Source organism: Sorex araneus, chromosome 2 (assembly GCF_027595985.1).
Source record: "Sorex araneus isolate mSorAra2 chromosome 2, mSorAra2.pri, whole genome shotgun sequence".
Taxonomy (NCBI): domain Eukaryota; kingdom Metazoa; phylum Chordata; class Mammalia; order Eulipotyphla; family Soricidae; genus Sorex; species Sorex araneus.
In genome coordinates, this window is record NC_073303.1 from 227,480,560 (window position 1) to 227,762,536 (window position 281,977).

General features: G+C 48.4%; 10 protein-coding genes, 1 non-coding gene and 2 pseudogenes across 22 annotated transcripts in view; 3 read left to right on the forward strand and 10 right to left on the reverse strand.

Moving 5' to 3' along the window:
* The window catches only part of LIMA1 (LIM domain and actin binding 1), a 113,618-nt gene extending 96,080 nt beyond the window's left edge, over positions 1-17,538 (forward strand). The window contains exons 7-11 of one of the 2 annotated variants that reach the window (XM_055129095.1): positions 552-659; positions 3,883-3,940; positions 4,108-4,217; positions 13,290-13,423; positions 15,329-17,538. In XM_055129095.1, the coding sequence (XP_054985070.1) occupies positions 552-659; positions 3,883-3,940; positions 4,108-4,217; positions 13,290-13,423; positions 15,329-16,358 (1,440 nt within the window). In that variant the 3' untranslated portion in view covers positions 16,359-17,538. The remainder of the gene's footprint in view (positions 1-551; positions 660-3,882; positions 3,941-4,107; positions 4,218-13,289; positions 13,424-15,328) is intronic. The other variant, XM_004601813.2, reaches the window with a different exon arrangement.
* Positions 17,539-33,379: 15,841 nt separating this feature from the next.
* On the forward strand, positions 33,380-77,938 carry CERS5 (ceramide synthase 5). 2 transcript variants are annotated; one of them, XM_055128700.1, is made up of 11 exons: positions 33,382-33,752; positions 59,648-59,753; positions 60,344-60,474; positions 61,219-61,276; positions 63,106-63,156; positions 64,233-64,325; positions 68,126-68,254; positions 68,368-68,474; positions 69,812-69,968; positions 73,868-73,976; positions 76,010-76,144. In XM_055128700.1, exons 1-11 carry the CDS (start codon positions 33,556-33,558, stop codon positions 76,015-76,017), a joined length of 1,146 nt encoding a protein of 381 aa, XP_054984675.1. In that variant the 5' UTR covers positions 33,382-33,555; the 3' UTR covers positions 76,018-76,144. The 2 variants fall into 2 exon arrangements, with proteins under 2 accessions (XP_054984674.1, XP_054984675.1); XM_055128699.1 differs by lacking the exon at positions 73,868-73,976 and having other exon boundaries at positions 33,380-33,752; positions 76,010-77,938.
* Positions 77,939-78,831: 893 nt separating this feature from the next.
* Positions 78,832-78,959, reverse strand: LOC129402627 (small nucleolar RNA ACA64). The gene has a single exon (XR_008628740.1). It is a non-coding gene; the product is annotated as a small nucleolar RNA ACA64 (small nucleolar RNA).
* Positions 78,960-91,019: 12,060 nt separating this feature from the next.
* LOC101556761 (cytochrome c oxidase assembly protein COX14) lies at positions 91,020-99,535 on the reverse strand. Of its 4 annotated transcripts, none has more exons than XM_055129058.1 (4): positions 98,866-99,535; positions 98,535-98,616; positions 94,617-94,639; positions 91,020-91,425 (listed from the first exon to the last, which is right to left on the reverse strand). In XM_055129058.1, exons 1-4 carry the CDS (start codon positions 99,470-99,472, stop codon positions 91,244-91,246), a joined length of 894 nt encoding a protein of 297 aa, XP_054985033.1. In that variant the 5' UTR covers positions 99,473-99,535; the 3' UTR covers positions 91,020-91,243. The 4 variants fall into 4 exon arrangements, with proteins under 4 accessions (XP_054985033.1, XP_054985034.1, XP_054985035.1 ...); XM_055129059.1 differs by having other exon boundaries at positions 98,894-99,006; XM_055129060.1 differs by lacking the exon at positions 94,617-94,639 and having other exon boundaries at positions 98,894-98,946.
* A 1,274-nt stretch (positions 99,536-100,809) lies between these two features.
* GPD1 (glycerol-3-phosphate dehydrogenase 1) lies at positions 100,810-108,001 on the reverse strand. The gene is made up of 8 exons (XM_004601456.2): positions 107,727-108,001; positions 107,089-107,266; positions 106,158-106,298; positions 105,271-105,409; positions 104,720-104,832; positions 103,907-104,140; positions 103,584-103,690; positions 100,810-101,472 (listed from the first exon to the last, which is right to left on the reverse strand). The coding sequence occupies exons 1-8, from the start codon at positions 107,765-107,767 to the stop codon at positions 101,376-101,378; spliced, it is 1,050 nt and encodes a 349-aa protein (XP_004601513.1). The 5' UTR covers positions 107,768-108,001; the 3' UTR covers positions 100,810-101,375.
* Positions 108,002-112,285: 4,284 nt separating this feature from the next.
* SMARCD1 (SWI/SNF related, matrix associated, actin dependent regulator of chromatin, subfamily d, member 1) lies at positions 112,286-131,482 on the reverse strand. 3 transcript variants are annotated; one of them, XM_004601454.3, is made up of 13 exons: positions 131,127-131,482; positions 130,305-130,492; positions 130,033-130,075; positions 129,816-129,938; positions 129,233-129,355; positions 128,099-128,215; positions 126,137-126,238; positions 123,252-123,413; positions 123,064-123,161; positions 119,298-119,433; positions 116,286-116,408; positions 114,085-114,186; positions 112,286-113,966 (listed from the first exon to the last, which is right to left on the reverse strand). In XM_004601454.3, the coding sequence occupies exons 1-13, from the start codon at positions 131,301-131,303 to the stop codon at positions 113,913-113,915; spliced, it is 1,548 nt and encodes a 515-aa protein (XP_004601511.1). In that variant the 5' UTR covers positions 131,304-131,482; the 3' UTR covers positions 112,286-113,912. The 3 variants fall into 3 exon arrangements, with proteins under 3 accessions (XP_004601511.1, XP_054981421.1, XP_054981422.1); XM_055125446.1 differs by lacking the exon at positions 131,127-131,482 and adding an exon at positions 130,836-131,012; XM_055125447.1 differs by lacking the exon at positions 131,127-131,482 and adding an exon at positions 130,805-130,831.
* Positions 131,483-132,335: 853 nt separating this feature from the next.
* On the reverse strand, positions 132,336-159,654 carry ASIC1 (acid sensing ion channel subunit 1). 4 transcript variants are annotated; one of them, XM_055126833.1, is made up of 12 exons: positions 159,176-159,654; positions 157,937-158,314; positions 157,039-157,234; positions 138,150-138,300; positions 137,443-137,570; positions 137,065-137,218; positions 136,525-136,581; positions 135,959-136,112; positions 135,096-135,187; positions 134,667-134,746; positions 134,473-134,577; positions 132,336-134,380 (listed from the first exon to the last, which is right to left on the reverse strand). In XM_055126833.1, the coding sequence occupies exons 2-12, from the start codon at positions 158,296-158,298 to the stop codon at positions 134,276-134,278; spliced, it is 1,584 nt and encodes a 527-aa protein (XP_054982808.1). In that variant the 5' UTR covers positions 158,299-158,314; positions 159,176-159,654; the 3' UTR covers positions 132,336-134,275. The 4 variants fall into 4 exon arrangements, with proteins under 4 accessions (XP_054982808.1, XP_054982809.1, XP_054982810.1 ...); XM_055126834.1 differs by having other exon boundaries at positions 137,065-137,215; positions 159,176-159,653; XM_055126835.1 differs by lacking the exons at positions 157,039-157,234; positions 157,937-158,314; positions 159,176-159,654 and adding an exon at positions 140,880-141,621.
* Positions 159,655-191,404: 31,750 nt separating this feature from the next.
* On the forward strand, positions 191,405-239,166 carry RACGAP1 (Rac GTPase activating protein 1). The gene is made up of 17 exons (XM_004601451.2): positions 191,405-191,467; positions 205,043-205,131; positions 221,591-221,793; positions 223,481-223,617; positions 224,517-224,586; positions 226,450-226,503; positions 227,492-227,572; positions 228,477-228,594; positions 228,943-229,073; positions 230,231-230,395; positions 231,522-231,617; positions 231,832-232,030; positions 234,345-234,450; positions 234,612-234,744; positions 234,874-235,009; positions 236,301-236,409; positions 237,397-239,166. The coding sequence occupies exons 2-17, from the start codon at positions 205,047-205,049 to the stop codon at positions 237,470-237,472; spliced, it is 1,899 nt and encodes a 632-aa protein (XP_004601508.2). The 5' UTR covers positions 191,405-191,467; positions 205,043-205,046; the 3' UTR covers positions 237,473-239,166.
* Positions 239,167-248,730: 9,564 nt separating this feature from the next.
* Positions 248,731-251,702, reverse strand: AQP6 (aquaporin 6). The gene is made up of 4 exons (XM_012933826.2): positions 250,630-251,702; positions 250,038-250,196; positions 249,875-249,955; positions 248,731-248,943 (listed from the first exon to the last, which is right to left on the reverse strand). Exons 1-4 carry the CDS (start codon positions 251,023-251,025, stop codon positions 248,731-248,733), a joined length of 849 nt encoding a protein of 282 aa, XP_012789280.2. The 5' UTR covers positions 251,026-251,702.
* Positions 251,703-255,797: 4,095 nt separating this feature from the next.
* AQP5 (aquaporin 5) lies at positions 255,798-259,482 on the reverse strand. Of its 2 annotated transcripts, XM_012934560.2 has the most exons (4): positions 258,823-259,482; positions 257,715-257,879; positions 257,394-257,477; positions 255,798-256,424 (listed from the first exon to the last, which is right to left on the reverse strand). In XM_012934560.2, exons 1-4 carry the CDS (start codon positions 259,183-259,185, stop codon positions 256,239-256,241), a joined length of 798 nt encoding a protein of 265 aa, XP_012790014.1. In that variant the 5' UTR covers positions 259,186-259,482; the 3' UTR covers positions 255,798-256,238. The 2 variants fall into 2 exon arrangements, with proteins under 2 accessions (XP_012790014.1, XP_054983658.1); XM_055127683.1 differs by lacking the exon at positions 257,715-257,879.
* Positions 259,483-267,941: 8,459 nt separating this feature from the next.
* AQP2 (aquaporin 2) lies at positions 267,942-273,023 on the reverse strand. Its single transcript, XM_004601450.2, has 4 exons — positions 272,664-273,023; positions 269,275-269,439; positions 268,848-268,928; positions 267,942-268,151 (listed from the first exon to the last, which is right to left on the reverse strand). The coding sequence occupies exons 1-4, from the start codon at positions 273,021-273,023 to the stop codon at positions 267,942-267,944; spliced, it is 816 nt and encodes a 271-aa protein (XP_004601507.1).
* A 5,661-nt stretch (positions 273,024-278,684) lies between these two features.
* On the reverse strand, positions 278,685-279,898 carry LOC101557758 (isocitrate dehydrogenase [NAD] subunit gamma, mitochondrial-like; annotated as a pseudogene).
* Positions 279,899-279,951: 53 nt separating this feature from the next.
* On the reverse strand, positions 279,952-281,198 carry LOC101557487 (60S ribosomal protein L30-like; annotated as a pseudogene).
* Positions 281,199-281,977: the final 779 nt, after the last annotated feature.

Below are 281,977 nucleotides of genomic sequence, written 5' to 3' on the forward strand. Positions count from 1 at the left end.
GCTTTGCATTCCCACAAGCTCTGCTGCTACAAGAGTGAATCACACAAATCTTGTATGCTGGGAATGATCTGTGTGTGTGTTTGTGTGTCTATGTTCACATGTCTGTATTCTAATAAGCATCCAGTTTTAGACTAGTGTACAAATATTTAACTCTGAGGTATGTGTCCACAGAGCTGCTTTCGTCACTTCACAAGATGAGAGGCTTTGCTTGTAAGTTACTGGGTTTGATTTGACCTGAGGTTGCTTTGAAAAAAGTTTTTAAAGACCCAAACTTTTTATAACATTCCAAGTTTACATAACGGATATGCTATGAAGAGAATTGAATAATGAGATTGCTTTTTTTTTTTTTTTGGCTTTTTGGGTCACACCCAGTGATACTCAGGAGTTACTCCTGGCTCTGCACTCAGGAATTACTCCTGGCAGTGCTCAGGGGACCAAATGGGATCGAATCTGGGTTGGCCTCATTCAAGGCAAAAGCTCTACCTGCCATACTATCACTCTGGCCCGAGATTGCCTTTTTTTTTAACCCACAGATTATTTTTATTTTGTAGAATGAGTTGAGAGCCAATGGTGCTGAAATCAAGACTCATAAATTAGAGCAAAAAGAGAATGTGCCCCCAGGTCCAGACGCCTGCATTTCCCATCAGGATGGAGAAAAGGTGAGTTGGAAAGTCTAGTGCCCAGTTGCCAAGAAGCATGTGTTCTAAATTAGATGCTTAAAATTAGAATCAATCATAACTCTCAGTTATAGAGTGTCTGGAAATTCGGTAACAGCTGCCAGGACAGATCGTTGCTTTTTGAGGTCACATATTTTCAGATGGGGAGCTCTGCAATTTGTAGCTGACCAGATAAACAGACCTTTAATGGAATTTACTTTTTCTCTGCAAGTAAACTCTGCAAAAGCTCAGAGGAGGCGATGGTTAGAGTACAGTGAGTAAGGTCACCTTGCATGTGACTGACCCAAGTTTGATCTCTGGCACCTCATATGGTCCACCAAGCACCTCTAGGAGTAATCCCTGAGTGCACAGTCAGAAGTAAGCTCTGAACACAGCTGGGTGTGGCCCAAAAACCCTCACCCTCTCCCGCCCAAAAAAGCTAAGAGGATGTAGAACTAAAGTGATTTTGAAGAAAATTGTTTTGATTAGAGATACTTGCAAAGTATTTGTATATCTCAATTGAAAACATTTTTGAAAGTTCCCTCTTTCAAGTCTTCACTATGCGGAAGCACTGAAAGTGTGAAGCTTAAGCACAGAACTCCGTGTGGATTTGATCTGCCAGAAAGCTAAAAGAGTAGATGGGAGATGAGAAACAAGCTGGTTCTCATAAAACAGTGACTATGCTGAGAGAGCTATGCAGGACTGTGGAGAGGCTTCGGGAGCTCAGGCTAAGGCTATTTATCCTAACTTTTCAAAAAGGTGAAGACCTGACCTGGGTTTGATCTCAGGCACTGCAATATGGTCCTCCAAGCTCCACCAGGAATGATCCCTGAGCACAGAGCAAGGAGTAATTACCCCATCATACAGAGTCTACCTCCTCCTACAGGCTAAAATTAATCTGTTTTTGTTTTGTTTTTTTGGTGGTATACTCAGGGAATACTCATGACTTTCTGCTCAGGAGTCACTTCTGGTGTTACACAGGGACCAAGATGCACCTGGGATCAAACTTGCCTTCCACAAACAGCATATACTCACCTGTTACCCATCTTTTTGGCCCTCTTAAAAAAAAAAAAGACTTTAAGAGAGAAATTATCTGACCAGCAATATAATTTCTCCATCTGCCCCAGGAGAATTGATCATCTGGGAAATACTTATTGGATTGTTCCTGTATCTAATTTCAGTTTTCCTTCTTAGTTCTCTTCATGCTGAACTGAATCTAGAATTGTGAACTAGACTGGAGGATCAGAACATTTTAATTATAGCCTAAAAGGGCATCAGTGCAACTGAATCACAAATTTGGGTGTAGGCGGAGGAAAAGGAGATAAAGATAGTACATGGTCCTAAGGCAGTTATTGCAAGTTCATAAATCCTTGGCTGATTTAAAATTTGTGAAAATTTTCAGTCTCGTCTATTCTTTTGACTGTTTGCCTCACTTCTATTAACCAGTATTTATGGGCTACTTGAACTTTTTCCAAGAGGACATTAGTGCTAGGGCAAAACTACCTGGAATGGAATATTTTGTAGAGGAATTGTTCTTTTCTTTCTCTTTGGAGTGAATCAGTGTTTTCTTTTAATGAGACGCTTGAGCAAATTATTCTGTGCTCTCCCAGCTGCTCCTGCAGTGCAATGATGTCATGATTGGCACTGAGCGTGCCCTACAGTTTCAAGGTGACCAAATTGGAGGTGAGAGAAGAACATACTGGGATAGATGTCCCTATTCATTCCATAGCTATCCATGGCCATGCACAGCTTTCAGGAAGCTTATTCCATATCATTAAATGAAATAGTGCACATGAGATGACTATTCTATGTCCAGCACATAGTCAAAACTCAGTAAATATTGACTATTATTATACTGGTGTTTTGAAGGGTGGGCTGGGAGGAAGTGAGGTATTCCCAGTGGTGCATGGCTGCTCTGAGTTCTCTACTGGGGATTGCTCCCAGTGGTGCTTGGGAGATTGAGCGGCATCAAGGATCAACCCCAAGGCATGCACTTCAACCCAGAAGGCTAGCTCCACAGCCTATATGCTGGTTTGTTTCTTATACCATGATAGAATAATAAAAAGAGAATATGGGGGGGGGGGGAAATAGCCATATTGAATTCAGATGCAATCAGTCAGCAATCCATGGTAAATCCATGGTTAAAAAAAAAAAAACCCTCAGTATTAGGTGTTCTGATACAAATGCCTACCCTAGGGGGCCCTGGGTGGGGCCCTGGACGGACTATCAGCTGGGAGATGAGGCAGGAGTAAAGGGACTATCTGCAACTTTCACCTGTCCCCTCAGCCCTTCCTTATCCCTGTGGCCATAGTTCTGCAGGGGCTCCCCCGTGGGAGTATCGGGCAACCGTGGCAGGGTGAGAGGGAGCTTGTTCCATAAAATCCCTGACACCTGAATGAAAGCTGGTTCCACAGAGGGCATTTTGGGTTACCTATTGATCTGTCATGATTTTGAGTAGGAGAGAGGACACCAGGAAGTCCTGGAGAAGCCAGGAAGGAGAGAAAGCTAGTGGAACATTCTTCTATTTAAGTTTTGTGGCTTCTAAAGGGAAAATACACACCTTATACATTAGACCTGCCATCTGGTTAAATACTACCATTTTATGACTGGGATTAAAAATCAAGACAACCCTTGAAGATGATGCCAGAGTTTGGTTTTAGGTAAATTTGTTTTATGGCTATCAGTAGATCTTTCGTACTGGTAAATGTGTTTCATCAGAACGTATTTGGTTGTGAAATAAGGAATTAGGAATATAATTCGTGTATGTATTATGGTTTTAAAATGTGCATGTAAAGACGTTGTCTTGCCTAGGAGAGAGTTATGGTTTTATAGAGAAGCACTTTGCCCTTCCTTGTGTGTGTGTGTGTGTGTGTGTGTGTGTGTGTGTGTGTGTGTGTGTGAGAGAGAGAGAGAGAGAGAGAGAGAGAGAGAGAGAGAGAGAGAGAGAGAGAGAAAGAGAATTTAAAGTTCTTTTGTAAAGGGAGATGATGCAGCTTTTGGCAGCTGAGTACGGTCTGTTTCTCTGTTACTCTGTAATTGAGAGGCATGTTAATATCCTCATAAAAGACATTTTGCTGCCTCTTGTCGAAATGCTCAGCTGTTCGGAGGCCGCTGTTCCCCCTAGGCATCCTCTGACTTACTGCAGTCAGCAGGTTTTTATGGCATTAGCTGCAGTTTGCTCTTTTATTTTTAATGTGATTCTGAATCCCTCTGTCTTTTTTTGTAGGTTTCTGCAACTGAGACTAGCCCGCCTGTCCGATCCTCTCCTGCTGACAGTGATTCCCGTAAGCATTTGTTCTTCCATCTGAAGGATGAGGTTTTTATTGTCATCTTGCATTTGGTTGGAGAGGTTATTCCCTTTACTGACAGTGCTGAGAAAGTTGCATACTCGATCCCATAATTTAGTTCTTTGTCTTTCACTTTATCCTATAAAATGTCCTTTTTTATGAAGCAGGTAATGCTCAGGTTAAGAGGGAGGCCCAGCAGTCTGTTCTGCACAAGCTACCAAGTCCAGATGCCAGAGCTTCCAACGTTCCTGAAAGTTCTGTCAAAGCAGTGAAGGTACGGTGACAGTTCCTCCCTGAGCCCCAGGTACTGGTTGGTAGGTTATGGTGCCTATGATCATTATGTTTATTAGAAGCATGTTTTGCTTTCCTGGGATCAAATAACGCCACTGCCAAATAAGAGCACACTTAAGTTCATCACTTTCCCTGGAGATCTTTGCTTTGGTTAAGACTTTCAGAGGGGAGGGGAGGGGGCAGGAATTGCTCACTAATATCTTGATCTGAAAAGGCTGGAGTGATAATACAGCAGATAGGGCACTTGCCTTGCACACAACTGACCCGGGTTTGGTCGCTGCACCCCATATGACCCCCCTAGTTCCACTGGGTGTGATTTCTGAGTTCAGAGCCAGGAGTAAGCACTGAGCATCACTGGGTTGTGACCAACCATTCCCCCACCCCAACCCCCGCCAAAGAAAATTTGATCTGATGTGGTTTGGGGCTTTTTTATGGGGAGGGGTGATAATATAAGTTCATAAATATGTGAATGGGTTCAAGGAAAAAGGCCACGGGAATTATGAGAAAGCTGTTAGATGATTATCAGCCCATGAAGGGGGGGCGTGCGGGCAATGTCAGCTTTGTCTCCCTGGTCTGAGGATTTTGACCCCAACACACTTAGTGGTGAACATGTTTAAAGAATGTGTGTACCATTGTAATGAGGGCTGGCCTGATCATTTTTTATAAAAATCAGCATTTGGGGCTGGAGAGATAGCACAGCGGGTAGGGTGTTTGCCTTGCACGCGGCCGACCCAGGTTCAAATCCCAGCATCCCATATGGTCCCTTGAGCGCCGCCAGGGGTAATTCCTGAGTGCAGAGCCAGGAGTAACCCCTGTGCATCGCCAGGTGTGACCCAAAAAGAAAAAAAAAAAATCAGCATTTGAAGGCCAGAGCAAAGTACAGAGGGTAGAGCACTTGCCTTGCACATGGCTAACACAGGTTTGATCCCCGGCGTTCCATATGGTCTGAGACTGCCAGGAGTGATTCCTGAGTACAGAACCAGGAGTCACCCGTGAGCATCACCAGGTGTGACCCAAAAAACAAAAACAAAACAACAGTAAAAAATGGTCATTTTAGTACACTTATGCTAGGGTAGAATATTAGATAATTAATATTAAGGAATATATGAAAAATGTATGATTATTAAAGGATTTTTTTAAAAGGCAAATACAGGAAGCTAATGGTACAGTGGGTAGTGTCCTGCTTTGCCTCAGCTGACCCACTTTAATCCCAGCACCACATATGGTCCCCGAGCCTGCCAGGAATAATTCCTGAGCACAGAGCCAGTAAGCCCTGAGCACTGCTGGTGTGGCCCAAAAGCCAAAAAGAAAAAAAAAATCAAATATCATTTTAGTTATTAGATTGATTTGTTTTAATCAAATGCTCTACAAATGCAGTGCAAACTTACCCATTTGGGTTAATAACCAAACATACTCAAACTTTACTGTCCTTTCCTCTGATGCTCTTCAATACTTGGATTTTTTTACTCTCAAAAGTACTAACATTTGGGGGCTGGCGCGATAGAAAAGCGGGTAGGGCATTTGCCTTGCATGTGGCCGACCCGAGTTCGATTCCCAGCATCCCATATGATCCCCTGAGCACCGCCAGGAGTAATTCCTGAGTGCAGAGCCAGGAGTGATCCCTGTGCATTGCCGGGTGTGACCCAAGAAGGAAAAAAAAAGTTGAAATAAAACATGCACCAAATGGATCCTTTGAAAAAAAAAAATGTACTAACATTTAAGAGAAATGCAAAAGGTAGAAGTGGGTAGAAGGCATTTTGGAACACTTCAGCCTTATGCACACATTTTGCTTCACTACTAACTCAACCGTGTGCACATTTGGTCACTTTCAGGAAATTCTAGTGTACGAAAGAATGAGAAGGGGACATAGGTGAGAGTTTAGAGTTAAAAGGGAGGAAAGGGGAGAATTTAAGACTTAAATGGTGGATTCAAAAGTGTTTAAGGAAGATAAATTTCATATGTAATAAACATGAAATTTTTATTAGCCAGGCAAGTTTCACCACTGAGTTTCATCCCTGGCCCAACATGAACATTTATAGGAATCTCAGATTCCTGAGGAGAGTGAGGTAGGTTGAAAAGGAGCAAAGGGTGAAGAAAATAGCTGAAGAAAGCAGCAAAGGGAGAAAACTAAGTTGCAGTAATTGAATCTGCTCATGTCTTCAACATGACCCTGAATACCCTAAATCTTTGGCATTACTGTCATCAGCCCTTTCTTTATCCAGTCTCTGGAATCCAACAAAGTAGCAAAGCAAGTGAGGGGACTAGACAAGTGCGGGGTGCGGGGGGGGGGTAGTTTTCCGGATAGTCTAGCGAGCAGAGCAGTAACCTGACGTGGCTGTGGATTCGGTGTGATTTAGGACTCTAGGAATTCTATGGCTAAGAACTAAAACCTGTTCTGACTTTAAGGTAGAGTTGAACATTTTTGTTGTTTGTTTCTGGGCCACAACCAGGGGTGCTCAAGGGGACCCTATGTGGTCATAGGGATCGAGACCAGGTCAGCAGATATTTGAAGTCTTAACCCAGACTTGTTTTTCTCGCATCGATTTCTCCACCAGACTTCCTGGTGCTCGCTTGGACCTTTGAGATATCTCCTGATTTCCACTCCAGATCTAGGCAGTCTGAGGAAGTGACAGGAATGCGCCTCCTGTAGGTCTTCTGAAACAGCAGGAGAGGAAGTGGGGCTAAGCTTCCTGCTGCCCCTGCTCTGGACCTACTTGGCCTTTGGCCCTGATCACTCAGCCGCGCAGAACTAGGCAACTTCATCAGACACTTCAGGTTTTACAGCTGGACTAAATTTGCCCTCTCTGTGTCTGTCTAAAGTCCGAAGTTCACAATGATCTTGCTATTCAGAGCTTGGTCTGGAACCCAGTCATATCTGCATTTTATTTAAAAGAAGTTTCTTTTCTTTTCCTCAGAGTTGCATTTTATATTCTGTAGGCAGCATATAGATCCCTTGGTAAATGCTCAGAGGAAGATCTGCTGGCATAACTGGTGTCATCAGCGACCATGCCACAAAAGCTGGTTCTCCGTTTTGGGAAATTACATATAGCTAAAAATAAGCTTGTTCACTTAGAATAGATTTTTGGTTCCCACACATTCTGGAAAGACTGTCTCTTTGTTATTGAATATAGGACATCGAAGTCTGGGGAGGATGACTCAGAGGGTTCATGTGCATGTATTGCATGCATGAGGACCCAGGTTTAACCTGGCACTGCATGGTACCCTGAGCACCACTGGGAATGACCCCTAAGCTTAATTTTTAAAAAATAAATAAATAAATAATTTAATTCAAACTCAATTTTAATTGATAACTCAGACTCAATTTATTTAAAATTTTAGCTTCACGCAGTAAGAAAAAAAAATAGCCTGCTCTTGAATAGGAATAAGAATCTGTATAGTTTGATCAAGCCATGCAGCTTGATTAATGAGACTTGATAGTACAAAAGATTGCAGGATGAAGTTACAGGTTCATTCTGAAAAAGGCTGTTCTTTTCAGAGCTCAGTGTGGACCTTGTGACAAAGATCAGGACTTTCCTACTCAAGACTTTCAGGATCAGGGTCAGAGCAATAGCACAGCAGGTAAGGCATTTGCATTACACGCTGCCAATGTGCTGCTCAATTCCCAGCATCCCATATGGTCTCCCAAGAACCACTAGGAGTAATTGCTCAGCACAGAGCCAGGAATAATCCCTGTGCATCAAAGGATATGGCCTCCCCTGGATTAAAAAAAAAGCTTCCAGGATCAAACCTGGGCTTCCCACAGTTAAAGCTTGTACCACTCAGTCCAGTGAGCTGTTCTCTGACCCTAAAATTTGTGGGGAGTTTGTTGTTGCTTGGGTTTTTTTGTTTTTCTGGGTTGTGTTTTTTGTTTTGTTTTGTTTGGCCATTCCCAGCAGTGCTGGGGTATCTTATGTTGCCAGGGATCAAGTCCAGAACTCCCACTTGCAAAGTACACACTCCAACCCTTTGTATTATCTCTTCAGCCCCAAGCATCTAGAATATTTTCTCACTATCTGCATTATTACTGCTTTCCCAGAAGGCCAACCTTTTCTCTACATGTAACAGTTTATTTAACATGTAATGGGGATGAGATGTAATTCTCATGTTTAAGGCCCTGAGTTTGACCACCAGCACTACCACCCCAAAAATATGAATACCCCTAAAATTTTTCAAAAAAGAGTTTTACGGAAAGTCTGGAAAAGGGTTAAGGCTGTGCAAAGCCCTCCCAACCCTTTATTGTGTGGCAAAATCTTTCGTATAATTAACTAGATATCTTGCAATAAATTGAAAGAAGGGAACGAAAGACATTTTGTGGTGGTCTGTCGGAAGAATGGAGGCCTGACGTCATTGCAGAATTTTCCTCTGATTTCATTATGTGCTAGGCAAGAAAGCATCACTGTGTTTGCCAGATGCTGCCTCAACCCACCCCACATCTCCACACACATACATATACATATATGCCCCAATTTAAGCCTTTATTCAACCAAAAACTTTATGCAAGTCAATATAGATGAAGCTATGGAAATATGTTGGAAACAAAGCTGATCAACATAGAACCTGAGCAATCCCTCATACAGGAAAGACACCAGTAGTGTTTATTTGTATATCCCAAAGATGTTATCTACATATTTTAAGTTGCAACAAAGTGAAGACCAGTTTGTTTGCAGTGCTGGAGTAAGATTATTTTCATTTTCATTTAGATTTGCATCTGCTCTCTTCCCCAAAGATGTGCCTTTTGTTATGGAAGTTTGGCATTCCAGGACAACAAAACCACGCTATTGGTTTGGGAGTTGGGAGTTCTGAGTTTTAATGTTAATTCTGCTACTGACTTTGGAAACTGACAATATAGTGGGTTCCTCGGTACATTAATTCTACATGTGAAAATTAGTGAGGGGAGATTTTTTTAAAGCTTACTTAGTAAAGAAATACATACTAAAGATTAAATATGTCTAATATTCTAATCTTGGCAACATTTCCAATGTGGCTCTGCCAAGTCTAAGCATGCCATGAAGTCAGGACAGAATGAATGCCAGACCCACCATAATGGTAGAGATTTTTGGGCACTGACTATGCTTCCTGTTGTCTGAATAGACATGGGGGCAATTACAGAAAAGTGGCTGAGAGCCCAGAATAGAGGAAATCAAGGGGAGGCCTAGTCATAGCCCCTCTGACCCGGCATTTTATCATGTTGGTATCTTCTTATCTTTATGAAACTGTAAGTGCCTTTAGGGCAGCCAATATATAAATCTTAAATAATAATGAAAATGAGGACTCTTCCTTTAGGAGACCCCTTCCATAACCTTGGACCTTCCCTGCCTTTCTTTCCCTTAAATAAAGTCTTTTCTGGGGAAAAAATACTAATATTGAAAATGGTTTATATTGTATGATTGTAATTCAAACATGAAGATTTGTAACTATCTCACAGTGATTCAATAAATTTTTTTTTAATTTTTACAAATGGTTTATGTATAAAAGGAATTGGAAAGACTAGAGAAATTATCCTGTGGTTAAGCTTGCCTTGACGCTTGCCCAGGTTTGATCCCCATCACTGTGTGTGATCTCCCAAGCACCACTCGGAGCGATCCCTGAATACAGAGCTAGGATTAAACCCTGAGCACCACCACGTGTGGCCCTCCCAATCCAACAGACATGAATGGGAAGGGCTGGAAAGACAAGTCAAAGGGCTGAGCACATACTTGGTATGCAGGGGGGTCTTGGTTTGAGCCCCAGCAACTCATGTTCTCCCAGCACCTCCATGAGCTGCCCCTGAGCACAGAACCAGAAGTAGCTCTAAAGCGCGGCTGCAAATGGCCCCAAGACTAAACAAAGTGAATTGGAATTATGAGACTCTGACAGGCTTGACGGGTTGGTGAGGTGTGTGAACTCTATTGATTTGCTCTCGAGAAGGAGGAATGACTTTTCACTGTGTGGGTGAAGGCTCCACTCAGGAAAGCCGTTGTGGGGCAGGCGTGGGAGTGAGTGATACACTGAGCATTGCTAGTGAGAGGCTACATGTGTCAGAGGAGGCTTGTTCAAGCTTCTCCCCTCAGCTGGGAGAGGCTTCAGCCTCAGGTAACAGGAGTGAGGCTAATTTTGCAACAGCTGGCAGATGCTTGGAAAAAAGAAAATGTAGGGGGCTGGAGCGATAGCACACTAGGTAGGGCATTTGCCTTGTATGCAGCCGACCCGGGTTTGATTCCCAGCATCCCATATGGTCCCCTGAGCACCACCAGGAGTCATTCCTGAGTGCAGAGCCAGGAATAACCCCCGTGCATCGCCGGGTATGACCCAAAAAGCAAAAAGAAAAGAAAATGTAGGGCCAGAGAAATAGTACAGAGGGTAAGACACTCACAGACCCAGGAGTAACTCCTGGCCATTGCTAAGTGTGGCCCAAAAACAAACAAATAACACAAACAACAAATGCTGTGTATTCACTGAAGGTTCCTGCTTGTCTCTTCCAGCTTCCGCTTCCTGCTCCTGGTACCTAATTTCTGCTCCTGCCTTCCACTTTCCTCCTAATGTGAGCTCAACTTTCAGCTTTCTCTCAGGTTCTCCTCTCTAGTCCCTGGGCTTCCACCTTCTCATTGTGGTCTCTGTGTGTTGGTAGAGGAGGCTTGTCACCTCCATTCCCTCTAACCAAATAACATCACTGTTCTCTTACGCCACGTCACCATTTCTATCTCTTGCTCTGTCTTCTGACCAGAATGATTACGTAGACTCTTAAATCCGGTGTTAGAATCACAGGGGCTGGAGAGAGAATATAGCAGGAAGGGCACTTGCCTTGCACACAACCAACCCAGATTTGATTCTTGGCACCCCACAGGATTTGGCCCCCTGATACATTCCAGGCATGATCTCTGAGTGCAGAGCAAGCAGTTATCTATCCCTTAGCACCACCGGGTATGGGCCAGAAACCACAACATAGGTGCTAATTCTGGATTTCCAATAATGTCTTCATAAGAATATTTAAGCATATTTAAATAGCTTCCTTATGCCTAGAAACTAGGTTGCAACTGGTAGACTTGAATTCTTTAAATTGTTCCTTATAGGATTCTAATCCTAGGAAGAGAGATGCTGTTACTGAAGCACTCAGTTCTGCTCTTTCATTTTTAAAATCTTTGGTGCTACTTGGGAGTTAACCACTAATTGCTTATTTTAATGTTTTTGGGTTTTTGTTTTTTTGGGGTCACACCCAGTGATGCTCAGGACTTACTCCTGGCTCTGCATTCAGAGATCACTCCCGGTGGTGCTCAGGGGACCATGTGCTGTGCTGGGTCAGCCACATGTAAGGCAAGTGTCCTAATCCCCAAACTATCTTTCCAGTCCAAACTCAATAAATTTTTTTAACAAGAATTCAAATTTTAACAAAAAAAAATTTTAACAAAAACCTAGAACCTGATTTATTTTCTCTCCATTTAATCACGTAGGTCCAAATTTGCATTTCTCACCACCACACCAGGTAACTAATGGATTCAAGGCTGCCCTTGCCTGGGTCCAAGGACCAGAAGAACTTCCCAGTCACTGAGGCTGCACCTGTACCTCGACTTTGAGGTGTTTCGATGGGGCAGATAAGGGATTCCTTTTTACCTGCAACCTTGGTAGTAGTGGAGTCATTGCTGGTCTCTAACAAGTCATTGCTGGTTCCCAGTTGGGGAACCCGAGTTTTCCTCAGTGCAAGAACACACTATTTCATGTTCTCTTGGATTGGTTTCGCCTGGTAGAGCTGCTCTCCTTCTCCACATCCACTCCACACTCGGCTAAAATGTTCATGAATATCCAGTGCTTTGTCACCACTCGTGTCCCGTAACACTCCTTATATTAAAAACACTGGTTTTTAAAAGGAATATAGAACCTACAACTTTATTGGGTATGTTTTCTTTTGGAATTCTCGTAAGAGAGCTTGTGTTTATTTTAAAACATTCCATGTTTGTGTCTGTTTGATTTATTTAAAAACATCATGCCTAGTTGATTAAGCAGGTCAAGATAACAAGCAAAGGGGCTGGAGCAATAGCACAGCGGGTAGGGTGTTTGCCTTGCACGCAGCCGACCCGGGTTCGATTCCCAGCATCCTATATGGTCCCCTGAGCACCGCCAGGAGTAATACCTGAGTGCATGAGCTAGGAGTAACCCCTGTGCATTGCCGGGTGTGACCCAAAAAGAAAAGGAAAATGATGACAAGCAGAGGAACAGAGGAACTGAAAGATGTTTTACCCAAGTACCTTTTCCTACTTCCCAAAGTCAGGTGCATTTCCTCTCCTTGAAACTGATCCCTTCAGACACTGGTTTTGGTTTTTTGGTTTTTTGGTTTATTTGGGGGGGGACCATACTGATGATGCTCAGGGTTTACTTCTGGCTCTACACTCAGGAATTACTCCAGGGACCATATGGGATGCCTGGGAGTGAACCCGGGTCAGCCACATGCAAGGCAAGCACCCTCCAGCCCCTTCAGACTCTGTTCTTACAAAACATTTGCCCTGGGGCCGGAGCGATAGCACAGCGGGTAGGGCGTTTGCCTTGCACGCGGCCGACCTGGGTTCGATCCCCGGCATCCCATATGGTCCCCCAAGCACTGCCAGGAGTAATTCCTGAGTGCAAAGCCAGGAGTAACCCCTGAGCATCGCTGGGTATGACCCAAAAAGCAAAAAAAAAAAAAAAAAACACATTTGCCCTACTTTTGCTTGGTACTTGAGTCAAACTTCTTTTTTCTATGTGTGATGACATTTTCTTTTGATTTTCTGCCCACAGAAACATTTTATGTGCACTCTGTGTGTGTGTGTGTGTGTGTGTGTGTGTGTGTGTGTGTGTGTGTGTGTGTGTGATGTCTTGTCTAAGACTTTCTCTGCAATTCAGCCCTCACCCCTCCCATCCTGAGTACCTTAATGCACCAGTTTGGGAAGAGAATTCAAGAGCCTCTTGGCTGGTAAAACTGAAATGGGTAAAAGGACTGTCCAGCTAGGGAGTCCTTAGATAAGGAAATTAACCCCCAGGGCCCCTCTCCACGGTCTGAGCCATCACTGCCTATACTAGTTTCAAAGGTTCTTTTCCCCTTTTCTAGAAGTTCCAGGCGCCTGCCAGAGAGACATGTGTGGAATGTCAGAAGACCGTCTATCCGATGGAGCGGCTCCTGGCCAACCAGCAGGTGTTTCACATCAGCTGCTTCCGTTGCTCCTACTGCAACAACAAGCTCAAGTAAGGCAGACCCAAACATGCTGTCTCCTCCCTAGCACAGCTGCAGCTCTCGAAGGAGGCTTGGCTTTTCATGCTATGATACTAAAAGCTGACCGTGGGCTGTTAAGGCCCTTGAAAAAAGTTGAAAGTACCACCTAGTGGCAAGTGTTTTCTAGGAAATGTCATGGTTTTAGAAACTTTTTGGTATGTTGATATATTCCAGTTTCTCAGTGTGGATTCTAGGACAAACACTTAAATGTGGACTGCAGGTAAACTCCCTGGATAATTTGGTGGAATGTTTTCCCTTGGTGTCACAGATTCATTAAGTTAAGAAATCTCAAGTGAAGTGGGCAAGAGCTATAATATAGCGGGTAGGGCATTGGCCTTGCACTCTCCCACCCAGGTTCGATTCGTGGCATCTCACATGGTCTCCCGAGCACTGCCAGGAATAATTCCTGAGAATAGAGCCAGGAGTAAGGCCTGAATATTGCTGGGTGTGGCCCAAAAACCACTACAAAAAATCTCAAGCAGATACCTCCTAGGCATCTTTGCAGTGTCAGGCTCGCTGTAAGTGGTAATCAGAGCAGTAATAACAAACCCCGACAAGTATATCATCATCATTATCATCATCATCATCATCATCATCATCATCATCATCATCCTGTTGATCGTCGATTTTCTTGAGCGGTCTCAGTAACGTCTTCCATTCGTCCTAGCTCTGAGATTTTAGAAGCCTCTCTTTACTCGTCCTTCCGAACGGTGCCACATTGGAGGCTCTTTCAGGGTCAGGGGAATGAGACCCAGCATTGTTACTGGTTTTGGCATATGAATACATGATGGGGAGCTTGCCAGGCTCTCTCATGACAAGTATATAATTTGTGCATATTGCTTCATTTCATTTCTGAAAAAAAGGATAGATCATTTCTTCCAAATAAACAAGATTTGGTAAAAATGTGACAAATTGGAGCAGAGAAATAGCATAACAGACTCTAGGATGCATGGAGGAGGCCTGGGTTTGATCAATGGCATAAGCTGATCTCCAGGTAGGGGCTTTCTCCACCAAAATAAAAGTGGCAAATTGGGAGCATAATGCAAACCCAGGGCCTTACACATAGCAGATGTATACTCTGCCATTGAGCCATTGCCCAATACCTTTATTAGCTCATTTATTATATTTAAATTTATTTTTATTTCTTTTCTCCTTCCTTCTACATTGTTTGTAATACTGTTGTTGCAGTAACCAGGAATTTCACACATCTTGCCCGGGTTGCACTCTGTGTTGAGGAACACAGCTGTGGTCACCAAGGGTCATGGTGGTGCTCACACAAATTCTTGATGGAGCCAGCACTTCCCGATTTTGGTGTTTGCACATCTTTTTCATGGAGGTGCTTACCAGGTTGCACCCTTTTCTGTGGTGCTCACACACACTTAACTGCAACATGACTGGAGATTCCTTGCAGTGCTGGAGACTGCAGTCAGCAGAGCTCTCAGGATTGTGCTTTGTACATGTGGGACCCCTGTGCCTGGAGTAACCCAATACCAATGCCGGTGACCCACACTTGGTTGTGATTTAACTAACACAGAGAGCAGCAGTACAGAGGGGCCTGGATCAAATCCCTGGAACCACATGATTCCTGCGCACTGCCAGGAGTGAGCCCCAAGCCGAGAGTAGCCCCTGAGCACTTCTGGGTGTGGCCCCCAAAGATAATACAGTGGGTAAGGTGCTTGCCTTGAATGCAGCCTACCTGGGTTTAATCCCTGGCACCACATACAGTTTCCTGAACACCACCAGGTGTGTGATCCCTAAACACAGAACTAGGTGTAAGCCCTCAGTACTCTGGGTGTGGCCCCAAAACAAAAAACTGGGGTGAGGGGGAAGCATATATGAATTTGCCAACGTTTTTTTCTCATCCTTTTTCATGACAGCCTAGGAACATATGCATCTTTGCGTGGACGAATCTATTGCAAACCTCACTTCAATCAGCTCTTTAAGTCTAAAGGCAACTACGACGAGGGCTTTGGGCACAGACCACACAAGGATCTGTGGGCCAACAAAAGTGAAAACGAAGAAGCTTTGGAGAAACCTGCCCGAGTTCCAAGTGCAGGTGAGTCGCCTCAGAGCCCAGGGGTGGAAGATGCACCCATTGCTAAGGTGGGTGTGCTGACTGCCAGTATGGAAGCCAAGACCTCTGCCAGTCCACGGGAGAAAGAAGACAAGCCCGCTGAAACCAAGAAGCTGAGGATCGCCTGGCCACCCCCCGCAGAACCGGGCAGCTCAGGAAGTGCCTTAGAGGAAGGGATCAAAGTATTCAAGCCCAAGTGGCCGCCTGAGGATGAAATCAGCAAGCCTGAAGCTCCCGAGGATGTGAATCAGGATCTGAAGAAACTCAGGCGCAGTTCTTCACTGAAGGAGAGATGCCGGCCGTTCACAGTCGCAGCTTCATTTCGAACCGCTTCTGTCAAGAGCCCTAAAACCGTGTCCTCGCCCACCAGGAAAGGCTGGGCCACTGAGGAGCAGAATGAGGAGCTGGCGGGAGGAGCAGCAGCGGCGGAGCAGAAACAAGTCCAAGGCGCCTGTGGCTCCGAGAAGCACGAGGCTGTAGGGAAAATCAAATCAAAATTTGAATCATCAAATCAGGAATCATTGAAAGAAGCCGAGGGCGAAAGAGGAAACAGGGAGGTGCCCAGCTTTGAGATGGAGAGCGAAAAGCTTCTAGAAAGCAGAGCAAATGTGGATGAAGATGATAGCCACCATCTCAAAGCGCAATCGTCTGCAGAAACCAAGGCTGCAAATTGGTCCGGCTTCGCAGATGACCCTTCCAGTAAAGAATCCACTACTCTGAATCCACCGTCCCAGGAGGAGGAGTGCTGGGAAGAAGAAGGCCAAGAGCTGTCTGTAGAAGAGCAGATAAAGAGAAATCGGTACTACGATGAGGAGGAGGAGGAGGAGGAATGACAAATTGTCTGGGTGCTGGGCCTTAAATTGGTGTTAGTGTTAGTGAGCCATTGCCCTTTATCAGAGTGATTCATGTAAACAGGCATTTTAGCATGAACTATAATTTATGTGGAAGAAACTGTAGGAAAGACTTCCTACTTGCAAACAAATCCTGTACTGCAATTCAGGCAAACCAATTCTAAGTGCTAGAAACAAAGGATATTACTTAAATTCTCTGTTTCAGTGATAATATATGTTATATGCATTAGGTCTTGTAAGGGGGGAGTTATTCCAACTCCAAATTCGATTTCATTTCAAAAGGCAGTATGGAACTAGTCAGATTAATAGGACATGATTACACTAAAAGTTCACTGGTGGAATTAGGGAACAGAAGGTAGGGACTTAGAGTTCTAAACATTGTAACTGAATGCACTCTAGTATAAAGGGCATAGTTTGTTTATTCCTAAATGAATATCTATATGATTATTTAGTATCCATTTATTAAGAAATTAAATATTTAAGTCTTTTTAAATTTTCTTGGTTTTAATTTTCTTACTCTAATACATATGGGGAGCCTATTGCTGTACATCCTAGTCTTTAAACCACATCCTTATTTTAAACCACATCACTGGATTACTGAAATATAACACCCTTTTTGCAGCACCTTCAGTGCTGAGCAAAACCCACTGTCTCCTAAATAAGCTGTGATATAAGCCAACAAGTTTGACTCTACCTAAGGTGATTCCCCCAACTTCCTTGGTTATATCCATGTGTCTTTGATTTACAAGAAGCTTCAATTTAAAAAAAAAAAAAAAAGATTTTTTACTGCTATTTGCTACACTGTAGTGAGAGCAAAGTAGGTATAAAAGGAACAAAACATTACAGACTCAGGAGCCCCAAACCTGTATTCCATTTTTTATTTTCCCTTTATCAGACACTTGTGAGCTCTAAAATTTACTGGTTTTTTTAATGGCAAACAGTATTCCCAGAGTGCAACTAAATCAATTGTAGGCTGGGGGGACAGAAGCTGGATATGGTTTTCTAATATTTTAGGTTTTTGGAACATTATAAATTTGAGTACATTTGATAATTTGTACATAACTGAGATTCAAAATTGTATTTGTAGAGATGTAAAATATTTGGCTTTCTTACACTTTTCCTTATTCTGAAAACATTTATATTCAATAAAGCATTTAACTTACATTCATACTTTTCAGTGTTCCTTTTCCATATTTTATGTTGTCATAGTATCTCAGGACCTTCTTTCAGCAGGTTAGGAAGAAAAATGCAAATAGGGAGCCTGTGTGTTCAGCAGTGTTATGAATATATTTTGCCACTAGATGGAGATGTTGGGCTGATACTGGCTCCAGTCCTTGCTGTAGGAAGACAAAATATTTTTGAAAATTGAATCAAAATGAGCCATTTAACTTAACAAGCTTTAAAAATCCATTATTTGTCTCTTTTGGGATACACCCAACTGTGTTCAGGACTTATTCTTGGCTCTGAGCTCAGGGATCATTACTCTGAGCTCAGGGATCATTACTGGTGGGGCTCGAAGGACCATATGGAATGCCCAGGATCAAACCCAGGTCTACTGCTTGCAAGGCAAGCATCCTATCTGCAGTACTATTTTTCCAGCCCCTGTTTTATTTTTTGGGGGGAACCACAGCCAGTGAATTGTTTAGAAGTCATTCTCATCTCTGTTCTTGGGGCCACTCCTGCTATGCTCAGGGAACCATGTAGTGCAGGGATCAGACTTGTGCCTACAGCATGCAAAAGCATGCACTCATTGTACTTCAAACCACAATGTCTAAAGTGGGGAGAGGAGAGACAGAAAGAGAGAGAGAAAGAAAAAAAGTGCCTGCCATAGAGGCAGGCTGGGGGGAGGGTGATGGTGATGGGAGAGAAACTGGGGACACTGGTGCTGGGAAATGTACACTGGTGGAGGGATGGGTGTTGGAATATACAATGACTGAAACCTAATCATGAACAGCTCTGTGTAAGGGTCTGTCACACAGTTATTGAATTAAAAAAGTTAAAAAAAAACACCAACAATTAAAAACATGCACTCAGTCTACTGAGCTACGTTTTTGATCCACTAGTGTTTATGACAGGGGTTGGGGGATTGGCTATACCTACAGACTATTGGCTCTGTGGTCTGGGGTCACTCATGGAATGTGGGGCAGGGTCATGCAGTGCTCAGGATTGAACTGGGGGTGAGTCATGTGCCTTAAACTCTGTGCTATCTCTCTGATCCACCAAAACTTTTTATTGTGGAATGTTTTAATTTTGTGGTGCTTTGGTGGCAATACCTGACTATGCTCAGGGTTTCCTGACTCAGAGATTAATCCTGGTGAGGCTCGGGGAACCACATGTGGTACTGGGGATCGAACCCAGGTAAGCAACATGCAAGGCAAGCCCTACCCACTCTACTATCTCTTCAGCCCCATGCTTTTTTATTGTTAATAATACTAAGTATTTAATAACTTCGAGCGGGCACCAGTAACGTCTCTCACTGAGAGACTTATTGTTACTGTTCTTGGCATATCCAATATGAATGGGTAGCTTGCCAGGCTCTGCTGTGCAGGCTCCATACTCTCAGTAGCTTGCTGGGCTCTTCGAAAGGGGCGGAGGAATCGAACACGGGTTGGCCACGTGAAAGGCAAAAGCCCAACTGCTGTGCTATCGCTCCAGCCCATTTAATAACTTACCTTATCATTATACTTGTCATACTTAATGAAATTTCCAAATACCTCTGCTGAGAAGCAACTTGTTTCCATTCAGGCATAGGTATATTGGTTGTTTGCTTTTTCTTTGCCTAAAGAAACAACTTCCCCAATTGGTTTCTCAGTCTGTTTTTGTTTTATTCTGTTTTGGTTTGGTGTATTTGGTTTTGGTTTTGGATTTTGGGCCCACCTGTCAGTGCTTAGGAGTTATTCCTGGCTCTATACAAAGGAATCACTCCCAGCTTACACAGGGAACCATATGGGATGCCAGTGACTGAACCTGGGTCAGCTATGTGCAAGGCAAGTGCCCTACCTGCTGTACAGTTGAAGGTTCCGGTTCCTTCAACTGTGCCAATTGTTAAGGCACTTTGTGTGTGTGTGTGTGTGTGTGTGTGTGTGTGTGTGTGTGAGATGCCAAGGATCAAACCCAGAGCCTTACACACGTAAGGCAAGTGCTCTGCCACTGAGCACCATCCTGACAACCCCCTTTAGTTTGAGTAGGGTGGAGTAATTGTCTTTTTTGGGTGTCTATTACAATTCACAGGATCACTGCATTCCAAGATCTTTCCTGTTCTTGTAAATGGATGATATCACCACAGGCGTATGTCATTTAGAAAGCCCCATTGAAGTCAATCTGAAAACTGTAAAATACCCAATTCTGGCTGGATTTTACTTATCTTTACTGTTATCTGAATGGAGACATTACTGGCGCCCACTTGAGCAAATCTAAGATCAACAGGATGACAAGTGATACAATTGATTACTATTATCTTAACCTCATTCATGTGAGGTTACTTTTTTTTTTTTTTTTTTTTTTGCTTTTTGGGTCACACCCGGTAATGCACAGGGGTCACTCCTGGCTCTGCACTCAGGAATTACCCCTGGCGGTGCTCAGGGGACCATATGGGATGCTGGGAATCGAACCCGGGTCGACCGCGTGCAAGGCAAACGCCCTACCCGCTGTGCTATTGCTCCAGCCCCATGTGAGGTTACTATTATCTTAACCTCATACATATTTAACATATGTATTGAGTTTATACAAAAATGTGTCTGAAAGATCAAAAGCCGCAGTTTGGGGGCTGGAGCCCTAGCACCCTACCCACTGTTTTGTTTTATGCATTACATCCAGTCATGTTGTGGGTCTGGAGCAATAGCACAGCGGGTAGGGCATTTGCCTTCCACGCCCAATGCTTGTTTGTTTGGGGGTTTTTTTGGTGTTTTTTTTTTTGCTTTTTGGGTCACACCTGGCGATGCACAGGGGTTACTCCTGGCTCTGCACTCAGGAATTACCCCTGGCGGTGCTCAGGGGACCATATGGGATGCTGGGAATCGAACCCGGGTCGACCGCGTGCAAGGCAAACGCCTTACCCGCTGTGCTATTGCTCCAGCCCCCCAGTGCTTGTTTGATTCCCAGCATCCCATCATCTCATATGGTCCCCTGAGCACTGCCAGGAAGTAATTCCTGAGTGCAGAGCCAAGAATAACCCCTGTGCATCGCCAGGTGTGACCCAAAAAGCAAAAAAAAAAAAAAAAAAAAAAAAAAGCCACAGTTCAGCTCAGACCTGCGCATGGCTGAACAGACAGGGAGATAAATTGGAGAGGGGCGGGTTGGCCTGGGGCCCACCCAAACAGAGCCCCCAGCAACCGCTTGCTTCCACAATCCAACATCACCACATACCCCTGGCCTAACCACCATTTCAGGACAGACCTCATCAAGATACAATCTGTTGAAAATTCTGGTATCAGGCTTTCCCAGAGTTGGGGTGGGCTACCTACTGCAACTTCCCAATACTCATGGAATCACTGGCAGTCACCCCCATGAACCAACTCCAGCGCCACCCTGTAAGCTCTACTACTAGCCTTGCTTCAGAGACCCACAAATAAATCTCAAAAGAGATCAAAAGCCACAATTAAGCTCAGACCCCTGCATGGCTGAACAGACCAGGGTAAATCAGAGGGGGTGGGTTGGCCTGTGCCCGCCCAAGCAGAGCCCCAGCAGCCACTTGCTTCCACAATCCAAAATCACTGCCATACTCCCAGCCTGACCACCATCTCAGGACAGACCTCACCAAGATATAATCTGCTGAAAAATTTGGTATGCGGGTTTTGTGACTAAAATCTGCAGACTCTCAAGATCGGGATGGGCTACCTCCCCACACCTCCCTGTACTTCCAGAAACCTCATCAGTCACATCCACACCCCAAAGCTGTCACCCAATTGAAAAGCTACTCCAGTCTTTTCATCCCAATAAAAGTACCGAATGCCCTGAACAAACCTATTTGTTTGTTTGTTGACCTCTTAGCACCTGATTGCAAACCATAATGTATAAAAGGAAAAAGAGAGAGAGCAAGAAAGAAAGTGCCTCCCATAGAGGGAAGCTGGGGGTAGGGGTTGAGCGGATGGGGGATAGTAGTGGGGAAATGGGGGACATTGGTGGTGGGAGGTGTGCACTGGTGGAGGGATGGGTGCTGGATCATTGTATGACTGAAGCCCAATTATGAACAGCTTTGTAGTGGTCTATCTCATGGATATCCAATATTTTTTAAAAAATTTTTAAAAGTAGTGTGGAGGTCATGCACAGCTCAATCAGTTTAATCAATGACTGAATAAGTAGCAGTACTCCTACATTTTTTAAAAAAATGTTGAGTCTAATATAATACGGGGAGTGACAGCACTTGCCTTGCACATGGCCAACCCTCCTTTGATCTCTGGCATCATACATGGTCCCCTAAACACCACTAGGACTGATGCCTGAGCGCAGCCAGGTGAAGCCCAAATACCCCCTGACTCCTGGGTTCAATTCCTCCGTCCCCTTCGGAGAACCTGGCAAGCTACCAAGAGTATCCTGCCCTCACAGCAGAGCCTGGCAAGCTACCCGTGACATATTCGATATGCCAAAAACAGTAACAATAAGTCTCACAATTGAGACGTTACTGGTGCCCACTCAAGCAAATCTATGAACAACGGAACGACAGTGCTAAAGTGCTACCCCTAACTCCAACCCCACCCAAAATAAAACCCCAAAATGTGAATGTCTAGAGTTGATATTTATGAATAGCAGTTTAATTATGTGCCCATATATCAACAAGTACATGGTACTTAGGACCAAGCATTGCCAGGGATTTAACCCAGATGCCCTAGATGTAAAGCATGCACTCAGCAATTGAGTCCCCATTACATCTTTCATCAGCAGTGTTTTTCTAATAGTCAAGGATGACATGGATGTTGATGAATCTTAAGATCAAGATCATTGTCTGCTGGTTTCTACACACCCAGTTGGCACATTCTCTGCTCCTTGGAACTCTGATTTGAATAGTCATGAAATCAGGTGAGATAAAATAGGAACTATGTTTAGGACCCCACACCCACCTTGCCCACAAAGTCCATTGTTTTATGCTTATCGCTTCAAGAGGAGAGGCTAAGCTATGAGTGGTGTCCTTGAGCAGTGTATCTAACCTGGCTAAAGAAACTAGACTAACCAGCTCCTGCCAAATGGGTCCCAGTGCTGACCCTTCAATAACTTTTCCACTGATTTTAGTACAAAAAGATATCAGACTCAGGCGGATATTTAACATGCTATTGAGACCTGAAGTTTATGGACAGGAGAGAGCTTAATAGATTGAACACATCCTCTGCTTGCAGAAGACCCCGGTTCCATCCACAGTAACACATGGACCCCAAAACTGCCAGAAATAGCTCCTGAGGACCACCAGGTGTGGCCCCTCAAAAATAATATGGCACAAGACTGGGAAGATAATCCCATTCCTCCTAACCCAAATGACTGGATTTTTTTTGTTTTGTTTTGTTTGGCTTACACCCGGCGATGCACAGGGGTCACTCCTGGCTCATGCACTCAGGAATTAACTCCTGGCAGTGCTCAGGGGACCACGTGGGATGCTGGGAATCGAACCCAGGTCTGCCCCGTGCAAGGCAAATGCCCTACCCTCTGTGCTATTGCTCCAGCCCCACAACATGACTGGATGTAATGCATAAAACAAAACAGTGGGTAGGGTGCTTGCCTTGCATGCAACTGCCCAGGGTTTGATTCACAGTACCCATATGGTCTCCTGAGCACCACTGGTAGTGATTCTTGGGTGCAGAGCCAGGAGTAAGCCCTGAGCACAGCTAGGTGGCCAAAAAAATCCAAAAATAAACATGAAACAGAAACAAAAAGTTGCACATCTAAACCTGTATTGTCCACTGAGTCTACACACATCCAGCTTCCTGCATCTCCCCAACCCCACGCAGAGACATCCCTGCTTTTCCAGCGCACGCTTTGCACACAAGAGCCCAGTTTCTTCTCTTTTCTTTTCTTTCTTTCTTTTTTTTTTTTTTTTTTTTTTTGCTTTTGGGTCATACCCAGCAAGTGCTCAGACCTTGATTCTTACTCTATGCTCAAGGATCAGCTTCTGGTGGGGTTCAGGTACCATATTCAGTGCAAGAATTCAAACCCAGGTTGGCCTTTCCCTCTGCACTATTACTCCAGCACAGGAACCCCAGTTTCAATCCCTGGTATTGCATCATGCCCTCCCAAGCACTGGGTTAGGACTGACCTTCAGGAATTGAGAGTATGGAGCTGGAGTGATAGTACAGCAGATTGGGCATTTGCCTTGCACGCGGCTGACCCGGGTTCAATTCACAGCATCCCATATGGTCCCCTGAGCACCACCAGGAGTAATTCCTGAGTGCGGAGCCAAGAGTAATCCCTGTGCATCGCTGGGTGTGACCCAAAAGAAAAAAAAAAAGGAATTGAGAGCATGGTGCAAAATTAAAAAATAAAACTTCCTCAATGGTTTGTACTCAAGACATCATCTTGCATCTCTTTCATATGCAGAGTAAAGCAAACAATGGGGAATAATGAATGCCAGACAGTGGAAACAACATGAGAACTGATAGTAGGAAACATACCACCTGGGAGGGCTGGGAGATAGGACAAGGAGAGGGCAAAGAATATAATGGAGGAAAGATCAAAAGGGGGAGGAGATGGTGCTGAAAGGTGATAAAGTATTCTGTATGAAATCCTATCAGCAACAGTACCTTAACCTCCGATGCAAAAACACTTATTTCTCTTTTTTTTTTCTTTTTTTGCTTTTTGGGTCACAGCCAGTGATGCACAGGGGTTACTCCTGGTTCATGCACTCAGAAGTTACCCCTGGCGGTGCTGGGGGACCATATGGAATGCTAGGAATTGGACCCCAGTTGGCCGCATGCAAGGCAAATGCCCTACCTGCTGTGCTATCACTCCAGTCCCCCAAAACACACATTTTTTTAAAAGTACCCCTGGTAGAGGCATACTGGTGTGTGGGAGGCAAATGGGGGAAGGGAGGAAGTCGGTGGAGGGAACTGGGCACTGGTAAAGGGAATTGGTGTTAAAACAATATATGCTTGAAAAGGAATCATGAATAACTTTGTAATTTCAAAGTGACTAATAAGAATAAATAAATAGTCAACTTGTACCTGCAGGGCAAGTGCATCAGCAGTCTGATGGTGCCTTCAGACTTACAGACACCCCAAAGTTGACTCTACGCTTTGGCCAGACCCCAATAACTTGAGGCCAAGTTTACCAAGAAATTAAACGCCCAAAAGTTAGGTATGTGGGAGCCACACCCACAAACCACCAGCTCAGTTATACAAGCTCATTTATTGGCCTTATTTCAGAGACCAATAAATCTTGAAAAAGATCAAAAGCCGAAGTTAGGGCTGGTTACGTGGTGCACTGCGGGGCGAGCGGGTGGGTGCAGGGCATAAACCAATAGTTTATTTCTCTGGAAAAGATCGAAACAAGGGCCATGATCCATAGACACACAAAAAAATCTCTAAACCAGGGCTGGAGCGATAGCACAGTGGGTAGGGCGTTTGCCTTGCACATGGCCAAACCGGGTTCGAATCCCAGCATCCCATATGGTCTCCTGAGCACCGCCGGAGTAATTCCTGAGTGCAGAGCCAGGAGTAACCCCTGTGCATCGCCAGGAATGACCCAAAAAGAAACAAAAAATCTCTAAACCAAGCAACTTATTGCAGAGATGCCTCTGGACTTTAAGTCAGGCTGACTTCACCAGGGCGCCTCAGATGAGGGCAGGTATCATCCCTCACCTGTCCCCTAAAAATCCCAATGGCCTCCAACTTCCAGAACCCAACAAGAAGTGCAGGTTCACGGGTTCAATGACTACAAACTCCAGGCCTCAAGGGATAGGGGATGGGCCAGTCCCTCTCATCCCCCCCCAGACCCCCATGGGACCCTGAAGGTCACCCCCACAAACTGCCTCTGGTTGCTACTTAAGCTCTTTAATGACTATGATCCAGAGACACACAAAAGAATCGCCATGTCACCAAATGTAGACTATAGATCAAACACAATGACCACTCAACGCCTCTAGTGCAAACTACAACACCCAAAAGGAAAGAGAGAACAAAAGGAAATGCCCTGCCACAGAGGTGGGGTGCGGTGTGGGGGAGGGGAGTGGTGGGAGGGATACTGGGATCATTGATGGTAGAGAATGGGCACTGGTAGAGGGATGGGTACTTGATCATTGTATGACTGAAACACAAGCACGAAAGATTGTAAATCTGTAAGTGTACCCCACGGTGATTGACTAAAAAAAAGAAGAATCTCCAAACTGAGCAGCTCCCTGCAGAGATTTCTCCAAACCCCAATATTATAAAATTTTAGAATTCCAAGAACACACGGCCACCCTTGCATCCATGCAACATCTTATGCTATTTGTAGCAAGCAATATAAACAAGAGTTTGGAGGAGATTTTCTGCCATAGAGGCAGAGGAGAGGTGGGAAGGGGGGAAGATACTGGGGACCTTAGTAGTGGAAGGTGTGCACTGGTGGAGGGTTGCGTGATCAATCATTGTATGACTGAAACTCAAACAGGAAAGCTTTGTAACTGTATCTCACAGCGATTAAAAAAATAATAATAGGGGCTGGAGTGATAGCACAGCGGGTAGGGCGTTTGCCTTGCACGCGGCCGACCCGGGTTCGATTCCCAGCATCCCATATGGTCCCCTGAGCACCGCCAGGGGTAATTCCTGAGTGCAGAGCCAGGAGTGACCCTTGTGCATCGCCAGGTGTGACCCAAAAAGCAAAAAAAAAAAAATAAATAAATAAATGTAGCACTGTCCTCCCATTCATCGATTTGCTCAAGCAGGCACCAGTAACGTCTCCATTGTGAGACTTGTTGTTACTGTTTTGGGCATATCTAATACACCACAGGTAGCTTGTCAGGCTCTGCCGTGCGGGCAGGATACTCTCGGTAGCTTGGCAGGCTTTCCGAGAGGGTGGAGGAATCAAATCTGGGTCGGCCACATGCAAGGCAAACACCCTACCCATTGTGCTATCGCTCCAGTCCAATAATAGTAAATAATAAAATAAAATTAACATTCTGAATAAGAAAAAAAGTAACGTGGAGTTCATGCCCAATTTAATCAGCTTAGTCAATGGCTGAATCAATTGCAATACTCCTACATTAAAAAAAAAGTTTTATGACACATGGCTGTCCCATTTTGATGCCAGGGTAGCTCACAGCTTGCCCTGGGTCCATCCATTCCCTTCGGTGGGACACTGCTTTTGGGGTGCTAGGAACTAAGGGGAACAGAGGCTTAAGTCGAGAAAATATGACAGATGTCCAGGAGCGAATATTATCCAGAGTCAATTAACTCTCAATTTACAAAAGCATAGCATTAACTATCTTTCTGTGTCTATACAAAGAGGATATTGCTCTAAAGTAAACTATGCAAGGGACATAAGGGAAAGAGAAAAGAAATATTCACTTACAAATACAAAATTCAGAGTCCTTAGAAGGATCTGACCTTACAAGTCACAGGTTCTTTTTAGGGGACATGAGTGATTAACAAATACAGAAAGCAGAGCACAAAGAAGCTAAAGATGAACACTGACAAAATGGGAGTGCTTCGGCAGCATTGTGATGGGTATAAACCTAAGCTCCTTGCAGCAGAGGAGAAAGGACAAATCAATGTTATCCTACATGATGCCAAGGATCACATCGGATGATAAACACAGTGTTCAGTGCACTACTGTAAATGGGACCTTATGGGATTTCAGTGATCAAACTTGGGTCAACCACATGTAATACAGCCCTACACACTGTACTATCTCTCTGATCCCTCTATCTGTATCTTGGAAAAAAGGGAGTTACCATTCAGTTACCATTCAGTTATTGTGTATGGAGGAAAAAAATTAGAAGAGTTTTTTTAGAAATGAGAAATGGGACCTACCGAGATGCAAATCAAAACAACAATGAGATATCATCTCACATCACAGAGACTGGCACACATCAAAAAGAACAAGAACAAACAGTACTGGCAATGACATGAGGAGAAAGAGACTCTCATTCACTGCTGGGGGAATATTGACTGGTCCAGTCATTCTGAAAAACAATGTGGACATTTCTAAAACATCTAGGAATTAGCTTGCATTTGACTCAGTATCCACTTCTTGGAATATACCACAAAGGCCCAAAATCAAAATGGAGAAAAGAAACTGGTACTCTTATATTCCTTGCAGCATTATCCACAATAGCCAAAAACTACAAACAACCTAAGTGTCCAAGAATAGATAGATGGCTAGATAAAGAAACTATGGTACACATGCACAAAGGAATATAACTCGGCTATAAGAAAAGATAGGGGCTGGAACAATAGCATAGTGGGTAGGGTGTTTGCCTTGCACACGACCTACCCGGGTTCAATTCCCAGCATCTTATATGATTCCCCAAGCACCTCCAGGAGTAATTCTTGAGTGCATGAACCAGGAGTAACTCCTGTGCATTGCCGGGTATGACCGAAAAAGAAAAAAAAAAAAAAGTCTATACAGAATCAGTACTGCACTGGTAATGACTAAAGACAAAAAGAAATGCTGCTTTATACTATGACATTAAATGCATATTTAAAATTGCTTAATTGTAATATATTTAGACTGAGTATTCCAAAAGAAAAAAGGAAAAAATAGTCATGAAAACCTGAGGGGATCTGGAGAGTATCATGCTGAGTGAAACCAGATAGAGGGAGAGAGACCAACACAGAATAATCTTTCTCTTATGTTGGGTATAAAGAAACAAAATGAAGAAATAATGAATACCAAAGAAAAAGAGAACATGAGAAACGTGTATTCAGTGGGAAATATGCCACATGAGGGGACTGAGGAATAGAATAGGGAGGGACAATATCTAGGGTACAGCAGGGAAGTATTTAACCAGGAGGAGGAGGTGGTGCTAAAAGGTGATAAAGTGTTATGTATGAAACCCTACCAGCAACTACTGTAAATTATAGTGCAAAAGCATGCATACATATATACATATGCATATATATATGCATATAGGGTTGGAGCGATAGCACAGTGGGTAGGGTGTTTTCCTTGCACGTAGCCAACCTGGGTTCTATTCCTCCACCTCTCTCGAAGAGCCTGGCAAGCTATCCGTGGCGTATTCGATATGCCAAAAACAGTAACACGTCTCACAACAGAGATGTTACTGGTGCCCGCTCAAGTAAATCGATGAGCAACAAGATACCTCTCATAAAAGCAGACTTGATAGGTGGGAAGTAAAAGCAAATGGTGGTGGGGCAGGGGTATTGGTGGAGGGAAGTGAACACAGGTGAAGGGCTGACTGTTGAAACATTGTATGCCTGAACCCAATCATGAATAGCTTTGTAACTTCACAATCACTAAATTTTTATTTTTGTTTGTTTGTTTATTTATTTATTTATTTGCTTTTTGGGTCACACCTGGCTATGCACAAGGGTTACTCCTGGTTCATGCACTCAGGAATTACTCCTGGCAATGCTTGGGGGACCATATGGGATGCTGGGAATCGAACCCGGGTCGGCTGCATGCAAGGCAAATGTCCTATCCGCTGTGCTATTGCTCCAGCCCCCACTAAATTTTAAAAAGCTAGCTAGCTTTAGTGGCGAATTCAATATGCCAAAAACAGTAACGATAGGTCTCATTCCCCTGACCCTGAAAGAGCCTCCAATCATTGGGAAAGACGAGTAAGGAGAGGCTGTTAAAATCTCAGGGCTGGGCTGGAGCAACAGCACAGCGGGTAGGGAGTTTGCCTTGCTTGCGGCTGACCCGGGTTCAATTCCCAGCATCCCATATGGTCCTCTGAGCACCACCAGGGGTGATTCCTGAGTGCAGAGCCAGGAGTAACCCCTGTGCATTGCCAGGTGTGACCCAAAAAGCAAAAAATAAATAATAAATCTCAGGGCTAAGTGTAATAGAGACGTTACTGGTGCCTGCTCGAGTAAATTGACGAACAATGGAATGACAGTGATACAGTGATACAGCTAGCTTTAGGAAAGAAAGGAAGAAAGGAAGGAGGAAGAAAGAAAGAAAGAAAGAAAGAAAGAAAGAAAGAAAGAAAGAAAGAAAGAAAGAAAGAGAGAGAGAGAGAGAGAGAGAAGGAAGGAAGGAAGGAAGGAAGGAAGGAAGGAAGGAAGGAAGGAAGGAAGGAAGGAAGGAAGGAAGGAAGGAAGGAAGGAAGGAAGAGAAAGAAAGAAAGAAAGAAAGAAAGAAAGAAAGAAAGAAAGAAAGAAAGAAAGAAAGAAAGAAAGAAAGAAAGAAAGAAAGAAAGAAAGAAGGAAGGAAGGAAAGGGACCATATACTGATTTTTGAAATCATAATCTCTTTGGACTAAGCCCATCATCATCATCATCATCATCCCATTGATCTCGAATTTCTCAAGTGGTCTCAGTAACATCTCCATTTGTCCTAGCCCTGAGATTTTAGAAACTACTCCTTACTCGTCCTTCCCATTGATGCCACATTGGAGGCTCTTTCAAGGTCAGGGAAATGAGACCCAGCATTGTTACTGGTTTTGGCATATGAATACCCCACGGGGAGTTTGCAAGGCTCTCCCATGCTGGCAGGAAACTCTCGGTAGCTTGCTGGTTCTCCCAGAGGGAGAACTAGGCTATAAGATGTTGCACAGCCACTTTCCCAGAGCTTGCTTTTAAGTCTCTGGATGTTGGCCATTGATGAGATTACAGGGCACCGGGGGCAGTCCCTGGGTGTGACCGCCTAGCTACTGGAAAATGGGAAATCTGGGCGGAAGAGGCCCAGTCCCGATCCGAGCAGGCTTGGAGGTCTGAGTCCTACACACCTGGGTTCCTCTGCCAGTACCTTCATGCTTAGGGCTCGTCCGAACGTGTGGAGAGGGGCCTTGAGCATGGTTGTGGCTAAGGCTCCGGAGGTCTTCGGCCTTGGGAGCTCTGCTCGGGGCGGGGAGGGAAGCTGGAGCCCATCTCCTCCAAGGGGCCCCGGGGAAGACAGCCAGGCGCGAGGGCCAGAGATTCTCTGCCCAGACTAAGCCCAGAAAACTTAAAAATCCCAGGGGCGCTGGCTTAAAGGACTGTTTTTTAACCACTTCCTGTGGTGCTTGGGGTGACTCCTGGCTCAGCACTCAGGGATCACTCCTGGGGGGTGGGGGGGGACCATATGGGACGCTGAGGATCGAACTCAGGTCATCCATATGCAAGGCAAGCACCCTACCCGCTGTACTATCACTCCAGCCCCAGAGCAGGTGCTTTGGATGCAGAAACTTCAGGTTGGATCTCTGCCACGGCTCAGCACCCCTAAGTAGGGAGTTGCTCCCAGGCAGCTCCTGGAGGAAGTTCTGGAAAGAGAGTCCCCATCACTGTCAGATGTGCCCCCCAGAATACATAAATTGATAAACTTCATGTGGGAGGGTAGACAAGATAATGTATGAGTTAGGGATACTAAATTTTGAGGACCACTGAGAAAAAGCTGATTAGTCTACTAACAATGTTTTTTTGTTCCTTCTTCTTTGAAATACTTTAACTTCTACTGTATCTTTCAGAATTCTATGGCAGTTGAAAAGCATTTTCAGTGTAGTTTGGTTTGTGTTTTGTTTTGTTTTGTTTTGTTCATTTTTTGGTTGTTGTTGTTCTTTTGGGGCCACACCTGGTAGTACTGGAGTACTCTAAGCTCAGCGCTTGGAGGGACATTCCAGGTGTTGCTAGGTGGTAGTATGGGACCTATGAGGTGCCAGATATCAATCCCAGGCCTCCTTTATGCAAAGCATTTGCTCATCCATTGAGTTATCTCTCTGGCACTAGTTTAGCCTTTGGGGGGAGGGTGGGTGTTGAGAAGCAGTGCTCAGGGCTTTCTTTTGGCTCAGTGAAATTCCTGGTGAGGCTCAGGGGACCATATGTGGTGCTGAGGATTAAATTCTGGTAGGACACCTGCAGGGCAAGTGCTTTACCTGTTTGCATCTCCAGTCCTAGTTTAGTATTTTGAGAATACCTACTCTAAGGCTTGCCTCCCTGTTTATGTACATCCACACAAGCTTTCATTGTACAGTATAGAAACTCAAAATCTGTAGTAGCACATCAGACTGGATGAGCTATAACATAGAAGGCAACCAATAATGATTAACAAAATATAAGCACAGAAGGCTTAACCTATAACAACATCTTAGTAATCTCTTATTACTGTATCACTGTATCACTGTCATCCTGTTGATCATTGATTTGCTCGAGCCGACGCCCGTAATGTTTCCATTCGTCCTAGCCCTGGGATCTTAGCATCCTCGCTTTACTTGTTCTTCCCAGAGGTGCCGCATTGGAGGCTCTTTCAGGGTAAGGGGAATGAGACTCATCATTGTTACTGTATTTGGCATATTGATATGCCAAATCTCTTATACAAGGACTTAATGACTCTATGGTGAGATACAATAATTTTCACTAACTTTCTTCCAAGAACACATTTTTTGACCATTCTGTTAGCAAATTACTGATAACAAGCAATGTAAAATAAATTACTGAGGGCCTGCTATGGGGGCAGGCTTAAGGGGTGGTTGGGAAAATTGGAAACAATGGTGGAGGGAAGGTGTAATGGTGGTGGGATTGGTGTTGGAACAATGAATACTTGTAACAAATCATCATGAACAACTTTGTAAGCCACAGTGTTTATATAAAGTCTAAGGGAAAATTTACATATGAGGCCTTACCTATTCCATGTAAACTCCAAAATATACTAACACAGAATTATTTTTAAATGTTATTAATGGCAGATAAGACATGATTATTACCATAATGAGATCCAAATATAACATAAAATCAAATGTAATTCATATAAAAATAAAAAAATCCAAAATAAAATTTTACCTTGGGGAAAAACAACAACAACAGAAACTCAAAATCAAGGTGAGTGGCTCAGTGGTAGAGCACTTGCCTCCCAGTTTCCATTCCCCCAAACCACAAAGAAAAGTAATTAAGGAGATTTATAGGATAAACGCTCAATGTTTTGGAGTCTGAAGACTATTTCTAGCCCAGAGGCTCTAACCACTTTTATATAATCTTGGGCAAGTTGCTTCACCTGTCCCGACCTCAGTTTACTCATCCATAAAATTATAAGTAGAACAATGCTTATTTTATAGGCTGATGCAATTAAATAACCTGTGTAAAACGTTCAGTGTAGTGTCTGGTAGTAAACCTCATTAAACACTTGGTTATCATTAGTTTTTTTTCCTTTATATTTTCCTTTGGATAGCTTCACTTAATAAGGCTTAAAGGTTTTCTTTCTCATTTGAAAAGGTCCATTTTAAGGAAAGAAAAAAATATGAGCAAAAAGATTAAGGTACCATCTGCTCAGAGACGCAGGCAGGTGCGTGTGTGTCAGTGTGCAGATTGTTACAACATGCCAGTCAACCAAAATCTTACATTCGGTAGACTGGGAACACCTGTGAAGGCGATTAGAGCCCACCCCAAAAGCCTCCATCCCAAGCTACAGAGAATATCCCTTCTGCACAGCAGAGCCTGGCAAGCTACCTGTGGCGTATTGGATATGCCAAAAACAGTAACGACGGTCCTCTGATACTGAAAGAGCCCCCAATACACAATAGGTAGCCCCCTACACTAGCACTGCCACAGGGACGCATGGAAAAGTTACTGGCGCGCGCTCGAGCAAATCGATGAATGGTATGACAGTGATACAGTGATACCATCTGAGAAGGCCAAACAGACAGGCCGAAGCAAGAGGGGAGCTGGGAGTAGGGAGATAGGTAAGGCCTGGCTGGGAATAGGAACAAACTTGAATTGGCTGGGAAAGTCCGGGTAAGAGCCTGACTGAAATGAGGGGTGTGGTCTTAGCCGCATAGGGGAGCGTGGCGGAAAGTAGCAAAAAAGGGGCGGGAACAGAGCTCAGGGATTTGGGAGGTGTGGCCTAGGTCAGCAGAGGCGGGGCGATGGGGGCGTGGCTCAGAGACCAGGCAGCGGCGGGGGACGACGGCGTGGGGGCGTGGCCAATGTCGAGGGGCGTGGCCCCTCGAAGATGGGCGTCGGGGCGGCCCGGCCCCACCGAGAGGCGGGCTGAAACCTGCGGGGAACAGACGGGGCCGGAAGGGTGTGGCCGCCGGTCCGGCCCCGCCCCGGGGCCGCCTCCCCGCGGGTTCCGTTGGCTGTGGCGGCAGCTAAAGCTGTGGCGGCGGTGGCCGCGGGGCGGGCGTAAGATGGCGACAGAGGTGGCGGGGTCCCTGGGCCTGCTGTGGGGCTGGCTGTGGAGCGAACGCTTCTGGCTGCCTCAGAACGTGAGCTGGGCCGACCTCGAAGGGCCGGGCGACGGTTACGGCTACCCGCGGGCCCGCCACATCCTGTCCGTGTTCCCGCTGGCGGCGGGCGTGTTCTCCGTGCGGCTCCTCTTCGAGCGGTGAGCGCCCGCGAGCGGCCGGCGGGAGGGCCGGGACCCGAGCTAGCGGAGCCCACGGCGGGGCCGGGGAAGGAGCCGGCGACCGGAAGCCGCGGGGCCGGGAACGCCCGGAAGCGGGGGCCGGGGGAACGTGGGCCGCGCGCGGGATGCTCGGAGGGTGGCCGCGCTGCTCGTGGCGCTCCGGGCAGAGCCGGGCGGTGAGGCGGCGGCCTGTGGGAGCGGGAGAGGCCGCGCCCACGCCGCGCCCATTCAGGTTTAGGTCCCGGAGGTCGCGGAGGGCGGGGGGCTGGGGGCGTCCCCGCACGCCCCGGGGCTTCCACTGACCAGGAAGCCGGTTCGGCGCGAGGTGCGGCAGCGACCGGGCCTGCTGTGAGGAAGCGGGAAGCCACCAGACGAGAGCTAGTCGGAAGCTGAAAGATCAGCGGAAGCGAAGATTTCTGAAAAGACTAGTTTATATTAGCCGAAGAATTAGAATGCCTCGTCCTGGTGACTGGCGGCGCGCACGCACGTGGGTCTTTATGTAAACTTTAATAAAATTCCGCCAGAGTCTGTAGGAGAGTAGAAATCTGCTTAGAGCAGGGTGTGGTAGAGCCCGAGATTTTCCAACGCATGAAAAGGTGTTGGTTAGTTGTTGGATGCCAGAGATGAAGGAAACGGTTGTCCTGCAAGGATGGAGACCCAGGAACTTCTTAGAGGACAGTTGGCTTGAGTCACCTGAGTGAGTTTAGCAGAAGCACAGCATACTTTGCGCCAACAGTGTGGTCTTTGTAAGAGTTGTTCGAGTTTTCTTGGAGTAAGTGGCTCGAATCTGCTAAGTACAGATATTTTCATAGAGGACTTGATGTGATTTTACTGGCTCATGCACTCAGGAATTACTCCTGGCGGTGCTCTGGGGACCATATGGGATGATGGGAATCGAACCTAGGTTAGCCGAGTGCAAGGCAAACACCTACCCGCTGTGCTATCGCTCCAGCCCTATAATGTGGATTTACTAGGACTTATGGCTGTAGGTGTGGGGTGTGGCAGGTTTTTTTTTTTTTTTTGGTGGGGGGATGCTCAGGGACTAGTCCCCATTCTGTTTTTTAATTTTATTTTTGGGTGGGGTGGCAGTTCTTTTATGGTCCTAACCTGGGCCTCCCACATGCAAGCATGTGCTTTGGCCTTTTAAACTATCTTTTCCCGCCCTGTGGGTGATTTTGATAAAGGCTACTCACACTCCTGTAAGGACATTCTGTAGTCTCAGGTAATGAAAGTGACACTGAACTTTGTGACAGGGGTGGGGGGGCAGGGGTGGTTTTGATGCCAGGGACCAAACCCAGGACTTCATGCCCAGGGGAAGTATGTGCTCTTCCACTGATCCACTCACACACCCACACCCCTCCAGGTGAGGCTTTGGCATCCTTTACTAATTTGGCTTTCACCAGAGTAGGAATGCTCTTTCTAGAATGTGAATGAGTTGCAGATAGCCTGCTGAGCTAGGGAGACAGGTCAGAGGATTGGAGCACAGACTTTGAATGTTAGCTCCACAGGGAATGACAACCTCCCTTTCCCTCTCTCCCACCCCCAATTTACCCACGTAATGAAGGTGTGGTTGAAAAAAGTAGACTATAACTTTGGAAATTTAGTATTTACTGTCATAGATTATCTTTTGATTTGCATCACTAATTCTGACACCATTTTTTTAAAAGTTTCTATTGTTTCTTGAGGCCACCCATCAGTGCTCTGTGCTCAGGGATCACTCCTGATGGGCTCCTCAGGGAACCATATGGGGAAGTGGAGATAGAACCCAGGTTGCCAGGTGCAAGGCAGGTGCCCTTAGCTACTAACTCTGCCTCTCTCGCCCATAAAAACTTTCATGTAGGTGGATATTTATTCATTTATTCATGTTGTTTGTGTATTGTCATGAAAATGTCTGCCAGATACTCTTGCAAAAAGAAAGATAACTTTTTTTTATTTTGCTTTTTGGGTCACACCCAGCCATGCACAGGGGTTACTCCTGGCTCATGCACTCAGGAATCACTCCTGGCGGTGCTTAGGGGACCATATGGGATGCTGGGAATTGAACCCGGGTCGGCCACGTGCAAGGCAAATGCCCAACCTGCTGTGCTATCACTCCAGCCCCCAAGAAAGATAACTTTAACTTAAGCAAAAGAGACCCAAAGATCCAAATGTGTTTTCTGGGTTGTCAGTTTGTTTTTCAAGACAAGAGCTGAACCAAAGACCTCAAACGTGTACTCTGTACCTGCGCCACATAGGGCCGGAACACAGTGGGTAGGGCGTTTGCCTTGCACACGGCCGACCTGTGTTCGATTCCTCCGCCCCTCTCGGAGAGCCTGGCAAGCTACCCATGGCGTATTCAATATGCCAAAAACAGTTAACAAGTCTCACAATGGAGACATTATTGGTGCCCGCTCGAGCAAATCGATAAGCAATGAGATGACAGTGATAATAGTGATACCTGCGCCACATCTTCAGTGTCAGTGCTGCCATTTTTTGTTTTTGCAGTGCCAAGAATCAAACCTAGTACCTCACACATACAAGGCAAGTGCTCTACCTGTGATCTCTATCCCATCAACCCCTCCCCCTTTTTCTCAATGTTGCACTTTTTAGAGTAGTCATTGGATACACTCTTCCTGACTGGAGTGTAAGTCGCTAGTCTTAGTGGTAATCCGGATTCAGATTTTTTTTTTAATTCTTTTATTGATTCACCATGTGGAAAGTTACAAAGCTTTCAGGTTTAAGTCTCAGTTATACAATGCTCAAACACCCATCCCTTCACCAGTGCACATATTCCACCACCAAGAATCACGATATACCTCCCCCTTCCCCCCACTTCCCCCAGCCCCCCACTTCAGATATTTTTCATGTTACACTTTTTTATTGTTTTTGGACCACAGTCGTCACTGCTCAGGTCTTTCTCCTGGCTTTGTGCTCATGGATCATTCCTGGCAGACATGGAGGACCATATGGGGTTCCAATAATGGAATCGGGTTGACCATGTGCAAGTCAAGCGCCTAGCCCTTTGTATTATCTCTCAGGCTTCTCTTCATTTTAGCATCTGTACTTGATGGCTGAAAAAAGAGAAAAGCAATGTTATAAATAAAGGAAAATACATAGTTTAGGACAAAGAAAAAGGTTAATTGTTCTAGAAAAGATTCTCTGCGTGTGTGTGCCAATATGGAAATTTTCCCACAGTAGTGGTAAGAAGAAATAACTTTTAGCTTAAAAACACCCATTTTATATATATTTAGATTTTGATTTCCAGTGAGTTCTATCAGATAGCTAAAGGCATATATATGTCTCTTGGCAGAGCCACTGGAAAGGCTTCTTTACCAGTGGGAATTCTATCTGACTGTTTCTATGGTAGGACAGTGTCATGGGAGTAGAGGTGGATGGGGATACCTAGTTAAAAGCTTTCTGGTATGATGTTTCTTGGCTACTAAGACTGGCACCTTGTTGATCTCATGTTTGATCTTAGGAGGGTTTAATTCTGGAGGCTGACTTGCTATTTTGTTTCTCTTGAAAACCTTAGTTAGCAAAGGTGTTGACTTCCAGATCACCAATTTTATTCCTGGTTTTCTGTGCTGTTCTTATTCGTGGTTTACTGTGCTGTTATGTAAAGGTAATAGAAGACACTCCATATCATAAAAAATGTATCAAGGCACTCTTAAGATATAGTAAAAAATGTATCAGAAAGTGATGCCTTTAGTCTTTACTGCATTTTCTCATTTCTCCTTTCCCTTTCTCTCAGTTTCTAGAAGTGATTTACACAGAAAACAGAAATCACAGACTGTAGGCCAGTAGTGTGGCTCATTGGTAAAATACATGCCTCACACATGTGAGGCCATGGGTTCCATCCTTAGCACCTAGAATGTGGGAGGGGATCATAAACAGAAGAGCTAGAGTTAGACTCTTCAATTACATATAGTAAACTTAGAAACAACGTGAGGCTTTCCAGAACCTGCATATTCACCTAGGGAAGAATCTAGAATCAAGATGGAGATAATTTTCCCCATCTCAGCGTTCTTTCCACTGTGATATGATCATCGTTTCTTGTTCTTTAAGTCACCTTTCCAAAGGTTAGAATTAAACTTCCTGCTCTTAGTAATCTAGGATTCGGGAAACAAATGCACGATCGTTTTCTTATTTATTGTATTTTCCTTGATTCTAGCCTTTTAAGAAATTTCAATTTGTTTTACATAATTTAATTAGACCATGCCCCTTGATAAATGATCTTTATTTACTCTTTCAGAGAGTAAACATAATTTACAATTTTGTCTTGTTTTCCTTCCTTTCCGTAAGCCACACTGGATAGTTCCCTGGAGAACTGCAGTTTAACTGATAAGAATGATATGAAAAGTTATCTGACCATAAAGTGTCTGCAGTCAAGCTATTGAACTGCAGATAGGACATACATACCAGAGAATAGATCCTTTGTGAGCTTAGTTAGTTGCATTGCAGTGGCCTGCATCTTGCAAAATGCCTTGGGCATAGCGTGTGGTAAGTGAAAACTTAACAGTGTGTGATGAGTCCCCCTTCATCTGCTGGAATGTGTGGACAAATCATTGAGAACTAGATAATCAATTTGAACTAGCTGTTTGGTTTCATTCAGTTGTTCAGTTTCACCATACTATATTTGCATGTTATATACCTTTTAACAGTTTCTTTCTCCCTTCCAACACAGACACATTTCCTTTCTGCCCCAGACACATTTTCTAGTCACTCTATACCAGACAATAGGGCCTGAGAGGGGCCAAAGAGGTAGGGCACTTGCTTGCCTTGCATGCAGCCAACGTGGGTTTTGTCCCTGGAGCACAGGTCCTGACCACAGATGGGTGCAGACCTCGCCTCCTCACTCCCCCCAAAAAATGAGTGGTTAAGAAATGTGTGGGGGCTGGAGCAATAGCACAACTGGTAGGGTGTTTGTCTTGCACATGGCAGACCTGGGTTCGATTCTCAGCATCCCATTTGGTCCCCCCAGCATTGCCAGGAGTGATTCCTACCCGCTATGCTATCACTGCAGCCCCTCATTGCTCATTTTTGGCTCTGTGTTAAGGGTTCACTCCTGGCAGGCTTGGGGTATGACATGGAGTGCTGGAAATTGAACCCTATGTGTATGTGCCACGTTCAAGGCCAATGCCCTACCAACTACTATTGCTCCATCCCCCAAAGGTCTTTAAAAATGGAAGAGCGCAGTGCCTGCTGCCTGTTTCACAACTTGTGTTCTTTCTCTCTCCTTCCCTTTTACCCTCCCTCCTCCTCTCCCATTTTTCTAAATAAAACTATTTTACTTAAAAAGAAGTTTTCTAAATTTTCCTATTTGTTTTTTGGGGGCCACACCCAGCAGTGCTCAGGATTCACTCCTGGCAGTGCTCAGGGAACTTGATGTCGTGCACTGGCTAGGTTGTGTGCAAGGCAAGTGCCTTGTCCCTATACCACTAACTCTCCAGCCCCTTGTTTTATTTTTTGGGGTTTTGGGGCCGCACCAAACTGCTCAGGGCTTACTCCTGGCTCTACACTCAGGTATCACTCCTTGTGGGGCATGCCTAGAGATCAAACCTGGTCAGCTACATGCAGTGTAAATACCGTACTCACTGTATTATCACTTCAGTCATTTCATCTGTCGCTCATTTTTTCTTTCTCTTGTAATCTTTGCTACTGCATACTGCTTCCCTCCCTTCTTCACCCCCGTTTCACTCTCACTAGAGAAAGCCAACATTTTTTCCTCTTCTTTTTTTTTTTTTTTGTTTTTTTGGGTCACACCTGGTGATGCACAGGGGTTACTCCTGGCTGTGCGCTCAGGGAACCATATGGGATGCTGGGAATCCAACCCAGATCGGTCTCGTGCAAGGCAAACGCCCTACCCGCTGTGTTATTGCTCCAGCCCCCATGTTTTCTCTTCTTCATAGATCACCTCTCTCTCCCTGATCTCTCATGTCACACACAGCCAGGTGACTATCCAATATTAGTAGGTCATCTAGACAGTGAATAGGGACTTTAAGAACAGACCAAGTTGCTAACTAGACAGTAAGGGAAACTGCCTCTTCCTTTGTCTCCCTAAAGGTATTCTGTTGGGCGTTAATGAATTGTAAATGATAACATTAAATCAGGTTTGCAGAGCCAGCAGAGCAAGATTGAAAAAGATGGTCACATGACCCTGCCCTTATCTAAGAATCATCTTAATAAGCTCCAGATGGTTAGAATCCTTATGTGTTCCTCCTGTCTCTGGGAAAACTTCTTACTCCAGGCTTTTTCTGCACAGTGAGTGTTGATGCTCTGCAGACAACCATAAATACCTGAGGTCAGGTTCTTGGCTTATCCCCGGAGGCAGTATATTCCTCACAGAAAATAAACATGTCAGATAGTTTTCCTTATATCACTTAGTGATTCAGAAAACTAGGCTCTTTCCTAATGGGTAAAGAAGAAATTAGTGAAGAGAAGTCAGCAAATAAAATGTGTACCCTCCTGGAGACACTGGTGCTGCAAAATGTACACTGGTGGAGGGACACTGGTGGAATACTGTGTGACTGAAATCCAGTCATGAAAAGCTTTGTAATGGTCTGTCTCACAGTGATTCAATAAAAAAGTTTTAAAAAAAAATGTGTACCTTCCTTGTACAGTGGGAAGGAGGACATATACCTAAGACTCCCAGAAGTATTTTTAGGTAGATGAAAACTGCTTCTCAGGAATTTAGTGAATTTGGGGCTGGAGCGATAGCACAGAGGGTAGGGCATTTGCCTTGCACGTGGCCGACCCGAGTTTAATTCCCAGCATAGCATCCCATGTGGTCCCCTAAGCACCGCCAGGAGTAATTCCTGAGTGCAAAGCCAGGAGTAACCCCTGTGCATCACCAGGTGTGACCCAAAAAGCAAAAAAAAAAAAAGAGAGAGAGAGAGAAAAGAAAGAAATTCAGTGAATTTGACCTTTTTGTGCTTGAATCTACTTTATCTTGTTCCTACTTTATCTTAACTTGAAGTTAAGTGAGGAGTTGCTACAAAAGGAGTTTGGGAGCTAGAACCATAGTCGATCAGGTAAGGTGATTGCCTTGCACGTGGCTGACTCAAGTTTGATCCCCAGCATCCATTTATGATCCCCTGAGCACTACTGGGAGTAATTCCTGAGTGCAGAGCAAGGAGTAAACCCTGAGCATCACCAGGTGTGGCCCCCAAACCCGACAAAGTTATCGTAGCTAATTCTCTTTCCTTTCTTTTTTTTGGGGGGGAGGGGAGAGGAGGTCACAGCATCGATTCTCAGAGATTACGATTTTCAGAGATTACTCCTGGTTCTTCATCTCTGGAATCGCATCTGGCAGTGCTCCAAGAACCATATGGAATTCCATGTATCAAGCTATACTATTGCTATACTATTGCTCCAGCCCCTAACTACAGTTAACTTTTTTTTTCACAGTTAACTTTTAACTTTCAAAAATAGAAAAAAATCTGAAACCAGTTTTTCTTAATAGGAAAGCAGTTTTCCTAGATAAGAATAGTTCTCTGAATTTTCAAGAATTGTGCTAAGTTTCAAGTATGCAATAGGTTTTGAAAATTTAACTGCAAGAAAAATATATCTCTTTTTTTTTTGTGGGGGGGGCGGTTTGGTTCATATGCAGTGATACCCAGGAGTTACTGTTGGCTCTGCACTCAAGAATTACCCCTGATGGAGAAGGCAGATGGAATAGAGAAGGGATCACTAAGAAAATGATGGCTGGAGGAGTCAGGATGGGAGATGTGTGCTGAAAGTAGATAATGGACCAAACATGATAACCTCTCAGTGTCTGTGTTGCAAGCCATAATGCCCAAAAGTAGGGAAAGAGTATGGGGAATATTGTCTGCCATGGAGGCAAGGGGAGGGGGGGTGGAAAGTGGGGGTATACCGGGGATATTGGTGATGGGGAATGTGCACTGGTGGAGGGATAGGTGCTTGATCATTGTGTGATTGTGACCCAAACATGAAAGCTTTTAACTATCTCACAGTGATTCAATAAAATTTTTAAAAAAGAAGAAAAAAAGAATTACCCCTGATGATAATTATTATCCCTGGTGCTCTTGAGGACCATATGGGATGCCAGAGATCGAGCCCAGGTTGGCCACATGCAAGGCAAACGCGCTACCCCCTGTATCTCAATTCTTTTGGGGGAGGGCCTACACCTAACAGTGCTCAGGGATTAATCCTGGCTCTGTGCTCAGGAACTGGTCCGACTTTGGGGAGCATCTGCGGTAATGGAAAATAGAACCTGGATTAGACCCATGCAAGGCAAACATCCTACCTGCTGTATTGTCACTCTGGAAAACTTTATCTGGATTCTTTACATTGTTTTGTTTTTTGGTTTTGGAGGCTACATGGTGATGCTTCAGGTAATTCCAGGTTCTGCACTCAGGGATCACTCCTACCCTGCTCGGGTGACCATATGGGATGCCAAGGTTTGAACCTGGGCTGGCCACATGCAAGGCAAATACCCTACCTGCTCCACTATACTATCTCTTCAGCCACTATATCAAATTTTATTATTGATTATAAATCAACATTAATTTTGCTTTTTTTTTTACTTGTTTTTTCCATTTTTTTCTACTTTTTCCCCCCTTTATATATATATATATAATTTTTTTTTTCTTTTTGGGTCTCACCCGGCGATGCCCAGGGGTTACTCCTGGCTTTGCTCTCAGGAGTTACTCCTGGCGGTGCTCGGGGGACCATATGGGATGCTGGGGATCGAACTCGGGTCGGCCGCGTGCAAGGCAAACGCCTTACCCGTTGTGCTATCGCTCCAGCCCCCTTTTATATTTTCTAATGTCACCATTAGGAAATATAAAGAAAAAACAAATCATTCCTACTGAACAATGTTGATGATAGTAATTCAAACAAAATATTAGTAGTCAAGAAAAGAACTTTGTTTGGTTTTGGTGCCACACCTTAGAGTACTCAGTACTTTGGCTCTCTGCTCAGGGGTAACCCTGGCTGTGGTTTTGGGACCATATGTGGTGTTGGGAACTTGAATCTAGGTTGATAGGATACAAGCCTTAACCCCTATACTGTTGGCTCTGAGTTTTGCTTTTTTTTTTTTTCCCCTATCTTTTCACTGGTAGTTAATGATCTGTGAGCAAACAAGTTTGTCGAGTAGTAAAATGTACTTAGGGAGTTTGCATACCCCTGATAAGGCAGTGAGATTAACTATAATAAAGCTCTTTTTAAAATTACAGCTAGGGGCCAGACCAATAGTACAACAGGTAGGATGCTTGCCTTACATGTAGCTGACCTGGGTTCAATTTCCGGAACCCCATATGGTCCCCAGAGCTCTGCCAGGACTGATTCCTGAGCATAGCTAGAAGAAAACAGTGATTGTCACCAGGTGTGCCTCCCTGTCTCCCAGCTCTTAAAACAAAAAGTTTGAGTTACTGGCCCAGGGATGTGACTACAGTGGTAAGAATGGTAGACCACTTGTCTTGCATATATGAGTCCGTGGGTTCCATTTCTGGCACTGATTGACTGCCTTCTTCATACCCAGATAATAGACTTTCTGTCTTTTTGGTGCACACTCACACTTGGCTGTGCTCAAAAAACCATGTGTGGTGCTGGGAATGGAACCCAGGTTGGCCGCATGCAAGGCCAACACCCTGTCCGTTGTACTATTGCTCCAGCCCTCAGGGGCTATTGATTTTGTGCTTGGAAATCAAGAGCACTCACTCTTGTGGTGCTTAGAGAAACATGTAGTGCTGGGAATTGAACCAGGTCTCCTGTAAAGCATGCACTCAGCAATTCAGTTATCTCCAACGCTACAATTTCTTTAAAAGAATATTTTATGGGGGCTGGAGTAGGTAGGGCGTTTGCCTTACAAGCGGCTGACCCGGGTTCAGTTCCTAGCATCCCATATGGTCCCCTGAGCACCACAAGGAGTAATTCCTGAGTATAAAGCCAGGAGTAACCCCTGTGACCCAAAAAGCAAAAAAAATGATATTTCTCTGCCTATAGAGATAGTACAGTGGGATATTACACACCTGAGCATTGTCTGGTGTGGCCCAAAAAGCAAACAAACCAAAAAAGAAAACTTGAGAGGGCCAGAGCGGTAGCTCAGTGGACTGCAACAGGTGCTGCTCTTGCAGAAGGTCTAGGTTTGATCTGTATAAAGCTCTCTGAGAACCAAAAATAAAAACACTTCTTGAGAAAACTTTTTGTTAACCTTTATCTCTAATCATTATCTCAACTTATTTGTGAGTTTCCTACCTGTTTCTATTTTAAGTGCATTATTAAGTTGCATAATTTTTGTTAAAAAATACACATGTATCCAGGTTTGATTTTCAGCTCTCCATATGGTCCAGTCCCCTGGGCTCCGATCAGGGGTGATCCCTGAGTGGAAAGCTAGGATGTGGGGGGGCTCCGGAAATAGTGTGTTGACTCAGCTTATGTTCATGACTTAAAATCCTAGTGTCCAGAGTGTGGTCTGCTGTCTGATTGTCTGCATAGTGAAAGCTACATAATGGCAATATGTATAGGAGCACTTTAACAAAGAAGGGTGGACATTTGGTGCACATTACAACTAAAAAATGCAAGCATAGGGGGCTGGAGCAATAGCACAGCCGGTAGGGCATTTGCCTTGCACGCGGCCGACCTGGGTTTGATTCCCAGCATCCTATATGGTTCCCTGAGCACTGCCAGGAGTAATTCCTGAGTGCAGAGCCAGGAGTAACCTCTGTGCAACTCCAGGTGTGACCCTCCCCAAAAAAAATGCAAGCATAGTTATCAGGAAGTGTGACCTCTGGCAAGTGTGTGAGCACTTCAGTGTGACTCCCCTCTCCCCACAAGCACACCAACCATAATTTGCATGCCTCAGCTAAGAGTGCGACTCTCCATGATCCCGTGCACAAGCCCACAGCCCAAAGGAGTGCAAATCTTGATGAGCAGGGGGCCAGTATCTAGTCCCTAGTCATCAAAATTATAGTATCAACAGTGAAGAAAAGTGGGGGGATTAATGAAATTTAATTTTGAAGCCTGGGCCACAGTGTTCAAGGATTTCTCTTGGCGGTGCTCAGGGAACCATATGGTGTGCTGGGAATCAACCTGGGCCGATGCATGAAAGGCAAACATCCTATCTACTATACTATTTCTTTTCCTTTTGCATTTTGGGCCATACCTGGCTGTGCTCTGTTCACTCCTAGCAGGGCTTGAGGGACCATATAGGGTACTGGGGAACAAATCTGGGGCAACTGCATGCAAGGCAGGGTCCCTACGCAGTTACTCTCCAGCTCCACCCCTGCTGTATTATTTCTATGGCCCTGAAACCCTTAGATTTTGGGGCATATATGGCAATGCTCAAGTCTTACTCTTAGAATGGCAGTAACCAGGAGCACAGGCACCTTACTCACAGTACTCTCTCCAGCCCTGAAATTTAATTTTAAAAGAATATATGTATGTTAGGGTTGGAGTGATAAGTACGGAGGGTAGTGCACTTGCTATTCATGTGGCTGACCTGAGTTCAATTCCTGGCACCACATATGGACCCCTGAGCGAGCATTGCCAGAAGTGATCCTTGAACACAGAGCCAGAAGTAAACCTTAACCCCACCCAGAGTGGCTCCAACACAAGCAATGCATGTATGTTGTTGAAGGTGAGGGTAATTTTCTTTTTTTTTTTTTTTTTTTTTGTGGCTGCACCCAGTTTATTCCTGGTGATGCTTAGACCATATGTGGTATCGGGGATTGAATTGGGGTCAGTTATATTCAAGGCAGGTAACCCAGTACTATCTCTCTGGGCGCTCTCTCTCTCTCTCTCTCCCCCTCTCCCTCTCCCTCCCTCCCTCCCTTCCTTTCTTTGCTTTTTTGTTTTAATTATTATTGGTATGTGGGGAAATTCTGAAACAATGAGAGTCTCAGGGACTCTGTTTTCCAGCCATTTCAGAACTGTTACTCTATAGCAGAATTTCACTAGCTTCCGTGCTGTAAAGTTTTTCTGAAGCATTTTAATATACTTACACAATAGTTCAATTCCTCCGTCCCTCTCAGACAGCCCAGCAAGCTACCAAGAGTATCTCGCCCGCACAGCAGAGCCTGGCAAGCTACCCGTGGCGTATTCGATATGCCAAAAACAGTAACAAGAAGTCTCACAATGGAGACTGGTGCCTGCTCGAGCAATTCAGTGAGCAATGAGATGACAGTGACAGTGACACAACAGTAATTCTGGTTTTTGTGTGGGGAGAGCACACCCTGCAGTGCTGGCCATTTTCTGCAGTGTTAGGGATTGATTGAGCCAGGGCTTCCACAAGCAAAGCACTGTCCAGTTCTCAAAAGGAAATCTTTAAAGGAAAATTCTTTTATTTTCTTAAAGCGTTTTTTTTTTTTTTTTTTTTTTGCTTATTGGGTCACACCTGGCAATGCACAGGGGTTACTCCTGGCTCTGCACTCAGGAATCACTCCTGGCAGTGCTCAGGGGACCATATGGGATGCTGGGAATCGAACCCGGGTCGCCCGCTTGCAAGGCAAACGCCCTACCCGCTGTGCTATTGCTCCAGCCCCTTAAAGCGTATTTTTAATATAATAAGATAAGAGGGGCTGGAGCAGTAGTACAGTGACTAGGGCAATTAAAAAATTTTTTTTTGTTTTTTATTTATCATGAGGTACAGTAACAAAAATTTTATGTTTGAACTTTGATCATACGGTCATCAAACACCCATCCCTTCACCGGTGCACATTTTCCACTATCAAAATCCCCAGTATCCCACCCCCATTCCATATCTCCCCCTGCCAGTGTGGCAGACAATTTACAGAATATTCTTTCTCTACTTTAGTTACCTTCGATATTTTGAGACCAATCCTACCACCCCTCATACCTGCTGAAAATGAAATTGCTAGACAGTGTGTTTTATATTGTTTGTTAGGGATATAATATAATGTAGTGCCGCCACTTTTGCGGCCACGTGCTCTAGGAATTCTAAGATTTTAATAATTAGGGTCTGAAGATATCGCTGCCACAGTTGCTTGGGTCCGAGACTCTGTGTGTCTCTGGATCGTGGCCACGTGGAAGCTTAAGTAGACGGTGGGCAGATGTGGCAGAGACTAGGGCATTTGCCTTGCTGACCTGGGTTTGATCCCCAGTATCCCATATGGTTTCCCTGAGCACTGCTGGGTGTGGTCTCCCCACAAGCCCCCTCCCTCCCTTCCCTGCCCCCTCTCCTCCCTGCTCCCCCTGCACCCCCGCTCCCCCCCACAAACCAACAACTAATGGGTAAGATAGAAGTAGAATGCTGATTTTTTTTTTTCTTTTTTCTTTTTCTCATCAGTGGGTTCATCAGATTTTACCTTTTTTTTTCTTCTGAATTCGGTTTTCCCTGTTTTCCCTTTATTTGATATTGTTGCTGTTGCTGCTACTGTGATGACCAGGAGTCAGTCAGTCTGTCTGTCTGTCTCTCTATCTCTCTCACACACACATGCATACACATTTAGTTGACTTACCAGGGGTTGCACTCCTTTTAGTTGTGGTGTTTATGCGCATTCAGGTTTTAGTGCTTGCTGTGGAATGGTGGTTCTCACATGCTTGTCAGGGGTCACACTTCTGCCCTGATGCTGCTACATCTTTTAGTTATGGTGTTCACTGGGGTAGTATTTGTACTCCACATGTGAGTGTACATGCATATACACTGGTACAGCCGGAAGTTACTTGCAGCACTGGGATCACAGCACAACTGTCATTGCTCAGCATTACGCAATGGCATCAGGGATATGGTTTGTGGCCTTAGGACTTCTCTAAACTCCAGCTTCTTAAACTGTGGCTCACAACAGTCATAAAGACCAATAATGTCTTAACATTATCATGAAAATAGTTTTGACTTTTTTTTTTGTTGGGGAGGGGGTTACTACCAGGTTGTGCTCAGTGCTTATTCCTGGTTTTCTGAGATCAGGGATCACTCTTGGTGGGGTTCAGGGGACCATGTGGGGTCAAACCTGGGTTGGCCAGGTATCAAGCAAGCATCCTACCTGCTGTACTATTACTCTGGCCTCTGGCTGTAGTTTTGACTCTTTCATAACTATTATGAAAATAGTTTTCAGTATGTACCCAGAGAGTATCTCAAAGACCCTGTGAGGCCTGTAGATCTTGCCCTGAGATCTTCAGCTGTAACTAAATGTGAATGAGTTTCTAGAAAGAAGTCTGGTGCTAGAGAAAGGCAGCTGACCATTGCACTGCAATTATCCCCTCATCCCCTGACACTCCCCGTTCCCCCAAGAAGTAACCCTTGGGCATAGAGCCAGTAATAAGCCTTGGCACCACAGGGCATAGTCCAAAACTTTTTTTTTTTGGGGGGGGCGCCTTTAGTGCAGTGCTCAGGGGACCATATGGGGTGCTGGGGATCAAACCCAGGTCTGCCTCTTGCAAGAAAAGTGCCCTAATCGCTGTGTTGTCACTCTGGCCATGTTCCAATAACTATTTTTTTTAATTGAGTTACCGTGAGAACAGTTACAGGGCAGTCATACTATGCTCAAACCCATCCCTTCACCAGTGCACATGTTTGACCACCAATAACCCCAGCATACCCCCCCTTCCTCTCCCCCTCTGACTGTGTGGCAGATGATTAGCACTTTACTCTTTCTTTACTTTGATTACATTCAATTTTCGACAGGAAATTCACTCTCATTATTTGGAGTGTTTCCCCCAACAGTCAGACCTGTCGGAATGGCATCATTAGATTGTATGTTTTCTATTGTTGGTAACAAAGAGCATATGATGTTGCACAGTCGCGAAGCAGCCACCCAGACTTGGAATTCTGGTATTAAGTCCAGAGAGGTATTTCTGCCAGCAGCCTCTGCATTCCGAGATTGGTTTCTGTGGCGCTGGGATCATGGCTGTTCAGAAGCAGAGGAGCTGTCCATGGGCGACCGCTCGGGGTCTCATTTGGGCAGGAGGCAGGGCCCGTTCTGCCTCCCCCATCACAAGATTCCCCATGCATCCCGTCCCATCACTGCAAACCCCTATCTCTCTGTCCATCTGATTCTGAACGGTGGCGGTCACCATGCTGTCGCAGGGGGGAAAAGGCCGAGGGACAGAAACCCTTCCCCTCCTGGGGCTGCACAGGGCCATAGCTTAGTTCAGAGTCCAGGACATTATCTGCCAGCAGCTCTGCATTCTGAGATTGGTTTCTGTTTGCATTCTGAGATTGTTTCCTCTGGGATAATGGATGCTCAGGAGTGGCGGAGCCATTCCAGAGCATATATTTCGTATATCAGGAAAGGTTGCGCTGTTTGGAGATGTCCAGTCCCGCATCCCGGAGCCGTGTTAGTAGAAGCTCAGTGTCGCCGGGGCTCCATCTGGAGAAGGCGTGCTGGCTGTACCTTCCCCGACTGGCACCCCAGTATTGTTGGCCCGGTCTGGGGTCCGGAGCGTTCTCCGGCCTATGGTGCTGCCCGAACGGCCCGGATTCTTCACTGCTGATTATGGCAAGATGGCGCCAGGGGCGGCTCGAGGGCGTGACTTCCGGCGGTCGGGGCGAATTGGAAACTAGGCTGGCGCCGCCCTGCTCCAGTTTGCACCGCACCCCCCCCATCAAAAACTTTTTTAAAGAAAAAAGGGCCTCAATGTAACCAACATGAGCTCACCTGCCAGAAAAATATGAAAAAGCAGAGCAACTTGGTGAAAACAGGCTTTCTGCTGGCCCCTGCAAGCAGAGGAACTCAGGGATCACCCAGAAGCAGAAAAAGAAAAAGGCAGAGAAGAGGAATCCGAGTAGCTTTGTATCTTCATTTCCAGCCCTCTTGCCCTCCTTCACCTGTGTGCCTGGCGCCTGTCCCACCAAGCCCGTGTTTCCTCCTATACTGCTCACAGGTCCCAGCACCTATGGCATTCTCTTTGCCCTGAGTCTGCAGAGGGTCCCTTTTGTGCCCCCATTCCTTTGGGGTTGCTTCTTTCCCTCTGAGCAACTCCTGGGGGTGAGAGGATTACCTCTTCTCAGTGCTTTTATTCCTGTGGGGCTCACCACAGAAATTAAATGGAGTATTAAATGGAGTAATTAGAAAGGGAAGGAGGGAGGGAGGGAAGGAAGGAAGGTAGGAAGGCAGGGAGGAAGGGAGGCCAGAAAGAAGGCAGTAGTACAGTAGACAAGGCCCATAGATAGGGCATCGATAGAACCTGTAGCTACTGACCTAGGTTTGATCGCTGGCACTTCTATGGTCCCTAGAGATCTTGGCAGGAGTGAGCCCTGAGCACCTCCAGGTATGACCCAAAAGCAAAATTGATAAATAGAGAAATGACTATAGGGACTAATGCAAAATATGCCGGAGACCTTGGGGGAGGAGAGAGGGAAGGGAAGGAAATAGCCCCCCAACCCCTAAATAAATAAATAAATAAACAAGGATTTGCTGAACCTTGGGGTGGGTCAGACCATCCCCAGCACCACTTACATGCCTCAAGCATGATCTAGCACCTCCACTATTTAGGATCCTGAGCACTGTAAAGAGTATATGATTCCCATTCCCCACCCAGTAGGCACTGGGGTTCATTGTGTGACCCGTAGACTGTGCTCGAGCACCACACATCTGCTGACTACCACAACGAAGCATGTCATTGCAGCAGCGAATAAAAGAGTGAAGGGTAGGGGGATTCAAGAACCTTTAAATAGAGGCTGGGGGATAGTCCAGCAGGCAGGGCATTTACCTTGCACGGGGCCAACCTGGGTTTCATTCCTGGCATCAATATGGAGTCATTGCTGAGTGCAGATCCAGGTGTAAATCCACACCATCATTAGGTGTGGCCTCAAAACAAACAAAAATATAAAGTTTGTCCCATGTGCTGTTCTAAGTGCTAAAACTTACAGTAATTTTACTTACTATAAATTTACTTACTTTACTTACTGTAAATTTACTTACTGACAGGTGTTGTTATTCTTGTTTGATTTGATTTGGAAAGAAGGAGGGATTGGGCCACACCTGGCAGTGCTCAAGTCCCAGTTCTGTTCTTATGAGTCCCCGCTGGTGGTGGGACCATATACAGGATTCAAACCAGGTCAGCTGCACACAACGCAGGTGCCATAACCTCTTATACTATCTATCTGTCCCCTGTTACCTTAATTTTAATTTTATAGATGAGAAAACGGAAAAAGCTAATTATTTCCAGGGTGACTCAACTAGCAGTGCATACCGTAGCAGTCTAGTTATTACTGCTAGAGAAAAGGGGAAGAAAACTAGGGACAATATGTCAGTAAGGAAACAGAGTGAAAGGAACTTTTTTGAGAGAGGGTAGCACTGCACTGTCATAGCACTGTCGTCCTGTTGTTCATCGATTTGCTCGAGCGGGCACCAGTAACGTCTCCATTGTGAGACTTGTTAGTGTTTTTGGCATATTGAATACACCACAAGTAGCTTGCCAGGCTCTGCCATGTAGGCAGGATACTCTCCGTAGCTTGCTGTGCTCTCCAAGAGGGATGGAGGAATCGAACCCAGGTCAGCTGCATGCAAGGCAAATGCCCTACCCGCTGTGCTATGGCTCCAGTCCAGAGGGAGGGTATGCTTAGTAATATAAAATGGTGCTTGGGTGGGCAGGGTATAATATGGAACTGAAAAGCATATATTTGACTTCACGGTATCAGACTATTGATAACTTGGATAGAGCATTTACAGTGGAGTGCAGGGACTGAAACTAGGTGAGGAGGGAGGGAGAAGGGTTAAGGAATGAGAGGGAGGTAGAAGAGAAGTCATGAGCAAAAACTTTTCAATAACTTTAATTGTGAAATGGGAGATACCCAGAGGGTATTAGGACAGGTAGAACTGTTTTAAGATAGGGGGTGGAGCTAGATGTTTAAAGTCTGATTAAAAGAAAAGAAGTCAAGCTCAATAGCACTTTAGCACACTGTCATCTAGTTCATCGATTTGCTCGAGCGGACACCAGTGACATCTCCATTGTGAGACTTATTGTGACTGTTTTTGGCATATCTAATACGCCATAGGAAGCTTGCCAGGCTCTGCCGTGCGGGCGAGATACTCTCAGTAGCTTGCCGGGCTCTCCGAGAGGGATGGAGGAATTGAACCCGGGTCAGCTGCGTGCAAGGCAAACACCCTACCCACTGTGCTATCTATCACTCCAGCCTAAGCTAAATAGAAAAAAGATAAAAAGGAGAAACAGAATTTTTTTTTTTTTAAAGGGGGATGTGATGTGGGATTGGTTCGGGCCATAGCAATAATATTGTGGAATAGGGTATTTGCCTTGTGTGTCGCCGACCCTGGGGAATGGATACCCAGGTTCGATTCCTGAACACCGTCGGGAGTAATTCCTGAGTGCTGAAGCCAGGAGTAACCCCTGAGCGTCGCTGGGAGTGACCCAAAAAGCTAATAAATAAACAAATCAGTTCTGGGGCTGGAGTGATAGTACTGTGAGTAGGGTGCTTGCCTTGAATGTGGCTGACTCGGGTTTGAACCCCCGTAGGGTCCCCCAGTCCCTGTAAGGAGTGATCCCTGAGCTCAGAGCCAGGAGTAAGGCTTGAATATAATTGGGTGTGGCCCAAAGTACAAAAAATAAAAAGATTTCTGATGCAAGAAGTGGCATTCCTTTCTATTTGTATCTCCACCTTTTTTTTTTTTTTGGCAGGTTGGGTGATGGGGCACACTGAGCTGTGCTCAGGACTAACTCCTTTCTGGTCTCAGGGACCACATGTGGTGCTAGGGAACAAACCTAGGTCAGCTGCATGCAAGGCAAGCGCCCTGCCTGCAGTTCCATCTGTGTGTGTGTGTGTGTGTAGTAGGGAGGATGCAGAGGGGTTGGGTGATGACCCATGTAGTGTTAGTGTTAGGGGAGGGGATCTAGCCTAGGGCTTCTGTGTGTAAAGCATGCACTCAGCCTTCTCAGTCTTCTCAGCCCAAGACTTTTCATTTTTTTTTTTAAATGGTTGTGGGAGTCAAACCTGGTTTGTGTGGGGAGGGGGGCTGGGGAGCGGCTGGAGGCGGGGGTTGAGTGGGATGGAGCATGTGGTGTTTGGATTGGACCCAGGGCCTCACACATGTAAGGCATGTGCTTCATCACTTGAACCACATCTCTCACCCCCTCGCCAAGATTCTTGAGAGTCTTAGCTGTTTCTGCTTCTTTCTCCTTTTTGTGTGATTCACCACTTTAATTTACTTATTGAATGTTTTACTGGAATTTAGTTGGCAAAGTTTACCATATTATCTCCATGTTACCAAATCCAGTAGGTAATTGACACACGTCTTTCTTACTTGATCTCTGCCTCACTGGTCCACCTCTGGCCATACCCCCTAAATTCACTTCTTATTGATGCTTCTTAGGATTCTGGGCCAGGAAATCATTTGTATCTAGTCCACTCCCAGTTTTAAGTGCCAGTTTATAGTCTCACTTTTTCCCTCTTTTTGTTTGTGTGTATGTGTAAGGAACAAATGACTACTTTTTGTTTTGCGTACATCTGTTCAGTCACCAAATCCCTATCATATTTATTTCTCTTAATCTCTTGAGTATATTCTTTTTCATTTCTATTATCCTAGTTCAGTGCTTTGTCACTATAATGTGGTATTTTGAGTTTTGTATTTTATGGACCTTTCATTTTATTTGTTTGGCTTTTTTGGGTCACACCCGAAGATGCTGATGGGTTAGTCCTGGCTCTGTACTCAGGAATTACTCCTGGTGGTGCTCAGGGGACCATATGGGATGCTGGGGATCAAAACTGGTGGGCTGCATGCAGGGCAAATGCCCTACCCACTGTATGCCCTGGCCCCTTTACAGTACCATTTAAACTAATTATGTTCCATATTTATTTATTTAGATTTTTTTCTGGGGGGTGGGGGGAGTTGAGCTATATCCAACTGTGCTCAGGCCTTACTCCAGGTGGTACTCAGGGGACCATATGCAATGCTGGGGACGGAACCCAGGTCAGCCTCCCACATGGCAGGTGCTATACTAATTCTCAGTTCCATTTTTTTTTTCCTTTTCTAAGCACATTCAGTGCAGCTCAGGGCCAACTCTCCTGGCTTAGTGCTTGGGATTGCTCCCAGTGTGCAAGTGATGTACTTTAGCCTGTTGAGCTTTGGCCCCATACTCCTTTATTAACCACATAAGGGTTTGGAGCTGGAGAGATTGTACAGTGGGTAGGGTGCTTGCCTTGCATGCGTCCAACCCAGGTTCGCTTCCTGGAATCCCCCATGGTCCCCTGAGCCCACCAGGAGTGATCCATGCGTGCAGAGCCCTAGTTACCACCAGGTATAGCCCAAAAAGCCAGAAATAAATAAGGATTTATCTTTCTCCCCCCCAGCCCCCAACCTAAAGTCTTTTTCAATGACTCAATTTCAAGTTTAGCATAACATACAAGGCATCTGTAATCTGGTCTCTAAAGTACCTGTAGTTTTTTCTTCTCACTGCCCTTCCCCTACCCCCCACTTTATTCTTCGAGCAGTTCGCTAAGCATTTCTTGTATCTTTTTCCTCTTCGTTTCTCTTGTTATCACACTTTTGTTTCTTATCACTTTTCATACTTACAGTCCATATGTCTGTTTGTTTTACTTTCCCCCTTTCTGCACAGTAGAAACCACTATTGAGCTCAGATACAAAATAAGTGTTCTTTGTGTATTGTATTTTCAAAAGGAGTTTAATTTGAATTTGTTCAGACGAAACAGAGACTTGTTTTCTTGATCTGCATTTAAATTCAACATTTATTATGTCTAAGAGAGAAGTTGAGAATAAAAAACTTTATTATCTTACTGTTTGAAAACTTACCAAAGTTCCAGAGCCATAGGGAAGCAATTATTCATAGCACAGTACAAAAAGTTTCAAAGATCACAACTAGTAGATACTTTGTATTTCCTGTATACTATTCTGTGTACTAGTATTTTATTTTAATGTAATTGCCGTAGGGCTGGGAGGGGGCACACCTGGTTATTTATACTCATGAGTTGGTGCTTGCTGAACCATATATGGTACTTGGGACTTCTGTATGCAAAGCATGTGTCTTAGTCCTTTGAACTATATCTCTGATCCATTTGTACAAATACAAATTAAACTCCTTTTGAAAATACAATATGCAAAGAACACTTATTTGGTATCTAAGCTCAATAGTTGCCCACTGACAAGTGACAGGCCTGACAAATCTCCTCTTGCACTGCTGATGGAGCTTAGTCTGGTCCAGTACTAATCAGCACCTAGAAGAATAATTCATGTGGTCATTCTTAGCTGTTGATACGGTTCCATGGTAGATACACAGCCAGATCTTCCCTACTACCTCATTCTCTTCTTCATTATATAGAGGTAGATCTGAAGAAGAAAAAAAAAAACAGGCTTTCTGATTTCTGTTCTTATGCCTTTTATCCAGGTCCTCAAACCAGAAATAAGTGATAAAAGGACCTGTAATTAGGCACACTTTTCCCACTAAGAGACTATGAAATTTGCTTCATTTATAGCATGAGGCTACTATTTGTTTTATACAATTGGATATATTTTGTGTGTGTGTGTGTGTGTGTGTACATGTGCATATGCAAGGGATTGGGACCACACCTGATAGTGCACAGGTGACAGTGGGGATGCAAGGCAAGTTCCTTAACCCCTGTGCTGTCTCTCTGGTTCATACAGTTATTTATTTTTTAATTTAGTCACCATATTGTTACAAAATTATTCATGGTTTGGTTTCTGGCATAAATAGTTCATCACTAATCCCTTCACCGGTGTCCATTTCCTCCACCAGTGCTGTCCCCGTCCACTTGTGCCTCCTACCCTCCAGTCTGCCTCTATGAGAGGTGCTTTTATAAAACACTTTGAGGCCAGAGCGATAGTACAGCAGGTAGGGCACTTACCTTGCACACAGACAACCTGGGTTTGGTTCTTGGCATCCCATATGGTCCCCTGAGTACCGCCAGTAGTAGTTCCTGAGTGCAGAGCCATAAGTAAGCCCCTGAGCACTGCTGGGTGTTCTGTGTATAGCCTCCCACCCATCCAGTCTGCTTCTGTGAGAGGCGCTTTACTAAAATATGTGTATGATTTATTTTTGTCTTTTTATGGCTAAGTACTATTCCATTATGTATATGTACCATTGTTTCTTTATCCATTCATCTATTCTTGTACACTTGGGTTGTTTCTAGATTTTGGCTATTGTGGATAGTGCTGTAAGGAACATAGGAGTGCCAGTATCTTTTCTCCATTTTGTTTTTGGGCCCTTGGGGTATATTCCAAGAAGTGGGGTTGCTAGGTCAAATTCAAGGCTATGAATTCCCTAAGCCATTTCCTGCCCATGATGTTCCATTTGAGGGGCTGGAGCCATAGCACAGCAGGTAGGGCGTTTGCCTTGCACGCGGCCGACCCGGGTTCGAATCCCAGCATCCCATATGGTCCCCTGAGCACCGCCAGGGGTAATTCCTGAGTGAAGAGCCAGGAGTAACCCCTGTGCATCGCCGGGTGTGACCCAAAAACCAACAACAACAAAAAAAACCATGATGTTCCATTTGAAATTCCTGGGTGTTTTAGGAATGTCCATATTGTTTCCAGAAAGGCTGGGCCAGTCACCATTTCCCCACAGTGAGAGAGAGTCCCTGTCTGCCCGAATCCACACCAGCACTGGTTCTTGCTTTTTTTGATGTGTGCCAGTCTCTGATGTAGATATTTCATTGTTTTGATTTGCATCTCCCTGATGGATGATTAATGATGCAAATAATATTTTCATGTGCCATTGGCCATTTGTTCTTCGTTGAGGAATATGCAGTTATTTTTAAGATAAAACTGCATAGTACTCTGGTAGTGTACTCACATGTGGTGCCAGGGATCAAGCTCTTGTTGGTATGTGCAAGGCAAGCAACCTTACCTGCTTGCTGTCTCTCCACCCTGTCTTGTCTTTGAATGAAATTCCTTTTATGCTTCTTGCAAAACTTGTTCCAAGGCTATGAATTCCCTAAACCATTTCCTGCCCGTGATCTTCTATATCTTTCTTTCAAATCCAAATGATAATCTAGCTGGATCTGTCTTGTATTCTTGGTGAGGTGTTTGGTTCATTGTGGGGTGGGTTGGGCCACACCCTACGATGTGGGTAGGGGTGTGCAGTGGTTTGGGCCACACCCTACGATGCTCAGTGGCTTTCTCCTGGCTCTAACTCAGGAATCACTCCTGCCAGTGCTCAGGGACCATATGGGGTACTAGAGATTGAACCCTGATCACCAGCTATACCAGATATCTCCAGCCCCATGTTTTGTTTTATGTTTATGGCCACACCTGGCAGTTCTCAGGGCTTACTTCTGGTTCTGTGCTCACTCTTGGTAGTGCTCTGGGTACCATATGGGGATCCAGGGAGTGTGAATCCTGCTTGGTCACATACAAGACACATGCCCTGCGCTATATTATTTCTCTGGCCTGTTATTTTATTTTGATCTTGGTACTTTGAATATTCTGTCTGTATCTTTGGCTTTTGTTATTCTTACTAGAATGTGTCTTAAAACTCTTCTATTTTGGTCTATTTTTGCTGGGACCCTTTGGGCTTGCCTACACTCCCTAACTCTGGGAAATTTTTTGTTTGGTTGGGGGTCACATCTGGCAGTGTTCAGGGGTTACTCCTGGCCCTGCATTCAGGAATTTCACCTGGCAATGTTTGTGGGGACCATATGGAATTCCAGGGATCAGATCAGCTGGCTACATGCAAGGCAAGTGCCTTACCTGCTATACTTATCCAGCCCCGATTCTGAGAAATTGTTGTTGTTGTTGTTGTTGTTGTTGTTCTTGAACCACACGCAGTGGTCCTCAGACCTTACTTATGGTTTTGTACTCAGGAGGACCAGTCAAGATGCTGGGGATTGAACCTGGGTCAGCTGCATGCAAGTGCCCTACCTGCTGTACTCCAGCCCACTGGGAATTCCTTATCTATGATTTCTTTGTAGTTCTTCATTAAATGTGAACATTGTTCCTCTTGACCTTACTCCATAGTCCTCTGATGAGCTGTTCATTTCCTTTCAAACTTTGTTGCGTTTTCTGTTGTTTCTAGAGATTTCCTGTATCTCATCTTGGAGTACCTTGATCTTTTCCTCAGCTACTTTAATCTGCTTCTCAAATCATATATTGCATTTTAATGCTTACTATACTCTTTGTTTATATCACTTTTGATTATAGTTCCTTATTTCTGCTGTCATACTTGGGGAAGCAGGGTGGGTGACCCACACCCGGTGGTGCTCAGGGATCATTCCTGGCAAGGCACATAGGACCCTCAATATTGAGTCACTAATATCATTCTCTAAGAGCTTACAGAGCTGATTGGTACTGTAATTGCCTTGTAATTGTATTTTGTGCATTTAGCTTTGTAGTTGTCCCTCATGGGAGTGCTCTTTTCCTTTCATACTTGTCTTCACCCAGTGAGAAAGTGTAAGTGTGAGGTGTGATGAGTAAGGTTACCGCTTTGGAAGACGTGGTGGTGGGCCTGCTGGGTGGGCCAAATGTCCAGTGTGGAGACTGTTGGCACCTCTCTGGAAAGGAGGGGAATCCGCTTCCAGTTCTAAAAAGCCTGTGGGAGATCAGCTGGGAGGTTAACCTCACCTGGGGGGTTGGAGGAGCAAGCAGAGGTTTAGGAGATGTGAAGGCGGGTCTGTTGGGATCACCTGGGATTTTGTTAAGGAAGATTCCGACTTTATAGGTCTAGGGTGGGACTTAAGATTTGAACATGACGCATGCACTCAGTCCGTTGCATGCTCTCTCTGACCCTAGAAATTTCAGATTCTGAAGCATAGGTGCAATTAGGGAAGCCAGGGGAAAAAACAGGGAAGAGCCTTTCTTTCCTCCACTCTCCCCTCCCGTTGATATTCAGGGATTCTTTTTTTAAATTTTTTTAATGTTTTGCTTTGCTGAGCGATAGCATAGCAGGTAGGGCGTTTGCTTTGCACACGGCCAACCCAGGTTTGATTTCTCTGTCCCTCTCAGAGAGCCTGGCAAGCTACCGAGAGTATTTCACCCGCACGGCAGAGCCTGGCAAGCTCCCCGTGGCGTATTCGATATGCCAGAAACAGTCACAGCAAGTCTCACAATGGAGACATTACTGGTGCCCACTCGAGCAAATCGATGAACAACGGAACGACAGTGCTACAGTTTTGCTTTCCTTTTTTCTTTTATTTTGATTTGGGGGGTTCACAACTGGCAGTGCATAGGGGTTACTTCTGTCTATGCACCCAGAAATTACTCCTGGCAGTGTTTGGGGGACCATATGGGATGCTGGGGATCGAACCGGGGTCATCTGCATGCAAGACAAACCTTACCAACTGTATTATTGCTCCAGCCCTTCAGGGATTATTCTTCATGGTACTCAAGGGACTGTATGCTGTGCCATGTTCCAGTATCTCTAAATCAGTCCATTCTCAAGTCTTAGGACAGTATCAAAAGGTCTGCCTCGGGGCCAGAGAGATAGTACTGTGAGTAAGGCATTTGCCTTGCACGCAGCACCTGAGTTCAATTTCTGGCATCTTATATGGTCCCCTTAGCACCGCCATGAGTAATTCCTGAATGCAGAGCAGGAAGTCACCCCTGGGAATTACTGGGTGTGGGCTAAAAAAAAATAATAAAAGCCTGCCTCTCCGCCAAGGTTGTTTGTTTGTTTGTTTGTTTGTTTGTGGGGGGGCACACTGGCAATGCTCAGTTGTGACTCCTGGCTCTGTGCTCAGGAGTTGAACCTGGTTGGCCACATGTCAAGTGCCCTACCTACTGTACTGTCTCTCCTACCTCACTCAGGCAAGTATTCACCCTTTTTCTTCTTATTAGTCCTCTATTGTATCTTGCTTGCCTTCATACGTAGCGAACTATATTTATTTATATATTTGGGTTTTGGGTCACACCCAGCTATGCTCAGGGGTTACTCCTGGCTTTGCACTCAGGAATTACTCCTGGCGGTGCTTGGGGAACCATATGGGATGTTGGGAATCAAACCCGGGTCGGCGAACTATATTTAGGATAGACTTTTGGGTTTTCTCATTACAGGTTTATTGCCAAACCCTGTGCACTCCACATTGGCATCCAGGACAGTGGTCCGTATGTGGTCCAACCCAATGCTATACTTGAGAAGGTGTTTATATCTATGACCAAGGTAAGTTGGCAGAGAAACGGGAAAATTCACTTAAGTTGCCCTGTAGGGCAGGGAAAGATAAAGAACAAGTTTCTCACAAGAGTAAAGATAGGATGGGATGAGTTTTCACATTTGGGTAGAGTACATTAAGGAGAATTTTATACCCTTGAGGAAATACATTTGAATTTCTCTCTTTTTTGTGGGGGGTGGGGTTCACTTAAGCTTTTATGTTATAGAGCCCTGAGCCACCTCCTCCCTTCCCCCCCCTGACACCTAGCATGTCTTGATTACCCCATGCTCCAGCATGCCATTGCCTAGTAGCATAACGAAGATCATAGCATTATTGATAGCTTTTGCAGTGTGGGGGTTTTAGTATCTTTCTTGGGCTAGAGGGAGAAAAACCAAACAACTATGTGTGTAGATTGAGTGGTAAATGTCCTTAATGTGTAAAACAGGACTTCTGTCTTAAAATGATTTTGAAATGAAACGTGGAAAGGTAAAAATCACTTCAGCCACTGGTTATCACCCCCTTTTTCACTCTGCTAGTCAAGGGGATTTGATGAGAGGTGTGAAGAGTAAGGGTTGTTCTGACTCTGGTCATACATCTACAGTATCCTGATGAGAAAAGGCTGGAGGGCCTGTCAAAGCAACTGGACTGGGATGTTCGAAAAATCCAGTGCTGGTTTCGTCACCGGAGGAATCAGGAAAAGCCTCCAACGCTCACTAAATTCTGTGAAAGCATGTAGGTGTGCAGAAGGAGGTGGGGAGTGAGAAGGGGGTGGAATATTGGAATATGGCTAGACTGAGGTTTTCTTTTTTGGAAATTACTTCTGTTTGGGGGACAATAGTCAGTGGGTGTTGTGGGCTAATTCATTATATTATAGCTAGCAGAAAAGAGAACTGGAAAACTGATCACCCTGTTTCGAACTTACTGGCAGATACCTGGGTGTTTTCCAGTAGGTTAGATGTAGTTTCATTTTGTTTCCCTTTGCCAAGAAGATAGAAGTGAATTCCTATAGTACTTAAATACTTAGGTAGATATGGACATCTTTGCATGTTTTGTTAGATAGTGCCATTTTACTTAAAAGGATATTTTGGTGGAAAGCATTCTTTTTCTGAACATATAATTCATTTTTCTGGGTTTTTACTAATTGTCCTCTAGAAACAGAATCCTGAGCTTTGTATTTAATATATATATATATATATATATATATATATATATATATATATATATATATATCAGGCACTGTCATCAGGAGCCTGATAGATGGGAAGTTATTAAATCCAGTATTCACTTACGGGAATCTCTTTTAACCAGAGTCTGGAAGCTATCTCTATCTTTGCATTTTAGGTACCAGTATTTGTTCCTACTCTGTTTCTTAACAGTTGTAATTCACAATTTGCTTTTTTTACTTCCCTAGCCTCAAAGACTTCGTTTGCTTTGAATGGATATTCATTTAACGTCTATTCTTTGTCCCCCCTCTAGGTGGAGATTCACTTTTTATTTATGTATATTTTGCTACGGAATTAGATTTCTCTGGTTGGTGAGTCTGAACATCTCTGGTTCTCTATTGGTAAAGTACTGACCCTCCATAATTTAGGTTTATGCTGAGTAGCGTAAGTTTGTCCAGGGATTAACTTTAGTAACCTTATACTCTTGTTTCTCCCCTAAATAATGTTAATAGCAACAGTATAGAATGTGATGGTTCCGGAGTGTTGGACAAGAATCTTGTGTTGTTTCTTTTTTGGTTTTGTTGTACCACACCTATCTGTGCTCAGGATTTACTCCTGACTTTGCACCCAGGGATCACTCCTGGTGGTGCTGGGTAAAATGCATGAGAGGAAAGTGTTTACCTGCCCTACTATCTCCATCCCTCTCTCCACCCCCAGTCTTAATTTTCAAAGGAGGAAACAGTTACAGAAATAGAATCAGTAATCCTTTAAAGTAGATAGAACAGCAGTTGGAGCAGTAGTATATAGTACATAATACAACATGGAGGGCACTTGTCTTGCACATGACCAACCCAGGCTGGATTCCCAGCATCCCATATCATCCTCAGGAATCACTTCTGAGCACGACCAAAAGTGATTCCTGAGGGCAGAGCCAAGAGCAGCTAACACCTGAGCATCATCAGGTCTGGCTTAAAAAACAAAAAGTAGATAGACCAGGTATTCCTAATTTCATTTAATTGTCAGCACAGGCATAGTTTTTGATATCTGATCCCATGCATGATATTACCACACTATTTTAAAAAATAAATTGATTATTTGGTTTTTGGGCTACACCTGGTGATGCTCAGGGTTTATTGCCTCTCTACTAAAGAATTTCTCTTGGTGATGCTCAGAGACCATATGAGATGCCAGTGATTGAACCTCAGATGGCAGCATATAAGGCAAGCGCCCGACCTTCCGTAGTATTTGTTCCAGTCCCTACCACAGTATTTTTATCTCCAGGATAGAATTTGGGACTATCTGGGAAGTCCCAGGGAACAGAGGCGGGTGTTGGACTATCCCTGACTGTGCTCAGGAAATGTTCCTGGCTCTGTACTTTTTCCTGTGGTGATGTTCACATGTAAGCAGCATTCCTAGATTTTATCACTAGCACCTACTATGGTTCTAAGAACCCTACAAGGAGTGATTCCTGAGCACAGCTGGATTCAGCCCCCCACCAAGAAGAAAAAAAAAATCACGTACTCCAACCCCTTAAGTTCATTTCCTGGCTTTACCAATCCTGTAGTCATTAAAAAGAAAATAGTCCTGGGTTAATAATAACAGCGTTTAAGGAGCTTTGCCTTGCATCCAACCCCAGTTTGTTTAATCCTCACAAAGGCATATTGTCCCTCAGGCACTGCCAAGAGTCACTCCTGAGCATAGAACTAGGAATAGTACCTGAACAAAACTGGGTGTGGCTCAACCCCCCCATCCCCCAAAAAAGGGGAAGATAAGACAATATCATGGACAATTTAATGATAATACAGCAGATTAGGTGAAGTTGACTTAAAGGGCATACTTGAAATTTTATTAGAAATTATTACTTGTGACTGAATTTTTGGCATAAGGATCTCTCTGTTATTAAATGTGGGATTATTATTTCCCTGCTGCCCCAATTCCTGTATCCCAGTGGTGGTATTTACCAGAGTTCTCTTTTTTTTTAACCCCAGAGCATAATTTTTTCTCTTTGTACTTATCTTTTTTTGTTGTTCTAGAAGAAAAATCTAACTATTTATTGACCCTTTAAGGATCCCTAATCCTAACAAGGAAGAGACCTTTTTCTTCCCATCTCTTTTGCCCCTAGCCTAGAGAAAGGGTGCTATACAAATAAGCCAAAAGAGAATCCTGAAGACTAACATAAGGATTGTGTGCTTTCTCGTAGTCTTCTTGGTTCTGGGACACGCGACAGTGCTGGCATAGCTATCCATATCAGGTAGGACCGAATCCTTTCAAGATATGGGCCTGTGTGTTTGGTTTTGGGAGGGGAAGCACATTGCCAGTCTCAGACAGATGGCACATTTCCTTGGAATTTCTTGAGGAATTAGGGGGTGAATTCCTACATAATTTATATTTAGTATATCTGCTTCCGAAGTCTCTGCAGCAGTAAAATCCACTGAACTTTTAGTTCTAAACTCTCCCATTATATTCATTCTAATTGGGCTGGGAAGAAAAATAGCTTCCTGACACTTAATGAGGCATTTTCTGTTTCAGATGCCCCTTTTTAATCAAGGATAACTTGGAGTGCCCTTGGGCACCTTGGTTTTAATACCTACTAAAAATAAATATTAGAGTCTGATAACAAAGTGAAAGAACAGAAGGCCTTATTTTATATGTAATTCCCTGAGAGCCCTAGTTACTCAGAATTCTAGGCACAACGAATGTGCTATAATGTAGTAATCTTTTCTGATTTTTGAAAAGATGAAACCTCGGAGCTGGAGTGATAGTACAGTGGGTAGGGCATTTGCTCTGCGGCCAACCCAAGTTCGATCCCCAGCATTCCTTAGAGTTCCTGGAACACCACCAAGAGTAATTCCTGAGTACAGAGCCAGGAATAATCCCTGAGCATTGCCAGGTGTGATCAAAAAAGTCAAGCGCCCCCCACCCCAAAAAAATAAATAACTTACATGGACAAAGGATAGAGATTTAAGTCTTCACACCAATCCAAAGTTTGTTAGCTATTGTGGATCTTGGAAAATTATGGGGAGGGAGGGTATATCAAATAATTTTTAATTCTGGTCTGTCCAAAGTTACAAAGATGAAAGAAGTCTTGAAGTAGCTGATTTTTTTTTTTTTTTTTTTTTGCTTTTTGGGTCACACCCAGCGATGCTCAGGGGTTACTCCTGGCTTTGCACTCAGGAACTACTCCTGGCGGTGCTTGGGGGACCATATGGGATGCCGGGGATCGAACCCGGGTTGGCCGCGTGTAAGGCAAGCGCCCTACCCGCTGTGCTATCGCTCCGGCTCCGGAAGTAGCTGATTTTCTAACTACTACTTTTTTTTTTCTTCCAGCCTCTCACAAACGGTCTTTATTACTATTATATTATGGAATTGGCGTTTTATTGGTCTCTTATGTTTTCTCAGTTTACAGACATTAAAAGAAAGGTAAGAACTTTGGCTCCCTCGACCCCATATTTTTTGTATCCTTCTTTCTATAAGCTCCCATTACTCAGATGTGATGGATTCTTTACCCTGACTAGAAGTACTAAAGAGCAAGAATGTAGGTTTGAATGAACTGTTAGCTTTTCGTAATGAAATTTGACAGATTGATGGTGTATGTATGAGATGCAGGGCATCTAAGGATGAGAACAGTTATCTACCAAGAAGTTCATCCTTGGGCAGAGGATATGGTTCAAGTGGCCCTAGAGTTGATTTCTAGGGGATACATATTAATAGTACCCCTAACCCCACAATCAGTACCATTGGGTGTGTTCCTGGTGGCCTCTAAGCATCACTAAGAGTCCACTTTTCTCACCTCCCCCACCACCCCTTGGACTGGAGAGTACAGATGTTAAGATGCTTGCCTAGTCTGCCGTTTACCCTGGTTTAATCTCCAGTATTGTGTATGGTTCCCTGAATAGCCAGAGCAAGGAGTAAGCCCTGAGTATAGCAGTATAGCCTGGTATAGCCCAAATAAAGCACCAGGGTGGGGGGAAGCCTATCCTTTCCTTACTTTTCTCCAGTGTGTACATATATAAGACTCATTGACCCTAATATTATAAGCCTAGTCCAGGAATAGCCCTAACTATAGAAAAGTTGGCTTGGTTTTTATTTGGCATTCGGCCTTTGTTCTCTTTACTGTGCCTTCCTTTTTTTTTTCTTTTTTCTTTTAAATTGAATCACCGTGAGATACAGTTACAAAGCTTTCATGTTTGAGTTTCAGTCATATAATGATCAAATACCTATCCCTCCACCAGTGCACATTTTCACCACCAATGTCCTCAGTATCCCATCCCCATCCCAACCCTTCCCCTACCTCTATGGCAGACAGTTTCCCCCATAGTCTTTCTCTACTTTTGGGCATTATGGTTTACTCGAATTTTCCCACCACCATTCAAGCCTGCCTGCCAAGAGCAGATGCTAGATAATTTATTTTCTATTGCTTACTATGAATATTACAAGAGTGTATGGAATTCTAAAATTGTAAATGGTTGGGGTCCTGAGAAATCTCTATAGGGAGCTAATCCATTTTGGGATTCATTTGGGAGTCTGAACCAAGGCCCTTGATGCTCTGAGATGGCACCCAGAGGCCCCTCAGTTTTTTTTTTGTTTTGTTGAGTAAAAGCAGGATTAACATTAATAGGCCTGGGAAATATTAATGGGCTGAGTTTAGGTTCAATCCCAGCACTACGAGGACAATCCTAAACATTGCGGGGTGTAATCCCCCACCAAAATCATTATTTATTGTGAGTTCACAAAATGTGCGGGTGCTGCGTGACATGTGTGCTCGGTGGCCAAGAGCCGCCTCTCATCCTTCCCAGGCCTCCTCAGCAGAGAGAGACAGAGGATCACACCCTGATGGTGAAAATGGCTTGTTTAATGCAGAGCTGCTAGCATAATTGTAGAACATCAGAGGCGGGTTGGGGTATAGAACATAGGTATGATTAATCATTTATAGAGATAAGCCATTTGGCAGAAGCAATTTTCTTGGAGAGATTAACTGAAGGAGACACTCTGTCTCCCAGGGACATTTACATTGCTTTTGTCTTTCCTTCTAGTTGCATATGTTAAACAATTAAGTTTACTTCTTATCAATACTTGCAGTTGTTTGGATAAACACAGTAAGAGACAAAGATCTCAAAACTTAGTTCTCTAGGCTCTGAGAGTAAGCAAGGCTTTTACTATACATCCCAGACTAAGTCTCCTCAAGCCAGTTCAGCTTGTCCTTCCCCTTGGGAGTCCTGTCTCTTAAGTCATAACAGCTTGCATCAAAACCATACAATTGGGACTGGAGCAATAGTACAGTGGGTAGGGCATTTGCCTTGCACTTGATCAGCCTGGGTTCAATCCCCGGCATCCCATATGGTCCCCCCAGCACTGCCAGGAGTAATCCCTGAGCATAGCCGGGTGTGTCCCAAAAAGCAAAAAAATACCCCAAACATGCCTTTATGCTCTCTAGACTGTCTCATTTCAATGGTAGCTTTGCCACTTGTCGTGGGTCCATCCCAGTCCCATGGTGGGACCTCCATTTTCAGTTGTTAGGAACTATAGCAACTGAAACCTGAGTCAAGTAATTATGACGGATTCCCAGGGAGTATTTCAGATTTCAGAATCAATCAGCTCCCAGATATTAGGAGCATAGTATTACGGTCTTTCTGTGTTTAACCAAAGAACATTGCTCTATAGTAAAATATAAAAAAAGGCTATAGGGAAAATAGAAAAGCACATACAAATACACAGCACTTCAAAAACAAATCACCACAAAAAAGGTCCAGAATTACCAGGAAGTTTGGCTTTTAAGTAATCAAGACTAACTTTGGGAGCTGAGACAATGAGAAGTAAAACACAAAGGAAAGGTTAAAGATGTACTTTAACTAAATAAGGGATGCTAGCAAGAGCTCTGTAAGCTTCTCTGGGAGGAGGAAACAGGGCAATTCACTGATGAAGCCTAAAACACTTAGGGTTAATGTCCAACAATTTATGGAAATGAATTGACATGAATTTGGGATATTATATGTATAACTTGAGACTCAGTTGAAAAGTCTTTTATTCTCACAATCAGGTGACACAGGTCCTTTCACTACATTTTTAATTCATTTCGCATATAAAAAGGCTTATAGTATATAAGTTTTAAAACCTAGTAGAGTGTATACTTGTAAACTTATCTCCAACTCAAGAATTAGAGCATACCGTTCTGTCTCTGTGAAGAAAAGAGAATTGCTTTGTTTTATTTTGGTTTGGTGCCACACCCAGCAATGTTCATGGCCTTCTCCAGGCAGTGCTCAGGGCATCAGACTGGAACAAGGAGATCAGACCTCTGCCTGACACCTTAATATACTATCTCTCCAGCCCAAATACACAGACTTTTCATTCTAGTTTCTCTGATCTGAGTTTTACCTAATTCTATTCTCTTTCACTGGATGAGTGTTTATTAGATGTGCCCGATAACTTGGGTAGCAGTGTAGCACTGTCGCCCGTTGTTCATCGATTTGCTTGAGTGGGCACGAGTAATGTCTCAATTTTCCTGCTCTAACATTGGTATAAGAACCCAGAAGGAAATTAGAGCTTTAAATCAGATTACAGGGGCTGGAGTGATAGCATAGCGGGTAGGGCGTTTGCCTTGCACGCGGCCGACCCGGGTTCAAATCCCAGCATCCCATATGGTCCCCTGAGCACCGCCAGGAGTAATTCCTGAGTGCAGAGCCAGGAGTAACCCCTGTGCATCGCCAGGTGTGACCCAAAAACCAAAAAAATAAATAAATAAATAAATCAGATTACAGGACTGCTTGAAGTAAAATTAATTAATTGGCATTTCCCTTGAACTTTTTAAAATTTTTTTCGCTTTGCCTTTCCACAGACATCTCCTTTCTGTTACATTTCCTTTGGTTGAAATTTCTCTCAGCAAAGCACAAGAGTCTTAGACTCTCAAAGAATGTAGGTCAAACTCATATTCGGGAAATTATTCCCAAGTGTTAGTGCAGAATTTATCTCTGCATATTGTTTGGCTGCCAAGAAGAAATTGCTCTTTTTTATATGCTTTGAGCAATATTAACATAGGTTAGTCACTAACTTAGAGAGTTTTAAGTTAATCTTAGGCAGCTTCTTAAGAGTCTAAATAGAATGGCTACTTCCGGAATGGAGCTGACAAGGGTGGGAAAATTCTCCTAGAATTAAATACGTGTTCAGTTGGGCAGCAGCTCTATGACCTTGTCTTTACCTGCCTCTTCTGTTCCATTCCTTCCTAGGACTTCCTGATCATGTTTGTGCATCACTTGGCCACCATCGGGCTCATCACCTTCTCCTACATCAACAACATGGTTCGGGTGGGAACTCTGGTCATGTGTCTACATGATGTCTCAGACATTTTACTGGAAGTAAGACTCTAACCCCTCTTTCCTCATTTTCCTCATTTCCTCTCTTTCTCCCCCTTCCTTTCTCTGTTAAAAGTGCCTCTCTCCCAATGCAGTTTTTCCCCTACTTTCTCTAGGCAGCCAAGCTGGCCAATTATGCCAAGTATCAGCGACTTTGTGATGCACTTTTTGTGATCTTCAGTGTTGTTTTTGTGGTCACTCGTCTAGGAATCTATCCATTCTGGTAAGTATTAGGGTGATTGGATCTATGGTAGGTTTGTGGCTGGTAACAATTTTTTGGCACTTTAGGGAGTTGACCACCAAAAACGCAATTGTCCTCCGAGATGCAGGACAAGTAGTCTAACTTTATCTGACTCTTACTGGACTCTTCTCTAGTCCTTAGTTTTCTTCCATAATATTTTTAGTGAGGCATGATCCAGACTCAGAGGATCTAACTTACTTGGCTATTGCTTTCCTGTCTTTTAAGAAAACTCATCTTATCCCTTTGTTTTCTTTTGCACTGATTTAAAAAAAAAAAAAAAAACTACCAAAACAAAACCTCACTCTTCTCACTTGTTTCCCTGCTCTGTTTTGTGTTTTTTAGTTTTTGTTTGTTTGTTGGTCCATACCCAGTGGTGCTCAGGAGCTATTCCTGACTCTGCTCAGAAGTTACCCCTGGCGGTATTCTGGGAACCGTGTGTGGTGCCGGGGATTTGAACCGGGGTCAGACCTATACAAGGCAAGTGCCTTAACCCCTATACTACCTCTCAGGCCCCTATTTTGTGTTTTCTTTGTTCTGGGTTTTCTTTTTTTTCCTGTCTTGCAGTGCTGGGGATCCAGCCCAAGGCCTTGTACACCCCAGGCAGTTGCTGTACCACTGAGCTTGTTTTCCTACTCTGTCCTCTGCCCCATCCTACCCAATACACACACATTCTTTCTCCCCGTTCACCTTTTCTCCCCCTCTCTTCTCTCTTTTCTCCCCTCCTTCCCTCCCTTTCTCTCCCTCTCTCTTTCCTTATCTTCATTTACTGCTTTAAACAAAGGTGATGATTCCATGGGTTGATGATTTTTGCCTAGTCTGAGGCATTCCTTTTCATGCCTGAGGACCTGAGAATCATGATCCTATTATCCTGATTTTTAAAACTGCATATTGGAAACAACTAAGACAGTAAGAGTCCACGAGATGGCTCAGAGGGGTGGAATACATGCATTGCCTGCAGGATTTGATTCCCCCAGTGCCACATGATCCCACACACACTGTTGGGAGTGACCCCCAGCACCGTGCCATAAGTTGCCTCCAGCAGTGCTGGATTTAGGCCAACCCCCCGTGTTAATCTTGCTCCAGAAAATGAAAAATATAAGAATATGGTATAATCTGTAAGTTCCTAAGATTGATGTGTTTCCCACCTGTTCCTAGAGATAAACATTTTTGTGGGTCTCCTTTATTTTCTTACTGTGGATATCCTACTGAGAAAAGTTATGGGGAAAAAACACGTAGGACTCAGATTCCCAGAGAACACAGCTTCATCCCTGTCTGCCTGACTTTGACTCTAGTGTCTGACCATTGACCTTCTCTTCTAGGATTCTGAACTCAACACTCTTTGAAAGTTGGGAGATTATCGGACCTTATCCTTCTTGGTGGCTCTTTAATGGCCTTCTCCTGGTCCTGCAGGTTCTGCATATCATCTGGTCCTACCTGATTGCACGAATTGCTTTCAAAGCTTTGATCCGAGGAAAGGTAAGGATATGACTTCTTTCCTTGTTGTTGAGAAGGAAAGTAGAACCAGGAGTCAGGTGGTCAAATTATCTTTTTCTTTCTAAGCTGGTTATTCCCATTTACCAAACATCCAGCAAAAAGCCTAGGGCTCCTTACTTTTTGGCTTTTCTATGTCTTGTTACCTTTAATGACTTCGACAAGAGTAAGAATCTGATTTCTTCTCATTCTTTAGAAATTCACTGCTTCTGGGCTGGAGAGAAAATCCCTAACCTCACATATGTTCCTCTGAACACTGCCAGGCATGGCATTAAACCCACCCTACCACCCTCTACCCCCTCAAAATAGAAGAGTTAGACTTTAAATAATGAACAAGAAATAATGAAAAGAAGGAATGGATAAATTTTTGAAGATCATACTTGAGTAGGGGGCTTGTGGTGAAGGGCATGTCACTCACCAGCCTGAGTTCGGGTCCTGTTGCATGCTTCTGCTTTTGAGGGCCACTGTAGGCATCACTGAGGAGTTCCTGTCCCTGGACCACCTGATGAGATGTGTCCAAAGCCCTACCTGGCTCCTCCCTGTGCCACCAGCAATTGGGGGGTCAGTGAACATCACAGGACCTATAAGGGCACCTCTCCCACGAGCAACCAAAGCACCTTTTGGGCCTTCTGGAAGTCTGCGGCCATGCAATATTCCCCTCTTCCACAGGACACAGAAAGCACAGTTGGACTCTGGCAGTAAATTCACAAACTATCAACAGGCACAATGGGAAAGCAGTGCAGAGCCCCACCACACTTAATGAAAATATTAGCCCTAAAGACCCAACCAGTACTAACCAGCTGCATAACTTCTCTAAGGACTTTAGAGAGGAAATGTTGAGAATATGTAAGGGGTTCAAAGAAACAATGAAATAGACCACCAGTAAAACACAAGAGGGAGGATATTAGAAAACTACAAGTAGAAATGGCAGAACTAAAGAATTTGGCAGGTGAAATAAAAAAAAACCTCATTGGAAGACCTCAGCAGCAGAGTACCTGAGGATAAAATTGGTGTGCTCCAAGATGAGATGCAGAAAACCTCCAAACAGCAAAAACTAGGGGTGGGGGTAACACCTCAAAACAAATAAACAACAGACAAGAGACCTCTGAGATGACTTCAAGAGAAAAAACAGTGGGAGAAAAGGAACTGCTGGTGGGAATGTCACCTGGTTCAGCCTTTTGGAAAACAATAAGGACATTACTCAAAAACCTAGAAATTGAGGGGGCTTAAGAAATAGTACAGGGGCTGGAGCAATAGCACAGCAGGTAGGGCGTTTGCCTTGCACGTGGCCAACCCGGGTTTGATTCCCAGCATCCCATATGGTCCCCTGAGCACCACCAGGAGTAACTCCTGAGTGCAAAGCCAGGAGGTAACCCCTGTGCATTGCTGGGTGTGACCCAAAAAGCAAAAAAAAAAAAGAAAGAAAGAAATAGTAGTACAGTAGGTAGAGTGCTTACTGTGCATGCAGCCAACCCACATTCAATCCCCGGCATCCTATATGGCCCCCAATCACCGCGAGGAGTAACACCACAGAATAAACCCCTGAGCATTGTCGAGTGTTGCCCAAAAACAAAATACAAAATTAAAAAAAAAAACGTAGGAATTGAGCTTTCTTACGACCCAGCAATTCTACTTTTTTGTTTGTTTGTTTTTGCTTTTTGGGTCACACCCAGCAATGCTCAGGGGTTACTCCTAGATTTGCACTCAGGAATTACTCCTGGCAGTGCTCTGGGGACCATATGGGATGCCGTGGATCGAACCCGGGTTGGCCGCGTGCAAGGCAAACGCCCTACCCGCTGTGCTATCGCTCCGGTCCCCACAATTCTACTTCTTAAAATATATTCCAAGGACCCAGAATCACAAATACAGAAAAGACATTTTCACTCCTATGTTTATTCCAGCACTACTCATAGTCGCTAAGATCAGGAAACAACCAAAGTGCCCAAGAACAGATGGCTGTATGTATACACAATGGCATACTTCTTGGCCATAAGAAAAGATGAAGTCATGCAGTTTGCTGATACATAGATGTATCTGTAGAGTATCATGCTGAGTGAAATGAGAGGGACAGAAACAGGATGTTCTTACTCATACACGGGATATAAAGAAGTATAGTTGGGCAATAACTAATATCCAAAGACAATAGAAATGACGAGCAGGAGAACTGGTCCTTACTAGGAAGCTTGCCATTGGTGTGGGGGTCAAAGGTGGGGTTGATCAAGGAAGGGACCACTATGACAATGATAAAAGTGGTCACTCTGAGTGCTGAAAGAAGGTAAAGTGAAATGCATAACACCTTATCAGTGACACTATTGTAAACCACAGTGCTAAAAGACAAAAAGAACAAATAAAAAGTGCCTGCTATAGAGGCAGGCTGGGGGACTTGAGGGAAAAGGGGACATTGTTGAGGGTATTGGTGTTGGAATATTGTACACCTGAAACCCAATCATGAATAGCTTTGTAACTTTGTAATTCATGGTGATTCTTTAAAAAAGAAAATTAATAAAAGAGGAACAACATAAGAATCATCAGTGTCAGGGCTGGAGTGATAGCACAACAGGTAGGGCATTTGCCTTGCACTGGGCCAACCTGGGTTCAACTCCCAGCATCCCATATGGTCCCTGAGCACCGCCAGGAGTAATTACTGAGTGCATGAGCCAGGAGTAACCCCTGTGCATCGCCGGGTGTGACCCAAAAAGCAAAAAAAAAAAAAAAAGAATAATCGGATCATTGGTGCCCCAGCAGTCCAAAAAGGCAATTCCCATGAAGAAGAATTAAGAGATCACCACTGAGAAGTTTCTAGAACTGAAGATCCAGATTCAAGAAGCCTTAAGGGTATCAGCTGAAGGAGGCCCAAATAAAAACACTCCAAGACACATCCTAATCAGAATGAAGAAAGCCAAAGAGAGAGAATAATGGAAGCAACAAGATCAACAAAGGAAACCACACACAAAGGCACATCCTTAAGACTTGTAGCAGAGTTATCAGATGAGACCCCATGGGCCCAAAGGCAATGGTGGGAAATAGTTGAACACATCACCAAGAATACCATACCCAACCAGGCTCTCATTCAGAATACCTCTACCATTTTCTGTGCCATATCCATACATGTCCTCTTCAATGGATTACTTTTTTCTTTTTCTTTCTTCTTCATAAGGGCTCCTTTTCAAATAAATTATATGCACAACTCCAGGATAAAAACTTATTAAAGCAAAGATACTAGATTGCTGGGAAGACTATAATAGTTCACATGGCACCCCAGTGACTACTCTCTGGTGTTCAAAATAAGTTTGTTGTAAAAGACTAAGTAGTAGCCTCCCTCTATGTTTTAAGAGGCAAGGGTCCTAAGTGAGATGGGTACTAGGATTTCAGATAGCCTATGTGCCCAAAAGCACAAAGGAAAGTTTTATTTAATAATAAAGGACAATGGACTTGAGAGATAGTATAGGCATATTGTCTTGCTTGCACCTGACCTGGGTTCAATCTCTAGCATCCCATATGGTTCCCTGAGCACTGGCAGGAGTAATTCCTGAGTGCAGAGCTATGAATGACCCCTGAATATCACCAGTTGTGACCCAAAACCTTTAATAATAATGATGGTGGTAATAATAATAAAGTCAGCTGAATTTTGCAAATTCAAGGCAATTAAGTTATGAGCAAGGGCAAGGATTTAAACCTTCAGTAGAACAGAATCTGAAGGAGATGGGGTTCTGGTAGAGGACACACTGATTCTGGGGCCAAGGGATGGAATGTTACCCAGGCATATATTCTCCCTTGTGTAACTCTTCCTTATGGCTGCAGTTGATTTCGTAACTCACTCAGTTTGCCTGTGCATCTTGCTATAGCTGTTGGACATCTCTTCCCTGCTTTTCTTTCCTGACCAGGTAACCTATCCAAGAAGGATTAGACCCAGACTCTGTACTCTCCACTCTTTTCTCACCTCCTTCCTTTTTTCTAAGCCTGGTGAGAGCGGGACAGTTTCATCTCTTGCATGTAAGTGTATCTGTGCTTCTAGTATTGAGTGAAGCATGTCTGAGTGTTTCTCTTCCTGCTTTCCTTTCTGTGTCCCTGTGTTGTCTCTGCTGACCCTGTTGAGCCTTTATTGACTGTAACTCATATTGCTAGGTCCTTTTTTCTAAAGCAATAATAGAGTCTGCCCTTATTTTCTACCCCCTTTCTTTCCCTGAACCCCACTACCCCCATAGTAACACAGTAACACACACACACACACACACACACACACACGACCCTCTACCTCTACCACTTTTTTTCCTTTTTTTGTGGGGTGGGGGGGCAGTATGGTATTGAGAATTGAGACCTGATCCCTCTTCCCTTTTCTGAGCTACCTTTTATGTCAAATCTAGACATAAATTTACCAAAGACCAGATAATTAGTTGCTTAGGTCAATAGCTATAATAAATAAGAGAATCTTAGAGCTAAATCACAGTATGTATTCAAGGGTCCATATAGAATATATGCGTAAGGCACTTGCCTTGCACCTGCCGACCCCAGATCAATCCTGGCACTGCACATTATCCCCTGAGTACCACCAGGAATGATCCCTGAGCACAGAATGAGGAGTAAGCCCTAAACACCACTGATTGTGGCCCAGGCCCCCTTTTCTCTGCCCCCACTACCTACCCCCCCAAAAATGGGCAGCAGCGATTATAACTTGGTCATGTTTTCTCTGCCCCCGCTACCTCCCCCCTCAAAAAAAAAAATGGGCAACAGCAGTTCTAACTTTCATCCCCTCTGTTCTGGAGATCTGACATAGGTCTCACTCGTTCTCTCACATATCCCTCTTCCCGCACTTTGGTGCTAGGGCTAGGGTCCCACTAACACAAAGCAAGTGTTGAACTGCTGAGCCACACCCCTGCCCCCCCACCTTTTTAGCTTATTATGGTCCATGGTAGAGACTTTGAAATACTTTGCCTGGTATGCAGGATACTTAAAATGGGAAAATACTGCTCTAACCCAAACTATTTTAAAACATAGCTTAGAGGACCAGAGAGGCAGTACAGTGGGTAGGGTGCTTACTTCGCACACGGCTGACTCAGGTTCGATCCCTGGCGTCCTATATGATCACCTGAGCCTGCCAGGAGTAATTCCTGAGCACTGCCAGGTGTGGGCCAAGAGAATAAAATATAGATTAAAAAGCAGAAGTTGAAAGGTAAAGATTTATAGATAGTAGCATAATTGTCTTAAAATTCTTTTCTCACTGCCGCCCACTTTTATTTTCAGCATACCAGTGTGTCTTGGGGATGTTGAAGCTGCATACAAAAGTGCTCTTGCTACTAAAAGGGAGAAGAATGGAGAAAGGGTGTCATAGGCTACCAATTGTTGAGTCTAGAAAGAACAAATTTACTCCAAAAACTCTCCTATGCGTGAACTTTGGGTTTTAAGTAAAACTAAAGATAACTGATACGAGTAATTACTACAGTTACCTTAAAATAGAAGTAATGAGGGGCAAGAGAGATTACAAAGGTTGAGGTGCTTGTCTTAAAGTGCAGCTAAGGCAGGTTTGAGCCTTGACACTGCACTGGCAGGAGTCATTTCTGAGCAAAGGGCCAGGAATAGTCCCTGCACATTGCTCTTCCTGAATCTAAGTTAATCTCTGGTGGCCCACCTCCAAAAAAAAGAAATGTTGATGACAGCCACTTGTATTATTTTTGTTGGCCTTTGTTTCGTTTTTGTTTTTTGAGATGGAAAAGAAAAAGGGTGTCTGGAGTTTTCATCAAATTTAAACGAGTCATCAATGAATGGTTCAGCAGCTCTCTTCAACAGTCCTGAAAGACATATCCCTTCCAAAGCAGTTTCTTAGTCCACAGAGAACAGAAATCGAGGTGATGAGAGGTAAATCCAGAAAGCAGGCAATAGCTGTAGTACAGATAATGCTTTGAGTCAGTTGTCACAGAAAGTAGACCAAGTTAAGAACAGTGCCCAAACATGAGTTCGGTGGGCTTTGCCTTTCAATTTTAGGAAAGTTCCATTCTCATCTTTCTTGTCTTTGACTTCATCTCAACCAGGTATCTAAGGATGATCGAAGTGATGTAGAGAGCAGCTCAGAGGAAGAAGATGTGTCCACCAGTACAAAAAGGCACTGTGGTCGCAGCTCCAGCAATGGTGCCAATCGGGTGAATGGTCATGTGAGAGGCAGTTACTGGGCTGAAGAGTGAAGTAAATGGTATGAGGACTTCAGCACACATGAACTTGTAGGACCACTGGCAACCTACTCTTGGACCTCCCACATCTTTACTCCTTTGACTAGGAGGTCTGCAAGGCACAGAAGAAAATCAAAGAAGCAAATATTTTCACTTTTTTTTTTAACTTTGCCGTTTTATATTTAATAGTCTCCAAGTTTTCAGACAAGATGTTATTTGCTGTGTGTGCGTGTGTGTGTGTGTGCGCGTGTGTTTATGTGTGTGTGTGTATTTGTGCATATGCATGAGTTCCATTGTCTGGGTTGGGGCACAATTCTGGACAGTGTCACTAAACCTTGCCTGGTCCATTTTTGAACCCATCTCAATCCCAGATTTGGCTGCACCTTGATTCATGCTGGCTCTGGACTGTCCCCTCCCTTATTGCCCATGGCTCTTGAAGCTCTGACCATCTGAATGGAGCAGTCAAGTTCACTTCCAAGTTTCTGTACTATTTCTCCTTGAGCGCTGGAACATTTCATATGAAGATGTATAGAAACAAGTGGATGGATGGCCAGGATTGCTGTGGTTCTAGCTAGATCCCTTTCCTATCACCGGACAGTGACCTGGACCGCTGCTGAAACCCTGCTCTTTACTCAATGGTACGCAAGGAGTAGGGGCGGGAAAGTGTGAGCTGAGGGCTGGAGGGGGACAACAGCCACTGGGTGACCTGTTAATGGTTTATACTATTGTTTACTCTTCTATGATTAAAAGTGCTTCAACCCACCTCTGCTGTCTCACCTCTTCAGTGAGTCTGTCGCAAGTTCACCAGGTCTGTGAGCTAATGAAGAGCCTTTAGTGCTGGAGAGGTAGTATAAGGATTAGGGCATTTGAGTTGTATCCTGCTTCAGTCTCCAGCACCACATGGTCCCTCAAGCATCAATCTTGGCATCCCCCCAAAACTTTCTCAGGTCTTGGACTAAACAGAAGTTCAGAATGCTAGAGCAGGAGCCCCAGATTCAGCCCCCTGGTCTGCATGTTTCCTGGACACTCAGCACCGGTAGGTATAGCCCGGAAACAAAAAGGATTTTTTTCAGTTCAGATTCTGGAGGCCTTTAAATACCAGAATGTTCTTTCTTATGCATTGCTGGGAAAAGTGCATGATGTTGGTTGATGATTGGGGTTTTTTTGTTTTGTTTCTGTGGTGGTATGTTGTGTTGCTTGTGATTCTGGGATCCAGCCCAGTGCCTCACATGTGAGGTATGTACTTTACCACTGAGCCACAGTCCTAGGGATTTACTTTTTTTAGGGGGGCAAGGGGGTGTGGTTTTTCTTTTCTTTTTTTTTTCTTTTTTTTTTTTTTGTATTTTTATTTAGTGCCACACCTCACAGTATTCAGGGGCTACTCCCAGCTTGCTGCTCCCAGATGACTCCTGGCAGAGTTAGGAGAAAAAGTAGTGTCAGACATCTGAGGTCTTCTGCATCCGATCTCCCTAGTCCCGAGGCCTTTATGTTTTAAGAAAAAATAAAAACATAAGCATATATGTTACTAAACCAGCAAGGGTTGTGGTTGAAGAACTAAGAGTTTAGATATTATTTCCCACTTCACTGAATACAGAAGCTGCCAGTTATTTTATCAGTCAGGACCAGGGAGATTCAATAGGCTGGAGTGTATTGTAGGAGTCCCCGCCCAGTTCAGTGTCTGGCACCAGATGGTCACCTGAGCCACTTCCTGGAATAGCACTCCAGATTGCCTTGTGTGACCCCAAATCAAGACAAATAATTGTGATAAATAAATCTAAATGTTTTCTCTTTTTAGCTCTGATTTTTATTTGTTTACTTTGGGGGGGGCAAAGGGGAGGTTGGGGCCACAGCCTGCAGTGCTCAGCGCTGACTTCTGACAGTACTTGGGACCATACAAGATGCTGGGACACGAACCAGGATTGGTCACATGCAAGGCAATTGCCTTACCTGTGTACTATCTCTGACCCCTGACCCCCACTTATTTTAGGGGGGGCTGGGCCACATCTGGCAGCCTTGGCGTTAACTCCTGACTCTGTGCTCAGGGAATCACTCCTGGTACTCAGGGGATCATAGGGGATTCCAGGTATCAAACCTGGATCTGCTGCATGCAAGCAAGCACCCTACCCACTGCACTATCTCTCTGATCCCTGATCCCCACTTTTACTCCATGGAAAAACAGTCTTTCTCCAGATTTTACCTAGTTGAGGTTCTTGGCAAAATTACTGCTAGTAGTGTTTATTTCTCAAAATAGTTTTGCCATTTAGTGAATATTTAGGTTATCACCAAAATATTTCCAGATATGCTCTTGAGTACATTGAGACATGGGAGGATGGGGATGTGGGTCACTGGTCATGTGCATACTAGGCATGTGGGTCTTGTGTTCATCCTCTGGCATCACAAGAATAAATATGGAGTGCTTAATACCGCAGGATGTATGAAAATGGAAAGAAAAGGGTTATAATTCTAAGAATCAGCTGCTTGATATTCACTGACATTACTGAGGTATTCCTGTTAGCTTACTGAGTGGCCGGGTTTGAGTTTTTCTTTTTCCCTCCCTGGTCATCAGCGTTACTGAAAAGAGAAGCCAGTTCTCTCCATCCTCCCTGCCTGTCTCCCTCCATCCCTCCTATGTCCAGCAGCAGCCTTGCCTGCACTCTATGCTTCTTGTAGGCCAGAATAAAGGGCCAAGATGAGAGGGGTTGGGGTTTCACCTCCTCACACCAGAGTGGGCAGTGGGCTGAAGCCCCACTAGCTCCAGGCACTGCATCTCATCCATGGCCACAGGCAGTGTGACCACAGATGATTTTCAATCAATGCCTGTTGATGGCTGGGTTTTAAAAATTCTAGGGTTGGTCTGGAGCAATACTCCAGTTGGGAGGGCGTTTGCCTTGACCCGGGTTTGATCTTGGCATCCCACATGGTTCCCCCAAGCATCACCAGGGGGTAATTCCTGAGTGCAGAGCCAGGAGTAACCCCTGAGCATTGCCAGGTGTGACCCAAAAAAACAAATAAATAAATACTCTAGGAAATAGGGGACATTAAGTTCCTAGAAACTAGTTGATAATACTTTGGTCAGGAAAACTAAAGAGTTATCCTTAGATCATCACATTGTCATATCATTGACTAGTTATTGTGAAATATGGGGGGGAAAATGCTTTTGAAAGTTGAACTATTTATATTTTATCTTTTGAAAGTTGAACTGCTTTGTAAGTACAGTTTGCATTGGGTTGCTTAAATATTCTCACAATAGAAGCAACCAAAGGTATAATAGTGGGGCTGGAGCGATAGCACAGTGAGTAGGGCGTTTGCCTTGCACACGGCCGACCCGGGTTCGATCCCCAGCATCCCATATGGTCCCCTGAGCACCGCCAGGAGTAATTCCTGAGTGCAGAGCCAGGAGTAATACCTGTGCATAGCCAGGTGTGACCTAAAAAGCAAAAAAATATATAATAGTAAATATGTGCTTTTTTCACTTCTAGAGAGACCCGTGTTAAATATGTATCTCTCTAAACTATTTTATAGGACCAGAAAGATAGATATGGCACTTGCCTTGCACACAGCTGTCCCAGACAGTCTGCTGTGCCCCTCCAGGAGTGAAAGCTGAGTGCAGAGCCAGAAGTAAGCTGTGTGGCTGCTGTGTGGCCCCAAAACAAACAACTAAAAATAAAGTTGTGATAATAGTTAACACATACTCTTTACTAAGTGCCCAGTGCTCCATCTCATATGGATCAGGGAGATGACTTAAAGGAATGAAACACATGCTTTGTATGCAGGAGCCAGGTTTGATCCTTGGTACCGCATACTCCCCTGAGCACCATCAGAAGAACACCCTGGCACTAAGCTAGTATTAGCCCCTAAATACCACCGAGTGTGGTTCCCCTTACTCAGAAAACTTCATCTGGGGCTGGAGAGATATTACAGCATGCAATGTGGTTCAAGTTCAATCCCCAGCACCACATACAGTCTCTGAACACCACCAGGAGTGACCCCTGAGGAAGCTGAGTGCAGAAGATATTTCAGTGGGCTGGAGCACATGCTAGGTATGTCGGAGACTCGGGTTCAAGTTCCATCGCCAGTACTGCCAGGAGCTATCTGCTGGGCAAAGAGCATGTCGCCCAGGTGTAGCCCCTGAACACATTACAGTTTGCCTTGGAGGAATGAATCAAGCTTAGGGTAAATTACATAACAGGGCCTGTTCTGAGAAAAAACGTTCTATGCATAGTGGGAAGGGAGATAAGAAATAGTGGGTTAGGGGCTAGAGAGATAGTAGAGCAGGTAAGGCAAATGCAAGAAGCTGACCCAGGCTCACTCTTCCACATTCCTCAGCACTGGCAGAAGTGGTCTCTGAGCACAGAGCAGGAGTAAGCTCCAAGCACCACCGGGTATAGCCCAAAAATCAGAAAAGACAAAAAGGGTGAATGTAGATTAGTTGCCTTGCATGTGGCTGTGGCTAACCCCATTTCAATCCCTAGTACCAAATGGTTATCTGAGTACCACATGGCCAATCCCCTGAGTAACTCAGGGAGCAGCCTGTGAGCACAGAGACAAGAGTGGTCTGAATATAATAGTATGGGGTAGCAAAGCACCCTTAGGCCAGTTTTAGAAATGAATTGGGAAGGTTCATGTCTGAGAAGAAAGACCCAAATCAGAAGTTAGATGCAGATTCAGTATCTGTAGGAGAAAGCTAGAAATACTTTAAAAAGCAAGGTATTGGGCGGGAGGGAAAGTGGGGACATTGCTGGTAGAAAATATCCACTGGTGATGGGTGATGGATCATTATATAACTGAAACCCAATCATGAACAACCTTGTAACTATCTCACTGATTCAATTAAAAAATTTAAAAAAAAAAGATATTAGGACTCACTCACTGGCCCTGCTCCACCAAATCCTGACTAAATCTCCCAGGACACACACTCGCCAAACAGCTAAACCTTATGGAATTGCCAGCCCCAAAGCTGAAAACCCCAGAGAGCCCATGAGAGGCCCGAAGCCAAGGCAGCAGCACCCACTCCCCACTGCTACAGCTATACCAAGGGCTCAGTTCCACCGCGTCATGAATATTCTCTGCAGAGACACCAATCTCCAAATAATTTCAGGTACCAGCACCCAGGCTGAGAACTCTGGTATTGGGTTGTTGTTGGTTTTTTGGAGTTGGGTTGTAGCTTCTCCCCGACCCCACATGCTTCCAGAAGCCCCATCAGCCCTGTCCACCACTCACATCTGCCACCTTGTCGACTCTGACCCAGACCAAAAACCTGGAAGTGTCTGGACTGTGTGGCCGTATGCACACCTCCTGAAGCAACAAAAAAAGCTTAATAAATTCTTAGACAACCATGCAATAGAATAGAACAATGTCCACATAAATTTATTCTCTAAATATTTTCATATCGCAACTTTGTTACCTAATCAATTTTAATCCTAGAATTCTATCAACAGTTGCTGTTTTCTACAATAATTTTTTTCTTTAAAACAATGTTTTCTACATTAAATTAAAAAAAATTTAAGCAAGATATTATTAGGGTCAGAGAGATAGTATAGTATGTAGCATGCTTGCCTTTGCATGTGGCCAACCTGGGTTCGGTCCCAGGTACCCCATAAGGTACCCTCAGCCCTGCCAGGAATGATCCTCAAGCACAGCCAGAGTTAAGCCTGAGCACTGCTGGGTTTAACGGAAAAAAAAAAAAAGTACAGTTCCATTAAAACAGTATAGGCCAGGGGGCTGGAGCAATAGCGCAGCAGGTAGGGTGTTTGCCTTGCATGTGGCCAACCCGGGTTCAATTCCCAGCATCCCATATGGTCCCCTGAGCACCACCAGGAGTAATTCCAGAGTGTAGAGCCAGGAGTCACCCCTGTGCATCACCGGGTGTAACCCAAAAAGCCAATAAATAAATAAAAACAGTATAGGCCAGAGTGATAGTACATTGGGTAAGGTGTTTGTTTGCCTTGCACATGACCAACCTGGGTTTGATCCGTGGCATCCCATATGGTCCCCTGAGCACTGCCAGGAGTAATTCCTGAGTGCAGAGCCAGGACTAACCCCTGAGCATTGCTGAATGTCACCAAAAAAGCAAAAAGAAAGAAAAAAAAAAAACATTAGGGTGATTAAGTAGTAACAAAAAACAAAATTAGTCATTTGTGTAGTGGAAATACTCCCTACTCTATGAAAGCATTTCAAAGTTCAGTTATTTTATTTATATGAAATAATTTTCTAAGTTATAAAATTCTATTCTATATTATAAAAATCATTGGGATTGGGAGGGTGGAGCTGGAGGAATGGTAGAACATTGCCTTGCATGTGGCTGACTCAGATTCAGTCCCTGGCACCCTACATGGTCCCCTTCATTTGCCAGGAGTAATTGCACAGAGCCAAAGTTAAGTCCTGAGCACCAGTGGGTATGGCTAAAAACAAAACAATCACCTGTATCACCTGTCATCCTGTTGCTCATCGATTTGCTCTAGCGGGTGCCAGTAATGTCTCCATTCGTCCCTGTCGAGTGCTAGTGTAGCCCAATGGCTTCTGCTTGCTCCAGGAACACAAAGAGCATATTTTATCAGCCTCTCCTTACTTGTCCTTCCCAATGCTGCCATATTGGGGACTCTTTCAGGGTCATGGGAATGAGGCCCATTATTGTTACTGTTTTTAGCATATCGAATACACCACGGGTACCTTGCTAGGCTCTGTCGTGCTGGTGGGATACTCTCAGTAGCTTGCCAGGCTCTCTGAGAGGGACAGAGGCTTTTAGGGAGGCCTATAATCGCCCTTACAGATGCTCCCAGAATGCAAGCTTTTGTTTGACTGGCCTGTTGTAACAATCTGCGTTACTCTTCTGGGAGCTTTGTTTTATAGTCTCTGGATATTGGCTGTTGATGAGATTACATGGCTCCGGTGGCAGTTTGTGGGTGTGACTGCCAAGCTACTGGAAAACGGGATCTGGCTTGAGGAGGCCCAGTCCCGATCCGAGCAGGCTTGGAGATTTCAGCCACGGGTCCCGCATACCTAGGTTCCTCTGCTGGTTCTTCATGCATGAGGCTCGTCCAAGTGTGTAGAGAGTGGCCTTGAGCATGGTTGTCGCTAGGTTCTGGAGGTTTCAGGCTGCCGGGGCTCTGCTTGGGGCGGGGAGGGAAACTCAACTCGCCCCCCTCCAAGGGGGCCCCAGTGAAGACAGCCTGGCGTGGGGGGCAGGAGATTCTGCCAAAACAAAACAATAAGTGACTGAAAAGATATTACTGCACAGCTGACCCAGGTTCCATCCCTGCCACCCCAGATGACTCCCCAGCCTGCCAAGAGTGTTCCCTGAGAACAGAGCAAGAGTAAGCACTGAGCATAGCTGGCGCTAACCCTCTCTCCCAAATGTTTAAATTAGGGGGCTGGAGCGATAGCACAGCAGGAAGGGCATTTGCCTTGCACACCGCCGACCCAGGGGTGATTCCTGAGTGTAGATCCAGGAGTAACCCCTGAGCATCACCAGGCGTGACCCCCCCCAAAAAAAAAGCCAAATGTTTAAATTAAAATAATAAATGGTTCTGCAGGGAAAGCACACTTTCATGCACTGTGAATTCACTCTTTCTGTGGAACTATCCAGTCCAGTACTCTGATCTCTGATCTAAACTAAGTTCTTCAGATTCTAGACCAAGTATTAATGTTAGGAGGTATTTTTAGTTCCATAAAACATTTTGTGCCTGCTTTATGATAAGCTCTGTGGCAGAGGCTGGAGACACAAAGATGAGCCAGATCTGGTTTCTAACCTCAGCTCATTACTGTGGTCAGTGGGGGAAGGATAACACATTATGATAAGAACTACTTAAAATTATTCTTGGCAAGAAAGAAGAAAAGTTGAAAGTATAGCTGAGCCATTAAATATGAACAATTTTGCTGGGACAACAAAAAAATGAAACAGTATTATGTTTAAAAGAGATGATTATGTTTTATTTATTTTATTAAGAGAGTATTATGTTTAGAAACTTCTGGATGTTAATAACCTGAGACAGACATTGAAATGGTAGAGTAAGCTTTTTTTTTAAAAAAAATATTTTTTTTTTCTTGTTTAATTTTTTTGTTTGTTTGGGGGTAGCACACCCAGAGAAGCCTAGAGATTACTCCTTGCTCTGCACCCAAAGAATTACTTCTGGCAGTGCTTGGGGGAACCATATGGGATGCCGAGGATTGAACCTCAGGTCAGCTGCATGCAAGGCAAGCACCCTCTCTGCTGTATTCTCCAGCCCATTGTTTGTTTAATTTGAATGAATGTTGAAGAGATACAAAAGACATAATAAAAAGGACTGAGTGTGGGGCTGGAGTGATAGCACAGCGGGTAGGGCGTTTGCCTTGAACGCAGCCAACCCGAGTTCGATCCTTAGCATCCCATATGGTCCCCTGAACACTGCCAGGGGTGATTCCTAAGTGCAGAGCCAGGAGTAACCCCTGTGCATTGCTAGGTGTGACCCAAAAAGAAAATAAATAAATAAATAAATAAATAAATAAAAAGTGCAGAGAATGTACAGCAGGCACTTGACCTTGCACACAGCCAATCCGGCTTCAGTCCCCAGTACCCCACTAGTCCCCCAAGCTTGTGAGGAGTAAACCCTGAATGCAGAGTCGAGGAGTAAGCCCTGAACACTGCCAGGTATGCACTCCCCCTTCCCTCCATCCTTGAAAAAAAAAAACTTGAAAACTTGGCAGAAAGCAAAACAGTCAATTACTAGAGAGATAAGGGGAGTATAGGGATATGAGTTAGAGAAAAGCCTGCGCCATCCCCAGTACCACTTCGTGCTCTGAACACCACTGGGAGCAGCCCTTGTGCACCAAAGTTGCCTCTAAAACTGGCCCCAAAACCTCCCAGAAAAAAAAAGAGAAAGAAAGCAACAACTTCAGTGAAAGAGGGGAACAACTGGTGGGGGCGGGGGAAGGCTCAAAGGACTTGAGGGGGGGTGGAGCAATAGCACAGCAGGTAAGGCGTTTGCTTGCATGCAACCGACTCAGGTTCAATCCCCGGCATCCCATATGATTCCCCGAGCACCACCAGGAGTCATTCCTGAGTGCATGAGTGCAGAGCCAGGAGTAACCTTTGAGCATCTCTGGGTGTGACCCAAAAAGAAAAAAAAAAGGACTTGAGTGACGTGAGTGTGTTTTGTTTGCAGATCCCTGGATTCATCCTGGCACTGTGCCTGGGAGTGGCTCCTGCGCATGTGACACCCCCAAAGAAATGTAGCCAGTTAGCAAAAGGAAAAGGCAAAGAAAGTTGAGTGCTTGGGCTTGTGGAGTCAAGAGTTTAGAAAATTCAATGGGTCAGAGAGATTCTACAGTGGGTAGAGTGCTCCCAATGGCATACTGTCTGTCAGCGCCATCAGGAGTGATCCCTGAACACAGAGCCAAAAATAAACCCGCCAGCACTTCTGGGTGACCCCCCCATAAGACAAAATTTAAAAAAAGAGTTTAGAGAATTCAACCTTTCTCAAATGCATCATGAAGGGAATTGCAATAAATTTTTTTAAACCATGTAAATAATGTAAAAATAAAATGTCAAAGACATCTTTGAAGCGGGACTTGTCACATCCATAGCACACCAAAAACCAGTGCTGAGCAGTGGAGATATGAGAACGTGTGAATGTTGCTTGAATGTGGAGGTGAGAGATAAAGGTTGCGGACCATATGCCCCAAATGAAGTATCAGAAAATGAAAATATGCCTTAGTCTGTAATCCAGAAATGAAAAACTCTAAGAAAACCTGGGTTACAATTCCACAGAGACTAACGGGACAACCTAATTCAAATTCATCTGGACATATTTAAATCTCTTGACAACTTATCTCCAGAAAGAATTCACCAGGCCCAACTAATTCATCACTGTAAAATAGTGCTCTGGGGGCTGGAGCAATAGCACAGCGCTTAGGGCCTTGCACCCAGCCAACCCAGGTTCGATACCCAGCATCCCATATGGTCCCCTGAGCACCGCCAGGAATAATTCCTGAGTGCAAAGCCAGGAGATAACTCCTGTGCATTGCCAGGTGTGACCCCCCCAAAAAAAATAGTGCTCTGGTTCTTACCCAGAACTTACCCAATTTAAAGAAAACAAGTAAACAGCAGACCTTCACGATGCAAGATCTCAGGCTAAGAACTCAGGCAACAGGAAGTCAGCAATGTACACTTCTTGTGTAATCTAGGCAATGACTTTATCTTTTTATGCTTATGGATTTACATTGGATTGATGGTTCAAAATTATTAGTTTAGAAGCTGAGAAATAGTACAACAGTCAGGGTACATGCGAAGGATGGCAGGTTCAGCTCCTGGTAACACATTATCACCAGACATCACTTGGTGAAGCCCTAGAGGCCTCTGAGTACTGCTGGGTGTGGTTCTCTCTGGCCCCAAGCACCACCAGGTGGCCCAGGTATCCCCCACACCACAGGTCTGAAGAGCATCACATTCTCGGGTGCTTGCATTGAACCAATGGCTGGTTGACCAAGAACTGCCAATGTGACTACCTGGTCTCCTGGTCACTGCGTGGGAGGCCCAAAAAGCAAAACAAACTGGTCAAGGGGCCACATAGATATTGCAACAGATAAGTAAGCTATCTTGCCTAGAGGCTCCTGACCCTAGTTCTATCCTTAGCACAAAGAATGATCCCTGAACACCACCAGGAATAATCCCTGAGCACAGAACCAGGAGTAACATCACATTACCAGGCCTAGGCATTGAACTGTCCAGCCTGTTTGACTGAGTATTGCTGGCAGAGCCCTTTACCCCATAAGCACTCTTTTTTTTTTTCTTTTTGGGTCACACCCAGCAATGCTCAGGGGTCACTCCTGGCTCTGCACTCAGGAATTACCCCTGGCCATGCTCGGGACCATATGGGATGCTGGGAATCAAACCCGGGTCAGCCATGTGCAAGGCAAAACGCCCTACCCACTGTGCTATCACTCTAGCCCCTACCCCATAAGCACTCTTTAGGAGCCACACTCCCTCCCCCCAACACACACACGCAAAATGGGAAGGTAATGATAAAAATGCATGTTTTACAAGCATAAAAAATGGGTTCAATCCCTTTATTTGAAAAAAGAAATTAACTCAAAGAATATGAAGAATGTTGGGCCTGTTGTTCAAGCAGCCATTGCTATGGCTCTGCTAACCCCATGATCGTGTCTCACAAAAAGCCACAAGGTAACCAAGAGTCCTAGGGGATGGAGAACACTTGCCTTGGAAGAGGTCAAACCTAAATTGACCTGAGTTCAACCTAACATTCTATATGGTCTCCCGGGCACCGCTGGGATTAATTCTTGAGTGTAGAGCCAGGAGTAATCCCAGAGCATCGCTGAATGTGACCTAAAAAGCAAAAAAATAATAAAAAGGATGGTATGGTAGAGGGTGTGACTTCAGTGGTAGAATACTTGTCTTGCGTGTGTGAAGCCTTAACTTCTATCCTTGGCACCAAAATCAAAGGATGGAGACACCATTTACCAAGAAGGAGCAAGAGGAATTAAACAACATCTTGGCTGCCATAAAGAATGTAGACACCAAGGAGTGAGTCCCTTCTCCCCTCGAAATAAAATCTTTTCAGAACAAAATGCAATGTTGAGGGTTATGGATATGACTCAAAGGGTTGAAGCACATGCTTTGCATGTGTGAGCCCTGGGTTTAATATTCTGTACTAATGGTCACCTGAGCACCATCAGGTGTGGCCCCAAGATTTAAAGAACACCAAGAAAAAATCCTACATTGACTAAAAAGGGAAGACACAAAAGACAAGAGAGAGCACAAGGGTTAAAGTGCATGTCTTGGGGCTGGAGCAATAGCACAGTGGGTAGGGTGTTTGCCTTGCACATGGCTGATCTGGGTTCGATTCCCAGCATCCCTTTCATCCCCTGAGCACCGCCAGGAGTAATACCTTAGTGCAAAGCCAGGAGTAACCCCTGTGCATCACCAGGTGTGACCCCATCATCATCATCATCATCATCATCATAAAAGTGCATGCCTTTCATGCAGCCATCCTCAGAACTCTTAACACCACATACAGTCCCCAAGCACCACCACCACCACATTGTGACCCAAAAACCAAAACCAAGGAGAATGTGCCATATTTAAGGCCACTAACTTTACTTTTATGTACGTATTCCTACTAGAGCAACAGTGCTCAGGGCTTTCTCCTGGTTCTGATCTCAGCAATAATCCTGGCGGTGCAGGGGATCAAACTAGGGTGGTCACGTAAGGCAAACTCCCTACCTGCTATATTATCTCTTGGGCCTCTATCTTATTTTCAACTATGCTTTTGGTGAGTTAAGTCACGCATCTCTACCACTAACTTTACTTTTTTAAATCAAAGAGTAAGAGTACAGAAACAAAGTCAAAGAGATAGGTTAGGAGCTGAGGCGCTTTCTTTGCAGGTATCTGACCCCGCTTTGACCCCTCAGCACCACATATGATCCTTCCCGCCCAGCCAAGTACCTCCAGGTGTGCCCCAATGCCTCCCACCTCCACCATAGGGCAACTTAAGAATGCATAGGAAGCATTTATCCTTGAGGAGCCTGAGGGTGACTGGCATATAATCTTATTTCGGGTGCTCTTTAGCAAGCTTTAAATAACCTGTAATTTGAAATCTTTAATTGTAAAAACAAGTGACATTTTTGGGAACTATAATCTACTGGAATCGAGTGAAAGATGCTAAGGGATGAAAATTTTAAAATTACTTTGGGGGAGGCACAGAGATAGTACAGTGGGTAGGGCACTTGCCTTGCTTGTAGCAGACCTGGGTCCAATCCCCAGCATCCCATATGGTCCCCTGAGCAGTCAGGAGTGATATCTGAGTGCAGGGCCATGAGTAACCCCTGAGCACCACCAGATGTGACCCCAAAACAGAACAAAAATTTACTTTGGGGGATGAGAGCAAAAGTACAAGTAAGACACTTGCCTTGCACACAGCCAACCCAGGTTCATTCCCTGGCACCCCATAGTTTCCCCAAACACTGCCACGAGTGTTCCCTAAGCAGAGCCAGGAATAAATCCTGTGCACTCCCACCCCTACAAAAAATAATTACTTTGGGGCTGGAAAGATAGTACAGTGGCTAAGGGGCTTGTCTTGCACACACAGAACCTAGGTTAAATCCTTAGCACTATGTATCAGCCCCCAAGTCCTGCCGGAAGTGATCCCTGGGTAAGGATTAAGCCCTGAGCCCTACCAGATGTAGCCCCAAAATAAGCAAATTACTTTGGAGCCAGACCTAAGGAATCTTGTGTATCATACTTTGGAAGGTTTTAAAACAGCAAGATGCATTTCCATTTAAAACACCAAGATGGGGGCTGGAGAGATAGCACAGCGGGTAGGGTGTTTGCCTTGCACGCGGCCAACCCGGGTTCAAATCCCAGCGTCCCATATGGTCCCCTGAGCATGACCAGGGGTAATTCCTGAGTGCAAAGCCAGGAGTAACCCCTGTGCATTGCCAGGTATGACCCAAAAAGCAAAAAAAAAAAAACAAAACACCAAGATGGAGAGGGTTACCCCAAGACTTAAATAAAGGAAACTTTATGAAATAGGGCCTGGAAATTGGTCACGTTATCAGATAGTCAGAATTTTATGTACTTCTGTGTCTTCTTATCTGAACTGAGCTAGTGACCCTTAGGACTAAGGAAGCAAGAAATCTACACCGGCTCGATTCTTTGTCATGTGTGATAAACCTCTCAGGAAGATCTGCTTTTGACTAACAGGACCAGAAATACTTTTGTTCTAACAAGTATCTGAGACCTGTGGCTCAACAGAACTGGTCAGTAGAGACTGTATAATGACTCCTGGGAGTTGCCTTTCTTCACACACAGTCTGATGACATCCTCCCACCTTTTCATGTGCATGTATGACTGGACATGGTCATTTTATTTTTGGGCCATACCTAGTGATGTTCAGAGTTTACTCCTGGCTCTGTATGCAGGAATTGCTCCTGGCAGTGGTCAGGGACCCATACAGGATACCAAGGAATCTCGGTCTGCCACGTGCAAGGCAAGCAACCTACCTGCTGTACTATCACTCTGGCTCCCTTTACAGAAAACAATTATTTAGACTGTTACACCACTTAATTTTTTTTTTTTTTTTGGCTTTTTGGGTCATACCTAGCAATGCTCAAGGGTTACTCCTGGTTCTGTACTAGGAATTACTTCCTGGCAGTGCTTGGGGAACCATATTGGATGTCAAGGATTGAACCCAGGTCAGCCATGTGCAAGGAAAATGCCCTACCTGCTGTACTATCACTCCGGCCCTGTTACACCACTTTAATTCTACTTATAGAGCCAGACTCACCAATTCCTTTTTGGTGTATGTGGTGGGGGGTAGGCGGGGCATACCCCATGGTGCTCAGGATCTCTTCCTGTCCTCAGGAGTAACCCCTAGTGGTGCTTCTGGAAAATTTGTGGTCTGCCACAGGCCAGGTAAGTCCCTTAACTCTTCAGCCCCCGTTTCCTCTGTTGACCAAATCTAGCTTACCAACTTTAAGTGTTTGATCGCCAAGAACCTTGTCTTTTGGGCCATACCTGGCTGTACTCAGAGATCACTCCTGGTGGGGCACAGGGCACCATATGGGGTTCCAGGTTGACCATATCTATGGGCCATACCCATGCTCTATCTCCAACAACTATTTTCAAGAAATTTTCTTTTATTAGTCACACCCACTCAGAGCTGACTCCTGCCGGAGGTGAAAACCAATAAATACATAGGAATATTACCTGTGCCACTTTCTCCTCAGAGGTTCTTTTTTTTCTTCATATTCAGTAAGTTTATCATTGGTTTGATTCCTGGCAGCGAATATGGTCCCCTAAGCACCACTGGGTGTGCCCGCCACCTCCAATACAAAGGTATTTAAACCCTCAACTGTCTATTTAAATAAACACCAAGACACAGACAGAGCAAAACATTTAATAGGTGTGCCTCACTTTCCCATTCCTGATGTGATTTGATATAGCTTCCCCAAGTTGGCAGTACTAGAGAAAGCATGCATATTTTTTCCAAACAGGTTTGAAAACTATTAAGGCTCTACTTCTTTCCTGACTTGGAAATAATTACAGGTGAGATCTTCCCATAGCATGCCTCAGGCTCTCGCTCAGAGGAAAAAAGCTCCCCGGTTTCACAGAACTCCTGAAGTCTTCTGCTCTTCCGAAGCCTGTCTCTCTGAGCTACGCCGCTGGAAAAATTGGTAGACTCGGGCACTGCAGAGGTATCCCCCATACACGGTGAGGAGAATCATGGAGGTAGAGAAGGTCTTGTAGCCAATGTCAGCTAGCTGCTTGGCAGTTGGCATGTTGTCACCTACAAAGACAGAGAGGATTTAGATCTGAGAAAAGAGCACTGGTCTTTTCTGATTAAGGCTATTCCCTAACTTTTACATCCAGTGCAGATGTCTGCACGCCATACTAAATGGCACCTGCACTAAGACTTACACTGGGAACACTGAATCCAAAGAACAGTGAAGTCTGTATACTCAAAAGAGAAATACAATGAAAACCAAGTGCATTAGAATATCACAGCCAGTACTTTACCTTCTGTGTTTGTGGCAAATAGTGATTGGTGAACCTTTCAGAAAAGCCCTGAATTGGTACATTAAGCATGCATTAGTTTTTCCCAAGGGGCCAGAGATAGTATATATGAATTGAGTCACATGCTTTGCATACCAGAAGTGTAAACTGGATCCCTGGCATCACATGGTCCCCCTACCAATGCCAGGAACAACTTATAATCACAGAGCCCAGAACAGCCCCCGCACCCACCTTAAGCACTACCAAATAGCAAAATAAACACTAGCAGTGAATTACAGTCTAGGAAGATCAAATAAGAGAACTCTAGAATCTAGAAAATGTCCAATTGAAAAAAACAAAACAGGAGCCAGAGCTATGGTAAAGCAGACAGGGTGCTTGCCTTGCACACACTCGGATTCAATCCCTGGCATCTCATATGGTCCCCCAAGCCTGCCAGGAATAATTCCTGAATGCAGAGCCAGGAGTAACAACTGAGCATCATTGGGTGTGGCCCAAAAACAAAAATACAAAACAAAAATTAAAACAAAACCCTTAGGGGCCAGAGAGATAGTATAGCAAGTGGGGTGATTGCCTTAGATCCAGGTATGATCAATCCCAGGCATACCATCTGGTCCCCCAAGCACCACCAGGAGTGAGCACAGAGCCAGGAGTAAGCCCTAAGAATCACCAGGTGTGGCCCTAAAACAAACAACAACAACAACAACTTCAGAGGTTAGAGAGATAATAACCCCCAAAAAACACCCAAAACCAAAAGCTTAGAAAATGCCATCCTGAAGAAGGGAAATAATCAGGAAAGACAGAAACTCCAGAAATACGGCGGTGGGTGGGGGGTTGCGGGCTTATTAATTGAACTACATCCTTCTTCCTAGTTAAAACTTCACTGCTGTGTGACGTGGCACACAGGAGATCATAGGATGGGGGTGTTACCGGCACGCACTCCGCCCAGATGAGATCTGGAGCAACTGCACACAAAAACCGCTCCTCTGCACCTTAAAGACTATGATCTTGGAGGTCTACTAACCAATTTTGGCACCCAGCAGCTTCTTACAGAAATGCATCTAGACTGTGAGCTGAGCTAAAATATCAGAAACCCAAAACCGCGCAGCCACAACAGCAACAGCGGCTGTTCGAGCTCATATATTCTTTATTCTCAGCAATGGAAAACAAATTATCAAATGATGCCTTTTCAGCAGGTTTGATTGTTGGGGGAAAATTCCAAATAATAGTGAGTTTTCTGTTGAAATACTGAATGTATTCAAAGTATAGAGAGAATAAAGTGAAGATCATTAGCCACTCAGGTGGAGAGGGAGATGGGGAGGTGTACTGGGGTTCTTGGTGGTGGAACATGTGCACTGGTGAAGGGATGGGGGGTCTGATCACTGAGAACTTTTTTTTTTTTTTTTTTTTTTTTTGCTTTTTGGGTCACATCCAGCAAGGCACAGAGGTTACTCCTGGCTCTGCACTCAGGAATCACCCCTGGCAGTGCTCAGGGGACCATATGGGATGCTGGGAATTGAACCCAGGTCGGCCGCGTGCAAGGCAAACACCCTACCCGCTGTGCTATTGCTCCATCCCCTGATCACTGAGAATTTAACCTGAAAGCTTTGTAACTTTTTCCATGGTGATTCAATAAAAAAAAAAACAAAAACTTCACTGCTGCATAGTCACGATTGCTGACAAAGGTGTGATGGAAAAGAATAATTAGAAACCATTACTTTATTCTAAATACATAAAGAGCGCATATGCTGCCTGAGCCCATGTGCTGCTTGTGCCAACGTGGCCGAGCACATGTGTCGCCCAAGCACATGTGTCACCCGCATCTCCCCTCTTGAGAAGTGTACTTTCAAGCTTTCATACTTCATACTTGTGTCTAAAGCTCAGTTATGTGTAGGAGTTTTCTCCACCCTTGGAGAAGCCCGCATTCTCTCTTGAGCGCATTATTCTTACTATTCTCTCTCCTGCTTATCCCTTCCTCCTTCCCTCAGAAACCTCTGAATAAAATCTATTTACTTCAAAAAATAAATAAAAAAATAAAGATTGCTCAAAAGGGATTACTGGAACAGAATAGGTGACAGGTCACTGAGAAGCCTAAATAAAAATTAATGGAGTGAACTGAGCTAGAATGGACATTAAGGGCACAGGTTCTTGGCCAGGGCTCCAGCATGTCCACAAATCATCCTTCCCAAGTTTTGTTTCCTATACACTTCCCTAGGTCGGCAGAGACAAACAGACGGGGGTGGGGGGACTGTTTGAGGTCACATCTGGCTGTGCTAGGGTGCCAGGGATCAAACCTAGACTAGTCACGTGCAAGGCTCTGTCCACTGTCTATCTTTCTGGCCCCAAGACTTGCTATTTAAACGAATGAGGGTGATAAGATAGCAGCTTGAGAAGGCACCATGATATGATCAGGGACACTCTAGTTTTCTTTACTTATTGACATGAAGATTTGAGTATGTTTTAGAGCAACTGGTGGCTAAAATGAGAGCAAGTGAACTGAGATGTACAGGATGGAACAAAATACAAGTTGGCCAAGAAAAGATAAAACAAGATGCCCAAGGGACTGGAGCGACAGCATAGCAGGCCTTGCATGTGGCTGACCTGAGTTGGATTCCCAGCACCACATATGCTTCCCGAGCCCTCCAGGAGTGATCCCTTATTCAGAGTCAGGAATAAGCCCTGGGCACCACTGGGTGTGGCCTAAATACAAATCAAAGAGGTCCCAGGTAGAAGGTTCAAAACTTATTAACCTTTTTATGTGCCAGCGACAGAACCCAGGACCTCACATAGGCAAGGTGAGTGCTATACCAATGAAGAAGATTCCCAGTAATTTACCTTGAAAATGAAGGGAAAAGTGAGCATAAGAATCTGTTACATTTCTGGGGCTGAAGTGATAGCACAGCGGGCAAAGCGTTTGCCTTGCACGCGGCCAACCCAGGTTCAATTCCCAGCACCCCATATGGATACCTGAGCACCGCCAAGGGTGATTCCTGAGTGCAGAGCCAGGAGTGACCTCTGTGCATCGCCAGGTGTGACTCCCCGAAAAAAAAGCAAAAAAAAAAAAAAAATCTGTTACATTTCAAATGACTCTACTATCCAAAGGATTATACAGGTTTAATTCCCATCACAATCCCAATGATATTCTTCAGGGAATTAGAACAAATATATACTATTTTTTTTCAATATGCCAAAATACTGAAGGGCAAGAGACTCTGCGGCGCTCTCTTCCGGGAGCTTGGTCTTTTTTTTTTTTCTTTTTGGGTCATACCCGGCAATGCACAGGGGTCATTCCTGGCTCATGCACTCAGGAATTACTCCTGGCAGTGCTCGGGGGACCATATGGGATGCTGGGATTCGAACCCGGGTTGACCGCATGCAAGGCAAACGCCCTACCCACTGTGCTATATCACTCCAGCCCCCGGGAGCTTGGTCTTATAGTCTCTGGATATTGGCTGTTGGTGGGATTACAACCCTGGCTGTCTTCACCAGAGCCGCTCAGAGGGGACGGGTTGCCTTTTCCTCCCCACCCCAAGCAGAGCCTTGACAGTTGAAGACCTCTGGAACCCAGCCACAGCCATGCTTAAGGCCACTCTCCACATGGCATATCGTATTCGAAGGGGAACGACAGGTCTCATTCCCCTGACTCTGAAAGAGCCTCCAATCGTTGGGAAAGACGAGTAAGGAGAGGCTGCTAAAATCTCAGGGCTGAGTGTAATAGAGACGTTACTGGTACCCGCTCTAGTAAATCGACAAACAACGGATGACAGTGATACAGTGATATACTATGTATGGAAACATAAAACCCAAAGTTATCCTGAAAAAAATAATAAAACAGTTGAGAGACACTGCACTTTCTGACTATGCCATAAAGCTACATGCAGTAATCAAAACACACTGTGCTGGAATAAGGTTAGGCTGACATAAATCCAGATTGAGATCCCAGTGATAAACCCTCAGATATATGGACAGCACCCAAAAGAGTTGGTTGCGTGAAGTAGAGCAAGAAAAGCTTTCTCAACAAATGGTGTTGGCAAACTCCCAGAAGAAAAACCCAGGTATGTGGGACCAGGGACTGAAGACTCCAGGCCACATGGCGACAGCGGAGATGAGCCATCCCTTCCTGTCTCCCAGTCCCTTCAGGGTCCTAGCTGTCACACCCACGAACTGCCTCTGGGCGCCATTTAACTGTGTCACAGGCCTTGATCCAAAGACTCAGCAGTGAATTCCAGAAGACAGCAGCTTGCCAGAGATTTCTCCTGAGTCTGAGTCAATTTCACCAGGGCACCTCAGATGGAGTGGGTGTCCCCTCTCTGTCCACTCCAAATGAACCCCCTATGGCCACAAACTTCCAGAAGAAAAACCCAGGTATTAAAAAATGGTGTTGGGAAAATTGGAAAATCACTTGTAAAACAAATGAAATCGAATCCCTATCTCATCACATACAAAAAGTAACTCAAGGTGGACCAAAACCCCAGAAATCTGATTAGGTGCCAGAGAGAGACAGCATAATTGGTAGAGTGTCTGTCTTGCAGGAGGCCAATCCAGGTCTGATCCCAGGCATCCTATATGGTCCCCAGAGCTCTGCCAAGAAGGAGGGCACAGCCCGAAGTCAGTCCTGAGCACCGCTGGCTATGACCCCAAACAAAACAAACCAAAAGAGTGTTTTCAATGACTTAAACTCAAAGTACACCAACTGCAAAAATAAGGAAGTGGCACTACATGAAGTTAAAATTTTTTTTTTTACCTGGCAAAAGCAGCTTGGGCTAAAATTAAAGGATTAGGAGAAGAGACTAGAGTGATAGCGCAGCAGGTAGTGTGCTTGCCTTGCACCTGGAAGACCTGAGTTCAAGTATCCCAGTATCCCGTATGGTCCTCTGAGTACCACCAAGAGTAATTCCTGAGTGCAGGGCTAGGAGTAATTCCTGAGCATTGCCAGGTGTAGCGTGCATGTGTGCGCGCGCGCGCACGCACACACACACACACACGTTTGGGAGAAGATAGGTGTATATAATACTTGAAATAAAGAACATCCAAAATCTATAAAGCATTCACAAAGCTCAGCAACAAAACAAACCTGGGGGCAAGAGCAACAGTACAGAGGGTTGGGCGTTTGCCTTGCACACAGCCAACCCGGGTTCGATTCCTGGTATTTCATATGGTCCCCTGAGCACTACCAGGAATAATTCCTGAGTGCAGAGCCAGGAGTAACCCCTGAGCATCATCAGGTGTGTCCCAAGAGGTCAATAAATAATTTTTTTTTCTTTTTAAAAATAATCCCATAAAAAAATGGGGAGAAAGGCCAGAAAGATACTAAAGGCAGGCACTTGACCTGTACACAGTAAAACTACTGTTCAATCCCAGATCATATGGGTACCACATAGGATCCCCTGAACAGCCATGATTAAGCCCCAAATCAAAACAAAAAAGATATATACACACCCACATTCACTGCAGTTCTAATACAATAGCCACATGGAAACAACCCAAGTGCCCAATGACAGATGAATTGATAAAATAAGTTGTAGCATATGGAGAGAGGAGTGGAGGGCGCAACAGAGTACTACGTAGTCAGAAGAAAACACATCACGCAGTTCCAAGTAATCTGGATAGAAATGAAGAGTATCATGCTGAGCAAAATAAGCAAGAAGCAAAAGGATAAATACAATAGGATCTCACTCATCTGTGGTATACAGAGAAAAAGACCATCTCAATCCATAATAAACCGTGGACACTAGATAAGACTGGAGTATGCCAGACTGGGACAGAAGCAGGAGATAAATTAGATTGACGGGGGTAATGCTGGAGCAAAGGTGTAGGTGTGGAGCACAAAGATGGTGGCTACGGGAGGTAAAAGCAGCACAGGTTAGGCGTTATAGGGTGATGGGTTGGCAGGTCTCAGCAAATCCAGGGCTAGTGGGGGGAAGAGAGAGAACACAATGAAAAATTCTGTAAGGTCTACAAAGACCCTGTGGGTCTCTTACAGGCTGCCCCAAGGACAGGGAAGACCTCAAGGCTCAAGTTTCTTGTTAGGAAAACTCATTCCATCTGGGGCTGCAGAGTACAGGGATTAAGGTGCTATAAAAGTGGGAGCCCGACCCCGGTTAGATCTGAGGCATCACTATACGGTTCCTAAGCATCAGCACCCGAGTGTAAATCCAGAAACGCCCAGCACCCAGTGGCTTGGTACTTCCTGGTCACTCCCTCGCCTGGCTGGGTAGCTCCAGGAGACGCCCCCCTCTAACCCCCCCCCAAGGATAACTTATTACTCCCAGTTTTGATTTACCAGGGCTTGGGGGCAAACGGAGGCAGGCAAAGCAAAATAGCATGTTTAAAACGTGTAATAAAGTATCAGAATATGTTGTGGTTAAAAGCTCAAAGGGCTTTGCAAGAGACCTGGTGATGACCCGAAAACTTAAAAGAGAAAAAAAAAAAAGTGTAGTCGCGGGGCGGAGAGGTGCTACAGCTGGTAAAGCCTCGAAGCGACCAGCCCAAGTTCAATCTCCGGCACCTCCGAGCCCCGGCAGGTGCGACCCTGGGCGCCGAGCGAGGAGACCTGAGCACAGCTGGTTGTAGCCCCAAAGCAAACCGAATAAGCGCAGGGCTTCTGCCTCACGGGGATAAACTAATTCAGGCCGCCGCGAGTCAAGAGGCCCGAGACTTCACAGACAAGGGCACCGATTGGCAGGTGACTGGGTGCGGTAGGGTGCGGAGGTTCTAGACCGCTGCGCAGCACAGAAGTGTGGGGACAGCTCCGGGGGCTGACAGCGGCAGAGAGGGGGACAGGCGTGACCTGCGGGGCGAGTGTGTCCACCCCGGGCCGGCGGGGCGGAGCGCGGGGCGGGGCGGGAAAGGGCAGAGGCCGGCGGAGCGCGGCCCGGCACCCACCTGCAAGGAGGTGCCCAGCGGGCGGCAGCAGCGGAGATCGCGGCCCGGGACCTCAAGGGCACCGACGGCTGAAGACCGGGGCCTGCAACAGGAAGAAGCGGTAAGCCCCGGGGCGTCCGGGGCGGCCCTCGGCAGGCGGCGGGCCGGCCCGCTGCAGCACGCGGCGCCCCGGGACGCCCCGGTGTCCTCTCGGCTGACACCTCCGGCCTCGCCGCGCCGCCGCCGTCGCGCAACTACGCAGCACGCAGCGTCTCCCGACAGACACGTAAAGGCAAGAGCCCGGAACAACCCCGGACGCTGAGGCTGTGCTGCCGAAGGCCGCCACCCTCACCGTTCTCCGCAGAACCCCGCGCACGCACCCGAATTCCCTTCGGAACTGCGGAGACCCTGCGGCGCCGCCGACGCTCCCAGCCCCGCCCACATAGGCGGGCCCCGGCGGCCAACTTCCGCTTTCGCACTTCCGGCCTCCGGGCCCGTGCGCGCACGGCGCAGACGCGGCGAGCTGGCCGTCGGGGGCGCCCGCGTGCTCTGGGGCTGTAGTCGCTCTCCGCCGAGCGGAGACCCCCCTCTACCGTGCAGTGTAGGGTGTCCGCCCGCGGAAGAAAGGACGCCCTGTCCGAATCAGACTCAGCCAGCCCCCCGTTAGCTAGGTAGGTCGTGTCAGCCGCCCCCCAGCGCCTGGAGCCGCCCTCCCGCCGGCGGCCCCCTCGGGCCGAGCTCAGTGGGAGGAACCGGGCGGCCGAGGCAGCGGCCAGTTGGGCCTGGGCCACAGAGTGGCACGAAGGAGGAATCGCAGAGTTTTCTCTCGTGTTTGTGTCCGTGCTTGCGGCGGCGGGACGAATCCCCCGAAGCGCCGGGAAGCGACCAGCGGGCGGGCGGCGCCGCGCGGGCCGAGCCCAGGATTTGGAAACGCGGATCGCTTTTCTTTTTCTCATCATCCCCTCCCCTTTCCTTCCAGTGTGCGTGGAAACAAGGACTTCTGTGCCACCGCAGCCGAACCATGTGCTCGAGCGCCCCCGCTCCCCCTCCTTTCTGGAAAATTCATGTCTTTGGTGGGGGGCCACAGGCCTGGCCCCAAGGCTTGGTCTTCTCTATTCAGTGGGGAGTGAAGCGATTAGCCAAGGCCTGTCCCGAGGTGGGGGGGAGCTGGCTCTCAGCCCTCTTCGTGATCTCCTGGGGAGGCCCCACCACCCACCAGCCTTGGGCACCGTGCCCTGGTCCCCACTGCCCCCCCTCCTCGTCCCTTCCTCTCATGTGTTCCTGAGGACGGAAGGGTAAAGCCAGCGCGGCCAGAGCAGTGTGCCAGGGGCCACTGCAGCAAGCTGAGACCCTCTGTCGCAGGCGCAGTCCCCTCCCCAGCCCTTGGTGCCTATTTATAGCCAGGGCCAGGCTGCTGACCTGGACCTTCCCTGGCCACCACCCTGCCCTGGAGCTCGGCCAGTCTGAGGTCATCTCCTTCCCTTCTGCCTTCCTGTGCTCCTCTCCCCTGGTGAGGAGGTGGCTTTGGGGGTTTGTTTTGTTCTGTTTAGGATCCACACTTTAGGCTCTTTCTGGGAGCTTACTCCTGACTCTGCTCAGGAATCCTGGCTCCGGTCTGGGACCCTATGCAGAGTTGCCGACCAAGCCCTTAATCCCTGTGCTCAACCTCGCTCTCTCTTCAGTTTTCCAGCTGCTGAGGCCTTCAGATGACAAGGCTAGCTGGCTTTGGAATGTCAGTACCCCCCATTCCGTGTCCAGTCTCTGGCGCCTAGTCTCTACAGGTGCTGGTTAGTTGCCTTGGATGCTCCAGGGGCAGCTGAGAAAGAGATTCAGGATTTGGGAGGAGTAAATGGAGCCAGGGAGGTGAAGTAGCTGCAGGATGTGGGGCACTTGTATGGGCATGCTCTCTTACTTTCTTTCCCTCTGTCTCCACTCCCCCCCACCCCGAACACACACAAACGCACACACTGAGCACCAGAAGAGAGGCAGGGTAAAACCAAAGGTCACTAGGAGCAGAGTGATCTGAGGCTGCTATGAAAAGGTGTTGCTATGTCAGCAGATTAAATTCCTCGCTCCCCAAAGAGGGTGCTAGTTGGGAGGGTAAGGAAGACTCGGAAAGGTCACACAAGGTGGGGAGAAGCTGGCAAAGAATTAGAAATCAGGAAGTCCCTGGGGAGAATGGCAAACCGTGGGGGCCAGAGATGCCAGCCGAGCACAATGCCGGTGCCAGGACAGCCTGGGGGAGGGGGTGCGGGATGACCAGAGGTTTCTGAGAACGCAGATGTTGCTAGGAGAAGGCGGTTGTTTGAGATCTTTGTATTTTGTTAACAAACACTGAGATCCATTGATGCTGTGTGGGGCCTGGCAGAGGTCAGAGCAGAGGAGTTCCTGGGTCCAAGGTCATCTCCAAAGCCCAGACCCCTCCCGGTCAGCCCTTGCCTCATTCCTCTTGTGGCTGTTGTACTTGAGCCACCACGCTGGGCTTGCGGACAGGATTCCTGGTCTGTGAGGCAGCAGTAGGCAGCTCTTTGCCTCTCTCTTTCCACCTTCCTCCCCACACACTCAAGTAAAGCCACACTTGGGCTTGACTTTTCCCATCCCAGAAGGCAGGGTAAAAACTCCCCCTAAGGAGGGGAGCAAGGTGACTCTATTTCTGGAGAGATGTAGTAGAACACAGCTGCAGGCTACTTCGGTGGTTGAGGGTTTCTAGGCAGATTGCTGGGCCCCACGGCCTGTCCTTCGGTGAAGAGTTGAGAAGAAGCTATCTGGGGGAGTCCCAGAGATCCTAGAGGCCAGGTACCCTGAGCTTCTGACTGTCTCCATTGGGGTAAGGAATCTTCCTGGCCTGGGCTCTGGGCCCACTTACATATGTTCTGGGTGATTGCGCAGGCAGTGGATGAATTCAGCCACTGGCAGGTTCTCATAGCATATCCTGTACACAGCCATGAACAGAGGGAACCTAGAGAGGGCGGGAAAGACACAATCTAGCATGCGACGCTCAACTTCCCATCCTCCACCTAATGCTCCACTCCCCTACTACCCACCTTTGTGTTCAAGCAAATACTGGTTCTCAGTTTTCAGTTGCTGAAAATTTGAAATTCCTAGGTCTGGTTTTAGATCAGATTGTTACTAGCCCTGACCTATATCATATTAAGCTTGCCTTCATGAGGAGAGCTAGAAGCCTGGTTTTGATCCCTAGCATCCTATATAGTCCACCAACCACCTCCAGGAATAATTCCTGGTATAGAGCCAGGAGTTACTCATGAGCATTGCTGACTGTGGCCAAGCACACACACACAAATAAAACACTTGCCTTCATGAAACCTTAGCATAAACTTTTTTATTTTTTTTGGCTTTTTGGGTCACATCCAGCGATGCTGAGGGGTTATTCCTGGTTCTGTCCTCAGGAATCACTCCTAGCAGTGCTTGAGGGACCATATGGGATGCCGGGGGCCCAACCCAGCTTGGCCATGTGCAAGACAAATGTCTTGCCCACTGTGCTATTGCTCTGGTCTCAGCATAAATTTTTTATTCTAACTGGGCAAGGCAATTTCACTGTGTTGAAATTCAGCATCATTAGCTGTAAAATAGGGCCAGTATGGAACCAGGGATAAAGCTCATCAGTAGAGCACTTAATTTGCATGTGTGAGACACTGGGTTCAGTTCCCATCTCACATACATACATGTACACACACACACACACACACACACACACGCACACACACATGTTTAATAGTACAAAATAATAAAGATTGTATATGTTATGTGAAGTGCTTAGTAAATGCCATTTTTCTTTCCATCCTCTTGCTTTGGTTGCATTCTTTGCCAGGAGGATTCACCCTGACTAGTCATGAGCTGATTTTTTTTTCATTTTGGGTCACACCTGGCGATGCACAGGGGTTACTCCTGGCTCTGCACTCAGGAATCACCCTTAGCGGTGCTCAGGGGACAATATGGGATGCTGGGAATCGAATTTGGGATGGGCACGTGCAAGGCAAACACCCTACCTGCTCCAGCCCCTCATGAGCTGATGTTTGGAGCCTTTTTCATGTGTCCCTATTCTAGGATTACGTCTCAGACCAACAGAGCTCTGCTCATGTCAGCCCATCACCCCCATTTTATTTGTCTGAAAAGATGTACTAGGAAGTAAAGAATGTCTCCTCGCACCAAGAGTAGAATTCAGGGAACAGAAGGCTGGCCATGGAGAAGGAGCTTAATCTTAGTGAGTATGTGTGTGGAGGCGGGCAGGGGAAGCTCTAAAGCCATATTCACTTCTGGTAATACTGGAAGCATCAGAAAATGTTCAAAACCAAGCAGAAAATGCTCAGACCAAGTGATATGCTACCAGTGGTTCTTAAAGTAAGGGCCAGGGGCTGTGGGGGGAGGGGTAGGACTGGGGTGGTCATGTAGCATCACAGGTTGAATTTGGGACCTTGAGTGAAAGGCATATACCCCTGAATCCTAGCTATCCCCCTAGCCCCAATGGGAATAGCCTAGAATGGAGGTGATGGCCAGAAGCAGGACTGTCAGATGTACTTATTCTTGTTGCTCCAGAACTTCAGTCCCTACAGCACAGGATAAGGGAATAAAGGACAAAGAGAAAGCACTGTGGTGTAAAGAGCATTAGACAGGACTGGAGCGGTAATACAGTGCGCAGGGCATTTGCCTTGCACACAGCCAACCCAGGTTCAATCCTCACATGCCATATGGTTTCCTGAGCATTGCTGGGTGTGGTTCCAAAAACAAAAAAAGATGGGTTAAGGTACTTGGCTCACTTGCAGCCAATCCTGGTTCGATTCCCAGCATTGCATATTGGTTTCCTGAGCACCACCAGGAGTGATCCATGAGTTCCAAAGGCCCATATAAACCAAGAGCAAACAACCATAGCAAAGACCATGAACTAGGAATTGGAATCACTGACTCTCTCTAATATCGAACTGTTTTGTCTGTAAAAATAGATATTCCCTCTCTGCTTATGTCACAGATTGTGAAGGATACAGGAAGGTGATAGATGGTGAAAGCACTCCTGCTTGTGGTGCTTCAGCTAGTGCGGCTAAGACAGATACTTACTTTTGCAACAGGCCCTTCTGCTGGATAATGCTGTACAGCTCTCGGGCTGTCTGGGGGCCCTGCAGCTTCTGTCCATTCAGCATCTCTTTTTCCAGCTGCTCAATTGGCTGTGAAAAACAGGTGTATGGAAAGGATGGGTGCATGGAAAAGGAGGTTACTATCAGTGTGGGGTGCTGAGTATAGCGCTCAGATAAAAGGTGGGCTCTTTGGAGGAAAGAAAGGCTGGGCATGTTCACACAATTGTTCAAGAGACTCAGACAGAGCTCCTTTATTATGATACACAGTGCCCCCTTTCCACCCTCTCTATTCTCCCCCGGGCCTACCTTTCCTGTGCGAGCAAAGGCCTCAGCCACCTTGCGGTTCCGCCCTCCATAACAGGTAGTGATGAGGTCTGCAACACCGCAGCTCTCCAAAAAGGTGGCAGAGGACACTGGGCCACGGCAGAAGATCTTGGCGAAGGCAATCATCTCCATGAGCCCCAGGCGGATCACCGCTGCCTTAGTGTTGTCGCCAAAGCCTAGCCCATCACAGAAGCCAGCGCCTACAGCCACTATATTCTGTTGGGGAGTTGAGGTCATAGATGAAAAAGAATCTCTTCCTGCAAGACCCCTTGGAGCCCTCGGCACCTGCTACCGGCTCCTTCCCTCCACCATGTACACAGCAGCTGATAAGACATAATGGACATGCTCCTAAATATCTGTTTATTTTTTACTGCTTTGGGGCCAGAGCTTACTCCTGGCTTTGCCCTTAGGGATCACTCCTGGTAGTGCTGGGGTTCGAACCCAGGTCCGCCATGTGCAAAACCAGCTGCTCTCTCCTGCCCTACTCATAAATTTTCTACCGCTTGGTTTCCCATTTGCTATATTCCCGTCATTTAGCCCAGGCTTATGCTCCCTGGTTCTCTAAGCCTGCCCCTTACCCCATCCTTGAGAACAGAAATTCCTGATGGTGAATAATTGGCAGGCCTGGATGACCTTGGCCTTGCTTCTGCAGTTCTTCCTATGTGTATGGCCTTAGTGCGGGGAGGGGAGCAACTGCCAGAGAGTGAGAGCTGGAGTCCTAGCAACCTTGCATAACTAAGCCGGGCTCTCCTTTAGGACCTCCCCAGCCCAAGGTTGCTTCATTGCCTCGCTTACCTTCAAAGCCCCGCAGATCTCTACTGTGTCAACCTCTTGCACCACAGTGATGCGGAAATTGGGTGTCTGCATCAGCTCTTTCAGGAGCTGTCCCTGGGCCAGGTCCTTGCAGCCTAAAGTGGAGAGAGGGGTATGGCTTTATTGAAAGGGAATTCCCTTTTGGGGGGCGTTGAGAAGAGGGAGAAGTACATTGGGTTGTACCTGGCGGTTCTCAGGGACTACTCCTTAGCACTGTGATCAGAGGACCAAGGACTGTGTGTGTTGCTGTGGATTGAACTGGGCACATGCAAAGCAAATGCCTTAACCGAGACTATTTCTCTGACCCTGGCTAGGAGGATTCTTGACTGTTGCTCTCACACTTACCTTAGGTAGGACCTGCAACCCTTTGCCCTGGCATCATTCCAGCCCTCCCTCACCTTTGATGTTCAGGTCATCATCCTTTGCTGGCCTTATGGAATGGGGAAGGGTCACCCTAAGTGGAACGGGGGGAGAGTGTTGGGAGGGGATGTAACAGAGCTGCACTGTATATTGGATGATGATGGGGCTCTCACCAATGGTTGTCTCACAAAACTTCTCCTCAGCCACCTCGCTGGCAATGTTGGCTCCCATCAACACATTCATGGGGATGCCAAGGCTCTCCGCAATCACATCAGAGATGAGCTTCAGACCATTGGGACCCTCGTCTACTCCCTGGGCACAAGACAGAGCTCGGGTCAGCTGAGCTTCCCACCCAGAAATCATGTCTCTTCCCATCCCCCAGGCCCTGTTGCAAAGGGTCTTGTTGCCGTGAGGAAGGTAGACAGCATGTGGAAGGATTCCATCTGAAAATGCTCCTTTCACACACCCTCAACCAATCTCTAAGACAGTGTATCTCCTGCACCACAAACCTGAACAACCTTGTCCTGAACACCCCTAAGCAACTTTTTTTTTTTTTTGCTTTTTGGGTCACACCCAGCGATGCTCAGGGGTTACTCCTGGCTTTGCACTCAGAAATTACTCCTGGCGGTGCTTGGGGGACCATATGGGATGCCGGGGATCGAACCTGGGTCGGCCGCTTGCCTACCCGCTGTGCTATCGCTCCAGCCCCCCCTAAGCAACTTTTATCCTGACCACTGCTCCAAACCAAGTTCCTTTCCACACTCTTCAAGGCACCTGCTTCTCATATTCCCCTGACAGAACTTTGATATCCTAAATTCCCAAGGCATCAGCCTTTAAGCAATCTTTTATCTACTCAATCCATCTCCCCTTCCCAATAGCCCAAGCCTCCCCAAAACCCACTCCTCCCTTCCCTCAAAGAAAAAAAATAAAATAACAACACGGTACTCTGCTATTTTCTATTCTCACTTCACCCGCCCCTACTATTTTCTGTTCTCTTCACCCACCCTAAGCCCCACAAGAGTAGCTGTTCCCCCTCCAAGAAAAGCTATGTCCCTGGCACCTTAATAAGTGACAGGCCAATGGCATTTGTCTTCAGGTGGCCCTTGAGCTGATTACAGATCTTGCCGATGAACTGATGAGGCACCACAAAGATCAAGATGTCAGCATCCGTGGCAGCTTGGATGACATCTGGGACAGCCACCTGTGGGGGTGACCAATGTCATGGGCCTGACTGAATTCTAGCTTCTCCTGAATCCCATTCAGGAAATCTAGAGGCAAAAATGTGAAGCTGGCAGGGGAGGGGAGGGAGAGCTGAATCCTAATGGGCAGAAGATTCTCTCCCTGGGCCATTGCTCCCTCTAGTTCGAATTGCCCTGGGCTCTTGAGAACTCCTAGGACCGTCTTCCCAGCACTCCCCTATCCTTGGCTATGGGTCAGAGAGGGAGGCCAAAGGAGGCCTGGGTTTGGCATGAGAAAGAGGCCAAGTAAGGTTTCATCAGCCTGTTTCTTGTGCCCCCCCACCCCCAAGTGAGAAGGGAGAGATCATTCTGGCTCTTCCTTGCTCTTTTGCAGGTTGGGAGCAAATCATACGTATTCTTTGACAAAGACCTTAGTCCGCAGAACAGCTTCTATGCAATTAACACAGCAAAGGAGTAACAGAATTAGAGCCTGAGGCAGGTGCCCCCTTACCCCCACCCCACCAAACCAGCCCCAGATCTGAAAGCAGAGAATCTGTTTTCTGTTGCCGAAGAGGCAACTTTCTTGCCCTCTCTCCCTTCCTTTTATGCCTGGAGCCCTTAAGTGGCGCTGGGATGGGGTCATTCAGGTTCACCTTCCCAAAGCACCTAGGTGTTGGGGAGCTGAGAAAAGGGGCACCCTGAGCCTGAAGCAGCTTTCCTAAGATGCCTCTCTATCCAGGGAGCACCTAAAAATGTCCCCTTTCAGCAAGAAGTACCCCTCTCTACCCTCCCCTGCAGGGTTGTGGAGCTCACCACATTGGGGGGCAGCTTGTGCCCTGGCAGGTACTTGACATTCTCGTGCTGCGTGTTGATGATCTCGGTCAGCTTCCTGCCCCCAACATCTTCCTCAAACACCCACATAGTCACTTTTGGATCAAAGCTTGCCAGTTGGGCTGCTTTGCTCCCCACAATCTTGGCAATGGCCGAGCCCCTGGCAGAAGGGGAACACAGAAGGCGAAGGAGTTGGGGTGTAAGGAGTAAAATCACAGCAGGATGCCACCTCAGGATATCTCGGCAGCCCCCAGGTTATTTGCCAGTTTCCTCATCGCCCTCATCCCAGTGACAGCATATCCCTAGTGACCTGACAGCAGAAAGGAGACTCAGTCTACTCCAAATCCCACCGCTGAAGGGGCCAGACTTCTGTTCTCCCCAGGCCCCACCCCCCAAACCCAAGCAGCTTTCCAAGCTGGGAGCACTGCGGCCCCCCTCCTAAGGAACAGGTGCAACTGCTCAGCCTGGCAGGGCGGGGAGGGCAGCACAGGCTAGCTGGCAGCAGGGGAGCAGGGCTTCCACCCTGTCTGCCTCCTGTCCACGGAGTCTCCCTGGTAGCCTCCCTCACTGTGAACGCGGGGAGCCCCTCTCTCTCCCCATATCCAGGGACGGCTGCTTACCAGTTGCCGGAGCCTACAATGCAGACCTTCTTGCCGGCCATGGTGCTGCTTCTCTGTCCAAGCAGGCTTGATGCCACTTACTCCTTCCAGCTGGCGGCATTTAACTCCGCCACACTGGGGTGCAGCCAAGCCCCGCCCTCTGAGGTGGGTGGGGAGGCGGGCACCCAAAGAGTTTGAGACTGACGGGCCAGAGAAAGGGGAGAAAAGGATAAAGTGGTGGGGAGCAGGAATGGGCAGACTTTCCTCATAGGTTATCCTGCTACTGGTGCTTCTTTCCTTGTCCCAGCCCTGCTTGCTGCCAGAATCCCACCCCCGTAACAACTGACTTCATTTTGACATCTGTCAGCAGCCCAGAAAGGACCAAGTGACTGGTCTCCCTGACGCATGCTTCTGTCTCTAGCACTGGAACACTATTTTCCTTGGGGTGGGGGGGTTTTGGGGGCACACCTCTTGGTGCTCAGGGCTTACTCCTGGCTCTGTATTCAAGGATCTTTTTTTTTTCTTTTTGGGTCACACCTGGCGATGCACAGGATTTACTCCTGGCTCATGCACTCAGGAATTACTCCCGGCAGTGCTTGGGGGACCATATGGGATGCTGGGAATCGAACCAGGGTCGGCCGCATGCAAGGCAAACGCCTTCCCCGCTGTGCTGTCTCTCCAGCCCCAAGGACCATTCTTGGCAGGCTCAGGGGACCCATGTAGGATGCTGGGTTATTGAATCCGGTCAGCTGCATGCTAGGGATGTACCCTACCCGCTCTGCTACTGCTCTGGCTCTATGAAACACATTTATTTAGCCCTGGTATCAAATACAAGAATTTTTTCCATAGGACCCCCAAAATTGTCATGTGTTTGTTCTTTAGCAGTCACAGGGATGTCATTGGTCCTATGCTAATTCCTAGCAGAGTTGGTGGGTGAAGTGGGCAGTGATGGGCCAATACTCGTTTGTTTTGGGGGACACATTGGTGATGCTCACAGGGTCACTCCCAGTGTGGTACTTAGGGGACCAAGCTGTGTCAGATAGAATTCAGGGCTCTTACATGAAAACCTCCCACCCACCTTTTTTTTTTTTTCCAGTCTGGGGTACCTTACATGCAAGGCAAGTGTTCTATTGCTAAGCCACACCCCCCTGCTCCTTAGGGGCACCTTTTTTTTTGGGGGGGGGGGTCACACCCAGCGATGCTCAGCGATTACTCCTGGCTTTGCACTAAGGAATTACTCCTGGCGGTGCTCGGGAGACCATATGGGATGCTGGGAATCAAACCTGGGTCGGCCGCGTGCAAAGCAAACTTGCCCACTGTACTATTATTGCTCCAGCCTCTACGGGCACTTTTAAAGACCACATACAAGGAAAGAGTCCGTTTTGGGTGCAGCCCAGACCAAGTGTGACAGACACCCCAGAAGCCTGGAGACACAAATCATCTCAATTATCCACAGTTGCCTTAGGTTTTCTCTAGTGGGCCTTGGCTCATGCGAATGTCAAAGTAGAGGATCCAGGTGCCAAAGGATCCACATTTAGAGGAAGACAGGAGAGAAAAGCCGATGCGTTCAGTGTCCTTCAGAGGCTCTGGGCTTCCTTTAGTTCTCTCGGGTTTCCAAGCTAAGAATTCCCATGGGTCAGTGTCAAGTTTGCAGAAGCTAGGATGGGGGAGGTAAGAACATGGGGCAGTTGTGACCACTGTGGAGCTTTGTGACTTCACTCACTGCGATGATGTGGGTTGCATGTTCTGGGACAAGGGGCGAGCAGAAGCACACACTCAACAGCTGAGGGCTCTCCATCACGCACAGCCCTGTTTGACTAAAAGGGGGAGCTTGGTCTCTAGGCTGATGTGGAGTGAGGCAAGAGGTCCCTAGCATTCCAGTTGTCTGCACCTTGACCTAGAGGGCAGACAACACTGCGTGCTCACGTGCTGACCTCCTGGCTTGGCAGACTGCTAAGTGGGTGTTTCTATTCTCCTGGGTCACTACTGACCCATTAGGGTAATAAACTCTGGGCCAGAGGGGATTCTGTGTGCAACCACTGTCTTAGGGTAAGTGGGCAGAAGGTCATCTGAGAAATAATTTTCTAAGTTCTAGAGACTGCTGAGAAAAAGTCCACCATATTCCTCCACAACTAGCGTTTCCATATGGGAACACACATGGATCTGGACATTGTTCCTTAGACAGATCCAGATTCCCTTAGATCACTTTAGATCACTGGTGTTACACTGGCACAAAGATGAAGTCACCAGTGCCAGGCAGCCAGCTAGCAGATTACAGGTGATGGAAGAGAGGCTATTCCTAAAAAAAAAAAAAAAAAAAAAAAAAAAAAAAAAAAAAGGCTATTCCTGGCCCGGGATGGAAACCTTAAAGAATAGCTGTGTATAAAATAACCCCCTTATCTTTCCCTCAGTGCTTCATCTCTCATTTATCCCCCAACAATTTTTGTCTTGACACCATACCCAGTGATACTCAGGGCTTACCCCTGGCCTTGTACTCAGGGATCACTCTGTATGGGGTATCTGGGATCAAATCCAGGTCAGCAGCAAGTAAGGCAAGCACCTGCCCCCTGTACTATCACTCTAGCTCCCCAACAATCATTTTAATCAAGTTAACAGACAGGATTTGTTAATTTACAAAGGAATAGTGTGCGGAATCAAAAGTAGCTTGTCACAGAGGTTATCTATACCGTTAGAGCTCTTTTCATAAGAGCAAATTGCAGATTTGCTTGAAATTAATAGTGGTTCATCAGCTGCTCACTACACATGTAATTAGCCTGGGTAAAAACAGATGCCGTTTCAATGTCCTTGATGTTAATATTTTTCCACTCACTGGGAAAGCCTCACAATAGTCTTCTCTGCTTTATCTCGTCTGTTAAATCCCCAAGCTCTAAATTACAAGTGTTAAATTATTGGTGAGCTTGATTATTGGTGAGCAGTCTTTTTAGTACTGGGGGCAAAAAGACTGTTTTTGAAGGGGGTTCCAGGACTTGGCCACACCTAACAGTGCTGGGGGACCATGATGTCAGGGACAGAACCAGGGTTAGCCACAGACAAGGCAAGCACATAAACACCTGTATTATCTCTCTGGCCCCAAAGGATATTTAAGTTTGGAGCCACACCTGGCAGTACTCAGGAGTGTCGTGGGGAGTTGCTTGCTTCCAGTGTTGCTTGGGCTGTCACAAAGGACTGGATTCATGCTTCCTGCAGCAAAGTATGTGTTCAGCCCATTGGGCAATCTCTAGCCCCAAATGAGATGTCTCTTTTCTTCTTTTTTGGAACACACCCAGCGATGCACAGGGGTTATTCCTGGCTCTGCACTCAGGAATTACCCATGGCAGTGCTCGGGGGACCATATGGGATGCTGGGAATCAAACCCAGGTCAGCCGCGTGCAAGGCAAACGCCCTACCCGCTGTGCTATTGCTCCAGCCCCTCTTTTCTTCTTTTTTTTAATTCTTGGGCCACACTCAGCAGTGCTCAGGGTCTATTCCTGGCTCTGTGTTGTGACACCTGGCAGTGCTCTTTTTTAGAACTATATTCATACTGTATTCTAGATTCCCTTCTTGGGTAAAACAAAGCTATGAAATAGCACAGAGGAAATTAAGTGAGGCACAGGGTGAAAAGCAGGCTTATCTAAAGCATAATTTCATGCTTTTGCTAACATATTACCTAAGTCAAGCCTTCCAAACTCATATCAGCAAGGGGCTATTTGTCCATTGTTTGAGGATATTAATACAACACTACCTTACTGGCCTTAGCTCTGTGAGAAAGGACCTTAAAGAATTGGCAGAGGGAGCTGAAGAGATAGCACAGCAGGTAGTGTGCTTGCTTTGCACATGACTACTTGGGTTCAATCCCTTTTATTCCACATGGCACCCTGAGAACTGCCAGGAGTAATTCCTGAGTGCAGAGCCACAAGTAAGCCCTGAGCAACACCAGGTGTGGTCCAAAAATGGAAGAAAATAAGAACAGGCCAGAAAGACAGTATAGGGGTAAGGCATTTGTCTTGCATGAAGACAAACCCAATTGTATCCCCAACATATGTAGTTCCACAAACTTCACCAGTGCATAGCCAGGAGAAAGTCCTGAGCACTGCTGGGTATGCCCCAAAACTCCATCAACAAGAACAAACGGGAAAGAAACAGGCAGACAACAAAAATGTCACTTACTGTGTAGGCCCTGACCTATAGGCTCGGGCTTGGTGACCTGAGGACCAGGATCAGGACTGCAGGATCACAGGCACCCAAGGATAACTTATTTGAGCCAACAATGTCCTTGGGCACCTTACTAATAGGGCAGCAGTGCCTTCAGAACAGAACTACGACTCTAAGATCCCAATGTCAATGTCAGCCAGTACCTAGCCTACTTGGATCACTGGGGCTAACATCAAACATCAAGTGAGAACATGAGGTCCAATGGTAGAAACCTTATCTTCCCCTAAGACCCCAGTAACTGAGACCACAGCTGACATACAGCAAGTGCTTGGTAAATGTCAAATAAATGATAAAATGCCTTGGGCAATGGTAGGAGGAGGAGGAAGAGCCAGGAAAGAGCTCTTCCTCAGCAGGTAGGGGACTCAGCCTTCCGAAGGTTCTTTTATTAAAACTGGGTGACATTGATAAGGGGACAGTACAAAAAAAAATTTGGTCCATGAAAAAAACATAATAATTCAGTTAATAAAAAGTTATCGTCAACAGGGATATTGTACAGGAGTGCTGCGTTTCCTTCTCATGGTTCCAGCCCCAGCGACAGAGGATGTCCAATGTCACTAGGGACGGGTGGGACAATGGTAGAAAGGGAAAGACGGAGAAAATTCTGCTGTTCTTAGTGTGAAACAGGGTGGTGGGCTGGGGAGTGTGCTCGCAGGAGCCTGAGGAGGGGTGGGGAAGCAGGGGCTTTGTCAGTTCTGTGGGTTTAGAGCCCATGATGAACGGAATACCCCGGAAGTGCCCAACTGTCTCCCACCCTGCTGTGTTGAGTCTGCGAGCATGGAATATGCTAACTTGGGGGAGATACAACATGGAAGAATCTGGGGCTCTCCTGGAAAGATGCAAAACCATCTCAGTTCCAAGGGGCCGAGATCACAAGGTCCTGCTGCTACCTGAGGGGTCTGAAGCTTTAAGGGCAGGGGCTAGAGTCACATTTCTGTGAGGCAGGGAGAGGGGAGAGTCACAGACCCAACTCAGAGCTATTGTCCAGCCCTAGGCGCTTTCACTCCTCAGTGCCCAAGAAGTCACCAGTGGGTGTCAACTGGGCAGACAAGGGACAGGAAGACAGGGATGGCCCAGGGCTTGTACCCGTTTGATTTTAGGCCTGTTTCTCCATGAAAGGATGGGCGAAGCAGAGTGGAGTGAATGAACGATTACACCTCCATATGACAGCAGGAAGGAACAGTCTCCACTGGTGATGACAGTGCCCAGATTTGATCCCCTGGAGCTTTGACAGGGCAAGGCTAGATTCCCCACCCAAATGCCCTAGGAGTAGGACAGAGAGAGGGAATCCTAAAATGAGCAGCTACAGGGAGCGTGCTGGGAGGGAGCGACAGTAAAGAACAAACTCCAATACTGATGTGGATCCCCTAGAGGGAGGAAGAGAAGCCCTGAGGCAGCAGGCCAGTCCAGAGGGCTGGGACTGACCTGGGCTCAGTGAAGCCCAGGGGCCAGGGTTCCGTTAGTACTAGAGGGCAGGAAGTGGAGGGAGTTTGCTCCAGTCCTGTGGAGGAAAGGAAGAAAATTGGATCCTCTTATCTGGAAAACCAAGACCAACTAGCTTATACAGGGCCCCCAGGCCTGAGTCTTGGAGAAACGGCTAAAGCTCCCCACTCCTGGGTCTCTGGAGAGCAGGATCAGTGTAGTTGGTCCCTTGAAGACCACTTGGCCTTAGGCCTAGTCCCTTTAGAGCACTGATAACCACTACAGGGTCTCTCTCTCTCTAATACTAACTACAGAGGTCCTTTGTAGACCAGGGGCAAGGAGAGGCACATGGGAAATCCGGGCAAAGGGAAGCAGAGGGAGAGAAAGGGATGGGGTGGGGGAAGAGGGTGATAGGTGTCTTGTGAGACAGAATGTGAGACCCTCTTCACTCTGGTGTTGTCCGTAAACCAACAGCATCCCCCAGAAGGCCCCAAACAAGACCACGGCGGGTGCTCTGAGGCAGGCAGCACAGGGCCCAAATGATCGGTGCAGCCAACTCCAGGCTGTGGAGAGGCCCTATGTGTTTCGGATTCCTAGGGCTTGTTCCAATTCTTGTCGTCTCTGCTGCACCTAGAGAGAAATAGTGGAGGGAGTGGAAGATGAGACAAATCAAACATTACTCACCCCCATCCGGGGTTACACAGCCCCTGCCTTTAATCAGCTTCCCACATGCAGCCCAGGCACCTACCTTGGAGTAGAAGTATCGGCACACAGCCTCCTGAGCCCAAGGCTGGAAGTAAAACTCGGCTCTGCGTTCCTCCTCAGGATTACCCACCACATCAGTCATAGTCTGAGGGAGATGGGATGGTGAGAGAGAATAGTCAGGTTTCCTTTCTTCAACAGATTGAATTATACCACCTCCACCTCCAGCCCCTCAAATATGTCAGAATCTTAGCCCCCTCCTTGAAAATGCAACCTTATTTGGAAATGGGGACTCTTGCAAAAGATCGAGTTAAGACAAGGTCATAATCCATTTCTGACTGCTAACCCACTATAACTGCTATCCTTATAAACAGGGTCACCAGAGCTAGAGAGTGCAAAGGTTAGGGCACGTGCCTAGCATGCAGCTGCACCTGCAGCCACAGCTACAATCCTGGTTTGAATCCTGGCACCACTTATGTTCCCCTGAGGCCCACCATGTGCAGCCCAAAAGAAAAAAAAAAGAGAGAGGGAACTATGAAGATCCCTAGAGCCCACCAACAGCAAACCAAGAAATGCCTGAGGATCCAGAAGCTAGGAAAGAGAAGTCTGCAAGTCATCCCCACAGTCTTAAGGAAGCAACTCCTTCTGACCCCTTAATTTTACCTTTCTAGCCTCCAGAAAATAACCTTCTCCAAAGGAAAAACTTAGGTTACCCAGTTTGTGGCACTTGACTATGGCAGCCCTGACAAGCGATCCCAATCCCGAAAGATGGCCCTGGTCTCTAACTCTGCACAGAGGGGTCCTCCCAGGCGCCTCTGCTTGGCCTCCACAACTAGCCACAATCACCACTGAAAGGCAAGAGCTGAGGGCACATTTCACACATTGTGTGCTGTTTTTTCTAACTGAGACATCATGAATTACAAAGTTACAAAGTTATTCATGATGTGGGGCCGGAGCTATAGCACAGCGGGTAGGGCGTTTGCCTTGCATGCGGCCGACCTGGGTTCGATCCCCGGCATCCCATATGGTTCCCCCAAGCACTGCCAGGAGCAATTCCTGAGTGCAAAGCCAGGAGTAACCCCTGAGCATCGCTGGGTGTGACCCAAAAAGCAAAAAAAAAAAAACAAAAAAAAAAAACAAAGTTATTCATGATGAGTTTCAGGCTTACTATGTTCCAACACCACTTTAGTAGCATCCACTTTCCTCCACTAATGTCCCCATTTCCCTCCAGATGGCCCCAGCCTGCCTGTATGGCAGGTACTTTTCTCTCCCCTGACTAGTATATATGGTGCTACTCTCTCTGGGAAATTCCTCAAATCCCAATTTTTCATGATGCCTTCCCCAGCTGGTTTTACCCTTTTGATTTCCCTTCTCCTCTGAATTATATGACTGGTAAAGGTCTGCTGGGGGTGGGGGATGGGGAATATGTGTGTGGGTTTTACTGTTTACTACCATGTATCTGCAGGGGGGAAGAGTCTGCTGGGGGGGGGAGGTGTGTGTGTGTGGTGTGTGTGTGAGAGAGAGAGAGAGAGAGTGTGTGTGTGTGTGTGTGTGTGTGTGTGTGTGTGTGTGTGTTACAGTTCACTACCATTTATCTGCAGGGGGGAGAGTTCTAACACTCCAGGAGTGTTGGGGGCTATTCCCAGCTCTGTGCTCAGAAATTATTTCTGGCAGTGCTGTGACAGTCAAGGCAGTATGTGATACCAGGATCTAGGGACTGGAGAAATACAACATCAGGTAAGGCAATTGTCTTGCATATGGCTGATCTGGGTTTAATCCCCAGCACTCCATACAGTCCCCCACAAGCCCACCAGTAATGACCCCCGAGTCAGGAGCAAGCCCTGAGCATAACCAGGTATGATTCCAAAAACTAACAGTAAAGACAAACCAGTTTAGAAAAAGGTTGTTGCAGCCACATGGAAAGCAAGCATCTTATCCATCTTATCTCCCATACTATGGCTCCAGCTCTGAGGTTTACTACACTTGAAGTTCTATTAGCCTATTTCCTTTACAACAGAGATCTAAATCTTCCTCTTTGGTCCCTAACATAGTGGAATATAATGACAGCACCATACCGTCAGTGCCAGAGTGATACCCGAAGCTTTTCCTACTGAATTATAAAACAGACCCTGGAACATGCTACAGGAAATCTGGTCCTTCACTCCTGGGTCTGTCTCCTCTCGTACCCTATACCAGAGAGGCAAAGCTCAAGTGTGCCTCTCTAACGTCCATTCTTTTGCACTTTACCTTGAGGTCCCGGCACTGGGACTGAAGCCAGTCATTGATGAAACCCTGAGGGTCTCTGGCAAAGCTCAGCATGAACTCCCGCTGGGTCTTTAGCTGATTGATAGTTTCTATTGTCTCATGGATCTGAAAGTAAAAAAGAAAGACTTCCAGAGAGGAAATGCAAGCTAGTGGGGCAGACCATGACTTTCATCTTTTAAGGTGGAGTGCTGCCTAGGAAGGAAACTATGGATACCCAGAGCTCCAGCAGCTCCCACATTCTGTCTTGCCACAACATATGGTGACCCTCGCCCTCAGCACAGAGTCAGGGGTAAATCCTGAGCACCACCAGGTGTGGCTCCAAAACCAATCCCCACCCCCAAATTATCTGTAGCCCTTCTCTCCATGACACCTGACACCCCTCAAATCCGTCTGCTTATTTCCATTCTCACTGTGCTGAAGTTTAAGTCTCTTACTTGTCTACGCGCATTACTCTTTGGTTCGTTTCCTGTTTGTTTTTTGGGTTTTTTTGTTTCCTTTTGGGGCCACTCCTGGTACTGCTTAGAGCTTACTTCTGCTTTGCACTCACGGATCAATCAAAGCGAGGCTTAGGGATCTACTGGGTGCAGGGGATCAAACTTGGGTCAGCCATGTGCAAGGCAAGTGCCCTACCCACTGAAGTCTCTCTCCAACTCCTGCTCTTTCCTCTTTTTAGAATGTCTTCTGCTCCCGTTCTTTCTCCCTTTTCTCAACTCCCACTTTATCCTTCAAGATTCAGTTAGGCATCGAACCCTCCTTGTTCTTTGTCTTATCAAGCATTTTTGGCTTTGCCTGCATCAAGTACATTTGATGTTCACAGTAATCCTACAGAGAACAGTAGTAGCAATCACTATCGGTTTTCATAAACCACACACAATGCCCTAGCATTGTACATGCGGTCTCATTTGATGCTTATAGCCATCTTTTTGTTGTTGTTGTTGTTTTTTGTTTTTGGGTCACACCTGGTGATGCACAGGGGTTACTCCTGGCTCATGTACTCAGGAATTACTCCAGACCGTGCTCAGGGGACAATATGGGGTGCTGGGAATCAAACTGGGTTGGCCGCGTGCAAGACAAACGTGCTGTGCTATCACTCCAGCCCCTCATAGCCATCTTATAATACATATTGTGATCTCAATCTCAAGAGATCTGAAATTGAGGCTCATGGCTATCAAAAGCCAGAATGAGAACTCATGTCTGGTTCAACCAGTACTAAGCATTGTGCATGGGTGTCAATGTGTATTAGGGATTTGGGGGGCATTTTGATGTAGTGACAGGACAGAACCTAGGGCCTCACACATGCAAGTGCTCTATCACTGAGCTAGATCCCTGGCCCCTGTGGATGACAGTATATCTGAATCACTGTATCACCGTTTCACTGTCATCCCCTTGCTCATTGATTTGCTCCAGCAGGCACCAGTAATGTCTCCATTGTGAGACTTGTTACTGTTTTTGGCATATCCAATATGCCACAGGTAGCTTGCCAGGCTCTGCAGTGTGGGTGAGATACTCTCGGTAGCTTGCCGGGCTCTCTGAGAGGGATGTAGGAATCAAACCGGGGTCGGCTGCGTGCAAGGCAAATGCCCTACCCACTGTGCTATCATTCCAGCAGTTTAGTTTTAGTTTAGGGATCAGTGATTTTCCACTTCTCTCTGGAAACCTCATTCCAATGCCCATCTATTACCTTCTGCAGAATGTCCTGGCTTAGAGGAAATACTCTCTAAATGAGGAGTTAATCCCATGATGGAATAAGAATTGAGAGCTGTTAAAAAAATCTCTGTTCTTTCCAAACGACTATATATATTAACTAAGAATGAATACTTAGAACCAGTTTAGATGTCCACTCTCAGCACTTTAGCCAACTGTCCATCTGGGGGAAGCAATTGATCCTGCGCTTTAAGCTGAGGTTCTCCCTGGTAAAGCTCTGGCTTCCGATAACCTGGTCAGGCTAGTGACAACATGTACAATATTAAATTCCTTTATAGGCTAGGCTGCTTTCCTACAATCAGTAAACCAAGTTTTACCAAAATTTCCTAAAGGGGTTACCTTTTAAACCAAGATCAGATTACACTTATCCAATCACCTTTATAGAATTAGAATCTGATTCTTACAAAAAGCAAGCTTACAGAAACAAGTTTTTCTCTCCACCTTCCTTTTAAATTTGACAGATGATTTAACAAACGTGGCCTGTTCTTTTGCATAAACACAGCAAGATTAGAGAACTCTCCATTTGCGGCACCCCATTATTTACTGAGAAGTCCTGGGGGTTGGCTAGAGACAGGAAATATACCAATAATGGCATTAATCTTATCTGGCACGTCAGAGTTACCCAGTCCTGGCCAGATGTCCCACGATGAACTGGAGGTGCCTCTAGCCTTCAGGTTAAACTGGACGTGACCGTGGGTCTCATTTTCCACAGAGATTACCTGGCAGATAGGAGTCCATCCCATCCCTTCTTCAGGGCTGGGAGAGACCCTGGTTTCCAGGTTTGCTTTTGTTTTTGTTTTTCTGATGCTGAGAGTAGGCCCAGGCTGAGTTAGTCACTGTAGATTCCCAGATTCCTCATTCTTCATAGCAGAGATAATTTCCAGCCTTTCCTTGACCTGACCTGCCTCTAGGGTCCCTCCAAGGTTTGTTGGTACTTGAATCAATACCATACCTGTTTAATACCTGCTCCTGTCATTTAGACCAATCCCTTGACTATTTTCCTGGAAGAGGGCTTTGGGGTCCCATAGCTGGTTTTTCCTGTCTGCATGAGTAGTAGACCCTCATGTATAGAGTAAAGACTTTAATCTGGATTTATACAAACCAACAAGGTGTCATTAAGCATCAAAAACATACTGAAGGTACAAAAAAGAGTAAAGTTTCACTTTACTCCCAGTGAGATGCAAGACACCTGTTCTGAATATTTGAATGAATACCAAAAGTCAAAAGGGGGCCTTGAAGCTACTGAAGAAAGCTGGTAGCACACAAACTTCTCAGGGCAGAGATCCTTACCTTGTTGTCTAATGTAGCAATTTCCTGTTGGCTGGCAGTAGAAAGCAGAAAAGAATTCATCTGGGTCTTCAAGGTATCATCTACTTCCACATCAATGTCATAACAAGCAGTCTTTTTCTGATCATTAGGGTCAACACTAGAAAGGAAATCAAAGGGAAGAAGTAAAGGGCTTGTTTTTTGTTTGTTTTTTTTGGGGGTGGGAGGCACATTTGATGGTGCTCAGGATTACTCCTGGCTTTGCACTCAGGGATCACTCCTAGAGGGACTCGGGGGATCATAACAGGGTGCCAGGGATCAAACCCAGGTAGGCGACGACATAGAAGGCAAGCATCCTACCCACTGTACTATCTCGCTGGCCCTTGGCATTCTCTCTCAAGACCTAATTTTACAGGCTCAGGGGATGGCAAGAGGGCTGGATAGTACAGCAAGCAGGTAGAGAATTTGCCTTGCACATGGTTGACCCAGATTTAATCCCCAATACCACATATGATCCTCCACACCCTGCCAGGAATGGTCCCTGAGCACAGAGCCAGGAGTAAGCTCAGAGCACTGCTGGCCCCCAAACAAAATAAAACAAAAACAAACAAAAAAAAGAGATGACCTAAGAATGAAGGGAAAGAGGCGGAGACAGCTCAAAGGGCTGAGGGTATGCTCTGATATAGGAAAACCAGGTTTGTCACCCCAAGTACCACTGAGGACAGCTAGCTCCAAAACAAAGATAAACAAGAAGGAAGGAAAAGGCATTGACTGCAGAAAGACAAAAGACAGAAAGTTTCTGGGTGTGACAGAAAGGTTTGTATTTTCCTTAGTAGTATTTATGTGGTATACACATTTTTGTTTTTGAGGCCATACCTGGTGGTACTCAGGGCTCACTTCTAGTTCTGTACTTAGGGATCACTTCTGGCAGGGCTCAGGTCCCTGTGGTGTACAAATTTGCCAAGTCATCAAGTTACACTGTTTTTTTTTTGTTTTCTTTCGGTTTTGGGGTTACACCTACTGCTGCTCACGACTTACTCCTGGCTCTGTTGTCAAGGATCATTCCCGGCAGACTGGGATCCAAGTTGGCCTTTTGCAAGGCAAATGCCCTACCTGCTGTACTATTGCTCCAGCTCCTCCAGTTACACTTTAAGTGGTTTATTATAAATAAACTCAACTTAACCTGATATTTTAAGAAATTGAGGGGTGGAGGGGCTAGAGACAGTACCAAGGATAAGGCATGTTACATGTGGCCTAGCATGCGACTACAGCCATGACCCTGGATCCAATCCTAGTACCTGCATATGGTGCTCTGAGCACAGTGCCAGGAAGGTCTGAGTACTGGGGGTGTGACCTGAAAATACAAAGAAATTTTTTATTTTTTGGGGGGAGAGCCATGCCAAGGGACCATGTAGAACTCCTGCAAAGGGCTGAATCCAAGGTCCCCACCTCTAGAGCATGTGTTCCATAAGTAAAGCACATGTGCTCAATGAGTTCCTCCCAGCCCAATGAAAACACTTTTTTTTTTCTTTTTGGTTCACACCTGGCAATGCACAGGGGTTACTCCTGGGTCTGCACTCAGGAATTACTCCTGGCGGTGCTCAGGGGACCATATGGGATGCTGGGAATCGAACCTGGGTCGGCCACATGCAAGGCAAACGCCCTACCTGCTGTGCTATTGCTCCAGCCCCCCAATGAAAACACTTTACAGTACCAAGACAACCAGTTAAAATTTCCTTCCTCCCCTAAGGAAACCAACTTTAGCATATTGTATATCTTTCTCCCCAGTAAATTGACTTAAAATTGGGGCTAAAGATACAGGAGCAGGTAAAATGCTTGCCTTGCATGTGGCAGACCTGGGTTTGGTCCCCAGTATCTCATCCGGTCCCCTGTGGAACAATGGCAGGAGTGAAACCTGAGCATCACTGGGTGTGGCCCAAAAACAAAACAAAGACCCTGAATAAATTCAAATACAACATGTAAAACAAAATAAAGTCACAAATGGCTAGCTCTCAGGGCCAGAGCAAAAATACAATGGGTAGGCACTGGCCTTGCATCAGGACAACCCAGGTTCGATCCCCTGCACCCACTACGGTCCCTCAAGCCCATCTGGAATGATCACTGAGTGCAGAGCCAGGAGAAAGTGCGGAGCACCAATGGGTATGTATGGCTCAAAAACTTAGAATAAAAATGGCTAACTTCCTCCCTCACCCTGGTTTTGGTGCCACACCTGAAGGTGCTCAGGGCTTTTGGCTCTGTCCTCGGGGGACCATAAGGAGTGCCAAGGATGAAACCCAGGTTGGCTACATGTAAAGCAAGTGTCCTACCCAATAAACAATCATTCCAGCCCCCAGAATTATCTTTTAATAATTCATTAAATGGGTTGTAAGAATTATTCTTGGCTGAGTGATGGTTCAGGAACTTAATAAGGGAAAGAAGGGGAAGAGATTACATCCAGCCACACAGATATGCTGCTTTGAGAAAATATGCTCTTCCCTCCCCGTCTGACTAGAGCTGCGTTGCCCCTTTATCTTCTAAACACCTAAGTAGATAGCAGAAACAACTGGAGTCTCAGATCGAATTGTCCCGCCATCCCAAGAAAAATGGCAGTGTACTAATAGTTCCAGAAAAGACATTCACAATTTGTCAAAAAGAGGAAGAAGGCCAGAGTCACAGTACAGTGGGTAGGGCGCTTGCCTTGCATCGAGCCAACCTGGGTTTGATCCCTAGCACTCCACATAGTCCCCCACGTACCTCCAGGAGTAATTTCTGAGTGCAAGCCAGGAGTAACCTGAGCATGGCTAGGTGTGGCCCAAACAAAAAGAGGAAGAGGAGGGTAAAAACCTGATATACAGCATTTGCTCATTTCTCAGAAGTTCTGGAGACACTTAAGAGTAACAAATCATTACAGCAGAGTACTTTTACTATAAAGACACAGCACTGTAGCCTGAAAAATACAACTAGTAGTAAAATGTGCTAAAGTAGTCAAGAATTAGTTTTGAATATTCTTTTTTAATTTTTCATTAGAGAATCACTGTGATGTACAGTTACAAACTTATGAACTTTTGTGTTTGCATTTTACTCATACAGTGATCGTAGTTTTGAATATTCTTACTGTAATTTTAAATACATCTGTAAATTTATACAATTTTACTTTATTTTGAGATTTCTGGGCTACACCTGGCAACACTTAAAAATTAATTCTGGGGGCTGGAGCGATAGCACAGCGGGTAGGGCGTTTGCCTTGCACGCGGCCAACCCGGGTTCAAATCCCAGCATCCCATATGGTCCCCTGAGCACCGCCAGTGGTGATTCCTGAGTGCATGAGCCAGGAGTGACCCCTGTGCATCGCCGGGTGTGACCCAAAAAGCAAAAAAAAAAAAAAAAATTAATTCTGGTCTACGCTCACAAGAGACCCCTTAGGGTGGTCAGGGGGGGTCTATGCAGTACCAGGGATTTAAATCAGGGTCTGCCATAGCTACATAGCAAGTACCTTATCTCTTTTCCTTTTGGCAGACAATTTTATGTAAGAATGTCTCTTACATTTTAATTTTATTATTTGGCCACACCTGGTGGTGCTCAGGGCTCTGGGATCACTCCCGGCAGTACTTAGGGTACCAGGGATTGAACCTGGAACGGCCACATACAAGGTAGAAGCCTTACTCATTGTACTCTGTCTGGCCCAATAATGAGCTGTTTTTCAAACAACAACTTGCAGATTCCTGAAAATTTGACAACTGGTTCATACAAGCTGGTAGAAGTCAACTTGAACCTCCATGGACAAGCCTACCTGATGACATGATTAATGATAATAGGCTCTGGTGGCATAAGTAAGGCATGGAGCCGTTGGGGGATCTCTGAAAACTTCATACGTTGAGACTCAAAGATCTGTGAAAAAAGAGGAAAAGCAGCTTAGAAACTGGCACTTTGAGAAAACCAGTATTCCAGTGGATTCAAGTAAAATAAACATTTTCTTACCTGCTGAAGGTATTTGTCACAGATGACAAACTCTCGCTCATGAGGGTCCTGGAGCTTATGTGTCTTAATATACTGCCACAATGCTTGGATGATCACTGGACGGGTCTGAGTGTGTATACCCAGGAGCCGAGCCAGGCGAGGGTCTAATTTAAATTGGGGAGGCTGTAGAGAACCGAAGATTATAAAAATGAGATGAGTGACCTGGGTCTAAACACAATTTGGAGGGGCTGGAGCAATAGCACAGCAGGTAGGGTGTTTGTCTTGTACGCGGCCGACCCGGGTTTGATTCCCAGCATCCCATATGGTCCCCTGAACACTGCCAGGAGTAACTCCTAAGTGCAAAGTCAGGAGTAACCCCTGTGCATCACCAGGTGTGACCCAAAAAGTAAAAATAGAAAAAACCAAAAACCACAATTTGGGGTACTTTACAATGCCTTAATCCAAGTCGTGTAAGACTAATGTAGTACTTTTTCTTTTTGAGGAATGGTAGGAACTTGGGGTCACACCTAGTGGCAGTGCAGGAGTTTTTCCAGCAGTTCTTAAAGACCATATGGTCCTAGGGGTCAAACCTAGGGCTCTTGTATGCAAAGAATGTGCATCAGGTCTTAAAGCCATCTCCGTGACTCAATGTAGAACTTCCATGGCCAGGGAGATCAACCAAAATGCTCAACACGTGCCTCACATGCAGACACCTGGCTTCAAGTCTTGGCACTGTATGGTCCCCCCAAGCACTGCTGGGCCCATACAGCACCAAGCTGAATATTATCAGGTGGCTCCGGCACTCCTTGAGCTTAGGAGACACCCTCTCCCTGCCCCCAATAAAATTAAGGGGGAAAAAAAAAAAAGAGTGGTGCTTTCTCCAGGGCAGAAGAACACACAGGATGCTGCTAAATCCAGTAAGCAGGAACCCAGAAATAACTTAAAACTCTACCACTGTATTAGGCTGCTTAAAATCTGGTAGCACGAACTGCCTCTGGCTCCATTTAAGCTCATTAATGGCCATGACCCAAAGACTCACAAATAAATCTCAAAAGAGAGCCACAAGCTGCAGAGATGCCTACAGACTCCATGCCAGGCTGTCTCATCTGGGGTGCCCTGGAGGGGGGCAGGTGAGCCCAGCATTCACCCCAACAGAGCCCCAGCAGCTGAAAACCTCCAGAACCCAATTGCCACCATGCTCACGGCCAATCTCCACACTCTTGGGAGAGCCTCATGCATGAGAATGAATCTCCTGAAAAACTCAGGTATGCAAGATTCATAACCGAAATTTCCAGGCTCTCACAGAGTTGGGAATAGGCAACCTCCCCCCATCTCCCTGTTCTTCTGGGAGCCTAGCAGTTATGCCCACAAATTGCCTCTGGAGCCATATGAGCTCATTAACAGTCATGACCCAGAGACTCACAAATCTCGGAAGAGAGCAACAAGCTGCAGAGATGCCTCCAAACCCCAAAGTCACCATCCAGTTAAAAATTTAACTCCAGCTGTATCACCCTACTTAAAATTTTAGAATTCCCGGAGACATATTCTTTTTTTTTTTTTTTTTTGGCTTTTTGGGTCACACCCAGCGATGCACAGGGGTTTACTCCTGGCTCTGAACTCAGGAATTACTCCTGGTAGTGCTCAGGGGACCATATGGGATGCTGGGAATCAAACCTGGGTTGGCTGCGTGCAAGGCAAACACCCTACCCACTGTGCTATCGCCCCAACCCCTGACATCTCATAATCTACACCATTGATGTACCAAAAGTAGCATACCACATTGGATCGGGTATAAAATAGAAGGCAACCACAGATCTCGATCAAAAAAAAACAAGGCTCAACCTGTAACAATAAGTTAGTAATCTTATACAAGAGCTTAATGTCTCCAGTGCTCTGAGATACAACAATCTTCACACACTCTCCTCTAAGGAAATTTTTGGGATCATTTTTAGTAATTATTCACAACAAGCAATACAAAATATTTAGGATCTGCCTTTCAGGCAGGCTTGGGTGGTGGTGAGAAAATTCAAGATAATGGTGGTAGGATTGTTGTTGGAATATTGAATGTAATAAATTATTGTCAACAAATTTATAAAAATTTTAAAAATAATGAAAACTTTAAAAAATGATAATAAAATCTGGCAGCAAATTGTCCACTAGTCCACTAGAATTAACTTTTTTTGGGGGGCCACACCCAGTGATGGTCAGGGGTTACTCCTGGCACGGCACTCAGGAATTATTCCTGGCAGTGCGCAGGGGACCATACAGGATGCCGGGGATTGAACTTGGGTTGGATGCATGCAAAGCAAACACCCTATCCACTGTACTATCACTCTGGACCAGTTTTAAACCTTTCGTTACATTTTTTTTGGAAAGACCTTACCCTGTGGTGTTCAGTGGGATATTTGGTGACAGGGATCAAACTGGTATTAACAGGATACAAAGCAAGTGCCTTAATCCCCAAACTACTTCTCTGGCCCCCAGATTTATAGTTTTGTTTGTCTGTAGCAGAGAGTAGGGGTGGTATAGTGAGGGTTTCATAGATGCAAAGCATAAGTTTTACCACTGAGGGATATTTATAATAACTACTTAGACTTTTAATTTGCCCTTTTTTTGGTGGGTAGGGTATAGGGGTGTCGCAGTGGAAGGGAAGAACCCCAGGCAGGGTTCGGAGGTTATTTCTGGCTCTGTGCTCAGAAATGACCCCTGATAGCACTTGGGGACTGTAAGTGGTGCCAGATTTGAACCAGGTTTGGCAGAATGCAAGACAAACACCATGACCCTATCTCTGGTCCACCATGACCCTATCTCTGGTCCTTTTAAATAGCCCTCGCTTTTCAATACTGGAACTGCTAACGCAAGATGACTATGAAGGTTAAACCCCCTCATATCACATTACAGAATACCTGGTAATCCAACATCAGTAGAACAGTACACCGTACATTCACGTCTCCTGGCCGCTTCACCTGGAAGCCATCCGTCTCCTGGGTAGTGGCGGTCCTGTGCCACTACAGAGAGGAAGATGTCAGGGGGTGCTCTCCCAGAGGAAGAGCTGGGTGGGAGGGAAGAACTTCTGTAGTGACTGAGTATTCAACTTTGATTATGAGGCTATTGGAGAAGAGCAATAGTATGAGATATTTTAAAAAACTGAAATAATTTTGGGATTGTCTGCACTGCAACTTTTTCTCTGTCTTTTTGGTTTTTGGGCTATACCCAGCAGTGTTCAGGGGTTACTCCTGGTTCTGCACTCAGAGATCACTCCAGCGGGCTCAGAAGACTATATGGGGTGCCAGGGATCAAACACAGATTAGATTCATGCAAGGCAAATGACCTACCTGCTATACTATTGCTCCAGTCCCTGCATAGCATCTTTTCTGACTAATTAGGGTCACACATGAGTTAGTGTGAATTTTCAGTGATAATTTTATCTATAAAATGGAAAACTGTGCATAGCAAAAATACTATAGCTATTACTTAATGATACCATGTTTAAGAGTATTCTCAGGCATTTTCTTGGATTATATAATTCCCACAATAGCCATACAAGATAGATGCAATTAAATCTATGTTACAGATTAAAAAAAAAAAAAAAACCAAAAAACGCTAACACTCAGCAGAGTGAAGTAATTTTCCTAAAGTCAAACAGCCAATTACTGGTGTAGCTGCAACATGAGCTTTGTTGTGTCAGATTCCCCAGTCCATACTTGTGGGGCAAGGAAAAGGGGGAACACGGGACAAGACACCCCCAGTGACACTCAAGGCTTTCTCTGGGCTCTATGTGCAGGAATTACTCCTGGCGGTGCTTGGGGACCATATGGGATGTTAGAGATTGAAACTGGGTAGGCCCTGCACAAGGCAAGCACCATACCCACTATACTATCACGCTGGTTCCTATAGTTTACATTCCCAGCCATTATGCCTACTGGGATAAAGTGAAATTTATAAATTATTATTGATTCTATAATTTACATCCCTTATTAGATGGTATAGACCTTTCCATGTCTCTTAGGGTTAAGGTTAAGGGGCTGCAGCTAACCTAGCAAAAAAAGGAGCAGGTTAGGGGCCAGAGAGATAGTACAATGAAGAGGAAGTTTGCCTTCCACATGGCCAACCCAGGTTCAATCTCCAGCATCCCTTATGGTCTCCCAGAGCCAGCCAGGAGTGATTCCCAAGTGCAGAGCCAGGAGTAACCCCTAAGCATAACCAGGTGCAGCCCAAAGAAAGGAAAAAAAAAAGTTAAGTTCATTTGGAGAACTAGACTGTCTCATTCTGGTTTTGACTGTTTCCCAAAGAATACTCACTAACATGATCTTCAGAACATTGTGTAACAGGTGTCAAAATAAGGATTTTTGTTGATGTGGAATGTGACTCTAGACGAATCAGGGACGAACAAGAAGTCTAGATCTATAAAAGTTATCTTGGCAAAGACTAGTTAAAGCCCTTTATTACAAAGCTGCTTCTAGCCAAAAATGTAACTGGTATCTAGATAACTACATCTCACCATTATTAAGGAGATGCAGTCATGGCCTGGCATATATAAGAGGCTGCTATTAAAACTTCTCCTGGGGTGAGGAAGCAGCCTGGATAGTAACATTTAAAAAGGTGGGATAAGAAAAAAAAAAAAAAAAAAAAAGGTGGGATAAGTCAAACTGCAAAAGAGCTTTTTTGTGGGGGGAGTTAGGTGATGAGAGTATCAAACAATCCTAGAACTAAACTCAACTAGTGCCACCTGGAGGCCAATATGCAAACTTGCAGTGGTGGCACTACATACCTGGGGATAACCCTTTATACCTCCCCAACTGCCTAGACATTCAAGCCCACCATTTACCAGTCTGAAGAATCAAGGCCTCGGGGTCAGAACTACTCACTTCTACCAGATGGTTGTCTGGCCCGTACAGGTCTTTGTCCAGTTCGATTACCAAGGATTTAAAAAAGGAAGAGAACTTCCTCTTTTGTTTGGTGGCATCATATTTGGACAGAGCTGACTATGAGAGAAAGAGAGTAGAAGTCATGTTAGAAAAAGCCAGGAAAAAAATAAAAGCCACAAAAAATATTACTCAAGATAAAGTCCCATAAAAAAAGGAATACACAATAGTAAAGAAAGGTAAAGAGGCAAAAAAAAGTATTTAAGAGATGGCAAGAAGTTGGGTATTAAACAAGTCAGTCACAAAACAGCCCAAAATATGGAAAGTCCAAAGATCGTCTAATTCACTTCCCCTTATCGGAAACAAGGCAGGTTAAGCCCAAACATTGCATATACAAGGCAAATCTAAACACAGAAAACTCTCGCTCTAGAGGGGAAATGAATCAGGCAATAAGCAGTCAGAACAAAAAAAGCTTTATTTGGATGGAATGACAACACCAGCAGATGGACTGGAATTATAAACTAAAAGGAGGCACTGACACTGAGCCCTAGCTCTCCTGCAAAAAAAAGCATTCAAGTTAGCTAGCTCGTGAACAACTAAAAATAGAGCGCTAGAAGTTAAGGGAATGAAAGGTGAGTTTCTCCAAGGAGCCTCTGGGGTGGAAAGTTTGAAGGCTATCATCTGTCGGCTGGTGCATGAAGCAACAAAGAACCTGTCACAAATATATTCCACCAAAACAATGCTATCTCAATGAAAACTGGGAAGATGGAGATGCCACAGCTGGAATTAAGCACCCCAAGGACTCAGAGAAACGCAATGACCTTAAATGATTAAAAACAAAAACCCCTCATTTAGCAGATGCTGCTAAACCCGATGGCCGAAAGCATCAAGAGGAAGGTAAAGGATAAATCAAATCCCAGGACAATAAGGTTCTGGATATGCTACCACGGTGAGGGCCAAACTGTGGGAGCCAGATACAAAGAACCATTGTCTGTCAGGCCGGGAACACAGTGATCCTCTCCTTGCTGTTCCCAACAGGAGCTGTGAGCACCAGTCAGGCTTCCTGCCAACCGCCAGCACTGCTCATTCCCAGCAGCTCCCACCCTACATACAGAGCACAGTGGACCTTAAACTCACATCCTCCAGGAGCCGTCCTTCCACCCGAAGTTCCCAGGAAGCCACTGTCCCTTCCCCATCCTCGGCATCTGACTTAGCCGGATTGAAAGTGTTAGAAATGAAAATTCGCAGCTTCCGTTTTTGCTGGGGAGGGCAGAAACAAGATTGATGGTGGGGCTTCAGTGGTTTGATGCTGAAGGTAAGTATTGCTCAAAACCCCAAAATTATACCTATCAGACCAACTACTGTCCACCCAGTGCCCAGGTTGGATGGATGGATTCACTGAGGATTTAGCCCACTAGCCTGAGGGCAAGTGCACCCCAGGGCGAGGTGGCCAAAGTAAGGCAAGGAACCAGGTTCCCAAGGGTGCAGAACAGTCAGCAAAATCATGGAAAGCAGATATTTCTGGTGCAAGAACAATCAATCCCTCCCCCTTTGCTGTTCTGTTCTTATCCTTCTAACGCAATTCTCAGTTTGTAGGCGGCAAGGAGAACTGTAATTTAAATGCCAAGGAAAACTGTGCTGTGAATTTGATTTCTCCTAAGTCTGTGGAAGGTCCCCGACTCCTCTCCTTCAGCTTGCCACTAGTGTTCACCTGCATTACCTTAATGGGGCGTTTCAAGGCCTCCTGGATATCTAGCCTTTTCCTCATGATAGTCTGGTCCAACTTCCTTTCAAAAGCCAAGAGGTCCATATAGGCCTGGGACTCTGGTACCAGTTCACGAATCTTAGGAACAGAAAAGCATCATTGGGAATTCCAGCTATTTCTCCTCTCAAACTCACCACATTTCTCAAACAGACTGCCCAGAGCCTGGACTCACCCTCTGAGGTAGAATTTTGTCAGCCATCTTCTTCTTCTTTGCACTGTTTGGAATAAATACTGTTATCAGGTTGGGATGGAAGTAGCTGGAACACGCCAGGCCATCTGCAGTGGAGAACGCGGGGTTTCTCCCCATTAAAGGTCCCCCCACACCAATGCCTAGGAGGCAGTCTCAGGACTGAGCACCTTCTTGCTTCAGGAACCCCCGCCCCAACCCGCGTCCTTGCAGGCCTCCTCCCCTGGCCCTCCCGACCCCTGGGCCCCTCATCTTACTTGTGGTTTCGGTTCTGGACCGCCTGCTGCTGCACCTGCTGGATCTGCTGAGGCGCAGGTCTCTTGCGGGACTGGTCCATCCCTGACTGGGCCAGGCCAGGTCGGACTGAAGGGTTCCCCCCATAACCAGGGGGTCCCATGGAAGGTCCCTGAGGTGCCATTCGGCTGCCTGGCAGCATACCTGGTCTCTACAGAAGGGAGAGGACCCAGAGATGTCATGTCTCCCCCCCACGACGCCCCTCCCCCCAGAAAGGGAAAGTGCGGGGTGCCTGCCTTCCCTGCACGAAACAAGGCCGGGGGTGGGGTGCAGACAATGGGAGGAAAGCTCTCCGCCTGAGTTCTGTGGCGCTTCCGCGGCTCCAGCTGGGGGGCCACAGGAAAACGGGGCCCAAGGGGAAGAGGCAGCTGGGTTATCTCCGAGATCACGGATTTTCATCTGACACACTTAACATCTCCGCTCGTCCCGCGTGTACTCAGGGGATGACACTGGCGGCTGCTACCTTCGAGTGCATCTCAATTTGCCAGCTGTACCTTCTGGGCTCCTCTGGGCATCGGGGCGGCCCCAGCTCGCTGCCCTCCAGCCCTCCGGGGGCCCCGGGCGCCAGTGCACCCACCCTGGCGCTCACTCCGCAACCCTCAGGGAAACAATACTCGAGGAGCTGCGAGGGATGTAGGTGCCTCCTGCCCTTCCTCCACAAAGCGCCCCCTGCCCGGCTCGGCCCTGAATCCCTCCCGCGGGAGGCTTTCCCCTCCCCCACCCTGTCACTCCCAGGCCCCCTCGGCCCCGCCCCCGGCCCGCGCCCCTCCTCCTGCCCTACTCACCGGATAGGCCGCTCCAGGCATCGGCGAGCGGTACAGCCCTTGACCCGGCGCCGGGCCCATTCGCACGGGAGGCCCCGGAGTCCCGCCCGGGCCCAGGGCGGCCGCCGCGCCCGCCCCTCCTGAGGCTCCGGCGCCGCCGCTAGGAGCCACAGACTGGAAACCCGCCCGGGCCGCCATCTTCCCCGGAGCCGCCGCTGCAGCTGCACAAAGAACCGGAACCGGAACTCCCCCCGCCCCCCGCGTGCCCCCCGCGCGCACGCCCGTCCGCCCGGCGGGCGGGCCGGCACGGCGGGCTCAGGGCAGCGAGACTATGGGCTAGAGGGGGGCGACTAGCATTAAAAGTGCTGACCACTCCCTCCCGCCTTCAGGATTCGGGAGGGGAAGAGCCATAGAGAGGAGCTCTGTACTAGAGAGGTCGTGGGAGCGGGCGCCCCCTGGTGACCGGGAGGACGACTAGGACCTAGGAGGCGCGCAGTCCCTCACCAAATCCGTTGATGAAGGTGATGCTTTATCTACGTTACACACATGGAGTACCAGTCTTTTCAAAGCACTTTAATTGGTTTTCTTTTTCTTACTGTGATAATCCCGGGGTGGGGGTTTGTAAATTGAATAAAAACACAATGTTTTATTTACAAACAGAAAAGCTGAACTCAGAAAGTGACTTGGTAAAGGTCAACAAGTAAGTTTTCAGTACATCCCAAACCTACATCTTCTGGTTCATGGCCCAGGTTCATTCCACAGATGAAGTGCCTCAGTAACTACCACATGCTAGAACCCAACTCAGGACATGAAAGTCAACCTGCTTCTAGATTTTTCTTCTTTTCTTTTCCCTTTAGATGGGAGGACAGCTTTGGCCCTGTCCTGTGGTGCTCCAGGACTGTATAGTGCTAGGATCCACCACATGAAAGGCAAGCATGGCCCTATCTCTCCAGTCCTAAGTTCAGTGTATTTTGAATTTTGACCCTGCTGCCCTCCAGAGAAGTCCTTTGTGTTTGGGGCAAGGTTGTCTGTGACCCATCCCTCTTTTTCTACTTGTAGTTTAAGGCTTTCCTGTGTGACGGTCCACTTGTCCCACCCCAAGAGCACCGATGTCTCCCTGCTCAAACTTCACTCTCCCTAGATTGGCTTTAAACCAATCTTAGCTCTAGGCATCTCATGAGCAGTCCTAAATACTTATCAAATAAGAGAAAGACAACACGGAAGAGGAGATGTTTGAAACCCAGTTTATTAGACCAGAGGCATGCGTCACCCATAGCCCTGCCTGCTGTTCTCCTGCTGTGTGCCCATTGGCCTTGCTCCTGCTTCCCCCTGGAGAGATCTGGTCTCTAAGGAATAACGAAGGAGCCAACACTTCTCAGTGATCCCAGAGAAGTGTTCAGCTTCAGCTCCAGACCCACTGATGACCCGCCCCAGGTGCTGTTCTAGGGTCGAAGAGGCAGATGGGCAGAGAAGGCCTGGAAGGGGCAGGGCTCCGGCCCTCATGCCTCATGGAGGGGCCGTGGCAGGTCCAGCACCTCACTTGTCCCTCATTAAGGTAGGAAGGGACAGAATAGAAGAAAATTCAGCTTAACCTCTAGGCCTCTTTCCTTCCTCTCACTACAAGCCCTACCTGTCCAGGATACAGAAGTGGTGGGCTCAAAGATTAGGCCAGGAAAGGAGCTGGGCACCCAGGAAAACAAGGCCACTGAAGGCCCCTTCCACCGCTTCTGCCAGTCAGCACCTGCCGCTCCACCTGCAGGCACCACTGTCTCAGACACCTTGGCTCAGCGCACAGAACCCATCTCCACGGTGTGGGCGTGGGTTCTCAGTGTAGCGAGCCCTTCCCTAGGGAGGCAATCACCAGCCAGGTAAAGAGCATTGGGTTTGGGTGGGGCAGGGGAAAGGATGTTAAGGCCGCAGGGCGGGTGGGTAGAGGGTGCCGGGCCAGGGGGTAAGGTGAGGCCAGAAAGAGGCAGAGCTTGTGATTCACAGCTTCCTTTATGTCGCCACCGAGACAGTGCGAAGGTTACAATGCGCGTGTCGTCTCCTTGTGCTTCTCAGAGGGATGTGTGTACACAGTACAGACACCAGGGGAGAGAGTCAACTCTTTATACAGGCGAAGGCATTCAGAGACCAAGGGGGGAGGGGGAATGGGGACAGAAACATAGAAAGGGGACAAGGTGGGAGCATGGTTCTCAGAGACAAGAGGGGATGGGGTGAAGACAGACAGTCAGGGAAAAGTATATACAGAGATATAGCAATATAGAGTCTGTATCATATAGAAATAGAAAATGCAGATGAGGTTGTTGAGAGAAGCAGATGAAGTGGGGAAGGGGACGGGGAAGAGTTCCATAAGAAAATTTATGGACTTGGACCCTGTGCAGGGGTCCGGGAGAGAGCCCAGTGAGGCCAGGCACAGGCGCCCCTCCCTGAGCTGGAGGTCGACCAGCTGGATCTTCTGTGGGGTGGCATCGAGGCTGCCTTTGGGGGCTGCTCTCTAGCAGCCGGGCTGGGATGTGGACTGGACCATTGACGTCAGGATGTAGCCTACAGCACCAGGGCCGCATCTTGCCCCCATCTGTTCCTCAGGGGATCCTCCATCCCCCCTATCAGCTTTGGGGAGAGGATGTAGGCTCTTAGTTCCTGCCTGGAGACTTGGGGGTTGAGGGGTCACTGGGCTAAAAGGGTCTCTTAAGGCTGGGGAAGCCCCCTCCCCCACGAACTAGCCCTCCCCTTCAAGGTACATTCTCTGGTTTGGAGTCAAATACCAGACCCCAAGGATGTCCTTCACCACTCCCCTCGGGAGGGGTTTTGGTGACTAGTGGCAGCTGAATGTGGGTGGGACACACAGGCGAGAGAGCCAGACAGACAGAAATCAGGCTGGGGTAGGGGTGGGACAGCATGGAGCGAGAGGGCCGCCAGAGCTCACCTCCGGGCTCTCTCTTCTTTAGATTAGTTTAGTTTTGTTAAAAATAAAAAGAATGGGACGGAGACAGGGAGAGGACTGGGACTCCTTCCTCACCACAGACAGGAGGCAGGAGCTTGCCCAGGAATGGGGGGCTGCCTTGGGAGTGGGGGTGAGTCCACAAGGCAGGTGTGAGGGGCAGCGGGGGGCCCCTTGCTCTCCTCGCTCGCCCCATCCAGGCCTTTGGTACAGTGGCCTGCGGGGCCTAGCAGGTAAAGTCCTCGAAAGTGCCTCGCGCGGGATGATGAGGTAGGATGTTGGCCGCGTACGTCATCCCGGCCGGGTGGCCCCGCAGGCTCTCGCACGGGTTCTGGGGGAACAGCACAGGGCAGGCTCGGGTTAGGGCGCAGGGAGAGGCAGAGACCAAATGTGGGGAGGGGGTGCCCCTTCTTGCTCCCTCACGTGTCTTTTGACGTCATCCAGGCTGAGGGCCACGCCCTTGTCAGCGCTGCTCCTTTTGGCCTCCTTCTGGCACCTCCCGCGGCGGCACAGCTTGTGCTTGATCACCTGGGACAGGGGGCGGGTGTGGGCAGGCAGGACCCCCACTCCGCCCCGCACCCCTCTGGCCCACGCCCACCCCGCGGCCTCCCCCTCACCTCGTAGGCATAGTCGAAGAGCTCCAGCACCGTGAGGATACTGGCCCCGATGAACAGCCCCATCTGGCCCCCAATGTCACCTGCAGGAGGGGGTGTGCAGGAAGGTCAGTGGGATCCGGGCACCGTGGGGCGGCTGAGATGGCAGGGACCAGGGGGCAGGCAAAGGGGTTGCCGGTCTTCCTGCAGTAAGGCCGAGAAGCCCACCTGCAGTGTTTCTGCTTTTGCCTTTTTCTAAGATGAAGCGGATCGTTTGGAAAGAAATCATTGTTCGCACAAACGCTCAACTCGGTCTCTGGGCACACGTCTCAGAATAGAGTCACTTTTCCCCCTTACCCTGTTCTGTACCAGGTAAATGGCAGGGGACCTTGTGGGACAGAGGTGAGGCTGTCCCGTGTGGCAAGGATAGGGTCAGGGCCTTCAGCAACTCACCCAGGAGACCTGCGATCTCATAGGCCTTCTTCTGCTCAATGGTTTCATAGTTGAGGACTTCAAAGAAAATGTCCAGCACCAGGATGTTTTCCCTGCAAAGGAATTGGAGGAAACCTCCACTCAAGTCCTCTCTCAGCCCTTATTTTTATTTATTTATTTATTTTTGCTTTTTTTGGGTCACACCCGGTGATACACAGGGGTCACTCCTGGCTCTGCACTCAAGAATTACTCCTGGCGGTGCTCAGGGGACCATATGAGATGTTGGGAATCGAACCCGGGCTGGCTACATGCAAGGCAAACCCCCTACCCGCTGTGTTATCGCTCCAGCCCCTCTGAGCCCTTTATTAACAAGCTAACCCCCGAAGCCCTGTCTCTGTGTCTGCAATGAGTGCTGATGAGGAGACCCGACCTTTGAAGGTGGTTACAAAGATGAAGCAGGACATTTTGAACAAAAGACACTTTGCACAAGAGTAAGTAGGAGGTGAGTCCTGTTACAGCAATGGGATGAGAAGAGGAAAAACAAGAGGGAGAAAGAGCCTCTTCTGCCTATTCCAGCTTGATGTTCCATCTATGCCCAGTCCAAACTCATTTTTATTTCGGTTTTTTTTTTTTTGAACCATAACTGATACTGCTAGTGGATTACTCCCAGCTCTGGACAGCAGGGGCTGGGGGGAGGGGGGTTGCTCCTCAGGAGACCATGGAAAACGTGCTCAGTCTGTTGAGCCATCGTCATTCTGCCCTCAGCCCAGATTCGCTGACCTGTCTTCTACATGTTACTTCAACCTTATCCTACCCGCCACCTTGCCCTCAAAGCTCTCTCAGTCCCAGCCCCCCCACCTCCCGTCCTCTCAGCAAGCTCTTACCCTATGTACTGCTCAGACTTGTTGAACTTCTTGGCCAGGTACTTGGCAGAGGCCTTGCTGGGAATCTTGACCATGGACAGCTCCTTGCCGTAGCGGGTGAGGTTGCAGGGCATTTCACACACACAGTACTCCTGGTCTTTCTCCACCAGGAAGTCTGCACCCAGCCAGGTGGGAGGTGCCAGTTGGGTGGTGGCCTTCTGCCAACCCTTCCCAACACATCCACCTAGCCCTGTCCAAAGGAACCTGGGCCCCCGCCTTTAGCCTTGGAGCCAGCCTGTGTTTTGAAGCCCCTGAGTTTCGTTCCCTGGGGACCTTGGCAACCAGCCAGCTGAGTGCTGATGAGAGAGGGTGAGCCCCTCACCCCTCACCTCCCCCGCCCCAGGTGATGCCTGCACACTCTCACAGGGGCCATGGAGAGACTATCTCCAGCCTTGCCGAAACCAGACACAGGGAGTTCAGGTGAAGCCTGGTGCTGGAGTTGTGAGGGGCTTCTGGGGGCTGTGTCTGAACCCCCGTGCATAAGGCTGGTGGCTGGTGCCTCTCCCCCTCGCCCTGCCAGTGCTCACCCAGCGCTGGATCTGCACACTCCTTGTACTGCTCGGGAGTGCAGTATGGGGCGTCCCCTGCAGAGGAGAAAAGATTGTAGTACAGAACACATGAAGGGGTTGCCCCTGGCGGTACCAGGGAAGACCCCAAAGCTAGAAATTGAGAAAAGACTACAGGGTAAGTCTAACTGTCCCATTCTGGTTTTTGGGTTTTTTTTCTTTTTTGGGTTAACCAACGATGCTCAGAGGTTACGCCTGGCTCTGCACTCAGGAATTACTCCTGGTGGTGCTTGGGGGACCATATGGGACACCGGGGATCGAACCCAGGTCGACCACGTGCAAGGCAAACGCCCTACCCACTGTACTATTGCTCGGTCGAACCCCTAACCATCCCCATTCTGACCCAGAGGCACCTCCCATCCCAGTCCAACCCTCTTAACCCCTCCCCACTCATATAGGGGGATGGGCAGGAATGGCGGCCAGAGAGCATCAGGGGAGAAGCTGGCCTGCTTTCTGGTTGGCAGGTGGCTGCTGCAGGTGGGCCCGGGGCACAGGGATCACCTGGCATGTGCACCATGCGGCAGTTACAGTTCTCCACCAGGTAGCGAGTCTCACAGTCAATGCGGCAGGCGGTGATGCTGTAGGAGTCGAAGAAATCCGAGTCCATGGTAACAGCTTTGCAGGTGCCCCAGGGTGGGGGCAGGTAGATGAGCTGCTGGGAGAGCCGGGGAGCTGGGGGATGTGGGGACTTCTCCCCAAGTCACCCCAATGTTTTTAGCGACACAGAGCTTTGGAGTCATTTCCCCTTCACAGCCTCTGTGGACTCTGAGCTTACAGTGCGCTGAACTCATTAGCTCCCTGTGCTGTGACAGCCCAGTCCACCATCCATCCATCCAGACCCCTGGGCAACTCATTCCCCTGCCCCCAAGGCCCTCTCACCCGCTGCTCCTGGCAGGCCACAAAGGTCTGGAACCCTGGGGCCACACCAAAGCCCAGCTGGTCAATGAAGGGAGGTTCATCCTGGCTGTGGATCTGTACCTTGATGCCGGCTTCAAACGATGTCTCGTCTGTGGGGACAGGAAGAATCACTAACCCTACAGAACCTGGGGTGTCCTTCCTCTCCTGAGGTCTGCACAGCAAATGCTGGGACAGGAAGGCTGGCCTGTGGCCCCGAGCCCACCTCCCGCCTCCTTTCTCTGCTCTGATCTCCACACTGAGCACTTTACTTCCCTGGCTTCAGCGATGCAGCTTGGACTTCCAGTGCTTTCTCCCTGTCTCTGATGCTCTCCACTCCCCTCACCTCTTTTCCTTTCTCCCTGATTCCTCTCTGCCCCAAGGCCCCCCGAGACCAGACAGACTGCAGGCAGTTGAGAAGAGATGGAGTTATTTATAGAACAAGCAGCAGCGGCCAGAGATGGGAGGGATGGCTGGTTACCGTGGAGAGTAGCTGAGCCAGGGAAGGGGGCCGGGTGAGTGTGGCCATCAAGTAGAGCAGGAGGGGGAAAGGCCAGCAGCGGGGGGGGGGGGGGGAGGGGGGGAGGAGGTGCGCGCCTGCAGGCCTGAATCCAACCCACGCATCCCAGGGGTTCTCAGGTGAAGGCTGAGGGCAGAGCCATGGTGCTGGGATCCCGTGAGAGGTGACATACCAGTTTCTCCCCAGACGGGCAGGTACTCATCCTGCTGGATGTCCAGCATGATCTCCAGCCCGTTGCCTGTCCCGCCCTTCATGGTCTTCAGCCGAGGTCGCCCGTCTCGGCCGGAGTTGAACGTGTAGCACTTTCCATAGCGCGTGAAGACCTGGTAGGAGCAGAGCAGTGAGTCTGAGAATCCTGCCAGCACCCCTGGCACCCTAGGATTAGGCCAAGACGCTCAGCTGCGGGGACCACAGTGCCCATCAGAAAGGACCCTTCCTGTACACCCCACCCTCTCGGTGTCCCCACGTACACCTGCAGTGCCCTGGAAGGCGGATTCAGGGGGCTGGAGAGATAGCACAGTGGGTAGGGCGTTTGCCTTGCACATGGCCAACCCGGTTTGATTCCCAGCATCCCATAGGGTCCCCTGAGCACAGCCAGGAGTAATTCCTGAGTGCAGAGCCAGGAGTGACCCCTGTGCACTGCTGGTTATGACCCCAAAAAGAAAAAAAAAAGAAAGGCAGATTCAGTTGGGGCATACCTGCGCCCCTCAGCTTTGGGTGGGGCTAGCAACAGGAGGGGTCAGTGGTAGTCAGAGGTCAGGAGAGGTGAAGGAACTTATCCTGTTCTCCTCTGAGGTGATGTGGCAGTGGACAGACGCCCTGACTCCCCAGACTGCCAGGAGGGCTCCCTACTTAGCACCGTTTCTTTGTGCTCCTTCAGTCAGCACCGAATTTCCCACTCTTGGTACCTAGCCCCCTTATTGGTTTCCTGAATCCTGCAAACAGTTCCTTTGTTAGTAATTTTTTGGGGAGTGGAGTGAGGTGAAGCCAGCTGTGTTGACTCTGCACTCAGGGATTGGTTTTGGAGGGGCTCATGGGACATTTGGGGTGCCGGGAATCCAACCCAGCCAGCTGCATGCGGGGCAGGTGCTGTTCACCTGCCCCTGCTCTACTGTCTCTTCACCCCCTGTCAGTCCTCGTCCTGCCTGGGGCTCATTCTGCACATATTCGGCTCCAGCATCATTGTGAGTTCCTGGGCCTCCTTGGGACCCTAGGGCCTTCGCTTCTCCCAATATGACCCAGGCAGCAGAACCTCTGCTCTCCCGGGCATTCCATTCCTCCAGCCACGGTCCCTCCCATCACACGCCCTGTCCTCTTACCACCAGAACCGAGAATATAGACCCACTAGCCGTGCCCAGACCTGGCTCTCCTGCCAGTATCTGACATATCACCCAGGCCATGGCCTGCTTGGCAGGACTCAGAATTATGGGGGGCTCAGAAGAGACCTCAACTTGGAAACGGTCCCCCCCCCCAACCCTCACCCACCCCGGGGCAGTCTTATCACAGTTCTAATGACACAGCTACAGCTGACCCCATTCTGGGTGACCCTTTCCCCTTAGCTGCCCTGATTCCCGGTTCCTACACGTAGGCTGAGTGGGTCCCAGGGTGAGTATAGACAGCGAGAGTTTCCATCAGCCCGAAGCATCAGGAGAACTGGAGGTTCCTAGAAAGTAAAGCCTGATCCCTCACAGAGTGGTTCCTCCATGGCCCAGAGAAAAGAAAATTGCCTCTTTTTTTGTGGTAATGTTCAGAAAAGAGATAAAGATCTCCTAACCCACCAGGCCTACTTCTGGGTTTGTGGCTTCCCCTCAGCCTGGACACACGGTCCTACCACGTCCATGGGGCCGTGAGGGCCTCCGGGGGTGCCGTGCTGAGCGCGCGTTGTACTGGGACTCCTGGACTGCTGCTGCCCTCTGGTGGAGCCGTGTGAGAAATGTCGCTCTCCTCAGCCCAGAGGTGGCTGGTGTGCGCCCTGGCGCCCCCCCCCCCCCCCCCCCCCCCCCCCCCCGGCTCCAGACCCTTCTCTGTCTGCTCTGACATGACAGCATCCTCCTGCTCCTGCACCAGGGTGGGGATAGGGGACTGTGCCCTAGAACCTGGGGTGAGGTCAGCAGGGGGTCAGATCCTCTCCTGAGGACATTGCCTGGGAAAAGGGTCTTTGGCCACTTAGAACTGGGGACAGGAGACAGTAAAAAGGAGGTCTGTTTTTCTCCCACAAATACACACACACTCATACACACTCATTCACACATACACAGACACACACACTCATATACCTTCATACACACTCATTCACACGCATTTGCTCACTTACACACACACACACACACACACACACCCTTAGGAGGCACACAGGAAGGACCAAGACTTGGCAGCAGGAGCTGTGCAGAAAGGTCTGACGGGGCGGCAATGTGACCACTCCCCGCCTCCCTCCTGTACCCTCTGTTGCACCTCCGCGGTGCAGATCCAGGAGGCACTGGCCCAGCTCCAGCCCGGGTACGAAAGTTGACGCAGCTGACAAGGGCCGGCACTCAGCACCCATCTGAGCAAAGGTTGGCTGCAGAAGGAGTCCGGGCCCCGTGTCTCACAGGTGGGTGCGGGGAAGCACTGGGGAGGCTGGAGGACACCGAGGAAGACTCCGTGCCCTGAAAGCAGCCGATATCCACTTAGTAAGATGCTTTGGGGGTTCTGCCTGGAGGAGAAATGCTTCCCAGGCAGGACCTGGGAAGGGCAGCCCAGCTGCAGCACCTGGGGCTCCCCACCCACTCTGGCCAGCCCCCCGGAAGCTTATGACAGAGAGTGGGAGGGGCAGGCAGGCAGCAGCCCCAGCCCTAGGAGGAGACAGTCGGGAAGCCCTAGCAGACGCTCTCGGGTTGCCGGGCCAGGCGTGAGCCTCACTCACCACCGAGAAGTTGTGAGGGCCACAGGGCCCCCCGCGGTAGGAGCAGTAGAGCAGCATGTCCTCCAGCCGGTGGCAGGAGCGATTGTAGAAGCGATGCAGATTAAAGGGCTCTCCAGAGAAGGCCTCGGGCCCTGGGGGGGCGAGGGGGACCCCGGGGTCATCGCTCTCATCCAGTCCCAGCATAGGGGCCAGGTAGAGCAAGTCGGGGTAGCTGAGCTGGGACAGCCGCACGGCATTGGTGTTGCAGAGGGTGACCGCAGGGAAAGCCAGCTCCGCGGTGGCCACCTCGTCCAGCAGGGTCACGTGTGGGTAGCTGAGGTAATAGGCGACGCGGTCCCCGACCTGGCACAGGAAGGCACCCAGCGCCAGGACAAAAGCCACTGCCCATACAGCCTGCCTTAGTCCTGGACCCCCTTCCACAAATACGTGGCTGGCACCATGCAGAGAGCAGCTGTTGGCGAAAGCCACTAAGTCCACAGGCAAGCCCTCCTCTCCGGTCTTTTCCTTCTCTTCTTCCTCTTCCGAGTCGGAGTTGCCTCGTGGCTGGCGCCGGTGGCCACCCCAAACTTCTCCCAGGGGCCCTGGGGCCTCCTCCCCGGAGGAGAAAGACACGGAACAGAAGATCTGGATGGGCATGGTCTCTGGGGGTTTCCTGGTGCCCGGGGATGGGCAGGAGCAGGGGCAGGAGATGTGATCCCTGGCAGTCCTCCCTCCGGCTGTGCTGCCTTCGTCCTTGGGCCCTCCTCCCCCTGCCTTGGCACGGGGCGGGGCATGGGAATGGCAGGAGGAGAGAGGGGCGGGGCATGGGAATGACGAATGGAGAGGGGCGGGGCGTGGAGATGATGGGCAGATGGCAGGGAAGGTGGAGGGAGGATAGCAATCCTTTCCTCTCACTAGGTCCCACGGGACAGAGGAGACTGTAGACAGGATAGGAACCGGGTAAAGTCTAGGGGCTCCTGTACCATCTCTTCATGTGAGAGGAACGCAGCGTGATCCCTGAGCCAGGGCACTTGCTCAAGTTCCTTTGCCTCCTCAGCCTGCAGGACCTGCATCTCTTTATCCTGGTCTCCCTTTCATCTCATCTCATTTCATCTCTCCCCAGCCCACCCACGTTCCTGAGATCTCAGCCCCACTCACACCTCTCTCCCCTTCCTTGACTTGACTGGATCAATCCCTTCAGGGATGGCCCCCCCCCATACACACACACATAAATTCTCCCAATATGCCCAATTTACCTCTGATTATTCCTCTGACACTCAGTTCCTTTCTTCTCACTGCAGCCCAGAAAGTAGAAGCAGACCTACCTTCCATTTCCATTTCCCTAGTTCCCCTGCAATCACTCCCTTGACCTTCAGTTTCCCTCCAGCCAGTCCCTCACCCATTCATCCGCCCTATGAAGTCAACACCTCCCCCATTCTGGGCACACTGAGGTCACCGTCCTTCCTCCTCTCCCTTCTGTGGCTTGGGGGGCAGCCCAGGTTCCATTAGCAGAGGTCTGACCACAGACTCATTTATGGCCAGTTCCCGGCACTGGGGGGAGGGACCCCATCACTTGCAGCTGAAAAGCTTCCTGGCAGATCACCACATCCCCGCCCAGCGAGCCCACCCCAGACTCCAAGTAAAGAGCTCGAGGAATTTCTCTTCTGGAGGGTGGAAAAAATTGAGATCAGAGTAGGGGTGGGGGCCTGGGCCAGGTGGAGAGTGTGGAGAAGCAACCTGGACCCCTCAACCCTCAGCCCTCAGACTCAGGCCCCATGGCCCCCACTCGCTCGGTCCCTGCCCCCAACTCTGCCCTCTGTGCTCTGATTACTCAGGGCCACTGGTTGAGGAACTTGAGCCAGCAGCCAAGTCTCCAGGGCCGAGAAGGTGACCGGAGGGGCGGGGCGAAGGAGAGCAGAGGGGACGCGCATTAACCCTTCCTGGCAGGGCCAGAAGAAGAAGATGAGAGAAACCTCAGGGCCCTTCCTATTCATTTGCCACCAGCAACCCCAGGTCAACCTCGACCCTCGCCCTTCATGTCTGCACCTACAGCTTCCCTTCTCGGCTTCAGGCAGAGCCCCTGGTGTGTGTTGGGATGGGAGGCAGAGTGTCAGGTTCAAGTAAAACCGGCTGTTACAGGACCTCGGGCCTTAGCTTTGCTGCCAGGGACACAGAGCCCAGAAGAGGCTTTGCCATCAGCCCCTTGGTTCTGAGCCACTGTCCTTGCAAGTATCCTCTTCAGCAGCCACCAACTGTCCAGCCGTTCCCACAGCCTCTCCACATCTGCACTGTAGTCCTGCCCGTCTTCTCCTCAAAGGCCCCCTCTCACCCCAGGGGCTCAGAGGGAAAGACCCCAGGAAGACCCAGAAGGCCTTTACTAGCACAAAGCAGTCTGTCCTCCCACCTACCAGCCTTTGCCACTCCCACCAGCTCCAGCCTCCTTGCCTCTGACACTCTGCTTGCCAACCAGTCTGAGTCTGCCCTGGATTCCGATTGGAGGGTTCCTAGGCATTTTCCCAAGAGCCCATTCATATGCTACCTCCTCCAAGAAGCCTTCGCTGACTGCTTAGGATTCGGTCACTACCTACCTAGGAAATAGACTGAAGGGGCCAGTTCTGCTCAGGGTCCTTCAGGTGTAAGTAGCAACAAGAAGGTCCTTGAGGATGAAAGAGCTGGACCCGGAGACCATGAAGGAAGGACCAGGGACACCCAGGGGAGCCTCAGGCCTGGCACTGCAGATACCCTCTCCAGCTGCTGTCCTCAGACTTGAAAAAAATCATCTTTCCTTTCAACCACCTGACCAACATGCATTTCCTTCCTGACTTCCAGACCCAGCAGGGAACTCCTTCGTGAGCAAACCTGGGATTGTGCTGCAGAGGTGTCTTGGATTGAACCCAGGAGGCCTGGGCTCAGCCTTGAACTGGGGCAAGTTGCAGCAGCCTGTGCATCCCACGCCCGCTAGGGGTCACTGTCCCCCACTGAGATTTCCTGGAGTGGGAAGGATCAGGGGGTGGGATTCCCAGTTGTGGCTCCTTTCTAGAGAGAAGGGCAGGTGCAGAAAGAGAGACTGAAAGGACAGCAAATGTGGTATGGCTGGATATTTTTTCTCCCGCATCAATACCCACGCGGCACAGCTACACACACACACACAAACATGCACAAACACACACACACACACAAAAATGCTCTTTCTCCTTCAGGTGACATTCTCCTGCCTCATCTCCAGCAGACAACCACTGTTTTTGCTAGTAGTGAAGAGGGAAATGGATTTGCTACTGAGCAGCAGGCGGGCACGGGGGGCTGAACAGTGGCACCACTGCACTATGCTCATCTAAGTCCCTGTGCAAGCACACCACGTGCTTCTCCTGACACTGCAGCTCAGCCCTGTGTGCGAACTCAGTGGCTTTGGGTAGTCTCCCATCCTTGCCCTAGTGCCAGCCACACTTCATGTCTGTGGATTCTTTGATGCCTTTCTATTCTTACTCAAATAATTCATCAACCCTGTCCTGTGTGTGTGTGTTTTTTTTTTTTTTTGGCTTTTTGGGTCACACCCGGTGACGCACAGGGGTTACTCCTGGCTCTACACTCAGGAATTACCCCTGGTAGTGCTCAGGGGACCATATGGGATGCTGGGAATCGAACCCAGGTCGGCCGCATGCAAGGCAAACACACTCCCCGCTGTGCTATCACTCCAGCCCCGCTGTGTATCTGTTTATTATATAATTATCTGGAAGGAGATCAGATAATGAACCATGGCCCTGCCCTCATAGAGCTTGCCACGTAGAGGGGAAGAAAGAGGACCATTTTGTTTTGTTTTGTTTTGTTTTGTTTTGTTTGGGGGCCACACCTGGCAGTGCTCAGGGCTTACTCCTGGCTCATGGATCGCTCCTGGTAGTGCTCAGGAAACCACATGGAATGCTGGGGATTAACCCATGTGAGCCGCATGCAAGGCAACCGCCCTAATTGCTGCACCAATGATCCAGTGAAAGAACAATTTTTTAACTAAAAAATATTCAATATTTAATTTAATGACAAACTATGATAAGTGCTATGAGCAAAAACGTGGCTCTGTGGGGGTGAGTGACAGGGACTCCAACCCAGAATGGGAATCAAAGTACAAACGTACATTTCTCCGAGAAAATGGTGTCTGAATTATGCTTTCAGGAAGGAAGAGGAGTGAGATAAAGGTTTGCATGTGTGTGGGTTGTGTGGGTGGTATTCGGAAGACAAGGGGGAAAACTGAGGCAGATGTGTCAGAGAGCGGGGTAGGCACCGACCGGGACAGCAGTGGCCCGACACTCAGGGCTGAGGATTCTGGTCCAAGAAGGCTTCAAGGCAGTCAGAGCAGCATCATGGAGACACCGGGAAGAGCCGGAGGTATTGCTGCTGGGAGACGCATTGGGGAATGATGGTGGTCCAGGGCAGAGAGCTGTGAGGCGGTGAGGGGCTTGGAGCAGGGTGACAGAGTGAAGACACTCAGGAGGTAAATTTGGCAGATCCTATTAAGGGAGATGGGGTGTCAGGGATGATTTCTAGTTTTGCATAATTGGGTGAATGGTGGGTGGTGCGAGTACACCACCATCAGGAGCAGAAGTTAAGGAATAGTTTAACGGAAGGCAAAGGATGAATTTGACTGTGCACATGCTGGTTTTGAGATGTCTTGGGGACATCCAAGTGGAGATGCTAAGTGGGAAATTGTCCTCTGGAGCTGGTGCTCAAAGGAAAGAGCTAGGCTGAAACATAAATATGGCACTTGCCATGTAAATGTAACTGAAGATGGTAACTGAAGTCATGCATGGAATGCATGGAGATGAGACTGCCCAAGATAGAATATGAAGCTTAAAAAAGATGGAAGAAGGAAAAAGGTTTGATTCGGCAATATCCTCTAAACCTTAACAGAATCTTAGTCTATGACTTAACTCCAAGTTATTCAAGGTGAAAAGACAGAAGCTATAAGAGAATTAAAAGAGGGGCCGGAGCAATAGTACAGCAGGTAGGCCATTTGCCTTGCATGCGGCCGACCTGGGTTCAATCCCCGGCATCCCATATGGTCCCCCAAGCACCGCCAGGAATAATTCCTAAGTGCAGGACCAGGAACAACCCCTGTGCATCATTGAGTATGACCCCAAAAGCAAAACAATAATAATAATAATAAAAATCTTTTAAAAATTTTAAAGAGAATTAAAAGAGAAAAAATAAAATAAAATTGAATTGAATTAAAAGAGAAAAGGCAGGAATTATAAATGTATATTTATAATTGCCTCAAACTAGAAACAACTCAAATGTCTAGTAACAGTAGAGCAGATAAATAAATTGTAGTCTAGCTACATAATGAGATATTACACAGCACTGAAGAACAATGAATTACTGCTACACCACAATGAGAATGAATTTCACAGCTATAATTATCAGCAAAAGAAGACAGACTTAAAGCATATACAAACTGTGGAGGATTCATACCCTCTTCAAGTTCAACAAGGGAATTATATTTGTACTGGCAGAAACCAGAGTAATGGTTTAGTAGCATTGACTAAGAAAAGGCTTTAAAGGGACTTTCTAGGATGTTGGAAGTGTTTTTTGCTTTTGCAGTCAAAAAGAGTATAAGAGATAAGGTGCTTGCCTTGCATGTGGCCCACCTGATTTGATCCTCTACCCAATATATGGTCCTCTGAGCATAGCTAGGGGTCACTTCTGAGCACAGAGCCAGGAATAGCCCCTGAACACCACTAGTTGTGACCTGCCCCCCCAAAAATTGGTTTATACTTTTATAACAATGTGAAATCATATTATCATAATATGTAAAACATTACCTTATAAGATACACAAATACAGAAATTTATTAAGTGAATTTTGAGAGGGTCAGAGTGATAGTATGGAGGATAGGGTATTTGCCTTGCATGCAACTGACCCAGATTCAATCCCCGGTACTTCATATGGTCCACGGAGCCTGCCAAGAGTGATCCCTAAGCACAAACCAGGAGTTAACCCTGAACACCACCAGGTGTGCCCCTCAAAAACAAAAACAAGGGCCTGGAGCAAATGTACAGTGGGTAGGGCATTTACCTCCCACACAGCCAGCCCAGATTTAATCCCTGGCATCCCATGTGGCATATGGTCTCCCGTGCATTGCCAGGAGTAATTCCTGAGTACAAAGTCAGGAGTAGCCCCTACGCATCACTGTGTGTGACTCAAAAAGACAAAAAAAAAAAAAGTTGGTCTGGGGAGATGGTAGCAACTAGCAACTGAGTTAGACCCCTAGCACCAGCATTGCAGGGCAGCCAGAACACTGCTGGGTGCATCTCCTATAAGAAAATAAAACAAGGAAATATTGGGATTGAGATTTGTGTAATGCCAGCACTTCATGGTCAAGCAGAAGATCATAAACTGGCAAAGAGACAGAGAAGTAATTGCTAGACAAAGGGGGAAAATCAAGAGACTCAGGTTGCTAGGGGAGAGAGCTGCTGGACAACTATTTCAAATGTTTTATGGTTCTGGTTTATATTTTGGTCACACCTGACTGTGTTCAGGATTTACTCCTGGCTCTCTGCTCAGGATCACGCCTGGTGGGCTCAGGGGATCATATGTGGTGCCGGGGATCAAATCTGGGTTAGTCATGTGCCAGATAGGCACCTTACCTACTGTACTCCATGCCCATCTATTTAAAATATTTCTGAAAGATTGTGATAAAAATTGGATTTTCTGGGGTAGAGGAGACAGTTCAAAGAGCCAGAGCACAGGTTTTGCAGGCGGAGGCCCCACGTTCGTAGCAGGGGATAGCCCTGGTGACTCCAGCTCTGCGGAACCTGGAGCAGCACCACCACAGCAGGCTGAGCACTGAGCTGCCAGGCCTGCACGGTGGCCAAGGATCACCAGGACTGGCCCTGCACCTCAAGCACTTCCTGGGAGAATGCCAAAAAAAAAAAAAAAAAAAAAGTTGGTTGGGTTTAGCCATGTGGAGGTCACTAGCAGCTTTTGCTAGAACCATACTGTTGGAATAGTGGGGAAGAAGCATCCTGGGCGAGGTTAGAGAGTGAGTTAGGGCTGGGGAAACAGACAGTGGGACATAAACATTCCTTTTTAAGCCTTTGGTACATGGAAGGAGAAGAGAGATTATTTGAGAGCTGGAGGGCACTAGGGACTTTACTTTTTACCATAGCCTAAAACCTGATACTTGCTAAGTGCTCAATTAATGTTAGCTACCTACAGCCATGTTCAAGGCCCCTCTCCACACATTCGATGAGCCACACGCATGAAGGAACCTGCAGAGGAACCCATGTGTGTGGGACCCGGGGCCGAGATCACCAAGCCTGCTCGGATCAGGACTGGGCCTCTTCCACCCAGAACCCCCATTTTCCAGTAGCTAGGCAGTCACACCCAGAAACTGCCCCCGGTGCTGTGTAATCCCACCAATGCCAACATCCAGAGACTATAAAACCAAGCTCCCGGAAGCTTATAGCCTAATTCTCTCCTTTGGAGAATCTGGCAAGCTACCGAGAGTTTCCTGCCTGCATGGGAGAGCCTGGCAAGCTCTTTGTGGTGTATTCATATGCCAAAACCAGTAACAATGATGGGTCTCATTCCCTGACCCTGAAAGAGCCTCCATGCAGCACTGTTGGGAAGGACGAGTAAAAAGAGGCTACTAAAATCTCAGGGCTAGGACAAATGGAGACAGTACTGAGACTGCTTGAGAAAATCGATGATCAAGAGGATGATGATGATGATGATGATGATGACCTATATATATATATCTTCAGATGGGAGAAACCTTTTTGTTTGGTTGGTTGGTTTTGGAGCCACACCCAGCAGTGCTCAGGAGCTAATGCTTGGGGTAATTCCTGGTGGTGCCTGGGGAATCCTGGGGTGGCTCTAGCCCTTTGAGCTATCTTTAAAAGAGAGATCCTGGAGCATGTGTCCATTTCAATAAAAAGTTCCACTGGAGAAGGAGGGAATAAGTACCGAGCAGGAAGAAGCAGCAGCAAGAGGGTGAGATTCCTCTCTTTACAGACGGGGATCAGAGGGGAAACTGAGGCTGAGACTGTTGATACAGTGGGATACTTTGGGAGCTGGGGTGTGACACTGCAGGTCCTGGCAGGAGGGTGCAGGTGTTGGTCATGAAGGAAAGCCATCGGGGCCCCAGGGAAAGCGGAGGTGGGCCCAGGTAGGTGGCACCACTGACTCAGTGGTGCAATGAAAAGGTAGAGGGGTCAAAAGACTTGTGGCCAAAGTGGGGGTCCCTTCTTTACACTTTATATTTTTCCCTTTCTTTTTGTTTTTTGGGCAATATCAGGCAGTGTTCAAGGATCACTACTGGCTCTGTGCCCAAATATCACTCCAGGTGGAGTTTGGGGGACCATACGTGGTCCCAGGAATTAAACCCAGATCTGCCATGTGCAAGGAAAGTGCCCTACATGCTGTACTCTCTCCAGCCCATTTGCAACATTTCTCTGCCTTCCTGTCTCAGCACACTACTTCCCTCCAGGACCTGGGAAACTTGGGAATCTGGGGAGCCCCTTGGGGCCCTGTCCCCATCAGTTTCCAGCCCGCAGTCACTTACAAAGACACAAAGAGCTTAGACTCAGAAACTGTGAAGTCCAGGTCCCACATCAACGGGGTGACTGCCTCCAGCCTAGCTGCTCCATCTTTCAAATTAAGATGTAACTGTCTCCCCAAGTCCCCAAGTTCCATGGCTCTCATGAGTCAGAGGAAAGGGAATTTGCATACTGCCAAACACCCTGGAAAGAAATGATGAATTTTGCAGGGATGTGCTCCGTATGCGGCCAGCGACACACATGCTCTCTATGGCCTCAGAGAGTGTGCTGCCCGCACCCTCATCCGGCCAGAACACAGCCACCTCACACCTGACTCCATGTCTGCTGGGCCCTGGATGTGCTCACTGAGGTACCTCCGTGTGCTTGCACACATGGGGCCTGTATTCAGGGAGGGGTGTGAGGCTGGCTGAACTGGCTGCCTTCCACGGTCAAGGCCACTGCAGCAGTCTCTCCCCTAGGGATGGTCTCAGGCTGGCACGAAGCCACGACACACCACATGAAGCCCACAGCCCCTGGGATGGTTTGCAGGTCCAGGGCTGCACAGAAAGGAAGTGGACACAGGCCTTTCTTACCCTAAGCTTTCTCCCAGGAGCTTGTGGAAAGCCCCGGAGCAGCCCTTCCCCTCGAGAGGAATGGACACACACCCGTTCACCACAAAGAGCTCAGCGCCTGCTTTCCAAGTGGGAGGCCTGGATTCAATGCCCAGAACTCTATGGTCTTCCATGCACTGTTGAAGTGACCCTGAAACACTGAGCTAAGACTAGCCCCTGAGCACCACTGAGTGTGACCCAAAAAACAAACTAGCAAACTAAAAACATTGTCCCACAAGGAAGCTGCCTGACCTGACCCAGGTGTCCAGGAACGCCAGGCCTGCCCAGCCATCTGCCAGGGCGGGTGGGGGTCAGTGTGTCCCAGAAGCAAGGTGGAGGGGGTTCTCAGAGGAGTAACTTGATCCATTTACAGTCCCCTTTTCAGAAACGAGCCACTTGATCCATTTACAGTCCCCTTTTCAGAACCGAGCCTAGGAGCTGGATGCAGAGCCAAAAGGAACCAAGCGCCTGCAGAATCCAGGCCTATCTCTCACCGACAGGGCACCTGGTTTATTCCTATTGGAACCACTCCCAGTAGTAGTGGCCTTGGTGCCACTCCCGGCGCTTCTTCGCTGAGGGGTATGGTTTGCACTCAAGCCCCCTGCAGGGCTGCTCAGGCCAGGGCCCAGGGGCCACCAGCTGGTGGTTCTGTGTTGAGGATTAAACTCAGGACCTCACACGTGCCAGGCTTGTGCTCCACCCCTCAGAGCCATATTCTAGCCTGAGCGTCCCTTTTCCATTCTTTCCAGGTTTGCCACTCAGAATCCACACAGTCCTGGCTAGGAGGTTCTAGTCAGAGGATCAAGTCTTGTGGGGCTGGAGAGATAGTACAGAGTGTAAGGAGCTTGCCGTTCACATGCCTGCCTGGGTTTAACCCCCTGAACTGCATAGGGGTCCCCAGCACTGCCAGGAAGGATCCTTGAGCAGACCAGGAGTGAGCCCTGCTGGGTGTGACTTCAAAACAAACAAAGAAACACACTAACAAACAAACAGAGGCAAAAGGCTCTAGGCAGTAGCCTGGCAGATTTGAATGAGAGAAGGTGCCCAGGGGACCTGCCTGAAGGCAGATACACTCCCTAGCAGCTCATTGGGATAGAAAGTACACTTACCGGGGCCAGAGAGATAGGACACCACACCTTGTAGTTGGCCTTCACCCGGCCAGAGTTTGATCCCTAGCATCTACCAGGAGTGATCCCTGTGCTCAGAGTCAGGAATAAACCCTGATCACCATTGGGTGTAGCCTAAAATAAACAAACAAACAAACAAAAATGAGAGAAGAGGGGCTGGAGTGATAGCACAGCGGGTAGGGCGGGCGTTTGCCTTGCACGCGGCACACCTGGGTTCAATTCCCAGCATCCCATATGGTCCTCTGAGTACCGCCCCAGGGAATTCCTGAGTGCAGAGCCAGGAGTAACCCCTGAGCATCACCAGGTGTGACCCAGAAAAGAAAAAAAAAAAAAAAAACGAGAATGTGTGAGAGAGAGAGAGAGAAAACACATTTTCTACATAGCCAGGAGACTGAGAGAGAGAGAGAGAGGAAGAGAGAGAGAGAGAGAGAGAGAGAGAGAGAGAGAGAGAGAGAGAGAAGAGAGAGAGAGAGAGAGAGAGAGAGAGAGAGCGCAGAGAGCACAGCAGGTAAGGTAGCAGAAGGCACGTTGTTGACACCCAGGTTCAATCCCTACCATCCCATACTGAGTACTGTCATAATTGATCCCTGAGCACAGAGCCAGGAGTAAGCCCTAAACACAGTGGTGTGGCCTCAGAAAAACCAGTTTTTCAATATTTTATTTTATTTTATTTATTTTCATTTATTTACTTTACAGAAACCACTCTGATTGTATCCTTTCCCTCTCACCTTCCCCAAAGAGCAAAAGGAAGAGTCACTGACACAAGGAGCAGCTGCACAGCAGCACCCCAGCCAGCCCAGGGCGCCCCCTACATCACTCTGCACTGAAGCCTGCTTAGGAACAAAGGAGGAGGAACAGAATCCCAAGCCCAGCTTCTTGGGCCTAAAGCCTCAGCAGCCTGGTGCCTTCCACCAAGCTGAAACAGGCTCCTAAAAGCCACAGACCCTGTCGGCCTGCTCTGGGCTGCATCCCAGGGGCTTGCGGCAGGATGGGGCTGGGACTGGGTAGGGGTAAGGGGCTGGGGCAGGCTCAGGGCAAGGGCAGGGGGAGGCAGGCACAGGCTGGGGCACCGCCTGCCCATCTGTCTACTCTGCTTCTGCCCCCAGAGGCACTTCGTTACTCACATCAATTCTCTATTACTTTAGCCAACAGCCAGGAGATCAATCCACTTGGAGTTGCCTCTTAGCTGAAGGCAGCCTGGCAGAGGGGTGCAATACAGTGGGGGGCGGGGGGAGCTCACTCTGGACTCTGCCCATGGCAGGCTCCTGGAGGTGGTGAGAGGGGAGTGGGCAGAGGGACATCCGAGGGCTCTCGGAGGGAGTGCCCTCTTTCCCTTTTCTCTTTTTGGAGGGGTTTGGGTCATACCCAGTGATGCTCAGGGCTTAGTCTTGGCTCTGCACTCAGGAATTACTCCTGGCGGTGCTTGGGGGACCATATAGGATGCCGGGGACTGAGCCCGAGTCGGATGCATGAAAGGCAAACGCCCTCCCTGCTGTAGTATGGCTCCGGCCCCTCCTCCACTCACCCCGCCCCTTCCATGACCCGCAGTTCATACAACTCCTGCGTCCCCCCAAGGCCTCGTGCCCTTCTTACTCTGCACAGCAGTGGGGCGACCTCTCCCCAGCAGCCCCCAGCCTATGAGCTAGAAGGATAAGCCCCATAGCCCTGGGGGGCTCCTGTCTGAACTCTCAAGAGGGCAGAGCTGAGCTGGGGACCAGAGCCCTATGCTAGTCCTGGCTCTGCTGGTCACTCCCCCCGCCCCACACCCCGCCCCCCCACCCCCGCAGCTCTAGCATCACCCACCAACTCCCTGCTCTGACACCTCACCTCCTGGGTGCTCCAGAAAATTCTGGTCTCCCTCGAGACCCTCAGGAGTGTCTGAACCCTTCCCCTCATTCCAGGGGATTTCTGCCCCTTCAAGATCCTAGAAAGCCCTTGTGGGCCCTTCAGGGATTCCAAATCCCTTGTCCTCTACCCCCCAATTCTAACTCTCCTGAAAAGGTAATATTCCTACAGTTTATTCCCAGCATTTCTTTTTGTCTGCACCCCCTTCTACTCTGTGAGGGTTCAGAAATGAATTCCTGCTTCTCTCCTGTGCTCCAGGCTGTGGGTCTCAGCTGGAGGACGGGGTGGCACGGTCAGACTGGGCAGCCATCTGCAGCCCCCTCCTCTTGCCTGCTCTGCATTCCAGCCACACGGGCGCTCCCACTGCCAGGGACAGATAAGGCACAGCTGGAGGCTGGCACCAGCTGGGCCTGGCTCCCTCCCGGTCCCCCGCCCTGACACCGCATTCAGCTGCGTTCCAGCCCCCCTCCCAGATCCCCTGCCCTGCCTTGGCCTGGCTGGCTTCAAGGCACGAGACAGGAGAGCAGTGGCTCCCCCCAACCATGTCCTGGCTGCTGGGCCCTCCACTGGGAAGCAAAGGCAGCAGCGAGAAAAAGGTCCTGCTGGGTGGGTCTGGGGGCTCTCTCGGTAACCCAGGAGAGAGTGGCGGAGGCCCAGCCAGCCAGACTGCTGAGGGGACACGTTCCCCATTGTGCTCGGCCTCTTCAGCCACAAAGACTGCCAAGCCAGTTTTCTCCCAGATTTGGCCCAAGTGCCCCATGTTTAGCTCCCGAGTGGACTCAGCCCCAGCTGGGGGATGGACGTGTCAAATACTAAGACACCCTCTGAACTGAGTTGATTCAGAAGCCCAGGGGATCTGCACTGATAGGATCTCCCTGAAGGAATTCAGGGAAGCTGGGGTTTGGGTGGGACAGGGCACCCTACCCGTGCCACCCAAAGTGTCCCCCAGCCACAGTTCTTATTGTCAAGTGAGGCTTGCCCTGAGAAGCTTGTACCAATGTTCCCAGTAGTCCCCACACTGCATTTTACAAACACTCTGAGCAAGCGATGGAGCCCCAGCTAAGAACACTCTGTTCCTGAGACAAGAAGATTCTAACATGGTCTCCCCTAAGCTCTGACCCTGCAGAGAGATGCTTCCAGGCAGCTAGATACAGCCCTCCTGACCTAGCAGAGAATGGCAAAGAGAGGCAGAGAGACAAGGAGAGGAGCAGAGGCTTAGCCCCCACAAGTCCGAAGCCCTTACCATGAAGGCGGCTGAGCACAAGAGCCCACACTGTCTCCCGAAGAGCGAGGCAGAGACAGACTCCCCTCACTAAACTGAGGCGACTGACTCCTCATTTTGTGGGAGACCTCTAGGGGCAAAGACAGTCCCTGTTCCGGTAGAAGGAGGAACGGAGAAGGCAGGTCAGAGAGCGTCAGGCCCTTGGACTCCGTCAGAACTTTCCTGATGGCCAGGACCAACTAGAGCCATGCAGGCCGGCAGGCTGCTGGCTTGCATATCTTCCCGAAGCAAGACGGAGACGGGATTGCTGCAGAACTTTGTGAAGCAGCATATCTCCGTCTGACTGCTCAGATCCATCCCCTCAAATACCATGGACCAAGCACATCTCCATGTTTCCATGTCTATGAAGAAAACATGTCTTAGCCTCTTCACTTATTACCTTCCTAGACACGAAGGACAGATGGAATCCCACTTTTCTTTTTTTTTTCTTTTTTTTTTTTTTTTTTTTGCTTTTTGGGTCACACCTGGCAATGCACAGGGGTTACTCCTGGCTCTGCACTCAGGAATTACCCCTGGCCATGCTCAGGGGACCATATGGGATGCTGGGATTCGAACCCGGGTCGGCCGCGTGCAAGGCAAACGCCCTACCCGCTGTGCTATCTCTCCAGCCCCTGGAATCCCACTTTTCATGACCCAATCATAGCCCACTTTCTATGGGATTATGTCCCTCATCCAACATGACAAACTATTTGAAATTGTGAGTTTCCTCTCTCCCTTTCTGCATATATGTAGCATAGGATGCACCGGGCTCCAGCTTTCTCCTGTGCTTTCACCAACAGTTCTACAACTCTTGGCAAGTCTGAGGACCCTTAACCTCCTGTTTTGAGGAAGGAAAAAGGAGAAGCGATCAAATCTTCTTGGTTGTGGGGCTACACCCGGCAGTGCTCACTACTCCCGGCTCTGTGGTTGCCTGGCTCCAATCAGAGCCTCCCGTGTGCAAAGCATGTGCTCAGTCAGTTGAGCTATCTCTCCAGCCCCAGAAAGTCATTTCTGCATCATGCTAAGCTCCCCTCAGTTTGGATCAGCAAAGAGTGTGATCAGGCGACCTATGTCCAGCTTGTCTGCAGAGCAGAGCTAGCAGAGATAAGGAAGTCTTGTGGAACCTCGGCAGGAAAAAACAAGCATCACCATGACTCTAAACTTTCTAACCAACAAATACAGCTCATGGTCCCATGTTGCTCAGACAAGCCTGCAAGTTGAGGGGGGAAGGGGCAAGCAGGAAGGAGAGGACCTGAGAGGAGGGGCAGACTTGGGGAGCAAAGTGGCTCTGGGGAAAGGTGGATTTTCTTTCTTTCTTCTCCCTCCCTCCCTCCCTCCCTCCCTCCCTCCCTCCCTTCCTTCCTTCCTTCCTTCCTTCCTTCCTTCCTTCCTTCCTTCCTTCCTTCCTTCCTTCCTTCCTTCCTTCCTCTTCCTTCCTTCCTTCTCTCTTTCCTTTCTTTCTTTCTTTCTTTCTTTCTTTCTTTCTTTCTTTCTTTCTTTCTTTCTTTCTTTCTTTCTTTCTTTCTTTCTTTCTTTCTTCCTTTCTTCCTTTCTTCCTTTCTTCATTTCTTTCTTACGGGATGCCAGAACGAAATGCAGATTGCAGAGTACAAAGCAAGTCCTTAGCCACTGTATGATCCCTCTGGCCCTGAGGGTGGGTTTTCAAAACACAATGGCCAGAATGAAAAGTGAACACTGTGGCCTCAGCCAGGAGCACAAACGGAAAGAGGACAATGCATTGGAGCTTTGTGAGACATGAGTCCTGATTCTGAATCTGTCACTAACCAACTATAGGATCTGGGTCCATTCATTCTATCTCTGATTTTCCTTTCTTATGTTTGTAAAAGGGAAACAAGGCGGTTAGTGACCCAGGAGCCTGCGGGGGAGTCTGGGAAGCACTCTGAGGTGTTCCAAGTTTGGTCTTCTCATCCAGTGTTACTCAGATAAGCTCCTTGCAGGTCTTCAGTGACTTCCTAGCGTCTGACTGACTCCAACTCTTGAGAAAACCCAGGACTTTCCTAGGATCTCCTGGCACAAGAGATGCCAGTTTGCCTAACTCTCCCCAAACTGCTGACTTTAAGGCAGCCCCGTGGAGGGGAGGGGTTGTGACTATCTGGGGGGACATCTTCGTTCATAGAAGCAAAGGAACACCTTCAGCCATAACCGTGTGCCCTAAATCATCTCTCTTTCTTCAGACCCTGGCTGTGTGGCTCTCGCTGGCAGAGGGGGACCTAACCAGGCAGCATGCATGCATGGGCATGTGTGGAGGGCTGGAGAGCAGTGCCCATCCCCAGATTGAAAGGAAAGCTTTATACTTCCCAGGCTTCACCACACATTTCCAACATGAACTCAACTCACAGGGGATCTCGTTAAAAATGCAGCTTCAGATTCACCGGCGCAACAAGTCCTGCTTTTCTTTCTGCCACTTCTAGGGGTTCGTTCTTGGACCTCAACCCCAGCAACAAGGCTGCAGTTCACCTCCCATGCCTTGCTTGGACACCTGTGGTCCTTGGGTACACTTGAGGGAATGGGGGGGTCCCCTGCCAGACTTTGTGCATGTGTCCGTGTGTACGAGCACCGTCTATATGTGCTGTGAGCACTTCCTGTCTTCCCGGACACAGGCTGTATGCGCACACACAGAGCAAACGCACCCCTGTTTAACAAAGTTCTCTCCTGCCATAAGTCAACTCCTGGATCCCCCAGCTTCCTATGCAGAGTAGGAAGGTCACAAGGACAGGCCCCTCCACCCGAGCCTCCTCCTCTGGGGGCCTTGCTGACTTGTGTCCCTTCAGGGCGGGGGTCACTCACCACCTTGAAGTCTTCGGCACTGCAGACCTCCCCACGGAAGTGGCAGGAGAGCAGCATATCTCTAATGTCGTGTCCTGCGCGGTCATAGAACTCCCTCATGTTAAAGGGCTTGGGCTTGAAGCTGCGGAAGTTGGCCTTGTCCTGCAGGATCTCCAGCTGCTTCTCGTCGGCCATCTGAGTGTCCGGTATCTCGTACCTGCAGCCCCGGGGGAGTGGGCCCTTCCATACCTGCCTCCCTTTGGCTCCAAACCCCATGCCCACCCTCAGGAGCAGGTAAGCGGGAGCGCAGCACCTGACCCTAAGTGGGCATGGACATAGGCAAGGAAGCAGAACTGGGCAAGTTCAGAAGCCCCGCAGGGTCCGAAAAATACAGGATTTGCGGTGGCTGGAGGGATAGGGGCAGAGAGATCCAGCAGAAATCATGGCTTTTCTCTCTTTAATTTTTTTCTTTTTTATTTTGGGCCACACACTCTGAGCTCAGGGATCATCCCTGGTGAGGGTCCACATGGGGTGCTGGGGATGGAACCCAGGCTAGCTGTGTGCCAGGTAAATGCCCTCCCGTCTGTCCTATCACCTTGACCCCCTCTTTACAGATGGCCTCTGCTCCATCTAGGTCAACATGCAGTGGTAGGAGTGTGGGGAAAAGTCACTTTGGAGAGGGTGACTGTGTCCGAGTTTAAGTGACAAAGGGGGCAGAGCTGCTCTGGACCATGCTGGGACTGGAGATAGGGTGGCCTTAATCGAGAGCCCAGAGCCCTAGATCCTCGCCTGCCAGTAGGGTTGTGGGGGTGGAGGCTGTGGGGCTGGCTGGGCTTCAGGGTGGCTCTCTAATGGGGTGTTCAAAAGCTGGGGTGCATGCAACTGCAGGAGCGGGGTGGGCTGGGTGGGTGCCGCCCACCTGTTGTTCAGCAGGGCCAGCAGCTCCCCTGCGTGGTACAGGTCGTTCTTGGAGACTTGGCTGAAACGGAACTCATTGAGGTTGCACAGCGTGACGGCCGGGAAGGTGAGCTGGGAGGCGGCCACCTCGTCAAGCTTGGTGACGTGGTGGTAGTGGAAGTAGTACTGCACGCGCTCGGTGCACACACACAGCAGCACGGCCAGGGAGCCCAGGAAGCACAGGGCCCAGAGCGCCCGCTTCAGGGACAGCCGCTCGTAGGAGAAGATGTGCGCCAGGCCGTGCAGGGTGGAGCTGCTGGCGAAGGCCTGGATGCTCACGGGCTGGACGCCGCCCACCTCCTCCTCCTCGGCCTTCAGTTCCATCCTGGCCAAGGGGGTCCTGGGATGGGAGGAGAACTCTGTCACTCTCCTGGGATGAGTCCACCCAGTCTCCCTCCAGAGTTCCCGGGCAGGGAATCCCCAGCTCCAGAGGTCACCCTGCAAGGCAGGGAACCCCTGGGGTGTGAGCTCAGAACTGGCTGTGGAGGGTCCCTGCACCCAGCACAGGGTTCCCCAAATGCAAGGGGGATGTGCGGGGGAGTGGATCAGCGAGGGAGTGCTGTCCATGGAAGCTCCCCAGGCCAGGAGACCCCCCAGATACAGTCATCTGAGGCCGAGAGGGAAGTCCCCGACTTCCCACGGGCAGGCACAGGATTCCCTCAGATGCGGGGTCACTCTGGGACAGGAAAGCCACCCCATTCTGGAGAAAAAAACTCCCCCGGATGACTGAAGCCCAGGGTCAGGAGCGCCTGCACAAAGGGGTCCCTCTGTCTGGGCATGTGCCTCTAGGAGCTAAGCCCAGGACAGACTCCCCAGGGAGGTGGGGACATGTGGGCAGGGGTCCAGCCTGAGTCCCTCACCTGCCACGGCTCCGGAGCTCACAGCCGCAGGCTGGATTGTGTCTGTGTGTGGGGGGTGGGGGGTGGAGGGGGGTGGAGGGCAGCCCGAGGTGGATGCATGGGGTGGGGGGGCGCGGTTCCCTACGACAGCGAGCTGTCCCCGCCCCTCCGCCCAGTCCAGCTTCGCGATGCAGCCAGATGCCCCGCTGGGCCCCCGCCGCGCTTGGGGGCCCCCACCCCCCGCAGCCTCGGAGCCACCCCAGCAGCTGGGGAAAGGGAGAGGAGAGAAAAAGTCCCGGCTTCAGGGCGCCGGGGAGTCCCGCAGCCGAAGACGTGGGGGTGGGGGGGGATCGCAGACCCACCTGAGGGGGCCTGGGGACCCCGGCAGCCGGCGGCGGGTCCTGGGGCGCGGGGTGGACGCGGGCTCAGAGGCGAGCGGCGGAGGGGCGCATGGCCCGGAGCGGGAGCCGGCGCCGCGGCACGCCGCGCACAGCCCTGCAGAGAGCGGCCCGCCCGGCCCGGCCCGGCCCGGCCCGCTCGGCTCGGTCCGCCCGGCGCCCGCGCGCTCGCTCGCTGGCCTCGGCTCGGTCCGGCCGGCTCGGCGCGCTGCGCGGCGCTCAGCCCCGGGATCTGCAGGGATCCATCGTCCGGCCGGGAGGCGGCGGGGGAGGGGAGAGGGTGCGCGTGCGCGCCTACGAGTGTCTGCGAGGGTGTCTGCGAGCGGGGTGCGCGCGGGGGGCCGGCCCAGGCGCGGGCCAGGGCTCCCCCCGCCGCCGCGCCCGCCGCTCGCCGCCGGGCTCTCGGAGGCGCAGCCGCCCGCCGCTCCGTGTCCCCGCTGGCGAGGCCGCTGGGTCGTGTGTGTGACTGTTGTGTGGATGTGTGCGCGCGCGCGGGAGGGGGGGTGTCTGCCCCCCGCGTCCCCTCCCCGCGCTGTCTCCTCCGGATCGATGCTACTGCCTCTTGCCGCGGCTTCCTCTGGTGACACGCGCGCGTGCACACATGCACACACCAGCTCCGAGTCACACTTGGCTGATCTAAGCCTTGGCCGTGGAGACACAGACACACACGCAGACCCGAGTCACATCACGACAGTGTCACCCACACATCCTGGCCCTCAGGGCGGGCATCCTGGCCTGGCCTGGTGATCACCTGTTCTTATTCCTGCTGCCCCCGAGATGTGGCACGTACATGCATGCACATACGTCAGCGCACACTCAGATGCAGGACACTCAGATGTTGCAGCCTCAGCTCCCCAGCCTTATCCTATAGCTCTGGCCTTGTGGTGGTATTTCTGGAGGGGGGGTGGCAGTCTTGCACTGCCAAACCAGAAGCAGGAAAGGAAGAAGAAACAGACAGAGGTCAAGAAACAGGGGCAGTGAAGGGCCAGGTGATTTGAGAGGCGAGGTGAGCAGACCAAGTAAGGAAGGGGTGGGAAGGGGACCTGTCCTAGGGATGGAGCAGAATTTCTGGAACACAGAGCCCAGGCCTGGGGACTGCTCCAGTAGTCCTTGCTCCTTTTCTTCCTCCCACCTCCCTAAGAGAGGGGTGAGGGGAGAAGCCTCCATATCCAATTAACAGAGAAGGAGCAATCAAAGGGAAATTGTTAATTTGCTGATGCTCATTAGGGGCTCTTAGCATGGAGGCTGTTGAGGTCTGAGGGTGTCATATGACGGGGAGGGTGTGTGGGGGACCATAATTCCCCAGCAACTCCTTCCTTCTCCTCGAAGCTAGCACAGCTCTCAGCAGAGGAAGGTGAGAGGCATGTTCCCAGGATGTGCGAGGCTTTCAGTTAGAGGAAAGAATCTGTAATGAGAAGGGATGCAGAGCACAGAGGAAAGAAGTTGGATGAGAAGCTGTCACGGCGAGGGACAGGAGCACGCAGAACGCCAGGGCCAGGAGCTGGAGAGGCCTAGAGAAAGTGGCTTGAACACTGAAGGAATGGGAGTGGGGTCCCTTTACTAGGGGTCAGGGTGAGTGCTGCCAAAAGGAAGATTTCGGGTCTTGGGTTGGGGAGCTGTCCACTAGTAACCAGGAGGGGCAGGAGGCGGCGCATGTCCCTGGGCAGCCACTGGGTGTCAGCACTCTCCCAGATACTTAGGCTCAACCCAAGGGGTATTTGGGAGTGGGGATTTTTCTTGGGAGGTCCCCAAAGAAGCACCCAAGTAAGCATTGGGCAGAATCTGGTTCCTCAATTCCAAGTTTCCTCTGGGGGAGGAAGGAGCATCTTGGAGCACCTATAATTCCCCAACTCCCCGCCCTCGCAGGCTGAGTGACACATGGAGATTCTTCAAACGGTTGCAAATTGCTTCCATCACCTGGAATGTTGCTGAGGGAGCAGCGGGGGTGGGAGGAAGGTGATGAGGTGAGGTGGGGGCAGAGAAGGATAGATGAGGCAAAGGAGGAGACTCAGGAGGAGTCTGGAACAAGACAGGAGAAGTGAGTCAGGCCGTGTCCACTTCTACCCTGGCCCGAGCTCACTCCGAACGGCACGGCACGTTGACCTCTCTGAACTCATTCTCCTCAGCTACAAGTTGGGGACAGCGTTTACTTCACAGGCGTCTGAGGATTATGTGAGCTAATGCATGGAAAGTGCTCAAAACAGTAGCTTGTATTTAGTAAATCCTCAATAACTAATGACACTATAATTAGCATTAGCATTTGGATCCACTAGTAAAAATATCAGCACAGCCAAATTAGGGCAGAATCTGATGATAGTTCTTAACCCAGGCTACACAGCTGAAGCATCTGAGAAGTGTCTGTTTTATTTTATGGTGCAAGCACAGAACCCAGGGCTCATATATGCAAGTTATGCATTCTCTCAGAGTCTTTCCCCTGGCCTCCCTGAGGAGCTGTTTCAAATGCTGATGTTGGTACTAGAGAGATAGTACAGTGCATAATGCTCCTGCCTTCTGCCACCAGACCTTGGTTTGAGCCCCAGCACCACATATGGCCGGTCCTCTGTGTACTGCCAGGAGTGATCCCTGATCACAGAGTCAGGAGTAAGCCCTGAGCACCACTGGGTAATGACCCCAAAACCAAAATAAATAAATTTAAAAATAAAATACTAATGTTGATCTAAAGCTCCATCTTTTTTATAATTTTATTTTATTTTTATAAAATAGTTCATAATATTTGACTACTCTTAAAATTCAATCCCACCATCGTATTTTTGAATGTTTCCATCCCAAACCCCAATCCCTGCCCAAAGCAGAATCAAAATAATTTATTTTGTATTGTTTGTTATGAATAAATGGCTGGAAATGCTCCAAAATACTCCTTAGAGGACAGTGTCAAGATTGTTGTATTTCACCCTAAGGCTCCATTTTAGATCTTTTTAGGATCTCTTATAAGCAGTCGCCAGTCTTTTTGTGGGGAGAGGGGTATTTGGGCCACACCCAGCAGTGCTCAGGCTTTACTCCTGGCTCTGCACTCAGAGGTCACTCCTGGCAGGGCTTGGGGGACTATATAGGGTTCTAGGAATTGAACTTGGGTCAGCCACATGTAAGGCAAGCGCCTTACCTGCTGTCCTATCTCTAGACCTGCAGTTGCCAGCCTTGAGAAACTTTATTGTTTGGAATCAGTGAGCCTAAGTCAAAGCTTTATAGGATGATAAAACCCAGTGGGAGGCAATCTTTGTTTTGTTATGTTTTCTTTTTTTTTTTTTTTTTTGGTTTTTGGGTCACACCCGGCGGTGCACAGGGGTTACTCCTGGCTCTTCACTCAGGAATTACCCCTGGCGGTGCTCAGGGGACCATATGGGATGCTGGGATTAGAACCCAGGTCGGCCGAGTGCAAGGCAAATGCCCTACCCGCTGTGCTATCGCTCCAGCCCCCTTGTTATGTTTTCTGTTTTCTTTTCTTTTCCTTTTTTTTTTGTGTGTGTGGGGGATTTTGGCATGCCCAGTGATGCTTAGGGGGTCCTTCCTGGCACTGCTCATGCAGTGCAAGGATTGAACCCAGGCCTCCTGTGTTCGAAGTCTGTGCTCAGCCTATTGAGCCAACTCATTGACCTTCAGGCACGTTTTTCTTACTCACACTCTGAATCAATTGTTCATATTGATGTGTCCTCTGGATTAGAGGTGAGATGAACCCTGGTATACATGTCCCCATTCTTGTACATACAAGTCCCAACCCCCATTAAAGCTTTTTCGATGTCAAGTGCCAGGTCAGGCCCTGTGGACATGGTAAAAGTGGCAGAGCTCCTGCCCTTGAAATCGCTGGGTGCCAAAGGAGAGACGAACATGTTGACAACTGATAGTCGGGCAAAGGCCAAGACTGGGTGGGTGCTGCCAGTCTAGAGTGGCAGGGGCACCTCCTTCTGATGGGTTTGTGGTGCAGGAACCAGGAAAGGGGAAGTGGGTGCAGCGAGGCCCTCCTGCAGTGACACTTTAGGGAGATAAGGGCTGTGATTAGTGTCCCACTGCTTTTTTCTGCTTCTCTTCAGGCCCTGAGGGATTCGAGCTCCATGCTTGATTCTTCCAAGCTTCTTTCCTTTTTTTTTCTCTGCCCACTTTCCAGCCCCAGTCCTTGGACCTCATTCTGCCCTTCTTCCTTGGGTGGAGTGAAAACGAACCCACAGATATTCTTCCTGTACAGGCAAGGGGCATCTGACCAGGACCCACCAAAGGCTTTGGCACTGCATTGACCCAGATTTAAATTCCACTTCTGTGCAGAGTTGGGGGGCTGGTAGAATTGGGACCTTCTACCTTCCTTGCCTGAACTGCTTTCACTACAAATTTCGAAGTGCCCTTGGTGAGGAAACACTCCAAGACTGTAAACAGGAGGGATTTGCTCCAAATTGAAGTACTCTCCTCCCCGAGAGGCTGAGGAGTATAAATTCCCCAGACATTCCCCACAAATGGCCCCATCTGCTCTAGGTGCTGAGCACCCTCCAGCCACTCAGAGACAAGGGAGGGAGGGGATGGGTAGAGGGGGGCAAGGCCCCCTGAGACTCAGAGGCAGCTCTTCCCCGCTCCCCCGTGCATGAAATCACACGCACCCCAATCTGTCTGCCTCCACTTCATCTGCCAGCTCAGCAAAAGCAGAGATAATTAAGGAGTTAATTAGCAGGCGGGTGGTAAGGGGCTCTGGCCCTGAGGCTGCCAGGGTGCATCAACATTTTCTTACCCACCCCTTGGGGCTCTGCAGAGGCCCCATCTTCCCCTGCTTTCTCTTTTCTGGTTCAATTAGTCCTGGTCCCCCATTCCCACTTCCCTGCCCCACGTGCTTTCTGCTCTCTCCCCCACACCCCTCTCTAATCTCTCTCCACTTAACCTTTCCTCACTGCCTTCACTTCCTTTGTGAACCCACCCTCTGGCATTCCGCTCAGTTCAGGTCCCCTTTCCTCCCCTCAGAAAATGTGCCTGATTCCTGGTTCAAGACAGTTCTGCGGGGCTCAGGGTGACTGGCTGTGCGGTGTTCCTGACTTTGTCCTGAAGAGGCTCCTGGGTCTCCCCTTTGCCAAGCCCCTCTCCCTCCTGGGTCTCTGGGTGTCTGAATGTCTCTTTTTTGAGCAGCTCATTTGGGGACTGTCTCATCCCATTACTCCTAAGGCATCTCTTGGCTGTCTGTCATCTGCTTGCATGACCAGGACCATGTCTAAGCCCCTCCTCACTTTCTGCCCAGCAGTGGACTGGCACAAGGCCACTTCTCTCTCCTTCCAATTTATGTGCCATTTTTGGGGATCACACCTCAGAAGGGGGCATAATTAGAGACACAATAGAGGCCTACAGAGACAATACAGCAGGTAGGGTACTCGCCTTGCACAGGGCCAACCTGGGCTTGATTCCCAGCACCATATTCGGTCCCCCTGAGCCCCGCCAGGAGTGCAGGATGATTCCTGAGCACAGAGCCAGGAGTAAGCCCTAAGCACAGCCAGTGTGGCCCAAAAACCAAAAAAAAAAAAAAGAGAGAGAGAGAGAGAAAGAAAGAAAGAAAGAAAGAAAGAAAGAAAGAAAGAAAGAAAGAAAGAGAAAGAAAGAAAGAAAGAAAGAAAGAAAGAAAGGAAGGAAGGAAGGAAGGAAGGAAGGAAGGAAGAAAGAGAGAGAGAGAAAGAAAGGAAGGAAGGAAGGAAGGAAGGAAGGAAGGAAGGAAGGAAGGAAGGAAGAAAGAAAGAAAGAAAGGAGGAAAGAAAGAAAGAAAGGAGGAAAGAAAGGAGGAAAGAAAGAGGCTGGAGCAATAGTACGATGGGGAGGGTGTTTCCTTGCACACACCTGTGTTCATTCTCAGCACCCTACATGGTCTCCCAAGAACTGCCAAGAGTAATTCCTGACTACAGAGCCATGTTGATCCCTGAGCATCACTGGGTGTGTTCCCCCACAAAAATGAAAGTAATCATGCAAGAAAGAAAATATGTAAAAGAAAAAAGAAAAGAAGGCCCGAATTCCTGGTACACGGGGTCCCCCCACATTGTTAGGGGCAATTCCCGAGTACAGAACCAGAAGCAGCTCCTGAACAATGCCAAGTGTGCTACCCCACCCCACCGAAGGGCAGGTGGGGGGTCAGGGAGATAAACTCCAAGCCTGGACTAGGCCCTGGATCCACCCACAGCCTTGCGGAATAAATAAATCAATCCAGAGTCTTTGAGGTAAAGAGCGAACAAAGGAGAGACAGAAGCCCTCTCTGCACTGTGCCCCCTGCTTCCTTCCCTCCCTTCCCTCCAGCACCCACCGCCCAGCTCTCTCTGGTGAAGGTCCAGCAGTCCCCAGCAGGGGACAGTCCTGTTGTCCTCCCTTGGTGGGAGGGCAGGGAGGAGTTGGGGTGGACCTGGGAGGGTCTGGCAGGGTGACCTGGGCCTGGAAGGGAGAGTGGGCTGTGGTGGGGCGGATTGGGCCTGAGCGTTAGAGGGTGGGCACCTGGCGGACAGGATGGGTCTCCCTCAGCCCCTGGCAGGAGCTTACAGGGTGGCCGTCATCAGTGTCTGATCAGCTGCACTGGGAGACCCTGGGCCTGGGGACGTCCTCCTCCCCCGAGCTGTCCCCCAGTTCAGCACAGTCCTCTCCCCTCTGCACGCCCTCCGGAAGACCCGACCCCTCTCCCGCAGCTGCCTCCCCAGGGCCCCTCCTGGTCCTTCACCCAGGCCCGCCGGCGGCCGCCCAGCCTGTGGCGCGCGGGTGAATAATTCATGGGCCGGGAGGCCCTTATCTCCGCGGCCGGCCCCACCCGCCCGGCGCTGGGCCGCTGTCCCGCGGCTCCCACTTTATCTCGACGCCCAGCTTGTAATGCAGCCCGCCATATCACAGGCAGAAGGGGAGATTAATTTTCTGGTTTCGCGTGGGCGGGGAGGGGGGTGGGCGAGGGGAGGTGCCGGGGAGCTGGAGCTGGGATCTTTCCCATTTCAGACTCCAGCGGCTTAATCCTCGCCGGGCCCGAAGCAAGGGGAGGAAGGAGCTTCTGCCAGCCAAGTTCCAGCACCGGCGGCGGCAGCCCCAACAGAGGGAGGCGGCGAGGGGCGAGCAGACGGGAGGGCGGCGCGGGCGCCGAGGGAGGGGTTTGGAAACGGGCCGGCCGGTGGGGAGCTGGGCTCGGCCGTGCGGGGCGCGCCAGTGGGCGCGGGGGCCGCGGGGCTCCAGCCCCTGGCATGCCTCTTCGGGGAGGGGCCCTCCTGGTCGCCTGCCTCGACTCACTCAGGGCCTGGCACAGAAGTGTCTACAGAAATGTTGACTGACTGAGGGGCTGCCTGTCTGGGAGCCGGCGATGCGCTGAGCAGACGCGGCTCCACATGCTCCCGGAATCTGCTCTGCCGTCTTTCCATCTGCCCCGCGGGGCCGGCAAAGGCAGGCTGTGGCTCACTTCCTGAACCCCGGGGCTGCCTCGGCCCGGGAGGGTGGTGACGCGGGCCTGGGGATCCTGCAGGTCCTTGATGCTTCTACTCAGGCTCCCCAGAGTGAAAAACAGATGGAGGGGCTACCAACTGAGCACTGATTGCCCCCACCCCCACCTCGGCAGGGACAAAGCTGCGCTGTGTCCCCCAAGGTGAATCAGAAGTGAGTCTCGGGGCTGGAGAGAGCATTCAGCGGTTATGATGCTTGCCTGCATGCAGAAGACCTAAGTCTGATTCCTGGCACCACAGTATTTATGGTCCCTGAATACTGTCAGGCATTCCTCCTGAGCACAGAGCCAGGAGTAAGCCCCGGGCAGGGGTGGCCTTGTGCCACCACTCCCCCCACTATTAAAAAGAAATGACTCTTGCCCTGGAGGAGTTTGCCCCAAGTGGAATGACCAGACACATAATTCTGCAGGCTCTCAGAATGAGAGGAAATATCAGGAAAGAGCTCCTGATAAAGTTCTAGTGGGGAGAGACTGGGTGACAACCAAGAGGGCATCTGGAGGTTGGCACATGGAGGATGGGCTCTGAATTCCCTTTGAATGTCTGAAGCTAGGTGGGAATCTGAACAGGCCATAATGGAAGATGAGATATTTCAGGAAAAATAGTACGGAAGAAGTGCTGATGGAGGACTAGTCTGGGAAGAAGGGAGGAGTGCGGACAGGAAGGTTCCAGACACTGCATTTTGTTGGTCCTTGGGGAGCAAAGGAGGATTTTGAACAACAATCCAGCATCATGGAGCATCTGTGTGCTGGGCCTAGGTACTGGAGGAAACTGGCTCACTCCATCCTCAAAGCCACTTCCCAAGGTAGCAATATCCCGCTTTATAGATGAGGGAAGAGTTACAAAGATGTTAACAGAAAACGAGTTAATTGAAGACAGCAGAATTCAGAAGGGAAGTTTAGGGTGAAAGATTCTCTTTTTTTTTGGGCAGGGGGCACTCCTGACAGTGCTCAGGGCTTACTCCTGGCTCTGCATTCAGGCATCACTCTTGACAGGCTCGGGGGACCTATGGAGTGCCAAGGGTCAAATCTGGGTCAGTCAAGTGCAAGACAAGCACCTTACCCAGGAACTGTACTGTACGGTGATAGATTCTTGAATGTCTCAGTCACTTTAGGGCAGCATTTCTCAACCAGGAACCACATTGTTCCCTGTGGGAACCCAAGACTGCAAGGGAAAATAGCATAAATAAGCTATTTTCACACTCCAGCTACAAGACTGGGGCCAACTAGTAGGACCGGAGACCCAAGGAAGGAAACAAGGTCAGAAGGGCAAGATGGTCAGAAAAAAGGCTAAGAAACATGCTCTAGGGAATGGAGAGGGATACTCATTATTTTTATACTTTGATGTTCAATTTATTCATCTTTATTCAATTGTTAACATTCTCCTACATATCTCATACTACTTATGTAACCAATAGATCAAAAACCTATGGAGTTAGCAAACTATCTTTCCCTAGGTTTCAACACTGATTGCAAATGAAATGAGTTCATGCTTCATGCATCAGTTTCATTGAGTTTTAGTGCCAGGAATTGAATTCAGGGCTTCATATTTGCAAAGCATATGCTTTGTAATGAAGTTACATTCCTGGCTGTAAGTCAGGGTTTTCTTTGGGGAGGGAAGTTGTTTTGGGTCACACCTGCCGGTATCCAGGAGCTACTCCTGAGGTTCTGCACTTAAGAGATCAGATGATGCCAGGAATTGAAGCAGGGTCTGCAGCAAGCGAGGAAAGTAACTTCTGCCTCCATAAGTCAGTTTTATTTTTTTTTGCGGGGGGGGTTCACACCCAGCGATGCACAGGGGTCACTCCTGGCTCTGCACTCAGGGATTACCCCTGGCTCTGCACTCAGGAGCTACCCCTGGCGGTGCTTAATGGACCATATGGGATGCTGGGAATCGAACCTGGGTCGGCCGAGTGCAAAGCAAACGCCCTACCCACTGTGCTATCGCTCCAGCCCCTAAGTCAGTTTTACTTTTTTAAAAAATTATTATTCCTGGGGCCGGAGCGATAGCACAGCGGGTAGGGCATTTGCCTTGCATGCGGCCGACCCAGGTTCAATCCCTGGCATCCCATATGGTCCCCCAAGCACTGCCAGGAGTAATTCCTGAGTGCAAAGCCAGGAGTAACCCCTGAGCATTGCTGGGTGTGACCCAAAAAGAAAAAAAAATTATTATTCCTGATTTTAGTTTGTATTTTCTCCTTCACTTGGTTGCTCTGATAGTGTTGACTGTGATCATTTGGTTGCGGTGTTCACAACCTTGGTTGTGGCATGTGGGAGATTGCACACTCTGTGATAACAGCCAGGTAAGTATGCACACCCTCTTGTGACACCACCTGCAAAGCAGGCACTCTGCCAGCTGAGCTATCCCTGGGTCTTCTTTTGGTTAGTTGAAAAGGTCACACCCACGCATTAGCCTCTGGAACTACGAAGGGTCACTCCCAGCTGTGCCTGGGGGAACATGTAATGTCAAGACTGAACCCAAGAATTATTTATGTAGGAAAGGCTTATGCTTGACCACTAAGTCATATCCTGGACCCCTGGAAGTCAATATTTTAAAAAATAAATAAAGCTTTTTTTTTTCCTTTGCATTTTGGTGTTTGGGCCACACCTAGAGGTGCTCAGGACTTACTCTTGGTTCTGTACTCAGGGTTCACTCCTGATAGTGATTCTGGTAGTTCACTCCTGCCCGGGATTCTGGGTTCTGAAGTGGCAAGATGGACAGAGACACGAACACGACAATGCAAAAGCAGTAAGAGTTTTATTCGGTCTACTGGGGTCAACTACCTCACCTACTGAGTGGTCTCTTGATAGCGACCATGACTTCAGGCAGCAAGCAGCTTATATAGGATTTGATTACATAAGCAGTACATGACTTATTGTTTCAAAAAGAGTCTTACTTAGTGACCAGACAAAGGTGTTTTGGCAAATGTCTAGGGTAACAGTGGTTAGGCAACAATTAAACAATAATTTCCAGTATCAGTACCAATTTTATGATTGCATAGATTTCTCATTCTTTTAGGGTTAACAAAAAGCAACTTCTGGGGCATTGTGGGAATTGATTAATTGAGCCCACTTGCTGAGCCCAGGAGCTTTCCCAGGTGGGTTCAGGTTGGCTAGTTATATATTGTTTTATTGCTGGGAAACTGAATCTGTTTCAGTTCCAGGAACTGAACCTGAGGCCTACCTGATTTTTTCATTTCTGCCATCTGTCGTGGCGTCAGTTTTGCCCTGACAGTAGAGTTCAGGGAACTGTATAGGATGTTGAGGATCGAATCTGGGTTGACCACATGCAAGGCAAGCACTTTACCCACTTTATCCATCAAATAAAGCTTTAAAGGGGCTGGGGAAATAGGATAGCAGGTAAGGCACTTGTCTTACACATGGCTAACTCAGGTTCATTTTCTGGCACTGCATAGGGCACCCTAAGCACCATGAAGAATGATCCCTGAACATAGAGCCATAAGTAAACCCTGAGCACTGTGGGGTAGGACCCAAAAATCAAACATAAAAGCTTTAAAAGGTTCAGAGAGATAACACAGGGGTGAGGCATTTGCCTTGCATACAGCCAGCCTGGGTTTCCTTCCCTATATGGTTCCCTGAACACCACTGGACTGAGCACAAAGCTAGTCGATAAGACCTGTTGTAAGCAGAAGGCTGAGAGTTCAATTCCCAGTGCCACCACATGTGCCAAGTGTTTGAGCCTGGCAGCTAACTTGTCTAGAACTCCTGGTGTCACAATCTATTTCCAGCTGCACCACGACCAACTGTGTGTAATATGGAAACTAAAGAGTGTGACCCCTGGTGAGTACAACTAGGATGTGCCAGGCTGTGTGTGTGAGACCATCTCAACCATAACAACAAAGGGAAGAAAAGGGGGAAATAAAAAAAGAAAATGACAAGCAATAAGAAATAAAAAAGCTTTAAACATCTTTGAGAGCAGACAAAACAAACAAAATTACAATGGTTACTCTAAAAGGCTTATTACAAAAACAATATCATGAACTTAAATTTCTTTTTAGAATTCCTAAAGTGATGTTCTTTATTCTCATCTTTTTCTTCCTGGAGGAGGGCTTTCCTGACTTAACTGGAAAATAGTGATTCACAGCTGCAGCAGGCTGGAGGAGCCGGCTGGCTGCTGCTGATTTGGGCCCAAGCACACAAATCCCGGTGGGGTGGGGCTTCCAGAAAGATCTCTGGGTTTCATTATGCAGTCCTTCACCCATTTCATCAGAACCTCTTCTCTTTACGCTTGGACCAATCAAAGATTCTGAATTTTTGTGTGTGACCCTAATCTTTTCCCCCAAACGATTCTGGTTTTGAGTACCTTATCTTAACAGTCCAGCCCACTGTGTTCTGAGTGCGGCCTGGTCTGGTTCAGTTAAGTCTAAAGCCCTTGGTCAATTGGTTAACTGGAACTGCATCCTTTCCTTCTCATCGGCTGCTAAGACATACACTATTGTCAGCTCGGGTGCTGAAGCAAGGCTCTGAGACGAGGTATTAAGGGCTTGGATTAGGGCAGCAGCAATGGAAATGAAAGGGAAAATACAGTCTTCGGAGATTTCGTGAAGGCAAAATTGACTTCTATTAAATGAGAGAGAATAGTTTACCTCATACAATCAAATGAAAATACAAGTGAAAGCCCTTTGTACCTTAAAAGCACCCCATTAAATTCTTGCTGTTTGTTATTATGTTACCAGTAGCAAAAAGTCTTGGGGAGTTTACTGCAAGTTAGGGGTGAATAGAAGGGAGGGAGGCCAGAGAGGCGGCCTTTGAAAGACACAGGAAAGGAGGATTGGTCAGTGAGAGATGTGATGCAGACAGGGGGCGGCAGGCAAGAGAACAGGTGGGTATGTTTTATGAGTCTAGGAGAGACCAACCAAGAGCCAGACAAGAATGTGTGTCAGGAGAAAGGGCATCACAGAGGCCAGCAACCTCTTAGAGACAGGTGGTGCCTGCCCAGATAGGCTAATGGGGGAGGCAGGAGGGAAAACTGTTCTTGACGTCTGCACCCTAAGGGGGTGCTGGGTTTGGGTGCTTCTGGGTTCCTGCCACACGAAGACTCCCGTAGTTCGGACTACCTTTGCAAACAAGCTGTTTTCTCAGTCACATGACCCTCAGCTTTCTAGCACGACTACCACCCTCCACTCAATCTTTGCCTTTTTTTTTTCTGAAAATCTGAATCATAAAAGTTTAGAATTGGCAGAGTCTTTAGAGATTGCCCAGTCCACCCTTCACCTTCAGTGATTCCATTTAGCAGATGAAGACACACACGCCAGGGAGCAGAAATGGCACAATCGGTGAATGATGAAACTGAGGTTTGAATCCCGTTCTTTGATCCCCAGTCGAACTTCTTTTTGACCCTTATCACTCAATCTGGTTATCCTACTCTGAGAGGACTTGGCCTCAGGACACCCAATATCACTTGGCTGACAAAAATCACTTTGCCAGGTGAAAAGGCTTGCATTTGACATTAGACTAAATTAGAGGGCTTGATGATAGAAGTTTTAAAAAATGACTTTAGGAAAGATGAGCCTATTCTGTTCCTACAAAATAATGGGATAGGTGGGATGGGATGGTAGCTCAGTGGTAGAGCCTTGCATGTACAAGGTATTGAGTTCTATCTCCTGCATGCAAATACAAACAAATATATATATATATATATATATATATATATGTATATATACATATGCAATAGCACAGCAGGTAGGGCGTTTGCCTTTCATACAGCCAACCTGGATTCAATTCCCAGCATCCCATACAGTCCCCCAGCACTACCAGGAGTAATTCCTGAGTGCAGAGCCAGGAGTAATGCCTGTGCATCACCGGGTGTGACCCAAAATGCAAGAAAAAAAAAAAGAAATGGAGACAAGATATGGAGAGGATGGTCTATTTTTTTTTTTTTCTTTTTGGGTCGCACCTGGCGATGCACAGGGCTTACTCCTGGCTCTGCACTCAGGGATTACCCCTAACAGTGTTCAGGGGACCATATGGGATGCTGGAAATCAAACCCAGGTTGGCTGCGTGCAAGGCAAACACCCTACCCACTGTGCTATTGCTCCAGTCCTGAGAATAGTCTATCTTGGGCTCAGAAAGATTCTGACATAGGGACCAGAGTGATAATGCAGAGGGTAGCGTGTTTGCCTTGCAGGTGGCTGACTTTGGTTTGATCCCTGACACCCTATATGGTCCCCCAAGACTGCCAGAAATAATCCCTGAGCACAGAGCCAGGAGTAATCCCTGAGCTCTGCTGGGTGTGGCTAAAACTACCTGCCCCCCACAAAAAAACAGAAAAATTCTGACCTAAGCACTATATGAAGGGGATTTGGGAGATAGTTTAGGGGCTAAGGCACTTGTCTTGCACAAAGTTTGACCCCTGGCACCATATAGTCCACCCTCCACCTCCAGCACTGATAGGTATAACCAGTGTAGCATCCCACACCCTCACATTGAACTCTCAGCCAAGTTAACTGAGAATTGCCAGGACTCTTGAGCACTGCTTGGGAGGCTCCACCCCAAAAATATGGAGTGAGGGAAGATGGTAGTGGTAGGTAGTGGTGACCTATGGGGACGTGAGGGCTGAAGTGCAAAAGCATGAGGACTGGGAATAGGATGGGATAGGCAGCTAAAATTTTTTTTTCTAATTTATATAAATTTTATTAAAAAAAAAATTTTTTTTTTGCTTTTTTTTTTTTTTGCTCACCCGGCAATGCACAGGGGTTACTCCTGGCTTTGCACTCAGGAGTTACTCCTGGCGGTGCTCAGGGGACCATATGGGATGCTGGGGATCGAACCCGGGTCGGCCGCGTGCAAGGCAAACGCCCTACCCGCTGTGCTATCAATCCAGCCCCTTTATTTAAAAATTTTAAAAATTGAATCACTGTGTGTTAGACCTCACAATTCTGTTCATGATTGGATTTCAGTTATACAGTATCCTAACACCCATCCCTCCACCAGTGTACATTTCCCAGTACCAGTGTCTCCATCTCCAGGTCACTCCCATCACCCCCCACCCCCCCACCCCCTTCTCTCTCTCTCTCTCTCTCTCTCTCTCTCTCTCTCTCTCTCTCTCTCTCTCTCTCTCTCTCTCTCTCCCCTCCTTTTGAGCATTGTGGTTTGCAATATTGATACCGAAAGGTTATCAAGAATATCCCTTATAGCACGTAGTTCTTGTCCAACATGATCATTCCCAAATTAAAAAAAAAATTTAATCAAATCACCAGGAATTAGAAAGTTACAAAGATATTTAGAATTGAGTTTCAGGCATATGACATTCCAACACAAATGCCTTCACTAATTTCCACTAGGGAGGGGGAAACTTTATCCAGCTTGAAAGAATCACAGTCCAACCCCTAAATGACCACTTTCTTTTGCCTCTGCTCTTCGATGGGCATGTTAATTGCTCTTCATTTGGCAGCTGCTCAGTTCATTATTTGCCTAAAGGAGAGCATTAGCGTCGGGTGGGGTATCCAGCAAAGAAAGTAATGGGGAGGGAAGATTCTAGAGGCATGGACAGAGACTGAGACCTGGAGTGGGCTGAGTGACAGAGAGTGAACTGTGTGTATCTCGCTCCAGTCAGCGGGATTCCTCTGCTCAGACATATATTGGAGGAACTACTTTATTTTATTTTATTTTGGTCTTGGGGCCACACCCAGCTATTCTTAGGGCTTACATTCTGTGTTTGGGATCACTCCTGGTGGTACTTAGAAAACCATATTGGTGCCAAGGACCAAGCCAGGGTTGGCCACATGCAAATAAAGCACTTTACCCCTGTGCTATAGCTCTGGCCCAGGAGCCACTTTTCAACCTAATGTGGGCACCAATACTTCCACTCTCAGGCATTCTACCATCCCTGATCTATTTGTATTCACTGACTTTCTCCCCCACTGGCACTGCCTTCTCTGGGATTGTGACAGTAGCCGCTAAGGCACTGTCTTAGGGGCTCTAGCATCCTGCTAGTCATGTACCTTCAAGTGTGGCTGTAGTTAATGGCTCTTATTCTTCTCCTTCTCCTTCTCCTTTTTCTTCTTCCTCTTCCTCTTCCTCCTCTTCTTATTCTCTTCCCCTTCTTCTTCTTACTTTCTCTTCTTCTTCCTCTCCTCTTCTTCCTCTCCTCTTCTTCTTCCTCTTCTTCCTCTTCTTCCTCTTCTTCTTCTTCTTCTTCTTCTTCTTCTTCTTCTTCTTCTTCTTCTTCTTCTTCTTCTTCTTCTTCTTCTTCTTCTTCTTCTTCCTCCTCCTCCTCCTCTTCCTCTTCTTCCTCTTCTTTTTTCTTCTTCCTCCTCCTTCCCCTCCTCCTCCTCTTCCTTCCTCTTCTTCTTCCTCTTTATTGAATCACCATGAGATATAGTTACAAAGCTTTCATTATTGAGTTTTTCAGTCGTACAATGATCTAACACCCATCCCTCCATCAGTGCGCATTTTCTACCATCAATGTTCCCAGTATCTCTCCTGCAACTCCAACCCCATCTCACCCCCTGCCTCTTGGAAAGCACCTTCCTTCTCACTCTCTCTCTCTACTTTTGGGCATCATGGTTTGAAATACAGATATTGAGAGGCCATCATGTTTGGTCTTTAGTCTACTTTTAGCACATATCTACCATCCCAAGCAATCCCTCCAACCATCATTGACTTAGTGGTCCCTTCTCCATTCCACTCTAGCCCACTTCTAGGCTCACTTCTAGTGACTCAGATCCAGGAGAATGATGGGATGTTACTTCAAAATTAGGCTGCAGAAGTACTGCAGAAATACTGTGGTTCCAACATGTTTTACTCTCATTCTGCCCTGAGCTGCCTGCTGTCAATGATCCCGGGGACTGCCTATGTGGCAAGGAACCGAGGGAGGCCTCAGGTCAACTCCCAGCAAGAGTCTAGTCCTGCCAACAGTTGTGGGAGGGTGAATGGAGGCACATTCTTCTTCAGCAGAAATTGCTGGGAAGACTGAAGCCCTGTTGGCACCTTGCTTGTGGTGTTGTGTAGAAATTTTAAGCAGAAGCACCCAGCTAAGCTATGATCAGGAGCTGCAGAACTATAAGTGATGAATGTGTGCTATTTTATTTATTTAGTTAGTTTTGGTGGGACCATAACCAACTGTGCTGAGGCATCACTCTTGGCAGCGCTTGGAGGACCATTTGTGGTGTTAGGAGTAAACCACGCGCAAGATTTTAACCCCCTTACCACATGCAAGAGCTTATCCCCCCCCCCCAGCCCCTGTTTTTATTTTTTATTTTAGGCTACATCAGGCATTGCTCAGGGACTACTAACAGCATATTGCTTTGGTGATGCTTAAGGGACCACATGCAAAGCATGAAATCCAGATTTTTGAGCTATCTCTCAAGCCCTGTTTTGAGCCACTAGGGCCTTTTTTTGTAATTTATTATTCAACAGTAATAGATAATATAGTGACCATCACCACCTTCACTATCACTACCACCATCGCTACTGCTGTATCCAAACTCACATCCTCAGTATCGCTAGCATCACACCAAGCATTACCACATTCTCAGACTCACCACCATATCTGTCACTGCAGCTGTCACTACTTTGTCCACCACCCCACCTCCATCTTAAGGTCAAATATGGATTCTGTCATGAGCTCCATTACCAAAACCATTGCCTCAAGCTGCAAGTCTTTTTTTTTTTTCCTTTTTGGGTCACACCCAGAGATGCTCTAGGATTACTCCTGGCTCTGCACTCAGGAATTACTCCTGGCAGTGCTTAGGGGACCATATGGGATGCTGGGAATCGAACCCCAGTCAGTCGTATGCAAGGCAAACACCCTACCCGCTGTGCTATCACTCCAGCCCCTGCAAGTCCTTTTGTAGTGGTGGTTGTTATTGTGATGACAGGGATCACACACTCTGTTGTAGTGCTCTCTGGAGTTGTGGCGCCCACACACTCTACTTTTACTTTCTTTCTTTTTCCTTTTTTATTTTTTTGAGATTGCATACCTCATTACAGTAAGTATTGAACTTGCAGTCTCTTGTTTACAAGGTACATGCTCTGCCACTGAGTTATCCTCAGATCTCTATAGGTCTTCTCAACATCCGTAAGGATGAGAATCTAACAAGCCCCACCACTACCCAGAGGTAGGAACCAGAGACTGCGTCCTCAGAGCATCAGCTGGGGAACTCTAAATGCATTCATAAATGTGAAGAGTAAGTCAAGGAAGTGTGTGTGTCCTGCCACTTTGGGTGACAGGGAAGCTTCATGAAGGAGATACCTTAATCTGGACCCTGAGAGATTGGGGAGCTCTGGGTAGGCAGAGGAGGATGGATCAGACTAAAGCACCTGGCAGAAACAGGGGAGGGTTTCCAGAAGGAAGGAGCCTGCTGGGCAGCAGTGGGACACGAGGGGAGTCAGGGGGCCCTGTCAGGCAGTGGGACTCCACACTTTACAGAGCTTCTTGATGCTAAGATGAGGAAACTCTGGGCCATACCCACAGTGCTCAGGGCTTACTCCTGTCTCTGTGCTCAGGCATCACTCCTGGTAGGCTCCAAGGAACCATATGGGGTGCCGGGGATTGAACCCAGGGTAGGCACATGCCAGGTATGTGTCTCACCTGCTACACTATCTCTATAGCCCGGCTAGATAAGGAAACTTGGGTTCAGAGAGGTTAAAGATCTGCCCAGCACCCCAACTCAGCCCTGAGGAGCCCCTCTAGGAATGAGGCTGCAGCATGGAGACACCAACGGGCCTGAGTCCCTGCGCCTTCCTGTAGCTAACAACGGGCAGCCATTCCACCTCAGGGCAAGTCCACCTGCCTCGCAGGCTGTGTGCAGAGGCCGCCGAAACCCTGCCAGCCGGACCATGAAGCCCTGGAGCTCCATGGTAAGGCTACCCCTGATCCCGGGAATCCCTTCTGCTCGGCCCCTGTGCCATTCACCTGGGGCTGGATAGAAATGGTCCCACTGAAGTCCCCCTCAAGGCATCACTCCCGGGACACCAGCAGAGGATTAAGAAGGGACACTGCTGTGCTCCTGTCCAGCTCCCCTCGAGAGGCTTTCAGTATTGCTCCTGGAGGATACCGCAGTTTACCCCAGAGAGACTGTTCGAAGGGCCTGGGGCCAGGATCCTAGGGCTGTTTTTTTTGTTGTTGTTCTGAGGGCGGGGCTGAGGAGGGGTACACCAGGCTGTGCTTAGAGCTTCCTCCTGTCTCTGTGCTCAGGGATTACTCCTGGCAGATGGAAGCACAGGCCCGGCCTGCAATCAGGGACATGCAGAGATGAGCAGAGGGCCTGGTGGCCTCTCCTCCATGGTTTACAGCTTTCATATCTTTCAGGTCTGCAGGTTTGTTGATACTCACACCTCCTGACGGCTGAGACCTCAATATCTGCTTCACCCTCAATTTATGTATGGTTATGTGGGCACTCAGAGAGGTTCAGTGACATTCCCTAAGACCACCGCAGCGGAGAGAGCTGACCCGGGTGTCAGGCACCTCCATTTCTCACTGCCCCTAGGCTCAGCGGGCTCCGTGACTTGCGCTTGCATCGGGCCTGGCAAGTAGCGGGGTGAGTACCCTGGCCTCCCCAGCAGCCCCCAGAGCACCTTCCTCTGCTCCATCACCCTGCCAGGGTAAAGCTGTGGTCAGGAGCAAGTTTGGCAGCAGAAAGGAGAAATGATAGGAGGGGAGGGAGCAGGAGCGGGAACCCTGCGGGCGGGAGACTGCAGCCCATGGTGGGTCGATAAGGAGATGGGGGGGTGGGGACACCAGGGTCCCCAGTTGGCTGGGCCTGGGACCAGCCCTCCCCTCTCCATCAAGCCTGGGGCTGCTGACTGCCAGTGATCCTCCATCAAGACCCCCAGAGAGCCCAAAATCAAATATTCCTCCTCCCCTGCTCAGGCAGCCTTATTGCCATTGACAGCAAATGTATTGCTCTAATCTTTTCTCATTTTGCCAGGATGGGCTCTATTCTGACCTCCCTCCCAGCTGGAAAGGCTTCGCAGAGGAGGAAGGGAGAGACTGGGCTGGGAGGAAATGCAGGGGTTGGATGTATAAATGGGGTGACTGCAGGGACCCCAGATTTGATATGACCTTGTCTCTGGATGGAGGCGAGGACCTGGAAAATGCCGAGAGATTTAGGGGGGAATCCATGACTGACGGGTACCCTGTGAAAGCAGATTGGGAAGGCGTGTGGGTTTGGGCCCTCGGAAGAGCAGACAGGCCTGGTGTGTGTGTGTGGGGGGGGGGCAGCGGTGGTGGTGGAGGGGCCGCATATGTGCACCTATATGTATTAAAGTCAAAATTCTAAGTTTAGGAGCTGGGCCTGTAGACAGCAGGGAGGCAGGTGTGCTCAGTGCTCGGGCCGACTTGCTGCCTGAGAAGCATCACCCACTCGAACGCCTGCTCCGCTGGCCGATCCCGCTCCAGTGTCCCTGCTCAGGGGAGCGCTCAGGCTTAGCCCAAAAGGCATGTGGAAGGGTCAGAGGCGTGGGCGGGCTGGAGGAACAGGGACCGCAGGCACTGAGGAGAGGGCACTGACGGGAGGGCAGCGGGTTGTCAAGGCTGATACCCAAAGTCCAGGCAAAGGGAGGACAGAGTATGTGTGGGGACACTGACTGCTCAGAGCCGGCTGGGTCCGGACTTCGGCCTGAAGGGAGCTGGAGGCCCCAAGTTTATCTGCCCTGCTAAAATCAACCCAAGGTGTACGTGTGTGTGCGTGTGTGTGTGTGTCTGTCTGTCTGTCTGTCTCCAGTAGACTTCCTGTATTCCACCATGGTGAGCCCCTGCCTGTCTGGGTGCCTTGCAGGTGGGGATGCAAAGTTCTCTGTATTCTGACCATCTATAAGCCTGAACCGCTCCTCAGCCTCTGGGGTTCATGTGTGGGAGCCCACTTTCTCCTCCAGGTCCTCTGCTTTCTGTCAGACTGCAGAGGCTAAGCGGGGTTCAGCAGGGTCAGGGCAGGTGCAGAGAACCTGGGAGGTGGGGGCAGCGCTTGCCTCTTCTGCCCTGCCTTTGCTTGTGAGCTCCTGCCTCCTCTTGTAGGCAACATCTCAGCACCTCTCATAGTTATTTGCTTTTCAGAATCTTCCTGTTTCTCCCTCATCATCACCAACTCACCCGTGGAAAGGCTTCCTACACTGCAGGTTTCCCTGTGTTCCCAGGCTCATGTGTGGACCCTTCACGTGGGATGGTCAGCTTGGTGTCTTACATCCCTTCTTGTGACCCGAGGCTAGTTGAGGTGGACTATGACACTCTCACAGGTCAGAGCAGCATTACAGCAGGTAGGATGCTTGCTTTGCTCTCGGTGGGGCTGACCTGGTTTAGATCTTTGGTCCCCATATGGTCTGCCAGGAGTGATCCTTGAGCACAGAGCCAGGAGTAAGCCCTGAGCACAGTCAAGTATGGCCCCAAAACAAAACAAACCACAACAACAACAACAAATATGACAAACTTCCTATGGTTCAGGCCAGGAAGCGGAGCTCAAAGTTCATTCAGTGGCGACTGACAGCTCAAGGCCGCAGGTGTGTGCATAGTGCTGGGTGGTTGGATCCCTCACCCTCTTCCATTCTAGAGCTCTATCTCCCTCAGACCCAATGTGTAAAAGGTCTCTGTGGTCCACCAGCCCAGGGCAGCAACCATGGCCCACTGCCCTCTGGCTTGAACAGCCTTCCAGCCCAGGGTGAGGGGTGGGGAGTGAGATGGCACCCTCAATTTCCACATCGCATGTGGCTGAAGCGCCCCCTGGTGGCCGACAACCCCTTCTCCCATGTAGCTGTGTCAGATTGCAGCTGAACAAAGGTCTAAGTTTGTGGGTATTTAGATTTTGTTTCTTTTCTTTTCTTTTTTTTTTTTTTGGGTCACACCCAACAGTGCACAGGGGTTACTCCTGGCGGTGCTGGGGAACCATATGGGATGTTGGGAATCGAACCCGGGTCAGCCACGTGCAAGGCAAACGCCCTCCCCACCGTGCTATCGCTCCAGCCCCTAGGTTTAGTTTCCAACCTTCTTAATTCTGAAAGGAAAGGAGATGGCAAGAAACAGAGGGAGCACTTGAAAGAAATAGCCAACTCAGCTCTGAGCCCTTTCCCTACAAGCCCAGACTGACCAGGATGTAGGCAAGTCTTCTCAGAGATCAGTTACCTCTGAGAATAAAGCCTCTCTTATCCCTAGAACTGCGGAGAGAATCCCATGAAATACTTGTGGAAGTTCTGGGTAAACAGCCAAATGAGGATCAGGGAGATAGCTCAGAGGGATCGGGCATGTGTCTTGCAAATATTTGATCCCAGTTACCACAAACTGGGGCTGGAGTGATAGCACAGAGGGTAGGGCGTTTGCCTTGCATGCAGCCAACCCGGGTTCGATTTCCAGCATCCCATATGGTCCTCTGAGCACCGCCAGGGGTGATTCCTGAGTGCAGAGCCAGGAGTAACCCCTGTGCATCACCAGGTGTGACCCAAAAAGCAAAAAAAAAAAAAACCCAGTTACCACAAACTCCCCCTCCCCAACACAGCATCTCTGTGCCCAACCAGCTCGGCCAAATATCTCTGGGAGTGGCCCCTTGAACATTTCTTGGAGGTCTGCTTTCCCTGCCCCCATAGGAAAGTGATTGGGAAAGTCAATTTTGCATCCATATTCTCTTTTTAATTCTCAAATCAACCCTGTGAAATTGGTTACATTATTCTCATGTAACTCTGGAAGTAACAGAAGCTTAGGGAGGTTGAATAGAGAGGAAAAGGCCCAGGTCTAACTCCAGATAACCAACTGTGGCTTGATTTTCAGGGCTGTTAATGGTGCTTGTTACAATTTACATAAATTTTGTGGTCTCTCTCTGAGAAGTTACTGTCCCCTCCTTCCTGCTGGTCTCTACAGATGCAAGCCACTTTGAAGAGAGTGTCAGAAGAGTCAGGAAGTGGCTGCAGAGAAAGTTGCACATCGGCAGAGGCCCCTGCTTGGCACCGAGTTAGCAAAGGTGGAAGAATGGGATGGAGATTAGGCATGTGTGTGAGCATGAGGGATTGAGGGAAGTAGAAGACTCTCCTGGGTTTTAGTCTTCATGATTCTAGGCCTTGAGTCCTTACTGTGGATGCTATTGATCAGTGGAACTGGAGGAGGGGATGGTTGGACGACTCCATCTTCTCGGTCAGTAGCTCAAGAGCAGTGGTTCTTAGAGTGCGGTGTCCACATCAACGGTATCAGCATCACTAGGAAATCTGGCGGAAATGAAATTCTCAGGCCTTCCCAAAGGCCTACTGGACTATGGGTGGGGGTTGGTGGGCTGCTTAGAAGGACTCCGGAGGGGATTCTTCTATAAATCACATCTGGGAAGCACTGATGGAGAGCAGAGACCTACTGGAGCCCAGGTGTGTGGTTAGCCAGGGGACAGGTGGAGTTTGATTTTAGTGGATGGAGGACTGGGGATGTCGCCCAGTGGTAGAGGACATTCCTTTCCTGTATGAGCCCCTGAAGTTGATCCCCTAAACTGGCAACCAGCAATGAGGTGGGGAGTGGGGGGAAGATGTTAGAATCTGGTAATGAGTATAGTAACCTCTCCCCAAAATAAGACACTCCCGTGCAAGTTGTCTCCAAGCCTCGGTATGAATGAGAGGCACAGGTGGATTTTTGGGGGGCGAGGGTGAGGAGATGGAAGAACACCCGACTGTGCTCAGATCTTTCACTGCCTCTTTACTCAAGAATCACTCCTGAAGGGGCTCAGAGGTCCATAATAGGTGTCAGGGATTGAGTCCAGATCAGCTGTGTACAAAATAAGCACCTTCCCTGCTATATTTTCTCTCTTGCCCTGATAGATGTAGTGTTTTGAAGGGAGTCCACCAAGAAGTGTAGTTTTTAGAGAAATTACACCTGGAAGTGTTCAGGAGCTACTCCCAGAGGTGGTCAGGGAATCATGAAGTGCCAGGGACTAAACCCAGAACTCCAACATGCAAAGCATGTGCTGCAGACCTTTGAGTCATGCCCCAGCACGAGTGAATTTCTGAGGGAACTTGATTCTACTAGAGTTTACCTCAAATCAGCACCTACATTCATAATGAGAGGGTGATTCCTAGACTTGGGAAAAGGAATTCACAAAAGGGATCTTTTGATTTTGTCTTTTTTTTTTCTTTTTGGGTCACACCCAGCGATGCACAGGGGTTACTCCTGGCTCTGCAGTCAGGAATCACCCCTGGCAGTGCTCAGGGGACCATCTGGGATGCTGGAAATTGAACCCAGGTCGGCCGCATGCAAGGCAAATGCCCTACCCACTGTGATATTGCTCCAGTCCCTTGGTTTTGTCTTTTAATGAGACGGGGGTCATCAGAAAAAGGACATGAGTAATAATTAAGATGCACTTAGTATGTGGCAGGTTCTGTACTAAGAGTTTCGTAAACATCTCATTTAATTCTCCTAGAAGTCCTTTACATTATAATTATCACCCCTATATGATAGAGAGAAACCGAGGCACAAAGAAGTCAAATTGCCCATAATATAGCTCAGAAGTGGTGAAAGTAGATGGGGACTCAGTACCAGCGAAACTCCATAGTCCATGCGTCTTGCACTTCTCTGTGTCACTTCACTTAGAGAAATAGGAAGAATTAGAAACCAGTCCTTTACTCAGAAACCTGTGGCTCATTAGTGACTGGAGAATTTCATTGAAAATATTTGCCCTGGGGCTGGAGAGATAGCACAGCGGGTAGGGCGTTTGCCTTGCACGTGGCCGACCCGGGTTCCATTCCCAGCATCCCATATGGTCCCCTGAGCACTGCCAGAGGTAATTCCTGAGTGCAGAGCCAGGAGTGGCCCCTGTGCATTGCCAGGTGTGACCCAAAAAAGCCAAAATATATATGTATATATATATATATATATATATATATATATATATTTGCCCTGATAGTCAAGGTCTCTCACACTGATCTCAAAATTCCTTCCAGACTCAACCCTACCCCATCAAAGATCTTTGCACTTGAGCTTGAGAGATGGCACAGGAGGTGAGGAGCTTGCCGTGTACTAGGCAAACTCTGGTTCAGTCCCTGGCACTGATTATGCTTCCCTGAGCACCTGGGTGTGGATCAAACAAAACAACAGCAAAAACAAACAAAAATATTCCAAAGATCCATCCACATTTTTGGGAGTGGGGGGGTGAGAGGCACATCCTGCCATACTCCTGACTCTGGACTTAGGATCAGCCCTGATGGGGTCAAGGGAACCATAGAGAGTGCTGGGGATAAAACCAATGGCCGCCAAGTGTCCTGCCTGTTGTAGTATCACTCTGGCTCCAGATCCTTGGACTTTTTTTTTTTTTTTTTTTACTTGTACTTTTTGTGACTGGAGCAATAGCACAGTGGGTAGGGCGTTTGCCCTGCACGCGCCAACTGGGTCCGATTCCTTCGTCCCTCTCGGAGAGCCCGGCAAGCTACTGAGAGTATCCCGCCCACACGGCAGAGCCTGGCAAGCTACCCTTGGCATATTGGATATGCCAAAAACAGTAACAATGGAGACACTACTGGTGCCCGCTCCAACAAATAGAACCAGGGTCGGCTGCGTGCAAGGCAAACGCCCTACCCTACCCGCGGTGCTATCACTCCAGCCCCTACAGCGTAATTCTCCATTTCACTTCTCCATTTCCCTCTTCCCACAGGCTTCCCAGCTGGCTCTTACTAGCCTTCAAAGTCCCACTCAGATGCATCTTCTGGGTCTCCCCAGAAGATGCATCTGAGTGCATCTCCCATTTCCATACAAGGTGCTGACTCGACTCCCCACCCCCTGCCCCCAGGGCTTTGGGTGCTTAAGGATCCGCACTGCCTGGGGTGCAGAAGTGCTCACAGCACGGTGCTTTAATTGGCAGAGGGAACAATAATCCTGGCTTGAAGGGAGTGAACAAAACCTCCAGAGCTGAGAACAAAGAAGGAGCTGGAAGGCAAAGACCTGGAGGGAGAGGGAGGAGACAAACCCCGAGGGAGGACCGGAGCCTGAACTGCCAACGATCTAGTGCCCCCCACCCCCGGCCCCCCACACCCCCACCCGCCAGGCGTCCCCCACTGCTCGGGCCGAGCGGAGCTGACAGTTGCTCGGTTGCGACTCCCGGGCTGGCTGCCGGCGCGTCCCTCCGTCCTGTTGGGGCGCGGGGGCGGCGGCGCTCGGCCGGTCACCCGCGTCCTCCCATTAGCATAAATCCCATTAGCGGCTCCCGGCGGTCAGGGCGCTGGGGCAGGGAGTGGGGGCGCACTGGCCCTGCAGCCCCTCGCCCCGTCGGGCGGGGCGCCCCTGACCGAATGCAGCGGTTCGGGAAGAAAGGGGGTGCGCGCACACACACACACACACACACACACACACACACACACACATCACACACACACACACACACAATTTCGTGGACTGGGTAGACTGGGAGGGCTGTGATGGTGACTCCCCGCCCCCGTTTTATTTTTATTTATATGCTGGAGAGAGGGCGACAGCCGCCTGCGCTCCGGCGGGTCTCTGGTGGCCACACGCAGTACTGGTATGGAACCGGGTCAGCCTCGAGTAAGGCAAGCCCGGTCCCTCTGTACTTTCTCTCCAGACCCTTATCCTGTGTCCTTGGTGGGATGGAGGGAGGTGCAGGAGTGTAGGAGGGACAGTGTGTCCAACCCCACCGTCTGTGTGACACAGATGTGTGTGTGTGACCATTTGTGTCACACAAATGGGTGAGGGCGTGGTGGAACAGCTACTTACTGGAGCTAAAGGCATGGGGATGTGATGGCAGACAGGAGTGCTTCTCTCTCTCTCTCTCTCTTTCTTCCTTCCCTTCTTTTTTCCTTCTTTCTTTTTCTTTTTTGCCTTTTTGGGTCACACCTGGAAAGTGTCTGGGGTTATGCCTGGCTTTGCACTCAGGAATGACTCCTGGAGGTGCTCAGGGGACCATTTGGGATGCCAGGGATCAAACCCTGGTCAGTGTGTAAGGGAAATGTACACCGTATTGTGGCTCCAGCCCCTAGAAGAGTGCCTTTTTTTCCGGTGTATTTCTAGTCTAGTAGTGAAAATCTGGAATATTTACTGAGCACTTACCATGTGCCATGCACCATACTTTAATACAGGTCTCTTTTATCTCTCCCAACAATTCTAGGAAGTAGATATTACCCTTATTCATGGAAGAGTGAGCAAAGACACAGGTGACTTGTGAAGGGCCATAAGACTGAGGTCAGGAAGAACCAGGACAAAAAGGAAAAGAGATAAGATGTGTGTAAAATGGGAAGAAGGTTTTCAGATGAGTTAATGACAAAGGCATGACTCCAGGCCCTGGAGACCTACTTGAGTCAGGTTGGAAATGTTTTAGCTATCCAGGAGAGTCAGTGAAAATGTAGCTGGGTCTCCAGCAGACACCGTAGGGGGGAAAGAAATGCAATACCAGAGAGAGGGCGTGGAAGCACAGTCATCAGTAAGCCAGAGTTACGAGAGGAGAGCCTGGTTAAGAAATGTCTGCCTTCACTGAGGTATGACTACAGCTGTGTTTTTTGAAGATAGTACAGCACGTAGGGCACTTGTCTTGCATACGGTCACTGGAGTTCGATCCCCAGGAGCACTGCCAGGAAAAATTCCTGAGTGCAGAGCCAATTTGGTGTGGCCACCCCCTCCAAAAGAAAACCCACAAAACAAAACAAAAGATCAGGTGTTAGAGAGATAGTACAGGTCAAAGCACTTGCTTTGAATGTGGTCCACCCTGGTCTGATGCTGGGACTGCATATGAGATGGCATATGACGGCACTGCCAGGATTGACCCCTGAGTACTGAGCTAGGAATAATCCCTGAGCACCACTAGGTGTGTCCCAACCCCTCTTCTAAAGAATAAGTTAAAGTCACTCGAGGTGAGAAAAATCAAGTGTTGAGGGGCTGGAGCAATAGCACAGCGGGTAGAGCATTTGCCTTGCACGTGGCCGACCCGGGTTCGATTCCCAGCATCCCATATGGTCCCCTGAGCACCGCCAGGGATAATTCCCGAGTGCAGAGCCAGGAGTAACCCCTGTGCATCACCAGGTGTGATCCAAAAAGAAAAAAAAAATCAAATGGTGAGGGCATAGTTTTCCTCGTGGTTAAACTGGATGGGAATGAGGGCTGTGGGAAGGAGGAAAGTGGGCACATACAAGAGAAGCTTTTAAGTCATGAAAGGGAGAGGGAAAAGCTGAGTCATTTTTCTAAATCTCCCTTCTTGCCCTCACTTCTCATTTCCCATTATTAAATGATTAGAACTTTATAGTTCTAATCATTTAATAAGGTTCACTTCATTCATTGATTGCATGAATATCTTTCCCACCTGTCCCATTTTCCATCCCCAATTCGATTGACCCAATTCAATTTGGTCTCCCTAACAATAGAACAAGTCTTCCTATCATCAGATTTTCTCTCTCCAGACCATCGTCCATGTCACTTGAACATATGATCTATGTACAAAGCAAACCTAGAAAAAGTCAGTCCAAATGCCAGTATCTTGTCATTGTGTCTGTAACAGAAATAAGTTCAGTCCCTAGTGGACTTTTATTTGGGTGGGGAGGGGAGGCTTCCAAACAGTGCTTAGGGCCTGGGCGCCACTCCTGATGGTACTCGGCTGACCACACTGGCAGTTCAATGCTTGGGCTTGGTGATGTAGTTCTGCCCTGGTTCAGGAGTGCTAAACACACCTGCCATGCTCAGGGCCACCTTGGGGTGCCAGGTAGGAACAGTGGTCCAATGAAGATCAAACCCTGACCCTTGAGATGTTCTTCCAGACCCCTAATACACTGCATAAATAGGCTTTGCTACTTTCTTTTCCCCTCCTCTGCCCAAGAAACATCACACTCATAAACTCCCAACATTACCTATTTGTTGACATAAAGCTTCCTTCATAGTTCTAAACTGTCAGAAATGTTTGCTTGTATATTTATTAAAAATACATGTGACTCATTCTTGAAAGGTCATACAATCCTCCCTTTGCTAGGAATTGGCCACCTCCTGCTATCTGGCAAATTCCTCATCAGCTCAGATATCAAATCTCTGCCGGTTTTTCTAACAGTCCCACTCCCCAGATAGGATTAATTGCTTCCTCCTCTGTGCTTCTAAAGCACTTTACAGAAACAATATTCTGCTTTAATATTGACTTTTATATTAAGGTTATGTTAAGAATTATAGATATCGGGCTGGAGCAATAGCACAGTGGGTAAGGCATTTGCCTTGCACATGGCTGACCCGGGTTCGATTCCCAGTATCCCAGATGGTCCTCTGAGCATTGCCAGGAGTGATTCCTGAGTGCAGAGCCAGGAATAACCCCTGTGCATCGCCAGGTGTGACCCCAAAAGAAAAAAAAATTATAGATATCACAGCAAGGTAGCAACAAAGGTCCAAAGCCAACACTAGGGAGAAGTGATCCACACACTTGAGTTGGCAGGAGCTAGTCTTGGGGTCCTGGGAGAGGGAGGTGGTACACTGGTGAAGGGTTTGATATTGAATGATATACATGAGAAACTATTATTAATAGTATTGTAAACCAACAAATCTTAATAATAATAATAATAATAATAATAATAATAATAATAATAATAATAAAAAGAATCATGGGAATTTAGGGAGGCACTGTGTGCTGCAGTGAGTGAACGAGGGTTTCTGACACAGCCTGGGAGCAGCCCTGCCCCTGCGCCCTTGAGCACCACCCAGTGTCTCACCCACCCAAAAACAAAGAAATATAGGACTGCTCCTGACCCTGATGGATTGTTGGAGGATTAGATGGGATAACACATGTACAGTTAATATTTTCTTTAACCTCCTGATTAATATTCACAGCAACCCTTTTTATAGTTTAAAAAGTATAAATTTTGGGGCTGGAGCGATAGCATAGCGGGTAGGGCGTTTGCCTTGCACGCGGCCAACCCGGGTTCGAATCCCAGCATCCCATATGGTCCCCTGAGCACTGCCAGGAGTAATTCCTGAGTGCAAAGCCAGGAGTAACCCCTGTGCATCGCCGGGTGTGACCCAAAAAGAAAAATAAAATAAAATAAAATAAAGACTATGATCCGGGAGGTCTGCTAACCCTTTTAAAAAAAAATAAAAAAAATAAAAAGTATAAATTTTGATAGTGTTCCATTTACTCTCATGTGATGCAGAAGTAGACCTACGAGATTGGGCTGCTATGTGATTTATTTAATAGCTGGAAGAAGTGAATTACAGAAGGGTTAATAATGTATTGGGTCCCAGAGATGGCTCAATGGATACTTTGTATGTGGGAGCCCCAGAGTTTGATCCTTGGTATCATATAGTTGGGCTGGAGCGATAGCACAGCGGGTAGGGCATTTGCCTTTCTCATGATCGACCCGGGTTTGTTTCCTCTGTCCCTCTCGGAGAGCTCAGCAAGCTACGGAGAGTATCTCGCCCACACGGCAGAGCCTGGCAAGATACCCGTAGTGTATTTGATATGCCAAAAACAGCAACAAGTTTCACAATGAAGTCTCACAATGGAGACATTACTGGTGCCTGCTTAAGCAAATCGATGAGCAATGGGATGACAGTGATACAGTGATCCTCTAGTTTCCCCCTCAAATACCTCCAGGAGCAGCCTCCCAGCAATGTATTACCTGAACAAAACCAAAATTTTTTTTTGGGGGGCTCACACCAGTCGATGCTCAGGAGTTATTTCTGGCTCTGTGCCCAGGAATTACTCCTGGCAGTGTTCAGGGGACCATATGGGATGCAGGGATCAAACCTAGGTTGGCCGCATACAAGACAAACACCTTACCTGCTGTATTATCTCTTTGGCTCCCACAAAAACACTTTTTATAGTTAAAAAGAAAGATAATAATGCCACTGGTTCAGTGGTATAAATAGTACACAAAAAGTGCGCCACTAGTTTTTGTTTCAATGAAGAATGAAGTCAAATTTTCTTTTCTTTTTTTTCTGCAGGCAGAGTGCACACTTGGTGATGCTCAGGGAGTACTTTGTGTGATGCTTTATGTGTGTTTGTGTGGGGGTCAGTCCTGATAGTATTCAAGGAACATGTAATGCTGGGAATCAAAGCTAGATCTCTTGCACGTAAAGCACGTGCTCTATTCCTTTGAACTATCTCCCTATCCCTTAATCTTTCTTAAATCTGAGAAACTCTGATCTTTTCATTAAGTCACACTGCCTCCTGTATGCTTTAGTCATTTTCCTCCAAAATTACTTATTGAATGATAAACACAATGAAATATAGAATGTCAACACAGGTGGAAGGGATATGGGTGGATGAAACAGTGAAGTTCAGAATGTGGGATCTGCAGAAATAGCTCAGTGGCATAGGATAACTGCCTTGCAATGTAAACTTCAGAATTCAATCCCTGGTGCCATCAAATGTGATCCTGGCAGTTTGGCTGTATTATGATTTGTGCTGGCTGCCACAGCAGGTAATTTTGATCACACCTCAGCCAGTTGTGTATAAACACAACAAACGTGTGGGCCCCTTGATCAGCACAGCTACTGGTCTAGCAATGTGAGTGCCACAGCCTTCAGGAAATGGAAGCACAGGCAAGCCCCATAGCTAAAGGAGTAGAACCCTTGGTGAGCACTGTGGTTGAGTTGCAAGCATTGCAACCTGACAAATGAGTTCCAGGGCACATCATGTGCCAGCCCCACAGTCTGCTATGTTCCTGGAGGGGGGGATGGAGGGTGGGGATGACACAGGGCAGTGGGGAGGAGAGAAAGAGACCCTCTCATTGCAACATCAACAAAGAAGGAAAAGGGTAGGAGGAATTAAAACAATTTTTTTAAAGCAGTGTTATTAGGTTGTGAATGTAAATAATATTTATTTATCAGTGTGAGCCTGGGTGAAAAGAAAGCATAAATGCCCTATATAAAAGACAACAGTGATGAGGCTGGAGGGATAGTACAGTGATAGGGTGTTTGAGCACTGAAATTCCATTTGAACTCCCCTGAACCTGCCAGAAGGAAGCCCTGAACACCACTGGGTGTGGAGCCCAATGTCCCCGACCCCCCAAAAAAGGAAAGATAACAATGCCAAATGATCATGTTACATGGAATAATAATCATTATCTATTTTTATTTTTCTGTAGTCTCCTCCATTTATAACAAAGCAGATATCATCTATTTATTTTTCTGATTTTTTTTAATTTTTAAATTTTTTTTATTTTTCTGATTCTTAATAAAGTGTTTGACACAAACTTGGCATACAATAAGTTGTGTGCAAAATGAAAGCCTAGGAGAATGCCAAAGAAATAAAGCATCAATTAGGTGTATTTGCAGCTGAAAGGCATATATAAACAGCTGAAAATAATCACTTTTTTAAACCTATTTTTGGGGTCACACCCAGAGATGCTCAGGGGTTAGTCCTGGCTCTGCTCTAAGGAATTACTGCTGGCGGTGCACGGGTGGACCATACGGGATGCTGGGGATGGAACCCGGGTCGGCCCCGAGCAAGGCAAACGCCCTATCCACTGTGCTACCACTCGGGCCCTCCAAAATAATAATTTTCTATAGCTTTCTGAAATCCCTGACGTGACACTGATTCCAAGAACCCTGTTTTCCTGCTTGGAGGGGAAAAAAATGAGGCCAAGAATAATTGCACTCAAAAAGTTATCACTTGCCCTTGGTTACCATGTTACCCTGAAAGGCTTGAACAGAAGAAAGCAACCGCTGGCCTTAGTAAAAATGGCGGCCTTTGGCGTCTCCGTGGAGAACACGCATGCTCGCCGCTGCTGCCGCCCCGCCCCCTGTCTCGACTCGTCGTTGCCGCGCAGGCGCAATCGAGGGGGAGGAATAACTTCTCCTGTGATTGGTCGGGGTGGGATTTCAAACCCGCTGGCGGCGCGGCGGCGCTGCCGTTGGGCGAGGCGTGGAGGGAAGCCCGAGGCGGCCCCGGCTGGGGCTTCGCGGACGGTCTGGTGGGCGCAGGGGTCTGCGAGAAGAGGTGCGTCCGGCGCGGGGCTGCTGGTAAGCGGGAGGCGGCGGGCTGCGGCCAGCGCGAGGCCGGGCGGCCGCACCTGCCGCCCTTCTCGGGGCTTGGGGCAGCGCGGCGGGAGTGGCCTGCTGGGCGGTGGCCGGGGGGCTTCTCTCTGGGCGCCGTGGGCTTGGGCAGTCTGGGGACGTTCTTTGGAGGTCGTGGCTTAAAGAGGTCAGGAGCCCCCCAGTTTGGGGGGGACCCTTAAATTCAGAGTTAGGAGAGGGTGGAGTAACGCTCCCTCGATTCCAGGGGAGCCGCGTTTTTCGGACGGAGAAGCCTCGGCGTTTGAGGCCCCCCGCCAGTGCGGACCGGGTTCTTGGCGGGGAGCCCAGGCAGTGGCGCCCCCCACCCCCCCAAGTCCTTAGCAGCAGTGACGAGGCCCGCTCACTCTCAAGTGCTTACTTTCTCCGGAATTCACTCGTAGGCGGGATAATGTGGGCTGGGCTGGAAGATAGAGCATTAAAAAGAAAAAAATAAAGAAAAGATGTCATTATCTTTTTAATGGGTCGGTTGAGTTTTGCGAGCTATTGAGAATGTTAGGAGAAGGCTTTTTACGATTTCTTAATCACTTAGCAGATAGTGCAAAATGTTGGAACAAGACAATTTCGCCCCCCCTTGGGGATTGACACCAATTCCCCCCACCCCCCCACCCCCAAGGCTTCACACCTGAAACAAGAGACCCTGTGGATCAAGTTAGTCTCGTAAGACTTTAATTAAAGGGGCTTGCAGCTTATTCCTGGTGTTAGAATTTATAAAGAACTTGAAGACGGCTCAGGGAGCTGGAGTCAGGTTCCATCAGAGGCACTGTAGGCTGTGCCCCCAAACCAGAAAACAAAATATAGCTGTGGTGTTGCTGACGGATCCTTATAACTGTGGAGAGTACTGTTGAATAGTCCATCCCTCTTAGAAAATATGTTGACAGTGTTTACCAAGAGCCCATAGAGGTTTTTTTGTTTGTTTGTTTTTGGGTCACATCCAGCGATGCTCAGGGTTTTTTCCCTGGCTCTGCACTCAGGAATTACTCCTGGTGATGCTTGGGGGACCATATGGGATGCTGGAGATTGAACCCTGGTCGGCCGCTTGCAAGGCAAATGCCCTACCCACTGTACTATCCTCTGGCCCTAAGAGGTGTTGTTGTTTTGTTTGTGGGGGTGGGGCTACTCCAGGCTGTGCTCAGGGGTCACACCAGACCATACTTCCCAGCACATGCCTGGGGGACCATATGTGGGACCTGGGAACAGAGGTCAGCTGTGGTAAAAGAAAGTGTCTCACTCCCTGCCCTGTAAGAGCTGTGAAGTTTCAGGTATCTGGAGAGAGTACAGTAGCTAGGGCGCTTTTGCACAGGGCTCATCTGCGTTGGATTGCCAGCATCTCTAATGGCTCCCTGAGCACAGAACAGGAGTAACCACTGAGTATCTCCTGGGTGTGGCCCCAAACAAACAAACAAACAAACAAAAAAGAGACATAAACAAGAAAAAATCCTGATTCCAGCCAGAGAAATCTGAAGAAAAACTACACATGATGAGGCTAGAGAGAGAGTACAGCAGGTATGGCACTTCCCTTCGCACAGCTGACCAGGTGTGATTTCTGGCACTGAGTATTGCCTCCCGAGCCCGGAGTGAGCCCTGAGCACAGCTGGGTGTGGCTTCCCCCAACCCTCCTCCCTCCTCAAGAAAAAAAAAATAAAAACCTCCTTCCACAATATTCATTCAGTAGGTATTTACTAATCATTTATGAGGTGTCAAGCGCTATTGTAGGCACCAGTAGTTCAGCAATGAACAAGAACAAAAATCTCTGCTTTGACAAAAACTATTGGGGAAACAAAGTCTGTGTCAGCTCAATAGGTATGATTTTGACCACAGTAAAGCCGGTGGTGTTGGTGAAAAGGGCTGCATTTTCAAATAAGGCCCTTTCTCAATAAGAAAATGACATTTGAGTAATGCTTGGAGGAGGCTAGGCGGTGACCATGTAGGCAGATATATCACAGGAATTCAGGCAGATGTAACCGGGAAACTGGAAATTACCTAAATGTCTCAAGGAGAGAATGGTTACATAATTTTGTTCATCAGCTTTTGTTACTTAATGGGAATTACTTAAAACAAGATTTTAAGTGGTACTTTATTTTAATTCTATGGCATATAAGAGCGTAATGGGCAAAGATGAGATAACACAGTGCATATGGGGCCCGGAGAGAGCACAGGGTTGCACCTGCACGTGGCTGACCAGGCACCAGTTTATTCCCCGAGCACCTGCAGGAGGAAGCCTGCCTGAGCACTGCCAGAGGTGGCCCAAACGCTGGAGATAAATAAGGTTCATAGAGGGGCCAAGAGACAGTTCAGCAGTTAGAGTTGAGTATACCCTTGGCACGAGAGGGCCCGAGCAGCATTGAATCCTTGGGCTCTTGCACTGAACTGCTGGCCAGGTTGGCCGAGTCCCCAAACCTCCTAAATTGCTCGGAGGGACCTCTCACTCTCAGCCCCCCAAAAGAAAGTGCTTATTATTGTTGAGATTTTAATTTTACTATCAAGGTGTTTTTGACTCTGTGCCTCCCACTGCAAAGCATGCTGTCTGTCCCTTGAGCGCTCTCTGGCAGGGCTTAGAGGACCATAGGTAGTGCCAGGGATGGAACCCAGGTTGGCTGCCTGGAAGGCAAGTGCCTTATCAGCTGTACTATATCTCTGGCCCCTTAAAATAGAATTTTGAGCACGATAAGAATGATCCCTGATCCCCTGAGCACAACTGGGTGTGACTCAATCCTGCAGATAATGATAATACTTTGTTTTGTTTTGATTGGCTGCTTGCCAACCCAGGTTTGATTGAACGGGGTCAGCTGTGTTCAAGGCAGATCCCTACTGCTATACTATCTCTCCAGCTCCACCCCCCCACACACCGTTTTTTGGTTGTTGTTGGGGGAGCAGACCCGGTGATGCTCAGGGATTATTTCTGGCTCTGCACTTCTGGTGGTGTTCGGCATACCAAATAGGATTCCAGGGATTGAACCTGGGTAGGCTGCTTGCAAGGTAAGCATCTTACCTGCTGTGCTACTAATCCAGCCCCAATAATAATTTTTGAGTATAACAAAAGTCAGTGGAGGGTGGGGATGGAGAACTAATATGAGGGTTAGGGTACATGGCTTGCAGGTGCTGATGCCAGTTTAGTCCCCAGTACCATATTGTTAGGCCCTCGTACTGAATGTCAGCCTGACCCTCAGGACTGGAGTACATATGATGTATACAAGAGTCCTGGGGTTGATCTTCGCCACATGGTCCCCAGAGCACAGCCAAGAATGCCCCTTTACCCCCACAGCGCCCACCCCCACACTGGGGGCGGGCGGGGGGGAAATCAGCAGTATGAGGTAGTGTTTGTATGAGGTAGGTATGTGTCAGACTAGTATGGTAGATAAAGAAGTGATCATTTTTGGACTGAAGTGCTTTGATGAACTATAAGACCTTGATGAATGGAATTAGTCAGAATGAAAAGAATTCATAAAATCAAAAAATGGAAGAGTGGGATGGGAGCATTAGTATGGTTGCTAAGGCATTTGCCTATCAGGGTTTGATCACACAGCTGGGTATGGCCCCAAAACAAAAACAACCCCCCCACCACCAAAAAAGTAGGAAAAGGGCAGTAATTTTTTGAAAAATTATCAGCTGGTCCTTTGCCTTAATTTAATCTTCATGTTGTACCAAAGACATTCTGTTTACTCTTTCTGCAATAGATTTGCCCATGAGAACATTTGGTTTCAAGATATTCCTTCTGGGGCTGGAGAGATAGCACAGCGGGTAGGGCATTTGCCTTGCATGCGGCCGACCCGGGTTCAAATCCCAGCATCCCATATGGTCCCCTGAGCACGGCCAGGGGTAATTCCTGAGTGCAGAGTCAGGAGTAACCCCTGTGCATTGCCAGGTGTGACCCAAAAAAGCAAAAAAAAAGCAAAAAAAAAAAAAAGATATTCCTTCTGCCTGCCATTTGTACAAGACTTTTTTTTTTTTTTTTTGCTTTTTGGGTTACACCCGGCCATGCACAGGGGTTACTCTTGGCTGTACACTCAGGAATTAACTCCTGGCGGTGTTCATGGGACCATATGGGATGCTGGGAATTGAACGTGGGTTGGCTGTGTGCAAGGCAAACGCCCTACCTGCTGTGCTATTGCTCCAGCCCCAAGACTTTTGATATTGTGAAGCAGAAGCTGGACATTTGGGAAAAATAATTGTTCTAAATGCTTTCGTGTGAAAAAAAATCTTGTTGAACTAAGACTTACAGAATGATTTTCTTGGGCAGCTGCAGAACTTATATTGTTGATTTCTTGGGAATCTCCAGACTTAGCAATGGTTATGAGAATATGTTTTTATTAAGTCTTTCCTCAGAAACTCAGGCAACCTTCCATTGCTTTGCCTTACAATATTTAACACCCTTGATACATCTAAAAACCTGGTGTGTAGATCTTTTATTACTGTTTGCAGGGGACATGGAGGAGAATGAGAGACTTTGCAGGATATTCTACAGTAAGATGGGTGGCAGTCTGTTACTCTGAAGGATGTTGTTTGTCTCTTGGCAGGGTGATTGAAATTAAATTGGGGATTCAAAGCAATCACATCAAGCTGAGATTCTTTCCTGGTGATGTGAAATTGCTCCCTTAGGGATATTCACAGATTGGGAATCTGTAACATAGTGACTTCTCCACCTCTGGGGCCTCTCATCAATAACAGTTGAGATTCTCTAGCACCTTTTTGTTTAAAGTGCTCGCAAACTGATTTTCTTGCTAGATGCAGGGATGGTTTAAGCTTTCTGGAAAGGCAGCTGCCTTTCAGTAGTGAAAAGTGACAGCTGTTTTACAGCTGCAAACCAATGTACTACAATATGACTGTTTTGTTTCCTTTCACATTAGTGTATTGCCTAGCTATGGAGTTAAATAATAAAGGGGAGGGTGAATTAAGGATTCACAAGGGTAAATGTAACCCAGCAGGAGCATTAAGAATTTGTTTTTGGGCCACAGTCAGCAGTGCTCAGGAGACTGACCATGGGCTTTGCCAGGGAACAAGCTAGAATCCGCAAGGCAAGTGCCTCCTGTACTCTCTCTGACCCTCAAATTAAGAATTTTTAGTTGACATTGAATGGGGTGAGTAAATTTCAGCCTTTCTGGAGGAAGTTTAGAGGGGCTCCCCAAGTGGTCTTCAAGGGACCCTCCAGGCTACTCCCAGTGATTCTCAGGCAGCCAGCTCAGGGGTTCAATGCCAGGGCTCAAGAATACGATGCTGCCCACTCCTGTGGTTCCAGGTGACACCTGGTAGTGTTTGGGGTCCTCAGAACTTCTCTGAAGATGCTTGGGATTGAGCTGGATTGAGTGCATGCTCTTTGTTCAGGACTTAACTCCTGACCGTATACTCAAGGATTTTTCCTGGTGGGAACCATACATGTTGTGCTGAGAATTGAACCTGAGTCAGCCATGTGCAAGGTGAGAGCACCCTACCCTCTGTACTGTCTTTTCTGGCTTTAGCTTTTTGTTGTTGTTTGTTTGTGGATTGTACCTAAGTATCACAGTCACGAAATCCCGTTAATCGTCGATTTCTCGAGCAGAAATTCGTCCTTTCCCTGAGATCTTAGAAGTCTCTCTTGACTAGGCCCTCCCAACGATGTCGCACTGGAGGCTCTTTCAGGGTTAGGGGAATGAGATCCAGCTTGTTATTGGATATAGCATATGAATACACCATAGGAAGCTTGCAAGGCTGTCCTATGTGGGCAGGAAACTCAGAAGCTTGCCAGTTTCTCCCAGAGGGAGAAGTAGGCTACAAGATATCGCTTCTGGGAGCTTGCTTTTAAGTCTCTGGATGTTGGCCATTGATGGGTTCCTCTGCCGGTACCTTCATGCGTTGAGGCCTGTCCGAATGTTTGGAGAGGGGTCTCGAGCATGGCTGTAGCTAGGTTCCTGTGGTCTTCCGCCGCCAGGAGCTCTGCCTGGGGTGTGGAGGGAAGCTGGAGCCCATCCCCTCCGAGGGGCCCCAGGGAAGATAGCCAGGCAGGCAGGCAAGAGACTCTCTGCCTAAGTATGCCCAGGGCTTAATCCTGGTTCTGCACTCAGGTATTACTCCTGCTGGTGCTCAGGGAACCATACGAGATTCTGAGGATTGAACCTGGATTGGCTGAGTGCAAGGCAAGTGCCTAATCCACTATACTATCTTACTGGCCCTCCAATTTTTACTTTTTAAGGTACCGTTTGACTGTTAGACTGGTACTAATACAGTAAGATTTTTTTTTAAATCTGTAAATAATTCGTGAGAGTCACTTCTATAGAATGCTAATAATACATGGTCCTCCAGCATATAAAGAGGATTATATTTTGCAGTGCTGTTTTTGGATTACCCTGAGAAAACCTATGTTAGAGGAAAACTAACTCTTCTCAGATGCTACAGGCCTAATGTAGAACAGTTTAAGAGCCAGAGCCTTCAACTTTTGCTATCTCCACCATTATTCTGGTCTGGGTTCCAGCTATGATTTGGTAAATAACAGCTCTCAGACCAAAACAGAAGACCAGAAATTTCATGCCTGCTGTAATAATATCCTGTGTTATTTATGTTTAGTTCTTGGTCCACACACAGCTCAGGACTTACTCCTGACTTCGTGCTCAGGAGTGCTTTGGCATTGGCTGTTGAGGCCGGGGCCGGGGCGGGGGGGGGGGGTCATATTCAATGCTGGGTACGAGTCAGGGTTGGCAGTATGCAGGCTTAACCCTGGTATTATCTCTGGTCTGGCCCCTGCCCTACATTTAAAATTGGCGATTCTCAGGGCTTACTCCTGGCTCTGCACTCGGGGATCACTCTGGCAGGGCTCAGGGGACCATATTGGTGCTGGGGATTGAACTGCCGCTTGCAGGGCAAGCACCCTATGGCACCTCAGTCCTCCCCCACCCTTCCCCTGTACATTGTTCACATGTACAGTATTCTAGGAAGTAAATAAGGCAGACTACTGGCTCTAAAATTTGGGTTGGGGTCACTCCTAGAGGTTCTTAGAGGACCCTGTGGTGCTAGGAATTAAACCCAGGGTTGAACACAGGCAAGGCAGCTACCTTAACTCCTATACTGTTTCAGGCCAGAGTCTGAAAATTTAAATGACTTATAGAAGGTTGCTGGACTAAAAATCTGAAATAAGTCTGTCTCGCTTCTGCCCTGCCATCTTTTTTTTTTTTTTTTTTTTTTTTGCTTTTTGGGTCACACCTGGCAATGCACAGGGGTTACTCCTGGTTCTGCACTCAGGAATTACCCCTGGCCGTGCTCGGGGGACCATATGGGATGCTGGGATTTGAACCCGGGTCAGCCGCGTGCAAGACAAACACCCTACCCGCTGTGCTATCTCTCCAGCCCCTGCCCTGCCATCTTTTAAAAGTTTTCTCTGGTGGGGGGAGATAGCTCGAAAGGCTGGACCCCATGCCTTTCATGCCAGCGGCTCAAAGTCAGTCCCGAGCACTCATGTTCCTCTGACAAGCCCTAAGCACCCCAGGATAGGATAATGGGGGTCCCTAGCACTGCTGGATGTGGCCCCGAACAAAACAAACCAGGAGAAACAAAATTTGTTTTTTTAAATTTTCATTTGTTGAAATGAACAGAAACTTTCCTAAAGAAATCCGAATGGCTCAGAGGCACATGAGAAAATGTTCCACATCACTAATCATCAGGGAAATGCAGATCAAAACAACCATGAGATATCATCTCACACCACAGAGACTGGCCCACATCCCAAAAAACAAAAACAACCGGTGTTGGCGTGGATGCGGGGAGAAAGGGTCTTTTCTTCACTGCTGGTGGGAATGCCGACTGGTTCAGCCCTTTTGGAAAACAATATGGACGATTCTCAAAAAATTAGAAATTGAGCTTCCATTTGACCCAGCGATACCACTCCTGGGAATATATCCCGGAGAGGCAAAAAGGTATAGTAGAGATGGCATATGTATTTCTGTGTTCATTGCAGCACTGTTTACAGTAGCCAGAATCTGGAAAAAACCAGAGTGCCCCAAAACAGATGACTGGTTAAAGAAACTCTGGTACATCTACACAATGGAATACTATGTAGCCGTCAGAAAACGTGAAGTCATGAAATTTGCATATAAATGGATCAACATGGAAAGTATCATGTTGAGTGAAATGAGTCAGAAAGAAAGAGACAGACATAGAAAGATTGCACTCATATGTGGAATATAATGTAACTGAGAAGTACAAGTTGTCAATGATGCAACTTCTGGCAGATATCTCTCTGGACTTAGTTACTAAAATACAGAAACCCAAAACCGAGAGGCCACTAAGTGTGGTCACTCAACCTCATACCTCTTCATCTTCAGCAATGGAAGACAAATTATCTAATGCTTCCTTTTCAGCAGGTCTGACTTTAGGGGAGAGACTCTCCAAACAATAATAGTGATTTTTGTTGAAATATTGAATGCAATCAAAGTGAAAGTAAAGTGAAATTTATTAGTTACACAGGCTGGGGGGGGGCTAAGGGTGGAGGGGGCTAGGGGTCTGGGGGGGTTAGGGGTCTGGGGGGGTTAGGGGTCTGGGGGTGCGGGGTGGAGCTATACTGGGATTCTTGGTGGTGGAATATGTGCACTGATGAAGGGATGGGTATTTGAGCATTGTATAACTGAGATTTAAACCTGAAAACTTTGTAACTTTCCACATGGTGACTCAATAAAAAAAATAAAATTAAAAAAATTTTTCATTTGTTTTCACTAATTTATGTTCAGGTAGAATGAAAATTCTTTGTCAGAATCAGGGCCAGTATATGTACTTGTTCTCTGAGTTCCATTTATCTAAAGTTTATTTTAAAATATTGAGTGGTCATATATCACTGTCACTGTATCACTGTCATCCCATTATTGGTCGATTTACTTGAGCGGGCACCAGTAATGTCTCTATTACACTCAGCCCTGAGATTTTAGCAGCCTCTCCTTATTTGTCTTTCCCAACGATTGGAGGCTGGCTCAGGGTCAGGGGAATGAGACCTAGCGTTATTGTTTTTGGCATATCAAAAATGCCACGGGTGGGGGCTGGAGCAATAGCACAGCGGGTAGGGCGTTTGCCTTGCACGCGGCCGACCCGGGTTCTAATCCCAGCATCCCATATGGTCCCCTGAGCACCGCCAGGGGTAATTCCTGAGTGAAGAGCCAGGAGTAACCCCTGTGCATCGCCGGGTGACCCAAAAACCAAAAAAAAAAAAAAAAAAAAAATGCCACGGGTAGCTTGCCAGGCTCTGCCGTGCAGGCGGGATACTCTCGGTAGCTTGCCTGGCTCTCCGAGAGGTATGTATATATCTTTTACTATATTTGGGGTATTAATATGCAATGGGGAGCTTGCAAGACTCTCCCATGCGGGCAATAGACTTTGTGGTCATATAGTACATACTAAATTTAAGACTTGATTTCTCTTTTTACTTATGTACTTAATGTTTTTGGGCCACATTTGGCAATGCTCAAGAGTTACTCCTGGCTCTGCACTCAGGAATCACTCCTGGCAGTGCTCAGAGGACCATATGCGATTCTGGGGATAGAACCCGGGTCAGCCATGTGCAAGACAAAACCCTTACCCATTGTGCTATTATTTCGGCCCCCTTGACTTCTTTTTTTGGAACTTACAAATTTTAAATTTATCTGGGACATAAAGTAGAATGTGGTAAAAATCTGATTGGGGAAAAGTCAGCTGAAGCGAAAGAAGATGACTTGCAAGTGATACAGGAACAGGTATCAAATACACTTAAAGGGGACTGGAGCAGTAGTACAACAGGTAGGGTATATGCTTAGCATGTGGCTGACTTGTGTTTAGTGGTCCCTTGAGCACTGCCAGGGTTAATTCCTGAGTGCAGAGCCAGGAGTAACCCCTGAGCATTCTCACATGGCCCCAAAACAAAAATACCAAGATACAAACATAAAAAAATACACTTACAGGAAGACTTCAGAAGGTTTTAGGATTATACTTGTAGGAAAAAGTAACTTCAGGTTATTCTGAGGGTTTGTTGTTGTTGTTTATGTGTTTAGTTTTGAGTCATACTGGCAGTGCCCAGGATTCACTCCTGGCTCTGTACTCAGTAATCCCCTGGCAGTGCTTAGAGATCATATGCTATGTAGCAGATTGAACTGGGATGGGCGGTGTGCAAGGCAGGTGTCTAACTTAGCCCCTCTACTGTCTCTCCATCCCTGATTCTGTAGTTTGGAATTAAGTGACTTGTGAAAATACTAAACATAGGGAATAAAAGCTGGGAGTTGTTAATAGTGTAGGGGATAAAGGAGGTCAGTGGGTAGTTGATGATTTACGTGGGGAAGGAGAGAACAATATCTCTGATCCAACATCTCTGGCTGCCCAAGCAAATCGAGAACTGCAGGATGGAAGTTAAGAAGTGTGGGCAGGGCTGGGAAGCTAGTTTTCTATGGAGAGGTGGTGACTAAAGTGGAATTGTTTAAGAAGTTCTGTGAAAAATTAGAAAATTGAACTTTTGGGGATGAATGTTGAGAGAGAACACAAAACTCATATACGTATGTAAAACTCTGACTCGAGATTATGATACTATGGCAGTTAAAGGTTATCAATTATTTTTGTTTTATGGCTTGTACCTGGTGGTTCTTGGATTTATTTTCTGCCACTGTGCTCAGGGAACACTCCTGGTGGGGCTTTGGGGACCATATGTGATACTGGGGATCAAACTAGAGTCAGCCTTAGCCCCTGTACTATCTCTTGGGCTCAAAGTTTACTTAAACATAAATATATAAAAACACTGGGAGAAAGACAACTGTTGCCGATATATTTCGATGGACAACTATCAAAATTGCGTTTTCAGCCCTGATTCAGATATATATTGCATCCATGCTTTGAATTGAAAGCTTTATTTATTTATTTATTTATTTATTTATTTATTTATTTATTTATTTATGTTAGAGCAATCTAGAAGTGATGTTAGGAGAGCAAGGTAGACTAAGGTAGTTGTTATGAGATGAGTTACTATGGCGAGATGTCACCATGTATGTTCTTTGTGTCTTTAGGTTTTTTTCTTTTTTCAGGAATCAGGTTGTATTTTCAAGGAGTGCTCCTTTCTAATCCTCAGTCTAGAACTGGTGTGCACAAAGAAAATAGGGAAGAATAATGGAGCTTAGAAAATGTGAGGATTTCGTTTAAAGGGGACAAAAGATTGGGTTGTTGTATTGCCACTTCAGGACATAAAAGCCTTCTGAAATTTGTCTTAAACAACCAGTTCTCAGTACCATAGTTACACTGTGAAATTTTCTTTTTCTGCATTCGTGGACAGATGGAAGTTTTCCTATGTACTGAATTCTCACTGCTTATAGTTTCAGAATATGCAGATGAATGCTGAGATGATAGAAATCAATGCTCCATATTAAAACTGATCATTGTTGGAGATGTAGCTCAGTGGGCCGAACACTTGCTTGCAAGAGACCTGGGTTTGATCCCCAGTACCATATAGTCCCTTGAACACAGGAAGGAGTGACCTTGATCACCATCAGATGAAGGGTACCCCATCCCCAGATGAAAGAAAATAAAACCCAAAGTCAAGCAGTATCTTTTATTTTTCTGGGAGCCAAATGAAATTATTATCTTATTATGCTACTAAATGCTCAGCATTTTGTCCTGTTGTACTTGGATTCTCTCCACGTCAGGCTGTTTTCACTCGGGGCGCCCCAGATGGGCACGGGTGAGAATCCTCCCCACCCCAAGGGACCTAGCCCCGGCAGCCGACCTCCACTACCCAATCGCTGCAATGCTCCAGACTGCTTTCCGGACATTATAAGACATTTCCTACCCATTTTCCATAATTACCACACCATATTTGTTGGAGTTCAGACAGTAGGTAATAAATCATAGAGTAAGCTACTGAGAGTATCCCCGAGAGTATCCCGCCCGCACGGGCAGAGCCTGGCAAGCTACCCGTGGCATATTCGATATGCTAAAAACAGTAACGATAGGTCTCATTCCCCTGACCCTGAAAGAGCTTCCAATTCTTGGGAAAGACGAGTAAGGAGAGGCTGCTAAAATCTCAGGACTGGGAGGAATAGAGATGTTACTGGTACCTGATTGAGTAAATCGATGAACAACGGGATGACAATGATACAGTGATTGTTAAATCCTTTGACTTGTTCATGACTTCTAGATTGCTTTCTGCCAGTTTTAAAGCTATTCTTTTAGTTTTGTTCTTACTTTAGAGAAAGATTTTTGTAATAGATTTGTTGGTCTGGTTGCTTAGCAGCTTGCTGTGATTATGTAGCTTGGAACAGATACATTGCCATTTGAAAATTGGGTTTCCGGCCTGATTCAGATATATGTTGCATCCACGCTTGGAATTGAAAGCTTTTTTTTCTTTTTTTTTTTCTGTTAGAGCAATCATCATATGAGTTCAAATGAATAATTCTATAGCATTTAGTAGAAGATATTATGTTTGTGTGCTTCTTTGTCCTTCGTGTGTTACCACTGCTTCTCCATTTCTTGCCCCAGTAGCTTATGCTACAATCTTAGAAACATTGTAAAATCATCAAAGTGTTTTTCAGATTTTATTTAGATGCATGAAATAATAGAACCTGGACTAGAATGCTTAAAGGGTCATTAGGAGAGATCTAAGAATCCTTTAATGGTATTTCTGGGGGATGACAAGGTTTTGAATGAATTGCACTTTTTTTTAACTTGATAATATTGATAATATCCAATTTTTTTTTTTTAACTGTTAAATGAAGACCTTACTTCCTCAAAGTGTTCTTAGTCTATTTGGAACACAATTGCCTGTAATTTTAAAAATTTTAAAAAATATTAGCAGGTTTTTAGGGGTAGAAGAAAACACAAAGTTTGAAATTCACCATATAGAACACAGTAGCAAATTATTTTTTCTTTGCCCTTCTAACTGTGAAGGTGGTGTATTGTCTCCTTGATGCCAGAATGTGGTACAACATAATCCTCTGCCTATACTTAGTATAAATTTATTAGACATAGTCTGCATGCAGCCCAGCAGAGAGCCCTGCATTACAGAAATAATTCTCGTGCTGCTGAGCTGGCGGTTTCCTCACTTAATCACTTGTGTGACGTCATCTGTGCTATTGGTAGAAAATGTGCTGACCATGTCCTGAATTTTAAAAGGCAGTTGTAAGCAGGGTACTAGCTAAAAATGAAATGAAAAATAAACCTTGTAAGTTATGTTAAAGATCTTCAAAGTCCAAAAGGATGAAAATGGTCAAGTGTTAGATTGATCAATAGGCTTGGCCAAGAAACTGCATTTTGTAGTTTTCTCAATTCCACAGTGGTTACGAAGTGAAGGCAAGAAGTGGGGATTGTATTCAGAGGTCCGAAATGCTTTTTGTAATTTCCAAAGGGGTCTTAAACATTCTACCTTTGTTTTTATAATAAGGATTACACAAAACATCAACTGTTGACTTGAGATTCTAGAATGGTAGCTACAAGTGCAAGAGCCCAGATGTTAGTCACTTATGGTCACACTGAACTGCTACTGAATCTTTTGTCTGGGGGAGAAGGCAGGACCCCTAATGTATATTTGATTTCTTGGCAGAAAGATGGATACTACAATGCTGAATTTGCGGAATCTGTTTGAGCAGCTTGTACGCCGGGTGGAGATTCTCAGCGAAGGAAATGAACTCCGTAAGTCATTCTGAGCTGTCCTGTATGAAGAGAAAAAGCAGATTGAAGATTTCTACAAAACTGAAGTGTGTTCTAATCCTTTTGTTTGGGCAACACCTGGTGGTGCAAAGGGGCTATTTCCTGCTTCATGTTTGAATGTCACTCTTGGTGTGGTGCTGGGATCTAACCCAGGACTCCTGCATTCAAAATATACCTTCTAGCCTGTGAAACTATCTCTTCAATCCCTTTTAAATTGTTCTTTTTTTTTTTTCTATATCTGTCCAGTTAATACTGTAACATTTTGCATTTGTTCTTTAATTTGACTAGTTAAAGGGAAAGTTACTATCACTTATCGGTACTCAAAACTTAACATACACTAATTCTAAATGGACACTTCTTTTTCTCTAGTTTTTTTTTTTTTTTTTGCTTTTTTTTGGGGTCACACCCGGCATTGCACAGGGGTTACTCCTGCCTCATGCACTCAAGAATTACTCCTGGTGGTGCTTGGGGGACCATATGGGATGCTGGGAATCGAACCCGGGTTGGCCGCGTGCAAGGCAAATGCCCTACCCCCTGTGCTATGGCTCCAGCCCCCCCTGTAGTTGTTCTTAATGGAGTTTTCCTACTTCTGAGGGGAGTAGGGTGAGTTGGGGCCACACCCAGTGGTGCATAGGGCTTCTGGCTCTGCTTAGACTACCGTTGGTGCTGCTTTACCCCTTCCTATCTCTGCCCCTATCCAGACTTTTTGGGGTTTGTCTTTGAGCCATACCTGGCAATGTTCAGGGGTTGCTTCTAGCTCTGCACTCAGGAATCACTCCTGTTGATGTCCAGGGCCCAAACACGGGGCAGCAACCAAAGCACTTGGCCCCTATCTAGATTTTTTTTTTTTTTGCTTTTTGGGTCACATCCGGCAATGCACAGGGGTTACTCCTGGCTCTGCACTCAGGAATTACTCCTGGCGGTGCTCAGGGGACCATATGGAATGCTGGGATTCGAACCCAGGTTGGCCGCGTGCAAGGCAAGCGCTCTACCTGCTGTGCTATCGTTCCAGCCCCTAGAATTTTTTTTAATTGAAGTTCTCTTTTCTCTGAATAGTTGGCATTAGTTGTCAAGTTTAAGGTTTATTTTCTTTTTGGTCTTTTTGAGTCACACCCGGCAAAGCTCAGGAATTACTCTCCTGATGGTGCTCGGGGGACCATATAGGAATACAGGGGATTGACCCTGGGTTGTCCACATGCAGGGCAAATGCCCCACCCACTGTAGTATTGCTCCAGCCCTGTGATGGTCACCTTGGGCTTTTTGTGTGTTTTCTAAGCCATTTCAACTGAGGAGGATAAAAGAAAAGTCATAATTTTGTGTCCTTCAAGACAGTTTAAAGGGCTGTGGCTCTGACATGAGGGCCAGGTAATAAACATGGCCCCCAAGTACCACTAGGTTGGGTGTGGTGGTCCCTAGTGCTGACAGACCTGAGCAGCACCAAGTCACAGCCAGAGAATGAGCTGTCAGATGTGCACAGCTGGGCAGGGCACAGCATTACCAGGATTGACCCTGGGCCTTTCAACCTTGCTAGGGAAGGCCATTTCAAAGTCATCATTTTTGGGAGAAAATTTGCCTACACCTGTGTTTACTTACATTTGATGTTTAGAGATTAAAGTTGAGATTGGGCGGGGAGCTTGGAAGTAAAAGGCGGTACTTAAAGAAGAGTCATCTGTAGAGTATTTTAGTGAGACAGGAAGGTGGGTCTGATAGCACCGACTTTAATCATCTGAATGAATTATTTTTTTTCTTTTGGGCCACACTCAGTGGTGCTTAGGGCTTAGTCTAGGCCCAGGGATCACCCCTGGAGGAACTGGTGGGGAGGGGTGGTGGGGGATGACCATATGGGATGCCAGGGATTGAACTTTGGTGGGCCATATGTAAGGCAAGTGTCCTACTGCAGTACTATAGTTCCAGCCCTAAATGATTTCTTTCTTTTTTTTTTTTTTTTGGCTTTTTGGGTCATATCCAGCGGTGCACAGGGGTTACTCCTGGTGGTGCTCGGGGCACCATATGGGATGCTGGGAATCAAACCCGTATTGGCCATGTGCAAGGCCCTACCTGCTGTGCTCTCTCCCCAGCCCCCTAAATGATTTTTTTACCCAAGTTTTTCATTGCTGTTGTTTTTATCCTCTCTGATCTCAAATTTTCATTAATAATCGCATTTTTAGTAAATGTTAGCACAGTGGGTAGGGTGTTTGCCTTGCATGCAGCCGACCTGGGTTCTATTCCTTCATCCCTCTCGGAGAGACCGGCAAGCTACCAAGAGTATCGCGCCCACATGGCAGAGCCTGGCAAGCTACCCATGGTGTATTTGATATGTCAAAAACAGTTATAAGTCTCACAATGGAGATATTACTGGTGCCCGCTCAAGCAAATTGATGACAGTGCTACAGTTGATTTTAAATTAGCCTCATTATAAAAATAATTTAAGAACTGTATCTTAAACTTTTTGTTGTTTTTGGGTCACCTCCAGTGGTGCCCAGGGCTTACTCCGTGCTCTCTGCTCAGGGGTCACTCCCGGTGGGGATTGAGGGACCATATGGGGTGCTGGAAATCAACTTGGGTTGACTGCGTGCAAGGCAAGTGCCCTACCTGCTATACTATTGCTTCAGCACCTACTTTTTTTTTTTAATGTAGGAGTATTACTATTTTTTCAGTCATTGACTAAGCTGATTGAAGTGTTTAGCCCCTACCCTAAACTTTTTTTTTTTTTTTTTGCTTTTTGGGTCACACCCAGCGATGCTCAGGGGTTACTCCTGGCTTTGCACTCAGGAATTACTCCTGGCGGTGCTTGGGGGACCATATGGGATGCCGGGGATCGAACCCGGGTCGGCCGCATGCAAGGCAAGCGCCCTACCCGCTGTGCTATCGCTCCAGCCCCCTAAACTATTTTTTTGTTTTGTTTTGTTTTTTGGGTCACACCTGGCGATGCACAGGGGTTACTCCTGGCTCATGCACTCAGGAATTACTCCTGGCAGTGCTCGGGGGACCATATGGGATGCTGGGATTCGAACCCGGGTCGGCCACGTGCAAGGCAAATGCCCTACCCGCTGTGCTATTGCTTCAGCCCCTCTATTTTTTTTATATTCCCAATACTTAGTATGGCATTTTGCTTATACCAGTCAAGATCTTCTTTGATTGATGTTTTTAACAGTCTCTTATTCACTTAGAGACCTTTCAAAACACAATATTCTATTATGTCTCCCTAGTAATTATTGCATGACCCCATTATCTTATACCAAGTCAATAGCCATGATGGCATACTAATTAACCTTCTTTTTGAAGTTCAGAAGTTGGCTTCTTTGGAATCTAGTGGGGAAAACTATTGAATAAAATCTCAAAATTCAAGTTCACTCAGCAAATATTCAGTGAACTCTCTCATTGCTATATTGTGTGGTTACTCTGGCTGAGTGACTAGAGGAAGTGGTCAGAGTTGCAGACTGGGGAGCTGATGTTGATGGCTCGGAGAAGAGCAGTAGGAGCTCTTAGGAAATGGGGGTTGTGGAGATGGAAAGAGGAAGTAGATGGGTGGAAGAGGTTGTTGTGAGGATTTTTGTGTGTGTGTGGTGGTGCTCAGGGAACCATATGGGTGCTGGGAATCGGACCCAGGTTTGCCCAGTGCAAGGTAGGCACCTGCCCGCTGTACCATCACTGTATTTATTTCTGTGTCTGTTTCTTTATCTGTAAAGTGGACCTTTTTTTTTTAAGTTTTGGATCACTCCTGGCTCTGCACCCAAGAATTACTCCTAGCAGTGCTTGGGGGACCATATGGGATGCCAGGATGCAGGGGATCAAACCTGGGTTGGGCTTATACAAGGCAGCTATCCCTCCAGCCCTATAATGAGTGCTGAGGGTTAATGCCTGGTGGTATTCAGGGATTTATGCTGTGCTGGGGATGGAACTGGGACTCTTACATGAAAGTCATGTGCTCTAGCTGGTTGAGCAATCTCTCCCTAAAATAGGAATTTTGTATGTGTGGTGCTGGGGATAGAATGAGGAACTCAACTTGTGCTCTTTACTTAACCATTGAGTCACTTTCCCGGTCCTTTTTTAAAATTAAGGGTGGAGCGATAGCGGGAATGGGATTTGCCTTGCACATGGCCAACCTGTGTTCGATTCCTCCATCCCTCTCAGAGAGCATGGCAAGCTACCGAGAGTATCCCGCCCACATGGCAAAGCCTGGCAAGCTACCCGTGACGTATTTGACATGCCAAAAACTAACAAGTCTCAAATGGAGACGTTACTTTATTGCCCGCTCAAGGAAATCAATGAACAGGATGACAGTGCTGCAGTGTGTGTGTGTGTGTGTGTGTGTGTGTGTGTGTGTGTGTGTGTGTGTGTGTGTGTGTGTGTGGTGGGTGGAGTGTCTCTCAAGCTGTACTCAGAGGTCCAGGGCCCTCGCAGTGTTACTCTGCCCGGCTGTGTGGGTCTGCAGGTGTAGTGCTCGGGCCCAGTGATGTGCTGCTCACAGCCAGGAGCACTCTGGCCAGACCTGGCAGTGCTGGGGCAGCTGTGTAATGCTGGAATCACACTCAGGGTGTCTGTGCCAAGCATGCACTCCAGTCCTTTGAGCTGTCTCCCTGACCTCTAATAAGAATTTTAGGTGTCTTTAGCTTTTTTTTCCCTATTTTATTTATTTTTTATGAAGTTATTCTCAATACTTTGTTACATTCAATATTCAAACACCAATTCCACCATGATCTCACCTTCCCACCACCATAGTTTGAATGTTTCTATCCCAAATTCCAAATCGTGTCCCCCAAAGCTTGGTATATCAGTCGTGTAGAGTTTGAGAGGTTGTGTGACCGCAAATGTGGCCACCCACTCCAGGAAACCCGAAATTTAGAATACGTTTTTACAGCAGATTCACTCTGGTGAGGACTGTGTTGCTTTCTTCTGGGAGCTTTATTTCTGAGTCTCTGGATCATGGCCATTGATAGGATTATATGGCACCAGGGGCAGTTTGTGGGTGTGACTGCCAAGCTATTAGTAAACTTGGGAGATGCGAGGAGGCCCATTCCCCCTCAGAGCGAGCTTGGAGATTTCAGTCACAAGTCCCACATACCTGGGTTTTCTACAGGTTCCCTCACAGGTGAGGCTTGCCCTAGCTTGTGGAGAGCAGCCGTGAGCATGGAGGTTTTTGGCTGCCGGGGCTTGTTGATGCGGAAAGGAAACTCAACCCGCCCCCCTCTGAGTTGCCCCAGTGAAGACAGCTAGGTGCGAGGTCTGGATGTTTTTGTTGTTGTTTCTTTTTCTTTTTTTTTTTCTTTTTGGGTCACGCCCAGCAATGCTCAGGGGTTACTTCTGGCTTTGCACTCAGGAGTTACTCCTGGCAGTGCTTGGGGGACCATATGGGATGCCGGGGCTCGAACCCGGATTGGCCGCATACAAGGCAAATGCCCTACCCACTGTGCTATCGCTCAGCCCTGTGTTTTTGTTTTTTTTTTAATTTTTTTTGGATCACACCCGGTGATGCTCAGGGGTTACTCCTGGCTCTGCACTCAGGAATTACCCCGTGGCAGTGCTCATGGGGCCATATGGGATGCTGGGAATCGAACCTGGGTGGGCCGCATGCAAGGCAAATACCCTACCCGCTGTGCTATTTCTCCAGCCCCGAGGTCTGGATGTTTTTAACTTGTGTGTGTGTGTGTGTGTGTGTGAGTGCTGGGAGGATTTAGGGAATAAAATGAGAGAGTAGTTATAAAATGCTGTTTGGAGGCCATGTCCAGCAATGCCAAGGGCTGTTACTGGGAATATATGCTCAGCAGTGACCCCTTGTGGAGCTCAGGAGCGATATCTAGTACCAGGGATTCAAACGAGGGTCACAGAGCCAAGGCTTAACAAGACCGGTGCCTTCTTTCCCACCTCTCTCTGGCCCCTAAAAATATTTTTTGTTTTGGTTTTTGGTTACACTGCTGTGGCTTACTCCTGGCTCAAGTACAGTGATCACTCCTGGTTATGCTTGAGGACTGTATGGGTGCTGGGGATGGAGCCTGGTTAACTGTGTAAAGCAAGCTTCCCTGCTGTACTCTGGCTCCTGAAAATACTTTTGGAAATAGTTATTTCCCTCTGTCAAGAATAGTTTTTTAGGGCTGGAGTGATAGCACAATCGGGTAGGGCGTTTGCCTTGAATGTTGCCAACCTGGATTCGAATCCCAGCATCCCCTGTGGCCCCCTGCCACCGCCAGGAGTAATTCCTGAGTGCATGATCCAGGAGTAACCTCTGTGCATTGCCGGTTGTGACACAAAAACAAACAAACAAAAAGATTTTTAAAAACCTAAGTTTTTTTTTTTTTTTACAAGTGTCCTTATTTTGTAAGTAAATTTCTGTCTTTCCAGATATGTTTTAAAATACAGGTACAGGGGCTGGAGAGATAGCACAGCGGGTAGGGCGTTTGCCTTGCACGCGGCCGACCCGGGTTCAAATCCCAGCATCCCATATGGTCCCCTGAGCACGGCCAGGGGTAATTCCTGAGTGCAAAGCCAGGAGTAACCCCTGTGCATCGCCAGGTGTGACCCAAAAAGCAAAAAAAAAAAAAAAAAAAAAAATACAGGTACAGAACTATGTAACCCTCCACATGGTGATTCAATAAAATTTAAATTAAAAAAAATTAAAAAAATTAAAAAAAATACAGGTACATTTGTCCCCTTCTCTAAATCCCTAACTTGGAATGTAGATAGTCCCTGAACAAAAGAGACTCAGTATTTTCTAGGCTGTAGAATCTTTGTTATAGCCCTAGTCTCTATTCACTTGTTAGATCCTAGGAATTCTTCCATGCCCAAGTATCCTGACTTCTTACTCTTTGGTGTTATTATTGGGACTGTTGCCGGTAGTGTCCAGGGAACTCTAGAACCACTCGCAGTGGTGTCGGGGTGGGCACTTAGGGCATGGGTGCTGGGGATTGGACTCAGGGCCTCACACCTGCAAGGCATGTGCTCTGCTACCCTGGCCGTATTCTGGCCCAACTACTTTCTCTTGCCTTTCATTATAACTTCCTAGCTCCTTTCCTCATACTCCTTTTTGCACTCTTGCGGGGAGGAGGTTTGAGTAATAATAACTCACAGTGCTCAGGGACTACTCTTAGCTTTGTGTTGCAGGAGTCACTCCCCGCAGTGCTGGGGACCAGGCAAGGTTGGCCATAATGCAAGACAAGTGCCTAATATCTGTATTATCTCTCTGGCCCTGCTTTTTATTTTTATATGTATTTTGGTGGTGGTGGTGGTGTGACATCTGGCAGGGCTCAGGTCCACACCTGTCTGTTCAGGGGCCAGTCCTGGCCGTGTTTGGAAGACCATATAGTGTGCCTGAATTTGAACCAGAGTTGCAGTCATAACCACATGATAGGCAGGTGCTTTGACTTTTGTATTATTCTTCTCCCCACCAGTCCTTTTTTTTTTTTTTTTTGCTTTTTGAGTCACACCAGTGATGCACAGGGGTTACTCCTGGCGGTGTTGGGAGGCCATATGGGATGCTGGGAATCGAACCCAGGTCAGCCACGTGCAAGGCAAACACTTTACTCGTGCTATCGCTCCAGCCCCTTCCACCTGTCCTTTTTTCAAAGCTAAGTGTGAGGTTACGGAAAGATCAGAGTTGGGGTGTTAAAATGGAAAAAAAGACTTAAATTACCTAGGTATTTTGTTATATTCATTTTTTCCCCAAGTACATGTTTTTTTCTTATTGTGAGCTCTTGGTACATCAGTTAGGAGTAAACAACTCTGGTGCAGGCCAGGACCACACTAAGTTTGCGCTGTCTCCTACTGCGAGTAACAGAAATGTGTGATGTGGTTTCTGTCTTCAAGAAATTTATGGCTTTTAAGTTTCAGAGAAAGGATTCTTTCTCATGAAATAGAGGATAATATAAGTGTTACATGCTCTTGGGAAGTGTAGACAGTCTTAATCTGGAGCAAACTGATTAGGAAAGGATTCATAGAGCAGATGAGATCAGAAAACTGAATGCATAAAGAAAAGTAGCTAGGGCATTTTCATTTGGGAAGCAGAGGTTGGTCACAACAAGAAGGCAGAAATGAACACAGCCTAGTTTATCTAAACAGGTACTCAGTTGTGGGAGTTTGGTTAAGTTTGGTTAGACAGGCATGCTAAAATTTGATGTAACGAGCAATTTATTCATTTAGTGAATATTTAAGTGCCTACTGAGTACTTGGTACAAAGTTAAGGGCAAAAGAGAACAGGGTCCTTGCCTTTAAGAAGCTTGGGGTGGGAGGTGGAGAGACAGCACTGCGGGTGAGGCGCTTGCCTTGCCTGTGGCTAAGTCAATCTGGGTGCAGTCCTTGACACCATATATGGTTCCCTGTGCCTCAACCGAAATGATCTGAGCACAGAACCAGGAGTAAATCCAGATTATTGCCACCTGTGGCCCCAAAATAAAAACAGAACAACAAAAGCTTAGAGGGGGGCTGGAGAGGACCGAGAGCATATTTTGCATGTGGGGAGTTCAGGTTTGATTCCTGCACCACACACCGCATCTGGTCCCTTGAGCACTACCACGTGCAACTCCCAAGCACGAAGCCAGGAGTAGTCTCTGAGCATAGCCAGGTGTTGCTCCATCCCCACTCCCCAGTAAAGGGGAAGACCTTGTGTATTGGCTCCAGAAGGAGCGAGCCAGAGGAAAACAAGATTTTTGGAATGGCTTTAAACTATTTGCTAAACTATGAACCAAATCCTGATTTTTTCTTTCTTTTTGGGTCGCACCTGGTGATGCTCAGGGGTTACTCCTGGTTCTGCACTCAGGAATTACCACTGGCGGTGCTCAGGGGACCATATGGGATGCTGGGAATCGAACCCGAGTTGGCCACTTCAAGGCAAACGCCCTACCTGTTGTATTATCGATCCAGCCTTGTGATTTTTTCTTTTCTCCTTGGGTCACACCCACTAGTATTCAGGGCATATGCCTGACTATATGCTCAAGGATCACTTCTGTAGATGCCTGGGGTTCATATGTGATGCCAAGGATTGAGTTGGGATTGGTCATATACAAGGCAAGTGCCTTAACCCCTTCTCAAGGCCCCAGTCCTGATTAATAATAATAATAATAATAGTAACAACAACAACAATAATAAAGGCTGGAGTCATAGTACTCAGGTTAAGGTTGTCCCTTATGCATCTAACATTGGCTCAGTCTCCAGCACTGTGTATGTTTTCCTGAGCATGGTCAGGAATGGCCCCTGAGCCCAGAGCCATGAATAAGTCCTGAGCACCAGTCAAAATAATGAATGAATAAGTCCTGAGCACCCCAAAAACAGAAAAAAAAAAAAAAAGAAAAGAAAACCCAAAGAAGCAAATCTAAGATTATCTTGAATTTCTTTTGTGGAAAAACTTCTCTCCTTTCATTTTTTTAATTTTTTTGCTTTTTGGGTCACACCCAGCGATGCACAGGGGTTACTCCTGGCTCTGCACTCAGGAGTTACTGCTGTCGGTGCTCGGGGAACCATATGGGATGCTGGGAATCGAACCCGGGTTGGCCACGTGCAAGGCAAACACCCTACCCGCTGTGCTATCGCTCCAGCCCCCTCTCCCTTCATTTGTATAGCTCCATCTCATTAATTTGGTGTCTGTATAACTTTTAAGGTGATAATATGAATTTAATAATTTTTTTGAATGTGTACTTGCTGGATGCCGGAGAACATCCGGCACAATGAAATTGAACACATCCTATTCAGGTTTTGCCTGACTGATGTTGCTGTTGTCCCAAAATTCCAAACGGGATTGGACCACTGTCTCCTTTGTGCAAAATTCTACTTCACAGAGCGGGGAGAAAGGTCTGCAAAATTTAAGTCTAAGAAGGCAACTCCCAGAATGACCACCAACTGGGAGCTCTTTGTACTATTGCAGCAACGTGGGAAGATGCCGTCCTTGACAACATCGACGAGGAATACGATCGACTGGTTCAGCACCTCCATGACTGTGCGAAGAATGCCGAGAGTGAGAAAGCCACAAACAGATGCCTGTCTTCGGAAACTCTCGAGCTCATTTGTCAACATGGTTTGGAGCGAGCCTCAGGCAACCACAAGCTAACATCCGAGCTCACAAAGCTGTGCAGAGATTCGATAAAGGAAGACCTTAAAGAGAGAAGAGCAGCAGTGTTGGCTAATGCGGCAGAAGCCAGGAAAAGTATTTGCAACGCTCTCCTGTCCTTCGCCAACTACAGGACCAAGATGACTGTCCTCCAACGTCCCGATGGATCTATCACATCTTCCAGAAGGGCAATGGAGAGGATTATTCACGATTTCTACTCGAATCTCTTTGACAGCCACATCCACCTGGCCACATACCAAATTCTGCAGGATGGATATGTCATTCCCAACGTCCTCCCTTCCGAAATCCGACACGCCATTTCATTGGTAAAGACGTGGACAGCACCTGGTCTGGACAAGGTCAGACCCGAACACCTGAAGAATCTGCCGCCAGTACTCATCAATACACTGGCTCGGTGAGGCTGGAGTGATAGCACAGTGGGTAGGCTAACCCCTAGCCTTGCACGTGGCTGACCCGGGTTCGATTCCCAGTATCCCATATGGTCCCCTGAGCACCGCCAGGAGTAATTCCTGAGTGCAGAGCCAGGTGTGACCCAAAAAGCAAAAAGCAAAAAAAAAAAAAAAAATACACACTACCTGTCTGAATGCAAGGTTCCATCCCAATGGAAAACCAGCAGGACCGTTCTGTTGTACAGGAAGGGAGACATCCACGACATCGGCAACTATCGCTCAATCTGCCTGTTATCTGTCATCTACAAGTTGTTCACTCGTGTCATCCTGAATAGAATAGGCAGAACACTAGATGAAGGACAACCATGCGAGCAAGCCGGGTTCCGAAGGGGATTCAGCATGATAGACCATATCCACACAGTGACCAAACTCATTGAAGTTTCGAGAGAATTCAAGATGCTGCTCTAACATTCAGCAACTTAAAGAAGGCCTTCTGATTCTGTAGAGATTGAAGCAGTCATCGAAGCCTTAGCCAAACAGGGTGTTCAAACTCAGTATATCAAAATCGTCCGGGAGCTGTATTGTGGATTCACCACCAGGATCTCACCATTCTACAAGGAAGTGATCATTGATGTAAAGAGAGGGGTGTGGCAGGGTGATACCATTTCACCCAAACTCTTCAGTGCCACCATTGAGAACATCATGCGATGACTGGAATGGGAAGGAATGGGAGTGAAGATAGATGGTCAGCAATTACACCACCTCTGCTTTGTTGATGACATCGTTCTCATAACGCCAAACATTAGCCAAGTGGCACAAATGCTGGCTGACTTCGACCACGAGTGTGGAAAGGTCGGATTGCAGCTGAAATCTCAACAAGACGATGCTCATGAAAAACAAACTAGTCCCTGAAGCTCCATTTGCTCTCAATGGGAAGAACATCTCTGAATGCAGCAGCTATGTGTACCTGGGTCGAGAAATCAACATGAGGAACGACTTGGCGCCAGAACTGCGCAGGAGGAAGAGAGCAGCATGGCACGCCTTCAAGAGTGTTGAAGTGGTTAAGAGGACGAAGAACCTCCGACTCCAGGCACATCTTTTCGATTCCATCGTTCTTCCTGCACTAACATACGCCTCAGAGACCTGGGCCCTACACAAACAGGATGAGAACGCTATTTGGGTATCCCAAAGAGGAATCGAAAGAGCTATGCTAGGAGTATCAAATCTCACTCAAGTGAGAGAAGGAATCCGGAGTTCTGACCTCCGTTGACGGTCAACAATCAGGGATGCTGTCTCGTTTGCCAAGGCATCAAAAATCAGATGGGCCGGTCATGTAATGCAATTCAGAGACAACTGTTGGACTAGAGCTGTTAAGGACTGGATTCCACGAGATGTCAGAAGACCGCATGGCCGCCCACCAACTAGATGGTCAGATTTCTTTTTTTTTTTTTTTGCTTTTTGGGTCACACCCAGCGATGCTCAGGGGTTACTCCTGGTTTTGCACTCAGGAATTACTCCTGGCGGTGCTTGAGGGACCATATGGGATGCTGGGGATCGAACCCGGGTCGGCCGCGTGCAAGGCAAACGCCCTACCCGCTGTGCTATCGCTCCGGCCCCAGATGGTCAGATTTCTTCGTCAAATCCTTAAATGAACGATTTGAGGCTCTTCCTGTTCTTGGAGCAAGCAGATATCATTGGGCTGCACTAGCACGTGACAGGGACAAATGGTGACGTTACTGGAGCCCGCTCGAGCAAATCAAAGACAAGTGATAAAAGTGATACAAGTGTACTTGCTGATACGAGCTGGTACCAAGTATAAAATGTCTCACAAACTAAAAAAAAATGCTATCATTGAATTTTTTTCCTCATCTGTGATTCAGAGTGCCTTTGACCCATTCTAGCAAACTTACTTCATAAGAAAAGAATTGTATAGATAAGTCAGATAGCCAAGCTTTCTGGTTTTGACTGACATAAACTGAGTTGAAGTAGTAGTAATTCAAGCATTTGTACTATTAAAAAATCATTCTTTAAAATGATCTGATACTCTGCTTTGAGTTGTGTTGTAAATTCAGTTAGATCTATAAATTTATGTCAATAAACAATGAATAGGAGTTGAAACCTGAATTTAGTCTGACGTACAAGAAAAGAGTATTCTGGAGCACACATCTGAAAAATTAGGGTAGATGGGAATTTTTTTCATTCTTTTTTTTTTTTTTTTTTTTTTTTTTTTTGGTTTTTGGGTCACACCTGGCGATGCACAGGGGTTACTCCTGGCTCTGCACTCAGGAATTACTCCTGGCGGTGCTCAGGGGACCATATGGGATGCTGGGATTCGAACCCGGGTCGGCCGCGTGCAAGGCAAACGCCCTACCCGCTATGCTATCACTCCAGCCCCTTTTTTCATTCTTAAAATTGTTTTTCAGTTCAGTTAATACTTAGTGTGTATGCAGCACCATATTTAGAAATGTGTAGCTGGAAAAGTATGTATTTTCTTTGTTCGAGTATTATGTTTATCAGAAGAATACGTGAATTTTTTTCCTTTAAATCTTTATTTTTTGCTTTTTGGGTCACACCCGGTGATGCACAGAGGTTACTCCTGGCTCATGCACTCAGGAATTACCCCTGGCGGTGCTCAGGGGACCATATGGGATGCTGGGAATCGAATCCGGGTCGGCCACTTGCAAGGCAAACGCCCTACCTGCTGTGCTATCACTCCAGCCCCAAGAATACGTGAATCTTAAGTATACTGCTTGATAATTTTCCTAAATGAGTGTGCTTAGATAGCTGACTCTGAAAATTGTTTTCAGTGGTAGGGTGGTTAGGAGGGACTCCTAAGTAGTGCTCCAGGTTCCCAGAGGATACTCCTGGTGATTCTCAGCTAAATGTTAGCTTCATTGTTAGTGTCCGAGGACACAGTGCTATTTGGGCTTTGGTATGCCACTCTACCTGGGCGACTGTGGCAGTGAAGCATCCAGGGTTAACACCCAGGGATGGGAAAGCTAGTACAGAGGTTAACGTGTTTGCAGTACATTTGTCCAAGTCTTTTTCCACCCCAACACCACATGTGGTTGGTCCCCTGAACAGCAGCAGAAGTGAACCCTGAGTATCTCTGGGTATGATCCAAAGACCAAGAAAACTGAAAGAATAAGACAAGGTGGCATCCAGCAATGCCTGAGAGGCTCTCTGGTGCTGAATATAGAATCAGGGTCAGCTACGTGTAAGACATGTGTCTTAATTCCCATCATTGAGCTTATCATACTAAAGTAGATAAAAAGATATATTATTTGGGAACGCAAACAAATAGTACAGTGGTTTTGAACATTTGCCCTGTAAGGGCAAGGCTGAGAGTTCAGTTCCTGGTGTGCTATTTAAACCCACATGTATTGAGTGTAATCCTGACAGTTCAGTCCCCAGTGCTCAAGGGATTTCCTACTGCAGGGTGACAAAGGGGTGAGAGCTCTTTGCTTGAAGGGTGTGTGAGGACACAGCCAGGAAGCAGGAATTCTGGCAAGCAGGTGTATAAAGGTATAATGACTTTCAGCTAGAGAGAGAGAGAGAGAGAGAGAGAGAGAGAGAGAGTGTGTGTGTGTGTGTGTGTGTAGGGGGGTCCCCAACCCCCACCTCCCTTCCCTGCCAAAGCAAGCACCCTGAGTAAAGCTGTGGAATGCTCTTTGAACACCATGATCTGATCTGTGTCCCTGGTGAGCTAGAAATGTGCAAGCACCATAGGAAGACAGTTATAATCCCTGGTCATTACAACAATATTTTCAGTAATAAAGACAAGGAATGGAAAAATTAATTCATTCTCTCTGTCTCTTTCTCTGCTGTTCCTGGCTTTGTGCTCAGGGACTGCCACTGGTGGTTCTCAGGAGACTATTTGGGGTGCCGGAGATTGAACTGCGGTCAGACGCATGTGAAGCATTAGCCCCTGTATTATCTCTCTGGCCCCCGTTTTCTTTTTCGTTACATGAAGGGCTAAATGGTAATATTTTTCTGCTAAACCAGCATATTATTTAAAACATTATATAGTTTATTTGTTTGTTTATGGACCAAACTCAGCTGTGCTCAGGGCTTACTCCTGACTCTATTATAGTCAGGAATATAAATGCCAGGGATTAAACCCAGGTTAGCTGTGTGCAAGACAAATGCCCTACCCTAGTGTACAATTCCTCTAGCCTCTTTTTTTTTTTTTTTTTTTGCTTTTTGGGTCACACCCAGCGATGCTCAGGGGTTACTCCTGGCTCTGCACTCAGGAATTACTCCTGGCAGTGCCTGGGAGACCATAGGGGGTGCCAAGGATTGAACCCGGGTTGGCCACGTGCAAGGCAAATCCACTACTGTGCTATCACTCCAGCCCCTCCTCCAACCTCTTAATATTTTTTTTTTGATCCTTGCTAGTGCATTGTCTTAGATAACTGAATGCATTATGCCATACTATTGTGCCAAAATCTGATGTTTCTTAAATAATTGTAGTTTCCTTATGTGTAAAACTTGGTTTCTCTAAATTGAATGATCATCCAATTTGTAAGTTTGATATTTAATAAAATTCTTAAAATTACTTGAAAAGGGCACTATCAGGGCCAGAGGTACTGAGTACAGTTGGCGCTTGCCTTGCATGTGTGCAACCCAGGTTCAGTCACTGGCACCACCTATGACCCCAGGAGTGATCCTTGAGCACAGAGGTAGGAGTAAGCCTTGAGCATGCTGAGTTTGTGCCCCACCCCCCAAAGAAAAATAAAGAAAAGGGCACTTATCAGGATCATGGAGTGTACTAGAGGCCTAGGTTTGAACCCCATCACTGCATAGTTTTCCAAGTTATGAAGCAGGTCTAGCCCCCAACACAAAAACAAAAATAGCGGGCTGGAGCATAGCACAGTGGGTTGGGCGTTTGCCTTGCACGTGGCTGACCCGGGTTTGAGTCCCAGCATCCCATATGGTCCCCTGAGCATAGCTAGGAGTAATTCCTGAGTATATGAGCCAGGAGTAACCCCTGGTGCATCGATGGGTGTGACCCAAAAAGGTGGGGGGAGAGGGCATCATGTTATTTCTATTAGATGAAATTCAAATAGGGAAAGTGCCCTTACTGCACAACAATCTCGTGGTTTTAGGAGAATTTGGCCCAATTTCAGCTGTCAACTGGGTTAGTTTGACCAGTTGCAGAAACTTGGAACTTCTGCCATGAAATTGATGAAGAGTGATACTTAGAGGTAAATTGAGGTTAACTAGAAAATAATAAGACATTGTAGAACAGTTTTTGGCAAATAGCAGTGATAGAACGAATGCCAGAAGGGTTTTTTTGTAAAAGTGTTGCCTTGAAAAGGGTGCTTTCTTTGCAGACACTGAAGTTCACACTTCACACTCTAGACTCACCCAAAGCCCCTGTGATCTTCACTTTCTTTGTCTTTCCAACTAGAATGTTTACATACCCTTCAGGGCAGTGTTAAACAGCAAAAGCAAATTGACTCTTTACTTTCAAATCAATATTTGTATAATTATATAACTGAATGAAATTGCAGGCCTAGACATCTGTAATATTAATCGACATCTACTGGAGCATATTACAGCCGTTACGTTTGAATCTGCTGCTTAACATCTCTGGCACAGCAATACATGACTCTGAAGGAGGCTGTTTTTGTTTTATAGCAATAACGGTCCTGGTGCGTGACAGCTGCCCCAAAGGTATCCCTCTTTGATTGCCTTCTGTTCAGGGGCTTTCAGTGTTGGTTTTACATCTGGAGCTAGGTGACTAATGAGTTGCTTAGTTTATAGCAGATGCCACTGGCTAAGCCAAAAGTAAGTGGTCTATTAAAATAGGAATCGCACCCCACAAAGCACTCCTCCAAGTGAGGACCTGCTCCTGGCTATTTTTAGCTGGGTTTGCCTATAGTTCAGCTGGTCCCTTCATTATGTATTTGGAATAAAACCAGAGGACTCATTTATTTAGAGTATTTATACCCAGTTTGTTGCTTGAGTGATTAAAACTCCCCCTTTTCTTTAGAATTCATCCAGTTGGCAAAGGACTTTGAGGATTTCCGTAAAAAATGGCAGCGAACAGACCACGAGCTGGGGAAGTACAAGGATCTTTTGATGAAAGCAGAGACGGAGCGCAGTGCTTTGGATGTTAAGCTGAAGCACGCACGCAACCAGGTGGACGTGGAGATCAAACGGAGACAGCGAGCCGAGGCTGACTGTGAAAGGCTGGTGTGTATGTTTTCCATGTTGGGACTGGGCAGGCCAGTGCAGGGAATTCCATTTGGTTATATGTGCTCAATTTCTTTTTCCTACTTATAAAGAACTAAAAGCTGCCTGTCTATGACAACTTGCCTATGATTGCAGCTTCGGAAGCTTGTTCTTCATAAGTTCAAGTTAAATTTTTTTTCTTTTAGAATTGAAACTATTAATAGAGTTCAAGTAAGAATAAAACTTCAGATGAGAAATAAAATTGAGGGAATGGGGGATGCAAATAAGCATGATTTGATCTGTCACAAGATCTGACTACTTAGAATGTTCTCATAGTTTTATCAGTCTTTACAGTCAAGACCTCCCTGGCTGCTTCCCTTCCTCGTCTCCCTGTGGTGCCAGGACCTCATACATGCAAGGCAAATGTTCTACTATTGAGTATATTTTTGCCTCTTCTTTCTTTTTTTTTTCTTTATTAATCGTTATAAATTATAACCGTGATTTGCAACATTGTTCACAATGCAGTTGTTTCAGGCATTCAGTATTCCAACACCAGTCCCACCACCAGTGTGGCTTTCCCTGCACCAGTGTCCCCCGTTTCCCACCTTCCCTTAAGCCTCCCCACTTAGCAGGCACAAAATAGTTTATTTTATATCGGTTGTTATAACACACACCAAAATAAAAATTACCTTTGCCTTAATTCTCTTTGTAGTGGGGGTTGCTGCTGGGACGGATGGGCTGCACATGGTGCCTGCTCTCTTGCCCTGTTTCTTTTATTACTGCTCCTAATACAGGGTACAGGGGTGGATACATTCAGCCAGTTGGGCATTGTGGATAACAGAACCACTATCATTTTAACGTTCCGGGTGGGTCATGGTACAGAGGAAAGTCTTGCCTTTACTAGGAGGGACTAGTCCATCTTGCTACAGTGTTAGATGCCTCAGTGAACTCACATTATCTGGTTCCAGTGCATTACAGTTCTGTTTCCTTTTTTTGGGAGTCACACCCGCCATGCACAGGGGTTACTCCTGGCTCTGCACCCAGGAATTACTCCTGGCGGTGCTCGAATATGGGTTGCTGGGAATCGAACCCGGGTCGGCTGCGTGCAAGGCAGATGCCCTCCCGATGTGCTATCGCTCCAGCCCCTCTGTTTCCATTTTATGCATTTTGCTCTACCACTTGGAAAGGTGGATGGTTGCTTTGATCCATAGAAGAAAACAATGATTGTCCTGATAAAATGACACTAAAGTGGGGATTGGGAGGAAACCTGAGGACGCTGATGGAGGGAGGTTGACATTGGTGGTAGGACTGGTGCTATAAATAGTATGCCTAAAACTCAACTATGAATAACTGTAAATCATGATGTCTTAATTAAAAAATTAATAAAAATTTAAATGACACGAAAATGTTTTTTACTATGCATAATATATTTTCAGACTCATATTTTGATGCTTTCTCCTCTTGGAATAGTAGTATGATTGAAAAATCTTGTAGCAGAAACCCTATTATTCTAGAGTTCATTTTACCAGTCAGAAATCAGACACAATCTGGGCTTGATGTGAATTAATATGCTATTGGTGTAGCAGCCTTCCTGAAGCTTCATTTGCATAATGCTGTATTTTAATGCTTGGTCTGCCCATCCCATAAATTTGAGGTGAAGCTTTCTGCCCTGGTTAGTCAGGATGTTTTACTCTGCTTCCATCCGTAGGAAAGACAGATTCAGCTGATTCGAGAGATGCTCATGTGTGACACATCTGGTAGCATTCAACTAAGTGAGGAGCAAAAATCCGCTCTTGCTTTTCTCAACAGAGGCCAACCACCCAACAGCAGCGTGGGGAACAAAAGGTGGGGCTGCATCTGCTGTTATCTGATGATAGGCAACATAGCTGTCAGAAGTTCTTGTTATCTGAACTCTTATTTACTGCTTCTGGAATGTGTGCCGAATGAAACAGAAAAAGGCTTGGTGAAAGGCTAGAGGAAATAAAGACATGGGGGCCTCCTGTGTTTATTTCATTTCTTAAAATCTGAGGATTTTGTTTCACAAGGGTAAAATTTTGATGTTATGCTAAATTGCACATCAAAAACTAACCCTGTTCATTGCTAAGAAATCTACGGGTGAAAGTGGCAGCTCAGCAATACTTCCAGTGTTGACTCTCCAGAGAGCTCTTGTAGCTCTTTTGGTTTCGAAAAACCCTCCGTGAGCTAAGACAGTAATTTTGGTTTCACTGCATCACTATATAAAATAGTCTCCATCAGACTTTGAATTTAACATCCCCAGTACTGTAAGGGAAAGGTCAGCATTCTTAGAATTATTTATTTTGTTGTCTGGTTGTTGTATGCCTAATCTTTATAACTAAGGATTTCTTAAAAAGGTTATGCGGGCTAACACTTTTCCGTAGAAATCAACTACAGTTGATCAAATCGAACTGTACTCTTCTGCCTCATGAATTTTTAGTAGCCTTGTTTTATAAACTCAGCAGGGAATAGCACCCATATTCCTGACTATAACTTTCACTGATGTTACGAACCTTTGTGAGAAAGAGCCATGCTGCACATCAGGCTCCCTCGTTAGGACTGTAAAGCCACCCACCACAGCTCTGGTTTGAACTTGCAGTGTTATGCGTTGGGAGCCCGGCTGCAAAATTACTGATTTACCTGGCCAGCAGGACTTATTTCAGGTGGCGTTGGATTTTGCTTTCCATTGACTTCTGTGTCTAACACTGTTTTGTTTTACTCACACCTAGATTGTCAACTATTGATGAATCTGGTTCCATTTTATCAGATATCAGCTTTGACAAGACTGATGAATCACTGGTAATAAACATTTGTTCTCTTAGTTTTGTTTACTTTTCTTAGCCCTTATTCCACAAGAATATCTTTTGTCCTCTTGTCTGAAATTTTTTTTTCACTATTTTATTAATTCATGTTAAGTATGAGCTATCATTTAAAAATATGAATCCACACAAGCTGTAATAGACTGACTTGTATATTTAATATCTAGAAGTGAATCTATAGAATTCAGGATTTGGCTGAAGGTTAAATTTATTTAACAGACTGGTGAGCCGCATGTATTGATTAATTACCTCTTGACCCAGTAAAGCCCCAACTCCTGCAATTGAAAAATTAGTGAGGAATTGGAGGGCTAGTACAGCGGGTAAGGCCTTGTACATGGTCGACCCAGGTTCAATCCCTAACATCCCATTCGGTCCCCTGAGCCTACTAGGAGTGATTGATTCCAGAGTGCAGAGGGTAAACTGATACCAGCATGGCTGGCTATGGCCCAAAGACCAAAAAAAAAAAAAAGTGAGACTATCTCTAGTCAGGGTTTATTTGCTATTTTGGGGTATAGAGACTTGTGCCTTATTTCTGAATTAGTTTGATTTTGAGGAAAACTTAGTCATACCCTACAATGAGAAAAGAAGCATTACTTTAACATTTTAGCCAGAAACCTTGATCAACTGTAGTTGACATGTTTAAAGTATTTGCTTTCCTGCTTTTGGAGGGAACTTCTTATAACTTTTGCTGGTGTTTCTATTATAAAGGCCATCTCCTGGTATTTCCATTTGTGGTGTTTAGGATATTAATATATTGTTTGTGTTTTGTTCCTAATTTTACTGACCGAAAGCAAACAAAGCAATCAGGAGGTTATTGGTGGTTAGTTTTCTAATGGTAGCACAAATCGCAACCACTTGTTATGTGGTTACAAGTTTTCTGTCAAAATTCAATATAGTGTGAGGGAAATAATTGCCAATTTATAGAAAGGTCATTGTGGGATGTATGATGAAACTAGAATATATTATTGGCTGGTTTTAGAGCTAGACCTATGATAATGACATCTATTGTAACTGAAGCTGAATTAAACCACCAGTAGCTATACTCCTGGACTGTGAATTGGAGCTGTTCAGTATATGTGGATGAGTTAGTTTGCTCTGTCCAACTCTTTTGAGTTTTGTGTTTTCAGAGATTATCAGAATTAATGTGTTTACAGTGGCTACTGAAAATAGTTAAAAAATAAGTGAAAGGAAAGTAGACCATAGTAAAAGGCAACTTATTCTTCAAGGGAGAACGTCTTGTTTCAGACCCAAGGAAGTGGCATGATTATGAGATTTAAAATCTAACTAAGGGCTGGAGCGATAGCATGGCAGGTAGGGCATTTGCCTTGCACATGGCTGACCCGGGTTCGACTCCCAACATCCCATACGGACCCCTGAGCATCACCAGGTGTGACCCAAAAAGCAAAAAAAAAATCTAAACTGGAATTTTTTAAGTGATATGGCACAAAACATCTGATGAGAAAATAGCATTCCCTTAAGAGCAAGAACCCTATCTAACATGACCAGTATGATGCCTAATGTTCTAAGTTCTAAAACTAATTACAAAAATAATCAGAACTAAAGGACCAGGCACAGGAGAGAATCACGACAGAGCTTGATTCTTTAACCTTGTCTTGCCTCTGTGGTATTGATTCCTGAGTCTATTATAATAGCTTCAATTTTAGAAAGAAAACATGCTAACTTCTATAGCTACACTGCTTGAATGTTTCCTTCCCCTCTCCCTGAACCTGTACCTAGGCAGTCTTCCTCAGGAAGTCTTTAGAGTTGGTTGTAAATTCATTTGCATAGTGTCTAGGGGACGCCTAATCCAAGAAAAACATTAATACCATGTAATTGTTTACAGGAATGGGATTCTTCCTTGGTAAAAACTTTTAAACTGAAGAAGAGAGAAAAGAGGGTATGTTTGATATATTTGACCTTTGTTTTACAACTTAGCAATAGATATTTTCTCTAGAAACCGTGCCATGATACTGCATGTTGCTCTAGCCATTGTTAAACAAAAAATACAAAGGGATCATGCTGTAGGGGCTATTATTCAAGACAGACTCATCCTGTTTCACTATTCTGGGCTACTTCCCAGTTCATTCACTCAGTGGAAAAGGATTTCCTTAAGTTTATGTTTATTGTCATGTGAATTTTTACACAGAATTCTTGTGCTCTAATATAAGCTTCAGATGTAACATGTGTATAAGGAGATATACAGAAATCCATCTGTTTATGCTTAAGTTACTTACAGTATTTCCAGAGACTTCATGTGGTTTGATTGGATTACAGCTCTATTTTTCTGGTGCTGTCATCTAAATTTTCCTGTAGTGTGCTTATTTCTTCTAGGGTTCTGAGGACATTTTTGTACTGGTAAAACTTAATGTAAATACAGGCAGTGAAAAGGAGCACATTGTGGGGCCGGAGCGATAGCACAGCGGGTAGGGCATTTGCCTTGCACGCGGCTGACCCGGGTTCGATCCCCGGCATCCCATATGGTCCCCCAAGCACCGCCAGGAGTGGTTCCTGAGTGCAAAGCCAGGAGTAAACCCTGAGCATCGCTGGGTGTGACCCAAAAAAGCAAAAAAATGGAAGGAAGGAAGGAAGGAAGGAAGGAAGGAAGGAAGGAGGGAGGGAGGGAGGGAGGGAGGGAGGGAGGGAGGGAGGGAGGGAGGGAGGGAGGGAGGGAGGGAGGAAGGAAGGAAGGAAGGAAGGAAGGAAGGAAGGAAGGAAGGAAGGAAGGAAGGAAGGGAAAGGAAAGGAAAAGGAGCACATTGTTTATTAACTGTAACCCCGGCCCCTAGGATTTACATCCATGTTGTATAATGGAAGTTTTGTTTGCTGTGCATTGGACCTTCCATATTGAGGTGGTGGGTTTTTTGTTTTTTTTTTTTTAAATCTAGCGTTCTAATAGTCGACAGTTCATTGACGGTCCCCCTGGACCTGTAAAGAAAACACGCTCCATTGGGTCCACAGCAGACCAGGTAAGAGAATTGTGGTCTTAAATACATCAGAGATGTATCTAAGCATTAAAATCCAGAATTGGGGGCTGGAGAGATAGCACAGCGGGTAGGGCGTTTGCCTTGCACGCGGCCGACCCGGGTTCAAATCCCAGCATCCCATATGGTCCCCTGAGCACGACCAGGGTTAATTCCTGAGTGCAGAACCAGGAGTAACCCCTGTGCATCGCTGCCAGGTGTGACCCAAAAACAAAACAAAACAAAAAAAATCCAGAATTGGATCTGGAGCAAAAATATAGCAGGTAGGTCTTGCACGCGCCAATCCAGGTTCAATCCCCAGCACCACATATGGTCCACCAAGCCCTGCAGGCATAATCCCTGAGTAAGCCTTGAGTACATCCGGGTATGACCCCAAAACCAAAACAAAAAAATCCAGAGTCAGCATTGCAGTGTGATTTTTGAGGGAGAGATTTGATGAGAGATTTTCTTTATAATAGAATCCTTATCATCCATTTGAAAGGAATTATTTTGGGGGGAGGGGTTGGGCCACAGCTGGCAGTGCTGGGGCTTACCCCTGGTCTGCATTCAAGGATCAGTCCTGATAGGCTCAGGGGACCACTTGGCATGCCAGGGATTGAACCCAGTTGGGCGTGTGCATGGCAAATAACCTACCTGCTGTGCTATTGCTCTGACCCTTGAGTTATTCTGATTCAGTAAACAAATGTCTGTTTTATGTTTGAATCTTGTTTTTATTTATACCCCTGTGATTATATTTCTCATACTCTAAAATATGAAACTACAATTTAAGAGTGGTCAATTAGATCCTTAAGTCCTGGCCAAGACCCAGAAATTTTCAAGTACCCCAAAGTTCCCCACGGTGGAAGGCTTCATGCTGTTCTTGTGGTTTCTTCATTTACTGTTTTTTCAGGCTAATGAATCCATTGTAGCAAAAACTACAGTGACTGTTCCCAATGATGGTGGCCCCATTGAAGCTGTATCTACCATTGAGACTGTGCCATATTGGACCAGAAGCCGAAGAAAAACAGGTCTCTGGGGGCCTAGGGATGAATTGCCTGTCAAACAGTTAATACTGTTGTCGAGGTGTGGGGAGAATTGGTTTTAGAGAACCCACCTGAGGTGGAGCTTGCATGTACTGGGTAGTTTTCTTACTGCTGTTGACCGAGAACCACAGAGCTATGTATGTCCTCTTCAGGATTGCTAGCCTGGCCGAGGCCAGTGGCTCATGACTTATTACACTTGAAACGGTTTTTTTGCATAGCCATTATATTCATTTATGATTATGCTTGCAGATGATTTGTTATTTTCATGTATATTACAGTTGGGGTTCAAATTTAGAAAAGGGTAAGCACTAAGCTTAAAGGTTTGTTCTTTAGGTACTTTACAGCCTTGGAACAGTGACTCTACCTTGAGCAACAGACTGCTGGAAGCAAGGACTGAGACAGATGCTTCTGGCACTCCTCAGAATGGCGGAGGGATGCGCCTGCATGACTTTGTGTCTAAGACGGTAACTTAGCGATTACTTCTTTTCTTGGATGCACTGAAGTTTGTTTGGCTTGTTGTTTGGGTCCATACCTAGTGCTCTCCACTCCTGATAGCACAAGGGAGGTGGGTGGATTACACTGGGGAAGAGACTCAGTGTTTCCAAGGCCTGTGTTACCTCTTGAGCCACATCACAGTGGCTCATTTAATTTCTTTTCTTTGCGGGCCTTACCTGGGGGTGCTCTGGTATTACTCCAGACTCAGTGCTCAGGGGTCATTCCTGGTAGTGTTCAGGAGACCATGCGGCTGAAGATTGGACCTGGGCCTGTTGCACTCGAAGCATACCCTCAGCCCTGAGAGCTTTTTTTTTTTTTTGGTGGAAATTATATATATATATATATATATATGACTTTTGTGTGTAAAATTTAATGTTGGAAAATTTTCTTTCTTCTAATCCTACTCTACAGGGGTGAGCCCTGGTTACCGAACATGTGTTTCTTTTCATTCTGGGAATAGTATTAAATAAATGAAAAGAATTTCTCAGGAGTAGCTGTTTGCGCTTTTTAGTGATAGATATTTACATTTTATGCCTGAATATAGCATGTTTTAGGTATGTGGCATTGATTTCCTCGTTAAAAACCAAAGCAGGGGCTGGAGCAATAGCACAGGGGGTGGGGCGTTTGCCTTGCACGCAGCCGACCCAGGTTTGATTCCCAGCATCCCATATGGTCCCCTGAGCACCGCCAGGGGTGATTCCTGAGTACAGAGCCAGGAGCAACCCCTGTGCATGGCCGGGTGTGACCCAAAAAGCAAAAAAAAAAAAAAAAAAAAAAAAAAGCAAGAGCCGGGGAGATAGTACTGGGGTTAAAGCTCTTGCCTTGCGCAGTTAATCCTTGATTGATCCCTAACACCATATATGGTCTCCCATAACACCACTAGGAGTGATCCTTTAGCACTTGCTGTGTGACCCTGGAGCATAAAAGTAAATAAATAGTAAAAATTAACCCCAAGCAGACTGATGGAGGCTCACCAGAATGGACTTACTTGAGCCATGTGATAGTGACATTTGTCTGATTCCTTGTCAACAGGTTGATATTTAATAAATGTTCAATAAATCTTGGTTGATGATGATGCTTTTGTAATTCATACCCCTGTTTCCCTTCTGCTTCATTTCATCTTAAGGTTATTAAGCCTGAATCTTGTGTACCGTGTGGAAAGCGGATAAAATTTGGCAAGTTGTCTCTGAAATGTCGAGACTGCCGTGTAGTCTCTCATCCCGAGTGTCGGGACCGCTGTCCCCTTCCCTGCATCCCCACACTGGTTGGAACACCTGTCAAGATCGGAGAGGTACGAATGTGGGCACCGTCTTTGTGCATGACTTCTCCAGCTTTTCAAAAGCTTCATATCAATAGTTAGTGATGCCAGGCGTAGCTCCTTACACACATTGTGCATAGAAATGATAAATGTTAACTTGTACCAGATTCCTGTTTGAATTTGAGTATATGTTTATCTCTTATCTATATCTTCCTAAACCAAACTCTTCTTGTCTTTACTCCTCTCTCTCACCTCCTTCCCCCTTGTTTTCTTTTCTCTCCTCTTCGCTCCCATCTTACCCTCTTCTGTAAAATTTCTAACCTAAAAAAGCCTAGAGCTTAACATAATTTACCCCTGATTCCTATCATTCAACTTCCATGGTTACTAATTCATGACTAATCTTAACTATTAATAGCCCCATCTTCTCTTGGACTTGTCAAGTAAACTGTTTTGAAGCAAATACTTCATATATTTTTATCTGTGGATTTTTTTTGTCTTTTTATTAAAGATATCCCATAGCAGGCTGTTTAGAGATATTCTATAGCAAGCAAATTGTCACTTCTAAAGATAGTTTAATCCATTGAGAAATTAATGTATTGGAGTATTGATGCTGGACATCAACCTTGCTGCATGCAAGGCATGTACCCTACCCACTGTGCATTCTCTCTCAATTTTTTTTTTTTTTTTTTTTTGCTTTTTGGGTCACACCCAGCTGATGCTCAGGGGTTACTCCTGACTTTGCACTCAGGAATTACTCCTGGCGGTGCTTGAGGGACCATATGGGATGCCGGGGATCGAACCCGGGTATCGAACCCGGGTTGGCTGCATGCAAGGCAAATGCCCTCCCCACTGTGCTATCGCTCCAGCCCCCTCCGTTTCAATTTTTATTAAAGTTTTTACTGATGTAATTTTATTGTTGCTTGCTTTTGAATGCCCTTGAGTAGGAGAGAATGAGGGGGCTGAAGCTGGTGTCTTATTACTTGTTGATCATCAACCACATGGTGTAGAGGAAGAAGAAATGGAGAGTTTATGTGCTTTGGAAATAGGAATTTAAAAGTAGACAGTATGTCCCAGCCTGAGTCTGAAAGGATCCGGTTATTCTGGAAGGGTTCATCTGCTGGTCTATGTGGTATAAATATTGAAATCTCTTCTCTTCCAGGGAATGCTGGCAGATTATGTATCCCAGACTTCTCCAATGATCCCCTCCATTGTTGTCCACTGTGTAAATGAGATTGAGCAGAGAGGGCTGACTGAGGTAAGAACCAACCCTAGGAGAGGAGGGTGAGTCTATTTGTGTTATTCATTTGGAGGTTCTTTTAAACGTTTGGGCCACAACGAGCAGTGCTCAGAACTTGCACCTTGCAGACTTGCACCCAGCAGCCCTTCGAGGAATCCTGTAGTGCTGGGGATTGAGCCTGTTGCTGGCCCTGTTTGGAGAGTCTTAACCAAAAGTATTATCTTGGTAACAGACAGGACTGTATCGGATCTCAGGTTGTGACCGGACAGTTAAAGAGCTGAAAGAGAAATTCCTCCGAGTGAAAACTGTGCCCCTTCTTAGCAAGGTGGATGATGTTCATGCCATCTGCAGCCTCTTGAAAGACTTCCTTCGAAACCTCAAAGAACCCCTCCTGACCTTTCGTTTAAACAAGACCTTCATGGAAGCAGCAGGTAAGGCTGCTCCTGATATTTAAGTATGGGTCTCTCAGGGATAGGAAGATTTGACTCTTTACTGTTCCTCTCCAACGCCCGCCTCGAACAGTGCTTGAAAATAGTAGATACTCAATACTTTGATGGATGAGATAAAAGTATCTGAGTCTGGAACTGGAGATAGTACAGCATGTAGGGCATTTGCCTTGCATGTTGCTGGCCCAGGCTCAATCTTCGGCACCCCATATGGTCCCTCCAGCCCACCAGGAGTGATCCCTGAGTGCAGAGCCAGGAGTAAAGGTCCTATACATCATCAGGTATGACCCAAATTGCTACCCCACACCCGCCTCAAAAAATGCCAAAGAGATAGCACAGCAGGTAGGGCACTTGCCTTGCATACAACCAACCTGGGTTTGATCCTCAGCACCCTGTATGGCCCCCCAAGCCCTGCCAGGAGTGCCCCCTGAGCACGGTTTTGCCACCACCACCAAAAAAAAAAATATATAGGTTTTTTTAAAAATTTTTGGGTCATACCTGGTGATGCTCAGGGCTTACTCCTGGCCATGCTCAGGAGATTATATGGGATACTGGGAATCAAACCTGGGTCGGCCGCATGCGGGGCAAACGCCCTACCCACATGCGGGGCAAACGCCCTACCCGCTGTGCTATTGCTCCAACCCCAAAATAAGTAGATTCTAAGATACTCTGATGAGTATTATGTCTGTCCTCTTCCTTCCTTCCTTCCTTCCTTCCTTCCTTCCTTCCTTCCTTCCTTCCTTCCTTCCTTCCTTTTCTTTTTTTTCTGGGGAAGGTGGTTTGGGCTACATCAGAAAGTGTTTGGGGGCTGCATGCAGCTCTGTCCTTGGGATTTCATCCACCGGTGCTCAGGGATCAAAACCACCTACAGAACATGCACTCAGTCCTTGGAGCTATCTCCAGCCCTCCTTTCTGTACTAGGATACTGAGTTTTTTTTTATTGATGTTTGGCTATTTCAGGTTGCCCTTTGAATTTGTCTTTGATTTTTTTTCTCACATCCCATAATTAGTTCATCAGCAAACTTATCAGTAAAGACCTTGTAAAATATACCTTATAATTGAATTTTTTTTTTTAATCTTTGTTTTGGGACCACACCTGCTGTACTCAGGCTAACTCCTGACTGTGTTCAGGGATCATTTGGTGGTGCTTAGGGTTCCAAGGTATGCAGTCCAAGGTTCAAACCTGGGTCAGATGAATGTAAGACAAGCACCTTGACCCTTTATTAGATCTCTTTGGCCCCTTAAATTTGAAATTTGTCGTTCCTACTTTTACTTTTGATATCTCAGCCTGGAGTTATGTAAGCATTTACTACGGATTTTCTTGCTCCTGTTCTTAACGTCTTATCTTTACACCATGAGCCACAGCATTTCCCCCCCCCCCCAAAAAAAAAATTTAAATGAGATGATGTACCTTCTGTTCTTGGTATCTTCCACTGGCTTCCCATTGCCCGGAATAAAATTGTACTTCTTCACATGGCCCCAGAGACACTGCTTGATTTGGCTCCTGGTTATATCTCCAGCAGCGTTTATTTCAGCACCTTTCCTTTCCAGTTCCACTATAATTCCTGAAATTTTTATGACATAATCAAGCTTCCCCCTACCTTGAGGGCTTCACATTTATTGTTGCCTTGGCCTGGAAATAAAGTTTCATGATTTGTTCATTTATATTTCTCAGGGTTTGAGGGGTAATATTTTGTCCTTGGAAACAGCTTTCTCTATAACCTTGTCCTATTTCTAACCTCATGACTTCTTATTTTATTATGTATTATCACTACTTGATATATATTGCTTTTTCCAGCAACTATTCCCAGAGAATATATATTCCATGACACAAGTCTTTGTTTGGGACTGCTTTATTCTTGAGTTATGTAAGCATTTACTACGGATTTTCTTAAGATCTTAAGATCTTAAGATTTCTTAAGATACTTAAGATACCTGGTACAGTAAACATGTTATGAACCAGTACTTTTTTAAATTCAATTTTTATTTTTATAAAGTAGTTCACAATATTTGTGAACCAGTACTTTCTTGATTTTTTTGTAGTCATTGCCATTTGTGTGTCTGTTTTCCTAGCACACAAGTTGCCAGCCTCACTGCAAGAGCTGGCTTCTGATTTCTAATATCGAGCTATTGGCCAGTATCCTGCTTGTTAATGAAACTAGAGTCTGATGCAGTCATGAACCTAATCAAAAGTTTCAGAAGCTTACTATATGGATGAGACTTCGAGGTCGATAACTTGGGAGCCTGCTGTCAAGGGAAAGGATGTCTAGGCCTCTTGGTGCTTTCTCTTCATTTACAGAAATCACAGATGAGGACAACAGCGTAGCTGCCATGTACCAGGCTGTTGGTGAACTGCCCCAGGCCAACAGAGACACATTAGCTTTTCTCATGATTCACTTGCAGAGGTGAGTACAGCAGAAACTTGTTTTGGGAATTAGGAATTTTCCAAGGGGAAGATAAATGTGAGTGTGGATTAGGGACAGGACATAAGGGTTGAAATGCTTCTTTGTAGAACTTATATTTTCGTCTGCATGCTAGTCTTCTAATTTAATGCTCTTTCGCTTAGAGTGGCTCAGAGCCCAGACACTAAAATGGATGTGACCAATCTGGCTAAAGTCTTTGGCCCTACAATAGTTGCTCATGCTGTACCCAATCCAGATCCAGTGGTGATGCTACAGGATATCAAGCGTCAACCCAAGGTAAGTACACACATAACTATGTATGTGTGTACATGTGTGTAAACTTGTGTGATATAATAAAATAACTTGTTGAGGTATGTTTTTGTGACCTGAATTCTTGAAATTGGTAATAATGTTTGGTGACTTTAGGTTGTAGAACGCCTGCTCTCCCTTCCCCTGGAATATTGGAGTCAGTTTATGATGGTGGAACAAGAAAACATCGATCCTATGCATGTCATTGAAAACTCAAATGCCTTTTCAACACCACAGACACCAGATATTAAAGGTAGGGCCTTAGTTGTACTACTAGCAGGGTCTGATTCCTACTGACTGCCTGTGCTAGAGCTGTTTAAAATGTTATTCTTAAGTAAAATTAAAATTCATTTTGAGAATTATTCCATGAAAGAAAAGTAGTGGAGTTCTAAAATCTTAGGTGTATCTCTCCTTCCCACACCTCCCCACCAATTTCCCATGTTTTTTTCCCCACATTTATTTATGTATTTTTGGCTTTTGGGCCACACCCATTATTGCTCAGGGCTTACTCCCGACAGTGCTCAGGGGACCTGTGCCCAGTTGGCTGACTAAGACTAAGTGCCTTCACCCCATTACTATCTCTTTGGCCCAGATTGAACCTGGGCGGCTGCGTGCAAGGCAAGCACCTTACCTGCTATTACATCTCTCTGGCCCAAATATATGGATTTTTTTTTCCTTTCTGGGTCACACCAGGTGATACACAGGGGTTACTCCTGGCTTTGCACTCAGGAGTTACTTCCGTCGGTGCTCCAGGGACCATATGGGTTGCTGGGAATCGAGTCTGGGTCTGCCACATGCAAGGCAAACGCCCTACCTGCTATGCTATCGCTCCAGCCCCTGAATATTTTGAGATAAGAGTTATAGTAATAACTTCTATGTAACTTGTTCTTATTTCACTTGGCATGTTGTAAGAACTGCTTCAGTTAATCTGTAATCTAAATGATCAATTTTTGTGCTCACAAATTATAATTTACTAAAAATTGATGGAATATTTTACTAAAAAATGATCAAAGGAATTGATGTTATTTTTTTAATTTCATAAATATTAACAATGTTGCCATTAACATTATATGTGTATTTTTTCTCCTAATGAGAAATTCCAGGAATGGGAATTGAAGGGCTTGGAGCATTTTTGTTTTTTGATGTTTTACCAACTTGATTTCTTAAAGGCTTTTTGGCAGTTCGTAAGCCACCAACAGCATATGAGACTGGTTTTGTTCCAATCTCTCTGGCATTGGAGACTTGTTTTTTCATTATTGCAAAATTTTTTATAGGAAGCATACTGCTTTTTTTCTAGTATGAGTAACATTCAAAAGTTCAGATATTAGGTTTTTCAAGGTTGGAATTTAGGAAATCTAAATTAATCAGGAAGTGGGCACGAGCTGTTCATTGAGTAGTTACCTGCATAGTTCAAAATGATGTCTGGGACTTTGCTAGATATCTGACAAAAAAGTGCTTCATAAGGTATTCAACTTAAGATTGACCACCAACAGAATGCTTTCTTACCGTTCCCCTACTTTTAAATGTGTTGATTCTGATTAAAGTGAGTTTACTGGGACCGGTGACCACTCCTGAACATCAGCTTCTCAAGACTCCTTCGTCCAGCTCCCTGTCACAGAGAGTCCGCTCCACGCTCACAAGGAACACTCCCAGGTATGTGGGTTTGCTCTGCTTAGCAAGTAAGAAGCAGCTGCTTCCTTAGATGTTCTCTCCTTTATCCTACAGCTGCTTGAAAGAAAACGAAGTTAGAGCTTAGCTAGCCGACGGGCTGTAAAGGAGACTTGGAAACCATAAGGATCAGCCCCCCTTCATGTGTTGGGTTTTTGGGCTACACCCCATGGTTCTCTGGGGCTCCTCTCAGAATGTGTGTGGGGGTTGTTCCGGGCAGTATTCTGGGAATTGTGCCATTCTGGGCATCAAACTGGGTCTGGCTGCATGCAGAGGAAGATTCTTCACCCTTTGGGTCCAGGATCCCCTTTTTATTTTAGTTTTCTAGAGCTCATCCTTAGCAGTGCTAGGAACTCCTATAGCAATTTTTGGCTGCTGGTGTGGGCATGATGATTTTGGGGTCAAACTCGGGGCATTGCACATGCCAGGCATATACTTTACCTCCTGAACTGTCTCCTCAGCCTTAGGTTCCACTTTATTTTTTTACTTTGTATTTGGGCCACACCCAGCAATACTAATGGGTTACTCCTGGCTCTGCACTCAGGAATCACTTTGGCAGTGCTTGGGATAGTCATGCGGGGTGCTGGGGATCAGACTTGGGCTGGCCTCGTACAAGGTCAGTCAATGGCCCACTCTCTACACTGTCTCTCCTGCTCCAGGATCCACCTTTTAAATAGGTCTCAAGTTCCTTACCACTTTCCTTCTTATCCTAGGTCACAAAGAATAGCTTACGATGGTTATTGGGGTTCCCTACTTTCAGTTGATCATATCTAGTGTTATTTTGTTTCCCCTCTTTTATTGCTGTTTCTGGGTTATGGGTCACACACCCTTGGTCCCAGAGATCACACACTTTGTTGTAGCATCAGGAATCCCAAAAAGCAGAAAAGATGTGCCCCAGGCGTTGTCTCTCTGAGCCCCGTGGACTTAGCTGCTGTTTATAGAATGTTTCTTCAGTCCATTCTCTCTCTTTAGGTTTGGGAGCAAAAGCAAGTCTGCCACCAACCTTGGACGACACGGCAACTTTTTTGCTTCTCCAATGCTGAAGTGAAGTCATGTTTCCTGTTACCTCCCATCACTTCCTGCAAAGAAGCGCGCCTGTACTCTGTATCTCTATGTACATCTCCTCTCCCCAAGTAATGTAATATCAACACCTTGTGCAGTGTTTGCTGAAGCTTTTGGTAGGAGATCTTTATGGGATTCCTTAGAAGGGGTGATATGAACTTCTTTTTGATTCTTTTGGGGTTAGGTGAATCCCTTTGACTTAAAACCAAACATCGCTCATGGAATTACATGTCTCTGGTATTATTTAGAACTAATTTCCCTGAGCTAATGAGAGCAATTCTCCCTCTTTGCTGAGATTGACTTCTCTCAGGTTGAGAGGAAGGAAGGGTCTGGAAGGGTTTGGAAGATGGCTCCTTCTGAGAATTTGAAATTTGCCTTTCCCCCATTATGAAGTGATCTTTTTCTTGGAATCTTCATAAAATAGGATAGGAGGAGAAAGAAACTAGAGATTGAAGTATGCTTGGCTTTAATTTGAATTGATTAGGTTTAATAGTACATTTATGTTTTGATTTTTGTGGGGTTTTTTTTGGAGGGGACATACCCAGTGGTACTTGGGGACCATTCCCAGCTCAATGTTTGTGGGGTTACTCCCTGGCTGTGCTCTGTGGATTGTGCAGTACTGGAGATGGAACTGGGTCTCTTGCAGAGAGCATTGAGCTATTTCTCTAGCTCTACTTGTATTTATCCCTAAAGGGCCTTGGGCTGGATTTGGGGCTTGGTTGGGGGTCAAAATCAGTTTGTTCTAAGTCAAATTCATTCTGTTGCTTGACCGCCAGTTAAATACACACACAACACACACACACACACACACACACACACACACACGTCCCCTCTTATCCACTGGAGCCCTTCTTCTGTCTGGTATCCTTACTAACAATTAAAAGTAGGCTGTTGGGGCTGGAGCAATAGTATAGTGGATAGGGCGTTTGCCTTGCACGTGGCCAACCCGGTTTCGAGTCTCAGCATCCCATATGATCCACCGAGCATTGCCAGGAGTAACTCCTGATTGCATAACCAGGAGTAACCCCTGTGCATCACCAGGTGTGACTTAAAAAGCAAAAAATATAAAATAAAAATAAAAGTAGGCTGTTAGGGAAGATTGTCAGTATTTTGTGTGGCAAGAAAAGCCAGTCTTGGCCTGGTATAGCAGGTAGGGTACGTGCTTTGCACGCAGCCTACTTGGGTTTGATCCTGGCACCCCATATGGTTCCCTGAGCCCACCGGCAGTGATTCCTGATTGTGGAATCAGGAGTAAGCCCTGAGCATCGTCAGGTGTAGCCGCCCCCTCCTCCCCCCCCAAAAAAAAGAAAATCTAAACTTTAATATTTGTTTTCTTTTGGGGGGAACTAGGAGGTTGCTCCCAGCAGTGCTCAGGGGGCCATTCAGTGCTTGGCATCCAACCTGGTCCTCCTGGTTGTGCTCCGGCTTACTGAGCTCTCCCCAGCCCCAGAGCTAGTCCGTATGTCTTTGCACTTTGGATGCTGAAATCTCTCTGTGAAACAGCCACATCTAGATAAATATGAACTTTTTCTAATATTAAAATTACTTCTGGGGCCAGAATGTGGCTCACTGGTAGAGAGCACTTGCCTTGCATGTGTGAAGCTTGATCCCTGGCACAGCAAAAAAAAGAGGAAAAAAAAATCTATTATCTATAAGAATTATTTTCTATAGTGTTTTTAACCCATAGTCTGTAAAACAAATATTTGGTTAAAAATATAATAATAATAAAATAATGGTTTCTTCTAATTGAATGTGAAGATGGTTTTCTTACCCTGGAAGGTAACCTTCAGTGCCAGTTTTAGGAATTATTTTCCTCCCTTGTTTTGAGTCTGTTGTTCGTCTCATCCAAGCCCATATACCCTAGACTCTGCCTCCACTTGGAGATTGTTTCTTTCTTTCTCCTTCAAGATTTTTCATTGTGCAGATAGAACTCCTGGATTTATCTTATTGAAGAAGTTACTTTAAACACAAACCAAACTTTTAAATAAATCTTTAGGGACAGGAACGTTGCAGATTAAAATAAAAATAAAATACCCAGCTCTGACTGGCTGCCTGCCTGGAACATCCTTCACTGCTGGAAGTGACTCTGAGGTGAGCTGGGATGATTAACCGAGGGCACCTGCGCTGAGAACTCTGACGATGGTGAACAGAATGTGGTTGAGATTGAACGTAAACAGTTGTAGGCTTAATGTGTAACCGTGGAGAGGGGAGGCAACCTACTGGTTTTTTCCCAGGAGGTGGCAGCTCTCACAGCAGGGCCATCTGCCTCAGCAAATTGACAGAGGGTGGTCCCATCACCCCTTCCCCGGCACACACACACACACACACGCCTGTTAGGTTTTATGTTCTTTAGCTCTGTCCTAGATGCTCTCCCCTCTTGATGTCTCTGCAATCCTCGAGCTGGCCTGTCTCCATATTTGCTGTTCTGTAGTATCTCCCTAAGGTGTACTTTAAGTCACTAATGTAGAGGAAGTAAATGGATTGTATAATGTTAGTGAAGGCAAGACTACAGTATGCAGGAACTGATGGCCCATTAACGAAAAAGGAAATGGTCCTGTGTGTTATATGTTGGCAGCCAGAGGCTTAGTTTTTGGACCAGGCCAAGAGACCATAGCCATGACAATAATTCTGATATTAGCAGAGGGAAATATAGATCTGCCTTCAGCTTTAACAGCACTTCATGTAGAACAGCTTGATTTTCGAGGGCTTTCTTAATTCAATTATATTTCCTTGGTGAGAGATCTGTGGGAAAGCCAGTGCTTGCTTAAAGGTGGCTGTCACCCATCTCCTGCTCTTTACCCTCTGAGGCTGCCTCCTGCGCCACTGTCAGTGCAAATTAACTTTACTGAGCCCACTTGTAATAACGCAAATCAAGATTTACACCTGAGTCCCTGCTCACTCCTGGTGGACTTGGGGAGCATGTGCGGTACTGGGATCAGCCCCACTCAGATGTGTGCGAGGGAAGCACCTCACCTGCTGTATTGTCTCTCCCTCTCTAGCCAGAATACTTAAACCTTTCAATCCATCAGTGTGTCAGATTCCTAAATATGATGTTCATCTGGACAGGCATTATGCATTATGATTTGGGAGCAACAGTTTGTGTTGCTTACAGAAACAGCAAGAAGGCATCGGCATATGGACCTGAGGTTATAGGGGCTCTATTGGTTTGTTGTAGTAAAAAGTGGTAAAGTGGTGATTTGGGTTAAGAATTGAATCTATGGTATGAAAGGGATCTTGAATTCCTTTTTTTTTTTTAGTTTTTGGGGTGACACCTGGCTGTATTCAGGGCTTACTCCTGACTCTGCACTGTGGATCACTCCTGGCAATGCTTTGGGGGGTCATTTGTGGTTCTAGGGTCTGAATCCAGGTTGCCTGTGGGCAAGACAAGTGCTCTACCTGCTGTCCTATCTTTCTGGCCCCACAGGGTGTAGAATTCTTAATTTTCTTGTTTAACTGATTGGGTAGCACACACTGGACATGCTTGCTGTTGTCGGTAAGCACCTCAACTTCAGATAGGCAAATACATAAACCCAGAGACAGTGCAGGATTTGCTGTTTGGAAAGGCACACAGACTCCTGTCGTGCCTGCTACACTAAGGTTTTGCTTAGTCATGCACCCTTTTTTCTTAGATGCGTGGTCTGAGCAGGGAAAGAGTCGCTGTCGACTCCACGTCAGAGCACCAGGGCAGCGCAGGGTTCAGTGCTCACAGTGGGCTCATGATCATGTGTTTTGATGATAGTCTTAGTCATGGACGTTTCACCCCTGGTGCTGAATGCTTTCAAGCAAGTAGAGTTGAGACATGTTAATCATTGTGCTTTTAGTATAAACAGGATTTGGAGAGTGACCACTTAACCTAAGGACTTGCTAGTATTTTGTGTTTTTTTATCTGCTCATTGTAGCTGGTATATTTTGTAAATAAGTGAAGGCCCCAGGCCAGTCAGACCTTAGCTTGTATACTTTATTAGACTCTGGTGCTCTTGTTGATGTTTCTATTCATGAAGTCACGATAACCTTGTGGGAGCCTTGTCCTCTGCTGCAGTGAGGGTGGGAAAGAAGCTACATTTGGGGGACTTGGACGAAGTTTGCCCTTTCTTGCATCTCTCCCTAATTTCTTTTATTTTTGTTTTGGGGGCCACACCTGGCAGTGCTCAGGGTTTACTCCAGGCTCTGCACTGAGGGATCACTCCTGGCAGTGCTTGAGGACCGTATAAGGTGTCAGGGATCTAACCCAGGTTGGCCACGTGCAAGGCAAGCACCCTACCCACTGTCTGCCTAGCAAATGCAGCTTACCAGTTGGCTCATGAGCACTGTGGGTTGGTTTTTTTTTTTTTTTCTTTTTGGGTCTCACCCGGCGATGCTCAGGGGTTTCTCCTGGCTCTGCACTCAGGAATCACTCCTGGCGGTGCTCAGGGGATCATATGGGATGCTGGGAGTTGAACCCAGGTTGGCCGCATGCAAGGCAAACACCCTACCGCTGTGCTCCAGCCCCGAGCACTGTGTTTTGATGATAGTCTTTTGATGACTCTCCCCAGCCCCTATTACATGTCTTGATGTTGCATTAATTTCACATCACACAGTTGGACTCCATCTTCAGGCTAGGCTCAAACAACATTTACATGGATGTTTGGACTTCTAATACAGCCTGAGTCCTCGGTGAGAGGGGCAAGCCTGTAAAGTCCCTCCAAAATATCGCCTGGTGATTTCCAGTACCCAGCATGCTCCTGTGGATCATCTGCTCTCCAACCCAGGTATGGTAGGGCTGGTGGAGTTACCCAACTAGCTAATTTAGACAGATGACTTGACTTGAATCTCCCCGCAAATTACTGTCTAATTTAACCAGTATTAGAACCTGGGGATTCCGCTGCTTCTCTGAAGATCAGCTGTTCCAGACACAGCGCTGAGGGGCCAGCTGACATCAGGTGACTCCACTCAACTCTGATGTAGTTACGGACTCTCCACGGAGCCCCAGGAAGAGCAGGGAGGCCTACAGGGCCCGGAGAAGCACCTGGGTCCTGAGAAGCCTTTCGGATGCGAGATGGGAGATGGGGCACGAGGCCCCAGGCGGCGTGCTGGGGCAGGAGGGTGAGCTGCTGTGAGTTGGAGATTGCACCTGGTGGGAGTCTGTTCTCAGGCCACTCATGTGCATCCTGTGTGCTCTGAAGCTCAAAGCCAGGAACAGGCAAGTCTCTGAGCCAAAGCCATCAGCCTGCTTCTAGAAACGTGTCAGTGGATCAGCTTATTGGCTTTCCCCCTGAGTGGCATTAGCTCTCACCCCGTCTCATGTTCACCATCTGGCTTTGAGTAAGAAGTTTTCAAGTGATCTCTCTTCAGCAGCCTGCTGTGTGCCAGGGCGTTCTGAGGGCTGTTCGGCTTCTCTCCTGCCTACCCAAGGGCCACAGCTCTCTGAGGGGAACTGGTCAGTCTGTCCATGTACGCAACTCTGGGATCAGAACAGAACTCAGAGGGGAAAATTAACTCGAAAGTGATTCTGCTTGGTGGCCTGATGGCTTTGTCAAAACTAACAAATGAATCTGCCCTTAGGTAAATCCCTCTCTGTTCCTCCCCCTAGTTTGCCCAGTGGTAAAATTTTAAGATGGAGTCACCCCTGCTACAGAGACTCCTCTGCCTACCTGTGAGATTATCTAGTTTATCCAGGTTGTAGTAGGGTGAGAGACGTCAAGGGGCTAGGACTTTTCTTCCTTGTGGGAAAGCAAAGCCTAGGAGTGCCGCTTCTTGCAAAACCACCTTCCCTCCTCTTGGGAAGCTGACTGCTCTCTCCTCCTAGGTTAATGTGCATTGACTGGGGCTAAACGCCTGATGCTTCTGGACAGAGTCCAGCCCCTCAGCAGAGCAGCCACACTGTGGAGATACAGCTGCTGGCATTAAAGGGCTAAGCCCTTTCCAGCTGCTTTGCTTTAACGGGAACTGCCTGCGCTCGGCAGCTTAACCAGAGCTGTCTTAGCCCGATTAGAAGGAAATGAGTGATCTCGGCATCTTCATCTTCATGGCACGACCCTGGAGACTGGAGGAAGATAGCCCGGGAGGTGGGAAGTGGCTGGATAAATGGTGCCGGAGTGCCAGGCAGTGGTCTCAAGAACAGGGACCCTGACCTACTGTGGATTGTGTTTGCCTCTGGAAACAGTAAGCTTCTCATCAGTAGATACTGAGGGAGAGGAGATGGCGACCGTCAGGGCTGTCTTCAGAAGGAAAGAAATATGCAAAGTGGTTGAGAGACCTGAGCAAAGGCAGTCATCTCCCCAGGACCTTCCAGTGACCCCACCTGAGCCTTCCATTCCTGTTTAATTCAAGCATAAAGAGCCAAGAGTCAAAGGAAAAATGACATGTCTTTAAACCTAAGATGCACTTAAAATTTTTTTTTTCTTTTTGGGTCACACCCGGCGATGCACAGGAGTTACTCCTGGCTCATGCACGCAGAAATTACTCCTGGCGGTGCTTGGGGGACCATATGGGATGCTGGGAATCAAACCCGGGTCGGCCGCGTGCAAGGCAAACGCCCTACCCACTGTGCTATCGCTCCAGCCCCTTAAAAATATTTTTAAGCAATTAGGGTATGTGTCTGACATGTACCTTACCTGGGTTTGGTTCCCAGCACCACAGAGTACCTGAATGTCTCCAGGTGCAGCCCCAGAGACTCCCCCAGCACAACCCAGATCACCTGGATGTCCCCAGCACTGCAGGGCCCGAGCCGCATGTCTCCTCAGGCCCTCGCACTGAACTCACAGCTGAGAATCACTTGTGGGGCCCAGGTATGAGCACTGGTCAGAGAACCCCACTGATATCTCACAAATAATGCAGTCTTGTGTTGGTGGTTCTTAGTGACTCATAAAATGCTGCAATTTCTCTTGGAAGTCCTAGATGTTGGCTCTTATGGGAGATAGGCTGTTGGCTGGACCAGATGGGAGGCCAGGGACCCTGCTATTGCCTGTGGCTTGAGTCTAAGCTGAGGGGAAGCTGCAGTATAGGAGAAGCCACCTATGTGGCATGAAGAGCCGGCAAGCAGGGAGTGGGGTGACTGCATCTGACCCCCAGTGCTCCAGAATCCTTCCTGCAACCCTGACCTGGGGGAGGGGCAGGCCCCGGACTCTGCCTCAGTACCGCACTGGGCCAGTGGAGGTGCTGTGGAATATAAACGCGATTAGAGGCCTGAGAGCCTTGGTTGGGCAGAGAGTTGCCAGGGCTTTGTTGCAATCCTTCGTCCAATTTGTTCACCAAATGCAGAACACCAGAGGGGGGCTTTGCTCCCTTGGAACTGGAAGTCACGGCTTGGACTCGCATTAAAGGACAGAGTCAAGCTGATGAGACGGGGCTGAAAATAGACGCGTGCAGGACCATCTTCTAGCTCTGGCAGAGAAAAGTGTCGAGAGCTGGACATTGTTCAGTGCTGAGCGGGGGCTGCGGAGGGCTGTGCGGGCTGGTGAGGGAGGGTGGTGGGCCTCGTGCATGGCCTGAGGGGTTGACTGAATGCTGCAGTTCCCGCCTCGGGGGCTGGCGCTGTGCCCACTGGCCCTTCCCTTTTCCTGTGCAATCCCACCTCCAGCGCTGGTTGTCGCCAGTCAGAGCTGCCCCTTTATCGGGCTTAATCAGCTCGGGAACATTGTTTTTCTGCCCCCAGCCCTTCTGCCCATTCACGGCAGCCTATTAATTAGTGCCAGCGACTCCCCGCTCTCGTGCCCCCTAACCTTGCCTCCCTCTTCAGCTTTCGCTTAATTTGTGACTCTCCCTGAGAGGTGATTACAGGCCTGGCTGTGCGGACCCCCTGCCCCTGCTGCCCGTGGCTGCTGCCTGGCCGGATGCTCTGTCTTGATTAGCCCTTCACTCCCCCTCCCTGCCCTGCCTCCCCATCACTTTGGCCGCCGGGGCCCTGGAGGCAAGCATTCCCCCTGGCCCCCATGGGAGCGCTCACACCTGCTCTCTGGCACTGAGAGCCCAAACAGGCTGAGGACCCCCCCACCCTCCAAACCCCTCAGCTTGTTCTGGATCACTTGACCTCCTTACATACCAGACAGCCAATTTGGTATGTATGTGCTGCCTCTGTAACTTCCCACTGTGTGATCCCCTTTTATCTATTTTTTTTTCCTTTTTTGCTGTTTGGGTCACACCCAGCAATGCTGGGAATTACTCCTGGAGGTGCTCGGGGGACCATATGGGATGCCAGGGATTGAACCCGGGTCAGCTGTGTGGGAGGCAGATGTCTTCCCCACTGTACTATCGCTCTGCCCCCTACGCGCGCCTTTTGTTTTCTTGGCTTTCATATGAAATTCCAGGGCGTCTGGGTACTGCTGCCTTCTTTCACCCCTTTGTCAGAAGCCAGCTCCTTACTCTGCCCGAATCGCCCAGCCGGGCGGACACTGCTCTGTCTTGCTCTCCAAGGTACTTAGTTTTCATTCCTCCTCCTGGGATTCCCCCCCCCAGACCGGACTGAGGGATGTGTGGGCACCAAGTGTGCTTGCGTGTTGTTCTTCAGGCCTCTCGTGAAGAGCCCTCACCGTCCATGCGAGGAAAGCGAGGCTCAGGCTCCTTAAACACTCGGGTCCACACAGCTTACGAGTGCCCGCGCCTGTATTCAAGCACATTCAAACTGACCCCCTCTATCTGCGTGTTGTCCTTGCAAACAGAAAGCCCCAGTGCCAGACTCCAGAAGGCCCATGTGGTATTTGGAGAGTTAAGTCCAAGGAGCCCACTGTGCCCCAGAGCCTGGCTCCAGGGGGACTGTCCCAGTGCCCAGTGATTGCCACATTAGACCTGTCCTTCACCCCTGGAGGGGCAGTGGGTAGCTGCAGGGCTGGGAACACACCGGGGCTCGCTGCCAGCCAATGGGAAGTGACAGCTCAGGCCTCTGCCCCAGCATCATCTGCTCCTGCTAAGACAATCATCCGCATAAAAGGCTAATTGTATTAATCACAGCCCCCTTCCTTTCAGGAGTTATGAATTGCAATGCAGATGGCTCTGCTGATTGAAGGCTGCGCTCTGCGGGAGAGCGGCCAGATCAGATTACACACCATTAATTAAAAACTTCCCCTGACAAATGGGAGCAAGGGAGTGCACATGAGGGTCTGCCAGGCTGGGGGACGTGGCTGAGCCCACTGGGCAGCTGACCGGGCCCAGAGGAGAGCCAGCCCTGTCTCCTGCGCCTCACTCTGGATGTTCAGACTCTCACCTGCTTCCTCTCCTCTCTCCCAGCTTCTCCGTTCTATTCTGACAGCACAGCTCTCGTGCTATTTGTGAAATAGTGCTCAGATCTCTCCTCTGTCACCCTGACCTCTTCTTGTTTGTTTTTGTTTGGGGGCCACACCCAGCGGTGCTCAGGCCTTTCTCCTGGCTCTGTGCTCAGGCCTCAGTCCTGCAGGGACAGAGGTTGCAGTTGCTCTCAGGTGGGGAGGGTGGTGATCAGAGACCAGTGTGGTGGCCCCCAGTTCCTCCCACCCCCCAGCCTAGACTCATGTGGAACTGTACCTCCTGAATTCTCTTGATCAATGACTGCCTCCCCTCCCTCCTCAGCCGCCCAGCTTCAGTCATTCATTCATCAAACTTTTATTGAGCACTCAGTGTGTGCTTGGCTCTGGAGACACAGAGACAAATTGTCTCAGAGCTGGAGAGCCTTCTGCAGGGACTCCGCCCCCTGCCCTCCGCAGGCAACCTTCTTCCCTCCTCCCTGCGTGGGGAGGGGGGGTGGGCCGGGGGCAGCTCTTTCTCAACAGGAAGAGTCTCAGCTAAGAGCGGGGGAGAGCTTATGGGTCTGTGGTCTGAACTGTGTAACCTTTAGCAGCTCAGTCTCATTCTGCACACACACATATGCACGCACGTATGCACGCATGCCTGCACAGCTGTTATTGCTTATAAAAGCCCCGGACTCCGAAAAGCTGTAAGATGAATGAGCAGGGCCTGGCTGGTAGAGACTGGCCAGCACCCGGCCCTGGCAGCCTCAGCACAGGCGGGGAGTATCTGGGCGACCTCTGGGCACCCAGGCAGCCCCTCCCCCGCCCGCCCCTTGGGAGACAGGCAAAAGACCTGCCTCTCTTTTTTATGGATTTTTTGGTTGCTGCATCACAGGGTACCATGGTGATGGGTGCCATAGAGATGAGAACTGACTTTATTGGCTTGTCTCTTCATTCCAGGGTCCCTCCCCAATCCCCCCTCCACCCTGCTTCATGCACTCACAGAGCTCCAGGTCAGGAGCGAAGGAGCCTAGCCTGCTAAAGGGGGCAGAGGAAATGAGAAAAGCCTGCTCTCTCCCACCCTTTCCCGCTCCCACTCTCCATTCTTTCCCCCTCCTCGCCATTACCAAGAGCAATTGTATCCAAACCCTATAATTACATAACAGCAACGATAATCATTTATTGATATTGTTTTTCTGAGGATTTTAAGTTCCAAAAACATTTCCCAATCTCATTTATTTTCACAGCATTTGTGGCTGTGGGAGGATTGTGCCCATTTTACAGCTGGGAAAGGTTGACTCCAGAGAGGATCCTGAAATCTGGATGGAGAAGGTGGTTGACAACAGCTTGTACGTTAGCAAATCCACAGAGACAATGGGGCCTCCAAAAGTCCTGGCCCGTAAAGCTCTGTTTTCAGAGTCTAGAATTCCTGATTCTGTGCCCCTTGGAATTGTGGATTTGCAGAACCCGGGGGAGCCAAGAATGAGGCTGGAGGAGAGGGCTTAGGCCCCAGGTGGAGTGGAATGGGGGCTGGGGCTCTCAGGCTTGTCCCCCTGAGTAGGCTGGGACAAACGGGGCAGCATTGTGGTTTCTGGCCATGCCCCCCGCCTGCACCCCAGCCTTGGGCTGGCCACGAGAAAATGATCCTCTTGTGCCAACTCTTCAGGCACGCGGAGTGGGAGCTACTGGACTGCCCGCTCCGTCCTCAGGACGCCGAGTCCCCAACCTCACTCAGAGCAGAGGGAGAACATATGCCAGGCTGATTCTTCCCTGCAGGCGCCCTCCCGGGGTAGGGGGGGAGGGGGTGAGACACTGGGGTGACGCCCTCAATATGCAGAATGGCTCCCAGACTCCACTCCCTGTGGGATGTGGGGACTAGGGTCCAGGCTGGTGAGTGAAGGGAAAACAACGGTGCGTTCCTGCCTCCCCTGCTCCATCACTCAGCAGGGAGCTGAACCCGTCTGCTCCCCACAGTCTCTCTGGAGACCCAGGGACAGGGACTGGCCCCCCTGCCCCCCCCCCCCGCCAGAAAGACCAACCTCCTCCTCCTCCCCCATGACAGGACCCTCTATGCCATCTGACACGCACTCTCCATCTCGGCGTCCTCTGAAATAGTCGCGGGGTCTTTCTTCTGGGGTTCCACCCCTCCCACTTGCTCCTCCTTGGCAGTGCCCGTGAAGATGGCCAGTCGCTGGGCCAGAGTTTTAGCATCAGGGAACAGTATAAAGTTGTAGATTAGCGAAGCCAGGATGGCGCCGGCCAGGGGTCCCACCCAGAAGATCTGGGAATACACAGAGAGAAGGGAAGCCCCTCGTGTGAGCTTCCTGGGTCTTGGGGGGACGAGGGAGATGGTCTGGGCACTGGCCCCTTCCTGAGGGTTGAAAGGCTCTCCCAGGAACCACAGGTGTCTTCCAGGCCCTGAGCAGCAGGGGTCCTGCCATCCCCTGCCCCAGGTCTGTGCGCTGAGGGGCTCTCGCTCCCATGAGCCTCCCTGCTCCCTCCTCTTGGACCCTGTTCCTTCCAGGAGTCCCAGCAGTGCTTTTTGGGTCACACCCAGAGGTGCTCAGGGCTTACTCCTGGCTCTGTACTCGGAAATCACCCCTGGCGGTGCTCATGGGATCATACTGGCTGCCACAGATCAAACCCAGGTAACTGCATGCAAGGCAAATTCCCTACCTGCTGTACTATCGCTCTGGCCCCAACTTCTTCCTCAGTTTGGCTTCTTCCTCATTTTGAGTTTGGAAAGTGGTCCGGTAGCAGAGAGGAAGGAAGCTGCTAGGCCTTGAGGCCAGGGCTTCGCAGCCCTGCCCATCCCAGTCTAAGTCTACTCGGTACCCGGCTACCGAGGCTGGGCCAAAGGCAGAAAGGAGACCCTGGGCCTCCGAGCCTGGGGAGACCTCCCTGGGGGCCATGAGAGTCGGGGGTGGGGAAACCGGCCTTCCCAAGTGTTTGTAGACCCACAGCTGGTAAAGCCGCAGCCCCTTCCTCCAGGGCCGCCAGCAGGAGGTCTGGGCAGGGCCCAGAGATAGTTCAGGGGTTAAGGTACTTGCCTTGCACGCAGCAGCCAACCCCACTCAAAATACCTGGTGCCACATACTGTCCCCCAAGCACCGCTGGGTTCACTCCTGAGCACAGAGCCAGGAATAGATCCTGAGTGCCAGTGGCAGTGTTCCTCAACACCCACCACCCCCGAAAAAGAGAGAAGCTCTCACCCAGTGGACAGCGAACTTCCCAACAATGACAGCGGGGCCGAAGGAGCGGGCAGGGTTCATGGAGCAGCCAGTGAAGTAGATCTGGGGGGCAAGGGTGGGTTCAGGCCTGGGAGGACACAGTCTCCAGGCTGGGCCTGGGCGCGCGGTGCCCTCTGCGCCTTACCCCGATGAGGTGGCCCAGCGCCACGGAGATTCCAATCATGGCAGCCGGGGAGCCTGAGGCTTGGCGACTGTCGGTTGACGCGAAGACGCAGAGCACAAGCTGCAGGGTCAGCACCAGCTCCACAGCCACCGCCTGGCCGCTCGACACGCTGCTGCGCACCTGCGTGAGGCAGACCTGCAGCCGCTGCCCCTGGGCCTTGCCCCAGTTCCTCCGGGGCTCAGGGAGCACAGCCAGGGAGGCCTGCAGAGGGGGCGGTGCCCCGCTCACCCACTGCTGGGTCCAGGGCAATGGTCGGGAGAAGCCCCAGGAGAGGGAAGGCCCAGGGAAGATGGGGTGAGGCTGGAAGCAGGGTCCGGAAGTCTGTGGGAAGAGGAGGAGGCTGGGGCGTAGGTGAACTTGGAGCTGACTAGGGGGACCTGAGGTGAGACAGGACTCCAGGTGTTGGGAGGAAGGAACATGGGGAAGCAGAAGCAGGGGTGCAGGCAGACCCGGAGAAGGGGAGTGCTCCCTTCCACTCCCACGCACCCCACGCTGTCCTCCCACTTAGCCCGTGTCTCTCCTGGCCCTGCCTGCCACCCTCCCCTATACCTACCACATTGACCCCGAGGGTTTCCCGGACATCCCCCGGCGTGACCCCGTACAGCAGAGCTGCTCCGGCCGTGGCCCCTGCCAGCTGGGCCGCTATGTAGACAAGGGCGCGGGGCAGGGAGATCTGGGAGCCCACGAGGAAGGCCAGAGTCACGGCAGGGTTGACGTGGGCCCCGCTGGCCTTCCAGGTGACCTGCACAGCCATGGCCGTGGCCAGGTTGAAGGTGATGGCGATCTGCAGCACGGAGGGAAGCGCCGAGGGCCAGCGCATGGCGGAGCCCACGCCGAAGAACACGTAGAGCCCCGTGGCCAGGAACTCTGCGAACACGGCCTTGCTGATGGCCGTCCAGAGCTGGCGCACCAGCGGGCAGCCCCGGCCTCCTGCAGCCCGCTCCATCATGCCCCGACCTCTGCCTGCGTCTGTGCTGATGGACTCTGTGTCCCGTGGGGTGGAAGGTGTGGGGGCCCTTGGGGGCGGTGCTGCAGGGGGAGCTCACCTGACAGCCGGGGTGGGGGGAGTCGCCCGCAGGCGCCCAGCTGGAACTCGCAGGCTTCCAAGCTGTCACGTAGCAGGCGGGGGCTCAGGGCCGGGGCTTGCAACCCATAGAGAGCTGAGCCAGGTGAGGCAGCTCAGCTCCCCAAGGCCAAGGCTTGTTCGTGCCTTTGGGTGCGAGCATTCTATTCTGGTCAGAGATGCCAACACCGAGAGCCCCTCAGTGGCGGTGGCCAGGGGGGATTTTCCATTGGCTCCACCCACGTCCCAGGCCCCCTCCCATCCTGTCCTCTGCTACCTCCTGCGGCTCAGGGGCCAGCACAGCTTCTCCCAGTGCCACATAGGGGTGTGGGGGTGGTGCGGGGCTGGCCTTGGGTTGTCTCCTCTTGTCCCCAGCAGAATGTCAAAGGTATTTCCCTGGAGAGGCTGTGCCGACAGTCTTCCCCTCGTCATCCCATCTGCAGCCACATTTGCCTGCCCAGCCTCTGTCCTCTGTCTGGGCTCCTGGCTCAGAGCCCCCGCCGGCCCTTGTCCTCTGCTCTCGCCCCTGCTGCCCGGCAGCCTCTGCCGCTCTCCCTCCCATACGCGGTTCCAGTCAGTTCTCCCCACCGCAGCCCAGTGATCGTCCTCAAATGCAAATCGGATCCAGCTGCTCCCGGGCAGAAATCCCTTCAAAGCTTCTGTCCCCTCGGGAGCTCTGCAGCTCTCTGCACTCGGGGGTTCTGTTCTCGGCACCTCCAGCCACCCTCTGCCTTCTCCTTGACTCTCTGGCCTCACACCTCCAGCCACCCTCTGTCTTCTCCTTGACCCTCTGGCCTCACCACAAGGTCAGTGATTCTAGATCATTCCAAGGTGCTTTCTCATGAGGAGTGTCTACTCCTGCCGCCAGTTCTAGCACGTACACTGGGTAACTCCTAACTCCTCCCCAAGACAGTTTCCACATGATCTCCTGCTGGGTGAGGAACCCCACCACAGCTGGTCACCACAGTGCTGTCACAGTGTCACCATGTCCCCCAGTGAGGCATGAGCCCCCTGGGGAGTGGAGCCCGGGAACCCAGGCTTGTTCATCTGTGCTGAGGAGTGTCCCTGCCAGGGCACTGAGCTTTGTTAAGGTAAAAAAAAAAAAAAAGTGATTGGAGCTTCCTGGCCTTCCAGAGGCAGATGACTTTCCTATCTGCTGCTTTTCTGCTTGTTTTGTTTTTGCCTTTGGACTGGCACTGATAAATTGTCATGGGGATCACCCCAGCTCTGACCCAGGCCATGTCCCTGGGCAACCCCTCTCTTTCCGCCCACGTCTGTACTTTGAGCTGTTCTGGGTTCACGCTGCCCCTGGACGTCACCTCACCCGCGTCCTGCTCACTGCTCTGTCCACTTGCCCAGCCCAGAACCCTGTGCCCCCTTCTGTCTGGGGACGTGTCTCTTCAGGAGCAGGCAGCGGCCATGGCCATCCAGCGCCCCTGGCCTCAGGAGGGGTCGCGGCCTGCCCAGCTGTCCTGCGACAAACACCCCACCCACCACAGCGTCAGAAACCCAGACCTCTGAGCTTGGACCCACACTTCCCGCTTCATGCCCAGCCCAGAGCCGGGCCTCATTCCTTCCCGAACCCCAGACTGTTCTGGCCCTCACCCCGCCACTCTCCTCTCCGCAGCAAAGATCTTGAGAGACGTACACTCTGAGGAGCTGCCCGCTGCCTTTGGGTGACCTGGGCCTCTGGCTCAGGACCGAGGCAACCGACTCCAGCCGGCCGTATGAGTTCCCCAGAAAACCGGCAGCGCTGAGTGGGGAAGACTTTCCCCCTTGCTTTCTTCAGAGACTTCGCTCAACACTCCCTCGAAGCCTGCTCTGACTTCCCTCTCACGGGCTCGGGGCAGCTTTGGAGACAAGTTGGCTTGAGCAGAGCCCCTCAGAGCCTCTGCGGTTCCTGTGTGGACCCACCTGTTCAGGAGATGCTCAGGAGAGAGTTCAGTGGCTGAGATCTGCTCTGAACACCACCAGGAGTGACCCCCGAGCACACTTAGGGTGGTTCCTCCCAAATAAAAAATGTAAGATCTTTGAAAAGTTCAGAGAATGAAGGTTGGGTGAGGGCAGGGCCTGTGGGTGACTAGTCTGAGGCCCCTCTTCTCCTGGGAGTCAGCTCCCAGGGCTGGGCTGGAGGGCACCAGAGTGATGGACGAGAGACTCCCGGGGTTCCACTCTGGGTCCTGGAGGCCTGGTGTGAGGGGAGCAGCAGCCCCAGGCCCAGCGGCTCTGGATCAGTCCCCTGGGGACAGAGCCTGGCCTGGGGCTGTTGGTCAGCTCCTTGAGGGCAGGTGGGGGCCGGCCAGGCCCTGCTCCCGCTCTACCCAGCACCTCCCAGACCTGGGTAGAGGTCAGGCACGAGGTCCTGCTCCAGTGCCGAGCTCTGAGCCCCCCCCCCCAGCCCCCACGGCTGCTGCTCTGGCCTCTAGAGCTGCCTGGGGCGTCCTGGACTGCTGCTTGCGGGTATCCTGGGAGGTGAGCACATGAGCACACAGGCTCCAGCACACCCCGCCCAGGGCTGCGGAGGGTACAGGGAGCGCAGGGGAGGGAGGGGACAGTCAGGATGGAAAGGGAGGGACTCAAGATGCATCCCTGAAGCCACATGGAGTGACAGGTGATAGGTAAGGACATCGCTGTCCTCAGCCCTACTCAGTTGACGGGAGGAAGCTGAGGCTGAGAGGCGCTGGCGGACTGGCCCGCAGAGCTGACCCTCTCGCTCCCGGCCGGCCCTCGCCCTTCTCAGTGTCGCCCCTGTCGCCTGTGGCATCTTCCTCACGCCACCCGGTGCCCTTCCTGCCTTCTGTTATCTGTCCCTGGACTGGGGACGGGGGAGCCCCGCCAGTTCCTGCCCCGATGAGCAGAGGGTCAGGGTGACCAGCCCGCGCGTGCGTGGGCCCGGGGACGGCCAGCCGCGGGCAGACGCGACGCCGCCCAGGGCGCCCAGGGCAGTTCACGGGGCCGCGCGGGGTCGTCGTGAGCGCGCCCCGGCTCTTGCGGGTCCTGAGGAGCGCAGACCCGAGGGACGTAGCGCCCCCTGCAGGCCGCCGGCCCACCGCGGCGCGCCGGCCGCCCTCATCAGATGGCCCCTGGCCTCCGGGGACCCTCGCCCCGCAGAGCGTCTCCCCGGCCCCTCGGGGCCAGGCAGGGAAAGGTGTGACGGTGGCTGCGCCCGGGGGCTCCCGCTCGGCTCCCGACTCCGGGTCTTCGGGAGACGGAGGGATGCCCCGCGCCCCCTCCCCACGGCGTAGCTGCTTCCTGGGGCGGCGGGGGCGGCGGAGGAATTCAGTCTAGAGAGACCCCCCCCCCCACCTTCAGCCCGCTGGAGCGCGGGCCCCCACCCCCACTCCCGGCTGGGGACGAGGCAGCGCAGGATTAGGTGGAGGACGTCGCCCCCTGCTGGCCAGGCCTGGTACTTGTTCGGGCATGGGCGTGTGGGGGGGGCGGCCTCCTTTTCCCTGAGGGTCTCTCTCTCTCCGTCTCTCCTCGCTCTCTCTCTGTGTATCTCCCTCCCTCCCCCTTTCTCTCTTTCCTCTCTCTCCTCTCTCTCTGTCTCTATCTCTCTCTCCCTCTCTCCCTCTCCCTCTGCCTCTCTCTCTCTCTCTCCCTCTGCCTCTCTCTCCCTCTCCCTCTGCCTCTCTCTCTCTCCCTCTGCCTCTCTCTCCCCCCCCCCCCACTCTCTCCTCTCTCGTCCATATGCACCGTTCTCAGGTGCCTTTCCCTTCCATCCACCCCCTTCACCAGAGATGTGCCCCAGCCCAGATATCCTCATTTTACGGGAGTGATCAGAGCTTCTGCCAACCAGAGCTGTGCGGTGAGATTTGGACCAGGTTGTCTGCCTCTGGAACAGGATCCATAACTGCAGGATCCACAACCGCCTTTGAGGAACATTTGATGAAATCATCCTCTTATTGCGGGGACTGTTCTGGGGTCCCCAGGGCCACTGCGTTAGGGATGGGATCCGGGTCCTCAGCTGGGCCTGTACGCTGCCACTTGAACCACATCCCCAGGCCAAAGAAAAAGCTTCTCCTTAATCCTCATTTTATAGCTTAAGAGACGGTGGTTCGCCGAGTTTAAGGAGGCTCCCTGATGAGTGTCAGTGGCAACGGGCCAGGAGCAGGTGAGGACAGAGCTGCCGGCTCCGAGGGAAAGACGGTGAGAGCGCAGGAGAGAGACTGGGCCAGAGCGGCCCCTGTGACTCTCTCCCCGTGGGGTCTCCCCCCTCGGCACCGTTCTAGAACACTGAGGTGCAGGGGGGAGACCAGGACTGTGCCTCCTTTCTGATGACAGACCTGGCTGGTCACCCTCTTGGCATCTCAAGGGGCTGCTGGCTGGGTCACTCCACCCTGCCTGGCACACCCTGGCATTAGTGCCAGGCCCTCCTTGAGTGGCAGAGCTGAGCTAGGAGGGACACCCGCCTGCTCTGCTTCCACTCTCCCTACGCCCCAGCTCTTCCTATACTCCCACCCCCACCATCACCCTCCCTGGACCTTTCTGTCTCCAAGAGGGCCTAGGGACAATAGGGACAATAGGGACAGGGAGATGGGTGATAAAAGGAGATGGGTGATAAAGAGGTGGCAAGCCGGAGGGTCTCAGGAGGGCTTCTGGGGAGAAACTCGGCAGAACATAAAGTCAGTGGTTTATTGGGACGTCCCCACCCCGAACACCAGCAGCCCTCCCCCACACTGTCGGCCAGAAATAAATAAGGTGGCATTTAAGAAGCCAGTCTGTCCCCTGCTAGGGAGCTGGGGGAGGGAGAGCCTTGGCTCCTAAACGGGGAAGGGGGGACTGGGGAGGGCCCCCAGACTGCAGGCCACCCCGCTCAGACCCCGGGGTAACTCTAGTAACTCTAGGCGGGGCTCTGCCTTCCCAGCTGAGGCCCCATATGTGTCTCTTCTGCCCCTGGAACCCTCCAGGGCCCTGACCCTGGGGCCCTCCCTGGGTCCCATCAGGGTTCCTGCTTGTGCCTCAGTGAGCGGCCTGTGGAGGCGGCGCTTCCCTCAGCCAGAGGACCAGCTGTGGGAGAAGGAAGCTTTGCTCGGCCGATTTCTCTCTTTTCTTCCCTTCGGTCAGAGGCTGAGGGCCTGGCCCCTGCCTGGCGCTGCTCAGTGCGCTGTCAGCTCCATGGTCTTCTTCCGCTCCTCCCGATGCTCCTCCCAGTCCTCCTCGGGCTCATACGTGCCCTTGATGATGGCCACGCGCTCACTCAGGCTCAGGGAGTTGGGGAAGAGCAGATAGAAGTAGAGGATGGCGGCCAGGGCAGCTCCCACGATGGGCCCCACCCAGAAGACCTGGTAGATTCAAGGCAGCAGGTCAGGGCCCGAGCACAGGCCTGGGGAACCCCGAGGGGAACGTCCAGACCTCCAGGGGAAACTTCACAGGAACAGAAGTCCCAGTTTCCAGGGACACAGACACGAACCACAGACATCCAGGTCCTCAAAGGCAGGGCGGGGAGATGGCTCTGGGGTTACTGCGTGGCTCTGCATGCAGTCGCACCAGTCCCGACACCGCATGGTCTCAGCAGAGAGTGGAAGTGCCCCCACCCCCACACAAATGAAAGATAAAAACATCCTTCAGAGGAGGCAGGGAGACCTCTGGCCTTCCTCGGCTCCCTTAAAAAGAGGCAAATGAGGGGCTGGAGTGATAGCACAGCAAGTAGGGCATTTGCCTTGCATGCAGCCGATCTGGGTTCAATCCCCAGCACCCATATGGTCCCCCAGAACCACCAGGAGTAATTCCTGAATGCAGAGCCAGGAGTAATTGAGCATCACTGGGTGTGATCCAAAAAGAAAAAAAAAAAGAGAGAGACAAATGAACCTCCTGAGAGACTGGCAGATCCCCAGGGAGACAAATACAGCCCCCCCCCCCCCTTCCTTCTGCATAGGGCGGGAGAGAGGCCGTGAGCTTCTGACGGAGGTGGCAACTGTCCAGAGCCATAGACCCACAGGAAGGAGGATGTTCCTGATGCGTTAAATATCAGACACACAGATCACCCGAGAAACAGACACAGAACCCTCAGATACCAACACAGGGAGAGACGCCCTCCCTGCTGGGGCAGACACACGAAACCCAAGCCCTAACCAGGACCCTTGGCCTGGGAGACCAGTCCCTATACACGCACCCCTGCTTTGTTCTGCTGCAGCCCAGTCTGAGTGGGTCAACTTGGAGCCATTCTCAAGGCCTGAACTCAAGTGCCCAGAGAGTCCAGGCAGCTCTGGGCTGCCAGGGCAGGTTTCCGGGCTGGGGTGGACAGGACTCACCCAGTGCGCGGGACTGAACCTCTTCATGACCACTGCGGGGCCGAAGGAGCGGGCCGGGTTCATGGAGCAGCCCGTGAAGTAGATCTGGGCAGACAAGGAGTTGGTGAGGAGAGCCGGTGGCCCTGCCCCCGGCCCCACACACCCCTTCTCTGTACTCCATCTGGGTTTGGCTTCCTGCCCTGCCACAAGCACCCCTCGCTTCTTCTCATCTCTCGGGAGCTCACGTCTAGGCGAGCGTGTGGAAGCCCCACTCGAGATGCTCCTGGTCCAGTACCGCTGTCTACCCCGAGGGGCTCCCCTAAACCACAGAGCATTGCTCACCCCCACAAGGTGGCCCAGGGTGACGGACAGGCCAATGGAGAGGGACGGGGAGCCGACCGGGCTGGTGCGGCGCGCGTCGGTGGAGGAGAAGATGCAGAGCGCCAGCTGGAAGGTCAGGATCAGCTCCACCACCACCGCCTGGCCAGGCGTTATGTTGTTGTTGAGCTGTGAGGGGGGCCGGGTTAGGAGGACCCCTGCCCACTAGCTCTCAGGCTGGAGGGGGCAGGAAACGGGGCTTCTGGCTCTCAAGGACACTGCCTGAGCATCTGGAAAGCCAGGCCCGTGCGCACCACATCCGGGAGGTCATCTGCCAGAGGCTGATCCTCCATTCAGGGCACACAGTTTAGCGCGGGCCCAGGGCCAGGGCACAGAGTGTGAGTGGAGCTTTTCCTGGACACGGTTCTGTCAACAGTCCTGCCCAGCCCCCAACCCCCACAAGCTGGCATTTACCCTCCCTCCTGTGGGCAGCTGCCCAGTTTGCTTACTGCACCCCCAGCCAGCCTCCCGCCCGTGCCTAACCCGCTGCCAGTGCCAACCTCAAACCCGTCTCTCCGGTGGCGCTGAGTCAGAGCTTGACAATGGGAGAGAAAATCCTCCTGTGTTTGACTAATGAGCCCAGTTTTCATGGGACATAGGGTCTGACGGTGGGAAGGGGCGGCAGCAGAGGGTCCGGGGCAGGGACAAATAATCAGCAGAAAGCGAGGGGTTCGCACGCGTGGCCACTACTGCAATCAATGCCCCCTACCACTGTTTTGGCATCTGGCTGTCCCCACCAAATAGCAAAGACCAAGGGGACCTCGAGAGGCCAAGGCCACCGAGGGGCAGATTACCACCCATCTCTGGTTGACAGTCCCATAGAATTGCTCCCCTGAGAAGGGAGAGGAAGGTGGGGTTCCAAGAGGAAGGTGGCACTCAGAGGTGAACCAGGACAGTGTGGGCAGCGGAGAAGGGCAAGGGTTAGCAAGGGGACAGGCACACACTGGCATGGAGATGCACCTTCCTGGCAAAGGTGGGCTCTGGCCCTCTAGGTGGCACCCAGATGCGGAGTGGGGGCTTGCTCCCAGTCCAGCCCAAGGTCCCTACCCTCCCCCGGCGCCCCGGCACTCACCGCATTGACGGCCAGGTTGCCACGGGCATTGAGTGGCGCCAGTGCATACAGGATGCCCGCGCCTGCGATGGCGCCCACCAGCTGGGCCACCACGTAGAAGATGGCGCGGAGCAGTGAGATCTGGTTGCCCACTAGGAGGGCCAGCGTGATGGCCGGGTTGATGTGGCCGCCGCTCACTGGCCCCAGGGCCTGCGCCAGGGTGCCGATGGCCAGGCCAAAAGCCAGAGAGATCTGCAGGATAGTGGGCAGCGCGGAGGGCCACTTGAGGGCCGAGCCGAGGCCGAAGAAGACAAAGATGAGGGTGGCCAGGAACTCGGCGAACACGGCCTTGCCGAAGGCCACGGAGCACACCTCCTTCTTCATGGTGGCCGCGGGGGCCAGGCGGCGGCCGCGGCGCGAGGCGCCCGTCGGGGCGGCGGGGGCGCTGCTGGCGGGAGGCTGGCTCCGGGGCAGCGCGCGCTGCGGGGCGCCCACGGCGTGGCTCGCGGCATGGCACGGGCCCTGCAGGGGCGCGCTATATAGAGGGCGGGCGCCCCGCGGCGGGCCGAGCGCGGGGGGGCAGTGGGCGGCTCCCGGGCCCGGGGCCCAGCGCAGCGCGCAGGGAGGCCGCTTGGCCGCTGCCCGGGGCTCGCCGCTGCCCCGCGCCCCGTGCGCCCCCGGCCTCGCGCCCGCCCCCCCGCCCGGGCCGCCGCCGCCCCGCCCGGGACACGTGATCCAGGCGGCGGTGTAGACTGGGCCCGCGGCCGGGGCCCCTCGCATGTCGCGGCGGGCGGCTCCGCGCCGGCGTCGGCACTCCTGGGCCCGGCCTCCCCGGGATGCGTCGCCAATCCCGGCTCCGCGCCCTACCGAGCTCGGGCCTTTCTTTCCGTCGGGGGTCCGAAGTCCTTCTCCTCCTCGGGCCCTGGGTCCAGCTCCTCCTTACCCTGCGACCCAGGCATCCTGACCTCTCCCAGGCAGGGCCGCAGGGATGTGCTCCTCGGAGCGCGGTGACACTCAGCTCCCTGCCGGCCGGTGGCGGAGGCGGGCGGCGGGCTGGGCCGTGCGGGGCGGTCCGGCCTCCGCGGGCCTCTCCCGGGCCGGCCAGGCGGGCCTCCGGGGTTGGAAAAATAGGCACCCTGCCAGCCTGCCTTCCCGCGATTGGCAATCCTCGACGCCCAGGAGCCCGCAGTCGCACCTCTTGGGGATCCCCTCGGGGTCCTGCGAGTCCCTGAAGGACGTGGGGACCTGGAATTTACTTTGTCCATGAGACTTGGGGTGGGGGCGCAGTGTTTGGTCCTGGCTCAGTTTAGGGAAAAGGTCCGGGGACTTGGGGTGCCGCAGGGTGGGGGTGTGCTCCGCTGCTCCCTGCCTGGTCTTGTCTTCTCTCTGCTCCTAACAAGCTTTCTAGGCCTCAGGTTGGCTCCTCCTGTACCCTGCTTCTCCTCTTACACCCCACTCTCCCTCTTGCACCCCACCTTTTCCTGCACCCCATCCCCTCCTGCTACACCCACCTCCTCCTGTATCCTGCTCCTTCTCTTACATCCGCCTTCCTCCTACACCCACTCATAAACTGCACCCACTCCTGCACCCACCTCCTCCTGCACCCCTCTTCTTTCTGCACCTCTCCTCCTCCTATACCCCACTTCGTCCTGCACCCCTCCTTCTTCTGCAATCCACTTCTTCCTGTACCCTTCCTCCTAAGGCACCCCACTTCTTCCTGTACCCTTCCTCCTATTCACCCCACTTCTTCCTGTGCCCCTCCTCCTTAAGCACCCCACTTCTTCTTGCACCCACTCCTCCTGCAACCCTCTTCTTCCTGCACCCCACCTTCTCCTGTACCCCACTTCTTCCTGCACCCCTCCTCCTTCTACACCCCACTTCTTCCTGCACCCCTCCTCCTTATGCACCCCTTTTTTCCTGCACCTCTTCTCCTACACCACACTTCTTCCTGCACCCCACCTCCTGTACCCAACTTCTTACTGCACCCCTCCTTCTCCTGCCCCCGCCTCCTCCTGCTGTGCCCTATCCTCTCCTCTTGGACACTGATCCTCTTCTAATCCTGCTCTTCTTTCTGCACCCCACCTCCTCCTCTCCATCTCCTTCGTCTCCATCCTCAAACCCTCATCTGGTCTTGGTCTCTCTCCCTATTGCAGTCTCTCTGCCTCTCCTGCCTTTCTTCCTCAGTCCTTTCTCCAAACCACCTGTTTTTCCTGATCCTTTGGGTCTATCTTTAATCAGCCTGTCTCTTACCCCTACCACTCTTCTCTCTCTCTCTCTCTCTCTCTCTCTCTCTCTCTCTCTCTCTCTCTCTCTCTCTCTCTGACTCTTTCCTCTCACCCCCTCTCAATTCAATCTCACTCAACTATGGCACTTTCTTTTCAGTTTCCTTCTTCTTCTTCCTTTCTTCCTTCCTTTTATAGTCTTAGCCTTAATTTCTTTGTCTCAATACCTAGTCATTTTGGTTTCTATCTCCAATTTTATCTTTTCCCTATGACATTTAAGTTATGTGACTTTCTTTGTCTTTGTCTATCTCTACCTAATCTTCTACATCTGACTCTTAAATGTACTTTTTTGTCGTTGTTCATACCCAGAAATGCTCAGGGTTCACTCCTGACTAATTCAGGATTACTCCTGGTGGTGCATATGGGGTGCCGGGGACCTGGGTCAGCCGTATCAGGGCAAGTGTCCTACCCGCAGAACTGTCTCTCCTGTCTCAGTCTCTAATTCTCTCTCTCTTTCTTTCTTTCTTTCTTTCTTTCTTTCTTTCTTTCTTTCTTTCTTTCTTTCTTTCTTTCTTTCTTTCTTTCTTTCTTTCTTTCTCTCTTTCTTTCTCTCCTTTCTTTCATTTTTCATTCTTTCTTTTCTTTCTTTCATTTGTTCATTCTTTCTTTTGTTCTTTCTTCCTTTCTTTTTCTTTTTCTCCCTCTCCCTTCCTTCCTATCTTTTTCTTTTTTTTTCTCTCCCCCTCCCTTTCTTTTTATTTATTTCATTGAATCACCATAAGCTACAGTTACAAAACTTTCATGCTTGTTTCAGTCATACAATGATTAAACACCCATTCCTCCACCAGTTCTCCCCCTCCCTCCCTCCCTCCCTCCCTCCCTTCCTTCCTTCCTTCCTTCCTTCCTTCCTTCCTTCCTTCCTTCCTTCCTTCCTTCCTTCCTTCCTTCCTTCCTTCCTTCCTTCCTTTCTCTCTTCCTTTCTCTCTTTCTCTCTTTTTCTTTCTTTCTTTCTTTCTTTCTTTCTTTCTTTCTTTCTTTCTTTCTTTCTTTCTTTCTTTCTTTCTTTCTCTTTCCTTTTCTTCCTCTTTCCTCCCCCTCCCTTCCTCCCTCCCTCTCTTTATTTCTTTTTTTCAACTTTCTTTCCACACCCAGCTGTGTGCAGGGCTTACTCTTGCTCTGTGCTCAGGGATCACTCCTGGCAGAACTCAGGGGACCATATGTGGTCCCAGGGATTGTACCTGGGCTATTTGTGTGCAAGACAAGCACCTTAACCCCTGCACTATCTCTCTAATCCCATGTGTGGTCTCTTTCAATTCCCCAAAAGTCAGATCCTCTTCCCCGCTGAACTGGACCATGTTTCCTCCCAATTCCCAGCCCCCTCCTGTCTTCATCCTTCCCTCTGAGCTCCCAGGAGCTCTTCCACCCTCCTGACGCCATGTCTTAATAACCCTGTTGGAAAGAGGCCCTGGTGTGTGGAGGGGTGCAGTGAGGGAGGAGGCTTCCCCTTAAGAGCATGGAGGGGACAGAGATCCCTGCACGACCCCAGGGAAGCAGCATCTGTCCCCATCCCCAACCCCAGCAAGCTGCACTCAGGAAGCACTCAGCGGAGACTTAGGCTGACTCGGCAAAACTTCCTCAGGCTGCCAGGACAGGAAAGAGCCCCCTGGGACTCCCAGGCCCAGGCCGGTGGGGTGTAGCAGAGGCAGATAACAGGTGTTTCCTCTGTCGTCCTGCAGGTAGAGGCTCAGGGGAGGGCCAGGAGGAAACCGGGTCTCCGGGCTCCTTGGCAGCCAAGAGGCCAAAGAAAACAGCACGAAAAAACCCCACTATTGTTCCTGCTCATTTCCGGCTGGATCTGCCCCTCCCCCAGCGCTCTCCTCCGGAGGCAGGAGGTCTGTCCTTTCTCTGGGTCCTGGCCCTGCCCTCAGGGAGCATGGCAGCTGAACCAGGATCTGCAGCTGGGCATGGCTCAGGGCTTGTGGTGGGCCTGGTCCTGTGGGAGCGGTGACCCTGAGGAGCAGGAGGGGGCCTTGGGGGGGACAACTGCAGTGTAGCCACAGCCCGCACCCCGCCTTCCTCCCCCCACATGCTCTCACAAATTCATTCTCAAACTCACTCTTCTTGGAGCAGAAAGAGCTTGGCAGAAGAGTCAGGCCACCAGGGGAAGCGCCTACTTTGAGCCTCAATTTTTGCAGCTAGTAAGGCTCCAATCTCCACCATGTGACAGAATTCTGAATGAACTGTGAGGAAAACAGCTTCTCAGGTCACTTGCCCAGAGCCACATAGTGACAGATGGACCAAGAGGAGCCCAGGGTGACTGAAGGAGACACCCCTCACCCTCACACCCCTGCCCCGTCAGGCTACTCAGAGGGCAGTTGGTTCTGTATGCTAGGTGCTTCCATCTCTCTGGAACCATCAAGGTTGCTCTGTCCCTAGATTGCTGCAAGAATTTATGGGTACTACCATGTTTGGGCGCATGGGCCTTGAGTGACATGGGGCACTCAGCACTCCCAGAGGAATGCTGCCCCAGAACCTTTCTGGAGTAGCTCATGAGGCTTCTCATTTGTGGCAGGATGAATTTGAATCTCTCAGAGTGGAGCTGTCGTACATACTGATACAAGGACCCCTGAATTCTCTGGGGTAGAGGCTGGGGGTAGAAATGGTAGGCTACTGGTCATTGGTGATGCTCTGCACCTCCCTAGTGCTGGGGCAAAGTCATTCATTCATTCATTCATTCATTCATTCATTCATTCATTCCACCAGTCATTGAACAGTCCACTGTTCATGTGGTTCACTGTTCATGTGGTCCACTGTTCATGTGGTCCACTGTTCATGTGGTCCACTGTTCATGTGGTCCAGTGTTCATGCGTTTCTGCTCATGTAATCTACTGTTCTAGGCACTGCGGGGTCAAGCCAGGAGTGAGCAGCCTTGCCTTGCCTTGTGGAGCTGATCATTGCAGTGAAAGGAGACAGACAAGGGCTTTTGTAAGTCACCGATACAACAGACTCTGTCCATGCTATGGGAATATGCAGCATGTTAAGGGGACTGGATATACTGGGGTAGGTGTGTAAGATTTTTAAAATTTTTATCTTTCTCTCACCAGGGATCCCAGATCCAGGTGCCCGCAGCACCTGGAGAACCTGGCAGCTGTCCTGTGACTGACCCCAAGGGAAAGGGCCTAGAAGTTGGCTTAGAGACTCAGGAAGTGCTTGGGGCCAGGAGGTGCTGTGCCTCTCTCCAGAGCCCTGTCGGGGACTGGCTCAGGGTCTCACTCTTGCTCTGGGAGCTTCCTAAGCTGCTGAGCCATACCCTCTGCTGCTCAGGGCTACTTGGGGGTCACTCCGGGTGGCCTTTGGGGGACCATGTAGTGCCAGGGATTAAACCCTGTGTGGTCTCCCACTGGCAAAGTCACAAACCATCTTCCAAGCCCCAGTGTTCTTGGACTATGTAAATGCCCCATCCCAACAGGTCTTACTGAGGGCGTGGCTTCTGAGCAAAGGCTGGAGGAGGATGGAGAGCAGGGGCGGCCATCTGAAAGGTGGCCCAGGCTGGCCGAGGGGAGAGGAGCGGGCAGAGGTGATGCAGGACTGCAGGCTTCACCTGAGAGGTGAGCACCGGCCAGCCAGTCTGTCCTCATAGCAGCCTGGTCCCGGCGCCCTGAGCCCAGCGGCAGAACACAGGGAGAGGCGATGGTTCCCCAGAGCTGATGGGCGTCACTGGGGTGTGTGTGACTGGACTGTGGATCCCTCATGAAGGGGGCGCCCACAGGCTTCCCGCTGGAGCATGGCAGGAGCACGGGCGTGGGAACATGGGCCCTCGAGAGAGGTCTGTGGGGGGCAGGGGAGAGTGGGTAAGCGGGGTCCGCTGGGTGTGTTAAGTGGTGAGGTGCTTTGTTGTTCAAGAACCTGTTGGTTCTTGTGATTTCCCAGTGCCAGGTATTCTTGGGGGCCCCACAGGTCACCTGGGTCACAAAGCACAAGCTGCCCCTTGGGGCAGAGGGCAGTGGGATTCACCAGCGCAAGCCTCCTTGGTAAGCTCAAGGTTGAAATCCTGCTCTCCCACCTGTGGAAGCAGCTCAGGTGCCCAGGATGAGTGGATCCGGGTCTTCCTGCACCTTGGACTGTGCTGGCCACTGCTTAGTTACAGGAGAACAGTCCCCCCTAGCAGGGGAGCACTTATTAGCATTTACACTGAGCACACACTGCACAGAACAGATGATGGGAGACAGGAGATGCCACCTGAGAACCGGAAGGAGCCCTTTCCCCGGGGGGTTTGCAGTCTAGCTATCTCCAGGACCACAGCTTCCAGATATAAACAACATTGAAGCCAAACTGCCAGTGCAAAATCATCTGGCATAATATGGGACTCTGGGAAGGGCATCTTCACCTGCCTCCATTCTGCTCAGCTCCACTGGGTTGGGGTGTGTCTGCTGCCACCCTCCTCCAAGGCTGACAGATATCCACATTTTCCCCTCCATGGCCCTCACCATGGCCCGAGGTGCTGGGGAGGATGAGGCCCAGCTGTTTCTGCGAGAACTACCTCACAGCAGACAGATTCTTCTGACTTCTGACTGACAAGATCACCTGGCTTTGAAGAAGGCCAGTGTTCAAACTTTGGCTCCATTATATACAGTTGCTTTATGTTAGATCTGTCTCTCAGCCTCAGTTTCCTAATCTGTAAAATGGGAAGAACAGTGTTTGCTCTGCCTATCTCCCAGCATTGGAGATAAGCCCCATGGTATGGGAGCTTGGAAAATATACATGCCCAGGGCCATTGTCTCCCTAACCTGTTGGAAGTCTCCAGAGCATAGGACAGGTGCACTTAGGCTCCCCGTCCAGAGACTGGAACCCAAGACTTTAGCAGGTACCAGCTCCTTCTCACCCTATCCCTTTTAATCCTTCTTTAACCTCTGACCTCACCTCAGCAACCTTATCCAGGGCTGTGGGGATGGGACTGTGAGATACAGTCCAAGCAGTGGAATAACGGGGAGAAACGGTCAGCGTTCTCGTAGAGGCATCTGATAGGGCGAAGTGGGATGGGGTGTTGTAGCCGAGACCCATTCAGTCTGGCCCTTGAACATCCAGAGCAAGCCCGCTCTGGGCTCTGGGCCTCTCCCTCAGTAGTGAAGCCGGCGGGGCACTCACCAGCTGAGAGGGGCTGGGAACATCATCCCCATCGTGCGCGTAAGCACAGGTACTACTGCTGCCCCAGAGAGCTGCAGCCCAGGAAGATGGAAAAGACCAGCTGAGAAACTGAAAAGCTGCGAACGGTGCCTTGTGGCTACATGGAGGGGCCAGGATGGAGACTGGCGCGGGCATAGGGGTGGGATGTGGGCGGCTGCTCGGGACAGCACAGATAAAGCCTTGCCAGCCAGGAAGAAGGTGCCCAGGGTGTGGTGCCCAGGCCAGCTATGCAGCTGGAGGGTGAGAATGAATGATCTGGGAGGTGAGAGGAAGAAGAGAACGGCTGGGGTGTGCCCAGGGTTGGGAGAGGTGAGGAGGCTGAGGGCAGCCCCAAGGAGGGGGCGGCCCCAAACCCCTCTCCTGCAAGGGACAAGGTTGGTGGCTTCCTGGGGCCCTCTTCTGCTTGGCTACCATCTAAGGGAGGCTGGATTCGGGCTCCTTCTGCCTTCCCCCCAGGGAGAAGAAATAATGAAATGATCCTAGTAATGCGTGATGATGGCATGAGGAATTACACTTCACACAGCCTCTTCCCATGCACCATCTCACTTAATCCCAGTTAATAGCATTGCAGAGCCATTGCCCTGGTCTGGAGTTCTGCAAGTTTGGGCTACAGGCAGAAACCCGTTTCTGGGTTTCCCTGAGGGGGGTCTGGGGGGAGTTACTCTATTCCCTAGGGGCTGCGGCTGGGAGTGGGAGCCGGAACAGGTCCTTTGTGAGGAGAGGAGCAGCCTGAGGAGGGGGCTCTGGGTGGGGCCCGGGAGGGGTGCGGCTGGCGCTTCGGCAGTGTGCCTCCCAGCCTAGCCCAGCCAGCTAGAGGTGCGTGCAGGGCCACAGCGCTCACTTGCACTTGCGAAACGCCGTGTCTCCTTTCAAGAGGTGTCTAATTGCACACCTCCCCCTCTCCCAAGACAAAGGCGGGGCCTACAAAGGGCTTTTGTTTTCTTCTGCCGCTGGAGACTAATCGCTGGGTTGGAGCCCCCACCCTTCCGTGGGGGTCGTGTGCAAGCAAGGGCAGCGGAATGCACATTTAGATACGCAGGCGCACTTGGGAGCCACCTCCTTTGGAGAGGGCCTCTGGGCAAAAGGGGGTCCTTGGCGTCGGAACCCTCCTTTTCTCCCCAGTGACCTTTTCCCCCCACTCCTGAGGGATTACTCTACAGCTAATACCTCTGCCGCCAGCAGTATAGGTCCTGGCAAGCCGCCGGGCCCAGAGCTTTGGGGAATCTTGCAGGGGGAGGGAGGGGTGGGAACCTGGGACTCCCTCCAGCCCCTCAAAGTGGCCTCCAGGCTCACCCCTCTTCTTAGGGCGAACACCCCTGGGTCTCAAGGATGGCTGGCAGCAAGGACTTATTCACAGCAGAAAAGTGGATTTATTGCAGAGGGGGAGGAAGGGGTCCAGGGCGGTTGAGTGGGTGGTGAGTGGCAGTGCCACTGCGCGCTCAGGAGCCGCGCCGCTGGCACTCAGGGACAGTGTGGTAGAGGGGTGACGTCCCTTGCGCACTAGTGAAAACGGACATCCCGTGCCCAGACCCTCAGACTTCCCAATAGGGAGGGGTATGTCCACTCCATGCTCCCCGAGCTCCCAGGAAGTGCAGTCTCCTCAGGGCCTTCCTCTGTCTGTCCCCAGCTCCTGCGTGTCCTCTGCAGGCGCCGCAGTCCCGGAGGGGCTGTGCCAGCCCAGCGCAGCGCCCCCGCCAGCCGTGCGCCCGGCCCGGCTCGCAGCTGGCGGCGCGCTCAGGCCTTGCTCCCGCGCGGCGGGCTCTGCGGCGAGTGCAGTTCCACCGACTGGCGCCGCCGCACCTCGCGCTCCTCCCAGTCGGTGTCCGGCTCCAGCCCCTTCAGCACCGCCAGCAGCTCGGCCCGGCTCTTGTTGGGCGGAAACAGGACGTAGTTGTAGAGCAGGGAGCCTAGGATGGCGCCGACCAGGGGGCCGATCCAGAAAACCTGGGGGACAAGCAGAAAGGACGGTGCAGGGCCAGAGCGGCAGAGAGCCCCAAGGCTGCCCTCTTCCCGCTAGGGGCGGCCCGCAGCGCCTCAGGGTGTTAAACGCTGAGCGATAGCTTGGGGCGAGCTTCTCAGCTACTTCTGTGGCCCCCAGCCTCCCCATCGTCCCCCACCCCCAGCCTTTAGAAGCACCCTAGGGTTCGGGGACTGGTGCTCTCAGCCTGCTGGGGACTGTCACTGCCACACAACCAGCCTGTCCTTCTTACACTCACTTTCTTGGGTTGGGCAAAAACTAAATGGATTGATTTTGAAATGTCTAAAATTCAACTACCAATAACTTTGTAAATCACGATTCTTTACTTAAATAAAAATTATTTTAAAAAAATGAGTCGATACTTGCACAGCTCTTAGAATAAGGTCTGGCACATGCTAAGCACTCGGAAATGGGAGATAATGAAAACTTTTGTTACCCAGTATAAAAATATTAGTGTTTATGTTTATCAACCATCTGAAGGCAGCTTTACCCTGATGGATCCTTCCCCAAAGACAATGAAGCAAGAACTGTTTCTCTCCTCACTCTCCAGGTAGAAATGAACCTTAGGCTTTTAGAACTGCGGGGGCTGGGGACTGCCCTGGAGGCTTGGGGTACAGCTGCTGGGACCTGGGGGAGGGGAAGGCAGGTTCTGCCACTATTACCCAGTGGTCGTCAAACTTGCCGGTGATGATGGCGGGAGCCAGTGAGCGGGCAGGGTTCATGGAGCAGCTGGTGTAGTGGCTCTGCAATGCAAGCGGGTCATGGAGAGGAGGTGAGGGCAGGCAGGGGTGCAGGCCTTGGCTCTCTCCACTGCCTGATCTCAGCCTGAACAGATTCCCCCCCACCCCGCAGTGAAATCTGGGTGCCATTTCCCCAACTCCTTCCTACTCAGTCGAGGCTGCAGGGATACTGCTCTCAGGGGATCTGTCCCCTGTAGCAGTTCCGGGCGTCTCTCCGGGGGGCTTGGTGTCAGACTCGCTGGGGGGATCTGTATTTCTGCCTCCACTGTGATTGCTAAATGTGTTTCTTTAGGGAAACTTCTATGTGTCTGTCCCTCCAGAAAGACAGGAGCCAGCAGCAGGGACCTACCGAGACGATGTGGCCCAGGGTGATGGAGAGCCCGATGGAGAGGGCAGGGGTGCCCACGTTGTCTGTCCGGCGCCCGTCAGTCGAAGCTAAGATGCAGAGCACCAGCTGCATGGTGGCGAACAGCTCCATGGTCACTGCCTGGCCAGTTGTGGTGATGTTGTTCACCTGGGGACAGGAGGGGACACTGAGCACCTTCCTGGCACTGGTCTCCTTTCCCACCCACATGCAATCGAGGCTTCAGAGGGTTCAGGCTTGGAGTCAGCACACAGGAGCTCCACAGACACCCTAGTCCAAGTCACTGACCGCTCTGTGCAGGCCATGGTCTTGACTTGGGGAGGGCCCCCAGACTGCCTGTGGTCATAGGGACACAGAGGGGGACACATGTCTATAACCCATGGGACTCTGTGGCTGAGAATGCATCCATAGTGCTGAGGCCCATGACTGTTTCCTGAAGAACAAGAAGGAAAGGAGTTCCTGGGGCCCGAGAGATGGTGCAGCGGGCATGGCGCATGTCTTGTACATGGCCAACCTTGGTTCAATCCTCAGAATCCCAAAGAGTCTTCTGAGCACTGCCAGGTGTGATCCTGAGCACAAAGCCAGGAGTAAGCCCCAAGCACAGCTGAGAGTATCCCCACCACACCCACAAAATAGAAGGGAAGGAGTTCTAGCCACAGTGGGAAGCTGCTGGCCAGCTGACAGGAGGCCTTCTCCAGCCCAACGATGTGATACTGACGTAGGGGCTGGAGAAACACTACAGCAGACGGGGCACTTGCTTTACATGTAGCCAACTTGGGTTTGGTCCCTAACACTGAAGAGGATCCCCTGAGTCCCACAGGAGTGATCTCTGAGCACAGAGTCAAAGTGATCCCTGAACACTGCCAGGTGTGGCCCAAAAATCAGAAGAAGAAAAAAAGATACTGGGGTAACGACAGGCCTATGAGTTTCTTTTTGTGGGCAAAGGACTCCAGCACAGGCCTAGGAATACAGTCCTGAGAAAAATCCTAGAGGGCCCCCTGCCCGATGACTCTAGCAAGCAGCTCTTTCCTCTACCTTCTGCACCTCCCCTTGTCCTTAACTGTTCCCAACTATGTCTCAGACCTCAACTCTGCAAATTTGATTGTTGTTGTTGTTGTTTTGGTGGGGGCACACCCATGGTGCTCAGGAGTTAGTTATTCCTGGTTCTGTGCTTAGGGATCACGCTTGGCAGTGCTCAAAGGACTAGAATGGGTTCTGGGGATTAAACCCAGGTTGGCCATGTACAAGGGATATGCCCAGCTGACTGCACCATCTCTCGGGTCCTGAGAATTCCTTCCCTTCTGATGGGCTATAGGGTGCTGGGGACAACCCAGTCAGCTGCAGGCAAGGCAAACACCCTGCCTACTGTGCTATTGCCCAGGCCCCCAATTCTGGGTCTTTGGCCCTGCACTTCCTGTGGAGGTTGGGTGGGGGCAGGAGAACTCTGTCATGAGATGCCTCCACGCCCTGGTGGTGCCCATGGCCACAGCAGACCCTGCCTTGGGCCACCACAGTTGCGAGTCCAGCAGAGGTGATTTCAAAACTGTGCTGTGCCCAGCCCTGGTTTTGTCATATTTTGCCTTTGCCCTCTGGGGCAGGGCACTGCAGCTGATGAAGGTGTGACAGCTGTCATCTCCCACGCTTCTGCAGGCCCTGAGCCCCCACCCTGCGTCCTACCCATTGGGTTGGCACCCATGAGTCTCTCTAGGGTCTGACTCTAGTTCAATGTCAGAGCCTCCAGGGGAAGGCAGAGAAGAGATCTTTGAAGCATATACTTTGGCCATCTCTGACACACTGTGACAACTGATTTATTTTGTCTCTGTCTGTCCTTCTGTAAAATGCGGATGATGCAACAGATTCTGAAGAACCATGTGAAGACTGGAAATTATAGTGCAGAAGCCCAGCCCTGTTCTGCTGGGGGTGGCTATTCTGGGGGATTCGAGTTGGAGGGGAGTTGGAGTTATTTGGTTTGTTTGCTTGTTTTCTTTTTGTTTTTGGCCCACACCCAATAGTGCTCAGGGGTTACTCCTGGCTCTGCACTCGGGACTCATTCCTGGCTGGGTTCGGGGAACATATGAGATACCAGCGATCAACCTAGTGGGCCGCGTGCAAGGCAAACGCCCTACCAGCTATGTTACCTCTCCCAAGGGGTAATATTTTGTGTTTGACACAAACTGGAAATGGGGCTGGAGAGATAGTACAACAGTGCTTGCCATGCATGTGGCTGACCTGAGTTCGATCTCTGGCATCCCATACGGTTCCCCAAGCACTGCCAGGAGTGATTCCTGAGTGCAAATCCAGGGGTAAACCCTGAGCACCAACAGGTGTGACCCCAAAGCAAAAATCAAACAAACAGAAAAAAAAAAAAGGTCTGGGTCCATTCCCAGGTACTGATTAAACCCTGGTCAGCAGTGCTCAAGACAAGCACCCTACCCGGTGTATGCTCTCGCTGCCCGCCTTCCATTCCTCTCTTGTGGCTGTTGTGTAGGATACTGGCCATTAGTACCGGCCCCCACACAGCAGATGCTGGACAAGCATTGGGTATGTGTCTCTAGATGGTCCTTGGACTGGCCTCCAGGACTATCCAGAGCTCAAGTCCTGAACCCTTGTCATCTGCTGAGTCTCAGCCCAGACCCCACTGTGACAAGGCATCAATTTAGGAAACTTTGATTCTGTTCCTCATCCCGGGGTGAAAAGTTCCAGCAGACCTGGTCCATGCTTCCACACTTCCACAACCACCTGAACTCTCTGGGGCCAGCTGTGTTCCTGCCTCCAGTCTCTCTCTCTCTCCCCCTCTTTCTTCTCCTCCCTTCCCTCCTCCCTTCCCTCCTCCCTCCCTCCCTCCCTCCCTCCCTTCCTTCCTTCCTTCCTTCCTTCCTTCCTCCCTCCCTCCCTCCCTTCCTCCCTCCCTCCCTCCCTCCCTCCCTCCCTCCCTCCCTCCCTCCCTCCCTCCCTCCCTCCCTCCCTTCCTTCCTTCCTTCCTTCCTTCCTTCCTTCCTTCCTTCCTTCCTTCCTTCCTTCCTTCCTTCCTTCCTTCCTTCCTTCCTTCCTTCTCTTGGGAATGTACACCTGACAGCTCTCGGGGCTTACTCCTGGCTCTGAACTCAGGGGTCACTCCTGGCGGGACTCAGAGGACCATATGGAGTTCCGGGGATCAAATACAGATCAGCAGTGTGCAGGGCAGCGCCCTCCCTATTGTACTATTGCTCTGGCCCCCTTTCTGCCTCTATTTTCCCACCCTCTCTTCATGCAGACCCACTCCCAGATCTGGTCCCACCTCTGTCCTGTCTCCTCCTGTCCAACGGACTCCCCCTCCCCCCAACCCCACGCCCAGAGCTGGCCCCCGTGGAAGGGACAGGGTTCTGCCTACTCACTGTATTGATAGCCAGGTCCCCTCGGACATCTGCTGGTGTGATCCTATGGAGCAGAGCAGCCCCAGCCACTCCCCCCAGCACCTGGGCGGCCACATAGAAGGCAGCCCGGAGGAAGGAGATGTTACAGCCCACCAGGCAGGCCACAGTCACAGCAGGGTTGATGTGGGCCCCGCTGACGTGGCCCAGAGTCTGTACCATGGTGCCGATGGCCAGGCCAAAGGCCAAGGCGACCTGCAGCTCTGAAGCCGGAGGCTCCGGCCAGTTGAGTGCTGAGCCGAGGCCGAAGAAGACGAAGAGGAGCGTGGCCAGGAACTCAGCGAGCACGGCCCTGGAGAAGGCTATGGACCGGAGTTCCCACATGCTCTGGGCCTTCGGACCTGGCCCAGGGTCTCGGGGCCAGCTGGGGTACGCGCTGTCTCACTCCCTCTCTGGCTCTCTCAGGGTCTCTGGGGAGGCCGGCCTTGGGCGTTTATAGGGTTCGGACACGTGGGGCGGAGGTGGAGTTCAGGCCAAGGCCTCTTGGTGCCTGCTGCCCCTCCCCCGCCCAGAGCACCGCATGCCTATCACCCCATCTCGGCCTTCACAGCTGACTAATGTTCCCCATTAAAGGGTTCTAGATAAGGACTGACGTCCCCTGGGTTTCCGTGTTTGTTCGCTCTGTTACCCCAGGACTGTGCCCCAGCCTCTGCCCCCTTCTAAGTGGAAACCTCTGTGGGAGGCTGTGCCAAAGCCCCCCTGATCCAAACTATTGGTCTAGACAACTTCTAACCCCCAAACTGGGAGATGTCAACACCGTCACTCCGAGCGCCTGGAACCTGCCCCCTCCTGGTGTCTGAGTGCCAATTGTTGCTTCTTTTCTTCTTCTCCATGTTTTGGGTACTCCCCGAGAGGCAGAGCTGCCAAGCTGTGGTGCAGGGGGCCACTAGCGCATAGTTCATGGTGCTTGGGGACCATGTTGGGGTAGGGAGCAGACTTGGGGGTCTCGCTCATATTCGGTATGTACCCTGGCCCAGTGTCACCATTATGGTGTGATTTATACTCTGAAGGAAAAGTTTTCCTCAGAGGTAGGTATCAGGGGACTAGAAATTGTCCCCTCCCTGCAGCTCATTTGTCCAGGCACTCTTCAGAGTTCAGAGCCCCCCAGAATGTCCACAGCTGGTGGACATTTCTGTGGGGCAATGAGCTGTGCAGGCTCTGGGAGGCTGCCATGCTCCACGAGAGACCCTCTGGCCTCAGTGCCCCTCAGCCCAGCACCCGGTAACGCCCCTCCAGCCTGCCATGGTCTGCTCTGGCTGAGGGGGTCTGCGAGGGCAGGTTCAGGCTCAGAGCAGGGGCGGGAGGACCTACTTCTGGATTCTGCTGGAGCATAAGCAGAGCTGGGAGAGCCCAGGCCCATCAGGTGAACCTTCTCCTGTGTCACTGGGGAGAATGGTGGGGAGGCACATGGCGAGGTGGTCTAGGAGGTAGGCCAGAGCGGTCCGAGAACATTCCTGTGTGCTGAGTCACCAACTCTTCCCAGGAGCCTCAGATCCTGGTCTGGACAATGGAGTAAGATGCCGGTCCACAGGGGTGTCTGGGGAGTAGACTTAGATCATGAAAGCGTCACACATTCTTAGCACTTCAGAACTGTGCTCAAAGGAGAAGGAGAGTACTGAAGGGAGGTTGGGAAGATGATCCAAACAGAACGTAAAGCTCTGCAAGGCTGGGATGCTCTGAGTTTGTTTGTTTTGGGCCAACCCCTGCAGTGCTCAGGCTTACTCCCAGCTCTGCACTCAGGGATCACTCCCGAAGGGTTCAGGGAACCATTTGGGGTGCTGGGGATACAACTGGAACCAGCCACATGCAAGGAAAGTGCTCTACCCCTGTATTACCTGTATTATCTCTCTGACTTCAGAGCAGGAACTATTTTTATTTTTTTATTTTTGTGCTACACCCAGCAATCCTCAGGGGTTACTCCTGGCTCTGGGCTCAGGAACCACTTCTGGTGGTGCTTATAGAAGCGGTGGACCATATAGGAATGCTTGGGATTGAGCCTGGGTTGGCCGCATTCAAGGCAAGCATCCTACCTGCTGTGCTATTGCTCTGGCCCTGAACAGTGATTCTTAAAAAAAAAAAAGTTTTTCAAATTGATTCTGTGGTTTACAATACAATTGACAATGGCTTCTATGCACATAATTCTACCACAACCATCACCAGTGTATCAGCCTCTCTCCCAAGTAAGCAGCACCCCTCCCTTTCAAGCCCCCAGCCCCAGCTCAGTTGTGTGGATCAGTTCTCCTGCTGTGTTGCCCTTGCCCTCATTTGTGTTTATCCTTCAGTCCCACACAGGAGAGAGATCATTCTGGGTCTCGCTCTTTCCTTCTTCTTCTTTTTTTTTTTTTTTTTGCTTTTTGGGTCACACCTGGCAATGCACAAGAGTTACTTCTGGCTCTGCACTCAGGAATCACCCCTGTCGGTGCTCAGAGGACCATATGGGATGCTGGAAATCGAACCCGGGTCCGCCGCTTGCAAGGAAAATGCTGTACTATTGCTCCAGCCCCAGAAAAGGGCTTTTTTTTTCTTTTTGGGTCACACCTGACATTGCACAGGGGTACTCCTGGCTCTGCACTCAGGAATTACTCCTGTCGGTGCTCGGGGGACCATATTGGATGCTGGAAATCGAACCCGGGTCTGCCGTGTGCAAGGCGAACGCCCTACCTGCTGTGCTATCACTCCAGCTCCTCGCTCTTTCCTTCTGATGGACTCACTCAGCATGACATTCTCTAGCTCCATCCACGGTGCTGCAAGTAGGACAGGGATTCCCTGGGACTCATTCTCTGGTGTCCTTTCAGTGCCTGCAACAGTACCTGACAGATTCTCTGATAGCACTTGAATTACTACTCACAACTAACTCCTTATCTCCCACAAGAAGCTCAGTGGAATCCAAAATGTCTGGGGCCTGGGGTGGGGGCCAAGGATCTCACTGGCCCTCTGACTCTAGCATGCAACCTTCCTGCTGTCTCCTGACAAAGCTCCTTCAGGAGCATGCCAGCCGCTCCCTGCTGTTTCAGGTGCTCTCCCTCCCGCTCAGTCGTCCTGCTATCTCAGGCATTCCAAACGCAGACTCTGAGATGCTCTCCCAGGCTCAGCACCAGGGTGCTCTGACATAACTGGGCCCCTCCAGAATGGGTGCCTTGGCCATCCCCTCCTCCATTCTCTCCTTCCTCATCCTCCCTTTCCCCATCTTCTCCTTCCCCACCCCCTCCTCCTATGGCTTCAGGAATCTCTCTCCACATCAAAGCATACGAAGTTCAGGCCAGAGTCTCAGTGCGTCTGGCGAACTCTCTTCTGCAGCCTTTGAATGAGCAGGGGTTGTGACAATCCGCCCTCACTCACGGAGCTGCCATGCGCCCTGGCACACTGCCTGGTGTCTCCTCTTTGGTCCAGGTGTTTGTGATCCTGACAGAGTTTGTTTCTGGACAGCCCCCCCCCCAACCTACTTATGTAAAAATCTCTTGGCTCCTGATAAACCCAGAAGAGGAGTCTTGGTTTGTCTCTGCAGCCTACTAAACCCCAATCCCAAAGTGTGTGTATCCATCTGGTCATTCAGCCACACAGGCATACGCCAAGCCCTGAAGGAGTTTGGAGATTGTCAAGCCTATGGATCTCGTTTTATGGAGCAGAACATGAAGTTTGCAGAGATTGTGATTTGCTCACAGCCTGGTCTAGGCCCATTCTGAAGGAGCAGAGGGGTCAGCTCTGATAGTGCTTTCCCTTGAGGCCAGGGACGAAGAAAGCGTTCCTGTCAACACCACTCTCAAGATCTGTGTCCCACACAATAGGAATCAGAGAGTGACAAAATGCTTTCTGGAGGTGGAAGATGATGGTGGTTACACAACACTGAACATTCTTAAGAACACTGACCTCTGCACTTAAAATAGCTAAGATACTAAATTATGTAATATGAAAGTTTACCACAATTAAAGATCAATTTAAAAGTAGCTGAAAAAAAATGACCCCCAAAGTGCTTTCTTACCATTTAAAAATTTTGTGCTTATTAAAGAAGTCTTAGATCCATTTCAATATATTTTTTTTAATGGGTGGGAGTGAAGAAGTCCCTCACAAGCAGTGCCCAGTGAGCCCCAGGCCCACTCCCAGAAGTATTCAGATTGGTAAAACTCAAACCAGCGCTGGGGCCACCGCGAGCACCTCAGTGGAGATCAGGAAACCTGTGGTACCAGGTATTGAACCCAGGGTCTCTGCATACTGAGCTCCAGCCCTTTCCTTTCTCTCTAGAACCATCACTATAAATTTTCAAGTTAAAGATCCTTGCGCATGCATGGAGAGGCAACTGCAGGTAGGAAGATGAAGTGAAATAGACCTAACATTTTTTTCACATTGTGACTCCTACTTTCCTGAGCCCTCTTTGGACACAGAAGCCTCCCTCATGTTTTCCAATGTTACTCTCTGTGCCACCAGGAATGTGAACACCACCATGTCTGACAAGACCACCCGCTTGCAGGATTGCTTTCCAAGCCTTCCTCCTCGTCCTGCAAACGTCCTGCAGGTTACATTGTCTCCCATGCGACTGCTCCTCACTTGGCCCTTTTCTCAGCACTAGAGCACATTAGGTTTGTCTGCAGCAGGGAATCCTCTCCCCTCGGGACTCATAAAATACCTTGACAAGAAATATGAACTGTGCTCATTCTTCAGTGGGAACTAGTTGCTTTATTAACATCAAGTTCCTGCCATGTTTCTCTACTTAACAACTTTTTGTATACAAAATAACTTTGTTTAACTGGTAAACCATAGAGTAACTTTTTACTACTGTTATTTTTAAAATGTTATTTTCCCCTTACACCTTATATAAACACTGTGGTTTACAAAGTTATTCATGACAATTTGTTACAGATGTTCAATACACCAACACCAATCCCATCCCATCACCATTACACCTCCCACCACCATTATCTCCAATTTTCCCACCACCCCTTAGGCCTGCTCCCATATTAGGCACTCAATAATTTATTTTATATTGCTTGTTATACTAAAAGAATGGCAAAAAAAGATTTCCTCAGAAAAAAGTGAAGAGTGTGTATTTCACCATGGAACTATTAAGCCCTTGTATACAAGATTACTAAAATGTCACTACAGGTTAAGCTTTCTATGTTGCTATTTGTTAATTGAGATTGGATGCCTTTTGCATTACATCCCTCCCAATCTCCTGTGCTACTCCTGGTTTATCAGTGTTGTAGAGTTTGTATTTGCTGTATTTGCAGCTGCATGTTCCAGGGTGTCCAAGATTTTTAACAGAGTAATAAAGCTGAAGTTAGATTTTTAACTGGTGGTGTTTGGGGGCGTGTGTGACTGCTTCTGGAAGTACAGGGAAGAGGGAGGAGGTGGCCCATCCCTGACTCCATGAGAGTCTGTAGATGTCAGTCACAAAACCTGTGTGCCTGGGTTTTTCAATGGATTAATTTCTGGATGAGGCCATCCTGAGCAGTGGAGTGCCGCTGGGAGCACAGTGGCAATTGTGGAGTGTGGAGGTTCTCGGCTGCTGGGGCTCTTTTTGGGCGGGTGCTGGGCTCACCCCACCCGCCGCCCCTTCCGGGGTACTCTGGACGACTCAGCCTTGGGCTGGATCCAGGAGAATTCTGCCACATGTTGATCTCTTTCAAGATTTATTTATGAGTCTCTGGATCAAAGCCAGTGGCGCTGGAGGTGGCTTATGGGAGTGACCAATTCCACACTGTAACTTTTTTTTTCTTTTTTTGGGTCACACCCAGCGATGCATAGGGGTTACTCCTGGCTCTGCACTCAAGAATTACTCCTAGCGGTGCTGGGGCGGCCATATGGGATGCCGGAGATTGAACCCGGGTCAGCTGCATGCAAGGCAAATGCCCTACCTGCTGTACTATCGCTCCACCCCCACACTGTAACCTTTTTTTTTTTTTTTTGAGTGCCTGAAGCTGCTTTATTGGGCCCACCTGCTGAGCTGACTGGGATGTGGAGGAGACTGGGGGCCGGAGTGGGGGGTGACTTTCACAGGATAGCCCACCCGTTGATGTTGCGGATATTGCGGGTGATGTCCTGGATGGCCTCCAAGGTGGTGCCCTGGCCTCCGATGTCCAGGGTATGAATGTGCTCATTGTCCATGGATGCCAGGACGGCCTTGCAGATGGACTTGGCATAGGAGTGGAGCTTGAGGTGGCCGGGCATCATGTCAGCATGGTAGCTGTAGGGTTGGCGATGTTCTTGTTGGCGATGCTCTTGCCAGTGTTCCGTGTGGCCATCTCAAATACCGCGTATGCATGGCCATAGTTGGCACCCGCCACCAGTCCAGGGGCCCCTCACCAGGCCTGCACATACATTGTTGACAATGTTGCCGTAAAGATTGGGCATGACCATGATGTCAAACTGCTGGGGTCTTGACACCAGCTGCATGGTGGTATTATCCACAATCATGTTCTTGAAGGTGATCTGTGGGTAGTGGGCACTGTAGGATAGTGCTCCTTGCAGCACTGTAGGAAGAGCCCATCGCCCAGTTTCATGACGTTGGCCTTGTGCAAAGCGGTCACTTTCTTGCGCCGGCTCTCGTGGGCCAATTTGAAGGCGTACTCAGCAATGCTCAAGGACTTGGCCTTGGTGATGATCTTCAGGCTCTCCACCACACCTGCCGCACTCTCGTGCTCCAGGCTGCTGTACTCCATGTTCTCCCGCACGATCAGGATGTCTATGTCCCTGTGTCGGGTCACCATGCCGGGCAGACTCTTATAGTGGATCACATTGGCATAGAGGTCCAGGCTGGTGCGGAGGATGTTGTTCCGTGACTTGTACGAAGGGGGCAGGTTGTGGTTTGTTTTGATGTTGCCCTTCAGGGCCACGCGGTTCCGGCAGATGGCCATGATGACATTCTGCACATCTTCCTCATCTGTGTTGGAGCTCACGTGCACCTCTTCAAAGTCCACGGGCACACACGCATGCCTGAACACCGACTTGACGTGCAACATGAGCTCCGGCCTGATCACGGCCGTCCCCAGGGATCATGGTGACCATGTGCCGCCCACCATATTTAGCTGACGGAGGAATTGTCTGCTGTGAGACGTTCCTCTGGGAGGCCTCCCGTGCACCCAGAACCTCCCAAGGACAGCAGAGGAGAGCCGGCCGGAGCATGGCCTTCACAGCGCCGCCCGCAGCTGCTGCCACCTTCAGCACCATGACGGAGAGTGGGAACCTCCGAATGTCCCAACACGCAGACAATTCTCTCTCGAGAGCTCCCCCACACTGTAACTTTTTAAAAAGACATTTTCTATAGCCCTGAAAGAGGAGTGAAAGTCATGGACTAGGCCTGACTGAGCTGAAGCTTGTGTGCCCATGCAGGGGCTGTGAGACACCATGTGGTTGTTAGAGGTGTTAAATGAAGAAAGGGAATGATGATGATGATGATGATGATGATTTCAAGGCCAGGGATCAAACTTGGTCTCACAGAGGCAAGGCAAGACTTCTACCATGGGGCCACAGGCCTGGCCCAGCAGCTATGACACTAACCAAGCTGCACGTGCTTGCTCTGCCAGTTCTAACTCAGCCATTCCTAGTCTTCTGCTTTTTTAACCCTCATAGTAGCAATCCTATGAGCTAATGAGCATCTTCCTTTTTGAAGATGAGGAAAACAAGACAGAGAGGTCAAGTAACTTTCCTGAGTTCACACAGCCTAGAAGTAGGGAGGCAGAACTATAGTCATAGGAATCTGGCTTTTAGAGGATCTAATTTTTATTTTTAAATGCAGGCATCCTAATTTAAAGCTGCTGACAACAGAGTTTTAGATATACAGTGTTTCAACACCACTCCAAAGCCTGGCTGTTGTTGTTTTCCCTTTCTTTTCTTTTCTTTCTTTTTTTTTTAAAAAAAAAATAAAAAAAATTGCTGTGAGATACAGTTACAGACTTACAAACTTTTATGATTACATTTCAGTCATTGTTTTTTTATTTGGAGGGTCACACCCTGTGATACTAAGAATTTACTCCTGGTTCTGTGCTTTGAGATCACTCTTGGCAGTACTTGGAGTCCCTATGTCCATATGAGATGTTGGGGATTTGAACCTAAGTCAACAAGGCAAGTGCCTTAACCCCTCTACTATTTTTTTTTAATTTTTTTCTACTATTTTTTTTAAACAAGTTTTGATTTTATTACAGAAAGCTTTTTGCATGATCTGCTTTTCACCTGTCTGTCCTGGCATGCTTCTTATGATGTCAGAGTCTCCTGGATCAACGACCACGAGTGTGTCCGCTCTGGAGTGGTTCCCAGGCTGTGCCCAACACCATGTTTTTGCTGCTGAAGTCATGAGCCTGCATGGTGGCCACCAGGGCATGGTGCTCGGCTTCAGGTTTCCCCGAGCACTGGGCAGCTGTTGGTGAGTGTGACCGGCTTCGCCTTGCCTTGCCGGATCATCTTCAGCGGCTGCTTGTAGCCCAGCATGTACCTGCCACTTTTCAACACCAGCTGGAGACAGAAGTTGATGGACTTTAGCAACTTTTTCATCCTCTTTGTGGCCACCATCTTCCTTCTTTAGGTACAGGACAGCCCCAGCCAAGTACAGCTGCCATGATGGCTGGGGTGGGGGTGGGAGTGGGGGTGTGGGGGGGGAGAGAAAGGGTCAAGAATTTTTTTTAATTGAATCACTGTGAGACTGTGAGATACTCACTACAAAGTTGTTCACGATTGGGTTTCAGTCACTGTTCGGATGCCCTTCTCTTCACCTGCGTACATTCCCCACCACCTATGTCCCCTAGTTTCCTTCCCACCCTCCACCCCAAATCTGCCTCTCTGTCTCTGTGTCTGTCTGTCTGTCTGTCTGTCTATATTTCCTTCTGGACATTATGGTTTGCATACAGGTTCTGAAAGGTTCTCATGTTTATCCCTTTACCTACTCTCAGCACTCAGTGCTTGCCCAGAGTGATCATTTCTAACTATCACTGTCGTAGTGGCCCACTCTATCCTAACTGCCCTCCCTGCTTCACCACTTGGAGCAAACTTTTAACCGTGGGCACAGAATTTTTTGATCATGAAAATAAATCCCCATCTCAGCCCCCCTGTACTCATCAAGATGGGAAAGGAGTGAGAAATGAATGTTAACTAACGCAAATAGCAAGGAAACCAGGGATTTGGGGTTTCTGTGTTGGTGGCTTGAAGAGGGGGACCAATACCCTGGAAAAGCAGAAATAGTGGGTGTTTTTGGGGTGTTATAGTCGGGAAGGTGCCCTGAGGGAGCCCGGGAGTGGCATTCAGGGGTGTGCTCAGAGGTGGAGCTGTGTCTCCTGCTCCAAGTCGCGTCTCCA

Excerpts from the sequence above, each read along its gene's own strand:
- CERS5 (XM_055128699.1), top strand. The coding sequence starts at position 33,556 with ATGGCGACAGAGGTGGCGGGGTCCCTGGGCCTGCTGTGGGGCTGGCTG. Across the intron at positions 60,475-61,218 it reads ACTAAATTCTGTGAAAGCAT|GTGGAGATTCACTTTTTATT; the intron begins GTAGGTGTGCAG and ends TCCCCCCTCTAG. Across the intron at positions 64,326-68,125 it reads TTACAGACATTAAAAGAAAG|GACTTCCTGATCATGTTTGT; the intron begins GTAAGAACTTTG and ends ATTCCTTCCTAG.
- LOC101556761 (XM_055129058.1), bottom strand. The coding sequence starts at position 99,472 with ATGATGAGAAAAAGAAAAGCGATCCGCGTTTCCAAATCCTGGGCTCGG. Across the intron at positions 98,617-98,865 it reads GCGGGGTTCTGCGGAGAACG|GCCCCGGTCTTCAGCCGTCG; the intron begins GTGAGGGTGGCG and ends TTCCTGTTGCAG. Across the intron at positions 94,640-98,534 it reads CGCTGGGCACCTCCTTGCAG|GAATCACCCTTGGCGGTGCT; the intron begins GTGGGTGCCGGG and ends CTCTGCACTCAG.
- GPD1 (XM_004601456.2), bottom strand. The coding sequence starts at position 107,767 with ATGGCCGGCAAGAAGGTCTGCATTGTAGGCTCCGGCAACTG. Across the intron at positions 107,267-107,726 it reads ATTGTAGGCTCCGGCAACTG|GGGCTCGGCCATTGCCAAGA; the intron begins GTAAGCAGCCGT and ends CCCTTCTGCCAG. Across the intron at positions 106,299-107,088 it reads ACAAGCTGCCCCCCAATGTG|GTGGCTGTCCCAGATGTCAT; the intron begins GTGAGCTCCACA and ends TCACCCCCACAG.
- SMARCD1 (XM_004601454.3), bottom strand. The coding sequence starts at position 131,303 with ATGGCGGCCCGGGCGGGTTTCCAGTCTGTGGCTCCTAGCGGCGGCGCC. Across the intron at positions 129,939-130,032 it reads ACAAAATTCTACCTCAGAGG|ATTCGTGAACTGGTACCAGA; the intron begins GTGAGTCCAGGC and ends TCTGTTCCTAAG. Across the intron at positions 129,356-129,815 it reads CCTTGAAACGCCCCATTAAG|CAAAAACGGAAGCTGCGAAT; the intron begins GTAATGCAGGTG and ends TGCCCTCCCCAG.
- ASIC1 (XM_055126835.1), bottom strand. The coding sequence starts at position 141,515 with ATGCCCATCCAGATCTTCTGTTCCGTGTCTTTCTCCTCCGGGGAGGAG. Across the intron at positions 137,219-137,442 it reads TGGCCTGCCAGGAGCAGCGG|CAGCTCATCTACCTGCCCCC; the intron begins GTGAGAGGGCCT and ends CGGCTCTCCCAG. Across the intron at positions 136,113-136,524 it reads GTGTGCAGATCCAGCGCTGG|ACTTCCTGGTGGAGAAAGAC; the intron begins GTGAGCACTGGC and ends GGCTGGGTGCAG.
- RACGAP1 (XM_004601451.2), top strand. The coding sequence starts at position 205,047 with ATGGATACTACAATGCTGAATTTGCGGAATCTGTTTGAGCAGCTTGTA. Across the intron at positions 230,396-231,521 it reads CACCTGTCAAGATCGGAGAG|GGAATGCTGGCAGATTATGT; the intron begins GTACGAATGTGG and ends CTTCTCTTCCAG. Across the intron at positions 231,618-231,831 it reads AGCAGAGAGGGCTGACTGAG|ACAGGACTGTATCGGATCTC; the intron begins GTAAGAACCAAC and ends TCTTGGTAACAG.
- AQP6 (XM_012933826.2), bottom strand. The coding sequence starts at position 251,025 with ATGATGGAGCGGGCTGCAGGAGGCCGGGGCTGCCCGCTGGTGCGCCAG. Across the intron at positions 250,197-250,629 it reads AAACCCTCGGGGTCAATGTG|GTGCGCAGCAGCGTGTCGAG; the intron begins GTAGGTATAGGG and ends TGCCTCACGCAG. Across the intron at positions 249,956-250,037 it reads CGCTGGGCCACCTCATCGGG|ATCTACTTCACTGGCTGCTC; the intron begins GTAAGGCGCAGA and ends CTTGCCCCCCAG.
- AQP5 (XM_012934560.2), bottom strand. The coding sequence starts at position 259,185 with ATGAAGAAGGAGGTGTGCTCCGTGGCCTTCGGCAAGGCCGTGTTCGCC. Across the intron at positions 257,478-257,714 it reads CCCTGGGCCACCTTGTGGGG|ATCTACTTCACGGGCTGCTC; the intron begins GTGAGCAATGCT and ends TTGTCTGCCCAG. Across the intron at positions 256,425-257,393 it reads GGTTCAGTCCCGCGCACTGG|GTCTTCTGGGTGGGGCCCAT; the intron begins GTGAGTCCTGTC and ends TGAATCTACCAG.
- AQP2 (XM_004601450.2), bottom strand. The coding sequence starts at position 273,023 with ATGTGGGAACTCCGGTCCATAGCCTTCTCCAGGGCCGTGCTCGCTGAG. Across the intron at positions 268,929-269,274 it reads CCCTGGGCCACATCGTCTCG|AGCCACTACACCAGCTGCTC; the intron begins GTAGGTCCCTGC and ends CTTGCATTGCAG. Across the intron at positions 268,152-268,847 it reads GCAAGTTTGACGACCACTGG|GTTTTCTGGATCGGCCCCCT; the intron begins GTAATAGTGGCA and ends CTTGTCCCCCAG.